The sequence below is a fragment of the Ovis canadensis genome, chromosome 3 (genome assembly GCF_042477335.2).
Source record: "Ovis canadensis isolate MfBH-ARS-UI-01 breed Bighorn chromosome 3, ARS-UI_OviCan_v2, whole genome shotgun sequence".
Lineage (NCBI taxonomy): Eukaryota > Metazoa > Chordata > Mammalia > Artiodactyla > Bovidae > Ovis > Ovis canadensis.
Genome location: NC_091247.1, coordinates 231,573,702 through 231,827,487, shown reverse-complemented (window position 1 = coordinate 231,827,487; position 253,786 = coordinate 231,573,702). Strand labels below are relative to the sequence as shown.

Sequence of the window (253,786 nt, the reverse complement as noted above, 5' to 3'; positions counted from 1 at the left end):
CAAGTCGGGAGGGAAGTCTTCATCCCTGTCTCACGGAGACCATCCTGTAGCTTTAGGCTACTCCCTGCACACAAGGTGGAGGAGAAGGCCCAGTTCTAAGGTCTTGCTTATATTAGTAAGTCACTGAAGTCACTGATTTCCTTAGACCAAAGGTGCTTTCAATGACATTTCCATATACTTCTCCAAGGAAGAATGGGCAGAGATGGGATAATAGGGGGGAAGTCTGGTATAGGAATGTGAAAAGGAACTGTGGAGCGCTGATTGCTGTAGGTAACAGAAAGTGCTGGCTGCCTGTGAGCCTGGGAAACATGAAACAGGTCTTCAGCCTCAGTGTTAACTTGGCCCTCTCTTAGGTGGCTTCATCTGCTCGCGGTTCCCTTTTATGTGGAGATGAACCTGGAGGAAATTTTCACTTTTTGCTGGGTATGCAGATTTCTACCCCTGGCTGCCTGCCAGCAAGGGGCTCCTGAGACGTCTCAAACTGGGGTTGGCAGTGGGTGAGCTGGACACCAGGGACCCAAGACCCTGCAGCAGGTCAGTGCACTGTGGACAAGGGCCAGCCTCACTGAACGGTTAGGTCCTGTGCATCCAGGACACCCTCTCTGGACTCCAGGTGGAGGTGCTGCTGCCCCCAGCGCCCACCTGGGTCTCAGGAGGTGGAAGAGAGACCGGGCTGTCCCTCCCACCTCCTGCCCAGAGAATGACAAAAGCCAGTTCCCAAAGTTGGAGCAGAGTGGGCAGAGTGAGTCTTGGGTCTCACAGGGTCCCTGTGAAGAGGGGTTCACTCCTGACTGGATCCTTCTTGGATGGTTCTCTGTGTTGTCTTCACATCAAATCTCACAAGGACAAGGCAGTCAGCTGTTCACAGCATCACTGGCCTCCTTATGGTGTGTTTATTTGGGGCAGAGACTCAGGGAGACAGGGTGGCTGGTGTGACGCTCCCCTGGACAAGAGAAGAGACCCCCGAGGTTGTGTCTCTTCCACCTCCTGAGACCCAGGTGAGCACTGAGGGCAGCCCCTTCACCTGGGGTCCAGAGAGGGTGCTGAGTGGACAGGGCCTAACTGTTCAGTGTGGCTCCAGGGGGCACTGGAAAGAGGAGCACTAACTCCTTTTCCAAGTATTTCAGACAACCACTGAGTTTTGGGGTTTTGATTTCAGATCTCTTTAACATGGCCCATTTTTGGAGTCTTTATTGATTTTGTTACATTATTGCTTCGATTTTATGCTTTCGTTTTTTTACCACAGGCACGTGGGATTGTTACCAAGTTCGCTCTGCTTGCTGCACAACAGTCCAGTAAATCGGAGGGGAGGTGCTGAGGCATGGAATACGACTTTACTTGGAAAGCTGCAGACCGAGAAGATGGCAGACTCGTATCTTGAAGAAACCGTCTTGTTGGGGTCTGGATGCCAGTGTCCTTTATAGAGGTGAGGAAATAAAGTGAAAAGGCCATTCTTCTGGCAAATATCTCCTGGAATGGCCAGCCTTGGGAGGAGATGTGTTACTTCCTGTAGCCATCCACAGGTGGACAGGTCCTGAACGAAGGCAGAGGGGCAGGGTTTCCTGAGGCCATTATGTATGGACAGTATCCTCATAGCAAATAAACCAACAAGAAGCAAAGGTTAAAGTAAAAGATTTAACTTTTAATAAATTTTTTTAAAACACGGAGTCAGATTTTGTTCTTCCCTGTAACAATTCCCCACTCTCAGTGTCCATTCCACAATCTATTGGAAAACGGGGTGCTGGGATTGTTCTAACTACTCCATCAGTTGCGTCTTTGGGGGAGTGTCCACCGTTGGTGCCAGTGTTCCAAACGTTGAGATTTGTCTTCTTTTGTTGTTCTTTGGAAAGTGTCTACTTCATATGTGTAGACATTAAAATATTTATAACCTAGGTGTTGAGAGTTAAGTTTTATTCAGCGAGAATCTAAAAGGACTTCAAAACCGGAGGTACCATCTAAAAGTAAGGAATTTAGCACTTTTCTATGTATGGGAAGATACGAGAGTCATCTCATTGAAATTATTCCTTCTGATACATACCTCACCATTCGGGGCCAGTATCCTGTCTTCTCTTTCCTGAGTTTCCTCGGGGCTCACAGTGGGGAGTGGCTGCACTCCGATGGCTGCTAGAGGGCAGGTATTCTCCTTCCCGAGTTTCCTCAGGGCTCACTGTGGGGTGTGGTTGTAGTCTGATGGCTCCTAGAGAGCAGGAGGGGGAACCTGGGTCCCCCCTGTGGTCATCTCAGCAAAGACAGTGAGCATGTCCTGCGATTCCAGACAAACTTCCAGTGTTCAGGGTTCAGCGTTCAGCCTACAGGATCCAGAGCCACCAGCTCAGCCGCCATGCTCTGCACTTAGTTGCTATGTAGCTCTGAAACCTACACTGCTCTGAATGCGGCATCCTGTCCAGCAAACTGTCACACCCTCCAAGCCCGACCCAGGCCCAGCCTCGCTGAGAGGGCCTGACTGGGGACCTAGGCTCCCCCTCCTGCTCTCCCACATTCCCTTCAGTTCTGTGTGGTATTGACTGTTTTTACAGCTGCATAGTAATGTTGAACACACTACCTTGGTGCTGGCAGTCTCGGTCTTTTGTTATCCCACAGAGGTTCTGCGAAAACACACCAGATGCTGGGCTGGAGGAGGAGGGGCAGGTCTGGTCTCTGCTGAGTACGGACGGTCTGCAAGAAGGAGATCACAGCGGCAACCTCACCTGCTGCTCATCGGCTTTTCGCCTGACCCATGCACCCTGCAATCAACTGTCCAGGTAAACCTGCTCCCTCCTCGCTACGCTCCTGCTGGTGAATTGGAATAGTTACCAGGCAGCTCACCTGAGGAGTCTGCAGGAGCCTAAAGGATGGGGAACTGATCAGGAGTAAAGAGGGAATAAGCCCAGGCCTGTATAAAATGATACTGTAAAGCAATGACTTCTAAACGCAAGTCCGGGGAAGCCCACACGTACTCTCCCCTTTTTCTTTGCTTTGAGTGTATGGTCTCCCTCTGTACACAATTCTGGCCCAGGCAGATGGGGTGAGACTCACACAGGCCCCAGACCCCCACCTGGGGTGACACATTCCCTTGGTCAGGACACCATGGCTGGGGTCAGCAGGCCCCCAATGTGTAAACAAGCCAAGTCCATATGGTCAGAGCTGTGGTTTGTCCAGTAGGCATGTATGGATGTGAGAGCTGGGCCGTAAAGAAGGCTGAGCACCGAAGAACTGATGCTTTTGAACTGTGGTGCTGGAGAAGACTCTCGAGAGTCCCTTGCACAGCTAGGAGATCAAACCAGTCCATCCTAAAGGAGATCAACTGTCAGGGTTCATTGGCTGGACTGACGCTAAAGCTGAAGCTCCAATACTTTGGCCACCTGATGGGAAAAGCTGACTCATTGGAAAAAGCCCTGATGCTGGGAAAGATTGAAGGCAGGAGGAGAAGTGGACAACAGAGGATGAGATGGCTGAATGGCATCACCGACTCAATGGCCGTGACTTTGGCAAACACCAGGAGATAATGGAGGACAGGGGAGCTTGGCGCGCTGCAGTCCATGTGGTCACAGATAGCTGGACACGACTTGGAGCCTGACTGACAGCACACAGGTAACGCCCCTGAGGCGTCTTGGTGAGCCCCAGGGGAGGTGAACGCGCCACAGGGAGAGACCAAGAGCCCTGCCTCAGCACTGACCCCTGGGAGGGCCATGAACCCACCTCAGCTTCAGACCCCAGATATCTGAGCATGGGCTTCAGACACGGGCACGGAGTTTTACAGGACCGAGGTGAGGCCAGGCCTCTGCCCAGGTCTCCGTGTCCTGCTGCACAGAGAAGCTGGCCAGGCGTGAACGTGCTCACTGCAGAAGCACAGGGGCTCACCTAAACATAGTCAGTGTAGACAGGATGGAGAGGTCTGAGTCCACCACACAGACAGAACCTGGCCAGGTTCAAAGCAGCTGAGGGCTGCGCTCCCGGGAGGCACAGGTCACTCCCCCAGGATCTCTCATCTTGGACGGGGGCTCAGCCACGCGTGAGAACGAGGACCTACCTTCCTTGAAGAAGAAATCATCACGGGCTGCACACTTCACTCACATCAAGAAACGGAACACAAGCTTTGTCACTAAACATTTCCCCAGGCAAAACAAAACTGTGACCAGGTTCTGCAGCCACGTGGTGGTCAGGGCCCGGGGAAAGCCAGGAACCTGGTGGAGCGCCGCCCAGGGTCCTGGGGACTGACCGGAAGTGGCCCAGCGGACTGACCGGGAGTGGCCCGGCGGACTGACCGGAAGTGGCCCGGCGGCAGTGTTCCGGGCTCCCAGCGGGAGGCGCTGCCCACGTCACCCAGGCAGGACAGTCCTGCAGGGTCCACGGGGAGAGCGGGTCCGTCCATCCTGATGGTCAGTTAGGGGTGGAGTGCGCTCAGGTCCTGCTTCCCCGCAGGGTGGGAGATGGGCCTGACACCTCCTAGGCTTCCGGTCAGGTGACTTCGTGCCGGGGCTGACGCCCACAGGGCACCGTGCTGCATCCAAGCGGAGAATGCGGGCAGATGCGGAGCACAGACGCCATCAGAGCAGAGCGCCTGCGGGAGCTCCCACCTGCGCCCGCCTGCCCACCTCGGGCCCCAAGCCCCCCACCCCATGACCCATTACCACAGACACACACTCCCACGCCGCACACATATGCGCTGTGCTCCTACACCGTGCAACACAAACAGCGCGTGTCCACCAACAGGCGCACACACACGCACAGCGCGCACACACGCACAGCGCCCGCACACGCACATGCACAGCGCGCACACGGGGAATAAAATGAACACCCTAAGTGCTCGCTCCTGAACACAAGTGACGCTCACGTGCGTTCTCCCCTTCTTCTGAGCTCTGACGGTTTCCAAACTAAAAACGTTTATAAAGTAGCTAATGGTGAATGACTCTCAGATCATGGGGCTTTCTGACGTTATTCCACAAATAGTACAAGACCTGAGAGATGAATGTAGATATTCCCTGTGTCCCTTGAAAGAAGAATGGACAAGCAGAACATGGTCCATCCACACAACGAATGTTGTCCAGCCTGAAAGGAAGGCAGTTCTGCCACAGGCTACAGCATGGATGGACCCTGAAGACATTATGCTCAGTGGCATAAGGCAGACACAGAAGAACAAATGATGTCTGAGTCCACTCATACAAGGCCCCTAAGAGCAATCGGCTCCATAGACGCAGAAAGCAGGATGGTGGGTGCCAGGGGCTGAGGGAGGGGAATGGGGACTGAGTGTCTCGCGGGGACTGTCTGGGTTTTGCAAGGTAGAAGTAGCGACTGAACACCACCACACACAAGCATGACCTGCAGCAGCATCTACAGCAGCTGAGACATGGAAGTAACCGGAATGAGCACGGACAGACAGATGAAGAAATCATATGTGCACAGAAGGGATTATGGTTCAGCCATGAGAAAATGCCATGTGCAGGGGTGATCCAGAACTGGGACAATTACGGTAAGTGGAGCGCTTCAGAAGGAGAAACTGGGACTAGTGAGCTATTTTGTAAAAGTGAAATACGCGCACAGTCAGGAAACAAGCATGGTTACACAAGGAGAGTGCTGGGTGGGAGGGATAAATTAGGAGGTTGGGATTCATCCATCCTCACAAATACATATAGCATATAGAATCCACACGGACCTACTGTGCTGGGAGCCAGCATGAGGAGTCCCGCCCGTGGCAAAGGTCATGAGGTTAAGGGGTCCAACAGGCAAAGGCAAGTCGGGCCTTAAGGGAGCCTCACTGAATTTTCTCGAACATCTACCCCCCAAAAAAAGAGAGTCTGCCTGCCTTATTGTACTGTGCTTTCCACTCTTCTAACATAACAGGGGGCCATCCCCGATCACCTTCCTCTAAAAGGAATTAACTTAGAGCTCCAGTTAACAGTCTCCTGCATATAAAAGGAGTGTCTCAGCTCAGACCCCTCTGATGGCTCTCTAACTTGCCTGACAGTTAGAGACTTCTACAAGTTGTGATTGTTTACAGCCCCCCAACTGTGAGAGGCACAGGAAGCCTAAAACAAAGAGCCTTTCAAAGAGTTAAAAGTTATTAGAGTAGTGCTGGAAGGATCTCATTATTGGGCCAATGCTTGTTGCTAAGTTCCCATATCTCTTATCCACTGTGCACCTGGGAGCACATTTGTTAACATAGTTAGAATGTAAGAAAAGCAAGTGTAGCCTTGAAACTAACCACATCAGGCTTTTGAGCTGATTGGTTCTTTCTTTGTTGTAACTCGCTGCACCTTTGCTTCATGAAAATGTAACTTTGTTTGACACTTTCTGAGGCTGACATAGATTAGAAACATAAGGAAAAAACACTTCAAGGGAAAATAAGTTTTCTGGTTGAGCAGCCTTTATCAAAAGAGGGTTTTAAAATGTTTCACAGGCCTCCAAGTCCAGAATATAATGTACACAACATCATTTGTGGGAAAGGTATAAAAGTCCTTTTAAAAACAAAGTTACTGGGGCCTCGCTCACTGAAGCAGCTTGGTCTCCCCGTGTCTTCTTTACTCTATTTTCTGGTTGAATTTCCATCTGGGCTATGGAGGCTCACCATGTCTACTTACTTGCCCCGGCTTCTAAGACCCACGAGAGAGGGAGCCCAAGGCGGGGCACCCTCCACTATTCAAACGGGCGCTGGTGGCCTAACGTAGATGGTGCAAACCTCTTGTCTCGAGGTTTTATTAGTTCTCCACGTAAACCAAGTTATTCAGCCTCTTTTCTCACTAATTTTCCTACTACACTATTCTCTCCTAATCTAATCTTGTATTTCTAATTAAATAAATCTCTCCTCGCCGACTCTGTCCACCCTTCATATTCCCTGGATCCACCAGGGCTGGACCCCAGCACTACTGTAGAAAGGGTGGTGTACTACGCACTCTATAATAAGGTGTATGTGAAAAAAACAAAGATGAATCAGAATGTGTATGGGGATAACTGATGAGGAATCTCTCCAAACAAACACAACCCTGTAAGTCAGCTATCCTCCAAAGGAAGTAAACACTAATCTTAAAAAAGAAAAACAAGGGTTAATGAGCCACAGGCTTCTGGCAAGTGCCAGAAGAATCCCGGGCTAGGCGTCACCCTGAGGCTGTGGTTACTGTAGCAACGGGAGTGGGGCATGGAGAAATCCTGCCCCCTTGTGGCCATCTCCTGCAACAGCAACTTCAAAGCTAGTGCCTGGGCTGCAGTGAAATAAGGAAAAAGCTTCTCTTTGGCCTTTTGGTTCGTTCTCTACTTTAGCTGTTCCTTATCTACCGTCTGCACTGATAACTGTTTCCTTCTTTTCAGAAGATTAACCTACTGACTGTTTTGAAACAATGCAAAACGGAACAAGAACATAGGAACCTTATACCCTTGCGGAAATAAATCTTTTGGGGGGAAATAGACAGATGGCTTTAACCCCCAAGCTGGCAGAGGAGAGAACACAGTAGGCTTGTGCCTCAAGAACTGTGTCTCCCCTGATGGGGAATCAAGGGGACCACACAGTTGGGGCTCGTGGTCAGAGGTTAGAGATAAAGAGAAAACATGAAAAGATCCTACATGCTTTCTTTTTGCTTTATTTCAAAACAGTCAATAGGCTGGCATCAGGGAGCCCAGTAACTTGGGTCCGGCAGGCAGTCACAGGAGCTGGGGCCATTGTCTCTCGCAGATTGCACTGTGGCTTTCTTCCTGTAATGCAAAAAGAGAGAAACAAACCATAAGGGGAGATTTGCAGAGAGCACCATAAAGTTAAGCATCAGGACGTGACTAGCATAAAATTAAAAGACAATAGATGCGAACTATGGCTCATGCAGAGCTAGAGGGCGACAGGCACAGGAAATGCCTGGAGAAGGACATGGCAGCCCACTCCAGTATTCTGGCCTGGAGAATCTCATAGACAGAGGAGCCTGATGAGCTACAGTCCGTGCAATCACAGAGTCAGACACGACTGAGGGACTCACACACGCACACACGCACACAGGTGTAGGATATAGCTCACAGAACAGGCTAGTCTCCCGAAAAGAAGGAAACAATCATCAACGCAGGCTGTAGATCAGGATCAGTTAAAGTAGAGAAGGACTCAAAGGCAAAAGAGGAAAAACTTCCTCATTTCACTGTAACACTCATAAACACTTGACATTCACAAGGACTGCTGGGCTCTAAATGATACGGGCACTTTAAAAATTTCGGTAACTGAAAATAAATAAAAACTGGGCAGACTGTGAAGAAGAAAATTCGCAGTCATTTTCATACACACTAGTTAAAATCAAAGCCATGAAGATGTGCTGCAAACCAGGACCTGTTAGAGACGTGCAGACCAAGACCGCAGCGAGAGAACACTGCCGCTGCTTGAAAGGCCATCCTCAGTCTACAAAGGAAAACGGTGGAGAAGACACAGAGGAAAAGACAACACTCTTGGTGCTGATGAGATGTAGACGCTGAGGATCACTGTGGAGAGGAGTATGGAACTGCCTTTGTTAATTTTTAGTAAGACAAACATATTGATCCCAGCCCAGGTCACAAGAGGACTTAAAATATGCCCTGCTCAGCACTCCCTCATCATCAGCACCAGCAAGGGAAGAAGGTGCTGAACAGCAGCTCCACCCGAAGAGGCAGACAGCCTCAGTGAGGGACACACAGTCAGGTCTCTGCCTCATCGGGCGGTTAATGAGGCTCCCCCCTCACAGCAAAGGGCTCTTAACTCCAAATTCACCTTGCCAGAGAAGAGAAAAGAATCAGACATAAACTGTAAACTAAATCGAGTATCTTTATTTTTAAATATAAATACAAAAAGTGAAGGATAAAAGCAGTAAAAACTATACTTTAAGTGAATAAATTACAAACCAAATCAACTGTATATTCTGACCGAGGAGGAGGATGGAAGCCACACAAACTAGTGAGTGAGCGGCCCTTGACTGTGTGGGTACCACCCGAGCGCTCCAGTCGACTCCACCCCCAGACTCTGCGGCAGCTGCCCTGTCCATCACACCGGGAGGAGCCTTCTTTGTCGCTGGGAGTGGAGAGAACCCAAGTCTGTGCCTTCAGGCGCCTCTTCTGCCAGGCTCCACGCAGAAGACTCAGCCTGAGCTGTGTTCCTCACATTCTTCTCCTGCAGGTTAATGGTGATAAAATGAGGCGAAGGAAGTGCCTAGAAGCTGGGCACCTCCTCTTTTTGCAGTTGTTTTTTTTTCTTCTCCTTCTTTAAGTGACTTTTTCGAATCAAAAGAGAAAGGGCATATTTCCACAGTTCTCACCAGGATTTGGGTTTAAAAGTTCCTCCATCGTGGGGCCATTGTTGGGTTCTTATCACTGCTGCCTGCTTCTCGTCCTCGTCCTCATGGGTTGGTTTGGGTTCTCTTCTTCCAAACCAAGGCAGGAGTCCTGGGGACAGTGAGTGGAATTTCTTTTTATTGGGAACACGCACAGCATCTAACAAGATGCGAGAAGGGCAAGGCTTTGCGTAAATTTAAGCTGCTCATCCTACAATACGCTCTTTGCTTGATTCTTTTCTCCATTTCAAAATCAAAGCCAGTAGGCACGGTGCATGTCTTCTCTGGCAGTTTCTTAAGGAAAATGTGGCCACTGTAAAGAATTCCAGAATCCAGTTCCTGTGCTTTAAATTTGTAGAGCCCTGCTTCTACAGGATTACATTTCTTGGATTTTCCGCTTGTTTCCAACACCTCCACCACCTCCTGCTGCATTTTAATTCCCTTCTCTAACTCTTGCTTCTCACTACTTCTTAGGATCTTCTGTATATGGGAAGAAAAACCTGGAAAAGAATAGATATGCATTTATGCATGGCTGAATTAAGTTCCTGTACACCTTAGACAAACACAGCATTGGAGATCACCTCTATCCCAGTATAAGATCAAAATGAAATTGCACAGAAAGGAAAGAAAAAATGGGCATGAAAAATGCTGCCACCTTGTGGCCATTTTCCATAACAACAACATCAACGTCGAAAGCTGCGCTGATGGACACTTAGTATGCAGAAGGCCCATGGGGTTGTGACTAAACAACAGCCGCCTTCAAGGAATGTTCTAGGAGTGTTTATCAAAACACAGGGCCGACGTTCAAGAGTCAATTGCAAGGGGTTTCACTCATGCCCTTTAAAAAAGTCACAGGAAATGATGTCAGTCTTACTAAATAGTCAGCCAGTCAGTTCAGTCACTCAGTCGTGTCCAACTCTTTGCGACCCCATGAACCACAGCACTCCAGGCCTCCCTGTCCATCACCAACTCCTGGAGTTCACTCAGACTCATGTCCTTCGAGTGGGTGATGCCATCCAGCCATCTCATCCTGGGTCGTCCCCCTTCTCTTCCCACCCCCAATCCCTCCCAGCATCAGGGTCTTTTCCAATGAGTCAACTCTTTGCATGAGGTGGCCAAGTATTGGAGTTTCAGCTTCAGCATCAGTCCTTCCAAAGGACACCCAGGACTGATCTCCTTTAGGATGGACTGGTTGGATCTCCTCGCAGTCCAAGAGACTCTCAAGAGTCTTCTCCAACACCACAGTTCAAAAGCATCAATTCTTCGGTGCTCAGCTTTCTTCACAGTCCAACTCTCACATCCATACATGACTACTGGAAAAACCATAGCCTTGACTAGACGGACCTTTGTTGGCAAAGTAATGTCTCTGCTCTTCAATATGCTGTCTAGGTTGGTCATAACTTTCCTTCCAAGGACTAAATACTAGAGAAATCCAAATCAAAACTTCAATGAGGTTTCACCTCACACCGGTCAGAATGGCCACTGTCAAACACTCGACAAAGAACCAAGGCTGGAGCGGGTGGGGAGAAATGAGAGCCGTCCTCCATCGAAGCTGCAATGTCGACTGGGAACAGCCTCTATGGAGACAGCATGCATGCTAAGTCACTTCAGTCATATCTGACTCTTTTCGACCCCATGGACTGTAACCTGCCAGGCTCCTCTGTCCATGGGAGTCTCCTGGCAAGAACACTGGGGTGGGTTGCCATGCCCTCCTCCAGGGGGTCTTCCTGACCCAGGGATCAGGAACCCGCCTGTCTTACATCACCTGTGTTGGCAGGTAGGGTACCATTAGTGTCACGTGGGACACCCATGGAGACAGTGTGGAAGTTCCTTAAACAGTGAAAACGAGAACAAGAGTGCGATATTCCTGTCGCCTCAAAAAAGATGCACAACCTGCAAGTTGAGAGTTACCTTTTATTCAGTGGGAGTTTTTAGGGCTTCAAGCCCAGGAGACACCATCTCAAGTAACCCTGAGAGAACTGCTCCCAGGAGGTGAAGGGAGAAGACAGGTTACAAAGAACTCTGCAACAAAGGGCAGGTAGTCTGAACATTAAAAGACTTGTTAAAGAAAACCAGACATCCTGAGTCAAGGGATTTGGTGCGTTTGCGTATCTGGGAAGATGCAGGAGTCTGGGCTCACTCCTTCCATAGGCACCTCACCTGTCTGGGGCCACCATCCTGTTTTCACATCCTGAGCTTCCTTTCCTCAGGGGTCACCTGAGGCAGTGTCTGCAGTCTAGAGAGCAGACCCAAGATGGGCCGGCATGCTGGAGAGGTCTGACAGAACGTGGTCCACTGGAGAAAGGAATGGCAAGCCACTTCAGTATTCTTGCCTTGAGAACCCCATGAACAGTATGAAAAGGCAAAATGATAGGATACTGAAAGAGGAACTCCCCAGGTCAGCAGCTGCCCAATATGCTACTGGAGATCAGTGGAGAAGTAACTCCAGAAAGAATGAAGGGATGGAGACAAAGCAAAAACAACAACCACATGTGGATGTGACTGGTGATAGAAGCAAAGTCTAATGCTGTAAAGAGCAACATTGCATAGGAACCTGGAATGTCAGGTCCATGAATCAAGGAAATTGGAAGTGGTCAAACAGGAGATGGCAAGAGTGAACGTCGACATTCTAGGAATCAGTGAACTAAAATGGACTGGAATGGGTGAATTTAACTCAGATGACCATTATATCTACTACTGCGGGCAGGAATCCTTCAGAAGAAATGGAGTAGCCATCATGGTCAACAAAAGAGTCTGAAATGCAGTACTTGGATGCAATCTCAAAAATGACAGAATGATCTCCATTCGTTTCCAAGGCGAACCATTCAATATCAGTTATCCAAGTCTATGCCCCAACCAGTAACGCTGAAGAAACTGAAGTTGAACGGTTTTATGAAGACCTACAAGACCTTTTAGAACTAACACCCAAAAAAGGTCCTTTTCATTATAGGGGACTGGAATGCAAAAGTAGGAAGTCAAGAAACACCTGGAGTAACAGGCAAATTTGGCCTTGGAATGCGGAATAAAGCAGGGCAAAGTCTAACAGAGTTTTGCTAAGAGAACACACTGGTCTTGGCAAACACCCTCTTCCAAAAACACAAGAGAAGACTCTACACATGGACATCACCAGATGGTCAACACCGAAATCAGACTGATTATATTCTTTGCAGCCAAAGATGGAGAAGCTCTATACAGTCAGCAAAAACAAGACTGGGGGCTGACTGTGGCTCAAATCATAAACTCTTTATTGCCAAATTCAGACTCAAATTGAAGAAAGTAGGGAAAACCACTAGACCATTCAGGTATGACCTAAATCAAAACCCTTATGATTATACAGTGGAAGTGAGAAATAGATTTAAGGGACTAGATCTGATAGACAGAGTGGCTGATGAACTATGGAATGAGGTTTGTAACATTGTATAGGAGACAGACCATCCCCAAGAAAAAGAAATGCAAAAAGGAAAAATGGCTGTCTGAGGAGGCCTTACAAATAGCTGCGAAAAGAAGAGAAGCCAAGAGCAAACGAGAAAAGGAAAGATATAAGCATCTGAATGCAGAGTTCCAAAGAATAGCAAGAAGAGATAAGAAAGCCTTCCTCAGTGATCAGTGAAAAGAAATAGAGAAAAACAATAGAATGGGAAAGACTAGAGATCTCTTCAAGAAAATTAGAGATACCAAAGGAACATTTCATGCAAAGATGGGCTCAATAAAGGACAGAAATGGTCTGGACCTAACAGAAGCAGAAGATATTAAGAAGAGGTGGCAAGAATACACAGAAGAACTGTACAAAAAAGATCTTCACGACCCGGATAATCATGATGGTGTGATCACTCACCTAGAGCCAGACATCCTGGAATGCGAAGTCTAGTGGGCCTTAGAAAGCATCACTACGAACAAAGCTAGTGGAGGTGATGGAATTCCAGTTGAGCAATTTCAAATCCTGAAAGATGATGCTGTGAAAGTGCTGCACTCACTATGTCAGCAAATTTGGAAAACTCAGCAGTGGCCACAGGACTGGAAAAGGTCCGTTTTCATTCCAATTCCAAAGAAAGGCAATGCCAAAGAATGCTCAAACTACCGTACAATTGCACTCATCTCACAGGCTAGCAAAGTGATGCTCAAAATTATCCAAATCAGGCTTCAGCAATACGTGAACCATGAACTTCCAGATGTTCAAGCTAGATTTAGAAAAGGCAGAGAAACCAGAGATCAAATTGCCAACATCCGCTGGATCATTGAAAATGCAAGAGAGGTCCAGAGAAACATCTATTTCTGCTTTATTGACTATGCCAAACTCTTTGACTGTGTGGACCACAATGAACTGTGGGAAATTCTGAAAGAGATGGGAATACCAGACCACCTGACCTGCCTGTTGAGAAACGTGTATGCAGGTCAGGAAGCAACAGTTAGAACTGGACATGGAACAACAGACTGGTTCCAAATAGGAAAAGGAGTACGTCAAGGGTGTATATTGTCACCCTGCTTATTTAACTTCTATGCAGAGTACATCATGAGAAATGCTGGACTGGAAGAAGCACAAGCTGAAATCAAGTTTACTGGGAGAAATATCAATAACCTCAGATATGCAGATGACACCACCTTATGGTAGGAAGTGAAGAGGAACTAAAGAGCCTCCTGATGAAAGTGAAAGAGAAGAGTGAAAAAGTTGGCTTAAAGCTCAACATTCAGAAAACGAAGATCATGGCATCCGGTCCCATCACTTCATGGGAAATAGATGCGGAAACAGTAGAAACAGTGTCAGACTTTATTTTTGGTGGCTCCATAATTACTGCAGCCATGAAATTAAAAGACGCTTACTCCTTGGAAGAAAAGTTATGACCAACCTAGACAGCATATTAAAAATCAGAGACATTACTTGGCCAACAAAGGTCCATCTAGTCAAGGCTATGGTTTTTCCTGTGGTCATGTATGGATGTGAGAGGTGGACCATAAAGAAAGCTGAGCGCCAAAGAACTGATGCATTTGAACTGTGGTGTTGGAGAAGACTTGAGAGTCCCTTGGACTGCAAGGAGATCCAACCAGTCCATCCTAAAGGAAATTAGTCCTGAATATTCATTGGAAGGGCTGATGCTGAAGCTGAAACTCCAATACTTTGGCCACCTGATGCAAAGAACTGAGTCATTGGAAAAGGCCCTGATGCTGGGAAAGATTGAGGGCAGAAGGGGACGACAGAGGGTGAGATGGTTGGGTGGCATCACTGACTCAATGGACATGGGTTTGGGTAAGCTCTGGGAGTTGGCGAGGGGCAGGGAGGCCTGGCGTGCTGCAGGCCGTGGGTCACAAGGAGGCAGACACGACCGAGCAACTGAACAGGCCGCGCAGGCAATGGTCTTTTGCTGCAGCCGCCTCAACAGCCTCTGACGGCAAAAGAACTGGAAACTGCTCACGTAAGCACCAGGGAGCACGCACGCACGTGTATGAGCACGTTCACAGCAGCATCATGCCCGACAGCTGAAAGATGGACACCACAAATGTCCGTCAACGGACAAACGGACAAACAGCCCTTGTCATATAACACAACGGAACGTTATTCCGCCATAAAAAGGAGTGGACGAGTAAGACAGATACAGAAGGTCACAAGCTTTATTCCCTTTATATAAAATATCCAGAATAGATAAAATCCATAGAGACAGAATGTGGATCCGTATCTGCGAGGGGCTGAGAGGGGGGAATATTGGAAAGAAACCACTTAGTGAGGAAGGTGTTTTGCTTCCATGATGGGAATGTTCTAGGACTAGAGAGAAGCGATGGCTGCCCATCAATGTAAGTGTCCTAAAGGGCACAGCCTTGTGCACCTTAACGTGGATAACTCTGTTATGTAAGCGCCACGCCAGTAACATATTAAAGAAGATTCAAGGATGGTGTTCGTGCGCGTCATGATGAAACGACCTTCCAGAAGCAGGTGGGTCTGAGCAATGTCGGGCTACGTGGCCGTGGATGTTGCTGGCACCCCACCTGGACACTTCTCCCCTACCTGCTTCGAGTGTTGAACTCATAGCTGCCTTTTCCCCAGAGACCTCCTGCTGAAACAGGAGCCATCTTGGGCTAGACGCGACATGCCTCCCCTTCCACCTCTGCCTCTTCACACACTTTGCTAACTGGCACAAAAATCCCCCTGGTCTCAAAGTGGGATCACCCCTGCGGGACAGTCTGCCCTCCAGAGCTCCCTTAGGGAGAGGCAGGCTGAAGCTGGTCCCCGGCAGAGACAGAGAGCTGCCCCAAGAATTCACCCAACCAAGGTTTGTCGTCTTCTCAGGCTTCGCTTCTGTGAGGACTGATGCAAAATGGTTATGTGAGCCCAATACTCATGGTGAATTTTATGGTATTCGAATCATATCTCAACGAAGCAGTTCTTTTCTAAACACATTATTCATTTATAATAAAGGTTTTTTGTTGTTGTTCTTGTTTTTAAAAGCCCATCTCAGCAGGGTAACGCTGAATTCAGTTTACATTTCTTAAGTTGAAACGGTAAGCATCAATAATTTAAAGGGTAAAATTGTTTGTTCTTGATTCCCAAACACCCGTTCTTTTAAACTCTAAATTCCACTGAAATGATCTGTGACGGTAAGAGCCCCTGCTCGACAGTTGCAGCTGTCTCTCCGTTAACGCGGCTGTTGGTCCACCCATTCTTCTGTGACTTTTTGCCTAAAAGAAATCCACCCCCACAAAGCAGGCGATCGACTCAGTGTTTACGTAATTCACTCTTTATTGTAAAAAAAATTTTTTAACGGAAATGATGTACAAGATGATCATAAAAGCATTCTAGTGAGCGACAAGCCCTGAGATAAATGGAAAAGGAGGCAGGACGGTTCTCAGCAGCCCTCGCCACCCAGGGAGGCTCCACATCAGTCCTCAGAAAAATGGCGACAAGCCTCTGTTGAAACATGGGTTTAAAAGCAGCTCCCTGACGCCCCTCGCCTGCCCCGCACGCCCTGCGTGTGGCTGCACTGGCCCCTGGTGCTCGCAGCAGCGATGCCTGCGGGCCAGTCTGCGGCCAAGCCAGCCACCTGCTGTCACCTGATGCTGACAGCAAGCCTGGGCCTGTGCCCTCAGCCTCGCGCTCATCACAGTGCTGGCCGCCCCCAGGAGAGCTCTAGAAAACCTACAGAACAGCTCTCTGCTCAAAATCATTCTTAAGATGACTGGCTTAGTTGGGAGCCTAAAGAGGAGAAAAGTCAGGAATTAGAAATCATCCTCTTGGTGGAAATGCAATGAATAGGCCCTGACATCAGCTCTTGGGGAGGGGGTGGGGGAAGACCCCTAAATATCCTTGATGAGACACACAGAATATTCCGATTCTCTTTACTGTCCCATGCCCTGGAGGGTCCGTCCCTCCTTGGGCTTCAGGGTTTGCTATGGGCCTTACGCCTGTTAGTGGCAAGTACTGCAGGGTCAGCTTTCCCGGGCCACGGAAGTCAGGGTGGGGGCTGCAAATGGGACAGCTGGGTTTGTAGGCGGGGCGGCAGGGGCAGCCTGGGAGAGTGCCTCCCCTGAGAGCTGAGGCGCTGCCGGGGGAGGTGGGCCGTGGAGAGGGTCCCTGTGGTCACGAGGGAGTCGGGCTCTGGTGGCGGCCCAGCTGCGCTTTGTCCGGCATCTCCTCCTCCTCCTCCTCCTCCTCCTCCTCCTCCCGCTTCAAGTCGATGTTCTGTGAACAAGCAGCAGGTGAGGCCTGGCCTTGCGTGTGCCCAGGTGAGGCTCTGACACCTCCGGGGCCATGCCCACGAGAATGTGCTGCTTGCCAAGCCGGGTCTGCGGGGCTGGCTCTGCACCCCTACAGGGAGAAGCTGTTCTCTCGATGCCACCTGACATTTGTGCCGGACCTACCTCCAGCTCCTGCAAAACCTCGTCCATGAAGTCCCGGGAGTTCTGTTTGTAAGACACGGCTAGTCGAATCGCATCACTGAAGAGCTGGGGTGGTGGGAGGGGAAATGGGGCCGTGGGCGCCACTGGCCGGGGCTCTGCCCGCCCTGCGCCCACTGGCCCAGCATCATCAGGCGTCCACGCAATACTCCACCCTGAAGTCAGCACCTTTTCCCCGCCCCCTGACCCCATGCTGGCCAATACGCCTTTTCTTCACCAACCTCCCCTTCTGTCGACACTCACGACAACCCCTTCCTGGCGCTTCCAGGGCCCCCAGCAATGCCATCCTCGCCTAGAGCCCTGAAGCCAGCCCTTCTCCCCAGCACATCCCCGGAAACGCCAGGCCTCCCACCTCCGCAGACTGTCCCTGCAGCCTCCCACTACCTTCACAACGTTGGTACCGTCAGCAGCCGAGACAAAGTACAGGGGCAAGGAGAACTTCTTGGCAAAATTGAAACTTTTTTGGGTCATCTTCCTGTCTGCTGTAGAGAGAAGGTAGGACACTGGCCTGTCTACCAAGGGAAAAGGAGTTTTGAAGGTAGGTCACTGGAGGTCCCCATTCCAGGAAGTGGGACAAGCAGGGACAGTCAGCAGACACGTCATATAAAGAGCTCACTCAACTGGGATCTGTGTCTCAAGGAGGCAGGTTGGCTCACATGGATATTACTGGAAGGGGAGTGATGGCAGGCCGCCAAGGGATCCATTTTGGGAGGAACAGATCACTGGTGGTTTGAGGGCCCAGGAAAGGAGGACGAAACGTGTGATGGTGGACTCCCCCATGAATTGCTGGCACCCACACGTAGGGGTGGCCTCACCATCGATTTTATTGGCCACCACAATGCACGGAATCTCCGGCCTGAACTCCCGCAGCTCTGTATACCAGGTGCTGAGATTCCTGTACGTGATTTTCCTCTGCACATCAAACACCTGAATCAGCAGAGGAAGGAAGTCAGCCCAGGTGCATCGATGTCTCTGCACATCCCCCCAGCTGACACACACACAAGCCGGCAAACACGGGCTTGGGAACTCAGACCACAGACCATTCTGAACGTGGCCGCTCTAGCCACAGGAGTTACCCACACTTCTCAGAGAATCCCTCCAGAACCTTCAGCTTGTCACCTAATTTACCTATTTCAACCAAAGAGTGTCATTTTACTTATCGTACCATTGATAAGTCTGTGAACATTGAAGTTTGTTGTTTTTCTCTTGATCTAATTACTGCCTGGCCATTCTTTAAAAGCTCTTTTATGATAATCTTAAATGTCTGCAGAATGCCCTTTCAGTTGTTTCACCTTTAATTATAAACTTTTTATATTTTAAACTTTTATAAAGTAACTTTTATTATTTTACAGCTAATCATTTTATGAACTGTTTATAATTTATACTGTTTACCTATTTTAAAATATCAGCAAGAAGCATGAACACTGACTAGCTCTAAGGGCAAGGAGGCCAGAAATCCTAAGATGCTTCAAGTGGCCACTACAAGGATCCTGCCGGGTCCTCAGAGGAACTCCCCAAAGGTCAGCTGCCTGCCGCCAAGCCATCTCCCAGAACAGACTAGCAGGTCCAAACTGCCTCAGCACAAATCATGGGTTGAGAGGGACAGCCCTGTACCCTGCTGGAGCGGCAAGTCTTACTTCCAGCTGACACAGCCCTTCGCGGAAGCAGCCATGCCTGGGGCCGGGCGCCCCCCTGCACGGCGGCCGGCTCCAGACAGCAGCTGGCCGCCTGAGGCAGTAGCAGGCCTGAGAGGCTCCTGTGTGGTACCCCCAGGCCCAGCTTCAACAAAGATCATGTTTTATTGAATTCCCAAAAAAGACGCCTTCTACAATACGCCTGTAGTGAAACCCTGGGATCCGCCTCACTCCGGCCATGAGCACCGTCAGACCTTTTGCCCAGGTCTAGTTTCCTGAACTTCCTTTCCTCGTTTTGAGCTGAGGAGGCGCTGGTTAGGCCGAGCAGCACAGCCTTCGCTGTTTCAAAATGACGGGCAGAACCCCACCTCCCTCTGGGGCGATCAGGTCCCCACGTGGCCAAGGCCCCTCCAGCAGGCTGGGGCTGTGAGAGGCACGGGCAGACACAGGCACGCAGGCAGGCTGGCAGGCCAGAAGCGGGCCACAGGGGCTGAGAGACGCGTGTCTCGGGCAAGAGCCCACGCCTGCCGGCCCGGCCTGCCCCCGTGTGCCTCACCCTCGCCTGCTCCTTCCGTTCTGTCCCTGCACAGGTCGTTGCTGTTTAGTCAGGAAATCATGTCTGACTCCTCTGCCACCCCACCGACTGTAGCCCGGCAGGAACCTGATGACGCCCTGAACCTGCTCCTCCTGGTGGAAGGGTTGCTCCACACACCCCCTTCGCCCTCACCGCAGACGAGACGCTGGCCCAGGCAGGCTCTCACCCAGAACCTCTGCGGTCCGAAGCCCGCCCTGACCCTCCTCCCGGCACCCAGCCCTGGGGAGGGGGGCTCCGGCCCTCCCCCCTCCCCCCGCCCCCCGCCCCCCCCCCCCCCGGCCCGGCCGGCCGAGCCCCGCCCGCAGCAGGCCTCGTACCAGGATGCAGGCGTGGGCCTTGTGGTAGTAGGAGGCGTGCATGCGCTGGAACCGCTCCTGGCCCGCCGTGTCCCAGAAGTCTGCAACAGGAACACAGCTCTGACTGCCCGGGGCGGGGGCGCGCAGAGCCGGGCGCGGAGCACCTCCGCAGCGGCGGGGAGGGCAGGCGAGCGCTCCGCTCACGGCGGGGCATCGGGCGGCCGAGGGAGACGGGGGCCAGGAGGAAGGAGGACGCAGACGGGAGACCCCACGAGGGGCGGGCTCGGCGCCCGCCCTCCCCCGCCCAGGAAGACGCAGGGCCCTCCACGGGCAAAACTAGGCCCAGTTCCCAGGAGCGCCCACCAGAGGCAGACGCGCGGCCTGGCCAAGGGGGAGGCTGTAGCCCCGCCGGAAGGCAGACCTCCGTGGAAGGCGACACTCGGCAACACCTGTCACCTTCCTGACTGAAGAGCACCGGCACAGAGCCCCGTGGGCTGCTTTCCGCCTCCCCTCGCGCCGAGCGCCCCTCCTCTGAGCCTGGGGCCTCGGTCCAGCCGCCTGACTCTCCGCCTCCGGCCCTCCCTCCTGGGAGCCGCAGCGGCTCAGCGTCGCGCTGCTCACCCACAAGGACGGTCTTGCCGTCCACCGTGGCCGTGTGCTTGTACAGGGTCAGGGCGTATGTGGACAGCTGCTGGGGCTGACTGCGTTTAGGTTAAGGAAGACAATAAAAAGAGACATGAGAAAGGTGCTGGGGTGGTTGCTGGCATGACAGAATGGAGGCTCCCTCTCCTTTTTTAGAAAGTTACTCAGATTTTAAACTGAGTGTTGCAGACAGAGGGCCAACCTGAACCTCACACACCACGGGCACAATCCCCATGAAAAGTGAGGGGCAGGGGAGGCTGGGGTTGTGTCCTGGCCACCTGGGAACAAGGGAGTGCACGGAATGGGCTCTTACAGAGCAGCTGTCCCAAGCGGCACCTGTAGTTGCAAATGCCACTGTGGATGCCCCAGCTCTTTTGGATGGGGCTCTTGCAGGCAGAGAGCAAACCCAGCCATAAGAAGCAACGTAACAGTTCCAGGGAAAACCAGCCTCCTCCTCAGGCCAGACAGCCAACTGACAAGCCGCTTATGAGCTGCTGTTTGTGTATGAAGCCCTATCGAAAGCACGGGGAATGCGAGCTTCTCAAGGTGCAAGACGCTGCGTGGCTTAACCGTCAGCGTTGGGGCAACACGGGTGGGTGAGTGCATAGAACTGAGGAGAAGGCGAAGTGAGACAGACTCAGACTCTGCCCTGGGAGGCTGAGGCCCAGGGCTCTTCTTACCCATAGTTCTCAGTGGACTCACTTGGGACGACTTTTACAAATCATCTCAGTTGTCTCATTCCAAACTTGCATAAGAACGGCAGTTCAGGAAAGGAGGGTGGGCTGGCAGATCCTTCTACAGAAAGTTGATTCACACCAGAGAATTTTTAAATTGTAGAGAGCTCAAGCTCTGAGGTCAGAGATGTTAAGTGACTTAGCCACTGCCAGAGCTACTGAGGAGGGGGTGGGGTGTCAGTCCAGGCATCGGACGAGGTACGGTTAGCCATTCCACTGCCTTCCTAATATAAAGCAAACCCAGATGTGAGTAAACTTCAGAATAGACTGCAGCACGCCATGCAGGTCAGCTGGTGAGAGACCAGCATGAATGAACCGTCTGCACGTGCTCACCTGCCCCTCCCCGGACCCCTAGAACAGAGCAGGGGCAGGGGCGCAGGCGGGCTGAGTCGGCGCGGGAGCGGAAAGGGCCACAAGGAGCATTTCAAACTTGAAGGATACAATCCATCCATGAGGAACCTCTCCATGAGTCTGTAGGGAGAACGTGCAAGGTGGTCAGCCGCGTCCCTCCGTGCTCCTGCCTCCTCCTCACGCTGCTGCACCACCCAGGGGCGGGACGCTTGGAAGCCAGCTGTGGCTCCCCCCAGTTCCTTCCTCGGCTACAAGCTCCCTGTCAAGGACAATGCCCAGGGACCACCCATCCACCCTCTTCCTGACTCGGGCTCAGTTCTTGACACCCTTTGGCTGTAACACTGACCAGCACCCACAGGTGCTTTTCCTGTGAGCAGGGACCCCGGTTTACTCCTTTTAGGGAATAAACAAACTGTGGTACATCTACAACAGGGACTACCACTTAGCAATAAAAGGGAACAAATTACTGATCCACCCAACAATTTAAACGAATCATAAGGGTGTCACGCCGAGTGAAAAAGGCCACATGTCATATGACTCCTTTTATACAATGTTGCCAAGATGACGTCACTACAGAGATGGCGTATGTTAGCGGAGGCAGGGCGGGGCTGGGAGAGGGTGAAGTGGGGTGGGCGCGGTGCGAACGCGCAGCAGGACCGCGGCCTCCACTGTGCTAGGATAGCTGGGTATCTCGACTCCAGTGATGCTACACAGATCTACACGTGATGAAATGACACAGAATTATACACAGGCATCGGGTGAGAGCTGATTTCCTGCACTTGGCCTTATACTCTGGTTATGTAAGAGCTAACCAATGGGGACGGCAGGTGAGGGACACACAGGCCCTCTCTGGGTTCTCTTTGTAATGTCCTGTGAATCTGTTATTTCAGAATGAAAAGGTAAAGAAAAAACAAAGAAACAAATCCCCTCACAGACTTGGAGAGACACATGCAGTGCCAATCACTGATAGAGAATCAGTACACAGGAATCATGAACAGCTCTGATGCATAAGAGGACACACTTACACCTGGCCCTAAGACTATGAACAGGCAATTCAGATGAGCAGCTGACAGACACATGAAAAGGTGCCCGATCTTCTAATGATTTTATGCAAATTAAAGACAGTGAAGTAGCACACTCATCCGTTAAGAGTAACAAAACTGAAAAAGTCACATGACAGCCACAAAGTTGGGGATTTCGTGAAGCAGCAGAAATTCCTATACTGTGCTGCAGGAGTGAGAATCTACCACACTACTTTGGAGAGAAAATGGGATAACTCAAAATTTGAGCTAATGCTAAAACTGGGCAGTTTCACCCCAGCTGTAATAGAATTTGTGCCCAAGATGATAGGCGTAAAATATTCACTGCAGTACTGTATCTAATATCATAAAAATGATAATTTTTCATAACTCCTCTTCAACAGAACAGACAGATACAGTTTAGTACAAAAAAGTAAAAAAAAAAATTCCTGAGTGCCTGCCATACACTGGATGCTAGGCTAGGCACCAGGATACAACGCTGAACAAAACAGATGAAAATTCCTGTCTCTGTGAAACTTACATTCTAGTAGGGAAGACAGACAGACAATAAACACACTCTTAAAATATGTATGGCCATGTCTGTGGTCAATGGATTTAGAACAAAAGCATTACTACAATTTGGTGGGGCAAAGGATTGTTTTTGGAGAGGGAAATGGCAACGCACTCCAGCATTCCCGTCTGGGTAACTCCACGGACAGAGGAGCCTGGTGAGCTACAGTCCCTGGAGCTGCAGAGTCGGGCGTGACTGGGTGCCTAAGCACACGCACGCACAAAGGGCACCTCAGCAGTAGATGCTGCGGGGACCGCTGAACACCTGTGCACCGAAACGTGAGCCTTGAGGACACTACACAAAGTGGGGCGGCAGGAAGTTCAAGGGGTCACTCCCTCAACTGGAAATGAAACAATGGCCGGAACCAACCATCTCAGAGCTCTGGAACCCGACTGGACTCAATAGCCAGGAGCGCGCTAGATGCAAGGCGAGGGCTGGCCTCGTGCAGAACGGCACGCACGGGCCAGCAGCAGCTGCGCACACCACAGGCCCGCCCATGCGCAGTGCCCAGTGTGCCACGCGCCTGGCTGGCAGTGGGGACTCTGTCCTCAGAAAGCCTGCCGCGCGTGCTGTCATCAGCTGGCAGATGCCCAAGGAGCCAGACCTGAGCTCTCTCAGGCTTCAGAGGCTTCCCCTGCAAGTACTGGAAATTTAACAGGATAGGACTATCCCGTTTTTTCTTTCCCATTTTGGAGCCAAATATTTAAGGAAGTTTTTATCAGGTCACTGTCTGAGCACAGATAATGGAACAGAAATATCAATGACCACACACAAGAAGGAATAAACACTTTGTAAAAAGTATGGAAAAGTTACAAGTAGACACTTGAGCCCTAAACAAGCAGAAACCAGCCATACCCAAGGAATGGGAATATCTGAGTTCCAAAGTCACCACTGGAGAAGGGAATGGCAACCCACTCCAGTATTCTTGCCTGGAGAACCCCACAGACAGAAGAGCCTGGAGGGCTACAGTCCATGGGGCTGCAAAGAGTCGGACACGACTGAGCGACTAACACACACACAGTCACCACGGTGAAACACTCAGAACGCCTAATTCTAAACCGGAAGACCACAGAGCGCACAGACAGGCAGGCATGGCCTATGCGCATGGTAAAGAAGATTTGACAGAAACAACACCTGAAGAGTCCAGATACTCGACTAGTCAAAGATGCTAGATCAATCATCTTAAATATGCTCGAAAAGCCAAGGGAAGCCATGGACAAAGAGCTGAAGGAAACTGGAAAGCAACACACGAACAGAATGAGAGTATCAGTAAAGAGACAGGAAGTACGAAAAGAAACCAATATCCTGGAACTGAAGGGTACAATAATTTAGGTGAAAAACTCACTAGAGGGTTCCAGTACCACTTGAGAAGGCAAAAAACAGTTCATCTTCAGCAAACTTGAAGGAAAGGCAACGAAAATCATCACGTGTGAGAAGCAGAAAGAAAGCAAGTGAATATGACCAGTGCCTAAGGATCGCGAGGCATCATGAGTCACCCTGACAGGTGTCACAGTCAGAGGACAGGAGGGGGCCTGACAGGCGTCACAGACAGAGGACAGGACGGGTCCTGACAGGCGTCACAGTCAGAGGACAGGACGGGTCCTGACAGGCGTCACAGACAGAGGACAGGACAGGTCCTGACAGGCGTCACAGTCAGAGGACAGGACGGGTCCTGACAGGCGTCACAGTCAGAGGACAGGACGGGTCCTGACAGGCGTCACAGTCAGAGGACAGGAGGGGCCCTGACAGGCACCACAGACAGAAGACAGGAGGGGCCCTGACAGGCGTCACAGACAGAAGACAGGAGGAGGTCCTGACAGGCATCACAGATAAAAGGACAGGAGGGGTCCTGACAGGCGTCACAGACAGAGGACAGGACGGGTCCTGACAGGCGTCACAGACAGAGGACAGGACGGGTCCTGACAGGCATCACAGACAGAGGACAGGACGGGTCCTGACAGGCGTCACAGTCAGAGGACAGGACGGGTCCTGACAGGCGTCACAGTCAGAGGACAGGAGGGGGCCTGACAGGCGTCACAGATAGAGGACAGGACGGGTCCTGACAGGCATCACAGACAGAGGACAGGAGGGGGCCTGACAGGCATCACAGATAAAAGGACAGGAGGGGGCCTGACAGGCATCACAGACAGAGGACAGGACGGGTCCTGACAGGCATCACAGACAGAGGACAGGAGGGGGCCTGACAGGCGTCACAGACAGAGGACAGGAGGGGCCCTGACAGGCGTCACAGTCAGAGGACAGGAGGGGGCCTGACAGGCATCACAGACAGAGGACAGGAGGGGGCCTGACAGGCGTCACAGTCAGAGGACAGGAGGGGGTCTGACAGGCGTCACAGTCAGAGGACAGGAGGGGGCCTGACAGGCGTCACAGACAGAGGACAGGAGGGGGCCTGACAGGCGTCACAGACAGAGGACAGGACGGGTCCTGACAGGCGTCACAGTCAGAGGACAGGAGGGGGCCTGACAGGCGTCACAGTCAGAGGACAGGAGGGGGCCTGACAGGCATCACAGACAGAGGACAGGAGGGGGCCTGACAGGCGTCACAGACAGAGGACAGGACGGGTCCTGACAGGCGTCACAGTCAGAGGACAGGAGGGGGCCTGACAGGCATCACAGACAGAGGACAGGAGGGGGCCTGACAGGCGTCACAGTCAGAGGACAGGAGGGGGCCTGACAGGCATCACAGACAGAGGACAGGAGGGGGCCTGACAGGCGTCACAGACAGAGGACAGGACGGGTCCTGACAGGCGTCACAGTCAGAGGACAGGAGGGGGCCTGACAGGCATCACAGACAGAGGACAGGAGGGGGCCTGACAGGCGTCACAGTCAGAGGACAGGAGGGGGCCTGACAGGCGTCACAGACAGAGGACAGGAGGGGGCCTGACAGGCGTCACAGACAGAGGACAGGACGGGTCCTGACAGGCGTCACAGTCAGAGGACAGGAGGGGGCCTGACAGGCATCACAGACAGAGGACAGGAGGGGGCCTGACAGGCGTCACAGACAGAGGACAGGACGGGTCCTGACAGGCATCACAGTCAGAGGACAGGAGGGGGCCTGACAGGCGTCACAGACAGAAGACAGGAGGGGCCCTGACAGGCGTCACAGACAGAAGACAGGAGGAGGTCCTGACAGGCGTCACAGACAGAGGACAGGAGGGGGCCTGACAGGCATCACAGATAAAAGGACAGGACGGGTCCTGACAGGCGTCACAGACAGAGGACAGGAGGGGGCCTGACAGGCGTCACAGTCAGAGGACAGGACGGGTCCTGACAGGCATCACAGACAGAGGACAGGACGGGTCCTGACAGGCATCACAGACAGAGGACAGGACGGGTCCTGACAGGCGTCACAGTCAGAGGACAGGACGGGTCCTGACAGGCGTCACAGTCAGAGGACAGGACGGGTCCTGACAGGCGTCACAGACAGAGGACAGGAGGGGGCCTGACAGGCGTCACAGACAGAGGACAGGACGGGTCCTGACAGGCGTCACAGACAGAGGACAGGAGGGGGCCTGACAGGCGTCACAGACAGAGAACAGGAGGGGGCCTGACAGGCGTCACAGACAGAGGACAGGAGGGGGCCTGACAGGCACCACAGAGGACAGGACGGGTCCTGGCAGGCGTCACAGTCAGAGGACAGGACGGGTCCTGACAGGCACCACAGATAAAAGGACAGGAAGGGGTCCTGACAGGCGTCACAGACAGAGGACAGGAGGGGGTCCTGACAGGCATCACAGACAGAGGACAGGAGGGGGCCTGACAGGCACCACAGACAGAAGACAGGAGGGGCCCTGACAGGCACCACAGACAGAAGACAGGAGGGGCCCTGACAGGCACCACAGACAGAAGACAGGAGGAGGTCCTGACAGGCATCACAGATAAAAGGACAGGAAGGGGTCCTGACAGGCGTCACAGACAGAGGACAGGAGGGGGTCCTGACAGGCGTCACAGACAGAGGACAGGAGGGGGCCTGACAGGCGTCACAGATAGAGGACAGGAGGGGGCCTGACAGGCATCACAGACAGAGGACAGGAGGGGGTCCTGACAGGCACCGCAGACAGAGGACAGGAGGGGGTCCTGACAGGCATCACAGACAGAGGACAGGAGGGGGTCCTGACAGGCATCACAGATAGAGGACAGGAGGGGGCCTGACAGGCATCACAGACAGAGGACAGGAGGGGGTCCTGACAGGCACCACAGACAGAGGACAGGAGGGGGCCTGACAGGTGTCACAGATAGAGGACAGGAGGGGGTCCTGACAGGCACCACAGACAGAGGACAGGAAGGGGTCCTGACAGGCACCACAGACAGAGGACAGGAGGGGGTCCTGACAGGCATCACAGATAGAGGACAGGAGGGGGCCTGACAGGTGTCACAGATAGAGGACAGGAGGGGCCCTGACAGGCATCACAGATAGAGGACAGGAGGGGGCCTGACAGGCGTCACAGACAGAGGACAGGAGGGGGCCTGACAGGCATCACAGATAGAGGACAGGAGGGGGCCTGACAGGCACCACAGAGGACAGGAGGGGGTCCTGACAGGCACCACAGACAGAGGACAGGAGGGGGTCCTGACAGGCATCACAGATAGAGGACAGGAGGGGGTCCTGACAGGCACCACAGACAGAGGACAGGAAGGGGTCCTGACAGGCACCACAGACAGAGGACAGGAGGGGGTCCTGACAGGCATCACACACAGAGGACAGGAGGGGTTCCTGACAGGCATCACAGACAGAGGACAGGAGGGGTCCTGACAGGCATCACAGACAGAAGACAGGAGGGGGTCCTGATAGGCATCACAGATAGAGGACAGGAGGGGGCCTGACAGGCATCACAGACAGAGGACAGGAGGGGTCCTGACAGGCATCACAGACAGAAGACAGGAGGGGGTCCTGACAGGAGTCACACACAGAGGACAGGAGGGGTCCTGACAGGCTCACAGACAGAGGACAGGAGGGGGTCCTGACAGGCATCACAGACAGATGACAGGAGGGGTCCTGACAGGCATCACAGATAGAGGACAGGAGGGGTCCTGACAGGCGTCACAGACAGAGGACAGGAGGGGGTCCTGACAGGCGTCACAGACAGAGGACAGGAGGGGGCAGAGAAGGTATCTGAAGTAATAACGGCTAAACCTTCCTGAACCTGATACAAGACATGGATATGCACACCTAGGGAGCGGAACACACTCCAGGCAGGATAAACTCACGCTGCTCCACATTTCACGCAAACTGTAGGAACTGAAAGACAAGATCGTCAATAAAATAAATTTCTCATCAGATGCCACTGAGACCAGAAGTCAGTGGAAACATAACTGAAGTCCTGAGGGGGGAAAAAAACTGTCAACAAAGAATTCTATGCACAGCAAACTATCCTTCCAGAATGAAAGCAAAATCGGGACAACTCCCAGATAAATATAAGCTGACGTGGCTCATAAGCAGTAAATATGTCTTAGAAGAAACAGTACAATGAGTCCTCCAGGTTGAAATGAAAGGACTAAACAGTAATTTGAAGCCCTATAAAGAAATAAAGATCTTCAGTAAAGGTAGCTACATAGCAAATATAAAAACAGGACTCTCATACTTTCGGTTTATAACTCTTTTTTTCTCCTATATGATTTAGAAGACAAATACATAAAATTATAGTTATAAATCTATGTTAATGAACAATTAATGTATAAAGATGTCATATGTGACAAAACAATATAAAGGGAAGGGACAAAGTGTTTGTAAACTATTATAATTAAATTGATACTCAAATATACTGTTATAAATTTTAGATATTAATTATAATCTTCAAGGTAACTGTTAACAAAAAATTTTAAAAATTATACATGAAAGAAAGAGACTTAAAACAGTATCCTACCAAAAATCAACTTAAAAAAAAGTGTCATGGAGTAACTGAGAGATAAAACAGAAGACATGTAAAACAAATAGTTAAATGGCAGAAGTAAATTCTTCTTCATCAGTAATAACTTTAATTACTGTTGTTGTAAATGGGAATAGATAAAACTCTCCAATTAAAAGTGAGAGACTGGCAGAGTATATTTTGAAAATATGTACCAAGTATGTGCTCACTGGAAGACACTTGCTTTAGATAAAAGGTCAAAAAGAGGCTGAAAAAAAAGGATGATAAAAGATATTCCCTGCAAACAGTACTCAAGAGAGAACTAGGGCGGCTGTACTCCAGCCAGACAAAGCGCACTTTTAAGTGACAGATGTTACAAGGATGAAGGATGTTATATAGCGATGAAAAAGTCAACCTGCCAAGAAAACAGGAAAGTTCTAGACATATAGGTAAAGAGCAACAGAACCGTTCCAAAGCAGATGGAGTCAACACTGACACAACCAAGGGAAGACATAAACGGCTGCTCAATAAAACATTAAGGTCCCAACGCCCCACTGCCAGTGGTGAACGGGACAGTGAAGCAGAGGCCTTGAACTGCACTGTAAACCAAGCAGACCTGCACACACAGCATGCTCGATCTAACAGCAGTGGAACACAGATTCTTCTCAAGTGAACTCAGCTTAGGCTACAAAAATGTCAATGAAAAGACTGAGATTACACAAACTATCTTTACAAATAAAATGGAACACAACTAGGAAAACAGAAGGAAAACCAGACAATTCACAAAAGAGCGCAAATTAAATCAGCAGCATAACTGTACATTTCAAGGTCGTAGATATGAAAGACCAAACTAAGCTCAGAGCTAGCAGGAAAGAAGTAACACAGATCAGAGCGGAGAGTCGCAGAGTACTGACCAGACAGACAACAGAGAGCGTCAGGGTAACTGGAAATTAGCTCTTTGAAGAGATCAACATCAACAAACCTTTAGGCAGACTAAGAAAAGAGAGAGAACACAAATGATCAAAATCAGAACTGAAAGCTGGGAGAGTAACATCAGTCTCACAGAAACAAAAAGATTACAAGTGAACACCACGAACTACTGCATACCGATAAGCTGGATAACCTAGAGGAAGTGCACAAATTCCGAGAACCACATGAACTTCCAGGTTTAAAATGAAATAGAAAATCTGAGTAGACCTACACCAAGTAAGGAGAGTACATCAGCACTCAAACACTCCCCGTAACTAAAGGTCCAGGACTGAATTACTTCCCTAGTGAATTCTACCCACCGTTTCATGAACAAACACCAGTTCTTCTCAAACTTTCCCCCAAAACTGAGGAGGGAACACTTTATAATTCTTTCTATGAGGCCAGTGGTACCCTGATTCCAAGACTAGATGACACTATTAGAAAAAACTACAGGCCAATATTCCTCATGACTTTAGTTGTAAAAATCCCCTCAAAATCCACCAGCAGACTTCCCTGGTGGTCCAAAGGTTCAGAACCCACCTGCCACGCAGAGAACGCAGGCTTGATCCCTGGTCCGGGAAGATTCCACGTGCTGTGGGACAACTAAGCCATGCGCCACGGTGAGCCTGCACTCTAGACCCCACGCTGAGCGACAAGAGGAGCCACCACGAGCAGAAGCCTGCACAGCTCAGCCAGAGAGCAGCCCCTGCTCGCTGCACCAGAGAAAGCCCACGCACAGCAACCAAGGCCCAGAACAGCGCAAAAAAAGCCACTAGCAGACCAAATCATATTAAAGGGATTATACGTCATCAACAAATCATATTAAAGGGATTCTACGTCATCACCAAGGGAGATCTATTCTCAGAATATAAAGGTGGTACAACGTAAGAAAATTAAGCAAGCATATATAAACAGGATGAAGGGAAAACTCCACATATTCATCTCAATAAATGCAAACAAAGCAACTGACAAAAACCAAACACCATCTCATGACGAAAACTCTATAAACTAGGAAGAGAAGGCAATCACCTCTAGGATAAAAGGCCACACAAGAAAACCCCAATGCTGCAAAGAACAATATCGCATAGAAACATGGAACGTCAGGTCCATGAATCAAGGTAAACTGGAAGTGGCCAAACAGGAGATGGCAAGAGTGAACATCGACATTTTAGGAATCAGTGGATTAAAATGGACTGGAATGGGCGAATTTAATTCAGATGACCATTATAGCTACTACTGTGGGCAAAATCCCTTAGAAGAGATGGCGTAGCCATCACAGTCAACAAGAGTCCAAGATGCAGTACTCGGGTGCAATCGCAAAACCAACAAAAAGATCTCTGCTCGCTTCCAAGGCAAACCACTATCACGGTAATCCACGTCTATGCCGCAGCCAGTAACGCCAAAAAAGCTGAGGCTGAATGGCTCTGTGAAGGCCTACAAGTCCTTCTAGAACTAACACCAAAAAAAGAAGTCCTTTTCATCACAGGGGACTGGAATGCCAAAGTAGGAAGTCAAGAGATACCTGGAGTAACAGGCAAGTTTGGCCTTGGAGTACAAAATGAAGCAGGGCAAAGGCTAACAGAGTTTTGCCAAGAGAACACACTGGTCATAGCAAACGCCCTCTTCCAAAAACACAAAAGACGACTCTACACATGGACATCACCAGATGGTCAATATCGAAATCAGATTGATTACATTCTTTGCAGCCAAAAATGGAGAAGCTCTATACAGTAGCTGACTGTGGCTCAGATCATGAACTCCTTACTGTCAAATTCAGACTTAAATTGAAGAAAGTAGGGAAAACCACTAGACCATTAAGGTCTGACCTAAATCAAATCCCTTACAATTATACAGTGGAAGTGACAAATAGATTCAAGGGATTAGAGCTGATAGACAGAGGCCTGAAGAACTATGGCCGGAGGTCCATGACATCGTACAGAAGGCACTGATCAAGACCATCCCCAAGAAAAAGAAATGCAAAAAGGCAAACGGTTGTCTGACGAAGCCTTTCAAATAGCTGAGAGGGAAGAGAAACTACAGTCAAAGGAGAAAAGGATATGCCCATTTGAATAGAGAGTTCTAAAGAACAGCAAGGAGAGACAAGAAAGCCTTCCTCAGTGATTGATACAAAGAAATAGAGGAAACCAAGGGAAAGACTAGAGATCTCTTCAAGAAAATCGGAGATTCCACAGGAACATTTCATGCAAAGATGGGCACAATAAAGTACAGAACTGGTACGGACCTAACAGAAGATATTAAGAAGAGGAGGCAAGAATACACAGAAGAACTACACAAAAAAGATCTCCATGACCCAGATAACCACAATGGCATGACCACTCACCTAGAGCGAGACGTCCTGGAATGTGAAGTCAAGTGGGCCTTAGGAAGCATCACTACGAACAAAGCTAGTGGAGGTGATGGAATTCCTGTTGAGATATTTCAAATACTAAAAGATGATGCTGTGAAAGTGCTGCACTCAATATGCCAGCAAATTTGGAAAACTCAGCAGCGGCCACAGGACTGGAAAAGGTCCGTTTTCATTCCAATCCCAAAGAGAGGCAATGCCAAAATGTTCACACTATCACACAATTGCACTCATCTCACACACTAGCAAAGTAATGCTCAAAATTTCCCAAGCCAGGCTTCAGCAGTACATGAACCGTGAACTTACAGATGTTCAAGCTGGATTTAGAAAAGGCAGAGGAACCAGAGATCAAATTGCCAATGTCCATTGGATCACTGAGAAAGCAAGAGAGTTCCAGAAAAACATCTATTTCTGCTTTATTGACTATGCCAAAGCCTCTGACTGTGTGGATCACAACAAACTGTGGAAAATTCTGAAAGAGATGGGAATACCAGACCACCTGACCTGTCTCCTGAGAAACCTGTATGCAGGTCAAGTAGCAACAGTTAGAACCAGACATGGAACAGACTGGTTCCAAATTGGGAAAGGAGTACGTCAAGGTTGTATATTGTCACCCTGATTATCTAACTTCTACGCAGAGTACGTCATGCGAAATGCTGAGCTGGATGAAGCACAAGCTGGAATCAAGACTGCTTGAAGAAATATCAATAATCCCAGATCTGCAGATAACACACCCTTATGGCAGAAAGTGAAGAGGAACTAAAGAGCCTCTTGATGAAAATGAAAGAGGAAAGTGAAAATGTTGGCTTAAAGCTCAACATTCAGAAAACTAAGATCATGGCATCTGGTCCCATCACTTCATGGCAAATAGATGGGGAAACAATGGAAACAGTGAGACTTTATTTTCTTGGGCTCCAAAATCACTGCAGATGGTGACTGCAGCCATGAAATTAAAAGATGCTTGCTCCTTGGAAGAAAAGCTATGACCAATCTAGACAGCATGTTAAAAACAAGAGAAACATTACTTTGCTGACAAAGGTCCATCTGGTCAAAGCTAGTTGGAACATAAAGAAGGCTGAACGCCAAAGAATTGGTGCTTTTGAACTGTGTGTTGGAGAAGACTCTTGAGCGTCCCTTCGACTGCAAGGAGATCAAACCAGTCCATCCTAAAGGAAATCAGTCCTGAATATTCATTGGAAGGACGGATGCTGAAGCTGAAACTCCAATACTTTGGCCATATGATGTAAAGAAGTGACTCAATGGAAAAGACCCTGATGCTGAGAAAGATTGAAGGCAGGAGGAGAAGGGAACGACAGAGGATGAGATGGTTGGATGGCACCACCGACTCGATGGCCATGAGTTTGAGCAAGCTCCGGGAGTTGGTGATGGACAAGGAAGCCTGGCGTGCTGCAGTCCGTGGGGTCGCAAAAAGTCGGACATGACTGAGTGATTGAACTGAACTGAACTGATGAAAACCCCAGAATTAGCACCACACTCAGTTGTGAAACACTAAAAGCTTCCCCTCAAAGTGAGAAATAAGAGGATGCCTGCTTTTGCCACGTCTACTCAACAGAGCACTGAGAGTTCCAGCCAGAGCCCTGTGATAAGAAAATCGTCAGTGCGAGTTCCATCCTAGGCATGTTACAGTGTCAGCCCTGCTCCCACCCGAAGTCTGGGCGTTGCGATGAGGGCTTAAGTTGAGGACTCCTGCTACAAGTTCCTGTTTTGCTTTTCCCGAGGCATCTTTTCAAATAAACAGAGTTGAGGTTGAGAAAAGTTGCATTACCAGCATGCCCATCAGCAAAGCCCCTAGGGAATTATTCACAGCTCCCTGATTCCAAGAATATGTTAATAACAGATGAAAGTGGAAGACAAGGTGGAGCTGGGGCTCCTGGGATGTAAGACTAAACAAGGTATCTGGTCAGGGGCAGAAATGGGTGTGTGCCCCACAGCCCCAGACACCGACCAACAGGCTCACCCCCTGGGGAGACAGGCTGCTGCACTGCAGAGCCGCGCTCAGAGTCTCGGGCGAGCCCCACTGTGCACAGACGCACTGGAGCTACGAGCGAGCCCATCTCTATGCTGATTACAGTCAGTCACCATTTCCATCCACTCTTCTCCGTGAGTTCTTTCAAGAAACTTTCCTCACCACCTTTCTTCAGCCTGCTGCTGGTTATGCCAGTCACGCTTCTCACACCTTGCTCTCCCCGTTCCCACTGTCTGCACCTTGAAATCTCTCAGCCCCCACACCACATACAGGAAAAGCCCAGCTCTCACCTGAACTGCTCCAGCAGTCTCTGCCAGGACTCAGGGTAAAGCTCAACTCTCTCAGTTCTGACTCAGCCCTCTCCAGCCTCCTCCCCAGACACACACAGCTGCTGATGGGAGGCTCCCTTGTTCCCCCATGCCTGGGCTCCCTCACCACACTCACAGAAGCCAAGCTCCTCTGTGCCTCTGGAGGCACCGAGGCACAGGTTCTGCCTCTAAGAACCCAGATCTGTTCTGGGCCTGGCTTTGCTCCCCGAATGCTCCAACATACTTGGACTTGCCCACAGCGCTGTCTCCGAGGCAGATGATTTTCACATTGTCATCAGCATCATATTTCTCCTGGTCCAGCTCACAGGGTTTGGCTTTGTCCCTAGCCATCGGCTCCTGGCTGTAGAAAGGGCATCAGCTCAGGGGAGGGGGATCTTGTCACTGGAAAGATCAAGAAGAGGCTGTTGGTAAAGAGATGAGAAGTCCCCTCAACCAAATCCCTTTCCTCTTCCTGGACAGGGGAGACAATGACCTGATGAGAGAGGAGCCCCAGGAAGCACTATTCTATTCTATTCACTACCAACCTGGCTAGCACTTGCTGAACCATGGCGCTGTGATCTTGTCCCCAACAAGATCCCCTGCTTCATCTCTTACTACAGCTGTGCTCAGGATCGCAGCTCCCACTCCCACCTGGAGAGACTGTTCTAGAACCACGTTGAAGTTTTATAAGTTTTATGTACAAGCATTTGCTCACTTGTAAAGCAGGAGCAAAAATCAATGCCTACATCACATAATCAATCTGAGACATTGTGTGGGCCTGACTGATCATCGCAAATGACAGACCACACAGCCAGAGGCGTCTCTTCCGGATCCTCTACCTCATGCTTCTCACCTCCACCTCATTCTCCATCCTCCTGAAATCGGTAGCTGTTTTTCCCTTTCCCAAACCTGGCATTCCCAGGCCCTCTTCTCTAGGGTTGTTTCAACCTCTATCAGTTCCAAGGATCTCCTAAATGCTGATGATGCCAAATCTGCATCTCCACAGAGACCGCGTGCCCCTCAGTGCCAGACTCAAGGATGCAGTTGCCTACCAGGTTTTGACTAGCAAACTACTGCACACAGGCAAAAATGACCTGTGAAACCTAAGCCCCGCCCACCCCAAACTCACTCTTCACATTCCTGTCTGTACATCACCAGACAACCAATGCCAGCACCGATGTGTGACGTAATCTCTAGCTCTATTCCACTATCCCCAGGTCATCACGCCCAAATATATTCATAACTTTACAAACATTACTGAGAATGTGCCACAGTCCACACTCTGAGCTCAACGATGCAACAATGCAGCAGCAGCGCCCACACTCAGCCTTACATATGGGCAGATCTTGCACAAGACACGAAGTCAAACTCTACCGTGGCGAGAGCTATGACCGAGGTGCACACAAGGGCGGAAAATACCAACAGGACCCTCAGGTCGGGAGTCAGCCTTGTTCACCGAGGCACCCTCAACCTCAAGAGCAGGGACTGGCAAGTGGCAGACGCTTAATAAGCATAGTAAGGGGCTGCCCCTTCCACCTCCACCCTGCAGCTGGAGCCAAACACAGCCAAATCTTTTGTCGAAGACCTTCAATGCTTGTCGATATTCTCGCGACCCACTGGATAAGCTCTCTTTCACTCAAGCAGTTTTCGAGCACCTCAACCTCTTGGCCAGAATGGGCTCCCTTCGCCTCCCTCCTCCCACCGTTGCCAGAACCACTGCCCCGTTCTTTCCCCCCACCGGGCCCTCCGTCCAGCTGAGGGCCCGAGGACGGCCTTGAAGGGGCGCTTCCCACAGGCGAGGCCGCCACTCGCGCGGTTTCATCTCGGCTGTTCCCGAGCGAGGACGAGACTAGCGGCGCCGCAGGTCTGTCCGCCCGTGGCCAGCCGCCCTCAGGGCCCCCAGCCGCCCTCGGAACCCGCCCGTCCCGGATTCCCTCCTGTGTCGGACCCTGACAGTCAGCCCAAGGCCCACCGGCCCTCACTCGGCGTCCAGCTCTGCCCGCGTCCCCGCAGCTGCTACGCAACCGCTCCAGGACTGCAGGAGGGCTGCCCGGCCGAAGGCCTGAAGGACCCCGGGAGGCTGGCTCGTGCGATGCCGGGCCGGAGTACCGCCGGTGAACGAGCATCCGGATCAGGCCGGTCTGGGGTTTCCAACTGCCAGAGTCTGGGTGGGCTTCACCTGGAGACTGAGCCAGGATCCGGGCGGCTTTAGGTCTCGGGGAGTGACTGGAAAGCGGGAGTCCGGAGTCTACGGAAGTGGGCCTGAGGCGCGGGGCGGGGCCTGAGGCGCGGGGCGGGGCCTGAGGCGCGGGGCGGGGCCTGAGGCGCGGGGCGGGGCCTGAGGCGCGGGGCGGGGCCTGGGGCGCGGGGCGGGGCCTGGGGCGCGGGGCGGGGCCTGGGGCGCGGCGCGGGGCCTGGGGCGCGGGGCGGGGCCTGGGGCGCGGGGCGGGGCCTGGGGCGCGGGGCGGGGCCTGGGGCGCGGGGCGGGGCCTGGGGCGCGGGGCGGGGCCTGAGGCGCGGCGCGGGGCCTGAGGCGCGGCGCGGGGGCTGGGCGTTGGCCCCTGGTAGGCGGCTGAGGTTAAGAACAGGGTCTTCGGCGTTGCAGGAGGACTTTTTACCAACTGAGTTATCAGGGAAGCCCTGAACAACCCTAGAATCTCTATATCCATATGTATACACAGAGGACTGATTGTACAATGGATAATGCAAGCGACAATCTTATAAAATGGGCAAAATAAATGATACAGATCACTAGTTGTCATCTGGTCGAAATAAACCATCAAGTCCACAGGAGAGCCAACTGGAGAATCCAAATTCTGGATCAGGTAGTGAGAAAAACATGTATCATCTTTGTTTTCGAAAATATACTGTAGAGATTTGTTGATACCTACTTAAGCATGTATCAGCCTATACATACTCATGTGCACTGGTCTAGCCTATTTCAAGTCCAATCATTCCAAGCGTAACCCCCCAATGTGCTGCAATTCTATCTAGTCATTTGTCTCAATTTTATAGCAAAAGGACAGAAACCTAAGTGCATTCATACCGACCAAAGATGCTAGGACGGCTCAGTCTAACGGGCTGAAAGTACATATTTTGCCCAAATTTCACAAAATGTCATGCCAATGTCCATAATTTGTTTTCATATCTTATTCAAGATTCCATATCGTATTTAGTTGCATTGAGTAGCATCAGCTGCATGCAACAAGTTCTGATAAATTCTTTTTTCATTTTTATTCTGTTACAAATATTTCCTAATTTTCCTTGTTGTGGCATCTTAGATACACCCATCATTTACCAGTGCACATTTAATTCCCAAATACATGTGTTTAAAGTATCTTTGACATTGATTTCTCATTTTGCTGTATGTTTCTCATTTAACTGCTTTCTTCTCTGTGGTCACTCTCTGTGTTTTTTCACTCTTTTAGCTTCATTGAGACTTTCAATGGCTGAGTCAAAGATCTCTCTTGGTAAATGTCACCTTGCACTTGAAAATATGTGGGTTGTTTTCAAATATCTTTTGACATTAATTTCTAACATAATTGCACAATGATAATAGAACAGACTTTGTATGATTTCAATACCTTTAAACCATGAAATTTTTGCATCCAACTTTATGTCCCTGTACATTCCAGTGTCTCCTGGTTTATGGTCTTTGGGAACTTGAATAGAGTTTGTAACCTGCTGTTGTATGCATGCATGCTAAGTCGCTTCAGTCGTGTCCAACTCTTTGCACCTCTGTGGACTGTAGTCCGGCAGGCTCCTCTGTCCATGGGATTCTCCAGGCAAGAATCTTGGAGTGGGTTGCCATGCCCTCCTCCAAAGGATCTTCCTGACCCAGGGATCAAACGCCTGCATTGGTAGACGGATTCTTTACCACTGGCACCACGTGGGAAGCCTGAAAATTTCTCTGTCTGGTTGCATCAGGTCTTAGATACAACACGCGGAATCTTTAGTTGCAGCAAAGACTTTTAATTGCAGCATGTGGGATCTAGTTCCCTGACCGAGGATTGAACCCAGGCACCCTGCATTGAAAGCAAGGAGTCTTACCACTGGACCTATAAATCCTAATTATGTTGAATCGGTTCATAGCGCTTTTCAGGTCTATTGTATCCTTCTATTTTCTGTCCATGCATTCTGTTAAATTTTGAGAGTTTGGTATTGAAACTCCAACTAATTATCTACTTTTAAAAAATAATTTTAATATACAGTGGAATTGTGTGTAACTTTGTTCTGTATTTTCCAAGTCTCCTGTAAATGAGTTACCATACGTTCATAATTTAAAACGTTTAAAACATACATTTACCAAAAAAGAGCAATTGAAAAGTCGGCAGAAGAACTCAATAGACATTTCTCCAAGGACAAAACGCACGTTAAAAAAAAACGCCATCAGGCATGTAAAAAGATGTTCAGCATCACTAATCATGAGGGAAATGCGAATCAAAACCAGAGTGAGAAATCCCCGCGCACAAATCAGAACGACCGTCATCAAAAAGAACACGAATGACAAACGTTGGTGAGAATGCGGAGAAAAGGGAGCTCTTGTGCCCGTAGGTGGGGATGCAGTTGGTGCAGTCACCGTGGGAGACAGAATAGATACAGAAACCAAACAGGGACCGCACGGCCTGGTGCTTCCTCTTCTGCGAGCCTTCTCTGTTCAGCAGCACAGTCTATGCAAGTACATACATTCTTGGTTTTACCGTGAGAATTGTGGGGCTCATCTCAAATTACGGACTTGCCTTTACAGCTATGCTTGTATTTATTTTATTTCCATATAAGGCACTCTAAAAATGGCCTTTCTAGTGGTATATTTTAGAAAATGTTGAAAGTGATTTTAACATAACACACTCAAATATTTTTTTATTTTTAAAGATAAAGTCTTTTTAATAATATCTCACGATGAATTTAGCTTGACAGTTGGAGCGTGATGGGGTGACTATGTTACACTGTTTAATTCACAGATTTAGGAAAATGTTTGATTCTAAAAATATAACTGAGCTGAAAATGAAATTAAATATAACCAGGTGAGATTGCATAGTTATGAGCAGTAAAATACTAGGAAACGGTAACTGAAAATATAAAATTATCCCTCACCAGTGGTCATTCATTATTTTGCTTTCAGAAGCCTAGAAGAAATTGTCTTCGTGGTTTCACATCTAGCCTGGTAAATCTGGTAAATCTGGCATTGCTTAGCTTGCTCGGTATAACCTTGAATTGCTGAAATAAGCGAATCTAAAGAGCCAAAGGTTTTTTCCTGTCTGAGACAGCCAAAGATGAACATACTGAGGATTTCCCCACAGAAGTCTACCTTGATAGACTGTCAGGGAAAGGGAAAGGGAAGTGAAATCGCTCAGTCGTGTCCGACTCTTTGCGACCCCATGGACCGTAGCCTACTGGGCTCCTCCGTCGATGGGATTTTCTGGGCAAAGGTACTGGAGTGGGTTGCCATTTCCTTCTCCAGAGGATCTTCCTGACCCAGGGATCGAACCCAGGTCTACCTGCATTGAACGCAGACGCTTTACCCTCTGAGCCACCAGGGAAGCTCGATAGACTATCAGGTACGCCTGAAGTCAGTTTCCACGGGCATTTTATATGCTTGTAGTGTGAGTTCCAACCTATGCTCACCACTGTCTAATGGACATCTCCACTTCCCACACTGGCCCAATGCTAACCAATGTCAGTGGGTACATAAACAGAAAGAATGCTGCTTGCTCAGGCAAGTTACCTGTGGAGACGCCTAACTACTTGGGGCTGCAACCAAAGACCCGCACTACGTAGCCATGGCAGAAATACGGCAGGTGCCTCAGAACACCTCCGGCTCAGCGCTGTGGCCCTGCCCCACGCTCCAGCCAACCCCGGGGACACACCATGCGGAGCTTGTCCACAAAACCAAGCCAGCAGCGCGGGCAACAAGCCGATCTGGTACTTTTCTGCCCCTGCTTTTCTCCATCCTGCATTCTTTTGGATTTAGTTGATTTTTTGGTACCTAACTTTTTTCACTTTTTAAATGTTAAAATGTATAAAACAAAATTAACCATTTTAACTCATTTCTAAGTGTACACTTCAGTGACAGTAAGAACATTCATATGTAACCTTCAGTTCAGTTCAGTCGCTCAGTCGTGTCGGACTCTTCTCGACCCCATGAATCGCAGCACGCCAGGCCTCCCGGTCCATCACCATCTCCCGGAGTTCACTCAGACTCACGTCCATCGAGTCGGTGATGCCATCCAGCCATCTCATCCTCTGTCGTCCCCTTCTCCTCCTGCCCCCAATCCCTCCCAGCATCAGAGTCTTTTCCAATGAGTCAACTCTTCGCATGAAGTGGCCAAAGTACTGGAGCTTCAGCTTTAGCATCATTCCTTCCAAAGAAATCCCAGGGCTGATCTCCTTCAGAATGGACTGGTTGGATCTCCTTGCAGTCCAAGGACTCTCAAGAGTCTTTGCCAACACCACAGTTCAAAAGCATCAATTCTTCGGTGCTCAGCCTTCTTCACAGTCCAACTCTCACATCCATACATGACCACTGGAAAAACCATAGCCTTGACTAGACAGACCTTAGTCAGCAAAGTAATGTCCCTGCTTTTGAATATGCTGTCTAGGTTGATGATAGCTTTCCTTCCAAGGAGTAAGTGTTTTTTAATTTCATGGCTGCAGTCACCATCTGCAGTGATTTTGGAGCCCCCCAAAATAAAGTCTGACCCTGTTTCCACTGTTTCCCCATCTATTTCCCATGACCACTGTCAATTCCAGAATTTTTTGAGATCCCAAATAGAAACTCTAACCATTAAACAATTGTTCCCCATTCTGTCCTCCCCTAAGCACTGCTAATGCTAGAAAAGTAATGCTCAAAATCCTTCAAGCTAGGCTTCAGCAGTATGTGACCAGGGAACTCTCAGATGTACAGGCTGGATTTAGAAAAGGCAGATGAATCAATGATCAAATTGCCAATTTGATCAACTGGACCATAGAAAAAGCTAGAGAATACAAGAAAAATATCTACTTCTGCCTCACTGACTACACTAAAGCCTTTGATTGTGTAGATCACAACAAACTGAGGAAAATTCTTAGAGACATGGGAATACCAGACCATCTCACCTGCCTCCTAAAAAAGCTGTATGCAGTCAGGAAGCAACAGTTACAGCTGGACACAGAACAACAGCCTGGTTCAAATCAGGAAAGCAGTATGGCAAGTCTGTATATCATCACCCTGCTTATTTAAATTATAGGCAGAGCACATCATGCGAAATGGTGGGCTGGGTGAAGCACAAACCGGAATCGAGATTGCAGGGAGAAATATCAATAACCTCAGATACGCAGATGACACCACCCTTATGGCAGAAAGTGAAGAGGAACTAAAAAGTCTCTTGATGGAAGTGAAAGAGGAGAGGGAAAAAGCTGGATTAAAACTCAGTATTCAGAAAAGGAAGATCATAGCATCTGGTCCCATCACTTCATGGCAAATAGATGGGGAAAAGTGGAAACAGTGACAGACTTTATTGTCTTGGGCTCCAAAAGCACTGCAGATGGTGACTGCAGCCATGAAATTAAAAAAAACTCTTGCTGCTTGGAAGAAAAGCTATGACAAACGTAGACAGTGTATTAAAAAGCAGAGACATTGCTTTGCCTACAAAGGTCCATGCAGTCAAAGCTATGGTTTCTCCAATCAGTTCAGTTCAGTTGCTCAGTCATGTCCAACTCTGTGTGACACCATGGACTGCAGCATGTCAGGCCTCTCTGTCCATCACCCGCTCCCAGAGTTCACTCAAACTCATGTCCCTTGAGACAGTGATGCCATCCCACCATCTCATCCTCTGTCATCCCCTTCTCCTCCTGCCCTCAATCTTTCTCAGCATCAGGGTCTTTTCCACTAAGTCAGTTCTTTGCATCAGGTAGCCAAAGTACTGGAGTTTCAGCTTCAACATCAGTCCTTCAATGAATATTCAGGACTAATTTCCTTCAGAATGGACTGGTTGGATCTCCTTGCAGTTCAAGGGACTCTCAAGAGTCTTCTCCAACACCACAGTTCAAAAGCATCAATTCTTCGGTGCTCAGCTTTCTTTATGGTCCACCTCTCACATCCATACATGACCACTGGAAAAACTAGATGGACCTTTGTTGGCAAAGTAATGGCTCTGATTTTTAATATGCTGTCTAGGTTGGTCATAACTTTTCTTCTAAGGAGTAAGCATCTTTTAAATTCATGGCTGTAGTCACCATCTGTAGTGATTTTGGAGCCCCCCAAAAAATAAAGTCTGTCACTGTTTCCACTGTTTCCCCATCTATTTGCCATGAAGTGATGGAACCAGATGCCATGATCTTAGTTTTCTGAATGTTGAGCTTTAAGCCAACTTTTTCCCTCTCCTCTTTCACTTTCATCAAGAGGCTCTTTAGTTCTTTGCTTTCTGCCATAAGGGTGGTATCATCTGCGTATCTGAGGTTATTGATATTTCTCCTGGCAATCTTGATTTCAGCTTGTGTTTCTTCCAGTCCAGCATTTCTCATGATGTACTCTGCATATAAGTTATATAAGCAGGGCGACAATATACAGACTTGACGTGCTCCTTTTCCTATTTGAAATCAGTCTGTTGTTCCATGTCCAGCTCTAACTTGCTTCGTGACCTGCATACACGTTTCTCAAGAGGTAGGTCAGGTGGTCTGGTATTCCATCTCTTGAATTTTCCACAGTTTGTTGTGATGCACATAGTCAGAGGCTTTGGCATAGTCAATAAAACAGAAATAGATGTTTTTCTGGAACTCTCTTGCTTTTTCAGTGATGCAACGGATATTGGCAATTTTCTCTCTCATTCTTCTGCCTTTCTAAATCCAGCTCAATCATCTGGAATTTCACAGTTCACATACTGTTGAAGCCTGGCTTGGAGAATTTTGAGCATTACTTTGCTAGTGTGTGAGATGAGTGCAATTGTGTAGTAGTTTGAACATTCTTTGGCACTGACTTTCTTTGGGATTAGAATGAAAAGTGACCTTTTCCAGTCCTGTGGCCACTGCTGAGTTTTCCAGATTTGCTGGCATATTGAGTGCAGCACTTTCACAGCATCATCTTTCAGGACCTGAAATATCTCAACGGGAATTCCATCACCTCCACTAGCTTTGTTCGTAGTGATACTTCCTAAGGCCCACTTGACTTTGCATTCCAGAATGCCTGGCTCTAGGTGAGTGATCACACCATCGTGATTATCTGGGTCATGAGGATCTTTTTTGTAGAGTTCTTCTGTGTATTCTTGCCACCTCTTCTTAGTATCTTCTGCTTCTGTTGGGTCCATACCATTTGTGTCCTTTATTGAGCCCAGCTTTCCATGAAATGTTCCCTTGTATCTCTTAATTTTATTGAAGAGATCTGAAGAAAATGAGCTTACAGTAAAACAATCAACACAGAAGACGCACAAATACCTTGAGAGATGCTGAGGAACTTTGTCTTGGGTTTGACTGTTGGAGTCAAGTAACTAGCGGTTGCAGCAGTCAGAGACTTCCTGACCCCGCCGCTGCAGCCTCTCTTGCTAAAGATGTCCCCGTGTACCTTTTTTCAAAATAACTTCCTGCACCTCTTAAGTACCGGATGCAGGCCAGGACCTCAAAGCAGCTGGAGGTGTGATGATTATTGCCTTTCGCAACGGCAAGGAAGACAGTAGACAAAGGGTGCTGGGAAACTGGTGTTTAGATCACATCTCATGGTAACGCGTGTGTGCCCAGTCGTGTCCGGCTCTCTGGACCCCGTGGACTGTAGCCCGCCAGTCTCCTCCATCCATGGATGTTTCCAGGCAAGAATACTGGAGTGGGTGGCCATTCCCTTTTCCACCTCATGATAAAGAAAATCCAAAATGTAGAGGGGGTTGTGTGGAGCCCTGGAATGGTTCCTGGAATGATAATTTAGTGGATGCCAGCTTACTGGAGAGAGACCCTCTACAAGACATTTGTAAGAGACAAATGGGAGATCTGAAAACACAATGATTTTCACAGGGAATCAAACTCAAAGACCACCTTGAAATTTGGTCATATATCATTTCATCGGCCAGACATGACTATGTGCAAGTTGACTTTGCAAGTGTTTGGTTCAAAGTCTCCAGTTCCATGACCAGAACAAAACATCCTGATTCTAAATTTTCCACCACTTACTGCCCAAATAGGAAGAAGGAGAATCTGTGCTGGGAATTTCTCTGAGACTGGCAGAGAAAGAAAATGCTCAGATAAGCTATCCACAGCTTCTGATGCAGACGGGCCGGCACAGGCAGAACTTCAGGAGGACAGTCAATGGAAAGTTTCCACAGGAAATGAGTTAGCAACTTTCTTTGAAGGGAGGGGTGAATATTTGGTTGCTGGAGGAAAAATCAATCAAGAAATTCTGATGTGAATAATTATATATTAGCCACCACAGTCGCCTCCAAAATTTTGAATCAATTGCACTTTTTAAAAAATTTATTTTGAAAAAACATTACCAGATTTTAAATGGATTAGAAGTAGGACAAATGACCTAGAAAATGGGAAAGAAATCATTTTCGAACTTTAAGAGTCTTTTGGTTTTCTGTGTGGAACTTCAGTTCTCAATAAAAATGGGGTGAGTGCAGCTGTTGTTGTTGCTGAGATGTTATATTAACTGGAAACCATAACCATAACATTGAGCCAGTAACCCATTAAGGTTTGTGAAAGACAGTCATATTTCCAAAACTTCATATTTCTTGTGTTATGCCTTGACTACCAACAAAAGTATATTTGAAAGTCTTCACAATATTGATTCTCCAAAAGAATATCTACTCTATTGCGTACATGGGACATTATTTCTTAATATGACAGCAGACAGCCTAATAAGAAATCTGTGCTGCCTGGGAATAAAAGTAACCAAATGATTACATTTGTTACCAAACTCAGGTTCAGCCGTTCAGTGTTCAAAAGACAGTAATCAAGAAGCAAGTGTCAGCAGACAAGAAAGGTGTTTTAATTGGAAAAGCCAGCAATTGCGGAGGAGATCTGCGGAGTAGACTCATGTCGCAAGACCAAATCCGAAGATTCTACTTGGCTATGACAGCTTCTACAGGGAAAGGATAATCTTTCCGGAAGGGGAGACACTCTCAGTGATTCACTGAGGCAGGAGGCTGGGCTCCGCAGTACTGTGTGCCGACTGCCTGACTCCCCTCAGCTCTTGTCTTGCCTACCTGACCTACCTGCAGGATTGCTATCGGAGCTTTTGGAGGCAGAGAGTTAGTCATTCTTTAACTGCTTAATTCTTTACTCTTGCTTCTCTTTATCTAGGAAAAGAATAAACAGGGCGACTGAGTTCTTTACAGGTTAGAGGGGAGCAGAAACGGGCAAAAGAGCCGCTTTCGCATTTGCTTTTCAGACGTCTTCAGACAAAGCAGGACAAAACCAACGGTCTCTGCAGAGACGCGCACGTCACGCAACCAGAGTGACGCTGCCTTACTGAGAGAAGGGTTGGAGAAACTCACTGAGGCTCTCCAGTTAATTAATCAAGTAATCAATAGTTGATCTAAGAAAGAAAGGGACAATTTTACTTGAGCCAGTTTCAGGATTATAACCCAGGAGAGAGCCTTTCAGAAAGCTTTGAAAACTGTTCTGCCCACTAGAGGCCAAAGAAGAGTTACGTACATTTTTGAGACCAAGGGTCATATATCGGGTGACATTCATAGCTTACACAGTCCGGATCTGCCTGTAGCAGGCAGTGGTGGGTCACCGTTGCTGTTTACAAGATGAAGGAAGACGCTTCTCACCTAAGGAGGTCCACTTGATGCAGACACAGAGCACACACTGAAGGGGAGGAAGATGCCCAGGTTGGGAGAAATTTTCATCTTTTTCTTGTCTTACAACAAAACGTGAACTTTATTTCATCACTCTGGTTAAAGCTTTATTGAGCCCAGGAAGAAGAAACCGGCCTGGCACCCCTTTCGGGTGTGAGCCAGTTAGTCGCTGCTGCCACTGGCACAGCGGGCAGAGCCGCGGAGGCGCCTGGGCCTCGCTCAGCGTCTGTCTCTACCTCATCTCCCCGACGGTCTCTTCTCACGTTATTTTATTCGGTTTTGGTCAACTAACTAAACAAACTGTGTAAATTTGACATGAAACGATCTGAAGGGAAATTACTTAAACTCTTCATGATCTTGACCAGAAGTCACTGCATTTGAAGTATCATAACAGCGTGTGTTCTTCCTTTAATGAAAACATAACAATACAAAAGGGAGTTTACTAATTAAAGTATGATTAAGTTTAGTTTCAGTCTTGTAACTGTGTATAGCACACTTTAAAAGAGGTATGTGTTATGTGTAACTGCAGAGTGAGTTAAGGAAATTAGTCCAATTAGCAACTGATGCTTTTGAACTGTGGTGTTGGAGAAGACTCTTGAGAGTCCCTTGGACTGCAAGGAGATCAAAGCAGTCCATCCTAAAGGAAATCAGTCAGGAATATTCATTGGAAGGACTTGATGCTAAAGCTGAAGCACCAAAACTTTGGCCACCTGATGTGAAGAACTGACTCATTGGAAAAAATCCTGATACTGGGAAAGACTGAAGGCAAGAGGAGAAGGGGACGACAGAGGATGAGATGGTAGGATGGCATCACCAACTCGTTGGGCATGACTTAGAGCAAGCTCCAGGAGCTGGTGGTGGACAGGAAAGCCTGGCATGCTGCAGTCCATGGGGTCACAGAGAATCGGACAGGACTGAGCGACTGAACTGACCAGCAAGAAAATAGCATGTTCCCAGGTCACTGTGGAAAGGCGTTAATGTTACATCACAGGTAGCTATTTACAAATGAGAGTATCCACAGTAGAGCATTTAGCATTTCTCCATGTGGTTTCAGCACCACGCAGCACCAATACAAGGCTCTAGACTGCCCCCCTGCTTATCTAACTTATATGCAGAGCACATCATGAGAAACGCCGGGCTGGAGGAAGCACAAGCTGGAATCCAGATTGCCGGGAGAAATATCAATCACCTCAGATATGCAGATGACACCACCCTTATGGCAGAAAGTGAAGAGGAACTGAGGAGCCTCCTGATGAAAGCGAAAGAGGAGAGTGGAAAAAGTTGGCTTAAAGCTCAACATTCAGAAAACGAAGATCATGGCATCCTGCTCCATCACTTCATGGCAAATAGATGGGGAAACAATGGAAACAGTGACAAACTCTATTTTGGGGGGTTCCAAAATGACTACAGATGGTGAGAGCAGCCATGAAATTAAGATGCTTGCTCCCTGGAAGAAAAGCTATGACAAACCTAGACAGCACATTAAAAAGCAGAGACATTACTTTGCTGACAAAGGTCCATCTAGTCAAGGCTATGGTTTTTCCTGTGGTCATGTATGGATGTGAGAGTTGGACTATAAAGAAAGCTGAGGGCTGAAGAATCGATGCCTTTGAACTGTGGTGTTGGAGAAGACTCTCAAGAGTCCCTTCGACTGCAAGGAGATCCAACCAGTCCATTCTGAAGGAGATCAGTCCTGAATAGTCATCAGAAGGACTGATGCTAAACCTGAAGCTCCAATCCTTTGGCCACCTGATGCGAAGAGCTGACTCATTGGAAAAGACCCTGATGCTGGGAAAGATTGAAGGCAGGAAGAGAAAGGGTCGACAGGATGAGTTGGTTGGATGGCATCACTGACTCGATGAACATGAGTTTGAGCAAACGCTGGGAGTTGGTGATGGACAGGGAGGCCTGGCGTGCAGCAGTCCATGGGGTCACAGAGAGTTGAACACGACTGAGCGACTGGACTGAACTGAGCTGACATAGTGCTCAACACTTGGCTCACAGGACAAGCTCAGTGCCCAGGCCAGCCAGGAGAGACGCGCTGTAGCTAGCAAGTCCCGGCCTTGTTTTGCTTCTGTTTTCCTCTAGGAATAGCACCATGGGAATGACTATGTTCTCCCTGACTGTGCATGTCAGAGCTCAACCTTCTGGAATTTGGGGAAAAGGAATGATGACTGGGGCAAGATCAAAGCATATATTAGAAGATAACAGTGAAAACCGACAAGACAAAGGTTAGCAAGGCCACACAGGACGTGCTTCTTGAGAAGGCTGAACCTACCACCCACCCAAGCGCAGGGGACAGGCGGACTGCGGGCAAGCTGTTGACTCGTGCTTTGTTGTTGTAAGAGCAGGTAGTGCGTTGATTGTTGTCCTTCACTAGCAATCGTCAGAGAGAGACCTAGCTTTAAGAGGTGGGTTTTTTGTAGTTCAGTCGTGTGGTCGTGTCCGACTCTTGGCAACCCCGTGGACCACAGCACACCAGGCTTCCCTGTCCTTCACCATCTCCCAGAGTTCCCACTGAGTCGGTGATGCCGTCCAGCCATCTCTTTCTCTGTCGTCCCCTTCTCCTCCTGCCCCTAATCTTTCCCAGGGTCTTTCCTAGTGTGTCAGCTCTTTGGATCATGCGGTCAAATTAATGGACCTTCAGCATCAGCAACGGTCCTTCCAATGACTATTCAGGGTGGGTCTCCTCTGGGAGGTCGTAAATTATGAATCCAGTCCCTGCTGGCATGTTGACCGTGGCTTAGGGTCCTATAGGAACTCGGAAGGAGATTTAGGAGAAATCAAAAGGAATGAAATATAGATTGTAAAATAAGATCTCTGAGAAAAAAGATCAAGAAGTTAAGACCATTTTGTTCCGGAGAGGAAAAAGCTGTAGATTCGGTTTCATGCCTTGTTATTGAGACTTCTAGTAAAGGACTCAAAGTAAGAAATAATAAGATAAGCTGTGCGCTATCGCCAGTGAGGACAGAAAATTAGGGAACCCGGATCTATTTTACGGAGGGGAGAAAAAAAGCGTGAAAATTTGAGATTTAACTTAAGCGGGAATTGTCACGAAGTCTTCTATTTGAAGTCTTTTTTATTTTAAAGACAATAAACAAATTAAGAACCTTCCTGGTTGTCCAGTGGTTAGGAATCTGCCTTCCAATGCAGAGGACACAGGTTCAATCCCTGGCTGGGAAACTGAGATCCCACAGGCCACAGGGCAACTAAGCCTGCCTGCTATAACTACTGAGCCCACACAGCACAACCAAGAACGGGTGGAGCCAAAAACAAATGAAAAACGTTTTTAAAAAGCAAATAAAACATTTAAAACTTAAGAAACATACTGAATGACTTTCGAAGTTTCCTTTCAACTCTTGCTGTTTTAAAAACCCATGTGGGAACAAAGATGCTGTTTTAAAGAGCGCTGCATGTGTTAATAAACTTTTAGCTCCACATCTAGAAGAATTAACCCACAAAGTGGGTTTTGTGTATTTTGCGTAGTAGGTGCATGAGTGCAATGAAGTAAGGCCTGCTTGGATGTTGTTTTTAATCTAAGCTGGCAAAGTGAGACGTGAACACCGTTTTGTTCACCTTGAAAAATGTGGAGCATTAAAAGGACACCTGAGGATGTAGTTTTAAATATAAAGTGTTATTTGGATGTAGTAACATCAGCAGACAGAGGTTCCAAGAAGCTGGATATTTTGGAATATCTTTCTTTATAAGAAACGGATCTCTCATTTCTTAAGCAGGTTGCTTCTGAAATTAGTGTTGTACTATGAACTGTTCCTATCATTATTTCTCTCAGTCTTCCACTGATGTTTGTGATGCTTGAAAAATCCAAATTCTGCTTGGATATGTTTACTTTATGCCTTTCTCTACCCACCTCTTTCCCGAGGAGTCCTTCCATATTTTGCTCTAGCATCAAGAGTTATTGCCCTATCACAAATCTTAGCTGTGTTCATTTAGAATGCTTTAAACTTATTGATAGACTACATTTGTTTATGGGGAAAACTCCCCAGATGAGATATTACTACACATCTCTCAGAACACCTACAATTAGAAGAACTGATCTTACTGAGAGAGTTAACTTAGGCAGGTTAATAAGGAGTCCAAGCCTAAGGCCCCTTTAAGGAGGAGGCAAACATTCTTTCTTTTTCACATTCTTTGCCTTAGACAGGTAGGCCTTGTAGGCAACAGTATCTCTTGCCCAAAGGCATGCCTTTTTTTGAACTTTATATATGTTATGGGGAAAGCTCTGGGTAAAAACTTCCACAGCCTTGAGCTCGGGCTTTACCTGTTCCTTCTGACTAATCTCATGCTGATGTCTTCCCAGGATGTATGTTACAGGAAAGGGGTGGAACAACATGCTCACAACCTTGAAATATTTTTCATCTATTCTCAGCAACTAGTTGAGAAGTATAAACCACTTGAACTAGTGAGGCGGGGACTCTCCTGCCCCCTTCTGATGTCTATGTCAAAAGCTTTTTCTGTCACTTTCACTTTAAATAAAATCTACAAAAAAAAACTCTGAGTGACTGAGAATGTCTTTGGTCCCAGAGTTAAATCTTCTCTTTCAGAGACCACAAATCCGGTGACACCGTTCACCATTCACCACTAAGCTGTCAAGACCAGGTGTTGGTGAGGAGCTCAAGAACTGAAACGCTCTCCCACTGCTGGTGGAAAGTGAAACGTTTAAACCATTAAAAAAAAAAAAAAAGACACTTTGGCAGTTTTAAAAACTGCTAACCATACACCTACCATAAGATGCAGCCGTTCCACACACACTCAGCAGAGATATGAAAGCGCGTGTCCACACCCAAACGCACGTTGCTGCTTCATTTAACAGGACCAAAGACCCAGCGACAGTGAGCGGAAAGCTGCGCTACAGCTGCATGAGGAACAGGCCAGCGCTAAGAAGGGGCGAGCTGCTGCACACACTGCCATACAGAGGGGGCTCAGCATGACTCTGCGGAGTGGAGCTAGACAGAAAGAACTACTTGGTGTGTGATTCCATTTGTATAGAATCTTTAGAAATCCAGCTTAACACACAATGAGAAAAAGCAAATTGGAGACTGTCTGGAGCCAGGGAGGAAAGGGCTGGCGGGATTACAAGGTCCCACAAGGAAACTTTGGGGGAGTGGTGGATATGCTCACTACGTTGATTGCACTGACGCCTTTGGGGTGTAGTCATAGAGCAAAGCTTACACCTATCGTACCGCCCAGCCATTCCACTCTGAAAGCACGTCTCTGAAAGCGCAAAGACTCATCTGTAACCAGTGAGGGGGGTCAGTGATGATTCTTTACCAAGAATGCAATTTCTTCAGAAAACATCAATAAGCTAGCTTCTGTTTCTTGATCATATTAAGGATGAACTACCTCCATGTTTTACACTTCCATTTAAAATGTACTGCAATTATATTCACTGGTTCATTCAGCTTTTTCTTACTAGGTTTCATGTACCAATCAAATTCACAGTGAGAACTTCTGCCCCTTTACATGTTATTCCCAATATGCCCGGTTTTCCAGTGTCTGAGTTTTACCATGTGTGGGTTTAGCCATCGTGGAATCATTTTCTGCTATTCTTCCTAGCAATACGTTTCATTACGAATTCTAACTTTTGAGAATATTGGCCATGCCTAACAATCCCTAAGGAAGTAAGCATGTTCCTCAAATGCCCGAACCCTTTTGGTGGTTCTGCACACACACAGCTGGCCCATTCCCTCCCTGCTCCTCCTGCCCCTGTGCAGAGGTTTCTGCTCCAGGATCTGCGAGCCATTCTTAGGGCCAGGGTGTCCAAGGGAACATGAAGGCAGATGAGAGTCTCACTCCACGCACAAACAGCTTCATTCATAATTTTTAAAATGAAAATGTAAGCGTACAAACAGCTTCATTCATAATTTTTAAAATGAAAATGTAGGCATCAATTGGGTCGGCAAGGATCAATGAATTTGCTGTGAACCAGTGTTGGCTTAGAGGTGGGGAAGTGTGTTGAAAGACTGGCAGGCCCCTTCCGGGACACCACGGCCTCGTAAATGCCCCTATTGTGGAGCGCAGGGAGAGACAGGGCTGCGCGCGTGCTGATACTGAAATGTCTGCATTTGATAAGTGGAAAAGGAAGCCAAGGAGTAGCAGGAGCAAGGGAAATCGAAGAAGGGGATCAGGTTCTATTCACGTGCGTGAGAAGCTTGCAGAAGGCACACCAGAGCCCACTGCCTGCTCTCTGCCGGCTCCCATCAGTGTTGCTTGAGCTCAGCCCTGTCTCTCCAGGAAGGAGACCCAAGTCTCACCTGCAGATCACAGGCCCAGGGGAAAATTCTCCACCTCAAGGAGGAGAGAAGAAACAACTAAAAACAGATTCCTCTCGTGGGTCTGTCTCTCTGCACCAGGAGAGCGTGGCCTCCAGCAGACTTGGACGCACACCCTTCATTTTCAGTCAGCTCACCTCGAGGGAGCTGCCCGGCCCCTTGATTTAATATGCAGAGACACCAGCACTTAATAATTACCTGGAATATGACCCCAGGTCATCTTGTTCTCGTTAAAAAACACAACTGACTTGGTCAGCTACAAACTGGCAGTTGCCATCCACCTCTACAAGAATGAAATCAGGTGCCGCTCCAGCTGCTGACTTTCCACACCCTCTGAGAAGAGTTCAGGGTGAAAAGCGGACAGACAGGAGGCTCTTGGCGCTCCAGGAAAACCGACAGGACAGGTCTTCAGACAGTTAGGTATTTTCAGGAGCTAGCTTTACGACCCCAAGTCTTCAATCTCCTCATATCTAGAAAAGCACTAAAATCCTTCGGGATGCTGTCTGCTCCTCATGACCAGCAGGGATCTTCAGGAGACCAGCAGAAACCTCTAAAAACAAAAGTGTGCTTGATTGCGTGTATTCCCCCTTCACCAGAAATCTCACATGTACTGACCTTCCCCCACTGCCTCTTTGGAGCGGTTTCTCAGAGCTGTCTGAAGTGCCGTTTCTCATGCTCGAGTCCTTCATTTTACCCCAAATAAAACTTAACTCACAACTCACGTTGTGCATTTTTTTTTTTAAGTCAACATCATTAATACAATACAAGGGTGAATGGAGGCAGGGTAGATCTGATGAGGGATTAAGTTGGGGAGGGCATATAGGAAGAAGTCCAGAAAGCGTCTCTTAGTGCATATATATTTATATTTGTATTTATATCCATTTATTGCGTCTTTTTTCCCTCAGGAGTGAGGGCTTCGCTGGGTCCGCCGAGAATGGGCTCAGATCAGGAGGCGTGTCGTCCTGGAAGGTCTGTGGTTTCCATTTCATAACTGCTCTTTTCGTTCAGAAAGGCCTTTCCCTTCAAGACCTCTATGAGCTGCTGCAGTCGCTTGGCAAAGGAGAGCGCCTGGGGAGGCCTAGTGGACGGCTGCGGTGGGGGTGGTCGTCGGGAGGGGGTGGCAGATGGGATGGAGGGTCGGAGGTTTGAGGGATTTAGGGGTTGGGCCACGGCAATAGCTTGCTGAGAGGGAGGTGGTCGAGGAACGTGTTGGAAGAACCAAGGTGGGCGAATGGAAGGCTGGACGGAGCCAGGGCTCGCTTGGGCCCCTGGAGTAGAAGCGGGGGAGGCAGTGGGCAACTGAATCATGTGCACGGCGGTAGAGCCTATCTTGGAGGCGATCCAGTTCAGATAGGACCAGGTAGACGTGTAGACTCCGGGGCGCTTAGCTCGGGCACAGCCTACCCCCCAGCTTGTGATTCCCACGACCACATAGCTGTTTTCCGCGCTGTCTTTGCACATGAGAGGCCCGCCGCTGTCCCCCTGCCCAGAAGGATACAGAAGTCACGCTCTGCCCGAGCCACGTTCCCTGCCCAGAAGGGCCGAGGCCTCTGGGCAGTTTCTGCAGTCACGCGGCCTCCTGCTGCCGTGAACACGGGCAGTTATGGCAGAGTTTGAGGTGGTGCCAACAACTTCTTTGGGGCTGTGAGAAGGGTAGGGATTTCCATGGGTTTTCTTGCACTGATGGGAGGAAACACAAGCCCATGTGTCTCTGTGTATGGTTCTACGTGGGCGCAGGAGCGTGTGTGTACAAGTGGGTTGGCCCTTCTGCATTCTGGTGAAGAGGTAAGCGTTCTCTCCCGGGCAGTGTTCGGGGGACATGCTCTCTGTGTGAGGGTGGGAGAAAGCTCTAACTGTGGTGGTTGAGTCGTTGTTGGGCAGCATATGCGTGTCACCACCCAAGCGCGTAGTGACTACAGACAGTGGGAGACCAGGGAGGTTTGCTCAGGGATCCAGAAAGGAAGCGTCCACGAGCGCGCCGGCGGAGAGTTACCTGGCAGGTGTCAATCTTGCCTTCAGGGTACCCTGCGCACACGTTGGTTGAACGAATGCGCCCGTTGTACCATCTGGTCGAGTTACACAAGTCGAGGTCGATGAGGTCCACGCGCGCCTCCTGCAGCATAGGGGATGTCCTGCGGGCTACAGCCAGGCAACTCAGTGGTCAGTAAGCACACAAGACGTCTGGAAAAGCCCTGCCTTCCTCCCACCACTGAGCCCCCAACGGCCTCAAATGCTCCGCTTGAACCTAAGAGCCGCGGAGGCCTATGGCTTCTCCTCATCCTCCTTCCAGCCTCTCCTTACCCACCCCTGCAGGGAAGGAAGCACCGCTGGAGGAGCACACGAGACCTGAGAGGTGGGACTGCGGGACAGAGGAAGGAGGGGACTGCGGACCGACGACAGACGGAGGGCGGCGGAGGCAGCTGAAGGGCCGCACACGTTAAGGGTGCATGCTGGCCTATGGAAGTTTGCCATGATATTGACAATTATAACAAGGACATGCTGAGCACTTACTTTGAGTCCCACAGGCTTCATCTCATTCACTCCTCACAGGCACTTCATGAGTTAGAAACAGTTATTCCCCTTTTCTCCAATCAGGAGATTGGAAGACCACTTCCCTAGGTCACAGTAGGGAACCTTGGACTCACACCAAGGGTTTTCCTCTCTAGACTCGAGTCCAGGACACACTTTTCATTCTGGCTATAGGTCATCCTCTGCATTCTAGCCTCCATCCAGCTGTGGACGGGACCCGCAGGACTTGGGCTGATGAGTCCCTCCCATGGGCCTCATATCTTTATTCAGATATGGAGGCAACAGACCTGCGGTGATGCCTCCACACACAGCAGGCCTGTCAGGGCACAGGTGGTTGAAATGACCACTGAGGCCAGGTCAGAACTCCCTTTATAGCCTCAGATGCTTGGCCATGACCAGGGGTTAAGAAAGCCCCAGCCTGCACTGTGGCTGGAGCAACTGACATTGCATCTGGCCTGGAGCCCAAGCCCAAGGCCAGGTGCTGAGAGATGATGCTGTGAAAGTGCTGCACTCAATATGCCAGCAAAGTCGGAAAACTCAGCAGTGGCCACAGGACTGGAAATGGTCAGTTCTCATCCCAATCCCAAAGAAAGACAATGCCAAAGAATGTTCAAACTATTGCACAATTGCCGTCGTCTCACATGCTAGCAAAGTAATGCTCAAAATTCTCCAAGCCAGGCTTCAACAGTACATGAACCGTGAACTTTCAGATGTTCAAGTCGGATTTAGAAAAGGCAGAGGAACCAGAGATCAAATTGCCAACATCTGTTGGATCATACAAAAAAGCAAGAGAGTTCCGGAAAAACATCTACTTCTGTTTTATTGACCATGCCAAAGCTGTTGACTTTGTGGATCACAACAAACTATGGAAAATTCTTCAAGAGATGGGAATACCAGACCACCTGACTTGCCTCCTGAGAAATTAAGGTCAAGATATTCAGGTCAAGAAGCAACAGTTAAAACTGGACATGGAACAACAGACTGGCTCCAAATTGGGAAAGGAGTGTGTTAAGGCTGTATATTGTCACCCTGCTTATTTAACTTCTATGCAGAGTACATCATGAGAAATGCCAGGCTGGATGAAGCACAAGCTGGAATTAAGATTGCCAGGAGAAATATCAGTAACCTCAGATATGCAGATGACACCACCCTTATAGCAGAAAGTGAAGAGGAACTAAAGAGCCTCTTGATGGGAGTGATAAAGTTGGCTTGAAAGTCAAGATTCAAAAAAAGAAGATCATGGCATCTGGTCCCATCACTTCATGGCAAATAGATGGGCAAACAGTGGAAACAGTGACAGACTATTTTCTGGGCTCCAAAATCACTGCAGATGGTGACTGCAGCCATGAAATTAAAAGACGCTTACTCCTTGGAAGAAAAGCTATGACCAACCTAGACAGCATATTAAAAAGCAGAGACGTTGCTTGGCCAACAAAGCTCCATCTAGTCAAAGCCATGGTTTTTCCAGTAGTCACGTATGGACGTGAGAGGTGGACCATAAGGAAAGCTGAGTGCCAAGGAATTGATGCTTTTGAACTGTGGTGTTGGGGAAGACTCTTGAGAGTCCCTTGGACTGCAAGGAGATCCAACCAGTCCATCCTAAAGAAAATCAGTCCTGACTATTCATTGGAAGGACTGATGCTGAAGCTGAAACTCCAATACTTTGGCCACCTGATGCGAAGAGCTGACTCACTGGAAAAGACCCTGATGCTGAGAAAGATTGAAGGCAGGAGGAGAAGGGGACGACAGAGGATAAGGTGGTTGGATGGCATCACTGACTCGATCGACATGAGTTTGAGCAATCTCCGGAAGTTGGTGATGGACGGGGAGGCCTGGCGTGCTGCAGTCCATGGGGTCGCAAAGAGTTGGACACAGCTGAGCAACTGAACTGAACTGAAATGGAGCCCAAGAGCCAAGGCGACTGTACCCTCTGAATGATGTGGTCCCACAGACGGGAGAATGCCAACAGCCCTGCCACAGCAGCACCCACAGCCCAGCCACCGCCCAGAGGGTTTGAACACCGTGTGCAGTACGGGCGGGAAGGGGCAGACTCGGGGCGCACGGCCAGCAGGGAAGCCACAGAGCACTGTGGCTGGGGAGGGCTCCCGTAAGCATCCGGTGGATGGCTGCTGAATGCATGTCTGCGAGGCTTCGGTCATGTCCCCAGCCTCCTTAGCCCCCACTTTTCCTTCCCACCTAAGCAGGGAGGGGCTCATGCATTCCCTGCCCTTTAGGTACAGGTGACATGGAGCTAACAAGCACAAGCCTGGCTTGCTGGCCATTAAAGTGACCCTTTAAATCTATGGCAGAGCCCACAGCCTCGGAAGCCATGCAATTCACTAAGAGACAGGTGTCCTGAGACACAATAAGAGCTTTCTCAATCTCAGCACCTTGGCTTTAAATATCAAATGCCCAAAAGCCTGCAGACACTAAAAGTCTGATGGAAAAAGAGACTGATCCCCAAAAGTACTCTTCCAGCCCCAAAGCATCTGAGTTCAAGGAAGCGGTAGGTCCAGATAAAGAAAGGTCAGAAGGAGTATCACAGGAGCCTGGGGGTTTCTTCAAGACTTGGCCCGGGAGGCCCAGGTTCAGTTGCTGCGTTGGGAAGATCCCCTGGAGAAGGGAGTGACTACTCGCTCCAGTATTCTTGCCTGGAGAATTCCAGGGACAGAGGAGCCTGGCGGGCTACAGTCCAGGGGGCCCCAAAGAGTGAGACACGATTGAGCAGCTAAACACTTTCACTGTTTAGGGGATGGGTTTGCAAAAACAAACAGAAAGGGATAGAAACTGAATTAAATTCAAGGTGATTCTAGAACAGAGAGGCCTTGTGTGACATCCAGGATATAGATGGGAGCCTACAATTCTCCTGAGCAAAAGGATAGCAGAGGGTTGAGGGGTGGAAACCCTGAGATCAGCCTCCCAGGGACTGCAAGAACCCCCCGAAAGCTGAGGACAAGTTTGGAGAGGTGGACAGAGCAGGGCTGGGGGTGGAGCAAGAAGAAAGTGTGCGCTTGCTCTGGGAGCCGCGGCAGAGCCACAGACGCCAGCAGCCAGACAGAGGCTGACACCCCAGGCCAGGGCAGGGGCTGTGAGACACCCTTCCCCCAGGGCGGCACAGGCAGCAGTCCTGCCGAAAACCAAAACCAGCTTTGAGAGAGGAGAAGAGTAGAAGACGCAAAAAACACTGAGGTTTAAACCCCAGGAGGCCCAGATTTTCCATCAGTGAACAGAAAGGAGACTGAGCGCCAAGTCCATTTCAATCATGCGTTCACACCCCTGACACGGCTGGTGAAAATTCACGTGCCCGCCTACGGGAAGCTGAAAGTGCAGCTCACATACAGAGGCCTGTTCTACTCGGTCTTGCCCCACTGCCAGAAACACGCTGCCCAGGTTGCTGACCCGCACAAAGTCCCGCCCAGCAGCAGCCCCTTTCGTGGTCTACAGAGGACACACAGTAACAGCTGGGTGGGACCGACGGCCAAGGGTCGGGGGCAGAGATGGCCAGGAGGGGCCACGGGCAGGAGTCGCAGAGCTTGGAGACCATGTGACCTGGCCCTTCCATTTACAGATGGGGAAGCCGAGGCTCGGAGAGGGAAATCCCATCCATGGCCCTTCACCACATGCTGCCTGCCTCAAGGCATGACCCCCACCTCCAGAGGCAGCCCTGGAGCTCCAGGCCCAGCCTTGACCCCATTCCAAAGATGCCGAGGGGCTCTTCCATGCGTGCCGCCCAGCCATCCCTGGTGGCCACACCAGCCTCTGGCGAGGGGCCCTGGACACGGAGCTTCACTCTCAGTTTCTCTGGCTGTGAAAGGGGACAGCGACAGGATCCACTCACAGCGCAGGGCTAGGGACTGGGTAGGGCTCAGGCACGCAACACCGTATTCCCCCTTCACCTAAGACCACGTCGACGGGGTTTGCCCAGCCGTACTCACCATTCTCTTGTAAGAATCCCCAGCCAGCCACCCAGCATGTCTGGGGAACTCTGGGTGGGCCTGCCCTAAACTGAGGCAGGCATCCTGGTCCAATGAAGTGCCCGCAGGTAACAGGAGGGGTGATCTTCATGAGAGCAATGTCGTTGGCCTCTGAGCTCGCGGAGTATTTCTCATGAATGATGATTTTCTCAACATATCTCTCCTGCAGAGGCGGCTTCACTGGCTTATTGGTCCCCCACTCCACTTCCTTAGCTCCGAAGATCAGCCTCCAGTCGGTCACTTTTCTGTGGGCACAGAGGTAGGCCAGGTCACGCTGGCTGCAGACTAGCTGATGGCCGTGACCCTCGGACAGCCCCATCCCCAGCAGGTCCGGGCCAGCCCCATGGTCTGGTTGCCACTAGGCCCGAAGCCTCAGGGACCCTTGGCACTGAGACCCTTGGAGAAGGCCCGGTTCTGAGAAGAGTCTCTCCGCAGACCCCTTCAGCGAGTTCCCGCACATACTTTTTGATCCTGAAGCAGTGAGCGGCCGTGAGCAGCCACTGGGAGTTCAGCAGGGAGCCCCCGCACACGTGGTACCGCCGGCTGTTGTGGTACGTGAAGATCTGGAGGCTGGCCATCCAGGGCCAGGCCCCGTGGGCGGCGTCTTGCCCACCGATGACCCGAACGCCCCCCTGCCGGTTGTGCCTGAACCGGGTCCCGCACGGGCCACTGAGGAGAGACCACGGGCGCGCGTCAGGTCGAGGCCAGCCCGGCGCCTCTGCAGCGAGGGGAGAGGGGCCTGAGGCCGGCCACAGGGGGAGCCTCCGAGGGGTCCCGGGCCAGCAGGGGCAGCCCCAGGGTGGGAGTCCAGGGGGGCACGGCTGAGCAGCGGTGCTGGGGGCTGTGCCGGGACAGGCGGCCAGGGGCTCCGGGAAACGCTCAGCCGGGGGGCTTTCTCGGGTCTTAGAGGGGCCGCAGGCAGCCAGGACAGACCAAGGGCCCTAGCAGAACGGGAGATGGCCGGGCAGGAGAGGGAGCCAGCGTGGGCGTGAAGCGGGTGACCCTGCTGGAGGCTCAGGAAGGAGCCCGAGGGGCTCGGGGCTGCAGGGCTGGGCTGGGCGGCAGCAGAAGGAGAGCGGCGCAGGCGGAGGTGACCCGGGGGGAGGCGTGCGGGCCGGGGCGGAGGCGGACGCCCAGGGCTCTGTGTCGCTGGCGAGAAGGAGGGAGTTTCTGGGACTGCAGGGTACCTGGGGGGCTTGGGAGTCTACACATGGAGTGGGGGTCCCCGAGGTGCTGCATGAGGAGGCCCTGGGATCTCTGGGGAAAGCGCAGGGCCGGGGGGAGGTGTTTCCCAGGCTCCAGGACTCGATGCTCAAGAGGCAGTGAAGCCGGTCACTGGTGGGGACGGGGGGCAGTGGAGACCGGCCTGTGCTTTGCAGAAGCCCCCGAGTTCCTCTCGGGAGGAAACTCTAGATGCCAGGGGCTCTGGGGGCTCCGGGCTGAGGATGGCGGGAGGAGGGAAGGTCCGCATTGGCGATGTGGGGCACAAGCACCGTGAGACCCAGGGGAATGCTAAGGCCCCAGCTTGGCTTTCTGCAGAGCCCCAGACAGAGGGAGTCTGCACGGGGTCTGTTACTCAAGACACCCTCCCCCTCCCCAAGTTGTCTGACACTTACTCACACGTGGTGTTATCTCTGGCGACCACAGATACTGCCAAGACCAGCAGAACGGCAGTTGGCAGCATCTCTGCCAAACGCCTGCCCCGGCCAGGCCTGGAAGCCCAGTGACCTCACAAAGCTTCACGGCCTTCCGACCAATCAGCAGGGTGACGTCCCACCCCCACCCTCCAGAAACCAGGCCAGGCGGTTCATGCTGCAGCGACTTCCCGACGTCTTGCACAGCCTCCCCCAGCCCTCGCGCAAACTGTACCCACGGTCAGCCCCTCTGTGAGAAGACGGTCCAGCGCGTCAGCAGCTCAAGGGAGTCAGGCTCCACAGACTGACAGACCATAACCCTGCAGAAGGCGAACCCTTTCCCTCTTCCAAGGGCGTGCTCTCAGCACCCTTTCTAAAGACCATTCTGACTTTCCCTAGCTTAGAACTCGGAGAAAGTGATGGCACCCACTCCAGTGCTCTTGCCTGGAAAATCCGATGGACGGAGGAGCCTGGTGGGCTGCAGTGCATGGGGTTGCGAAGAGTCGGACACGACTGAGCGACTTCACTTTCACTTTTCCCTTTCATGCATTGGAGAAGGAAATGGCAACCCACTCCAGTGTTCTTGCCTGGAGAATCCCAGGGGCGGGGGAGTCTGGTGGGCTGCCGTCTCTGGGGTCGCACAGAGTCGGACACGACTGAAGCGACTTAGCAGCAGCAGCAGCTTAGAACTATGAAGCCCACTTTTCGGTCCACAAAGTCTCGCATCTTCTGCCCGGATGTCTCCAGGTCTCCTTTCCGGGAGAAACGCAACGCAGAAAGTTGTCTTCTGTACCTGAGTGGCAGGAATTCTCAGCACAGATACCTGAATGTCATGAAATAATGCTGCTTCTGCTTGTCAGGAGACAGCATCTCGTGTCCCGGAACAGAAAAACGCTCCACTCACCTACCTGGATGGTAAAAAGTTCTACCTCCCCTGCCAGCGCGTGCTGAGGTCACGTCTCTACCTGCTGCAGGAGCAGCCTCAGCACCTGTACCTGGGCACAAGGTCTCAGCTGGCCTGTCCGAATGGCCAGGAGTCACTCCTCACTTACGTGACGGTCACGAGGCACCACCTACCTCTCCGGCCCAAGTGTCAGGACACCTCCTGTCCTCTTTCCAGGTGCGAAGCGCTTCAGATATTCAGACGACCCCACTTCTCCTCCCTGAGCATCTTCTCTAACTGAATGTTCTACTTGCGAGGTGGGGGGATGGCATCACCAACTTGATGGACATGAGTTTGAACAAGCTCCGGGAGTTGGTGATGGACAGGGAGACCAGGTGTGCTGGGGAGTCCACGGGGTCGCGAAGAGTCAGACACGACTGAGCGACTGAACTAACTGAATTTCTCATCTCATGTGACCTTCATGTCACATCCCCCTCAACTGAACGCCCAGTAGGTCGCTCATATCTTACCTGCTGATGGAAGCTATCATCTCCTCCCCCTGACTGTGGGGATCTCTCTTTTCTTCCAGCTCAGGACCAAAGACCTCAGACGGGAGAGTGACTTTGTCCCATCTTCTCTACCTAAGAACCGAAAGGTCTCGTGGCCGCGGAGTGTCAGGAGGCTGCGTCTCACCTCTGTGAGTGCTCTGCACCTTCAACTGACACACTGAGGTGCTGGGGCTCCCGTGTCCCCACCTGACTGCCAGGCCGTCCCCAGGCTCCTGCTGGAGGAGGTCCTGGTCCCCCTGTCGGAATCCTAAGCTTCCATATTCCCCACCTGAGCACCTCGAGGTCTCCTCTCTTCTACGTAAGCATCCGAATCTCCCAACTCCACCCCGTCTGAAGTCTTTCCTGCCCTTCCTGAGTGTCTTGAGGTCTCATCTCCACTATCTGAGGGCCATGAAATCTCGTATCTCCCATTTGAGCACAAGCAGGTCTTACAGGCCCTGAGTGTCGGGGGGTCTTGTCTCCACCTGACACGCCTCATCTCTTCTGCTCTGTATCTGGAGGCCCTGCCTCTTCTCTCTGAGTGACCAAGGGGTCTCCTCTCTCCTGCTGTACCACAAGCACACCTCATCTTCCCTCTGTGAGCCCTCCTCATCCCTGGGCATCAGGCATCTCCGTCTCTCCTATCTAATCGTCAGGACATCTCATTTCCTCTCCAGAGTCCAGAGACATCCTCTCATGCATTTCGTTGTCAGGAAGTTACCACTTTCTCTACATGACTGTCCCTAAATCTACTCTCCCTGCAGGCCAGAAGGTCTTGTCTCTCTTGTTACAAAGCCAGAACACGCCTTTCATCTTTATTTACTAGGAAGTGACAAGGACTTATCCCCCTGGTGAGAAGCAGGGTGATTTAATTTCCTTACTTGAGTTCAGTCTTCATTATTTCCCTTCCTGTCAGGCAAGAGGTTTTATTTCCCTGAGAAGAATGCAGTCGGGTCTCAGGAGCACCAGCTATCTGAGTGGCACAAGGGCTTTATCCCTGCCGCTGCGTGTCGAGGTCTCCTCCTCCGCACCCTGAGTGTGGGGGGATTTGCCCCCTCCACCGGCCTCGCTCTTGGGCACCGTGTCTGCTGGGGGTCTCTAACTTCCCATGCCTGAGTGTCACGAGACTTGTTTCTAGTTGAGTTTCAGGAGGACTCCTCTCCCATACATAAGTTTCCAAGGTGTCTTTCTGTCTCTCTCTCATGGCAGGTGGCCTCACCTCCTCTATCTGAAGGCCTGCAAGGTCCTATTTCACCTACCTGAGAACTTGCTTATTTTAACTCGGTAACAGATTGTGCCTAATAAAGTAATCAGAAAAGACTTTGAAAATATCGTTCAAGAAATGGCAGCAGGAAGTCAATAAGTGATGTTACAGTTTCGACTGTTAAAGATTATCCAGGTGTTTTTACAAGATTCTGATGGGCATAAAATTGAAATGGAATTTAGATTCCTGTGAATCATGTAACAGAATGATGTAACCATTGATTTTAAATGTTAACATGTACAATTTTCTGGAAGTCATGTTTGCAAGCTTGTTTACAAGCTTTTTAAAATATGAGATGAAAATGTAAAATAAAAGCTTTAAAACAGAAAGGGGTACCCGGATTTTCAAAACATTTAGGGCTTATGGAATAACAAAGTTTGAAGATCCGGTGTCTAGATTTTAGAAGAAAGCTGCTGTGTGACTCTGCAGAGCAGCAGCCACTCCTGACGCTCAAACAGGTTCCAGCCCCTGCTCGCAGACACAGTTATACGCTGAGGGTCACACACCCGACCAGCAGGTTTAGCTGTGTCATTAAACCTAATGGGAGAGTGACTTCGTCTGCCTGCTCCACACTGTCCTGAAGAGCAAAGGAGAGCCAGGAAGGCACAGGACAGTGAGGCTTCTGGGAACACAGGACGGGGTCTCCATGGCTCCTGGTGGTTCGCTCAGGCCAAGGTGGAGCTCCCAGCAAGGGGGGCAGGACAAGGGGTCCCCCCTCCTGAGGCTCCTCCTCCCCGCTCGCGAGCCCCTCTCGCTTCCCCAGCCTCCTTCCCCCGCTGGCTCCCTCTGCATGCCCCCACCTGGGGCGTCCTGTGCCCACCCCCGGCCCAGCCCCAGCAGGCTCCCGCCTCACTTTTCCCAGCCTGCTAACTCCCACCCACCCGGTCATTCTCCAGCACACGGTGCTCCCTGCAGAGCAGGACCTTCCTCGTGTGCTCAGCCTCAGTGCCCAGAGCTGCCCACAGGACCTGCAGGGCGGTCAGCGGCGACGGCCACCCGCCAAGCGCTCCCTGCTCCATGCTGCAGACAGCGTGCTGGTGAGATGCTTAGGGCCCCTGAGGGGATAAAGCTGGGACGTTCTGAGGCCGTGAGGGGGCAGGAGGAGGCAGGGAGTGCACCATCCTGAGTGAGAAAGTGTCTGCCCAGAGGCGCCGGGAGGCGGCGGCTCACTCAGCGCCACGACCCTCTGCCATCCCACCACCTGCTCCTCTGACCAAGGCTTCTCTCGCCAAGTCCCGCTCTTGAAGGTTCTGACTCACTCACTTTCTGAGGCACTGAGGTGTCTTCTGACCCGTGGGATATCCGTCTTCTCCCCAGGACCCAGGGTCAGTACGGCAATGCCATTTCCACGCCATGATCCCACTGCCGTGCCTGCTGGACTGGCCCCCAGGTCCGGGCCCGGTTCCAGCTGGACGCAGGGTCCCACACGCGGCTAAGAGGAGGCCAACCCACAGCTGCCGCAGCGCTTGAGCTCAGGGGACTCAGAGACCCCCCTGTGCCTCCACATTCAGACCCTCCCAGGTCCCCACTTCCTTCTAGGCCACTCCTGTGGGACGACCACAGTTTCCAACTTGAAACTGAAGCCAAAAATGTGAAAATATGAAACTTAGAAATTGTGGGGCTTTCTAGACAGAGGGCAAGCCTCTCTCAAGATCCCACTGCCAGTGGTCACCATCTCAGCCTCAAAAGGGCCTTTGCCTTCCCGAGCAGGCCTTCCAGACATCCACCTGCTTCTCAGAGCTGCTCTGCCCTCCTGCCCACCCCGGGTAAAGACACCTGAGTTCACTCCCTTTCTGCACACGAGGCTTCACTCCATCCACCATTCTTATCCTTCCCGGCATTTGTCTCACTTCCCTGGAGGCATCACTAGGCCCCATCCTGAGTGGAGGTCTACATTTGCCATGTGTGATGTCCACGCCCCACCTTGACCTCAGCATGGCGTGGCTCTGCACACACTGCCCTCCTAGAACCCCGCCAGGTGCCCAGCTGGTCTGATGGCCCGCGTCCGCGGCTTCCGGCCGTCAGGCCTCAGCGACGCAGCCTCCACCTCCCACGGCTCCCTCTGGGTCTCTTTTGTCCACCCGCCTGACTACACCGCCCCCTTCACTCTTTGAGGTGCCCCTGCCCGTCCTGGGAGCTACCACCCTCCCCACCAGGTCCCATACAGGCTTGGCCCCATTAGTGGCTGGTGGCAGCCGGCTCAAGGGGAGATCCGAACTTAGGCAGGAGCTGTTGGGGCAGGAGGACACAGGCGGACAGGAGAGGGCTCAAAGACAGGAGCAGCAGAATCTAGGGGCAGCTGGACACTACCGGGAAGAGTGGACAGAGGCCACGGAGGATACCCAGACTTCTAGCTCAGGAGGGGTCATTCACTAGGCTGGTGAGCAGAAAGAGAAGCTTCCAGCTCAGGAAGCACGGGCTCAGGGCCAGCACAACTCAGAGAGGGCGAGCCACAAAGAAGCCAGGCACGCGGGCACGGAGGTCAGCAAAGAGACCGGGTCAGAGACAGGATCCATAGGTCATCAGTGTAGGCGGCCAAATGCCTGCTGAGGGCCAGGGAGGTTTGTGTGACCTCTCCATAGGAGGGCAGAGTCTGCGCTTCCAGTATCTCAAGTAGGCAACTGAGAAATGGTTTCATTTCTTATAAATTTATTACATAATAATATTATAATTATTATCAATAATAATAATATAAGAAACATAGATCTCTGTGGGGTGTATCACAACATCAGGGTCAGGAGGCCTCGGGGCTGGAGCAGGGGCAGAAACCCCCCAGGTGGAGCTCCGTACAAAAGGAGGGGCGAAGCGGAGCTGACCCTGTAAAGTTAAAAACCCAAACTGAACGGAACCAAAACCCACAGGTGAGTGAGACGAGTGTGTATGCGGCAGCCTGTTACGGTGACTGCTGCGTGGGTGTGACCTGGTCTGTTGGTGAAAGGGTTACTGGGTGTGAATCTGCCCAGGGCATGGGGCCGGTGGGCCGGGGCGGGGCGGGTGGGCACAGACCGGCGTGCCAAGCCCCTGGGCTGTGAAAACTTCTGTTTTCTGGGTTTTTTAATTTTTATTAAAAAAAGCTAGAAATATAAACAGAAACTCGTGAGTGACGTGGATGGAGCTTAGTCCAGACTCCAAACCCTAGGTTTAAAAACGTCCCGGGCCCCCCACCCCACAGGTCATTGCTGAGTGTGAGGAGTCACAGTAAGGGGGGCTGGGGCGCCCACTGGGGTCTTTGCCTCTCCCCAAGGCTCGCAGGGGCCTGACTCTAGGGGTGCCCCTATGACCCCCCCTAGAAGCCCAGCGGGGGCGGAGCACTGCCTCCAAGGGCCCTTGGGGGCCTCTCCCAAGCAGCAAGGCTTCACCAAGAAGGCCCACTCAGGCTCCGCGAGGCTCTGGAGGGACAGGCTCCGCCAACAGCAGGTCCCAGGGTGCAAGACGACCTCTGACTCTCTTTGGAAGTGGAGACGGGGCGCTTCCACAGCACACACCCATGCACGCACCCTGTGCAAGCTTCCGAAGCCCCCACACTAGTCCAGAGTGGTCCCCTGGGGCCACCCTCCAGTCAGGCACACAAGGGGCTCCAACGCACTCAGTCGCACCCCGAGTTTCACACACTCGCACATGTGCGCACACACACACAGGGCGGAACTGGCAACTTCAGGTCTGAGGCAGGGAGGCTTCTCTGCTGTAGTCGCCCAGCAGCGCGGAGAGGAGGCTAGACCCCTGCTGGGGGGGGGACCCTGTGAGGGAGTCGGCCGGGGGCAGGGGCCAGGGCCCTGCGCCCACACCCGCCCCGGGCGGCGCTCCCAGGCCGCGTGACCGAGCGAGGGCCCACAGGAGTCCCAGCCTGCCGCCCCTCCTCCACGCAGCACCTGAAGGGTCGGTGGGGAACACCATAGCTCAGCGAGGGGAGGGGGCCCAGCGGGGCCCCGGGGCGGGTACGAGGACCCTGGCCAACCCCAGACCAGCTGGAGCGTCCCCTGCCCCATGTGGGGCGGCAGTGGCAGTTGAGGGGCCAGAGATGGAAGACTGGGCAGCCGCAGCGGAACCGGGGGCTGGAGGGGAGGGGAAGGGAAGCTATTAAGGACAGAGATATTTGTTCCTTTTCTTGTTCCAAATATAGAGTGGATTAAAATATGCAAAACAGGGGGCTCCTTGGCCCCCAACCGAGAACCCCAATGTCTTCCCCCCTCCCCCCAGTCACCAAGGTGTGTCTTGACCTCGCATGCTGGACTAGGTTACCCCCTCTGGGAAAGTAGCCACCAGGAGCTCAGCGGGAGATGGTCAGGCTGGAGCACCCCGCCCCCGACCCCCTCCCGCTCCAGCCCCCCCCACGGCCCGCGCCCTTCCTGACCGTGTGCTGGGTGGGGCTCGACGGCCTGGGAGGGCGCTAAGCAATGTACAGGGCAAGTCTCCGAGCGACAGCGAACAGGACGATTCATGCAACATTCCTGGCCCGGGCGCCGGTAGGGTGGGGGCTGGGGAGTGGGCCGAGCCTGCAGCCCGGGGCGGAGGGGGGCCCTGCCCGCAGGGCGCGGCCGGGGCGTGGGGAGGGGGCGGGGGGCGTCAGCTGCCGTCCAGCTGCCTGAGCGCGCGCTCGATGTTCATGCGGTGGCCCACGCGCGTGACGCCCAGCTCCACGAAGTCGTCCTTGGTGAGCGCCGGCAGGTGCGCGCCCTCGATCTCGTGGTCCTCGAAGCGGTCGCGGTGCTCACCCAAGTGGATGCTCTCCAGCCAGTCGCCCACGTCGAACTTGCTCCAGAGTTGCAGGGGCTTTTGCTGGAAGGGCCGGCGGGGGCTGGGGGCCCCGGAGCCCGGGCCGGGCGCGGGCGAGGGCAGCGGCGAAGGCGAGGGCGAGCGGCTGCGCGCGCTCACGCTGCGCACCACAAACCGCACCTCCTTCGGCTCATGCGGGATGGAGAGGCTGGACGACTTGAGGATGGTGGGGGGCGCGAGGCCGAAGGGCCGCCCCACGCCGCCCGCCCCCGCCCCCAGCCCCTCCACCCGCTCCAGCGACGCGGGCTTCACCGGGCTCGGGGCGCGCCGCGCCACAGGGTAGCGGCCGCCGGGCCGCACCGGGTAGGAGGCCCCGCCGCCCGGGCCCCCAGGGCTGCGCTGCTGCGCTGAGATGGTGCTCAGCTCACCGAGGCTGCTGAAGAGCCTGCGGAGGGAGAGGGGGTCAAGGCCAGGTGAGGGGTACCAGGCAAGGTGGGGCCGGGCGGAGGGGCGCGGGGCCAGCGGCCAGGAGGACGCTGGGGGCGGGGACGGGGCGGGGGCGGGTAGCCTTAGGGCCAGAGGGAGAAAGGAGGGTAGGACCCTGGGGCTCCTCTGGCCTGTCCCCCAGAGTCAGTCAGTGCCCTGCTGGGGGATGGGGAGCCCTCGGCCGCATGGAGTGCGAGCCGCCCGGGCCCCCCTCCTCCCCCGCGGCTCCGAGAGCAGGCTGCCTGAGCAGGGACAGCCTCTGGGGCAAAGGGCTGACCCCGGTTCCTGACAGCCTGCGACACCGGCTCTGGACGCCGGCCCATCCACCCATACCACAGAGAGTAGGGCTGGCAATACCCCTCAGCACTTCCCGCTGTTATCATGAGGCCCAGAGAGACCTGGGCCGGCTGCAGGCCTGGCTGGGCCCTGATAAAGGCTGGTGGCGGCGCAAGACTGGACTGTCCGTGAGGCCTGAGACAGACAGCAGGCGGCGTTCACACCCACACGGAGCAGCAGCATGTGCAGGCAAGCACGCAGCGGCGGCAGCCGCGTGTCACATACATGCAGTGGCGGCGGCCACGTGTGTCACATACACGCAGCGGCGGCAGCCACATGTTACATACACAAAGCAGCAAGGGCAGCGGCAGCCACATATGTTACACGCAGTGGCGGCGGCCACATGTTACGTACACGCAGCGGCCACATATGTTACATACACGCAGCAGCGGCAGCCACATATGTTACGTACACGCAGCGGCAACAGCAGCGGCAGCCACGGACGTTCCCTACACTCAGCGGCGGCAGCAGGAGCGGCAGTGGCCTGCCCACGACAGTGACAAGCAGCACGTGTGCAGAAGCAGCACACACTCACACACACGCGCACGCAGATGGTCTTCACTCCCCAGCGTCAGCTGACAGGACCGGCCTTCAGCCCCTGTACCCCCCAGCATGGCCTCGGTGGGAGGCCCGACAGGGAGGCTCCTCCAGAGGAGAGCCACGCCTGTATCCCACATCGCCCCCGCCCAGTCTCTCCCTATGCCCCTGCTGTGGCCAAGCGGAGCCCTGGGGGCCGTGGCACCGGAGCCCCACGAGGCCAAGCACAGCAGAGATCCAGGCGGGCAGCGCGCGGACGGTGAGAGGCATGGGATGGGCATGCTCACTTACACAGCCGGCGCTCGGGACCACCGCGCAGCTAGACAGAGCAGCCACATGCAGATGGGCAGGAGAGAGCAATGAGAGAGAGAGTTAGCGCCAGCCCTGAGCGAGCAAGGCCGCGGCAGGACCACAGTGCACAGCCAGGTGGGGGGCCTGCTGGCCAGACACCCAGGAGGAGGCTCGGAGGCAGTGGGCCGCTGCCATGGGAGGGAGCACGCCGGAGCTGCAGGGCGAGGGGAAGTGCAGGCCAGACGAGGCGGCTCTGGGTGGGCTGCTGGCCCGCCTGTGCCCTGTTCTCCGCTTTGTGGCCCTCATCCACAGGCTTCACTCGGAGCCCTGTGTGCCAGATGCTCCGCAGACACCCGGCCCTGGGGGTGCTTGTGGCCTTGTGCTGCCGCTGGCCCAAGGGCTTCCCTCCAGCTGCTGGCCCGCCTCCCTGTCTCTGCCCTTGCCTGAACTGGGCTAAGGACCCCGCCCCTGGGCTCCCCCACTTTGGTGCCATCCTGCCTGGCTGCCTGGCGCCTGCCCCACATCTCGGAGGGCGTCCTGAGCATCACTCGCCCCTGAAAGCAGGCCTGTCTGCTCCTCCCTCACCAGTGCAGGGCCAGCATCTCCCAGGAGACCCAGCTCTGTCCTACTCGACCTGGTTTCCACTGCCTGGCTCCCTCTCCTCAGCCTCTGTCCCCGCTGCCTCGCCCAGTTGCTCAGATCCAGAGCAGAGCCTCTTGAAGAGGCCAGACCGTGCTCTCCCCACCCCGGCAGAGAGGGCCTCCAAGAGCACCTGGGTGATGGCTCAGGGAACAGGCACCAATCATTAGAAGAAACCCTCTTCTCCCCTACATCTGGCCTTCGTGGTACCACCTGGATTTCGGGGCAAAGTAGGGCGGCAGTGGCGAGTGGGGTAGACCCCCAGGGGCTGGAGGGAGCCCAAGCAGTAGAGATTACTAGGTAGGGCAGGGGACGGAGCTGGGGACAGCGCTCCCGTCCCCGTGCCCAGGCCCCCACACATCCCACCTGGGCCCAGGGACCTGCGTCTCAGGATGGAGTCCTGTGTGCCCACCCCAGGCGTCTCCTGGAGCGGGGTCAGGAGCCCTGGCAGGTGAACTGAGGCCAAGGATGAGGGCGCACTGGCTCAGCAGCGCCAGGGAGACCCTGCCAAGGAGAGATCCTGGGTGTGGAGGCTGGGGCTGGTGCCAGGAGCCGTGTGAGGGAGGGGCTGAAGGGCCATGATCCCCTGGGGCCTCGCGGGGAGAGGGCTCGTCACGATCCAGCTGTCCCCTGAGGCCCCAGGGCCCGGCAGGAAGTGTCCAGGGATGCCGCTGCCGGGGCTCTGCTCCTCCTCCCCTCCCCCTCAGGAACAGGGAACTGCCCACATTGTCCTGGGCCAGGACCCCGGGCGTCCGTGGTCGGGCCCACGTTTCCACACCACCTCTGCACAGCCGCCACTGTCCACCACCACTCTCCGCGCTCCGATGGCCTCTCCGCCAGGCCCTGACCAGGGCACGGCCCGGTCACAGCCCCGCCAGCCTCCCAGAGGGCTTCCGGGAACAGTCTCTAACACGGGTACCTCACTAGGCACCTGCACCCCTGGACGCCTCCTGGTCTTTCTCCAAACAGCTTAGCCAGGCTCCACAGTCCTCGGCACCCTTCCCAGTGGCGTCTGAGTCTTGTACTATCTGGCTCACTCCTGACGCCTGGACCAGTGAGGTCTGCTATCGCGCCTCCCCTCCCCTTGCCCAGCCCTGCAGTTGCCAAGGATGTCAGCAGAATCCCCTCGCTGACCTGTCCACCAGCTTCCCTCTTAGGTGCCCTTCCACTTCCTTTCTAGATGGGTCCCCCGATTAGTCCACACTTTCTCCCAGGCCGTGTCATCCACTTCCACCCTTTGCTATAACCAGTGTGTCCACAAATGCCGTACGTCAGGCCAAGCCAGGCTCTCCTGAGCCCCAGACCTCTGCTGGGATCCCCACACATGCTCTCCTCCCCAGTCCCTCTTACACCAGAGGCCTTGGAGCCCCCGTCAGCTGCCCCGTCTCCTCACCCACACGGCTCAGGAACGCAGGCCTTTCTCCTCATCCCCCAGCTACCTCTGATCCCACACCGTTCATGGCCTCACTCAGGACCTCTTGCCTGGCTTCCTAATTGTTAGCCTTGACGCCTGGTACCTAGCTTAAAGCCAGAAACACAATATTCATGGGGGGGGCTGGGGGGGATGCTGTAAGGCAAGAGCAACGAGACGTGTCACTCTCAGGCTGGACTGCCTGTCAACCCAGCGGCGCCAACAGGCGAGAAGCAGCCGGGCCTGGCCCCGGCCTCTGCCTGGAACTTTCTGCCACCACACTCGTGCAGGGCAGGTCTGAGCCTGCGGCCGCCTGCAACTTGAAAGGCTCACGAGGGAGGCAGCCCTCAAGAGGAGCTCAAACGATTCAGGCTGGGAGCACCACGAGGCCCCCTCTCAGGCATCAGCATCTCACCCCGGCCCTGCCTTCTCACTGCCCGCACCAGCTCACAGCTCCAACCTCCAACACTCCAGACACCCCTGGGCCCCCGCCGTGACCCCTCCCCACGCCTCCAGCGGAGGTCACAGCTCTTGAGGCCCTGATCACGGCTCCTGCAAAGACACCTCACAGGTCCCCCACCTGTGAGGACCTCCTCAAGGAAGGAGCACATCCCGGCCCCTGTGTCCTGCCCTGGCCGGCACACGAAAGGTCCAGTTTCCAAAGAGCAACTCCTGTGGGCCTTGAGGCACTGCAGTCATGTCAGGCTCCGGCCAGACTCCCGGATGCGAGCAGGACAGGGCCCACAGTGGGTCCCCCGGGCTGGGCTCTCCATCACCGCGGAAATGTGCGTCTTCTGTGGGATGATAACTAGTGACCCCCTAAGGAGACGGTCAGACCACAGCACGCCACACATCAGAAGTTCTGAGACGCACCACTGAGAAGAAACCTTGCCAACTTTGTGTCCAAGAATCTTTTTAGGTAAAATCAGATGTGCAGGCTCAGACAGGAATAAAGCTGAGAGCCAGAGCAGAACCGAGTGTCGCTGTGGGGCTCAGAGACGGGCAGCCCTCAGGCCACACGTGGGACTCAGATCCAACACGGGGTCTGGAAGACGGAGGGAGTTTAGAGCGGACGTGCGGCTCTGAGAAGACGCTCTGCTTGTCAGGCTAGACTGAAAGCTAGAAGCACAGAGAGCGAGCTGGTCTGGGACCAGAGTTTCCAGCAGCCAAGTCCATGGGCCTTCCGGATGCATTTCCACAAGTTACCAAGCTTCAAGTCCTTGACATAAGGGGTAACCTCTCCTTCCCCTTCTGAGATCTTTTCAGATCTCCAGGCCACACAGTGTCTTGCAGCTAAAGGGACATAGAGCCTGGACTGAGCTATCAGTGGAGAAGGTGGGCGGAGTGAGTAACTGCTTCCCTTGTGGGGTCTCTGTGGTGAGGAGAAGGCAGGCCTGGGGCCAGGCGACAAGGCTCGGGGTGTGACCCACCGAATGGCCGTGGCAACTGCCCTTGAGCTTCAGCTGGGATCAGTCCCGGAAGGAGACAGCCCCACCTGGACACCAGAACTTCCTACATTTGGGACCTGTCTCCAACAGACAGTGTCAGCAGCAGCTCTGTCATGACGTGAGAAGTGAGGGCCACACTCTAGCCACTGCTGGCTGCAAAGAGCTGCCCAGCAGCCCCGACCGGCAACACACGCAGCCACATGGGGGGCTGACTGCACGGGGGGCTGACTGCCTGTGGTCTCCCCCAGGGCTGAGGGCAAGGAGGAGGAAGGACGAAGTGTGAGCAGGAGCAGAAGGGAACGCAGAGGGGAGTGGCTGAGGAAGGGAAGGGCACACGAGGCTTAAGGCCGCTGGGCCTGCCGGGGGCACTGACTGGGCTCAACTGTAGTGACTTCAGAATCCACGTGCTGTTTGTTATACACCGGCTGATAAACGTAGGTGCTGGTCTACAGAATGAACACAGAGGCATTTTTGCGTGAGGGGAATCATTGTTCAGCTGTGACCCCGTGGACTGCAGCACGCCAGGCTTCCCTGTCCTCCACCATCCTGGAGTTGGCTCAGACTCATGTCCATTGAGTTTGTGATGCAATCCAACCATCTCATTCTCTCTCACCCCCTTATTCTCCTGTCCTCAATCTTTCCCAGCATCAGAGTCTTTCCAGTGAGTTGGTTCTTCACATCTGGTGGCCAAAGTATTGGAGCTTCAGCATCAGCCCTTGCAATGAATATTCAGGGTTGATTTCCTTTAGGAGTAACTGGTTTGATCTCCTTGCTGTCCAAGGGACTCTCAAGAATCTCCAGCGACACAGTTTGAAAGCATCAATTCTTTGGTGCTCGGCCTTCCTTGTGACCCAACTCTCGCATCCATAGATGACCACTGGAAAAACCACGGCTTTGATTATATGGACCTTTGTCGGCCAAGTGATGTTTCTGCTTTTTAACACCCTATCTAGGCTGGTCACAGTGCTCCTTCCAAGGAGCAAGTGTCTGTTAATTTCATGGCTGCAGTCATGGTCCGCAGTGATTCTGAAGCCTAAGAAAAGAAATCTATCACTGTTTCCATTTTTCTGCATCTATTTGCCATGAAGTGATGGGACTGGATGCCATGACCTCCATTTTTTGAATGTTGCGTTTTAAGCCAGCTTTTTCACTCTCCTTTCACTTTCATCAACAGGCTCTTTATCGCCTCTTCGCTTTCTGTCATTAGGGTGGTGTCATCTGCATATCTGAGGTTGTTGATAGTTCTCCCAGCAATCTTGATTCCAGCTTGACTCCAGCGGGCATTTCACATGATGTACTCTGCATATAAGTTAAATAAGCAGGATGACAATATACAGCCTTGACTTACTCCTTTCCCAACCTGGAACCAGTCTGTTGTTCCATGTCTGGTTCTAACTGTTGCTTCTTGACCTGCATACAGGTTTCTCAGGAGACAAGTAAGGTAATCTGGTATTCCCATCTCTTTTAAGAATTTACCATGGTTTGTTTTGATCCATACGGTCAAAGGCTCTAGCGTAGACAATGAAGCAGAAGGAGATGGCTTTCTGGAGTTCTTTTGCTTTCTCTACGATCCAGCGGATGCTTGCAATTTGATCTCTGGTTCCTCTGCTTTTTCTAAATCCAGTTTGAAGTTCTTGGTTCACGTACTGTTGAAGCCTAGCTCGGATGATTTTGAGCATTAGCTTGCTAGCATGTGAAATGCGTGCAACTGTACCGTAGTTTGAAGATTCCTTGGCATTGCCTTTCTTTGGGATTGGAATGAAAACTGACCTCTTCCAGTCTGGTAGCCACTGCTGAGTTTTCCAAATTTGCTGGCATATTGAGTGCAGCACTTTCACAGTATTTCAGGATTTGAAACAGCTCAGCTGGAAGTCCATCACTGTTTATACTAATGCTTCCTAAGGCCTACTTGACTTCACACTCCAGGATATCTGGTTCTAGATGACAAAGCAAGAATACAAAGAACTGTACAAAAAAGGTCTTGGTGACCCAGATAACCACGATTATGTGGTCCCTCACCTAGAGTCAGACATCCGGGAATGTGAGGGGAATTACTGCACGTCAACCCTGTGGGTGTCACCAGAAGGGGTTTCCTGACAGAGACTCCAGATCGCAGAGGACAAAGAGCAGGGCTTGAGGTCAGATGCCACCATTCACTGGCTGGAATGGCCCTCCTCAGAACCTCAGCTGTACTGTCTGAAAAGTGGAGCTTACATTAGTATCCATCCAACAGAAAGGCGGTGCAGACGAAGGGACGTGACTCGGCCTCATCCGTGCGGAGCGCGCTCATTTCCCATAAGGACGCTGAGTCCCCCTGCTGCCCTGGCAGAGCACCTGGCCACCCTCACTATTTCACAAGCGAGAGACTGAAGTTCACTGACGCGAAGTGGTTTGTCCAAGACTACAAACTCAGATGCAGCCTGCTGAGGGTCGGTATCCAGGGCCATCCGACCCGGCCAGCGTCAGGGAACAAGGTGAGTTGCTGCCGCTGACGAACACCACGGCACGAAGCAGTCTCCTGTTTCAGGCTCGCCGGCACCGGTGCCTCTGGGCATATCCCCCGAGTCCCCTTTGGATACCACCCCCACCCCCACTTTAGAACCTGTCCAGTAGCTGGGCTGACCACAAGCCCCGACCCCTAAGACAGCATATTACACAGGCCTGGCCAACAGCAGCCCTGCACCTCCCTGACTCAAGTGACCATTTCAGGGGACACAGGGGACCCAGATGAAGCCGATCAGAGCCTGGGATTTTGCAGGAACTCCTGAGGGAAAGAGACGCACTCTGCCATGGCCTGCAGAGCAGATGGAATATAACAGCTGGAACTGCTGGCTTCGCCCTGAGCCCCACATCCAGGAAAGGAAGCACACGCAGGTCCTGATGCAACCCGGGGCCACTGGACGAGAGAGCCTTGCCATGGCAAAGGCGAGATGCTGGAGACGCGAACAGGAGGCGTGGCAGGAGGCTCCTGAGAGCACCCGCTTCGGCCCCACGGCAGGCCACGGAGCGAAGGCGGGGCCTGGGCTGCCTGAGCGCGGCTCTGGGTCCCAGCAGCCAGCAAACCTCAAGCCAGCGTCCGCCTTCTGCGGCATCTGTCCTCAGCTACCTGCCTAGGCCTCAGGTCACAAAGGGCAGCACTGGCATCCGGCAGATGCTCTATCAGGCCTGCTCTGTGCCAGGCGTGGTGCTACCCACTGTCAACAGCCTTGATTTTCATCAGGAGGGGCACAAGGGAGTGCAGGGGCTGGTGGAGGCAGGAGAAGCAGAGCGCAAAGCAGGGGGCTGGTCCAGGCTGCGTCAGGGAACCCCCGCCTTCAAGGGTCTGTTCCTGAGAGGTCTGGGCTGCTCACTCCAACTGGACACCCCCGGCCACACCCCTAACACCCTCTCTAAGGGCACTTTAAACATTGTCCTGGTAGGAATAAGGCTTTCACATGCAACTGGGAGTTGGAAGAGGTGAAAAGTGGGGAGGGCCCGAGAGCCAGCCCGGGATGACAGGAGCTGGGGGGTAGCTCCCCAAACCACTTAGGAGAAGCATCACTAGTTTCCCAAGCCCCCACCTATCTTCTGAGTCCTTAGCTGGGAAAAGAGCAGACTGGACAAGCCCTTGTGAGTGAGACCTGGACCCCCTCGCTGCTTTGTGAACTCTGCCTTCTAAGGCTGGCAGGAGAGACTCACTCGGTTGGTCACACGGTGAAGAGGAGGAGTCAGGAGGTGGTGCCCCATGTGACACCACAAAGCTACACGTGGGGGCGAGCCGCCAGGGTGCAGAAGGCAAAAGCGGACAAGGACTGACCGGGGGCGACCAGCGCTGACTCGGGCCAGCTCTCCCACCAGCACCCATGGAGCCCACAGGCCCAAGCAGGTCCTCTCCGGGGCAGGCTCCTGGGAATGAGGTCCTCAAGGGAGGAGCTGGATGAGCCCGGAGGCTGTGGCAGCTGACTCTGAGCCACAGCAGCCCCCCAGCCCCTCGCCCACGTCCAGAGCACCACATGGCCTAGGTCCCCACCTTGTGTAGGGGGTGGGCAGGGAGGCCAGAGGAACGGGTAAGGTAGGGGGAAGAAGCAGATGGAGGTGCAGAGAGAGAGGATGCTTTCCACCTAATGGCTTCTTAATGCACTGTGAAAATCACGAACAGGAATCAGTATTTGAGGGACTCTGAGGCAGTGCTGAGAGACAGAAATGTTTCTGGGGCAAAAAACAGGAAATTGGTGGTGGGTATTAGGAGGAAAAGGATCCAGTGTACTCTAAGTTTCCAAAGGAAGTGAGGAAAGATGGTACCAACCGCATGGGACAGCCACACCCACAAAGAGGATGGGGCGGTGGGTAGCGGTTTGCACAGGGCACCGAGAAGTCCAACAGTTGGGGGTGGGGGGCAGCAGCAACTTTAGAGTGGACCACAGAAGGACCCTTAATGGTAGAGGCACCTATGGTCGAGAGAGAGAGAGAGAAAGAGTCCTCGGGGATCCCCAGGGGCACAGAGCCTCAGTGTGGAGGTGCTCACGCCCAGCCTTCACCGCCAGCACCAACAGGGATGCAGAGAAGAACGCCTCTGACATCTCAGGCCCCTGAAAGAGCCTTGGGTCTCAGACAGACGAGGCCAGGTAAAGGAGAGAGGCTTGGACAGGAGAGCGCAGGGTGGGGTGGCATGGACAGGTGACAGAGGGGACGGGGTGGGCGGCGAGGGGCGGAGCCACGGAAGGACAGGAGGAGCCCGGGGCGGGGCGGACAGGACCCGACCCTCCCCACTGCCCTGCTCACCGAGCTGCCGCGATGGGAGACTTCTTGGCAGGGTCCAGCAGGCCGCCCAGGCCGCCGGCCGGCTCCTCCCCCAGGGAGCGGGTGTCTTTGTTCAGCTGCTGCAGGCGGGAGCTGAGCTCGGTGATCACAGTCGGCTTGTCGTCTTCAGGCCCAGGGAGCCCCCGGCTCTCGACGGGGTCCCCCCACAGCTTGGACCTTCTCTGGAAGAGGTAGCGAGGGCGAGCAGGCCCGGCAGCAGAGGCCAGCCCGGCGGTGGCGGCGTGGTGCTGCTGGGCCATGAGCTCACTGTCGGAGGACTGCTTCAGCAGCGGGTCCCTGAAGGTCACCGGCCCCTTCCCCAGCGGGGACTTGAGCTTGGGCTTGGGAGGCACTGGTGGCTTCTCGAGTAGAAAAGTATGTCCGTCAGCGAAGGAGGTGTGGGTGTCCGTGAGTTCCCCGCTCTCTGAGCTCAGGGTGGACATGCTGGACACGGTGGAGATGGTGCTTGTGGTCTCCAGGTGGGGGTCGCTGGAGCTGCGCGTGTCGGCCTCCTCCACCCCTGAATCTGCTGCGGACTCCGGCGCGGGCGGCGGCTCGCTGCTCGGCTTCCCTGAGGCCGGGCCTGGCACCGTGGTGGGTGAGGGGCCGGGGCCGGCGAGTGGCGTGGCCAGCAGGACCCCGTTGGCAAACTCTTCGGGAGGCGGCACAAGCCCGATGCGCGCCAGCTCCTCTCTGGTCTCCTCATCGCTGGAGGACAGCTGGGCTGGCGGCAGGTTCACAGCGAATACCAGCTCCGGCTCCTCCTCGGAGCTGCCCTGGCCAGGCCCGGAGTCGGCGGGGGCACTGCCGGGGGGCTGGGCCCGGGGGCTCGGCAGGGGCTCTGCGACCACAGCTGACTGAGTGGGGGCCGGGGCCAGCTCCGGGGTGCCAGGGCGCTGCTCTTCGGCCCCCAGCCCACTGGGCTCGTGCCCATTGCTGGTGGCGTGCACGACGATGAGGCCAGCGGGCCGCTGCAGGGACGTGTCCAGGACGCTGAGGATCATGGACTTCTTATCCTCCGGAGACTTGCGCTCCTCCCGGGGCGCCTTCTCGGGCTCCCTCCGCGCAGGCACGGGAACCCAGGCTGGGCTCCTGGGGGAGAAGGCTGGCGAGGCCAGAGGCCCTCGCTCCGAGTCCCGGGCCTGCACATCCACAAACAAGGGCCCGGGCCGGTCGGTGTCGGGACTGTGCACAGGTGTAGGGGACCGGGAGGGCACCTGGGAAGCCAGAGCCCGCTCGCGAGCCGCCAGGGCCAGGGCCAAGGGCGAGCTGGGGTCCAGGGGTTTCCCGGTGAGCGGGTGGATGAAAGTGGAGCCGGAAGGCCCAAGGCTCGGGCCGCTGACCAATGGCTTCAGAGCAGAGACTGGGGAGGGCAGCAGCAGGTCGCGGCCGGTGGTGGTGGCGCCAGTTCCCAGAAGGCGCTCGTCGATGGAGCGCGAGGGCTGCAGGGACGGCATGTCCGCGCTCGGAGGGCTGCCCTCGATGGCGCCCACGGACAGGAAAACGCTGGAGCGCCGCCGCTCCTCCAGCCGCCGGTCCTTGCTCGGGGCCGGGCCCCCAAACGCCAGCCCGGGGCCGTCTCCGGGGCCGTAGTCGAGGCCGCCGGGCCGAGGCCCGCGGTGCGTCGGGGAGGGCTCCCTGGCGAAGCTGCCGACGACCGGGCCGGGGCTGCCCACGGCCAAGGCCGCGCGCTCCTGCGCGTCCTCCACCTGCAGCTGCTTCACCAGCGGGCTCTTGCGGCGCTGAGGTTTGGACGGCGCGAAGAGGCTGGCGCTGAAGGCGCCCAGGTTGGCGTAGGGGCTGTCGGGGCCCGGCGGCCGGGGCCGCCGCTTGGGTCGCTCCGGTGGGGTGGCCGCTGGCGGGGGCCGAGCGGCGTCGGCCGCCTCGGGCGCCGAGTCCTGGAGGATGATCATGGAGCGCGCGCGCTTCTGCCGCTCCGGGTAAGGCAGCGGGCCCAGGCCCGCGCCGGAGTCATACAGGCCCGGGGCGCCCGCGCCCAGGCGCGCCTCCAGGCCGGGTTTGAAGCTGGAGCGCACGGTGTCGTAGGCGCGGCCCGGAGGCGGCGGCGGTGGAGAGAAGGTGGGGGGCGGCCCAGAGTCGAAGTAGTAGGGGGCGGGAGGGGGCGGCGGCGCGGTCTGCGGAGGGGGCGGGATGCCACGGCCCTCGCGCACAGTGTCCTGCATCGACGTGCTCCTCGGGAAGCGCCCCTCCAGCAGGGACGCCAGCTTCTCGTCCTCCCCTGCAGACAGAGGCTCTGGTGAGCCCAGCCCTGGCACTGAGGGCCAGGGCCTGCGAGGAGGCCCCTCTGGACCCGGGCGCCTGCCCTCCCCCAACCCCCGGGGGCAGCCCAGGTCCCAGGCGCAAAGGCATCTTCCAAATCTGCTAGAGCTGCTGGCCTGCCCGCCAGAGGCTGGAGTCAGGGTGGGTGAGGGCACTAGGGTTACAGAGCAGAGGGAGACACGGGGAGACGTGGAGAGCCCAGGGCACGGGAGTCTGAGCAAGGTCCTCAGGCTGGACTGGTCCCGGAATGCCAGGCTCTGCACCTCAAGCCAGGCGTCAGGTTGGTAGGGCTCCTGAGGAATGGCGAGAGGGATGGGTTCAAATACAGGGGAGAGGAGGGCCCAGCAGCAGAGGCTCTGAGAGAAGACTGCAACCCTGACCCATGGAGAGGCCCAAAGACAGCAGCCCCCCCCCCCCCACCCCAGCAGTGGGGACGGAACTGTGGAGAAGGGCGGAGGGTGGTTGGAGCAGCCTTAGCGCCCAAGATTGAGCAAGGCCTCCTCGTGAGCCACCAGCAGCGGAATAAGCAGGTGTCACTGGGAGGCCCTGGTGGCAACCGGGGTTGAAGGAAGGGAGACGGTCAGATATAAGGGGGAACTCTCCCAAGCAGGAGTGATTCACTGTAGGCAAGGGGGCAGCAGGACTGTGGCCAGGAAGAGAGAGCTGAGGCCCGGGTGAGTGGTGCTCTGGGAAGAGACAGGTCCAGAGAGGCTCCATCCTAGCAACTGATGGGCACTGGGCTGGGGGAGGCTGCCAGGAGGTCATGCCATAGCCCTTGTTGTTGCCCAGTCACTACGTCGTGTCTAGCTCTCTGTGACCCCATGAACTGCCGTAGCCCTAGTGGCAGAAATTCAGGAAGGCTGGGCAGAGGAGGGATGGCAGGCTGAGCACGTGACCCGCGTTTCAGCCTGGCTCCTGACTGGCTGTGTAAGCCTACGCCAGGCCCTGAGCCCCTCGATGCCCCAGTTCTCTCGTGGACAGCACAGAGTTAAAATGAACCCTACCTCCTGCCTCACTCTGGTGTCATTAGGGTCTGTGCAAGAGCAGGGCTGGAGCACGCAGGGCTGCCCCTGTCCTGCCGCCTCGCTAGAACCTGGCGGGGCCTCCCGGGTGCAGTGTGGACAGCTGGGCCACAGGCGCGCTCCGTTAGGCCGCAGGCGACAAACAGCCCAGGCCAAGGAGAGCAGACGAGGGCTCCTTAGAGCCGACGCACAGGGCTCTGGGAAGACTGCCTGCGGATCTACACCTGGCCTGGCTCAGGGCTCGGCCGCGTTCCCATGCGGACCGCCTGTCCCCACCCACCGCCCCCTCTGCCGCCATGGCGCTACCAGTCTACCCACACAGCGCTGCCCGCCTGTGTCTGCGGAGCAGCACAGCCCGGGGCCCGTGGTGGGGCTGGGGGCCTCTGGTGCGATAAGACTTGAATCCCACTCCTGCCAGTTACTGTCGGATGTCTCTTCACCTCCTGACACCTCAGTGTCCTCACCTCCGGAGCCCTGTCCCCTCCCACGGAAGTGTGACGTGGAGCCGTTTCAAGCTTTTAGCACAGGGCTGAGCACCCAGAAGCACCCGAGGAAGGCAGCTATGGTCGTCATCGGCATCATCATTTTTAGGTCTGCCTTCCACCCCCACTGCTGGACACAGATTCTGGGCCAGGTTTGGCCTGGGTCTCCTCCCCGCCACATTTCCTGCGCGGCATATAAACGCAGCTCAACACCCACCAGCTTGTGCGCGAGCTGGAACCACGCGGGACAAGCTCGTGCTCCTGGAGGATGCAGGAGGCTTGGCACACCGCGCTCCAAGGCAGGGTGAAGACAAGCCACTTGCCTTGGGGTGAAAATGGGACTCTGTTCTGATGCAGAGCAGGTGGGGCCCTCTGCCCAAAAAATAACCGAGGGCATTTCTCCAGCACTTTCTATGCACCAGCCTCAAGATGCGGGACCTACAGCTACTATCAGCATGTGACTGCAGCCCGCTGGGTGAACCTCAGGGTGGCCTTAGGAGGTAGGTACTAGATGGTCCTCATGTTTACGGGTCAGGTCCCAGCATTTCAAGGACTGAGATGTGTGGCAAGGGTCACACAGACAGGACAAGGGGTGAGGAGCCCCAGAGTCTTGACACCTCGATCAGCATTCAAGTGACTGACAGGTGGCAGGCTAGGGCATGGAGGACGAAAGGCACGCTCCCTGTGGACAGAGCCCAGGAGTGTCCGGGAAGGGAAACACTGGCAACCTCCCCTGAGCGGCTCACAGCCTGAGGACAGGCGCTTAGGCCTGGACCCGCGGGGGTCAGTGCTGGGACTGGGCGGGGCTGAGGGACAGGCCATCCAGAGAGAGTGGCGGCGGGTGGCTAGCAGTGCGTGTGGAGCCAAGTCAGAAGGGGACAGAGACAAACATCCCCAGATGAAGCAGCAGAGGATGGCCCAGGGCCCCGCGGCCCCGCAGAGCCCACAGAGGAGCAACTCCAGGGATGCAGGGTGACCTCTGAGCTGCAGAAAGGCCCCTCTGGTGAGAGAGGCGGACTAGAGGGTAAACAGAGGGTGAAGCTGGGGCAGGCGGTCGCAGGGAGACCCAAGCTGGGGCTTCAGAGACTGAGGCACAGGACAGTGAGGCCTGGCCAGGTAGGGCTGCAAGGTGTGTGAGGAAGCACACCACTCCTAATTTGGTGGGGCAGCCAGCGCATAAGGAGGAAATAAGAATGCCCAGGGCTTAGGCCAGGGAGGTGAGGGGGACGTGCTTCTTGGCTCCAAAATAGCTGCAGTCACCTGTGCCCCCTTCCCCAGCCTTCCACCTAGAGAAATGACCGTAGCAGTCTCTGAAGGACCACTGCTGTCAGCAACTCACCCCATCATCTCCCGGAAACCCCCAGGTGTCCTGCATGTCTGAGCCCCCACACACACTCCCCAGCCTTCCTGTCACCCAAGCATGGCTGGTCCCCCCAGCAGATATGCCCGCATACCCACCATGCAACTGCTGAGCTGAGCTGTCTGCAGACAGGTCCCCTCCCCCAGCCGAGTCCCCAGGCCCTGCCCAGAATCAGCACAGAGCGTGTACTAATCAGCAGGGCCTTGGGGTGAATAAGGGATTGGGTTTGCAATCAGTCTGCAGCTGATTGGCCAGATGAGTGAACAGAAGGCAGGCAAGGCAGCTGTGTGACCTGGGCCAGGTCATTCTTCCCCTTTGCCTCAGTTTCCTCATCTGCAATCCAGAGGTGCTGATGGTGTTATCTCAGGAAAGCTACTGTAAGTGTTAAATGGACCGCGCATGTAAGCACATGCTGGAGCAAGCACTGATGAGGCATTTCCTCTGCTGGGCATCGGGCACACAGGAATAAAGGCATGGACAGGCAGAAAGGTCAGCGGGTGAACAGATGGACAGAAAACTGGACGTGTCTGTGGGTGGACGGACGGACCGGTGGGGAGGTTAGGGGGCCCAGATGCCGAGAGGGAGGGATGGTAGGGAGGGCTTCTTAGATGATCCAGCCCGGGGTCAGGAGAGGAGGTGGCCAAGGGTGATGGGAAATGAGGACCCACGGGTTTAGGTGCCGAAGGCAAAGAGGCTGACACAGCCTCGAGAAAGATCCACGTCCCGCAGGGGAGAGATGGAGACTGAGAACCGAGGGGGAAATGGCAACTGTCCTCGAAGTCCTAGAGGGGAAAGCTTCAAGGAGGAGGGAGCAGGAAAGTCAAGTGTGTCCCCTGGGAGGAATCCCCTGGTGGGAACAAGTTCAGTTTTAAATATGGACAAAGCTGGCCTGCCCCAGGCCAAGAGGCAGGTGGGGAGACAGCAAGTAGGGGGACTTCTGCAGAAAACTGCCTGTGAAGGAGAGGAGGGGCGCAGAGACGCAGCTGGAGTGCTGGAGAGGGGAGGGGGCAGGTTCAAGGGCAGAGCAGCGTTAGCATCAGAAGTGTAGAAGTGTGGCGTGCTGGGCTGCAGGGCACAGCCAGGCAGGGCACGGGAGAGCCAGGGGCGGGGACGCCGGCATCTGTGAGAGGGCAGGACCGGGGTGCCCGCCGGCGGGGAGGGACAGGGAGAAGCCTCAGGGGGATCTTTCAGCTAAGTATCTCTTGGGTGAAAGACTGACATCCCCTCGCCCCCATATGCATCCACAAACAAATGAGATTCCTGGGCTGCCGCCAGGGAGGGGCAGGACTCGGAGAGAAACCACCGACCTCAGTTGAAGGGTGGGGAGAGACAGGGGCCTCCAGCCCGGCACCCACTCCACCCCCAACCCAGTCCTCCAGCCCCATGCAGCCCCCAGCCCAGCCGTACCTACAGACTTGGTCCGTGGAATCCCCTTCCGCAGGGAGCCTGGCAGCTTCTCCGGGCCTGGGAGGCCCTGGCGCTCAAACAGTGACTGTGAGAGTTGGAGGGGCAGGGGTGTGTGGAGGCTCCAGAGCACCAGGGCCCCTACTTCCCCATCCAGCCCCACCCATCCTCCTCCTAAGCCTGAGATCAGACCCTCCATGTGCTAATTCCAGCAGCCCTGGTACCCACAGTGGCTGACAGAAGCCAGACCCAGGCCCTGCCTCCAAGGAGCAGGGGCAGAGCTGTGGGACCCAGGCAGCCCTGGGCAGGGTTCTTCCAGACGGGGACAGAGCAGGCAGGCAGGGGGCCTCGGTGAGGCTGGCGGGGCGGGGGGCAACAGCCCAGAAGTGGGCGGTGGGGAACAGAGGCACACCATGCTGTGACCTCAGCTGGGCTCGGGTCTTTGCTCCAGGGGGCACAGAGCCTGCCAAAGGCAGGAGGCATCGAGTGAGCACTCAGCACGCGTTGAACTGTGGCTGTTCTGGGGGCTCAGATGGCCCCCAGTGTCTTCGGAAGAGGCTTTGGGGTCCTTCACCCCCACCCCTGAAGAGTGGAGTCCAAATGAGGGACCCTCACGCTCCACATGCACAAGCGGTGGGGAGGGGATGCAGGCCCCGTGCCCGCCCACGCCCCTGCCCCCTGCTGCCAGGCAGGCTCACGCTGATCTCAGCGGGGGTGATCCTCCGGCTGGTGGGCCGCTGCTTGACGGTGGCCGCCCTTGAGTCCGCGTCCGCGATGTCGGGCCTCAGTGCCGGCTCCGCGGCAGCCGCCAGGATCTCGTCCGGCCTCTCTGCACAGCCAGAGAGGTGCCGCCTCAGCCACAGGGCCCCTGAGCCTGCGACAGCCCCGTGCAGCCCCAGACCCAGCCTCCCGCAAAGCTGGTCCTCCCGGGGCTGCTGACAGAGGCCGTCCAGCCCGGCCCAGCCCTCACTCCCCAAGGCATGCGTTCCTGATCCGAGACAGGAGGCTTGAGACTCAGGTCCCACCCAAGCCCCGCACATGCCAGAACCAGCCCCCACTCCAGCCTGGCCTCTCCCCTCAGGGAGGCTCCAGGTGGCCCCATGAACACGGCTCCAGGAAAGCCTGGCTGGCCATGAGGAGGAGACCCACGGCAGGGGCAAGACTGTTCAGGGGCAGAGACTTCCTGAGCTTCCCAGTTTCCCGCTGCCCTTTCGTTGTTCCCGTCTGTACCCTCACTGCACCGAGGCAGGCAGCAGCTCCAGAACAGACCCTGGTGCATAGCCAGCGTCCATAAAGAATATGCATAAACCAAAGCCAGGGTGGGGGTAGGGAGTGGTTCACTGCCCCAGGCTAGAGACCTGAAGCAGAGCTGTAGCAGATAAGGAGGCCCCAGAACCTACGGCTGGAAAAGGGTGGGAGGTGCTAAGAAGAGGCTACTGGGAGAGGCAATGCTGAGGGGCTCCCAGCAGCCCCTCAGAAAGCTGCCCCAGAAGCTAGGAGGGAGAAGGGCTAGCCTGGGGCTGAGGCCTAAACCAGATGCCCTCGGGAGGATTCTTTTCAAATCTGTTCTGAAAGAAAACCTTTGCTTGCTCGTGTCTCTTATAGCTATTTAATATTTTGGAAAGCAGTAGTTTTGATGAACAACATGACTTGGAGATTCTGTTAAACAAGTGTGTCTGGATGACAGGAGAGGGTCCACTTAGGGCCAGCACGCGGGACACAGCAGACGGGAAGGCAGCCCCACTGTCTGCCCGGCTGCCCCCTGGCCTGGCTGTCCGTAGCCCCACTGCAACCCACCTGTCACTCAGCCACCAAACCCCCCGAGCCCCACGCCCCATACAGGAGCACACATCTGGTTACGCCTAGTCCCCTGATGCCCGCAGTGCCCCAGCAGGAGCGTGGTGGTCAGCCACGACACCTCCTCCCAGCACCGCTCAGCAACTGCCACAGGGGCGGAAATAAACTCCGCGGAGATGTCCAGCTCCATCCTGTATACTGACTGTCCTGACCTAGTCTCTTTGTGACTTGATTTCCTGATCTGATAAAACAGACATAAAAAGGTGCCCGCTTCAGCGTCTGCTGTGAGAATCAGCACACTCGGCCAAAGGGCTGCAGCTGTGTCTGGCTCAAGGCAAGCACTAAGGACACACTTCCTACAACCCTTCTTGTCTCTGCACCTCACCTCCCCAGACAGCCCATGGGGAGAAGAGAGCAAACAGCCATCCGTGCCTGCATGTCCTGAGCATCCAACCTAGGCCCCAAATACACGGCAGTTCAACAAATGCTGGAGTCACCAGCAAAACACACTTTTATCTACAGACCAGGCCACTTGGCCTGTGCACAGCTCTCAGCAACCCCAGGGGCAGTGGGGATCAGAGGGGCCTTCCTTTTGCTTCTAGAATGAGATGAGTGATTTCCCTTTGGAAGCTGAATCCCCATCACCACCATTTGCTAAGTCACTTGTGGCTCAGCTGGTAAAGAATCCAGCTGCAATGTGGGAGACCTGGGTTCGATCCCTGGGTTGGGAAGATCCTCTGGACAAGCGAACGGCTACCCACTCCAGTATTCTGGCCTGGAGAATCCCATGGACTGTATAGTCCATGGGTCGCAAAGAGTTGGACATGACTGAACAACTTTTACTTTCACTTTTCACTTGGTGACTTCCAGCATGAGAAGAGAGTACATGATTCCTCTCATCCTGCAGCAGCCACAGGCAGAGGATACAGCTACTGTCTCCACTTCACCAGCAAGAATCTGAAGCTCTGGGGAGAGGAGCTGCCCCAAATCACAGAGCCAATAAGAGACCAGACTTCACAACCAGATTATCCAGAAACCGCAGGCAGAACGACATGACCAGAGAGAAGATGCTTCCATGTGCCACACAGGGCGCAGGCTCACCTGAGCTGGGATCTACGGGCTGCATCTCTAGGTCCAGAAGAACTCAGTTCCAGAGACACAAAGCAAGTTAGCAAAGCAGAATCACCGCTGGCCACCAGCAAGGGGGCCTGAGGCCAGACAAGACTTATTTTCAAAAGGAAAAGAACCAAGAATTCTGCAAACTACAAGCTGGTGAGGTTGACCACAATCCCCAACAAAACGAGAAAAAAATATATTCTTCAGTAAATTACTTTAGAGTCTTAAAGAAAGAAGAAACGAAGGCCATCAGGAAGCAGGCCTGGGGCCCTGGAACTGCTCAGTCCCACTGCCCGCAGCCACACCGGGTGTGGGGACCAGACACGGCAGGGACGCAGCTGGGGACGCATCTCTCTGGACCAGAAAACGAGAGGGGATGAGGGGCCTTCAGGGGCGACGAATTGCCACCACGTCCCCTACAACCGGAAGCAGCACACGGGCCGCCGCAGAGCACCCTGGGAGCCCCGCTAATGAGCTGAGGGCAGAACCAAAGCATTCCCAGCAGAGCATCTGCCTCAAAGGTGCGAAGAAAAGTGTCCCCAGAGGAGACCAAGTCATCTGCTTTCTACCTGAAAAGACCCTGAGGAAAGCATTTCACCTGGGACTGGGCAAGGACTGGGAAAGTTCAGAGGCAAGCTCGCTGGTCACACGGGGAACCTGGGCTGAGGCAGGAGTGTGCCCCAAGCACAGGGAACGCCCAGCAGACCCAGGAATGGGGGGGACCAGGCACAAACGAGTCGGGACACACACAGCCAAGCCCTCGCAGGCTCCCATCCGGCGTGCACGGCCGCGCAGCAGACAGGCCCACGGCCGCCTGACAGGTGGGGCCGGCAGACGCGGGAACTCAGCACCCAGGCCCAGCCTCTCTCCGCCCATGGATGCTGTGCCCGGGGCAGCCAGGCCAGACGCATGGGTGTGCAGGAAGGAAGCTCAAAGGATGGGGGGGGCAGCCTGACGGGAAGAACGGGGTGCTGCAGGCCACCCAGCCGCGGGGCCCAGATCCCTGCCCTGAAAGGATGTCAGCACTCGCCTGAACCCCACAACAGGCCAGGGCAGAAACAGAACCCACGCACCAGCCACAGGAGTCCCAGAAAAGAACCCAGGCCCCCGCCCCCACCGGCCCAGCCACTCTGTGCCCCAGAGAGCTCCTCAGCTGGCCCCCCTGGAGCCCCTCCTCCGCTCCAGGCCTGGCACAGCCTGTGGCTTCCCCTGGGGGGCTCTTCTAGCCCTATCTCAGACTCCCACGCCCTCACACCGCCGCCCAGCCCGCCCGAGCCCCCAGGGCCTGTGGCTACACTCACCAGCCCAGCCCAGCCCATCTGACCCTTCCCAGGTCTTTCTACTGTGCCCCTAAACAGGAGGGTACAGCACAGGCCTCCAGACCCCCTGACTCGACACACCTTCCCTCACCAGGGGTCAGGCAAAGCTGGGTCTGGGGCACAGCAGATGACTCACCCCCTTTTCTTCTCCGAATGGAGGCTTGGAATCAAGAAACAGAGTAAATGGGGTGAGAGGCAGACTTTGTCCCTCGGCACCCGGGCTCCACCCCCGACTGCCACCCTCCTCCCCCGCCCGAGGCTGTACCCCCGTCAGGTGTGAGTGGCACTTCCCCCCCAATGCCGCGCTGGCACAGGAAACTCAAGGTGGGAACACAAGCAGGGACAGTGCCGTGCGCATGCACACACGCTCACACACGCTCGTGCACATCCACACACACGCAGGCGTGCGCACGTGGACGCACGGCTCAGTCGCGCTGGGCTGGAGCAGACGTTTGCGCAGAGAAGAGGCCGAGCCTCACAGAAGCCCACTTCAGAGACCATCAGTGGTGCAAGGGTCGCCCATGAGCATTGCTGAAGTATGTTTCCAAAACAGGCAGGTCAGTGTGCCTGCCGGACCATGGCCAGTCAGGAAGCACCCCCGGCACGGCAGCTGCCCTGACAGTCTCATCCCGAAAGAGAAAGGAGCCCAGCAGTTCCAGGCTTCTTATGAGAAAGAGGATGAACCGGAGGTGCCCTGGCCCCTCGGGGCCCCTCTGGCCTCTACTGCCCCAGGATGCCCGTGGCCGGAGCTACGCGCTGAGCACGCGGTGACTGAGAGGTCCTGCCCGGCCCCCACCTCCCCCTGCTCGCTTCTTCTCACAGGAGAGTCCCTACCCACCCCCTTCCTCTTAGCCCAACTGCCGCCAGCCTCCTCAGCCCCCTCTGCTGGGACACCACCCCTAGGACACACCCCCCTTCCTCTTCCTCCCGAGGACCCTCTGAGCAGCAAGGCGCCACCTGGCCTGAGCCCCACCCTGGCCCCCTGCTGCTTCTGTGGCCTCATCTTTTCATTTTTTCCCACATGTTCAGGTCCTCGTCTCGATAGACTGCAGGTCACCTAAGGGCCCTATCCGCCCTTGATGTTATGACACAAACGTGATGTGTTTATGCTGGCAAGGAACCCATGGGTCTTATTTCTACCTTTTAAAGGCACAGTGAATCATGGGATGATTGCTTAGGCACCTGAGAAGACCCTGATGCCAGCCTGGCTTTCTCAAACCATATGTGTCAGGAGAAGGTCAGCAAGTGGGCTGGCTCCCCAGAACAACTGTCTCTGGGGGCAGGAGTGGTCTTCCTGTGCTCCTGGCCACCCAGGCCCTTCTCACAACAGGGCCACAGGAAGAGCTTGGGTCCAGTTCAGCTAAGACTGCGACCCCTCACTCAGCAGTGTGCACGGAGGCTCTGCGCGAAGCTGTCCCTTCCCCTTCCCCACACTCTGTTCAGGAAAAGCTGGTGGAAGGATCTGACCTCAGACCGCAAGAGTGGGTCCCTTCCCTCTGGAAGACGGGTCTGCGGAGCAGCCCTGTCAGAAGGCAGCAGAGGAAACATCCAGACCAGAGAGGAAGGAGGCTCTTCTCCCACGCACTGGTCTCTGCAGATGGAGGCAACCCAGAAAGCAAAAGGCAGTTCTGTTTCTGCAGGCCAGAGTGCCTGAGTCCCTGGATGGCAGGCTGTCCAAGCACCTCTTTGTGCAAAGCGGGAAGGATCCCTTCTGAACGTGCAGCTGAACAGGGCCTCTGGCAGGAGACTTCTGGGAACCACCCAGCAGAGCCTAGTGTGGGGTCTAGCGACATCCACTGCTGACTGGCATCGGTCTATCGATCCGTTTGGAGCCTCAATCAGTGTGATGCTCCCTGTGACTAGTCTCAGACCCCTGTGACCCTGGGGCCCAGACTCCACCTACCTCTCTCCCTTACTCTTGACTGAGGAGTTTACTGGACACAGAATTCCAGGTGGAAAAGCATTCTGACTCTAGACTTTGAAGTTACTGTCCATCGTCTTCCAGAACCTGCTGCTGCTGACGATGCCTCTGCTGTCAGCCTGACCCCTGTTCCTCTCCAAGCCATCGTGCTCTGGCAGTTAAGATTCTCCCTCTCATCTGTGGTGCTGTGAACTCTTACTACCAGAGGCAGCTCTGTTTCCACTTCACTGCTTCAGACTTAGGCTCCTGCAAACTGGGTTCTCATGTCCTTGTTCGATCTCAGAAAGCTCTCAGTCATCTACTCTCCGAATAGTGCCTCTTCCTCAATTTTGCTGCCCTTCCCTCCGGGACCTTATTCAGGCTGCCGGGTTGTCCCCCATGTCCCTTCCCTGCTCTTTGATGATTCCCATCTCCTTACCTTTCTGTGCTGAATTTTGGGCAATCTCAGATTTATCATTCAATTCATAGTTCCTTCCTTCGGGTAGGTCAGTATACTGTTCCCCAGGCATGGATTTTTTAAATCTCAGTGGCTAAACTTTGTTTCAGTAACAGTTCTTTAGGAATCCCCTCAAAATCTGCTTATTTTTCTCACTGTCCTGTTCTTGCCTTATGAGTTCTGTCAAACTTGGTGTTTAAACACCGTGACTTGTCTCTCTCACATTTTTCTATGATCCCTAGCTCTTCTGAGGCTAAGTCCAGTTTGGGGCTTGGCTTTAGCTTCTCCACATCTCTCGGGCTTTGTAGCGGCATCAGAGCCCTGATCCCTTGCCCTCAGGATCTGTATCTGTCCCAGGACCTCATGGATTATGGAAGCATCAGCTTCCTCTCACACTCTTGGCTCTGATTTCTCTCTTCATTTTTGAGAACTGGGAAATTCCTCTCCCTTCATTTTGAGTTGGCTGTGTATTTTTTAAAGTTTTCTCTATTCAGAATATTTATGGGGAAGACGGTCCTGGCCACGTCAGCTCAATCTGTCTTGGTGGCTGTCCTCTCCACTGAACCAAACTGCAGTCAAGAGCACCTGCTCGGAAGGGGGTGGCTCAGCAAAGGACTGGGTCAGGGGTCAGTCCATGAGGAAAGTGGGAAATAATTTTAGGGGACAGGTAAGGGCTCTTTCTACGGCTGGGGCAGAACCAAGCCTGAGACCAGGGCTGGGGCTCAGTCTAGAACCATGATCAAGGCCCTTCCTGCGCCCAGCACTGGGTCACAGCTCATCTTAGGACCAGAGTCAGGGTCCTCCTATGGCTGGAACCAGACTAGGACTGAGTCCAGATTATAGAGGGATGGAGCATGTTAGCAGTTATGTATGTTACAACATGCCATGGTGAAGACATTCACGGTCATACAAGTTAGGGCATGACCACCATTAACTGTCCATAGGTCAGGACGTGGTCATGTAGATCTGAACACGCCAATGATGAGGCTACTGCTGGCCATCCTGGGACTGTGGCCCCCACACGCCCATCAAAGCCCCAACACACTCTTCTTTGCCTCCAGCCACTCGAGGGCCTGGTCCATCACTGTACCAGCAATGTTCCCACGGCCCTGTGAGGTCAGCAGCTCACTGTAACTACCCTGCTTAGCGTATGCATAAGCAGGTGCTAAGAGGGTTAGGGAGGCCCAGACCACACAGTTAGCGCCTGGAGCAAAGCTCAGGGCCCCTCTCCTCACTTGGATGAAATGAAGGAGCAAAGTCACACGGGAGGCGTGGGGGGCCGGGGGCAGCACGCGCACATGCAGGCAAGCACACAGGCGGCAGGCCCTGCTCCCCTACCCCAGACCTGGGCACCCCAGGTCCGTCTCCAGCCCTGTCACCCTGCCGCTCAGCCCCCAGTCCAGCCACACACCGCCTCCCTCTTCAGCCCAGTTCCCCCCGCTCCAGCACCCACACATTTACCTCTGACCTATCCATACATCCGTCTGTCCATCCGTCCTCCCTTCTGTCTCTGCCTGAGTCTGGCCAGCTCCCCCACCCGGCCCCCCACCCCGGGCTGTCTGCCCCCCACCTGCCCCGCCGCTCACCAAGCTCCTCAAGCTCTGCTGTCATGGACTTGGAGCGCAGGGTCAGCGTCGTGCTGGGGGCTCTCTTAGGGGGCGGCGGGGCTGCAAAGAAGAGGGAGGCCTTGGACCTCCTGTCTAGCAGCAGGCAGCGCGGCGTGGCCAGGTGTAGGTGCCACCTGCGCTCCACCGCCTGGATCTCCTCGTACTCCCGGGAGGACGAGTCACACTGAGCCAGGATCTTGTTGAGGCTGCGGCTGGATGCAAACTTCTTCATGGTGCTGGGAGCTCGGCGGGGCTGAAGGTCAGGCTGGGCCAGGGCCGCTGGGGCCTCAGGAGGCGGTCAGGGCCCCAGGGAGCTCACAGGCCAGCCGGCCCCGGCCCGGGACCCAGGCTGCAGTTTCAAGGGCTGAGCGGGGGACCCCAGAGCCATGGGGTGGGGGCTGGGAGGGGTTTCCCGCGAGCCGGGCTCCTGCCGCTCCAGGGCTCCCCCAGGCCCCGGAGGCCACTGCCCCTCTGGGGGCCGGGGTGTGGGCAGCCAGGCCGGGGCCTGGGCAGGGGCGGCGGGCGGCACAGCCCGGGCGGCGCCGGCGCGGGGAGAAGACGCTTTTCCTGTTCCCGCAGGTGCCGCCTCCCCCTTCCCTCCGACAATAAGCGGCGGCGGCGGCGGCAGCGTCAACCTCACAGTTGCCATGGCAACCCCGGCCTCCAGGCAGCTGCTGGCAGCGTTGGGAAGGAGGGCTCTTCCATGCCAGGGGCTGGGGGGCACCGGGAAGGACGGGGCAGGAATCTTAGGAGGGCAACCTGGGGTCAGGGGTCAGAAGCTGGGGCAGGGCTGGCTGGCTGACGTCAGGGATGGGTACCCAGGCCACGCACGTGGGTGTTCGCCTAGGTTCAGGCCCCTGAGGTCAGCAGTCTGGGCTGCGGCGAGGAGAGGCGCGTGGGCCCGGGGTCAAAGGTCTAAGGTCAGGGGACAGAAGGGGAACCCGACACTCACCTCTGCGTCGAGCCCCCTCGTCTTCCGGCTTCCTGGTCACGGACACCACCTTCATGACGAGGCGGTTCCCGCCCTGGCGGATCAGAGCCACGACCTGCTTGTGGCCGACTTTCACCACGTCCACGCCGTTCACCTGCGACGGCCGGGGCCGGGGTGGGGGTCCAGTGAGGCCTCCCGGGCTTGGAGGCCGGCACCCACGGGCGCACGGGGAGGGCCCAGCCTCACCTCGATGAGGAAGTCTCCCGTGCGCAGCCCTGCCCTCCAGGCCACGCCCTCCACATCCACCGACTCGAGGTATTGGAGCGCAGGGAAGGCCGGCGTGGGCGTGAACTCCTCGATGGGAGTCTCTGCTGCGGGGCGGGGCGGGGGCGGTCAACGCGGGCGCCGCCAGGGCAGTCCTCCAGTGCCCGGCCTGGGCTGGACGGCCGCACACAGGGCTGCCCAGGGCAAGAAGAGCCGGCCCAGCAATCCGGAACGCACCCCTCTGAGAGGCCCACCCCACACCCCACCAGAAAGGCCCCTACTCCATTAGACACCCTCAGCAGAGGCCCCGAAAATCAGGGAGGGAACAGAACTGGGTCCTCCTACCAACATCCCAAACCCAGAACAGAGAGTCACGGCGGGGAGAGAGGAAGGGAGCGGGCCGTGGGGGAGGAAGAGGGCAGAGGCCAGGCAGGAGGCGAGCATCGCCAGCGGGACACCCCCAGGTCATTACCTTTGGCCCCCCGGAGCACAAAACCAAAGCCTTCGTGGTCCCGTTTCTGCAGGACAGCCACCTTGTCGTCAATGACATAGTCACTGATGAAGGAAAATGGAGAGGTGAGAAGAATACCCCCCAGGTGCCCCAGACGGGGTCCATGGGCAGCGCCCGCCCTGGGAGTCGTCCCTGGACTGACCGGGGAGGCAGCAGACGCGCAGGCTGGGCACCACCCCGCCCCACTGACTGCTTCCCCCGGGCCTCCCCCCGTCTGGCCCCGTCGCGCGCCGGCCCGCCTGCCCCTTCCGTACCTGTGTGCGGAGAGGCTGTCGTAAGAGCCCACTGTGTAGTGGCGGAAAAGCCGCTTGGTCCGGTCCTCCCGGGTTTCTGAGGGGAGGTTGAGGAGCTGACGGGGGTCTGACACTCCAGCTGGCCTGAACCCCCTCACCTGTGCGGGCCACCAGCCTCTGCCCACACACATGCCCCTGGCCTGGCTGTGCCCACATGGGGACAGGGGTCCACAGCCTGGGGTACTGGGCCCAGCAGTCCTAAGGTAAGAAGGCTGAGGGGACCATGCAGGAAAGGGTCCAGGGTCCAGAATGGGCAGGGGCTGTGGCTCACCCTTCTCCTGAGTGGCTGCACAGAGCAGACCAAACACGGCCAGGGCAACCACAGGGAGAGCGGACAAGCCCCGAAACTCAGTGCAGGGAAGGTGAGCACGCACACAGGAGTGGCCTGGAGCCATGTCCAAGCGCTGTGTTCAAACAGGTGCATGTCTGTGTGACCTGCAGTCACGTGCAGCTGTTGTGCTCACACACGTGGCGGTGCGTGTGCAGGTCTGTGTGTGCAAGCGCGGGTGTCACGCGACATACTCTTATGCTGTGGCCTGGAGGCAGCCTTGTGTCGTCAGTGTGTCCCTCACCACAGGGATGCTCACCCTCCTGGGGCTTCTGCTCGGGACCGTTTCTCTGAGTGGGCAGGGAGGGGTCCGGGTTTGGGGGGCGGGTCCCCCTGCCTGCTCTCACTGCCTCCCACAGACCTTTACCCCATTGTGCTCTCCCTGCAGAGCTGGCCAGCTACCTGCTACCCCAGCTCCACCTTGCTGATGTCCTGCAAGCCAGCAGGTCCCAGGCCACACCTCTAGCCACAACCGCTCTGCTCCAGACTGACTTCTCCCGCGGCCTGCGCGCTGGACTCCCCAGTACCCTTGCACCCACTCCTGCTTCCGGCTTCCCAGGACCTCTGCTCCAGCTCTGCAGCCCCGCCACCTCAGATTTCATCCCTCAGCTCCTCCCTGCTTCTCTACCAGCGTAGCATTTCTCAAGATTAACTTATTCATTAAAGAAGTATGTCCTGAGCCCCTACTATGCACCAGACTCTGCAAATACAGCAAAGAACAGAAAGAAGCCTCTGCGCTGTGCAGTGTACAGTCTAAACTGTACAGCTGAAGAGACAGAGGAGTCAAGGACCAGGCACACACAGAACATGTTGAGTGCTGGCAAGCAGAGAGAAAAAGTAAGTAGATGGGGACACGGCAGCTCCAGGTGGTCACGTGAAGGCCTCACCATGAAGGGAGAGTTGAACAAAGCAAAGAGGGCATAAGGGAGCATCTCTTTATGTGGGTAAAGGGCCATCCAGGGGTGGGGGTGTTCAGGGCACAGTCACATGCCGGGTGCCAGCTTGGGGTTTTCAAGGAACAGTAAGCAGCCTGGACAGCTGGGGCAGAGCAGTAACAGACAGCAGTGGGGAAGGAGAGCCGAGAGGGAACCACGGTTCTGACGGCCAGTCTCATCCACTGACTGTGAGCTCCCTGCAGGCAGGAGCTGTGCCGCGTTTATTTCTGTGGTCCATATCATGCGTTCCGAGTGCTAACTGGGCGGGCAAAGCGGTAGACAGCTGACTGGCTGGCTGGTGGACGGCTGGATGGCACAAGGGACAGACAGGCCCGGTCAAACGGTAAACGCATATATGAGTGGATGGAGGGAGAGCGCAGGGTAGGGGCTTGCTGGGGGGCTCCTGGATGAGCAGCTGGACGGCAGGATGGGTGGCTGAGTCAAACGACAGAAGGAGGAGCGGCGGGACAGGAAGACGTGCTCGTGTTACCGTCAGAAGACAGACGTCGGGAAAAGCACTGGTCTGGGTTTCAGCACCCACAGACGTCGGGAAAAGCACTGGTCTGGGTTTCAGCGCCCTACTGCTAACTTGTGTGACTCTGCACGTCAATAGTCCCTCTCGGCCCTCCTCGCAGAGCGGGGCGATTCACCGTGAAGGCCCGCTCGGCTCTGGCGGCCTGTAGCTTCATCTCACGGGCTCCCTCCCAAGTGCTCGAGCCTCTCCCCTCTGCAGCACACTTGCTTCCACCACCCTGCTGACCCCGAAGCCAGGCCTCGCCCAGCTCCGGGGGGCCCAGACCACTCTGCCCTCCACCGCACGCATCTCCACACTGACCCAACTCTGGAAACGGTCACAGTGCCTGCCTGCAGAAGGACCGCCCCCACCCCCCCAAAAAAAGAACCTCTGCAGATCACTGGCCTCCTATTTTTATATTTATCGACCAAACACAGTATATTTATTACATAACACAAATTCATTTTCCAGTTTTATTAATCAGACACGTAAAAGCCAGCTAAAATGAAAACACACAGCATGGTCGCCCAAGGACTGGAAGGAAAAGAGGAGGCGGGGGGGCCAGCAGAGCCACAGCCCGGGGCCCCACACCAGCCGCCAGAAGACCCAGGGCCGCCCCGCCCTGCCCCAGCAGCTCACCCTCCCTGCCTGCACCTGCTCCCTCCACCCAGACGGGCACCGTGGGAGCCGCGCTCTGCAGACCACGGGTGTCGCCTGGCCCACACGTGTTGGCAGTGTCCCCTCCTTGGCCTCGAAGTCCCTGCTCCAGTCTCAGAAACAGATCCTTCTTTGGATCTGGGCCTGTTGGAAGCAGGTTTGTGTTCCTGGGCTGCCCTCTCACCTCTGGCAGAACTCAGCCCTTGGGTCCCAGACCAGAGACTCTGTCCAGAGCAGCTGGGCCAGGCCTGCAGGTGAGGACAGAGGTGATTCCCACCCGCCAACGGGCAGCCTGGCAGGCCTGTCTCCCCGCCAACCTATGAAACGCTCCCACCTACCCAGTACCTTCTGGCACCTTCTGATTGCACAGGCCAGAGCCCCAGCCCTCATCCAGGGGCCGCACCATTGCCCAGAGGCCTACAGCCCCCTCAGCAGGCTATTCTGTGACCTCTCCCTTCTCCAGAACCCAGGCCCAGCCCTGCCCCACCCCCCCACCCCGCTCCATCTCCTAAATGAATCCTAAATGAAAGGCGCAATCAGGACAGCAACCCCCTCCCCCAGACTCCGCCTCCTATGACACCTATGACCTCCCAGGACCCCTGCCTCCAGCTCCGCCCCTGCCCCATTCAGGCTCACTCACACCAGAGCCCGTGCAGTGTGGCGGGTACAGCAGACCCTGCAGCCCACTGCCTGCACTGCAAACAAGACTCTGCTCCTGGAACTGTGGAACCCACCCTCCCAGAGATGGACTAACGACTGTCTCCACCTCCCAGGCCTGCTGGCATGGACTGGAGAACTCTTAGATGTAAAAGAGCGAAAAACCGCGCCAGGCATCCTGACGCTGCTCGGAGCATGCTGGGGGCCAGCGCGTGCAGATGCAGCGGGCCACGCCACACTCTGGCCAACAGGCTCTGCCTCACCCCGTCAGCTGACCCCCTGGCGGGCCCCAGCCACCCTCCAAGGCTCAGTCCCAACAACCCCTCTGCTTAAAAGCCCTCTCTGACTCCTTCAACCAACTCAGGGAGCCTCCCTGGGCTCACGCCATCACAGTCACACCACAACATGCCTGCTGGAGCAAGGCACACACCTGCTCCTCGCTCGGCACAGAGCCAGCCCCTGTGATCCCAGCTCCCAGCACAGCATCGAGCACATGCCAAGCACCTAAGAAATGTTAGCTGTTCTCAAATTCTGAGTTCAGTCCAGACCTCTCTCCCTTCCTCCCCAGCTTCAGACTCAGCTCCAGCTGCCCCTGGACCCACACAGCTCTCCAACCAGAACCTTCATTCTCCACCCTACGGGGGAGCAGAGGGCTCCTCCCTAGGCAGGTCTGGAGGCTTCCTCCCGCCTCTCCTATCCACAGTTGGCACCAGCGCCCAAACTGCTGAAATCATTTTCCACCTCAACACACCACCCCACCTGCCCACCCTGGGCTGACTAGAGGGGGTCATGTCCCTTCCAGGCTCCTAGCCACAAGGAGAGCCATCAGAGCAAGGTGGTGAACAGCCAAGGATAAGAGTAAAGAATCCCGCCCAGCAGTGGATCAGCAGCCACGTTCCACCCAGGGCAGAGGCCCAGGCCACACGGGGTGGGCTGCCCTGGGGAAATTCTCAACCCAGGATAAGGAAGCATGGCAACGCTGGGTCTGAGCCCCTCGTGTGCAGAAAGACAGATGTGTGCACCCTGGGTCCAGACACACCATTAGTGACCACCACGAGCCACCACTCAGGAGGGGGCTCCCCTGTCCCACTAGCTCTTGGGGCCAGAAATACCTGTGGGTAGAGAGGCCTCCAGGGCTTGCAGTCAGCTCTGGCTGGGGTTTGAAAGGACCAGTTCTCTCCTTTCTACTGGCAAGATCACCTCAGATCCCAGCACCCAGAGGGCTCCTTCCTGGAGGTGCAGGTGACCAGCTGGGTCACACGGAGGCTGCTAACCAGCCCCAGGAGCCACAACCTTTGCCCCCACGTCCTCCCTGCCGGCTAAGGATGTAGTTGTCCCCCACCTGCTGCCTTTAGACCATCCAGGCCCCGGGGCACCCACGACAGCCCCTCTGGGCCCAGCTGGCCTCGTTTCCTCTTGGCTGGCCCAGGCCTCCCTGCACTGCCCACTTGGACAATCTGTCCACTTTGGAATGACGCCTCTTTTCTCACACTGACCTCTTTACTTGCTTGCCAGCCACACAGCAGTCACACACTCCAAGTACCCAGCGTTGACGGGAGAACCTTGTCTGGGGAGGACTGTGGTCACGAGGGCCGCATGGGGGATCCCAGGCTGGTGCACAATCACACGAGTGCATGCTGCGGGCATGCCACAAGTGTCTCCACAGCTGCCCGGGGTCCCGATGTGCACGAGTGTGTTGGCGAGTGTGGGCTATGTGGCACGTCTGTCATGTACACGAGTTTGCATCTACTTCTGTGTGTGTGAATTTGTTCTAGTCTTTTCTCTGTGAATATAATCTGGATTTGCCTCCAAGCAAGAGCAACGGGGAGCTGGAAGAGGAGGGACCCTCAGGAGCCATCCAGGGAAGCAGGGGTCACTCACCGTGCCGGGCGTCATACTGCCTCATCTGCACCTCCTCCACGCAGTCAGCCGGGAACCAGCCCGTGCGGCCTTTCACGGTCCCCTCCCAAAAACCGCCCTCCCCAATGCTGAGCACTGGGGGGACAGAAGCCAGACAGGCTGTCAGGGCAGAGGGCCGCAGCCGGAGCCCACCCGGCCGCCCTCCGCCCCCGACCACCATCTCCACCATCACCACCCAACCTTCCCGTCTCTCTCCTTCTCTTCCCTTCCCTCCCTTCATCCTCCTGGCTTTTTCCCTGGGAAGATTTTGGGATCCACACGGAAGAGAGAAAAGAACAGATGGGCACAGCACAGGATGGGCATGTGGGGGACAAAGATGCACAGATGGACACACTCGAGGGGGGACAGGAGGCAGAGGCAGGGGCCACAGTCCTGCTCCTGCCCGCTCTCCTCCCTGATCTTGACCAACTCTCATCCTTGCTCTGGTGCCCATCCCAGGGGTCACTGCCAAGAGCTAAGGGTCACTGTGCTGTGGCCAGGAGATTGGGCCCCATGATGGGCCATGGAGAGCTGACCAACACGACTGCTTCTTCCTCAGGCTCCCTGGACAGAGGGCACTCATGAGGGGTGGACCCCAGTGATAACAGAGACCCCATAATGGGAGGAGCTTGTCACGGCACAGGATCCCCTCATTACAGACACCCACAGAACGGGCAGAGGATTCCACATATCACAAGCGTTTCCAATGAAGAAAGTCCCAGAAGTGACACAGGAACCCCATAATTCAAGGAAGCTCTGTAACAGGATAGGGTCCTACGGACATGAGCGCCCCGACACCGCCAGCCCCCAGAACGACCCAGAAACACCCCCGTGAGGAGAGGAGCCCTGTGGTGACATTTTGGGGAGCCCAAGACGGCGGAGGACGGAGAGGAGCCCCCATGACAGGAGCTCCGAGAAGACAAACAGCCCTCCCTGCACAGCGACACAAGGGATCCCCAGCGGCACAGCAGCCCAGAATGACCGCGGCGGCTCAGAGTTCCCGGGGACACCCCTGAGCACAGGCCCTCGCGGCCGCGAGAACGCCCCGCGCCCCGGGAGGCCCGGCGCCGCGCCCCCCGCGACCCCGCCCCCCGCGCCCCCTCACCCTTCACGGCCTCGCCGCGGTGCAGCGGAATCTCGCCCTCGCCCTGCGGGCTGTGCGCCTTCACGGCGATGAACTTGCGGCCGGGGACTGCGCTGTAAAGTTTCCGCTTCGGGCCCCGGGGCGGCGGCGCGGGGGGCGCGGGGGGCGCCGGGCCGGGGCCGGGCGCGGGGCCGGGGCCGCCGGGGCCGCCGGGCCCGCTCGGGCTGTAGACGAACACGTAGGTGACGGACGCGATGCCGGGGGGCAGCGGGCACGCGAAGCCGGCGCCCGGGGCCTCCATGGCGCGCGGCCCGGCCCCGCCGCCGGCCTCACCGCAGCCGCCGCCGCAGCGCCCGCCGCCCGCCGCCCGCCGCCGCCGCCGCCCGCCCGCCCGCCGGGGGCCCGGCCCGGGGCCGCTCCATGGGCCGCGCCGCCGCGCCCGGCCCGCTCCCGCCAGCGCACGAGCCGCGCCCGCTCAGGGCTCCGGGGCCGCGGGGCTGCGCTCCCGGGCGCGCCGGGCTCGCTCCATGCCGCGGCCGCTCCGCGCGCCCCGCCTCCTCCGCGGCCCGGCTCCTCCCTCTGCGGGCGGCGGGCCGGGCTCCCTCCTCTCCCCCTGCGGCCCGGTGGCCGCGGCCCGGACGCGGGAGAGGCCGCCGGGCCGAGGAGGACGGCGGTGCGCGGAGGGGAAGGCTGGGGAGGGGTCGGTCCGACGGAGGAAGCTCGGGGACACCGGGAGGCGAGGCCGGCCCGGAGAGGAAGTCCGAAGGGGTTTCGGACTGGAGAAGAGCGTCTCAGAACCGGTTCAGGGCTCGCCTCGCCTCCAGGAGGGGCTCCCCCGGCGGGCCCGCGGCCCCCCTCCAGCTAGGGCCTCGGCCACTCACACCGGGGCCGCCGCGAGTGCCGGGCGCCCGAATCCCCCTCTGGACCTGGGTCCTCTCCTCCCGGACATCCGCCTCGGATGCTCATGCCCTCTCCACGCTGACCGCCTGGGCACCAAGCCCGAGGCCTCAGCCCTCAGCCTTCGCCTGCTCAGAGGCCTGCACCGGCTCCCTAGCACCCGGGCGGACCACGTCCACAGTCTTCGCCAGTAGCCAGACTCCCGGAGGCGAGAGTTAGCTGCACTTCAGTTATAGGACTGGTGCCTTCCTTTCTCTGTCCTGGCGGTTCCCAGCACCTCAACTATCCCACTCCTGCTCGTCTAGCCAACTGTGAAGTTACCGCTCAGCTTCGAACACAGCCTTCTCTGCCCTGCTCTGTGATGCTGGTGGGGACTCTGACATTGCAGGCCAGGCTCTGCCAAGAGGGGGCGCCACCTCCCCCACCTCTGTGCCACCCCCACCGACAGCAGCTCAGACTCAAGACACTTCTCTCCTGCAACCAAAGGTGATCTCCCACTGAGGCCCTCTCCCTCCGGAGTGCGCCCAGCTTCCTCAGCCCCGTCTCGGCCGCTCACTGGGAGGCCCCCTTACCTGGATCACTCCCCACTTAATTGCTTCTGCGCCCCAGCTGTCAGTGTCCTGAGACTTTTAGAACTCCCTGCTATTAGCCCCCACCACAGTTGGCACCCTAGGCACCTACTAAATGTCTGTTGAAAAAAGAGTAATAAAAATCCTATTCTCCCCACAGAGCAGTCAGCTGCAGCCCCACCCAGAGCAAGTCTTAGTTTGTGTTTGCTAAAAGGATGAGTGAATATACAAAAACCAAATGAAAGCAGGGCTTCCACACAGCTCCAACTCAGGAGCAGCCTCTGCAGAACTGAACCATCCCAAAGCTTGTTCTTTTAGCCACGGGGCTATGCAGAACTGAAGTGCCTTGGGGCAGGACAGATAGCCTTGCAGTCTGGGTAGGCACACAGCAAGACAGAAGACATCACAGGTCAAGGCTGTATGAGCGGGGACAGCAGCAGAGGAAGAAATGGCTTTTATAAGCTCCTGTTGCACCGCAAGGCCTCCGCTGAACGCTCACACTCAGCAAGTCTGGGAATCAGGTCTACCTGGGGGCAAGTTAAGCTGCTCCCCAGCTCTGCGGTCTTACCCGACCTGAGTGTGAGGACCCTCATCTGTGAAATAGAGCACAGCCTCATACAAGGTCAAGGTTAAGTGAGAGGATACACACTATGCTGCTCAGCCCAGCTGTCACTGAGGAAACAAAGTGCTATTTATGTAACCCTCTCATCCGACAGGTCTCCGGAGCACCTTCTCTGTGGCCGGCTCCGGGGCAACTGCAGCTCCTTCCCGGGAGGTGTGGAGCGGGGAGAGGCCTTCAGCAGCAGCGCCGGCTTGTGCTGTGGGCCAGGGGTCCAAGTAGGGAGCCTTCACTACCAGGCTCCAGAAGGCTTCCCAAAGGCAACGTTTGGGGTAGGATCAGTCACACCTAACTGATGAGAAACCCAGGCACAGAGTGGCTCGCTCATGTGCCCAAGGCCACACGGGCAGCGGGTGCAAGGAGTGCGCTGGACTCCGACCGTCTGTCTGTGGAGCCAGTAACCACCTTTCACTCCCACTGCTCGGCTCAGTGGGCTTCCAGCCCCAGAGTCTAGTGGGGCTCGAGCCCAGGCTTTTTGCTGTGAGTTCTGGGAACGACAAGTCCTTGGTTCTCAGGATCCCAGCACTCATGGTGAGGGTAAAGAGGAGAACCATGGAGGCCAGAAGGGTTGGGGAAACACCAAAACTCTCCCCTGGGAACAGGGTTGGGGTCCACCTATGGATTTGGAGCCCGCATGGAGAGGACGCACCAGTCCCTAACCTCTTAGCACAGCTCAACCAGCCCTGGCTCATCCTAGCCCTCGTCCTCCTCCCTGGCATGAAGTTTTCTAAACCACAGGTCTGACCAGACCCTCTCTTCCCAGCACCCTCCTGCAGCTGCCCACTGCCCTCAGCACAAGTCTGACTGCAAATAAAGCTCAGTGTGGGGGAGCCTGCCCCAGGCCCGGGGAACTCACCATCGTCCCTTCCCCACCCTGGGTGGCCCCCACCCAAACCTCAGTTCATCCGGGCAGAGCCCGGCCTCTGCAGAGAGCAGGCCTCTCCCTGCCACTCGCCCACCCCGGGCCAGCCCCTCCTGGCTCAGGCCCGCCTCCTCCTACCTGATCTTGCTCTGGCTGCCCCTGCCTGTGGCAGGGCCGCCGCTGTCCTGCTGGTCCCCATCCCTGTCCCGGTCTCTCTCCTGCAGTCGCTGGAGCAGCAGCTGGTGGGGGAGGCTTCGCAGCGAAGGCCCAGGAGAAGCTGCCGGCTGCACCTCGCCCTTCAGGTTGATGTCACTGGCTGAGCGCTGCAGGGGCCGAGGCGAGGCCAGGGCGCTGGGGCCAGCCAGCCGCCGCCGCTTCGCGTAGCTGGGGGTTTCCCTGAATGGCACTGGGGTGGGGGGAGGGGGAACAGGTGAGACTCCGGGCCGGCCAGATTAGGGAACCAGCTTCTCCTGGTTTGCCTGGTATCTCCAGATTTCAAAAGTAAAATCCTCTGTCCCAGGGACTGCCTCAGTCCCAGGCAGAACAGGTCAGTTGATCACCCTATGACTGAAGCTGGGATGGGTGGGAGAGGGCAGGGTCACATACCAAGCTGCCTCTAACTCTAGCTTCAGAGGTAAAAGCCTGCCCTTCCTGTCAGCCAGATGAGGTCTCGGGACTGCTTAGATCTGCTCTTGGAACTGCCCATCTCACAGGCTTCCAGAGAGACAACAGACCGGCCACATGTGACAAGCCTCAGCAGACTACCGCTATATGGAACTATTTGCAGCTGACTATCACCAGAGAAACTGTGAAAGAGATATTCTAGACCAGGGGTTGGCAAACATCTGTAAAGAATCCGACAGTAAACATTTGAGGCTTTGCAAGCCATTCAGTCTCTGTTGCAAGGACTCAGCCCAGCCACTGCAGTGTGAAAACAGCCTCAAATAATATGTATGAGCAAATGGGTGTGGCTGAGTTCCAATAAAACTTTATTTAAATAGCAGATGGTGATTAAAACATGATCCAACTATATGCTTTTACAAAAGAGTCACTTTAGATCCAAAGACACAAGTAGGCTTAAAATAAAAGGATAAAAGAAAATATTGCATGTAAATAGTAACCAAAAGAGATCTAAGTAGCTACATTAATATCAGACAAAATAGACTTTAAAAGTATTAAGAGAGAAAGAGGACATTATATTTGATAAAAGTGTCAACTGTCAACTAGATTAACAATTATTAACATATATGTAACATAACAAGGCATCAGAATATATAGAAACAAACATTGATATATTTGGAGAAATAGACAGTTCTACAGTAATATTTAGGACCTCAACACCCTGCTTTCAATACTGGATAGAGCATCTAGAGAGAAGACCAGTTAGGACACAGAAGACTTGAACCACTTAGACCTATCAGGTATATCCAGGACACTCCACAAAACAAAAGCAGAATACACATCACTCTCAAGCACACGTGAAACATTCTCCAGGACAGATCATTTGTGAGGTCACCAAAAAAGTCTCAATAAATTTAAAAAGACTGAGATTATACAAAGTGTCCTCTGCAGAGACAATGGAATGAAGCTCAAAATAAAGAGCAGGGGGAAAAAACCTGGAAAATGCCCAAATGTGTGAAAACTTAAACAACACGCTTAACCAACCAATATGTCAAAACAGAAATCGTAAGAAAAATTGAAAACACTTTGAGAAAATAAAAAGAAAAATACGACATACCAAAACTTATGAGATGCAGCAAAAGTGGTACTAAAAGGGAAATTTATAGCTGCAACGCCTACATTAAAAAGGGAAGTCTCAAAAATAAAAGAGGGGGGGTCTCAAATCAATAACCTATTTAAGGAACTAGAAAAAGAGAAGCGAACCAAACCCAAAGGAAGGAAACAGCAGAGATGGCATGAGATGAACAAAACAGAGACTAGAAGCACAGAGGGGTCGATGGCACCAAAATCTGTTTCTTCAAAAACACCAATGAAGCTGACAGACGTGTACCTAGACTAAGGGGAAAACTAGAGAAGGGAGACACAGACAACAGAAAGCAGAAGTGAAGCTGGGAATGTCGCTACCTGACGTTATACAAGTAAAAAGGAATACAAGCGGATACTACGAATAATTGCATGCCAATAAATTAGATGAACTGGATAAGATGGACAAATTTTTAGGAAAACGCAAATCACCAAAACTGTCTCAAGAAGAAACAGAAAATCTAAACAGACCTATAAAAAGCAAGGAGATGGGATCAGTAATCACAAATCTCCCAACAAAGCAAAGTCCAGCATCAGATGGCATCACTGATGAATTCTAAACCAAACATTTAAAGAGGAATTAGCAAAATCCTTCTGAAATTCTTCCCAAAAAAACAGAAGAGGAAGGAACACTTTCTAATGTAGTCTATGGGCAATTTTTAAAATGATCAAAGAACTTGACATTTCTCCAAAGAAGATATACAAACATCCAATAAGCATATGAAAAGATGCACCAATAGCTGTTAAGAAAATGCAAGTCAAAACCTCAATGAGATACCTCTTCACTTGGACTAGAATGGCTATATATATATATATATATTTTTTTTTTTTTTAAGGTAATAACAAGTATCGGTGAGGATCTGAAGGATTTAGAAGCATCATGCATTTCTGGTGGAATGTAAAACGGTGAAAAACAATTTAGCAGTTCCTCAAAAAATTAAATATAGAATCATCACATGACACAGCAATTCTACTCTAAGTATGTACCCCACATAACTGAAAGTAGTATTCAAACAAATACATTTCACACACGTCCATATACAATATTCACAATAGCCAAAGGGTGGAAACCACTCAAATGTTTACCAAAGGGTGAATGGATACACAAGATGTCACAAGCAGTGGAATATTATTCAGCCATAAAAACTACTGAAGTAGCGATCCCTCCTACAATATGGACTAAGTTGGAAAGCATGCTTCAGTTTGTTGAAGGAAGCCAAACACCAAGCGTCATTCCACTTACATGGAATATCCAGAGTAGGTAAATCTATATAGGCAGAAAGCATGTTAATGTTGACAGGGGCTGAGGGAGAGGGTAGCATGGGATAATTGCTTAATATACACAGAGTCTCCATCTGCGATGATGAAAATGTTATGGAATTCAATAGAGTTGGTTGTGATTGTCTTCACTACCACTAAATTATTCAATTTAAAATAGTTAATTTTATGTTACATGAATTTAACTGAAATTTAAATGTTGATTTTAAAGCCTCGATTAAAATAACAGACAGAAGGCTGGATTTGGCCTGGGCACATTGTTTGCCAAGCCCTATTCTAGACTCTGGTTATGCAGACCAGCAGCCTCACCTCCAGCTCCTTAGGAAATCTCGGGCTCCACCCAGACCCTCTGAGTCAGAATCTACATTTAACTAGATCCCTGAGTGACTCAAATGTACACCACAAAGTGAGACGCACTTTCCTAGGGCACTCTTCAAAAGCAGTCTGGGACAAGTCAGTGAGCAGTGTGCTTCAGAGTGTGTACACCAGAGCTGGGGGGAGGGCCTGAGGACCCAGAGGCAGCCCAAGGCAGCAGGGAGCGACAGAGCCCCTGCTTCTTTCGGGTCAGTCTGAGGGGGGCAGGGGGGGCTGCCAAGAGGCTTCCAGGTGACCTGTCCCCTGAAGAGTGACGACAGGGCTCAGCCTACACGATCCCTCCAGGCGGCTTCGTGCTGGAGGGAAAGGAGGGCTGGCTGGGCAGAGCCTCCCTGCTGCTCCTCCTGTGTGTGCAGGTCCCACCTGGGTCCCCAAGCTGAGGTGAGACACAACCTCTGACTCCCAGAGGGAGCGTGTGCCGAGGGGAGGGGCAGGGAATGAGGGTGGCTCTCTGGGTCGCTCCGGTCTGAAGACAGGCTCTGCCTCTGTGCCTGCGGCTTCCTCCTCTGTAAAAGTGGACTAACAGCACTCACTCACTGGGGGCTTGTTGAGAGGGTTCTCATAAATGCTCAGAATGTACTCCCCTGTAACTCAGGCGCAGCTGGCTGTCATCTGAGTGTATGTGTGACATCTGAGCAGGTAAGGGCGCGTGGCGAGCAGAGCCGATGCCAACAGTGGGCCTAACTGATGTGGCCTCTCAGCTCAGCCACAAATGCCTGACCCCAGCCAGGTGAGCGCACCCTGGATCAGAAAGACAGAAGCCAATAATGGCGACCACAGGGGCCCCAGCATCTCTGTCCAAAGATGAGGGGCAGCGGAGGCCTTCCTGACTCCCAGCCTGGACCACAGACAAGCCCCCACCCTCCCTCCAAGCAGCTGCACCAAGGCTACCTGCCAGAGTCCAGACCCATGGAATTGAACACTGCATAAGGTCAGGAGGGAAGGAGTAAAGAACCGTAAAAGACTTATTTTACCTAAGGAAACTGAGGCACAGAAGTCCCAAGCCGCTTTCCCAAGGTGGCATCACAAGCAGCAGATAGAGCCCCACACATCCAGAAACCGAGCTGGTCCCAGGCTGGCGACCTCCTCCGAAACAAGCAGCAGCCCCAGCCAGACCATCACTGGAGCCCCTGCTCTGCCTCTCAGCCCAGTTCAGACCCCAGGCTTCACCACGGTTCTCTCCCAAGCAGAACCCGGACTGCAAGTCGGCACCATTTCATCGGTTCAGTCACATGCTCAACATGTGTCGGCTGCCACTGCTGGAGGGCACAGGGTCTGCCCACTGTCACAGACCACTGACCCTGCTTGGAAACGAGGGGCTCACAACCAAGCCTCACTGCCAGCAGGCCTGTTCAGGGGAGCCTATATCCAAAGACTCCTTAAACATGAACTTGACCTTGTCCTAACCATAACCTCCCATAACCTTACATGAGAACCAACAAGGACTCAGACCCTGGGACCAGCCTTAGCCCTTTGCTGTCCACTCTCACTGTAAACTTTGTAAAAATGGAGGCATCAGATTCTGCAGCCCCAACAGAGAGGGAAGCCTGAGAGTCTATGCTCCCAGGAGAGCCGTGGGCAGAAAGCCTTGTCCACCCAGGACAGAGGGAGCAGAGACAGGGATCGCTCTGCAGCCACATGGCTGGAAGGGGCAGCCTCTGGCCAGAAAATACTCTTTTCGGGAGGAGAGGCCCACCCCCAGTCACTCCACATAGGGAGGGGAGCCTCAGGATTTGCAGGACAGCTTCCCGGCCAGCCCCACAGGCAACGCTGCCCTGGGAGAGGGTGGCCCCTGAGGCCTGAGGTTCAGACTAGACAGCAGCTCCTGGATTCCCGTTGGGGGCACGTGCTGGGCCCCCCCAAGCACTGGCTGCTGAGCGCTCAGAGCCCCTTGTCCCGAGACAGCTGCCACCTTCCCCACACGCATCCCGACCACTGCGCTCTGACTCCTTCACACAGGCATACAGGTGGTCCTGTGGTGTAGGAAGGCTGCTGCGGGCCACTCAAAGTGCCTTATGTTTCCGGCTGACGTGAAGCACCGAGCGTCTGCGGTGGCGCTCCTCTACCACGTGTCCCCCGCTGGCCCTCCACACGACCTCACAGGAAAACACCTTACCTAACTCCAACCCCGCTTCCAATCTAAGCTGACCCCTACCTCCAGAGGGGTAATGATTACGATTGAGGGCAGGAGGGGAGGGGGACGGCAGAGGATGAGATGGCTGGATGGCACCACCAACTCAATGGACGCGAGTTTGGGTAAACTCCGGGAGTTGGTGATGGACAGGGAGGCCTGGCGTGCTGCGGTCCGCGGGGTCACAAGGGGTCAGACACGATTGAGCAACTGAGCTGAACTGAACAATTACAACCATACCCTCAACGCTGGCCTGACTAACCGCAATCCACAGCCTTCACCTAACCGTGACCCTCAGCTGCTCCTCTGTCCCCTGCAGAGGCCCTGCCCTCAGCACACCCCCTACCCCTGCAGGGCCCACTCGCGGGGCCACTGGGAGAGCTGGAAGAGACGCTCGGGGTCAGGGCTCCTTTGCAACAACCCCACTCCCTCTTGCCCTGTTGGGCCCCGACAACCCCCACAGATCCACACTGGCAGGGCCCTTGGTGGGCAGAACTCACCGACGTCCGAATCTTTGTGGGTCTTGATGACCTCCGCGAGCTCAAAGTTCCCGGCTATGATGGCCACCTGGGGGGAGGAGGGAGGCTCAGCAGCACAGACTCGCCTCCCCTCAGCCTTGGGGCTCCCTGAACCCCAAGCAGGCTCGTCCTCGGCGGGGGGCCCCAGGCTCAGACCTTGGCCCCCGTCTGCCCCACCACCCCAGTCTGTGTGGGACTGAGGGGTCTCCTGGGACACAAGAATTTCAGAGCTAAAGCTGGCCACCCTGCCCATTCTCGGAATTGCCCCTCCACATGCCTGCTCTCCCCACATCACCTGCGAAGGCCCCTGAACGGACAGTCACGGGCCAGGCCTGTTCCCCCACGTGACCTGTGAAGGCCCCTGAACGGACAGTCACGGGCCAGGCCTGTTCCCCCACGTGACCTGTGAAGGCCCCTGAATGGACAGTCACGGGCCAGGCCTGTTCCCCCACGTGACCTGTGAAGGCCCCTGACGGGACAGTCACAGCCCACAGCTGTTCTCCCCTGGCCCCAGAGCCTTCTGACCCTCCTCTCCTCTCCCTGGAAGTGGGACCGAGGGAACTGTCCTCAGTGAGCACCCCTCACAGGAGCTGGGCACTGACCTGGCTCGCTCCCTTCCTCCACCTTACCCTGGGACGGCCCTGGGCCCAGAGCCCCCTCACTGCTTTACAGGGAGCAGAGCAAGGCCCAGGAAGCCCGAGCCACACAGAGACGGAGAGGCGCGCCCCAGGGAGCCCGAGCTCCTGCAGACAGTCACACACCTGGAAGGCCGTCTGGCTGTTGTAATTGCGGATATCCTTGTTGGCTCCACGGAAAAGCAGGACACGGGCGCAGCTCTCCTGCAGGAAGATTGGAGGAGGGGTCACGGCTGGGGCAACACATGCACACACGGGGCCCACGGCGACGCGTGCACCACACACACGTGTAGCATGCACACGAGCAGGTCAGGCGTAAGTGTGCAGGTCCTGGCTCAGCAGGCCCAGGGGCACATAGTGCACACGTGTGACACACGTGTTCAGGGGAACGACGGCACACGCAGACCACAAGGCCACCTGGCTCACCGCAGGAGGCGGAGCACGCAACTGTGGCGGGACCCACAGGGCCAGACATGCGCACACACGTAGTCACTCGCAACTTCACCTGTGTGCACACGCGTGTGCAGACATGCAGACCGACCTGGTTGTAGAGAGCACAGATGTGCAAAGCTGTGTTCCCAGAGGCGTTCTGAGCCCCCATGTCAGCTCCGTAGAACAGGAGGTGCTCCAGGTGCTGCACGTGCCCGAAGCGGCAGGCCTGGGGGAGGGGCGTTGCTGCTGGAGCCCGGACCCACAGGCCGACCCCGGGGCCCTGCCCCTGCGCCCCCGCCTACCTGGTGGACTTCCTGCCAGCCGTTCTCGTCGGTGGTCCCCAGCTGAGCATGGTCATGCAGGAGCAGCTCGCAGCAGAGGGCGTCCCCCCCACCCAGGGCGCTGTGGTACAAGGGCGTCAGACCACGGCTATCCTTGTAGTCCGGTGAGGCGCCCAGGTCCAGCAGGGTCTGAGGGCAAGAACCTCAGTATTCATGCCAGGCCAGCCTCTCTCCGCTCCCGGGTCACACGACGCTCCGGCGAGGGCCGGGCCTGCACTGACCGTCAAGGCAGCCGCGTTCCGCTGGCGAGTGGCGCAGTGCACAGCCGTGAGCCCGTCTCGCGTGCGGAAGTCCAGGTGAGCGCCGCCGTTCTTCAGCACCTTCAGCAGGTCGGTGGCATCGTCCAGCTGGGCGGCCAGGCTCAGCGGACACTCTGGGTTCAAGGGACAGGCGGAGGTCACAGTCCTGGCCATTCCCAGACCGTGCCCCTCCCTCTTCTGCTTCTCACCTCCTGAGTCAGGATCGTGGAAATTGGGGTCCAGCCCCTTGTCCAGCAGGCGGGCCACCTTGTCCGTGCTGTGCAGCTGGACGTATTCCATAAACTTCTTCAGGTTCGCCTGGAACAGCCAGCCATCCTGATCAGCCCACACTTGACGACGATCCTCTGGCCATCACCCACGTCACCCAGGGAACTGCCGCGCCCCTCAGTCGGACCCGCCAGCCTACACCACAACCTTCTCCCTTTCCCGCGGTACCCTGACCATGCACTTCCACTGCGGCCCCAGTCCCAGCTCCACTGGGCCCTTCCCCGCCCTCCCAGCCCAGCTAAGTGAGGCCCTCCCTCAGCCTCAGCCTCTGCCCTGGCCTCTCTCCCTGGCCCTGATGCCCCAAGCTGTCCAGCCTGGAAAAGCCTGAAGCCACGTGGGCAGGAGCCGGCCAGGGGCAGCGCGCACCCCGCTCCCAGGGTAGCGTGCTCCTTCTCCGGTGCGTCTTCCTCGCGAGCTCACCCCGCAACAGGGCCCAGCTCCAGGGCCCTCCTCTATTGCCAGCTGCCCCTCCTGCAGGGTGATTCTGACTGCTGTTCCTTCACTCACCCAGTCGCGCCCCAGTGCACTCGGCAAAGCCTCACTAAGCTCCCGCTGCTGCTACAGTGCTGCCTGCAGCAGGCAAGGTGCCCCAGCCTGAGGCCCCTCCAGAGACAAAACGCTCAGAAAGAGGACAGGTGCCGTGGGGACAGCTCCACGCGAGGGCACACCCTCTGGCGGGTTAGGACGACGGGATGGGAGGAAGGATGCTCAGAGCAGAAAGACCTCGGCCCCACCGGCATGAGGGGCGGGAGGCTTAGTGTGGAGCTGGGGGCCAGCCGGAGACCAGGCAGGAAACACGGGGCTGCGGCACGGAGTTGAAACTCATCCTAAACTCAAGTGAGACTCATTGAAGGTCAAGAGTCATTGGTGTCCTGCGGGTCACTGAGGTCAGCTTTAGAGGAGAGGTAACTCTGGGAGGGGTCCAGGGTAAAGGGTTATGCCAAGACCAGTGAGGGAGTCTCTGCCCAGCCACGGAACCAAGGCAGCAGAGGGGTCTGGCCGGAGATTCCGGGGTCACAAGGGGGTCACTGGGGCACAGGGGTGAATGTGCAGATCCCTCTCGTAGGCCCCAGAGACTGTCAATGAAGTGTCCAGCAAGCAAATGCCCACGGGAGCCGGGGGTGGGAACTCAGGGAGTCTGCCTATGGAAAGGGCCAGGGTACCTACCCTGCCCCTCCTACATTCAGAGGAGGCAGGGAGGTGACCCCCAAAGAGCATGTGGGGTCAGACCCTCCTAGCAACAGTACCCAGGAGTAAATACCCCACAGGTAGGCCTAGGAATAGGGCCCCAGAGTCGGAAGATCTGGGTTCAACCCCAACATCTCTGGATGCAGAGGTGTAAGCAAGTCACTTAAATTCTCTGGGACTCAGTATCTTCATCTATGAAATGGGATAATAATAGTTCCTCCCAGGAAAAAAAAATAATGAGACGCCTAATTTCAAGTGCCTCGCACTGGATGACCACGAAGTCCCAGATGTCCTGTTCTCCCCACCCCAACCCAGCTCCCCTCAACAACCACATCTGCTCACGTCGCCCCCGCAAAGACACTGCACCCTACTGCACTCCACCCGGTAGCCAGGGGCCCACCAGAGGGGTCAGCGAGAGTCTGACCTGAGTGGAGCCCATCACCAGACCGACCACCCCAAAGTCATGGTGCCTGGAGTCTGCATCCGGGCCTCTAGTCGCCCCCAACACCCACTCCGGGTCCCTGATGACAGGAGAAAGCAGACTGAGCCAAAGCTGGCCATCCCAACCAGGCTGGGGTGGCCGTTCTGGGGACAGGGGGAAGGCCTCAAGAAGGGAATTTTCCAAGGACATTTCTGACATCACAAAATCCGGCTAAGGCTGAGCTAGCGGAGCATGGGCCATGGCAGGGAGGGGACTGGAGGGAGTGCAGAAGATCACCTTCGAGCACCCTCGCTGTGGCTGCCTCCTTACCTTTGTGTGAAGCTTTGCAAACTGCTTATCATCAATGAGGTTCTGGGCATAAACTCGCCTCTTGTATCGAAACTGCTCAGGTAAAGACAAGGCAGAAAAAGGCACCCACCTGGACTGAGTAAGTGCAAGCAGGCACGGAATGGAGTCCTGCCCACTGCTGTGTGGCCAGGGCCCCACTGCTCATCGCCCCCATACTGCCCACTGCTGTGTGGCCAGGGCCCCACTGCTCATCGCCGCATAACAAAGCTCCTGCCGCTGGCCTCACCAGCCCATGCACACACCATGGACACGACCTGCACCGAGGGCAGGTGTGCTGCACGCCCGGCAGTCCCCCTGCCTGCTGTGCCCTTCCTGTCTCACCCCCACTCCCAGGATTCCCTGGAAACCTCAGTCCTCTTCCAAGACCAGGTTCCAGGCCTACTTTCCTAGACGCCCCTCTCTGGACAGAACTGTGCCTACCTGCCTGTGCCACCAGGGAGGCCCAGTCAGCTGAGCTCAGCGACATGATGCTTGTTCCAAAGCCCATTGCACTTGCCACCCCCACCTCCAAACTGGATGTGGTCCCCTTGCTCACAGGGTGCTCAACAGCCTTTACATCATGAACAGGTAAGCAAACGAGGAAGGCTTAGTCTGTCCTTAGGACAGCTGCATGGGCGGCGGCAGGAAGGCGAGACACACATGTGCACACAGCCCGCGGCGGGCGTACTCCACGCGGCGCTCTGGGCAGTCACGCCCGCTCACACCCCGCCGCACGTGCTGCTGACCGCGCGCCTGCACGCGGCTCACTCCTCACTCGCCCCGTACGCACTAACTCCCCGCGTTCGTGCCCCTCGCTGCCGCGCCCTCTGGAGCTCAGGGGCTCTGCCCGTCCCCGGCCGCTGCTCACCTCCAGGTAGGGCAGGGGCGTGTCCAGGTTGGGCGGGTATTCCTGCAGAAGCCGCTCCTCGTCCAGGAACTTGCCGGCGCGGCCCCGGGAGGGCGGCTGGAAGAGCCCGTAGTTGAGCGCGTCCTGGAGGCTGTGGTTGAGGGCGCAGAGCACGCGCTGCTTGGCGGCCCAAACGGGCGCGGCCGGGTCCAGGCGCAGGCACTTCTGCAGCGGAGCGCGGTCGTGAGCCGATCCGGCCGCCCTGCCAGCGCGGGGCACGCAGGCCCGGGGCGCCGCCCGCGTCCCGGCGCGGGAGCGGAGGCCGCGGACCCCCGCCTCCGCGCCCCGCTCGCGAGGCCTCGCCCCGGGGGCGGTGCTTCCCCGGGCCCCGCCCCCGCCCGGCCGCGGGGAGGGTCCGGGTGGAGGCGGCGGGGGAGGGGCGAGTGGCCGGGGCCGGGGTCTCCGGCGCACGGCTCGCGGAGCGCGGGTGGGGGGCCGCGAGAGCGGGGCGAGGGTGCCGCCGGGACCCGGGCGGCGAGGCTCACCGTTTGCTGCAGGTCTGGGATGCCGACGCGCACGATCACGGCGCTGGCCCCGGGGCCGTCCATCCCCGCGCCCGGGCCGGGGCCGCTAGCGGCCGGGAGCTGGGCGCCCCGGGGCTCCTCGCCGCGCCCCGGCCCCCCCCGGCCCCCCACCGGAGCCCCGTCGGCCGCGCTGCGCGGGAGGGGGCCGGGGGGAGCCGGGGCCGGGGCCGGCGCCGGGGACAGCGGCTCCGAGGGCTCCGCAGGGGCGGCAGCGGCGGCGGCGGCGGCGGCGGCGGCGCGGCTCAGCTGCATCGGCCCCGGCTCCGCTCGGCGCCTGCCTTCCCCGGGGGCGGGGGCGGCGGGGGGAGGGGGCCTGAGCCGGGAGGGAAGCGGGGGTGGCAGGGGGCTGAGCCGGAGGCGGGGGCCGGGACGCTCAGGGCCGGCGAGGGCGAAGGGGACTGTCTGGGGTCCCGGGGTGGGGAGGGGGGGGGGTCCGTGCGAAGGGCGAGGGCCGCGCAGCAGGGTGGGGACCCTGGGGGCTGTGCTGGGGGTGTGGGGACTCCTAGGCCTCGGTGTGGGGGGAGTGGCTGAGCAGCGAGGACCGCGCCGCCCTTCGGCTGCGGAAGAGCATCCGTGGACCACCGGGGAAGATGCGGCGAGGAGGGGGTCTTGGAGCTGGGATGGGGGCCGCTTTGGGCACTGGGACCAGAGAGAGGGCAGGAAGGGGAGAGAAAAACTGGAGAATTAATATCCGGGGGTGGCGGCTTCTCCCCACTCTACCGACCCCCTCTCCCCACCCTGCTCAAGACCCGGGGATGACAGGGACCAGCCCGGTCCCAGTCCTGGGGGTGGGACGGCAGGGACCTCAGAGCCCTGGGGTCTCTCCCACCGCCAGAACCATTTAACCCTCCAACTTAACCCTTAGGACCTCGCCGAACTGTGTTCAGCGCGGCTGGCGGCTCCCGCATCCCTAGCCGAGTTTGGGGAGTTCGCTCCGGACTCAGGCCCGCCGCTCCTCCAGCCCCCTCCCCAGGTCCCCTGGTTCGCCTAGCTCCGACGCGGGTCACCCCATCCCGGTCACCTTAGCGACAACAGGATGGGGCCGCGACCTAAGAGGAAGGGCTTAGGGGAGGGGGCGCTACTAGTCTCCACCTGCACCCGGGAAGTGAATTTTAGTTTTACGCGTTGTCGTGGCAACGCGGGAGGGGGTGATGAGTAGGCGGAGGAGAGGGGAGCGCAATAAAGAACCTAGCTCAGGCACCACCGCCCCATTGGAGCGCGCCAGCTCCCCCCCCCCAATACTCGTCAGCCTCACAGAACTACCCCAGAGCTGGGAAACCCGAGCCCTCACGGTTCTTAAAAGCAAAGAGCAGCCGCCCCTTCACGTTGAAATAGCCCTGATTTCCCGAGAAACAGCTTCTGACTCCCACAAAGCTCCCCCACCGTGCTGGACTCCTCCCCAGAGAACAGGCTCTGACCCGCATGGCCGCTCCCCTTCTCACAAGGCACACTTGCTAACCTTCACAGAACAACCCAGCCTGGGGACAACTTCTGGTCCTGGTAGAAAATACCCCAGTCTCACTCACCTTCTCCAAGAGCAGCCCTGGATCCCCTGAGCCTCCCAGGAATAAACTTGAATGAACCGCCCCCCCCCCCCCCGCCCCTACACACACACACACACACACACACACACACACACACACACACAGAGAGAAAACCTCCCTACCCTTCCGCGACGTCCTGGAAGCACCCTACCCCCACACAGACCAGTTCTTGAGACCCTGTTGGGGGAGAAGTCCCCACCCCAAAGAGCCCCGCAGTGCCCACCGCTATGCCCCTGGAACAGCCTCGGGTCACCCCAGAGCAAGGCCCACTTCCCCAGGACCAGCCCTGACCCCTGAGGGAAACCTGGCTCTCTCCCTCCCCAGCCACCACCCGTCCAGGAAAAATCTCTGCCTCCTAGGACTCCACTGACCCCACCGAGCGTGTGTCCAGCGCTGTCTGCAGCCTGCTGCGGCTTTCTTCCCAGGCCTGGGCGGACCCTCCTTGCCTGGGAGTATGACCCCAGGATGTTCAGGCTCTTCCAAGGCCACTGGCCTAGCCTGAGCGGGGGAGCTGAGGGTCCCCAGAGGCTGGGGCGGATGGGAGGGGTAGGGGAAGGGGGGGAGCAGGAAGGGGCTGCCAGAAGCCCACTTATCTGCAGGAAGCACCTTGGGAGGCATGTGGCCCAGCCCTGGGAGAGGAAACGAGTGCTTCCCAGCCCCCCTGTCTCCACCGTCTTCCTGCCCCTGGCCTCCCCTCCCTGAGTCACCCAGAGCTGCCCCTTCCCGTGCCCCTCCCCCTCCCGCTGTGGCAGCTGTTTGGCCACGGCCACGTCCACCAGAGTCATGATGGGACTGAGGAAGGAGGCTGCATGTCCCCACAACCAGCCTCAGAGCAGCCCCAGGCCTCCGGGCTCTCCCTGCAACCCTGCCCTTGACCTGGGTGGCCAGACACCCACCTGTCCACCGAGACGCCCTCATGGGGACCACTGTGCTTGATACACCCAGCACCGTGAATGCGGCACTTTCAGGAGAAAGCCTCACATCTCAGAAGCAACCAACACATCCCTGGTCTCCAGGCTCGACTGGGCCTGCCCTGCCAGGGCCAGGTCCACAGAGCACCTGGCCCAAAGAATGGGCACATGATGAACAAATTCCAAGCTGGAACCACTCCCCAGCCCACTGCCACCCTGGCAAACGGCAAAAATCCCAACCCCCAGAAGCACCTTTCCCACAGAATGTCCTACTGGCCCTGCAGCCTGGTGGGTTGACGGAGCAGGAAGCCCAGGGACAAGCTATTTGGTTGAGAATAAGAGACCCCAGGCTCCTCAGTACCTCCCAGCCCAGCCCTGCCTCTCCGCCCTCCTGTCTTAGTCCTTGAAGGCAAGGAGCCCCCAGACCCCATGGCCCTTCCATCAGGGCTGATTCCAGAGAGACCCATGGTTCTCCCATCCCCGCTTCCTCCCAACACAGGTTCGGAAGCCCAGGGCCTGTGGAAGCGCATGTGGGCAAAGCGTCCGGAACGTGCCTGGCACAGGGTCAGACCCCTCCTGTGGAACACTGCCCACCACTCCGTGGCCCCCCAGGCCCCCAGCCACTGCAGAGGCCGTCTGTGCCCGCACCCTCAAGGGCCTAAGCACCCCTCGTCCCGCTGCGTGGGCAGAGCACCCCCGCCTGCGGCGTCCTGTCGGCCCTTCCAGGTGAGGCTGCGTCCCCTCCCTCCCCATGCCCTCCTTCCACACTCCTGGGCCACTTCCTCACCCAAATCCCAGCCTTTCCCTCCCTCGCAGTCGCCTACAGAGGCCTGGCCCACAGCCTCCTCTTGCTGCAAACCCCACAGGCCTGCTGTGTCTCCTGCTGCCTCACACCGTTCTGTGCGGGGCGGGGGTGGGGGCGTCCTGCTGTCTGGCCCTCCCCCGGGGCCCTCTCCCCGCCCGTGCTCCTCCTCTGCCTCTCCCACAACTCACAGCACCCTAGTGTCTGCCTGCCCTGAAATCACTCGTTGCTTATGGTCTAGGACCTGTCTTTCCCCCAGATGCAGGCTCCCGTGGGGTGGGAGCTTTCCGGATCTGGTTCACTGCTGTGTCCGAGGCCCCGGGCTTAGTCCCTGCTCAGTGGACACTGCTGAACTTTTATCTTCAAACTGTTCACACCCAACTTTGTCTGTTCAGGGCAGACCCTCTCCAGACTCAGAGCAGCTTGTAGGGCAGAACACCTGAGTATTCCGACTGTCTGGACCTGGCGCACTGTTTCTGGACAGGTGTTTGTTTTGTTTGCTTCAAGTTATTTAACATCTATCAGTATATTTAGGTTCGAGTTCATCCTAAGTCTGATAAGTTTTATTCTTCTAGAAAGACAGATCTTCTTCAGAAGAACCAACTTTCCATTCTGCTGATCTGTTTCTATTTGGTCTTCTGTTTCTTTCTACTGCTTTGATTGTTGTTAGGATCCTTCTTCTAATTTCTTCAGCTGGGTACCAAATTCAATTTTTAGTCTTTCTTTTCTCTGACAATCAGTGTTTAAGGTTATAAATTTCCAAGTTCCACTTTAGTTATGTCCATTAGGTCGGGTCTTAGTTCTGGCATGTGGGATCTAGTTCCCTGAAGGGGTTGAACCCAGGCCCCTGCACTGGGAACTCAGAGTCTTGGCCAATGGACCACCAGGGAAGTCCTCCATTAACTCTTAATAAGTAGTATTTTTAATTTCACCTTGTTGATTTTCTAATATCCATTGTATTGTTTGCCTTTCAGTTCAGTTCAGTTCAGTTCAGTCGCTCAGTCGTGTGCGACTCTTTGCCACCCCATGAACCGCAGCACGCCAGGCCTCCCTGTCCATCACCAACTCCCGGAGTTCACTCAGACTCACGTCCATCGAGTCCGTGATGCCATCCAGCCATCTCATCCTCCGTCGTCCCCTTCTCCTCCTGCCCCCAATCCCTCCCAGCATCAGGGTCTTTTCCAGTGAGTCCACTCTTCTCATGAGGTGGCCAAAGTACTGGAGCTTCAGCTTTGGCATCATTCCTTCCAAAGAAATCCCAGGGCTGATTTGTTTGCCATAGGGATTACTGGAAAGTATGCTACTTCAAGCTTCCAAATGTATACTAGGTTTCTTTCTTTTTATTTATTCATTTCTTTTTGAGGAGGGACTCGCCCTTAGCTACTGATTTCCTTTTTTATTGTACTACTGTCAGAGAGGATGACCTGCAGAATGCTGATCTTTGAGTATACTCGAGTACAGATACAAATATGATTTATTTGTAAAAAAATAAAAAATAATATAAAAAATACAAATATAAATATGTTTGAGTATATTTGAATAATACTAATTTTACAAAGACTCTTTTGTTGCCATGTATGTGGTTCAATAGGAATTGTTGGATGCAAGATGTGTGTGTGTGTGTGTGTGTGTGTATCTCCAACAATATACACACACATAAAATCATACCTCCACTGTATCGTTTGTTAATTGTATTATTCAAATATGCTGTGTCTTTTCTAATGTTCCCTTTGCTTGATTTATAAATTACTAAAAGAAGTGGGATAAAATCCCACTTTAGCAGCCTCTCCATGAAATTTTGCCAATTTGGGATTTATATGTCTTTTCAGGCTTTCTTTTAATGCTAACAGATTCAGAATTAGTATAGCTTTCTGATAAGTTATTCCTTTTATCATTACATGGTGCCTTATTTATTCTTAATGATGCTTTTTGCCTTAGTTTTTTTTCAATATCTAGTCTAGGCATAGCACTATTTTGTGAGTATTGGCCTCATATATCTTTTCCCCTCATTCTCCTTCTGTTCTTTCTACATTTCATATCCTTAGACGTGCTTCTGGTAAATAGTGTGTGTAGCCCTTTTCTAAACTAACGGTTAATGGGGTTTCACGACGCCTGTGGGCATGTCTCACCCGACTCTTGCCTTTATTTCGTGTTGTCAGCCAATATTTTTTGCTCTCTTGTCTGTGCTGCTCTCTCCTCCCTTTGGGCTCTTCCTTTGATTGATCACCTTTATTCCTCTTTCCCTCAACTCCCTTTGTTTTTGGAGTTATACATTCTTTCTATCATTTGCATAAAGACACTGAGATTTGTAACACGGGGGATTAACAAAGCCCAAAGTAAGGGCTGTCCCCCTCCCCCTTCCCTGCACTAGAGGGGGCTCAGCCTCAGCCTCGGGCCTTTGTCCACATTGTTCTGCCTCCAGCGAAGCTGTTGTGGTTGCTCCTGGAGTCACCTGTCAACCCACTCTTCACTCACTTTCCTCTGACTTGAATTCTCTTCTTCCTGAAAGCAGTGACAAAGTAGTGACTTTGAAGTGTCTTATTTCACCCTTATTTTGAGTGATAATTTAGCCAGTGTAGGATGCTAAATTGACAAAATATCTTTTTCTCAATACTTGGAAGATTTTTCTCTCTGTGTGCTGCATTCTGGGTAATTTTTCTACTTCTGGTTTCCACCTCACTGATTTTGTTTGAGTTTAATCTGTTATTGATCTTATCCATAGGTTTAATTTCCCCTCCATAGAATTTTAAATTTCAGTGGCCATAAATTTTATTTCTGCAAGCTGTATTTGGTACATTATCAAATCTGCTTCTTCTTTCTTTATATTGACTTTTTCTTTTTATTTAATGCAATTTTTAGATTTCTTTTGTCTTTAATTATTTTTAAAACATATGTGACTTTTTGGTGGTCTAATCCCGTCTGTAGTATCTCCCAACTCACTCACTGCAGGGGGACTGTAGGTTCTTTCTGTGACAGTTTTGTGACTTGGGGTTATGAACTCAACTGGGCCTGGGAAGCCTAGATGTGTTCCTCAGAGGAGTATAACTAGCCCAGGAATTGTGTCATGTTAATTTCTTGGCTTGGTGGTCCCGGGGACGACAAAGGGTAATATAATTTAGACTCCAAACTTGGGGGGCCAACAGCGGCTACAACTTAATATGGAGACTTCTTCACAGAGAGACCCCCACAGAGCTTTATGAAAATTGCTCAAATAAAAGAGAAATATATAGTGATAATTATGAAGATAGATTACGCCCCAGACTTCTGAGCGCTGTATGGCATCCCAGGTGTATGACATGTACAGACTCATTCAGTCATCACTACATCACTGAGCCAGCCCATTACTGTCCTCACGTAACGAATGAGGAGACAGAGCAAATCAGAAGCAACTCACCTTGCCCAAAGCCGCACGTGGCGAGTCAGTGGGGAAGCCAGGGCTTGGAACACCATAGTGGGTGTGTGACACAAACAGGGCCGACGAGAAGCCTGTTCTGGAGGCTACGGGTCATAACTGAGGGGAGAAACCCTTTCTCCACGCTTGGGACACATGGGGGAAATGAGGCTCGACAGACGCTAGTGACCAAGGTCGCAGCCTGGGGGAAAAGCAACCCTGCGAGGAAAATAGACGTGGGGACGAGGAGGGCTCTGAAGAGGCTTTGCGTCTCCAGACTTGGTCCCTGAAATCTGCTTTTCTTTCTTTTGGCTTCAAGAGCCAAGGGTACCTGAAAGTCCACACGAAGGAGGAGGGAAAGGCCTCTCTAAAAGGGAGCGTGGCCGCAGGAGAGGTGGAAGGGCCGGCCTCAGGGCAGGGCCTGAGCTGGCATCCCGGCTCAGCCACCAGATACCCTGGTGGCTGAGAAAACTTCCTGGCTTCCCTCTGCCTGCCTGTGAGCTCTGGTATGTTAGGGACAATGGTAGGACGTGCTGCATCCCCTCCCTCATTCAGGCCACATGCCAGGCTCCTGCTTTGGGGCTGGCGAGGTGGCTCGAGCTCCCCCTGGGCCCTGGTGGAGGTTAGGAGAGCACGTGGGTGTGCCATGCTCACCGTGTACCTGGTGCCTAGCGAACACATTCTAATAGAACCAGAAAGCTAGTTGTGTGAAGACCTCCAAGACCGTCTAGAACCAACACCAAAAATCATCACAGGGTATGGGAATGCAAAAGTAGGGTGTCAAGAGATACCTGGTGGAGGAGGGCACGGCAATGCACTCCCGTATTCTTGCCTGGGAAATGGACAGAGGAGCCCGGTGGGCTTCAGTCCATGGAATCACAAAAGAGCTGGATATGACTGAATGACCACATAACAACAACATACAAGCGTTTATATGTGTCTGTGTGTGTTACAGCTGAATCAATCTGCTATACACCCAAAACATTGCAAATTAATTATACTTGAATAAAAGATAATTTTGAAAATTAAAAAAAGAGATACCTGGAATAACAGGCAAGTGTGGCCTTTGAGCACAAAACGAAACGGGGCAAAGGCTAACAGTTTTGCCAAGAGAATGCAGTGGACATAGCACGCTGCTCTTCCAGCGACACAAGAGAGGACTGGACACGTGGGCGTCCCCAGATGGCCAACACCGAGATCAGATGGTTTATATTCTTTGCAGCCAAAGATGGAGAAGCTCTATACAGTCAGCATAAACAAGACCTGGAGCTGACTGTGGCTCAGGTCACGAACTCCTCGTTGCAATTTCAACATGCTAGCAAGGTAATACTCAAAATCCTGCAAGCTAGGCTTCAACAGTATGTGAATCAAGAACTTCCAGTGTACACGTTGGATTTAGAGAAGGCAGAGGAACCAGAGATCAAATTGACAGCCTCCATTGGATCATACAAAAAGCAAGAGAATTCCAGAAAAACATCTACTTCTGCTTCGTTGACTATGCTAAAGCCTTTGAGTGTGTAGATCGCGACAAACTGGAAAATTCTGAAAGAGCTGGGAATCCCAGACCACCTGACCTACCTTCTGAGAAACCTGTGTGCCGGTCAAGAAGCAACAGAACCAGACATGGAACAACAGTCTGGTTCCAAACTGGGAAAAGAGTATGTCAAGGCTGTATATTGTCACCCTGCTTATTTAACGTCTATGTAGAGTACATCATGCGAAATGCCCGGCTGGATGAGCCACAAGCTGGCATCAAGATTGCCGGGAGAAATATCAACAACCTCAGATATGCAAATGATACCACCCTAATGGCAGAAAGCAGAGACTCTAAAGAGCCTCTTGATGAAGGTGAAAGAGAAGAGTGAAAAAGCTGGCTTGATATTCAACATTCAAAACACTAAGATCATGGCATCCCTTTCCATCACTTCATGACAAATAGATGGGGAAAAAATGGAAACAGTGACAGATTTTATTTTGTTGGGCTCCAAAGTCATGTCAGATGGTGACTGCAGCCATGAAATTAAAGATGCTTGCTCTTTGGGAAAAAAGCTATGCCAAACCCAGACAGAGTATTAAAAAGTGGTGAAAGTGAAAGTATTAGTCACTCAGTCATGTCCAACTCTTTGCAACACCATGAACTGTAGTCTGCCAGGCTTCTCTGTCCATGGAATTCTTCAAGCAAGAATACTCAAGTGACCTGCCATTTCCTTCTCCAGGGGATCTTCCCCACCCATGGATCAAACCAGGGTCTCCTGCGTTGCAGGCAGATTCTTTACTGTCTGAACCACTGGGGGAAGCCTAAAAAAAAAAAAAAAACCAGAGACATCGCTTTGCTGACAAAGGTCCATATAGTCAGAGCTATGGTTTTTCCAGTGTACAGGTGTGAGAGTTGGACCATAATGAAGGCTGAGCACCAAAGAATAGATGTTTTCGAACTGTGGTGCTGGAGAAGAGAGTCCCTTGGACAGCAAGATCAAACCAGTGAATCCGAAAGGAAATCAACCCTGAGTACTCATTGGAAGGACTGATGCTGAAGGTGAAGCTCCAATATTTTGGCCACCTAATGCATAGAGCTGACTCACTGGAGAAGACCCTGATGCTGGGAAAGATTGCGGGCAGGAGGAGAAGGAGGAGTCAGAGGATGAGATGGTTGGATGCATCACCGACTCAATGGACATGAGTTTGAGCAAGCTCTGGGAGACAGTGAACGACAGGGAGGCCTGGCGTGCTGCAGTCCAGGGGGTCGCAGAGAGTGGGGCACACTGAGCGGCTGAACAGCAGCAGCAGCATTTCCGAATGTTTCACAACAGAGGCGTTTCCGACTGTGTCGTTGGAAACCTGCTTTTCGTATTCGGTCACAGCAGTCAGCACACAGAAATGCTTAATGATGGTTGGACAGATATTAATTAACGAATAAATGAACCAAAGGACATCCTGCATTTAAAATGTGTTTTACTCACAAACATACTCAGCAAAGTATGAGGATGAGGCACTAGGCGTAGAGCAGTGGTCAAACAGCCCCCCTTGGCCGACCGTGTCCTCCCCTCACTGGGAACTGTGGCGACAGGCTGTCTGCTCACCCCGAGTTCTGACATCATCCCTGTCTCTCCAAGGGATCCCTCACTCTCTGGCCTCCCAGTTCCTCGACCTCTCATCCCCCTAACTGTGAAAGTCAGGGTTTAGGTATAGAGTATGGACCCGTGTGCGACTGCTTTGAGCTGAAAGGGATTTGGCACATGGAGCTGTTGCCTGCAAAGTCATCGGAAGCACTGAAAGAAGCATCCAGCCTCAGCTCCTGGAGATACACTCTCCCTCAGCAGCGCCACGGAACTAGTCCCCAGGGATTTGCTTTTTGCCACATTCAGCAAACTGAGATGTCTGAAAGCTGACATCCCACCTGCTGACTCCAGCAGACCACCCCTCTGAGTCTGTATTTTCCAGCCCCTTTTGCATCTAGGTAGGGCCAAGTCAAGAGTTCTGGAATCGCGGCCACTCCTAGGCCTAGGAGGTAATCAGTAAATACCTCCTTCTTATCCTGCCTGCTCTCTATTCAGCCTGCTGCATCCAGGATGGTCTTAAATCCATGAGTCAAAAATGGCAGCACTTCCTCAGCTACCAGGGAAGCCTCTACTTCCTCTTCTATGGGTCCCTAAATGCCTACATGGAGCAGAGACTCACCCACCCCTATTTCTGCTTATGTTGCAAACTGGATTTTCTATGAGCAAGAAGTAAATATCTGTTGTGTTAAGTCACTGAGATTTGGGGGTTTATCCGTTAAGGTAGCTAGTGTTCCTTCAACTGTTATAGGAGGGGAACCCCAGGGGCCTCGCTTTGGGCTTCCTACCCTGAGTCCCTGTCTAGATCAGCAGGCAGTGTTGCACTGGCCTGCTGCTCAATACATCTACTAGAATGATATGCTTAAGAACCAGGGAAATTAAGACAAAATAAATTCACAGAATCACTGCATCCATGGTGAGATGGACTGTGGCCCCATACGCTTGTCTTGTGTGACCTCCAAAGCCCTCTCTGATCCGTGGACTATGGGGGCATCAGAATGTCTGGGCAGTGGTATTCACTCAGAATTAGTGGCCAACAGCCCCTGAGAACCTGACTGTCCCATCCCCTAGAGCATGGCCGTCCTGGCTGAAGGCCATGCCTCCCTCAAGGGAGGCCAGGGAGAAGACTTAGTACAGCCTTGGGTGTTTCCGCCAGGTCTTTCCCTCTGGCAGCTCCAGGTCCGTGAGTGACTCATGTCCAGGAATTGGAAGAGGAGCTGCATTGTGAGTCAAGTCTGGGCCACATTCCCGAAACCTAGGGTCTTTCCACCACCACCCCCGCTGCCACTACCCTCTGTTTTTGTCCTGGAGGATGACTCCATGGCCAGGGAGCCAAAAATCTCTGAGGCCAAGCCATTCCGCCTGGCGCTGTGGCCTCTGCTAGTACCCAGCTCCCCGGAGTCTAAAGCGCGCCGCTGCTCCCCTCTCGACTCCGGAGTGCAGCTCGCTGTCTCAGAGAGGGAGTCCTCCAGACCCTCACCCAGGACAGCTGGGGACACCTGACCAGGTCACACACAATACACTTCTTTCTCTGTCTCTGGGCGCCTTTTTCTCTATTAAACCAAAGAGGTTTCCGGCAGCTTGGCTTCATTCACATGTGCTGTCGTGAACCCTGGCTTAAAAACCAGAGCACAGTCAGCATCATCCGAGCCCCTGGATCTGAATCCAGAACCTGCTCCCTGTTAGACCTGACTGATTTAGGGTCTTTTGCCTCCAGTATCCTGGGGTTAGGAATAATGGTTGTTGAGGCCAAAGAGGAGGGACCCAAGGGGGTAAGTGGAGGCCTGCACACAGGGCCCTTGGTGTCCTGGATCCCTGACATCAGCCATTCCCAGGGATCACCACAGAATACCTTCAAATGGGCCAAGCGCTGCAGCAGCCCCCAGCAGGCCCAGGAAATGGAGGCCCCTCCCTTGTTCGAGGTGTAGAAAGACCAGACCGGCACCGCTCAAAAGGCCCCTCTCTTAACTGTGGGTGTTAGTTCCAAATTAACAGTGTCCAGAGCCACTTCCCGCACCCTGGCAGGCTGCCTCCCACTGGGGCTCTGTCCCAAACTGACCCTCCTGCCGGCTCCCACAGCAATGCCAAGGAAGGCCCACAATCGCGGAAAGACTCGGATGCCCACAGAGCTCAGCTTTGAACAGACACAGATGGAGGCACACGCGCCCTCTCCCCACCCAGAGGTCAGGGCTGCCTGCCGTGGGCACATGCCTGAGCAACCTCCAGAGTCTGCAGGGGAAAATGCCGGCCATTTGCATAACATTACAGCCGCAGGCCGGCTCTCCTGGAGAATAAGGGTACTTCCCAGCTTGCAGCAGAAAGGGAAGAAAGGGCCTTTGGCTGATTCCTTTTAAACTCCAATTCACAGCACCAACCAGCTGTGATAGTTCCAATTACAGGTTCAAAGATTTCTGGGCCATGGAAAAACTTTCTGTCCTGGCCACCCACCCCATCCTGCTCCCACGCACAGGCACAGAACCCATCCTGGAGTGTGACACCAAGGGGAAGGTTCACAGGAGCCCCTCCCATTGCCAACGAGGCCAGCAGCAGCCTGGAGGCCAGCCCTGTCTCAGGGAGATCCCTGCCCCTCAAATTTTGCTCCTTCGTACTGCCGCTAGTCTTAGCTTTCATCTTTCACCAGGAAAATGCCAGCTCCACAGCTGGGCTTCAGTGGAAGCTGTGTCTTGGCCCCACCCCAAGGGACCAGCGGCCTTTCAAGGACCCTGTGCATGCTCCCGCTGGCTCCAGGGGCAGGAACTATGAGAAACCCTCCGCAACAGCAGCCCATGCTGCTGGTCCTGAGGGCCGACCCTGTTGGGGAGCCTGAGGCCAGAGAGCTACCCCCGGGGGGCGGGGCGGGGGCGGGGTGGGGAAGGTTGGTTCCAGGGAAGAGATGTCCTAGGGGAGCTGCTGTGGGGAGGCACTCTCCGGGAGGCACTGACCTTGGGGTGTTTAGTTACACTTAGTAAGATACCCGCCTAACCGCCTCGTGGGGCGCTCTCTTACTTGGAAACAGCTAAACAATCTGGGGAGCAAAACCGTGAAGTCATTCGAACAAGGCTGTCCAGTGATGGAGCCAGGGCCGTCATCTCTTTGGATGAGCCGTTCCCATTGGTGTGACCCGGATGCAGAGAAGACACCGCCCTCCAGATGCCCCACCAGCCCCTTCCCGACACACATAAACGCCCCATCACACCCCCACCACACACACACAGCCCACAAATACACCACACACAGACACACACACGGCCCACCACACCCACACACACACGAACGGAGGGGGAAAGGTTGGAAAGAATTTTTGATCTGTTTCAAGAAAACACCAAACATGGCATTGTAGGAAAAGCCAGCAGCCCGCGGACTCCACGGTTTCCGGTTCGATTTGCTCATTCCACACTCTCCAGGCTCAGGGCCTTAAAGGAACACTAGGGCGCCGAGCGCCAACACTAGGATCCGTCCTGCCCGCACCTCATGCGCCGCCCGCCTCCAGCGCCGAAGGCCTCCGGGCGCAAACCCGGGCGCACCCGCCGCCCGCAACCCTGCCGAGACCCCGCCCCTCCCAGCGCCGTGCCCCGCCCTCTTAGCGCCGTGCCCCGCCCCTCAGCACCGTGCCCCGCCCCTCAGCACCGTGCCCTGCCCTTCCAGTGCCGTGCCCCGCCCCTCAGCGCCGTGCTCCGCCCTCTTAGCGCCGTGCCCCGCCCCGGGGCGGGCCGCGCGGGAGTCACGGGTCAGGGGCCGGGGCGGGGCCAGGCCGGGCCGAGGCGGAAGCGCCCGAGGAGGGCCCGGCTTCCCGGTGTCCCGCACTTGCCCCCTCCTCGGCCCTGAACTGCTTTTGTCCCGCGTCGTGGGCCCCCTCGGGTCAGTGTTCTGGGACTTCTGCCCCCTGACCACGAGCCTAGGCGGGACCTTTAGCAGAAGAGGGTCAGATCTCCGCCTGAGAGTCTGAAGGTGCCCTGGCCCTTTAGGGTCTCCAGGGAGTTAGATCCCGGGCCACAGGCTCCTGGGTTTTGTTGGGGTCGAGGGTCTCCGGGTGCCGAGGCAGCTGGAAAGGAGTTGTCTCCGTCGGGGGAGTATTTGGGTCTGGGGTTTCAGCGGAGTGTAGTTCCTGAGCCTGGGTTCTTGGGGGAGGTTAATGTCCCGGTTTGGGGAGTGGGTAGCGCTCAAATTTGGGGTCTCCGGGTTAGAGCTTGCGGGAGCCAGCTTGCCTTCTCTCCCAAGGGTCTCTGTTACAGGCCTGTCTGTGCGGTGAGCCATGGCGGCTCCGTGGACCCTCACCCTGACCTTGGCCGCAGGCCTGGCTGCTGCCAGCCCACCTAACATCCTGCTGATCTTTGCTGATGACCTGGGCTACGGGGACCTGGGCTCCTATGGGCACCCCAGCTCCACCACCCCCAATCTGGACCAGTTGGCCGCAGGGGGTCTTCGGTTCACAGACTTCTATGTGCCTGTGTCTCTGTGCACACCCTCCCGGTGAGGAAGGAAACCGGGAGCCCTCACCCCTGACGGTTTGGTTCCTCCCAGATTCACTCTGGAGTGCAGAGGGCGGAGCAGGGCCTCTGTCTCTATGGAGAAATTCACACCTCTCTGTTTCTCTCCTCTCTCCCCTCCTTGTGTGCATCTTGGCTTTGCTCCGTCGTGGACTCTGACTTGCCCTGTAGGGCTGCCCTCCTGACCGGCCGACTCCCAGTTCGGATGGGCTTGTACCCTGGAGTTCTGGAGCCCAGCTCCCGAGGGGGCCTGCCCCTGGAGGAGGTGACCTTGGCTGAGGTCCTGGCTGCCCAAGGCTACCTCACAGGGATAGCTGGCAAGTGGCACCTTGGGGTGGGGCCTGAGGGGGCCTTTCTGCCCCCCCACCATGGCTTCCATCGATTCCTGGGCATCCCGTACTCCCATGACCAGGTAGGAACCACCAGGGTCCTCCCCCTTGACCCCAGAGCCCCACCCCACAGTCTAGACCACTGAAGGAGCTGCTCCCTCAGGGCCCTTGCCAGAATCTGACCTGCTTTCCGCCGGCCACCCCCTGCGAAGGCATCTGTGACCAGGGGCTGGTCCCTATCCCCCTGCTGGCCAACCTGTCGGTGGAGGCACAGCCCCCTTGGCTGCCTGGACTCGAGGCCCGCTACGTGGCTTTCGCCCGTGACCTCATGACTGATGCCCAACGCCAAGGCCGCCCGTTCTTCCTGTACTATGCCTCCCATGTGAGTGACCGTGGCCCCCCCGCCCGGGCTCCCCGTGATGCCCACTTGGTGCTAACTCCAGTCTCCATCCTCAGCACACCCACTACCCGCAGTTCAGTGGGCAGAGCTTTCCAGGGCACTCGGGCCGAGGGCCGTTTGGGGACTCCCTGATGGAGCTGGATGCGGCTGTGGGGGCCCTGATGACAGCTGTGGGGGATCTGGGGCTGCTCGGAGAGACACTCGTCTTCTTCACTGCGGACAACGGGTACTTGGCAGGGGCAGGGGGCTGCTGGTCAACCCCACACAGGGCCCTGGGTCTTCCGATGTTGACGCTGGCCAAGAACCTAGTGGGCTAAGGGGGTCTCGGGAGTTGTTGGCCATATATGGTGACACCCAGATGCATGTGGGAGGCTGGCAGCTGTGAGCACATGGAGGTGCTGGGCTTGGGAGGACAGGGAGTGAGTGGACAGACATGTGCTGGCCATTCCTGCGCAAAATGTGTGACTTACATCGGTCTGGGGCTGGGGTCCCTGAGGCCACCTGGAAACCCTGGGCTCCTCATAGCTGACGTCCTCCCTGTGTGTCCTAGACCTGAGACGATGCGGATGTCCCACGGTGGCTGCTCTGGCCTCCTGCGATGCGGAAAGGGAACCACTTTCGAAGGGGGCGTCCGAGAGCCCGCCTTGGCCTTCTGGCCCGGTCACATCGCTCCTGGTCAGTTTTCAGGCCTTCTGATCCTGGACTCTTGGTCCCATCTTCCCAGCCCTGATCACAAATGGAGTGACTGTACAGCCCTCTATTCCCAGGTGTGACCCATGAGCTAGCCAGCTCCCTGGACCTGCTGCCCACCCTGGCAGCCCTGGCGGGGGCCCAACTGCCCAATATCACCTTGGATGGCGTTGACCTCAGCCCCCTGCTGTTGGGCACAGGCAAGGTAGGGCCCATGAGCACATAGCCACAGCTCCCCTGACCCCCAGCCTGACCTCCCTTCCCCCGCCCCCACCAGCCACTCACCCTCCCCAGAAGTGAGTGTGGGCAGCCCCTGAAGTCCCTGGGGCCAGGCGGACCCTCTGTCGAGCTGCACCCTGGTGGTGCCGGCCGGGGGCTTCTGGGTGGGCAGGGAGCGACTGCACGCCCAGGGCCCAGCACGGAGCAGACAGTGCTGGGCACGCACAGACGGTGCAGGGCGCGCGCAGACGGTGCAGGGCGTGCGCAGACGGTGCAGGGCGCGCGCAGACGGTGCAGGGCGCGCGCAGACCCCCCGACTCTGCCCCCAGAGCCCCCGGCACACCCTCTTCTTCTACTCGGCTTACCCGGACGAGGTCCGAGGGGTCTTTGCTGTGCGGAGCGGGAAGTACAAGGCGCACTTCTTTACCCAGGGTAACCTCCTCTCCCCCAGCCCTGCCCGCCCCGCCCAGCCCCAGAGCCCAGCATCCCTGCCCTGTGCACAGATGTGCACCCCTCCCCAGGCTCTGTCCACAGCGACACCACTGCGGACCCTGCCTGCCACGCCTCTAGTCCTCTGACTGCCCATGAGCCCCCGCTGCTCTTTGACCTGTCTGAGGACCCTGGTGAGAACTACAACCTTCTGGAGGGTGTGGATGCGGTCGCCCCAGAGGCGCTGCAGGCAATGAAGCAACTTGAGCTGCTCAAGGCCCAGTTCGATGCTGCCATGACCTTCGGGCCCAGCCAGATGGCGCGGGGCGAGGACCCCTCCCTGCAGGTCTGCTGCCAGCCCAGCTGCACCCCCCGGCCGGCCTGCTGCTACTGCCCCGAGTCCCAGCCCTGAGGGCACAGACGGAGGCCGTCGGGGGTTCCTGGCTGTGCTGTGGGGTGTGGAGGTGGTTTGTACCGGAGAACTCTAATAACACCAGCTGACACTTGTGTGAGAATTCATGTGATCCTTGTGAGAGCCCTGAGCTAGGTGTTTTTCTCCCTGTTACACATGAGGAACCTGAGGCATGGAGAGTCCAGTGACTTCCCTGAGGTCGCCCAGCCCGAGAGATAGCCGCCTTCCTCCCCCTGGTGATTGCTTGCGTCAGTGCAGACAAGCGTGGTGGCAAGTGTGGGCACAGCGTTCACCAGAGCAGCACTAGGGGCTTCTGTGTGCCAGGGAGGGTGGGGAGGGGGCGAGAGGATGGCGGAGAGCAGACCCTGAGAACACAGCGCCCGGGAGAGCCAGGTTTTCCCCGGTAGATAAGCACAGGAACCAGACCTGCCTGGCTGTGAGAAGCCTGTCTGAAGTTGGGTGAGGAGCTGCACATCCTACGTGGTGGAGCGGTCAGCCGGCGTGGTGACGTGGGCCGGGGGCCCCGCACTCGGAGGGCACAGCAGCAGCTCCAGAGACCTGCCCTCAGCCCCCAGTGCCTCCTGCAAAGCTCCGAGCTGCCTGCCTGCATGCATCTTTGCGGTCTCCCGGCTTCACCTCTGCCCGCGCAGGAGCCATTCTCCACCAAAGCAATCTCTTAAGCGACGTGCCGGTTTGGCTCTGTCTGCTCAGAACTGCAGGCTTCCTGTTGTGCTCAGAACCCAGACTCCTCGAGTGGCCTGCCATGCCTCCCCCATGCCCTCGTCCCTTAGCCCTGGCAGCTGGCCAAGATGCCCATCCTTGACGCTGTCTGGCACCTTCTCTGAAGAAAGCGCCCCCTGACTGCCCACTGCATGCATCTGCACAACGGCGTGTAGCCCTCAGGGGTCACCTGTGTGTGTACTGATGTCAGGGCCCCTGCTCCCTCATGGTTGAGTGAGAAGAGTGCTGTGCTCAGGACCCTGAAGTGGGTGTGCTGTCTTCGTGGTAGACCAGACAGCCATCCTCTTTCTGCCGATGGAATCCACCCTTTCCTTGGTGGGCTGAGACTCCTTGACCTCTCAGGTGCAGCCTCTCCTAGTCCCAGGAGAGTAGTAGCCAGTCTTAGCCACTCACGATCCAGTGATTGGCCCGAGAAGGGTGTCTAACCAAGGATCCTTGTCAGAGAAAGCTCAGGGCATGTGCTGGAGCCCAGGGTCTTGTTCAGCATCACCCTTGGAGATGGTGAGGACGATGCTGTGTCAACGCTGGCCCTGAGCAGACACTGGATGCTAATCAGCGTCCCCAGCCGTGTCCCTCCGGAGCTCATGGTGTGAGAAGACAGACCAGCCTCCGAAACCACGGCTACTGGCTGGTGTGTTACTTGCAGCTGGAGGCAGGCTCGCTGGTTGGGCGTGTGGACGGGGCGTGTGGAGGGCATGTGTCTAGGTGCAGGGGCCCCTTCTGTGTTCTCCATGTGACCCGTCACTTCTTGTCTGGCTTGGGCGCTGCATTAGCCATGTCCAAATCCCACTGCATCCTGGAACTGTCCCTCTGAGGCTGCCTAGAGAGGAGCCACGTGCACACGTGCTCTGGGTGTGCCCACCCCGTGCCGCCTGCACCCTCTCCTCCAGGGGGCCTGCAGGCACCTCAGGGTGCCTTGGTTTCAGGACGAGGACAGAGAGGAGTGGGAGCAGGTGCGCGATCTCTGTATCACATCCAAACTCCAGCGAGAGTGAACGGATGCCAACACTCGGGCACAACCTGCGGGCACCTTGTTGCCCAGCTGGGTTGTGAGCATCACCTCATTAGTTCCACAGACCTTCACTGGCATAGGGCTGGGGTGCGGATCAAAAGAGGGGACTCAGCCCTGCTCCTGTGGGTGTCTTATTATTAAACATACTTTTATTTGGTTGCACTGGATCGTAGTCGCAGCACACAGGATCTTCACTGTGCGAGGGATCTTTATGTCATTTGAACTCTTAGTTTTACCACGCAGATCTAGTTCCTGCACCAAGGCTCGAACCCAGGACCCTTGCGCTGGGAGAGTGAAGGCTTGGCCGCTGGGTCACCAGGGAAGCCCCGCTCTTGTGGTGTTTAGTGACTAGCAAAGGAGGTGAGCACCCGGCCTGAGCACACAGACAGAGTGGAGTTCAGTGCAAAGACACCTAGACTGCCCAGGTTTCGGGGTGTGGGAACTGCCTCGGTGCAACAGGAGAGAACCATCAGGTGCTGCTGCAGCTCCCCCCTTGACTAAGGGCTGAGGTGTGTGCACGCGTGCATGAAGCGCTGAAGCTGCACGCTTGAGGCTTGTGTGCTCAGGACACACCTTACAGCAGAAAGCGGAGAGGAACTAGAGAGCCTCCTGGTGACAGTGAAAGAGGAGGGCAGAAAAGCAGGCTTAAAACGCTCAAAAAAATGAAGACCGTGGAGTCCAGTCCCATCACTTCATGGCAAAGAGATGGGGAAACGATGGAAACAGGGACAGACTTTACTTTCTTGGGTTCCAAAATCACTGCAGATGGTGACTGCAGCCGTGAAATTAAACGACGCTTTCTCCGTGGAATAACAGCTATGACCAACCTAGAGAAAGTGAAAGTGAAGTCGCTCAGTCGTGTCCAACTCTTTGCGACCCCATGGACTGTAGCCCATGAGGCTCCTCCATCCATGGGATTTTCTAGGCAAGAATACTGGAGTGGGTTGCGATCTCCTTCTCCAGGGCATCTTCCCGACCCAAGGATCAAACCCGAGTCTCCCGCATTTCAGGCAGACGCTTTACCATCTAAGCCACCAGGGAATCCCATGATCCAAGCTAGACAGCATATTAAAGACTATAGACATTACTTTACTGACAAAGGTCCATCTAGTCAAAGCTGTGGTTTTTCCAGTAGTTGTGTATGGATATGAGAGTTGGACTATAAAGAAGGCTGAGGGCCAAAGAACTGATGCTTTTAAACTGTGGTGGTGGAGAAGATTCTTGAGAGTCCCTTGGACTGCAAGGAGATCCAACCAGTCCATCCTAAAGGAAATCAGTCCATCCTAAAGGAAGTCCTGGGTGTTCGCTGGAAGGACCGACGCTGAGGCTAAAGCTCCGATACTTTGGCCACCTGATGCAAAGAACTGACCCATCAGAAAAGACCCTGATGCTGGGAAAGATTGAAGGCAGGAGAAGGGGACAACAGAGGATGAGATGGTTGGATGGCATCACCAACTCAATGGACATGAGTTTGAGCAAGTTCTGGGAGTCAGTGATGGGCAGGGAAGCCTGGTGTGCTGCAGTCCATGGGGCTGCAGAGTCAGACATAACTGAGCAACTGAACAAAACAAAAGATTTTATAGTTCAATGGAAATGAAAACTTAATCATGACTGTGTCAGTTATATCATTAAAAAATTTACCCGTTATAAATGCCACAAAGGAAGAGTCCTTGGTCCCACGGAAGCATAGCTGTGGGCTGAGGTAGTAGCTGAAGCAGTCAGGGCTGCCTCCCTGTCTGCCGAGACCTGAGGCAGGGCACTCACGCGTGTGCGTGAGGTCTCCCCTCCCCTCCCCTCCATGCAGGGCTTGCTGTGATGCTTTGAGAGCAGAAAAGCTTGTTTCTCATCATGGTAGCTGTGTTAGTGTGATGCCCCCTCTTCATACAGGCACCGGTATGCACACCCGACCCAGACGCACACTCGCATGCTATACACCCATTTAATGGCCCCAGATGCTGTCCAAAATGCCCCCGCTCTGCTGCTGTTGATTGGAAAAGCAGCTCTGGGCTTCCTTGGTGGCTCAATGGTAAAGAATTCACCAGGCAATGCAGGAGACGTGGGTTCGATCCCTGGTCCGGAAAGATCCCACTTGCCACGGGGCAGCTGAGCCACGGCTCCTGAGCCCGCGCCCTGCCGCGTGCGCTCTGCAGGAGAAGCTGCAGCAGTGGGAAACCGGGCGCCGCAGCAACGGAGGAGCCGCCTCGCCACGACCAGAGAGAAGCCGGCAGAGCAACGCAGCCTCCGCACGGTCAGGAGCAAGCAAAATGCAGCAGCCCTTCCCTGTGAGCCTAAGACCATCCACGCCCCTAAGCGGCTTCCTCAGGGAGCCCAGGCCCCTCTGCCAGGAGCTGCTTGTGTTGGGATGAACAGAACAGCAGGCAGTGGGTGCCGCGGTTTCCCCTCAGGTGGTGGGAAGGAAAGGAGGGGTCCCGATTCCACCTCCCCCTCCCCCCACCCCGTGACCTTGACCGCGACCACAGGGAGACCACCCTCCCCTCGCCTTCCCATTGTCCCTCTTTGCTCAGGTGCTTGCTTGTCCCCCAAATGGCCAGAAGGGGTGGCAAAAGGGGGCATCTCCATGGAATAGAATGAATTCCGCCTCTTCTCTGACTGTTGTCCCAGAAGTCATGCGTCCTGGTTAGGGTACCCAGGCAGGGCCTGCAGCTCACTCTGAGGGGGGCCTGACGACCAGGTGGGTGTGCCTGCCCCCCACCGGGGTCTGTACTCACCGTGACTCCTGCATCTGACCCTGACCTTCGTCATACCTGCACACCACCCGGGACGTCTGGAGAGTCCCACCAGTCCCCCGACCCCTGGCCTGCCAAAGGGGCAGCAGTAGCAGAGGGGGGAGGCACGCATTTGTGCCCCCAGCCTCCTGGGCTCCTTTGCGTGGAGACCCCCCGCCTCAGGTGGTCACAGCCCCGGGGGCCAAGGCAAGCCTGCCCCGCCACCCCACCCCCACCCCGCCAGGAGGACGAGCAGAGCCCCTCTGCCCAGAGGAGCAGACCCAGGGAGGGGGAGCAGAGGCAGAGGGACCCGGGGCTGGGGAGGGTCTGAGATGGCAGGGCCCCGGGGGGCAGTCTCTACCTGGGCCCAGGTCCCTCGGCAAGGGTGCAAACTCCCCCCGTCTTGCAGACCCTACAACACTGTGGCGTGAGCGGCCTCATCAGCTGGGTGTCCAGAGCCCACCTTCCCAAGGGGGCACCTGGGTCTTTGGGGACCACAGCCCCCTCCAGCCTGGAGGGACCCTCAGTCCAGCCTCCTGTCTTGCCAAGAAGTGGATCTCCAGGTGGTTGGGGCCTAGGGAGCAAGGGAAGGGGTCAGCTCACCACCAGCAGAGCCAGCCCGGGGCAGGCACGGGGAGCACAGGGGCTCCTGCTCCCGGGGTTTGGGTTCTCTGTGGGCGGTGGAGCGTCAGTGTGGTGAGCTGCTTCCGCCAAGGGGGTTGTCTACACAGGGTGGGAGCCAGGCCCCTTCCTGCCAGGCGGATGCTGGGAACTGGCCGCTCTTGTCTGCTCTAAATTTGCACAAAGGAAATAAACAAAATCAAAGTTGTCTTGTCATCAACCCCAGTGATTGCCGAGGTAGCTTTTAGGGCTGAACTGTTCTGTCCTCCTCCCTGCAAAGCTGCACTTCACTCGCGGCGAGAGGGCGTGGGACTCGGTGCCGCTGACTGTGGACTCCGGATGCTGCCACAAGGCAGAGCCAGGGCCGGAGACGGGCCTGTGCGCCAGGTCCTGTGCTAATTCCAGAACACGAGGCCCAGGCCGGAGCGGGGACGCATCGGAGGGGAGACCTACTCTGGGCAGCAGCTCCCGGTTCACACGCACCTCACACCTGCACACCAGGTGAGGCCAGCTCAGGGCATTGTCTCAGGAACGGGGTCCCGGTACCACTGCTGTGCTCAGCACCAAGGCCATGCCCCCGATGGCCTGCCTTTAGGGGCGCCATTTGCCTCTCAGCCACCCTCAGCCTGGGGCAGGCTGGTGCCTGGAGGCCCCTCAGGGGGTTTTGCTCTCAGTGCTTCTTTTGAGAATGTCACGATGGCTACTCAGCTGTGAAGGATCAGAAGCCTGTGCAGGGGTCCTGAGCTTGGCTGTGGCCGGCTGGGTGGTCCCGAGGGGACTTGCTTCTTCACTCCACTCTCAGCCCTTGTGTGAGACGCTCTGAAGGGCAAGGGGTGAGCCCTCCTGGGGTGGCCCTCAACCAGCTAGGGCCGGGAGCCAGCAGGTAAATGTTCTGGCTCCCCACCTTCGGGAGGTGCATCAGGGAAGGGCACCCAGCCTAAGGATGGGCCTTATGCGGCTTTTGGTCCCTCTGCCTCGCTCTTGCCCACTCCTCAGTACAGCACACAGTGGGGCCTTTACCAAACCAGCTGCCTGCCCTCTGCCCTTTCATGTCCTCCTGCCTGGAACCGAGCACAGTGCGCAGAGATCCAGCAGCCTCGGGGAGCCATGAGGACTGAGAGCACACACAGGGACCAGGACCGAGAGGAGCCTGATGCCCTCCACGCCAGCCTCCAGACCCCCTGTGGCGCAAGGAGTGCCGTGGCTTACTAGACTGTCTTCCTGGGGTCTTCTCTTAGAGCTTAATACTTGCATCGCACCTAACCCCCTGTTGAAATATTCCCATTAACATCCAAAAAGAATGTTGCTAGTGACATGAAGAATATAAAGTCCCAGTTGTACATGTATTTTTTTCTTTGCCTTATAGATTGTATTTTTAGATCTGATTATGTTTTTCTCCTTAACACTTTGAATCATGAACTTCTTAGTCAATATTTCATAACTAGACTGAGCTGAGACCACCATTCTTCACTTTATAATGATCTTGGCTACTCTGCCTTAATTTTTTTTTGCCTTAAACTATACCTTGATTCTCTCAATCTCCTTCTAGCCTCAAATAAAACTCACATACGACTGCCGCTCTCAGCCTCCTGGCTGAGCACACCGAATCCTCTGAGATGGGTACTTTCATCGTGGCCAAAATAGCTTTTCATGTTAGAGTTTATCTTTTTTATTTTTAGCTTTTCTGTCAGTGTTTCTGTTTGCCTTTGGGGGTCCCTAATAAACAGCTAGGACGTGTTCACTGCAGGGAAAGAGGAAGGAGCCGTCCTCCTCGGCTCCGGTGGCGACTGCAGTCTTTGTCTCCTTTCAGTCCTTTCCAGTGTAGTTTTGAGCATAGACTCTGCATATTTATTTTTCCTTAACAACATAACAAACATTTTCTGTATGATTGTTATTTGTAAGCACACTTTTTTTCAAATCAGCCCAATATTCCAATTATTTATTTCTAATCTAAATCAGTTAACCCTATTGGTCAATATTTAGATTGTTTTTATGCTTTCAACTCTTTTTACTCACTTATTTCTGGCCTCACGAGGTCTTGGTTGCTGCGTGCCGGCTTTCTGAGCTGTGGGGAGCAGGGCTCCCGCCCGGCTGCGCAGTCATCTCAGGGCGGCCTCTCCTGCTGTGAGCATGGACCCTGGAGCCTGCGGCCCCGGGAGCTGTGGCGCACGGGCTTAACTGCTCCACAGCACATGGGGTCTTCCTGGACCAAGAATCAGACCTGTGTCCCCCACATCGGCAGGCGGATTCTTAACCGCTGGGCCACCAGGGAAGTCCCTGCTTCCAACATCTCAAACAGGAACGTGTGTAAAGCTTTTCGTGCAGGGCATTGCCCTTGGCTGGGCTTCCAGAAGGCAGAGTGCAGGGCATTGCCCTTGGCTGGGCTTCCAGAAGGCAGAGTCCCGGCACAGGGGGCTGACTCATTCCCCACTCCGGCTCCGAAGGGCCCCCAGCAGGTGTGCCAGGCGCTGCACCAGGCTCTGGGAGGACAGGGAGCATTAGCCATGTCCTGCTCTCTGGCTTCCTGGGTGGTGCTAGTGGTAAGGAACCTGCCTACCAACGCAGGAGACATAAGAGACGTGGGTTTGATCCCTGGGTCGGGAAGGTCCCCTGGAGGAGGTCAGGGCAACCCACGCCAGTATTCTTGCCTGGAGAATCCCATGGACAGAGGAGCCTGGCGGGCTACAGTCCATGGGGTCGCACAGAGTCGGACACGACTGAAGCGACCTGGCACACACACATGCTCTTAGACTCTCGATTGGCATCATCTGCCAGGGGAGGGACAGGGCCCAGAGCCGGGGCTCCCGCATCCAGGATGGTAGGAGATCGCCCAGGCACACGCAGAGGACAGCAGATGCCCACAGGAAGCTGTTTCCAAGGGCGGAAGTGGGGTGGAGGGAAGAGGGGCTGGAGGGCAGCAACAGGGCAGGTGGAGGTTCAGCTGGGAGCCGCCAGAATTGCGGCCACAGGATTAGGAGGGCGAGCGGCTTGCTCAGGTTTCTGCCAAGACTGCTCTCCTTGCAGGTGCTGGTGGACTTGCAGAGGCAGGTGGGGGCTGGGAGCCTGCAGGGAGCTGCTTGATGCCCAAAGATCCAGGCGGTGTGATCCGGCAGAGGTGGGGGGTGAGCGGGCAGAGTTAGGGGTGATGGGTGGGGGCGAAGCTGACAGCAGGGAAGTCTAGGCTGGCTCCAGCCCAGCAAACTGGAAAACACAATAGAGCACTGATCCATTGGGATGGCTGAAAAGTTGTTTTCCAAACCAGCTTGTGCAACACCTGAACGAACTTTTCAGCCAACCCAAGAGGACGCGGGCACGTGCGGGGAAAGCTCATGGGTTCCAAGTGTCTGTGGCAGCCACCGGGCGTGTGCTCCTGTGCACCTCTGTGTCAGGGTCCCCTTGACAGAGTCCCTCGAGGCCGCTGCCCAGGGACCGGCAGAGGGCGCTCCTGGAGGACAGCTGGGCCTGTGCCTCCCTGGGTGGCACAGGGCGGGGCCCAGCTCGGGGAGGGCTCCAGTGAGAGGGAGCTGGAGCTGGAGACTGAGCCCAGGCAGGGAGCCCGGGCTGAGAAGCCCCCAGAAGCTGGGGGCGTGAAGGAAGGTGCCTGAGAGGTCAGGAGAGGAGGCCAGGGCGGAGAGCCGGGCAGGTGTGGGAAGGGCCCCACAGGAAGCTGCGCCCTGCGAAGGCCACCAAGCACGTCTGGCCGCTGTCCCAAAGGCAGGCAGGTAGAGAGAGCCTCAGAGACAGAGAGGTGGGGAGGTGAGCTGGAGGAGGGCACCGAGCCCAGTGGCGGGGCGGGGGTGCTGGGTAAATGGAGCCTCCCGGGTGTGGGAGGCTCAAGGGCGGGCAGCTGCTCAGGGCTCCGCTTCTTTCAGCCGCACTCGGTAAGAGGTTTGCTCACAGGTGCTCCGCTGGGTCTCCCTGTTCCGCAGGGTCGGGGCCCTGGCCTGCGCGGCGGTTGCCCAGATGCTGAGGGGTCACTGATGACGCCTGGCGCGTGACTGTGTCCTCTGTGGGTGGGTGAGCAGAGGCACATGGTTTCACAGACAGGTGTCTCTGACCTCCACGTGTGGACTGTCTCCCTGGCCCTCCTCCTTCCATCCCCTGCACCCGTGGTCTTCTTCCTGCTGCTCTTGTCCTGGGTCTGGGGGGCAGGGGGGGGCAGGCCCACCCTCGGGAAAGCGCTGACCGCCACGCTGACCTCAGCGCCTGAGAGCGGGTGCTCGTGGAGCCAGAAGCAACGGAAGCCCTTTCCCCAGCAGGCAGGGCATGTGACAAAGAGTCACCTCTTGCCTTCTGGCTCTCTGTGGAGAATTTTTAAAACACCAGTCTTAGGATATAAGCAGAGTGATGCCTGCTGTGCCTCACACACGCATTCACAAGCATGCGGGCACACTCACAGGCCTGCACACACTCCCAGCCTGGTGCTCCAGTGCAGGCAGACAGCACACGCATCTCATGACCTCTCGGGCCTCAGCTTCCTCACTGACCCAGCGAGTGGCGGTGGAGAGCGGCCGCCACACACCACACCAGGAGCCCGGCAGAGCTTCAGACAGCAGCTCCAGCACCCTGGCCCCTCGGCCCCTGCCACTGTGGGCAGCGCCTGGTCCCCAGCCCCGTATCTGCTTCCCTCACCCCAGAAATAGCCAGGGTCACACCAAGCAGAAAGTTTATTGAGGTGCTGGACTGCGGGGAGTGTTTGCAGCGGCAAAGCAGATGCTGGTGTGGTTGGGGCCCAGGCCAGGGCCCCCTCCTCCTAGCAGCGTCTGGGACTCGGGGTGAGCATCAGGGACGACTCCTAGTCCCCACCAAGGCCCTCCTGGGGAACCCCTCCCTGTGTCCCCCGAGCGCCAAGTGGGGCAGTATGGGGGGCCCTCTCTTTGTCCCCATGATGAGGACAGGACGATCCCTTGATATTCACTATAAAAATTAAAACTCCTTTATAAATCACGGGGGACGAGCAAGAGGGGTCACCTGGGAGCTTCCTCCCCACGCACCTCCCAGTTCCGACCCCACAGTGAAGAGCAGAGGGTGAGAGTTCGCAGCACAGAGGAGCAGAGACAGACGGGGTTTGGGGGGGCTGCGGGCAGCCCCAGGTGGCAGGGGGACGCGTGGGGGGCAGAGGCGCAGGGCCCCCCCGGGCGAGGATGCGCAATCCCGCACAGCCCGCGGCCCCCCAGGTGTCAGGCCCCACGGGCCCCCAGTCCAGTCCTTGCCGAAGCTGAGGCAGCCTCCTGAGGTGGCCCCAGCCCTGGCTGCTCCCGGGGCAGGAGAGCGGGGCAGCTACTCCAGGTAGATGTCCTCTGTGGGGCAGGCATACTCCAGGTGCTGCTGGTAGTACTCCAGGAAGGCGCGGCTTCAGGGGGAGAGCATCCTCAGGCCCGGGGCCCCACGGCCCCACCCAGGCCCGCCACACTGCCCCAGCTTCAGCCCTCAGCCTCCTGACCCGGACCTGGCTCCTCACTGTCTGGGTCCAGTGTGGCCTTCCCTACCCCCACCCCCCCCACCCCATGGAATGCCGCTCCCACACTGAGGACCACCCGCCGAGGACCACGCGCCCAGGCCCCTCGACACCCTCCGCTGCCATCTGACCCCCCACCCCGTCCCCACGCCCGACACCCTCCACTGCCATCTGACCCCTCCACTCTGTCCCCATGCCCCTCGACACCCTCCACTGCCATCTGACCCCCCCACCCCGTCCCCACGCCCGACACCTTCCACTGCCATCTGACCCCTCCACTCTGTCCCCATGCCCCTCGACACCCTCCGCTGCCATCTGACCCCCCCACCCCGTCCCCACGCCCGACACCTTCCACTGCCATCTGACCCCTCCACTCTGTCCCCATGCCCCTCGACACCCTCCACTGCCATCTGACCCCCCCACGCCCCCCAAACCTCATCCCCACCCTCCCCGCAGCTGCGTGTGCCGGGGCACCAGGCCAGCACCCCGTCCCGGTCCTGGCCATCATGTGCACTGGCCCACCCTCCAGACCCACTCACCCCACACTCTGGGCCACGGGCCTCATCGACTCCTGGGAGACAAAGACGTGGCAGGCAAAGCGGCTCAGCAGCGGGTGTTTGGTGATGAAGCCAAAATAGCTGTGGGGGGTGGGGCAGCAAGCGCACAGGGGTGTCAGGGCATGGAGCACCGGCCCCCAGGTCAGAGCGCAGGGTGCAGGGCGGGCAGGGCTGGGGAGTGTGCAGGTCACATGATCTCTGTCCAGGAGCACAGTGCTGGGCACCATGAGGAGTTAGCGATCTTTGTTAATGTGTCTACAAGGGTGTCCAGCTGCATCTTCTTCCTCCCGAGCCAGCGCCCGGAGCCTGCCCCCAGGCCGCACGGCGAGGCGGTCTCTCCCCAGTCTGCTGGGCGTCCCGGGTGACCCCGCCCCGTCCTTCCCCTGAGGCCTGGAGCCTGCCCAGCTCCACCTCTGGTCCTGCACACCCACAGTACTTTTCAGGCTCCGCTGTGGGCTTGACGTGGGCCCTGATGTGCACAAGAGTCCTCCTGGAGGAGAAGCTTGTACCCCAGCTCCGGGGGCCCAGCTCTGTTCCCTGTGTGGCTTTCCTGAACCTGCCCTTCTTCTCAGCAAGACATCAACAAAAACTACTGTCCAGAGGGAGGGCCTGTCAGCGGCCAGCAGCAGGAGGCTCGGGACCCTCACCCAGCTGTGGCCCATCCCGTCCATGCTGGGGGGTCAGGGCTTTGTGGCTCCTCCAGATGGGAGCCCACAGGACAGCGTCATCGCCAGCACAGCATGCGTGTGTGGGCCTTGTCTCGAGCGCCACGCTCAGATGACTGGATTCAGAGCAAGGGCCAGGCACCCGCCTAAGCAAGCTCTTTTCATTAATAACCGGCACAAACCTCACAACAGTGCGGTGAGGCTGGTCTCAAGGGGACGGCACCAAGGCCCAGAAAGGGTCGAACACGCACCGCGGACAGACAGCAAGCCTGCAGCACCCTGGACACGCTCTCTACCGCCTGTGATCACAGCCACCACTCACTCCTCCCTTGTCCAGACCCCAGGCACCCAGCAGAGGCCAACCTCACCCCTGAGCTACCAGGCACCGTCGCCCTGTGCCTCCTCCCTGAGGGGCCTGGGCTGGGCTCTGGAGCAGCGAATATCAGGAAGCTCGGGGCCGGGACAGCAGCTCCTCGGTCCCTTCCTGGCCGGCGAACCTCGGAGCTGCACACGGTCAGGGTCTGGCCTGGGGGCCCGAGCCTGTGGCGCCCCGTCTCCCTCTGCCGTCCTTCTCTCTCAAGGCCACCGTCCACATGGCTGCCGTGCACGCCAGTCCTCACGGCACAGTCCACCCCATGGCCTGGTCTGAGCCCCGGTCCCCTACCCAGATCTCCAGCCCGTCAAATCAGCTTCCTCTCAATGGAGAAGCAGCCAGACGGGGCTCTGCCCTGCTAAGGGTGGAAACCACTGCCCAGTCAGCAGACAGTGCGCCCCCAGTCTCACCACAAGCGTGCAAACGGCACACACCCGACCTCAACCCCGGGAACAGAGTGTGCTTCTCACGGTCTGCCTCCCTTGAGGACCTGCGGCCTCAAATACCAGCAGCACCTCCGGGCCCCGGCAGGGCTCCGTGTGCCTCGAGGCTCAGCCCCCATCACCTCCTCTGGGGCACACAGCACTGTGCCGCACGGCTCGCCTCACCGGCACGGCACAGAGTCCAGCTGGGCAGGACGGCCGGCCTCCACCCGCCGGGTACGCCGCTGCTCTCACTCCCACCTCCTCTCTCTTGGCCTGGCCATCTTGTCTGCCTCATGGCCGAAGTTATCCGTCTGCTCCAAAACATACCTGCCCCGAGGTCTCTCTTCCATCCTCCAGACCCCAGTAACAACGGACACCACAACCCCACCACGTCTGCAACTGAAGACTGCACAGCCGGCCTGCCAGGCCCGTTGCTGTGTGGGCCACCAACCGCTCAACAGCCAGGTCACCTGATTCTCCCTGCAGACTGGTCTCTACATCCAGTCAGCTCAGGCCTGCCTGTCCCACCTCCCAAAACCCGCCCGGACACGCCACTTGGAGGGCCCCGCACCTCCTGGCTCTGGCCAGCAGCACTTGGGTCCTTCCGCTTGCACAGTAGGCAGAGCCAGCTGGTCAGCCTGACGGCATCACCCACCACCCCACTGCCGATGGGGTTAACTACAAGCTCCTCGGCAGGGTCAGAAGGGCACAGGTCCTCCGCGTCCCTCCTGCCTCATCTGGCTCCCCTAAAGACCCCCTAGTGCCTCTCACCCCTGGCCCTGGCTCAGCTGGCTCCATGCCAAGAAGACCCACCCTGTCACCCATCTGTCTTTCGAGGTTTATAGAGTGGTCTCCGACTGCCGCCCCCCCCCAAGTCCCAGGAGAATTCAGCCACCTCTGTGCTCGCTGGAGCCCCAGAGAGATGTCCACCGGATCCCTAGAGATGCTTCAAGCACTTACTTGACTGTGTGTCTGTCTTCCCACCCAGACCACATGGGAGCCTGTCTGATCCATGTCTCCCGGACCCGGAACAGAGCGGGCGCCATGTGGGGCTCACCTCATGGAGCCAAGTGGGTGGGGCTGCTGGACGGCGGGACTGCATGTGGGCGGCCCCCGGGGCCTGAGGGGACTAGGGGAAGGGGAAGCCTCTTACCAGCTGTTGCGGGGGTGGCAGCCGCAGAACGAGATGTTCTTCATCTGGAAGAAGTGGCTGCAGTGTTGGAACTGGAAGAGACGGCAGAAGGGTTAGCAGAGGTGGCCCAGCCCGCCAGACACGCCTGCTCTGATCCGCCTGCTCCGCCCTTTGCAGCCGCCTCAGTGGTTCAGGGCCCACACCCCACCTCAGGGCCTCCGCTGAGACTCAGCTTGACACCCCGGAGAGAGATCTCAAGGTCACAAGAGGCAGGAGGACGCAGGTGGACGGTCAGTTTTCGGGCCGTGGCAATCTGCAGAGTCAAGGAGAAGAAGGTCTCAGGGGCCTACAAGCATCAGCTTCCCCCCTGGGGGAACATTCTCAATTAGGTCTGAAAAGCCGTGGCCCTGATTCGGGAAGATATGAGCATGGTCTTGGCCGCCCCGCGGTCTCGGGGTGGCCTGCCCCGTCTTCTCCCCGGCCCTTTGCAGGACTGCAGCCCCGGGCTCCTCAGCACCCGTCCCGTGAGAGGGTAGGGGCAGGGCTGCCCTGCCCCCCTGCTGCTCCGGCTCTGTCTCAGGACCGGCAGGCAGGCAGGCCCTCCTGAGCGGCCACTGAGCGAATACTGAGCGAGCAAATTGCATTCTCGGTGGCTCAGGTGGTAAAGAATCCGCCTGCGATGCAGAAGACCTGGGTTCGATCCCTGGATCAGGCAGATGCCCTGGAGAAGGAAATGGCAACCACTCCCGTGTTCCTGCCTGGAGAATCCCATGGGCAGAGGAGTCAGACGGGCTACAGTGCCTGGGGCTGCAAAGAGTCGGACACGACTGAGGGACTATCAGTGAGCCCCCGGAGGAGGGTCTGAGAGAGCTGGTCTTGACTTCCAGACACGAATAGGACAGGCTGCAGGGGGAGGTCAGTGGGATGGTGCCGGGGAACAGCCACGGCGCTGCCCTCGGCCTGTCTGCCAGCCCCTCCATCAGCGCTGGGGGTCCCAGGCTCGAGGCCTCCAAGGGCTGAGCCAGCCTGCAGCACTCGCCCCACCCCCAGCCCCAGACTGACCTTCTGCATGGCTGCACACAGGATGCCATTCCCCTGGTGGCAAGGCACCTCCACGGAGCCCAGGAACTGGACGTCAAAGCGCTCCACCCAGCAGGGACCCCGCTTGCTCCCTAAGGGGTCACAAGGGGCCTGGGTTAGGCCAGCAAGAGAGGGTCTGGGTGACACAATGACCCTTAGGGAAGGGGCCTCACCCAGCAGGTCCTTGGCAGGCCCTGGCACCGCATGGGCGTAGAAGGCAGGGAAGACCCCGCGCTCGCCCGTACGCATGTTGAAGCCACGGAACCAGAAGTCGTCCTCCTCAGCCTCCACCAGCACCGGGTCATCCACGTCCAGCTCCAGCTCATCGGGATGGCGGGGAATGAACCTGAGGGCGAGTCAGAGGTGGGAGATCACTAGGGCAGGGGCAGGAGGGCTGGGCTGTGCCCACCAGGGTCCCAGAGGGTCTGAGACTCGGGTGGAGGGTCAGCGCCAGCAAGGGGGGTGCCTGTACCTGAAGACAGCCCTGTGTGTTTGCTCTCTCTCCTCCCCATTGACCAGGCACGAAAAAAGGCCGAAAGACTCGGTGCCTGAGAGAGAGAAACAGAGAGGAAGGCTCAGGGAGGCGCTAGAAGGCCAGCCAGGGCCCCCTTCCCGCGGCCCCCTGGGGTGGGTTGGCCCTGCCTGGGGCTGGAGACAGAGCAGCCTCCCCTCGCCACTCCCCACGCGGGGGTAGCCCGGGAAAGCCCCCACGCAGGCCCTGGGGAAGAGGGCAGTGCCCAGCGCTGGCCACCCGCAGACCCTCAGGCTGTCCTGGCTCTTGGGGGCTGATCTGCGGCCCCCGGCGAGGAGCCAGCCTGCTCCCCTGGAACCACCCCCTCCCCCTTCCCACTCACTGGAAGACCGAGAGGTGCTGTTGACAAAGACGTTGAGGAACTTCTTGGAGAAGGTGAGGTCGGGGCTGTCCGGGGAGGCGTCCCCGGGGCCCTGCTCCCCACCCAGCAGCACGGCTCCTGCCTCCTCCTCGCTGGCCTCGCCACCGCTGTCCTCGCTGTCCTCACCCAGGCCGGCGCAGCGCCGCAGGCTCACCAGCTCCAGCTGCGTGTGCTCGTCCACCACCAGCGTGTACTTGACCGCGTCGTACACCAGCGAGGCGTCCAGCGCCGCGGGGCCCGCTCCTCGGCCCCCGGGGGGCGCCGCCTTAGCCTCAGCTTCATCCTCCTCCTCTTCGTCCTCATCGTCGTCCTCATCCGAGCAGGCTGCGGAGCAGGCACGGCCTGGGCGGGCGGGGCGACCTGGGGCGGCCCACAGCGGGGTGATGGTGTCGCGCGTGGGGTTGCTGAGGAAGAGGCAGGGCCCCGGCTGCGCAGGGCCGGGCCGAGGGGCGGGGGGCGCGGGCGGCGGCGGCCCACACAGCGTCTCCATGTCCACCAGCTCCACGCCGCCAGGCGCCGCCGCGGCCTCGCCAGCGGGTGAGGCAGGCTCCCCCGCAGGGCGCGGCGAGGGGGACAGGCACTGGCCGGGGCAGCGGATGGGCGAGGAGCCCTCGGAGATCATCCGGCTCACGAGGTTGCTGAGCAGCCAGGGCGAGTCGGCGTCCTCGCTGAGGTCCGGCTCCGACTCGGACCCGGACTCGTACTCGCTGTTGGTGTCCTCGGGGCCCACGGGCAGGAAGGCGGGGCGGCGCGGGGGCTCGCAGGGCGGCTCGGGCTCTGGCTCAGGCTCCGAGGCCGGCGACGAGGCCTCCTCGATGGAGTTGGTGAGGTGCGAGGAGCGGCCGCTGCTGCTGCTGCCGTCGTCACTGCTCCGCTCCAGCTCGGTCTCCGAGATAGACGAGATCATGCGCCCTAGGCGCGCGCCCCCGACGTCCTCGTAGTCGGAGCCCGGGGACGACAGGTCCTGGCTGCTGCGCCGGCCCCCGCGGCCTCCGCTGGAGCCGCTGCCCAGGTCGGCCTCGATACCCGGATCCGAGGAAGGGGAGGCCCCACCAGGTGCCAGGGGCCCTGCGGGCTGGTTTCCTTCGGAGTCGCAGCCTGGGCGCACAGGTGGCTGCGCCCCGCAGGGGTCTGTGTCGGTGGGCGCGAGGGGGACGGGCGCCTCTGCGGGGCAGAGGCTCAGGTCAGCCCCCCCCTGCCCTCCCCCGCCTCCTGTGCCGCTCCCCAACACCCACCGCTACCCTGCTGCCCTGCTCACCTCGGAGAGGCTCCTGCGCCGCTGGGCATAGCGCTGTTTCCTGCCTGGAGGCCGGAGGCCCTGGAGCAAACCCTCCATTGTTGTTCAGCGAGTCCTGCGGTGGGGGAGGGGCAGGGGAGAGCGGCGCTGAGCGCCCCTGTCCTCGCGGGCAGGAGGGGGCAGGTGGCCGTGGGCACCAGAGCCCCCCATGCCGGGAACCAGGGGGAGCTCTGGGCCTGGGAGCTCACCTGGGCTCCAAGCGTTGTCAGGTGGAGGGTGGTAGGTCGATGCTTGTGAGGCTCCTCTAGGGAAGGGGAGGGGATCAGGGGCTCCGGGGCAGGGGTCTCTGAGCCAGGGCCTCCTCCCTCCTTGCCCTCCCCCTCTCCTTCCTCCTCGTCCTCCTCCTCCTCGTCCTCCTCCTCCTCTTCTTCCTCCTCCTCTTCATTGTCATCAATCATCTCGAACTCCTGGAAGTCATCCTGGAAGGAGCAGATGGGGTGCGGCTGCTCCGAACGCCCCAGGGCAAGGCTGTCCTGCAGGAAGAAGGACAGGGCAGAGCTGGACTGCAGCAGGACAGCGGCCTGGGGTCCCAGGTGCCAGAAAAGGTGAAAGCAGGAAGCCACAAGTCAAGGGGGGAAACCTCCCTCCAGACCACTCTGCTCTCCATCAACAGAGCAGTTTTTGATTTTTGCTTTTTTTAAAATCAGCTTAAGATACATAAGGATCTTGGTAAATAAGAGCCCAAACTCCTAAGTCTCAGTGACAGATTCTCAAAGAGGCCCCAACCCACCTGCCAACCTCATCCCACCCTCAAATCCCATCACATTTAACACCAGTACTTTTTCCTTCACAGCATTTTAACACAACTCATAATTAACCGTAGAGTTTGCATCTGTCTCCCCAGCAAGCTGCAAGCCCCACCAGGACAGGGCCATGTCCATATTGTACACTGCGGTACCCCGACCCCCACCGAGAACAGGCCCTGGCCCACATAAAAGCTCAGTAAAGATCAAATGAACGCGTGAAGCAAAGAGGCCCAGCACCAGGTTTCACCAGACTTGCACCAACCTCAGGGCCTGCGATCCACTAATCCCCCGCCAGCAATTCCTCTGCTCCATCCCCTCCGGTACACTGCCCTCATCTGCCAGCTCCTGCTAGTCTTCCCTAAGGGCATGGCCCTGCGTTTCCACTAGAAAATCTCCCTAATGGCCTCAGTCTCGGGTGGGCCATGTGTCCCCTCATTGGAACCCAGATGCTGAGGCTCAGGCACCCATTGTCTCTCACCTGTCTTCCTCCCCTACTAGGTTATAAGCTCCCAAGGGCAAGAGCCACACCTGTCCTGCTGTCTTCCCAGGCACCTGCAAGCCTCTAGCACTTGCCACACGGGAGTTGCTCAGAAATGTTCTTGAATGAAAACAAAAACGTGAAGAGCCAGGGAGGAGGAGGAGATGGGGGAAGGGGAACTTCAGGGGAGGAGACAGGAGGCTAAGAGAGGCTAGAGAGGTGGGGACAGGACTGAGAAGGAGATGAGATGGCAGCTGGAAGGGGGTAGATCTGAGGCCAGAGGGCCCAAAGCAGAGGCACTTCTTCCCTCCCCAAGTCCAGCCCATGGAGGAAGCCAGGCAGGGACGCTGGGGAAGGTCCTCAGTGGGCCGCTCTTAGGAAGAGAGGGGTCAGGTATCGAGGGGCCCACAAGTCAAGAGGCCAAGGGAGAGGGGGCACCGAGAGGATCCTCTCAAGGCTGAGCTTAGACCCTCCCCAGAGACCGCTGAGCAAAAGCTAAGTGAGGCTCTCCTGTGAGAGAGTTCTCTGCCCCAGCCCTCTCCCCACCTTCTCGCAGTGGTCCGAGTCATAGCTGAGGCCCAGACCGCAGTCATCAGTGATCTCAGACAGATCTTCATCGTCAAATTCCTCCAGGCTTATGTCCTGAGGAGGCCTGGAGAGGAGAGCAAGGACAGGGCTCCTGAGAGAGCCATCAGTCCTGGACTCCCTGTCTGAGAGCTGGTCCTAAGGAGGGGCCAAGGGAGCCCCCCACCCCAGCTCCTCGACCCCACGATCTCCAGAGCCCCCAACTCCCACACAGGCATCCTGCCATTATCCTGAAGCTTAAGCCCTGCTCTCCAGGGCATTTCCCCCACAACTGGAGCCACCGCCTGCCCTGAGGAAGCACTTGCCCCCAGCCCTCCTCCCAGTCCCCTCATCAGAGCCAGCAGCCTCTCCTCCCACTGCGCTCAGCTCCAGGCCCCTCTGGGTCACAGCCTCAGCCTCAGGGGAGTCAGGCTGAGCCGAGAAGGGGGAGGGGGACTGAAGCTGCAGCAGCTGGGGGAGGGGGAGGGGGAGGGGTCGAGCCTGCTCCGGAGCAGAATTCAGCCCCTCTATCCGCTATTCCTGCCCAAGACCGGCCTACATCCCAAGGTTCAGCCCTTTCCCCACCCTAGTCCCTTCCCCCAGGCTCCAGGCTTGATTGCAATTCTCTTCCCTGAGCCCTGCAGACCAGGCCAGGCCTCCACCAGAGGCCCAGCAAGGCCAAAAAGGACACTGCCAGGCAGAGTGTGTGCTCAGCACCCCGCAGGCAGGCTGCCCCTCAGGCTCGGCCCATGACCTCCGCCTTTGGAGGAGAGGCTCAGGTTGGGTGCAGCACCGGGTCCCGGCAGGAATCTGGGGTGGGGGATGGTCACTGGGGCTGGAGGAGGGTCGTAAGGGGAGGACAAAGTGGAGAGGCCTGGAACCAGGAGTGGGGGATGGGGAGCAAGTGGGCCTCGGGACCAGAGAGGGTCTGGGGCTCCGGCCCCCAAAGGCGTTGGGGGTGGGGTGGCAGGGTCGGGCCGGCGGAGTCTGGGGCGGGGTCAGAGGGGGAGCGGTGGGCAGGGAAGGGCCCGGGCGCCCGAGTGCGTACCTGCAGCCTGGCGGCGACAGCGAGTGGAAGGTGGAAAGAGAAAACATCTCCGCCCGATCCGCCATCTTCTCCGGGGAAAGGCCTGCCGACCGCGGCGGGGGAGGGGTGCCCGGAGCGCCAGCCCCGCGCGCCCTCCGTCGCTCCCGCCCGCCCGTCCTCAGCCCGCCCCCGGTCACCTCGTGACACGCCCTGCGACACCCCGCCGCCAGCACACCTCGACGCCAGGACACCGCGGCAGCGCGAGCCGGGGGCGGGGGGACCGGGAGCAGGGCGGGCCGGGGGAGGGGAGGAGGGCGGGCCGGGGGAGGGCGGAGGGGACGGCGGGGAAGCTGGTTGGAGGAGGCGAGATGGTTTGACTGAGGCTCGGGTTGGAGAGGCGCGTGTGTGGCTTGGTTCTTTGGGGTGGGGGCAGGTGGGAAGCAGATTGGTGGGGATGGGGCATCAGTTCGCGTGGTGAGAGCTTCAGCGAGGAACTGGCGATGGGAAAGTCGATTTGCAGACCCCTGGTTAGCTGGTGTGGGGGTGGGGGGGACGGGGCCTCATGGAGGGGTGGGTGCGGCCCCGGGAGCTGCGCTGACTTCCAGGGAATCAGAGCAGAAGCCTGGGGTTCCCAAGCCCGGATCCGAGTGGTTCAGACTGACAGTGTGGGCTGTGCGCGAACAGGGCCGGAGGAGCTGTCCACGTCTGGGTGCTGACCAGGGCTGGTCGGAGCTGTCCCACAAGGGGTGCTGACTGGCCCACAGAGATGTCTCCCTAAAACGTGCGGACTGGGGCTGCAGGAGCTGTTTCCCCGCCGAGTGCTGATCAGAGCTGGAGGAGCTGTTCCCCCAGAGGGTGCTGAGCGGTGCTGGACAGAGGCATCTGCCCAAGGGGCGCTGATCCCGTCTGGACAGAGTTTACCACACAGAGGATGTTGACTGGGGCCCACACGGAATTTCAGTACACAGTACAGATTGCGCAGGCTGGATACCAGGTATTGATGGACATCAGGTGAAGTTATAACCCTGAGGCTCTCTTCATTCAATTAGGAAAACTTTCTTGAGCACCAACTAGGTAACCAGCATGTTCTGGCTTTTGTGGAGCTGTGTGTGGAGAGAAATGGTTGACACTCAGCTCAAGGGGTGAGGATCAGCTGGTGCTGCAATGGGGGAAGGACAGGTCGGAGTCGTGAGTATGGTTATTAAAGACAGGTTGGAGGACCAGGTTAGGGAGACTTTATGGAGAAGATTGGGCTATAGAAAGAGGCTGGAGTTTCAACAAGGTTGCAATGAAATCGTTCTTTTCTTTGCCTTGATGGAAATTATGTATCCTGACATTCTTTGTCTAAATTTTTTCTGTGGAAAATTATTTCTGAGGAAAGGACTAGCCACTTGAGTGACTGATGCCTGCAAACCGCAGGGCAAAGGAGCTCACGCAAGGTGGGAAAGGTGAGATTGTCCTTTGGGCGGCAATCATTCCAGCCCAGAGAGAAGAGACAGATGGTGCCCTCATTTGTGGCCCAACCCCAATTTATAATTTATCCCAATTACAGTGTTTTTCTAAGAAAGGCATTTATACGTTTTCCCTCCCCAATGGCTGAGAGCCACAGGAGAGCAGAGACACTATTTTACCTCTCTTTGAACCTCTCAGCTTCAAGCACAGTGCCTGGCACACAGTAAGTGCTCAGCAAATATGTGAATGAATGAATGAGGCTCGTGGACTCTACCACATCTGGGGCACTAAATCCTTGTCATCACGCTGTCTTTTCAACTTTAGGAGCACTAAGAACATCCCCCATTTCTGACGTTCAAGGGCTCTGGATGCATTAACTACTCTGCTTTCCCCAGGAAACTCCAGATCTCTTCTCAGAATTCTCAAAGAACTTTGACCTAAAGTTCCCAGATTCCCTTTTGATCTTGAGTCTTGTCATTGAACTGACGAACTTGGACATCCACAAAAATGACCCATCTAACACCCTCGACTTCTGATCAAATCTAATGGTGTAGGGTCTACTAATGGTAAACCTAGTACAAAACACAAAATTGACTGGACTTATGTGGGAAAGTTGAAACAGCAACACAGCCTCAGCAATCCTAATCACAGATGAACCCTAAAAAGCCAGGGGATACTTTCTGACAATTTTCTCATAGATTAGAAACTAAATAAAGTCGAACCTTCTGCCTTTTGCTTCATTCACATAGCATAGGTATCACAAACACAAATTAAAACCCCAGTAGCAAAACTGAAAAATGAAAAGCTTAAGAGCTGTACTTTGTTGGGAGTACTCTCATAACCAGCCATTTCACCTCTTGAATCTTGATTTTGAGCCCCTAATTCTCTGGCCGTTGCCTATCTTTCTCACTTTCTTATGGTATCGCCATGACACAATTCTTTGACCCCGTAACCCTGCTCCAGGGAATCCCCTGGTGGTCCAGGGGCAGGGCTCCATGCTCTTACTATCGGGGCCAGGGCTCCATCCCTGATCAGGGAACGGAGATCTCACAACATGGCCAAAGTGGCGGAGAAACTTACTCCAGGCACTATTGCTGTGTAGCAAGTTACCATCCAATTTAGAGGACTGAAACAACCACTTTATTCTGCTTACAGTCTGGGGTTGTCAACTCAGGAAGGACTCCAGTGGGAAGCTCTTGCCTGGGGTTTCTCAAGCAGTTTGGTTACAGCTGGAGGTAAACGGAGCTGGATTCCAAAGATGGTTCACTCTCAAGATTACAGTTGATACTGTTGACTGGGGGCTCACCTGAGGCTATCAATCAGCACCCACACCTGGCCTCTCTTCATGGAAGTCTCAGGGTAGTTGGGCTTCTGATATAATGGCAAGCTTCTCCCAGAGTGACTGCCCTTGGAGGGCTGGAGACAGCTTGCATGACCTCTTCTGAATTAGCTTTGGAAGTCATATGGCTCCCCACTGGTCAAAGCAGTCACAGTCCCATCCAGATTCAAGAGAGCAGTCATAGACCTGGCTTCTCAATGGTAGGAATGTCAAAGAACTGGAGTCGGGGCGGGGGGGGGGGGGGGGGGGGAGGTTGGCAGCATATTATAACACCATCACAGATCTCCAGTCCCTTGATGCTCCTACTTTTCTTACTGCCAACCCAAGTTCCTTGCTAGAAATTAACCCCCTTTATGGAATAGCCAACTTCTCTTCAGGATCATTTCCATCAGCAAACAGGCATAATCTAGTGTTAAAAATAAGTGATATATTCTCATCTCTGTACATATAAAGGGTCCAGTGCAATGGGGTTTTCAATACTGTTACGCCTGAAAGGAAAGGACAGTAAAAGCATCCTTCTGGTTTAAGAGAGCATTGTCACAAACAGTTATGCCTTTCAGCTAATAGATTTCTACCAATGAGGAAATTACAACAGTGAGTCAGAGTGGAGTCAGACATGACTGAGCGACTGAACTGAAGTCTCTGAAATCTCAATGTCTAGTTTCAGCCAAGAAAGCAAGATGGGTAACCCGCAGCTCCACTGGCCATCTAAGAAAACTCAGCGAGGATTCTCACTCTTGCCATCTCTGCTCAGACTGGCACAGTCTGATCCAGAAATACAGCCTCCAGATGTGCCGCCAGTGTCTGTGCTAGTATGTGAAGGATGCTGAATTTTAAATTTAGTTAAAATTAAAATTCAAGTAAAATTTTGACTAAATTAAAACTTTTGTTTTAGAACTTCTATTTGGAAGTTCTTTTCAAATTGTTTGATTATCCATTATAATTTTTTAGTTTCTGCGCATATGTCCAAACTGGCCTTTTATTACTTTAATTATACTGAACACAGGCATTTTATAAATGTTTGAGAACTTCATTATCTGAAACATGCTGTCTGTGCTTACTGCTGGCTAGCTGACATGATTTCTCATTATCCTTCTGTTCAATTACCTTTTTTTAAACTTAGAGGTATTTGCTAGCCTTGGCATTGTATTTATGGAAAACTCTGAGGCCTAGAAATAGCCTATGTGCAGAAAGAACTTGTGTTTGCTTCTACCAGGCACCTATAGAATTCCCAGCCTGACTTCAGGTTGGCATTCAATGACCACTGAGGTTTCTTAGACGGCCTCGACCATAAGGCTTTGAACGGCAACCCAGGTGAGGGCCAGCTTCTTGTTCTGAATTTTCAGCACCTCTTTTTCCCGTCTGTCTCTGTTTCTCAAACACACAGATTTTACCCCGAATTTGAAGTTGTCGATTGTCTTTAAAAAGAAAAGCTTTTATTTGAATAATAATAAATCTTACCAGCTGAGGCTCACAGTATTCCTGGTCTTCATTGCAGCATGTGGGCTGTTAGCTGTAGCATGGGGGATCTAGTTCCCTGACCAGGGAGCGAACCAGGGGCCCCTGCTTTGAGAGCATGGAATCTTAGCCACTGGACCACCAGGAAAGGCCCTGCAACTGTTAATTTTCTTCTCAATCCTCAAAGGACAGGATTCACCCCTACTCAGGGGGTTTAACCCTTTGATGTCTAAGCTTGGTAGAGGGTTGGCCTTATAGTAGGAGTCTCCTCTTGAGCAGGCGCTGTGCTTTATCTCTGCTCTCTATACCCCACAGGTTACATACTAATTTCCTATTATTGTTGTTTAGTCACTAAGTTATGTCCGACTCTTTGCCAAACTCCATGAACTGTAGCTCCCCAGGCTCCTCTATCCCTGGGATTTCCCAGGCAAGAATACTGGAATGGGTTTCCATTTCCTTCTTCAGGGGATATTCCTGATCCAGGAATCCAACCCACATCTCTACTGGCAGGCAGATTCTTTACTGCTGAGCCATCAGGGCTGCCATAAAAAATACCACAAACTTGGTGGCTTAAAGCAACAGAAACTTATTCTCTCACAATTCTGGTGGTAGAAGCTCAAAACCAGGCAGACTGGTCCCTTAACAGCCACCAAGCCATGCGGAAGGTGCTGGGGAAGGGCTTCCCCTGCCCCTTCCTGGCTTCCGGTGGCTGCTGGGACTCCTCGGCTTGCGGAGGCATCACCGCAGTGTCTGTCTGCACTGTCACGTGACCCTCTCTCCTGTCTCTGAGTGTGGGTCCAAGTTTCCCCCTTCTTTTAAGGACACCAGTAATTGGATTAAGAAGTGAAAATGTTAGTCACTCAGTGGTGTCTGACTCTTTGCAACCCCAAGAGCTGTAGCCCACCAGATTCCTCTGTCCATGGGGTTCAGTTCAGTTCAGTTCAGTCGCTCAGTCACGTCTGACTCTGCGACGCCATGATTCGCAGCACGCCAGGCCTCCCTGTTCATCACCATCTCCCGGAGTTCACTCAGACTCACGTCCATCGAGTCCGTGATACCATCCAGCCATCTCATCCTCCGTCGTCCCCTTCTCCTCCTGCCACCCAATCCCTCCCAGCATCAGAGTCTTTTCCAATGAGTCAACTCTTCGCATGAGGTGGCCAAAGTACTGGAGCTTCAGCTTTAGCATCATACCTTCCAAAGAAATCCCAGGGTTAATCTCCTTCAGAATGGACTGGTTGGATCTCCTTGCAGTCCAAGGGACTCTCAAGAGTCTTCTCCAACAGCACAGATCAAAAGCATCAATTCTTAAGCACTCAGCCTTCTTCACAGTCCAACTCTCACATCCATACATGACCACAGGAAAAACCATAGCCTTGACTAGACGGACCTGAGTTGGCAAAGTAACGTCTCTGCTTTTGAATATACTATCTAGGTTGGTCATAACTTTTCTTCCAAGGAGTAACTGTCTTTTAATTTCATGGCTGCAATCACCATCTGCAGTGATTCTGGAGCCCAAAAAAATAAAGTCTGACACTGTTTCTACTGTTTACCCATCTATTTCCCATGAAGTGATGGGACCGGATGCCATGATCTTCGTTTTCTGAATGTTGAGCTTTAAGCCAACTTTTTCACTCTCCTCTTTCATTTTCATCAAGAGGCTTTTTAGCTCCTCTTCACTTTCTGCCATAAGGTATGGTATGGTATCATCTGCATATCTGAGGTTATTAATATTTCTCCTGGCAATCTTGATTCCAGCTTGTGTTTCTTCTAGTCCAGCATTTCTCATGATGTACTCTGCATAAAAGTTAAATAAGCAGGGTGACACTATACAGCCTTGATGTACTCCTTTTCCTATTTGGAACCAGTCTGTTGTTCCATGTCCAGTACTAACTCTTGCTTCCTGACCTGCATACAGATTTCTCAAGAGGCAGGATAGGTGGTCTGGTATTCCCATCTCTTTAAGAATTTTCCACAGTTTATTGTAATCCACACAGTCAAGGCTTTGGCATAGTCAATAAAGCAGAAATAGATGTTTTTCTGGAACTCTCTTCCTTTTTCCATGATCCAGCGGATGTTGGCAATTTGATCTCTGGTTCCTCTGCCCTTTCTAAAACCAGCTCGAACATCAGGGAGTTCACGGTTCATGTATTGCTGAAGCCTGGCTTGGAGAATTTTGAGAAATACTTTACTAGCATGTGAGATGAGTGCAATTGTGCGGTAGTTTGAGCATTCTTTGGCATTGCCTTTCTTTGGAATTGGAATGAAAACTGACCTTTTCCAGTCCTGTGGCCACTGCTGAGTTTTCCAAATTTGCTGGCATATTGAGTGCAGCACTTTCACAGCATCATCTTTCAGGATTTGAAAGAGCTCAACTGGAATTCCATCACCTCCACTAGCTTTGTTCATAGTGATGCTTTCTAAGGCCCACTTGACTTCACATTCCAGGATGTCTGGCTCTAGATGAGTGATCACACCATCATGATTATCCGGATGGTGAAGATCTTTTTTGTACAGTTCTTCTGTGTATTCTTGCCTCCTCTTCTTAATATCTTCTGCTTCTGTTAGGTCCCTACCATTTCTGTCCTTTATCGAGCCCATCTTTGCATGAAATGTTCCCTTGGTATCTCTAATTTTCTTGCAGAGATCCATAGTCTTTCCCATTCTGTTGTTTTCCTCTGTTTCTTTGCACTGATCACTGAGGAAGGCTTTCTTATCTCTTCTTGCTATTCTTTGGAACTCTGCATTCAGATGCTTATATCTTTCCTTTTCTCCTTTGCTTTTCACCTCTCTTCTTTTCACAGCTATTTGTAAGGCCTCCCCAGACAGCCATTTTGCTTTTTTGCATTTCTTTTCCATGGGGATGGTCTTGATCCCCGTCCCCTGTACAATGCCATGAACCTCATTCCATAGTTCATCAGGCACTCTATCTATCAGATCTAGACCCTTAAATCTATTTCTCACTTCCACTGTATAATCATCAGGGATTTGATTTGGGTCATACCTGAATGGTCTAGCGGTTTTCCCTATTTTCTTCAATTTGAGTCTGAATTTGGTAATAAGGAGTTCATGATCTGAGCCACAGTCAGCTCCTGGTCTTGTTTTTGTTGACTGTATAGAGCTTCTCCATCTTTGGCTGCAAAGAATATAATCAATCTGATTTCGGTGTTGACCATCTGGTGATGTCCATGTGTAGAGTCTTCTCTTGTGTTGTTGGAAGAGGGTGTTTGCTAGGACCAGTGCATTTTTTTGGCAAAACTCTATTAGTCTTTGCCCTGCTTCATTCCACATTCCAAGGCCAAATTTGCCTGTTACTCCAGGTGTTTCTTGACTTCTTACTTTTGCATTCCAGTCCCCTGTAATGAAAAGGACATCTTTTTGGGGTGATAGTCCTAAAAGGTCTTGTAGGTCTTCATAAAACCATTCAACTCCAGTTTCTTCAACATTACTGGTTGGGGCATAGACTTGGATAACTGTGATATTGAATGGTTTGCCTTGGATACGAACAGAGATCATTCTGCCGTTTTTGAGACTGCATCCAATTACTGCATTTCGGACTGTTTCGTTGACCACGATGGCTACTCCATTTCTTCTGAAGGATTCCTGCCCGCAGTAGTAGATATAATGGTCATCTGAGTTAAATTCACCCATTCCAGTCCATTTTAGTTTGTTGATTCCTAGAATGTCGACGTTCACCCTTGCCATCTCTTGTTTGACCACTTCCAGTTTGCCTTGATTTATGGACCTGACATTCCAGGTTCCTATGCAATATTGCTCTTTGTGGCATCGGATCTTGCTTCTATCACCAGTCACATCCATAACTGGGTATTGTTTTTGCTTTGGCTCCATCCCTTCATTCTTTCTGGAGTTATTTCTCCCCTGATCTCTAGTAGCATATTGGGCACCTACCGACCTGGGGAGTTCCTCTTTCGGTATCCTATCATTTTGTCTTTTCATACTGTTCATGGGGTTCTCAAGGCAAGAATACTGGAGTGGTTTGCCATTCCCTTCTCCAGTGGACCACATTCTGTCAGACCTCTCCACCATGACCCACCCATCTTGAGTTGCCCCACAGGCATGGCTTGGTTTCATTGAGTTAGACAAGGCTGTGGTCCTAGTGTGATTAGATTGACTAGTTTTCTGTGAGTATGGTTTCAGTGTGTCTGCCCTCTGATGCCCTCTTGCAACACCTACCATCTTACTTGGGTTTCTCTTACCTTGGGCGTGGAGTATCTCTTCACGGCTGCTCCAGCAAAGCACAGCTGCTGCTCCTTACCTTGGACGAGGGGTATCTCCTTACCGCCACAGTTCCTGACCTTCAACACGGGATAGCTCCTCTAGGCCCTCCTAGGGATTATCTACGCAGAAATACTGGAGTGGATAGCCATTTCCTCCTCCAAGGGATCTTCCCAGCCCAGGGATGGAACCCAAGTCTCTGGCATCTCCCGCATTGTCAGGCAAATTCGTTACCACTGAGCCATCTGGGAAGCCCAATCGAGTATGGCCTTGTTGTTGTTGAGTCACTAAGTCAAGTCTGCAGCACACCAGGCTTTCCTATCCTTCACTATCTCCCTGAGTTTGCTAAAACTCATGTCCATTGAGTCACTGATGCCATCCAACCACCTCATCCCCTGTCGCCCACTTCTCCTCTTGCCCTCAGTCTTTCCCAGCATCAGGGTCTTTTCCAGTGAGTCAGCTCTTCACATCAGGTGGCCAAATACTGGAGCTTCAGCCTCAGCATTAGTCCTTCCAATGAACATTCAGGGTTGATTTCTTTTAGGATTGACTGGTTTGTTCTCCTTGCTGTCCAAGGGACTCTCAGGAGTCTTCCCCAACACCATGGTTCGAAAGCCTCAGTTCTTCAGCACTCAGCCTCCTTTATGGTCCAACTCTCACATCCATATATGACCACTGGGAAAACCATAGCTTTGGCTAGACAGACCTTTGTTGGTAAAGTGATGTCTCTGCTTTTTAATCTGCTGTTTAGGTTTGTCTTAGCTTTTCTTCCAAGGAGCAAGTGTCTTTTAATTTCATGGCTGTAGTCACTGTCAGCAGTGATTCTGGAGCCCAAGAAAATAAGGTTTGACACTGTTTCCACTTTTCCCTCATCTATTTGCCATATAGTGATGGGATCAGATGCTCTGATATTCACTTTTTGAATATTGAGTTTTAAGCCAGATTTTTCACTCCCTCTTTCACCCTCATCAAGAGGCTGTTTATTTTAGTTCCTCTTCACTTTCTGCCATTAAAATGGTATCATCTACATATCTGAGGTTGATATTTCTCCCAGCAATCTTGATTCCAGCTTGTGAGATCCTATCTTAACTAATGTTATCTGCAAAGACCCTATTTCTAAACAAAGTCACATTCTGAGGTTCTCAGTAGTTATGAATTGTGGGGTGGGGGAGGGGATGGACACTATTCAACAAGGCATAGGCTATAAATCCCCAATCCAAATTTTCTTGGTTCTCCAAATGCCTCTGATCAAAAGTAACATGCAGTAATCCACTTGTCCCTCTGGGTTTCTTGTCTTATTTAGTCACTGTTTTCTTACTTCATCAGTGTTCTTAGAAAACAGTTCTTAAGAAAAATAGTTTCTACTGGATTTTTAACCATTTTCAGCAGGAAGTTCCATTTAGGAATCTAGCTCACCACATTACATCTCCACTCATTTGATGAAGCTACAGTGTGGTAAGAATAGCTCAAGAAAATTAACGGATATTATGCCTTTTTCATTAATAAGCATGTGCAAAAGTCCCAACAAAGTATCAGCTAGCAAAATGCAATAGTTTATTTCTGTAAATGCATTTTGATCACATGGGTTTAACCCAGAAATTCAAGGATGGCTCAACATCCTACTTTCATTTTTAATGGTAATCCAACACATTCATGGATAAAGAGAGGGACACTGCATGATCATGCCAACAGATGCGATTTTTATAACATTCAGCAATTAATTGTGATTGTAAAAATGGCTTCTAGTCATTACAGAATAACATCATTGGACTTGCCCACTTGCCAAAGGGGTGAAATCCAGAAAAATGAACAAAATATTAAAAGCAATGATTTTCAGATATTGGATAAAGGACAGTACAGGGCTGTGATCACCGACACAAAGGAAGCAAATTACATAAAGCCTACGATTGCTGTGGAGGCATTTACAGGTTGCAGTGCAGGGAAGAGGCCCAGTTTAGGCGGGGGGTCTTGATGAGTTGGGAGACAGAAGTCAGAGTTTGGGGAGGCTGAGGTATTTGGAATTTTCAGATAAAAATAATAAAGAAAAGGGATCAATTCAGAGAAAGAATTCCAGAAAGCTAAAATAGGATCCCCATAAGTTTTAGTAAATGCTCAATCATGCTTATGTAGAATAAAATTCTATAAGACTGTTTAAAGAAAACCTACTGGGAAACTATAAGGCAGAAACTCCGAAAGCACGTGTAACACTAGCCCCCAAGCAGAGGCCACTGTAGACGACGCTAACAGCTTTAAAACAGACCTGAGAAGAGTCAGGCTGCTCACAAGACACTCAGCTGACTTCCAGAACCAACTTCAATACTGTTTAGAGGAAGATGATGAAATCCAGGCACTTTTGTCCTGCATCTAATTAAAAAAACAAATTCCCAGACCTACAAGGAAGCAGGAAAAATCTGGAGGGAAAAACATCAGTCAAAACAGACTTGGAAAGGACAGAAGTGATGGAATTAACAGCCATGGACATTAGAACAACTGTTATAAACATACTCAAGAATTTATAGGAGACATAAACACAATAAGCAAATAAAGGGAAGAGGTAAAAAAGAATCAAATGGAACTTTGGGAAATGAAAATTCAGTATATAAAATGAAACTATCCAAACTGAAGCAGCAAGAAAAAAAAATTTTTTTTAATTAACCAAGCATCATTGACCTCTGGGAAAATATCAGGCAGTCTCAGAACAGTACAATTAGAAACACACAGTAGGTACACACACAAACGTACTGAAAGAAATAATGGCTGAAATGTTTCCAAAGCTTTTGCAAACTATAAACCCACAGGCCCAAAACACTCAACAAATCTCAAGCAGGATAAACACAAAATAAACTACTTGAAAACATATAATAACCTACTTGCTAAAAATTAATAATATCCAGAAAGTATTAAAAAACAGCCAGAAAAAAGAAAGACGCATGCATATCAGTAAATAAAGAGAAGATTTTTTGCTGGTTTCTCCTAAGAAACCATGTAAACCATAGTAAATGGAATGACCTCTTTCAATTGCTAAAAGGAAAACACCTGTCAACTTAGTAGTCTACATGCAGTGAAAATATCCTCCAAAAAGTAACAGTGAAATTAAAGACAACTAGAGACAAACAGAACCTGAGATAATTCCCCACTAGCATATCCACAATACACAGAATATTAAAGTAAGTTCTGTAGAATGGATACACCACAACAGAGGAGTGCCTGGGTCTGCACAAAGGAGCCAAGAGGACGGAGGGTGAGCCTTCTCTTGTGCTTGAATTCCTTTACAGTATAACTGACTGTACACATTTTTTAAACTGGCAACGCAGGATTCAAAACATACGTGTAAGCAACACATTCAACAGCACAAGGGAAGGGAGGAAGCACTGGGGACCCACGGCTGTAAGATTCCACTCTTGGGAAAAAGGGAGGAGACCGAACCGCCAACAGGAGCCTGAAAGGCAGTGCTTGTGCCCAGTCTCAGAAACAATGGGATGATCTCTGTTTCCAAGGCAAACCGTTCAACAGCAGAGTAATCCAAGTCTAGGCCCCAAAGGCAAAGGAGAAAGGGAAAGATGTACGCAACTGAATGCAGAGTTCCAAAGAACAGCAAGGAGACAAAAGAAAGCCTTTGCAAGTGAACAATGAAAATAGAGGAAAACAACAGAATGGGAAAGACTAGAGATCTCTTCAAGAGAACTGGAGAGGGCTTCCCTGGGAGCTCAGTGGTAAAGAATCCACCCACCAATGCAGCAATTTCCTGGTGGTTCAGCAATACGTGAACCGTGAACTCCCTGATGTTCAAGCTGGTTTTAGAAAAGGCAGAGGAACCAGAGATCAAATTGCCAACCTCCGCTGGATCATGGAAAAAGCAAGAGAGTTCCAGAAAAACATCTATTTCTGCTTGATTGACTAAGCCAAAGCCTTTGACTGTGTGGATCACAATCAACTGTGGAAAATTCTGAAAGAGATGGGAATACCAGACCGCCACCGCCACAGGTCAGGAAGCAACAGTTAAAACTGGACATGGAACAACAGACTGGTACCAAATAGGAAAAGGAGTACATCAAGGCTGTATACTGTCACCCTGCTTATTTAACTTATATGCAGAGTACATCATGAGAAACACTGGGCTGGAAGAAGCACAAGCTGGAATCAAGATTGCCGGGGGAAATATCAATAACCTCAGATATGCAGATGGCACCACCCTTATGGCAGAAAGTGAAGGGGAACTAAAAAGCCTCTTGATGAAAGTGAAAGAGGAGAGTGAAAAAGTCGGCTTAAAGCTCAACATTCAGAAAACGAAGATCATGGCATCTGGTCCCATCACTTCATGGGAAATAGATGGAGAAACAGTAGAAACAGTGTCAGACTTTATTTTTTTGGGCTCCAGAATCACTGCAGATGGTGACTGCAGCCATGAAATTAAAAGACGCTTACTCCTTGGAAGAAAAGTTATGAGCAACCTAGATAGTACTGTATTCAAAAGCAGAGACATTACTTTGCCAACTCAGGTCCGTCTAGTCAAGTCTATGGTTTTTCCTGTGGTCATGTATGGATGTGAGAGTTGGACTGTGAAGAAAGCTGAGCGCCGAAGAATTGATGCTTTTGAACTGTGGTGTTGGAGAAGACTCTTGAGAGTCCCTTGGACTGCAAGGAGATCCAACCAGTCCATTCTGAAGGAGATCAGCCCTGGGTGTTCTTTGGAAGGAATGATGCTAAAGCTGAAGCTCCAGCACTTTGGCCACCTCATGCGAAGAGTTGACTCATTGGAAAAGACCCTGATGCTGGGAGGGATTGGGGGCAGGAGGAGAAGGGGACGACCCAGGATGAGATGGCTGGATGGCATCACGGACTCGATGGACGTGAGTCTGAGTGAACTCCGGGAGTTGGTGATGGACAGGGAGACCTGGCGTGCTGCGATTCATGGCGTCGCAAAGAGTTGGACACGACTGAGCGACTGAACTGAACTGAACTCGGACGGTAAAGTGTCTGCCTGCAGTGTGGGAAACCTGGGTTCGATCCCTGGGTTGGGAAGATCCCCTGGAGAAGGAAACGGCAACCCACTCCAGTATTCTTGCCTGGAAAATCCCATGGATGGAAGGAGCCTGGCGGGCTACAGACCACACGGTAGCAAAGACTCAGACACAGCTACTTCACTTTCACTCTCACCAGTGCGGGAGACATGGGTTTGATCCCTGGTCTGGGAAGATCCCACACGCTGCAGAGCAACTAAGGGCATGCGCCGCAGCTGCTGAGCCTGTGCCCTCGAGCCTGGGAGCTGCTGCAGCAATGAGCCTGCAGCTACAGAAGCAACTGGAGCACTGAAGGCCACACGCCCTGCAGTTCAAGCTCGCAAGAGAAGCCGCCCCAGTGAGAGTCCCGCACACTGCAGCTAGAGAGGAGCGCCTGCTTGCCACACCGAGAAAAGGCTGCGCAGCAACACACACAGTGCGGCCGAAAGAAAACAGATAAAATTGTTTAAGAAGAAACAAAGTCAGAGATACCGAGGGAACACTTGATGCAAAGATGGGCACAATAAAGGAGAGAAACGGCAAGAACCTAACAGAAGCAGAAGAGATTACGAACAGGTGGCAAGAATACACAGAAGAACTGTACAAATAAGGTCTTAATCACCCAGACAACCATGATGGTATGGCCGTTCACCTACAGCCTGGAATGTGAAGCCAAATGGGCCTTAGGAAGCATTACTAGAAACAAAGTTGGTGGAGGTGATGGGACTGCAGCTGAGCTCTTCCAGATCCTGAGAGATGACGCTGTGCAGCTGCTGCACTCAGCACGCTAGAGAGTCTGGAAAACTCAGTAGCGGTCACAAGACTGGGAAAGGTCGATTTCCATTCTAATCCCGAAGAAAGTGAAGTCGCTCAGTCGCGTCTAACTCTGTGCGACCCCGTGGACTATAGGCTACCAGGCTTCTCTGTCCATGGGATTCTCCAGGTAAGAATACCGGAGTGGGTTGCCATTTCCTTCTCCAGGGGATCTTCCCGACCCAGGGATCGAACCCAGGTCTCCCGCATTGGAGGCAGACGCTTTAACCTCTGAGCCAGCAGGGAATCCCAAGGAAAGGCAATGTCAAAGAATGCTCAGACTACCATACGAGTGCACTCATTCCACATGCTAGCACGGTGATGCTCAAAATCTTTAAAGCTAGGTTTCATCAGTATGTGAACTGAGAACTTCCAGATGTACAAACTGGATTTACAAAAGGTAGAGGAGGTTGAGGAGGAGATTCCTTGGTGGCTCAGTGGTAAGGAATTGCCAGCCACTGCAGGGGACACAGGTTCCATGCCTGGTCTGAGAAGATCTCACATGCCACAGAACAGCTGAGCCCGAGCACCACAACCACTGACGCTCACGTGCCCTCGAGCCTGTGCTTTGCAGCAAGAGAGGCCGCCACAGTGAGAAGGCTGAGCACCGCAGCCAGAGAGCTGCCTCACTCAGCCCAACTAGAGAAGCCAGTGTGCACACAGCAACGAAGGCCCGGCACAGACCAGAATACATCAACAAACAAACTGTTAAAAAAGAAAAGGCACAGGAACCAGAGATCACATTGCCAGCATCCACTGGATCATAGAAAAAGCAAAGGAATTCCCAAAAAAATCTACTTCTGCTTCATTAACTATGCTAAGGCCTTTGATTGTGTGGATCACAACAAACTGGAAAATTGTTACAGATAGGAATACTGGACCACCTTACCTGTCTCCTGAGAAACCTGTATTCAGGGCAAGAAGGAATAGTTATACCTTACATGGAACAACTCACTGGTTCAAAATTGGGAAAGGAATATATCAAGGCTGTATGTTTCAACCTGCTTATTCAACTTCTATGCAGAGTACATCATGTGAAATGCCAGGCTGGATGAATCACAAGCCAGAATCAAGATTGCCAGGAGAAATATCAATAATCTCAGATATGCAAATGATTCCAGGAGGAGGGCACAGCAACCCACTCCAGTATTCATGCCTGGAGAATCCCATGGACAGAGGAGACTGGCGGGCCACTGGGTCGCAAAGAGTCGGACACGACTGAAGGGGCTGAGCACACGCGTGCAGATGACACCACCCTCACGGCCGAAAGTGAGGAGGAGCTGAAGAGCCTCTGGATGAAGGCGAAAGAGCAGAGTGAAAAAGCTGGCTTAAAGCTCAACATTCAAGAAACTAAGATCACGGCATCTGGTCCCATTACATGACATCACCCTTACGGCAGAAAGTGAGGAGGAGGTGAAGAGCCTCTGGACGAAGGCGAGAGCTGGCTTAAAGCTCAACATTCAAGAAACTAAGATCACGGCATCTGGTCCCATCACTTCATGGCAAACAGATGGGGAAACAATGGAAACAGTGACAGACTTTATTTTCTCGGGCTCCAAAATTACTTCAGATGGTGACTGCAGCCATGAAATTCAAAGATGCTTGCTCCTTGGAAGAAAAGCTATGGCAAACCTAGACAACGTATTAACAAAGCAGAGACATCACTTTACCAACAAAGGTCTGTATAGCCAAAGCTACGGTTTTTCCAGGAGTCATGCATGGATGTGAGAGTTGGACCATAAATAAGGCTGAGTGCTGAAGAACTGATGCTTTCAAACTGTGGTGCTAGAGAAGAGTCCTGACAGTCCCTTGGACTGCAAGGAGAACAAACCGGTCTATCCCAAAGGAAATCAATCCTGAATATTCACTGGAAGGACTGATGCTGAAACTGAAGCTCCAATATTTTGGCCACCTGATGGGAAGAGTCAACTCATTGTAAAAGATTCTGATGCTAGGAAAGATCGAGGGCAGGAGGAGAAGGCAGAAGCGAGGATGAGATAGTTGGATGGCATCACTGACTCAGTGGACATGAGTCTGAGCAAGCTCTGGGAGATAGTGAAGAAAAAGGGAAGTCTGATGTGCTACATATATAGTTCATGGGGTTGCAAAGAGTTGGACATGACTTAGTGACTGAGATTCTTATATGTGAGATTATTATTACTTGAGAGTAGACAATGATAACCGAAAAAGACGTACTATAAAATCTAGAGAATACACAATAAAAATCACAGAGAGACTTGCCTGCTGGTCCAGTAATTAAGACTCCACGCTTCCAATGCAGGGGGCATGGGTTCAGTCCTTAGTCAGGAAACTAAGATCCTGCATATCGTGCGGCATGGCAAAAAATAATAATAATTAACAGAGATATAGCCAGTTAGCTGAGTGAAGATAAAATGGAATTTTGAAACAGACTTGTTTAATAAGAAAGCAAAAATAAGATAAACAGGGCTTTCTTGGTGAACAGTCAAAAATAAATAAATAAAATTATGGTTTTTTTTAAAAGATTAAGGAGCCTTTAAAAAAATAAATAAAGCAAAGGTTAAAAAAAAAAGATAAATAAAACAAAGATGGGACAAATATAAAAGAAATAGCAAGATGGTAATTTTAAGACCAAGATGTCAATTTCATTAAATAGAAATCTTCTAAACTCTTAAGTTACAATGCAGAGACTGTTAGACTGTATAAAAAATGAGACCCAACTACTGGCTGTCTCAAGAAATGAACTCTAATATAAAAACAAAAATAAGCTAAATGTAAAAGGCTGGAACAGAGGAGGAGAAACAAGTTAGAACAGAAATCTTTTTGGAATTTTGCTTCATTTCTCTTTATGTTAGCTCATTGTTAGCAAATAGAATTTTCTTTTTTTTTTTGTCATGCCACATGGCATGGAATCTTAGTTCCCAGACCAGGGATCAAACTTGGGCCCTTGACAGTGAAAGCATGGAGTCCTAATCACTGGTCAACCAGGGTATTCCCTAAGTGCAACAGATTTTTTTATGTTGATTTTGTGCCCCACAATTTTACCATATTTATTATTTCTTTTTCCCCAGAAAATTTAAAAATATCCCATTTATTATCAGGAAGTTAAAGCTGAAACTCCTTATAGCTTCACAGAAATGTTTTCACTGAAATATATACTTTCCCTATTTTCTTTTTATTGAGGTACACTGATTTACATATATGAACCCCAGGTGTACAACACAGTGATCCACCATCTTAGAGTTTACACTCCGTTCATCGTCGTTATGAAATATCGGCTGTATTCCCTGCGCTGTGCAGTACACCCTCATAGATTACTCACTCTACACATGGACATAAAGAGGCAGACTGCACTTCTTAATCCCCTACCCGTGTCTTGCTCCTTCTTATCCAGTCTCTAATACTTGTGGTGGGGTCTTTGGGGTTTTCTACATGCAAAGTCATGTCATCTGCAAATAGTGGCAGCTTCACTTCTTCCTTTCCAAGCTGGGTGCCTTTTATTTCTTTATCTTGCCTAACTGCTCTTGCCAGGTTTTCCAGGACTGCGTTGAATAAGAGTGGTGAGAGTGTGCATTTTTGTCTTGCTTCTGATTTTAGAGGTAACTTTCCATTTTTCTCCACTGATTATGATGTTAGCTATGGGCTCATCCTGTTGCTGTTTATTTGCTAAGTCGTATCTGACTCTTCCATGACCCCATGGACTGTAAGCCCTCCGGGTTCCACAGTCCATGGAAATTTTTAGGCAAGAAAACTGGAGTGGGTTGTCATTTTCTTCTCCAGGGATCTTCCCAACCCAGGGATCAAACCCATCACCACGTATGGCCCTTATTATGTTGAGGTACATTCCTTCTATGCTCACTTTATCTTTTTTAAACCATAAATGGTGGAGAAGGAAATGGCAACCCACTCCAGTATTCTTGCCTGGAGAATCCGATGAACAGAGGAGCCCGGTGGGCTACAGTCCACAGGGTCACGAAGAGTCTGACACGACTGAGCGACTTCACTTTCACTTTCACAGCTATAACAGACTAACACTGTTAGTTAACAGTTAGCAGTGTTAACTGTGTTAGTTAACAGTGTTAATTAACAGTTAGCAATGTTAGTTGTTAGTTAACAGTATTAGTTAACCGAGATTAACAATTACTGCTGTAATTACTAACACTGATTCTGTATTAAAAAAATAATAATAATAAAAATAAACCATAAATGGGTGTTGAATCAAATCCTTTTTCTTCGTCTATTGAGAAAATCATAAGGTTTTCATCCTTTGTTTTGTTAATGTGGTATATCATATTGATTTGGGGATACTGAACCATCTTTGAATCCCTGGGATAAGTCCCACTTGATCATGGTGTATGGTCCTTTTAATGTATTGTATTTGGTTTGCTAGTGTTTTGTTGAGGATTTTTCAATCTGTGTTCATCAGACATGGTACCATGTGTGTGTGCTGTTATCTGCTTTTGTAATCTGGGTGATGCTGGCCTTAAAAATGAGTTATGAAGCATTCCCACCTCTTCAGTTTTCTAGAATAGTTTGAGATAAATAGGTATTAACTATGCTTTGGTCTCCATGCAGACCAACTCCTGATCGCCCCATTAAGTAGCAGCGACCCTATCTACTCTTAGTAATTGGGGTCTATTTTCCCCTCCTTCTTTGCCTGCTGGTTTGCCAGCATGAGGAGATCAAAATGACCTGGTGGAATTTGCAGATCCTGGTTCAGTGGAGGCGTCCTTCCCTGGAAGCAGAGGAAGTTCCCTTTGGAAGTGTTCCCTACCTGGGAACCAGGGGGTCTAACCCAGCAGAGCTTAATGCTACAGAGACAGAAGTCGCTAAGTCTGCAAGTGGGTCGCTGAGTATGGCGGTGAGCAACAGGGGGCTCAACCCCTTGGGCTCTTGGGCCTGTGTCGCTGCTCCTGGATGCAGTGTACGCGCCCCAAGTCCTCACGGCCCTGCCCTAGAGCTGGGACTTTACCTAAGTCTTTAAGAAGCCGTTCCGTCTTCCCATTAGACTGGCTGCTTACAGCTAATACAGAATGCTACAGAAGTGGTGGGCCCCAGGGCAGCTCACGCTTTTGCACTGTGGTGCTGCAGTCCACGGGGCTGCCAAGAGGGAGACACGACTGAGTGACTGAACAACAAATGGCAACTCACACACTGTTGTCCATGTTTCACCGTAAAATGAGCTCCTTTTTCTTTTTAAGGGAAAACCTTTTTTAAGTGGAACTTTGTTGTTGTTGCTCACTCAGCCGTGTCCGACTCTCTGCGACCCCATGGGCTGCAGCGCGCCAGCCTTCCCTGTCCTTCACCGTCTCCTGCAGTTGGCTCAAACTCAGGTTCATTGAGTCGATGATGCCATCCAACCATCTCATTCTCTGCCACCCCCTTCTCCTCTGGCCCTCAACCTTTCCCACCATCAGGGTCTTTCCCACTGAGTCAGCTCTTTGCATCAGGTGGCCAAAGTACTGGAACTTCAGCTTCAGCATCAGTCCTTCCAAAGAATATTCAGAGTTGATTTGTTTAGTACCAACTGATTTGCTCTCCTTGCAATCCAAGGGACTCTCAGAAGTCTTCTCCAATACCATAGTTCAAAAGCATCAATTCTTCGGTGCTCAAAAGGCACTCAGCCTTCCTTATGGTCCAATGCTCACATCCATACATGTTCTTGTTGTTCAGTTACGTAACCCTGTCCAGCTCTTTGTGATCCCATGGACTGCTGCACGGCAGGCTTCTCTGTCCTTCATCTCCTGGAGCTTGCTCAGACTCATGAAGGGGAGGACAGAGGATGAGATGGTTGGATGCCATCACTGACTTGATGGACATGAGTTTGAGCAAGCTCCGGGGGTTAGTAGCAGACAAGGAAGCCTGGTGTGCTGCAGTCCATGGGGCTGCAAAGAACCAGACACGACTGAGCAACTGTACTAAATCAGATAGGACCTTGGCTTTGCTACCGAACTGGCCTTAACAAAAGCCCTCACTACCTGGTCTGCTGCTGCCGCTGCTGCCAAGTCGCTTCAGTCGTGTCCGACTCTGTGCAACCCCACAGACGGCAGCCCACCAGGCTGCCCCGTCCCTGGGATTCTCCAGGCAAGAACACTGGAGTGGGATGCCATTTCCTCCTTCCAGGCATGAAAGTGAAAAGTGAAAGAAGTCGCTCAGTCCTGTCGGACTCTTCCAGACCCCATGGACTGCAGCCCACCAGGTTCCTCCACCCATAGGATTTTCCAGGCAACAGTACTGGAGTGGGCTGCCATTGCCTTCTCCGGCCTTCTCCGCTGTCTGGTCTAAAATAAGGCTTTCCTCTCTCATTTCTCTGTCACAGTACATGCTGCTCGTTCCCTGCATAGTTCCGTTCACGATGAGTAATTGTCTTGTGTGTTTATCTGCCTCCTCCCACTGCAGCTAGTAGAGACGCTCCGGAGAGCGGGGGTGCATCCAGCCTTTTACACTGCTGCTATCACATAGATTCAATCATATATATCATATACGTATACATGTCAACCACATATACATATCATATATACGTATATATCAGCAATCATGTAGATTGCTACAGGTCATGGGGTCGCAGAGTCGGACACCTCAGAGCGACTGAACTGAACTTCCTTGCCCGACTGCCCCGGGGGCCAAATGTGTCCACCGAGGGGCCGCCGCCGCCCACGCTGCCCTGTGCGCTCCCAGACCCTGGCGAAGGCCCACCTTGCCTCACAGGAGCGTTCCCGGGTAGCCGCCCTGAAGAGTCCGACCGGCTCCTAGGACGCGCCACCAGCCTACGTGATTCGCCCACGTAACAGGCCAGGCGCCGAGGGCCCGACCGCTCATAACGCTTCTGATTGGCCCGCGCCATTTCCTGCTTCCGGGTTGCGGTCCAAACAACGGCCTATCTCTCGGCGGCCGGGCCAGGAGAGAGAGGCCATTGGCCGTCGCCCTGAGCAGGGGCGGGGCATAGCGTCGGAACGCGCGCCGGGACCATTGTCTCCTGGAGAGCCGAGCGGGGCCGCCGAGAGCCGAGTAGAACCGGGCGACCCGAGTGCGACCCGAGCCGCACAGGCTGGCCGGAAGCGGAGCCGAGCGCGGCCGGAAGGAGCCGAGCGCGCCCGCAGGGCCTCAGCGGCGACGGGGCGTGGGCCCGGCCGCGCCGGAGCCATGGCGGCCGAGGGGACCGATGTGGTCGGAGGAGGGCCTCTCGGAGGCTGCCTGACCAAGGACAGCTTGCTGCAGGCTAAGTGCCCCGACGCGGCCCCGAGCCGGCGGCGTGGCTCGGCGCGCTCACGAGACGCCGAGCGCCGCGCCTACCAGTGGTGCCGAGAGTACTTGGGCGGGGCCTGGCGCCAGGCGCGGCCGGAGGAGCTGAGGGTTGACCCAGTGAGGTGGGAGGTCAGGGGTCACCCCCTCCTGTGCGCGCGCCGGGTCGGGCTCGGGCCCTGGGGACCCTCGGCGTTCCTGGGCCGGGGGCGGGCCGGGGGCGCGGGGCGCGGGGGCTGGACGCCGGGCCGGTGGAGCGGACGGCGGGCTGAGCGCGCCCTGCTGTGGGTCTGCAGCGGAGGCCTCAGCAACCTGCTCTTCCGCTGCTCGCTGCCCGACCACCTGCCCAGCGTTGGCGAGGAGCCCCGGGAGGTGCTGCTGCGGCTGTACGGGGCCATCCTGCAGGTGAGGGGCGAGTGAGGGCCGCCGTGGCCTTGGGACCCCTCGCCCAAGTCTGGCAGGTGGTGTGGCCCCCACTGCGCAGTGGAGAACACTAAAGTTCAGGGGTTGAGTATTTTGTCCATTATGATACCAATGCCTGCGCTCTGGATCCCCCCCTCCCCCGCCCCCCGGCGGTGAGTCCCAGCTGTTGTGGGAGGAGCAAGTCGACCCTCGTGTGTGTTAGCGTCCCTTTGCCATTGGCCCTTTGTGACTGTGGTCCCTTCACTGTCCATCTTCCTTCAGGGCGTGGACTCTTTGGTCCTTGAAAGTGTGATGTTCGCCATACTTGCAGAGCGGTCGCTGGGGCCCCAGCTCTACGGAGTCTTTCCAGAGGGCCGGCTGGAACAGTACATCCCAGTACGAGCCCGGCCCTGACCTACCCGAAGCACTTCCTTACCCCCCAACCCCCTTCCCAGTGTCTGCCTTCACATCCCTCACCCCAGGTAGGGAATTTTCCCCAAGCCCTGACTCCACCCCACCTCCCTTCCCCCACCCTTCCCCCACCTGCCCCAGCCCCTTCACCACCCTGATAGGTTCCTGGGTGCAGAGCCGGCCACTGAAGACACATGAGCTTCGAGATCCAGTGTTGTCTGCAGCCATTGCCACGAAGATGGCTAAGTTCCATGGCATGGAGATGCCTTTCACTAAGGAGCCCCACTGGCTATTCGGGACCATGGAGCGGTGAGTCAGGAGCCCGCACATGACTGAAGCCCCAAGCTGCCAGTCACTCCTCTGGGCTGCAACTGAATGTATCTGATGCTCTGTCCTCCCCTCCAGGAGAGTGAAGCCAGTGTCCCACTGTCTAATATGACCTCTTACAGAACAGACTTCCAGAGATTGCCAGACAAGCCATTCAGTGACAGACAGGCAGGACAGCCTGGCCGAGGGGAGAGGGGAGGGATGGTACACTGAGTGGATCCTGTTATTTGGGCTTTAGGTACTTAAAGCAGATCCAGGACCTGCCCCCTACCGGCCTTCCCCAGATGAACCTGCTGGAGATGTACAGCTTGAAGGATGAGATGGGCAACCTCAGGTGGGGGCAGACAGGACAGGGTAGGGGCAGGGGTCTGGGAGGGGGCTGGACAGAGAGCACAGGAAGTGTGGGGTGTGGGCACCTAGTGGGGTCCTCCCCAGGATTTGCTGAGGGCTAGAATCAAGGCCTAGCCCACAAAGATGCTTCTGACCCTCCTTTGTCACTCTGGCTCAGGACCCATGCCCCTGTTCCCCTACAGGAAGCTGCTAGACACTACCCCATCACCAGTGGTCTTTTGCCACAATGATATCCAAGAAGGTAAGAGAAGGCATCTGAGTCTCCCAGCCTCAGGTGAGGGGGGCCAGAGGGCCCTGGAGTGACCAGAATCTCACCACTTTCCTCCAGGGAACATCTTACTGCTCTCAGAGCCTAAAAACACCGACAGCCTCATGCTGGTGGACTTCGAGTACAGCAGTTATAACTACAGGTGAGGGTGAGCAGATGGCCTCCCGTGGGCCTGTTCCTACAGTGCCCTAGAAAGGCTGACCAGGCCTTCATCTCTGCATCTTAGCTGCCCAGGGTATTTGGGGCTGAGTGTCCACCTTATTCCCTCAGGGGCTTTGACATTGGGAACCATTTTTGTGAGTGGGTTTACGATTATACCCACGAGGAGTGGCCTTTCTACAAAGCACAGCCTGCAAACTACCCCACTGAGGGACAGCAGGTATGTGGGCCAGAAGCTGGGGCAGCAGGACCTGGCCTGTGCGAGAGAAGAAGGGTAAAGTCTGGGAGGAATGGTGAGGAAGGGTGTTCACTGGGAAATCCTCACCAGGCGTCCCACTTCCTGACTCTGGTCTCTTGATCTCAGCTCCATTTCATTCGCCACTACCTGGCAGAGGTGAAGAAAGGTGAGGCCATCTCCCAAGAGGAGCAGAGGAACCTGGAAGCAGATTTGCTGGTGGAAGCTAATCGGTGAGGGGAGGCAGGTGGCAGGGTAGAGCAGGATGCAGAGGAAGAGTAGACGCCGGGCTGCAGGTGAGGTGTCAGTGCAGAGTGGCGGCAGGAGGCCAGGGTGAGGTCTGAGGCTGGTGGAGAACAGTTTGAGACGGGGAAGAGTCAGGACAGGGTGGCTTAGGGCGACGGGGAGCAGTCAGAGCCTTGGGGCGCGTCCGTCCTGGTGGCGGGGCTCAGGCGGCGCCGGGTGTCCTCTGAACGCTTCTCCTGCCCTTAGGTATGCCCTGGCATCTCATTTCTTTTGGGGTCTCTGGTCCATTCTTCAGGCATCCATGTCCACTATAGAATTTGGTTATTTGGTAAGTAACCCAGGTACGTGCGATAGATGTGGGGAGGGAGCGCATCAGGGGCCTCGGGCCCTCTCGGACATCTATGCGTAGTCAGGTGGCCATGGGCAGACTGAGGGGCTGGGGGGTGCTGGGCCCAAGCATTCTCACCATCTGGGAATTCTTTGCCTAGGAGTATGCGCAGTCTCGGTTCCAGTTCTACTTCCAGCAGAAGGGCCGGCTGACCAGCTTGCACCCCTCATCCTGATTCCGCCTCCAACTCCTGGCATTTCTCCTGGAGCCTCCAGGGCAGGACCTTGGGGGGAGGGGCACAGGGGAAGCCCTAGGGGGCTGGGCTGAGCCGCACTGAGACTGGAGTTAAGGAGGCTGATCTCCCCCGGACCCCAGGTTCCCCCCGCGGGAAGTGGGCAGAAGCCCTGGCGTATGCACCATAAGACAATAAACTCGCTGCACCCCTCATGCCCTGTCCTAGCCCTCCTTGGGTGTTGTGGAAAGCACCCACCAAGAATTGCACACAGATTGACCAAGGACCACTGCAATGAGCCTCGCGTTCCCCTCCTGAGAAGTACAGCTGTTGGGTGATCTGGGCTTGATGCTGGTCAGGGGCCATTCTGCCAGTGGGAGCCGTCTGCACCCCCCATCCCTGGCTGCAGCTTCAGTTCAGTTCAGTCGCTCAGTCGTGTCCGACTCTTTGTGACCCCATGAATTGCAGCACGCCAGGCCTCCCTGTCCATCACCAACTCCCGGAGTTCACTCAGACTCACGTCCATCAAGTCCGTGATGCCATCCAGCCATCTCATCCTCGGTCGTCCCCTTCTCCTGCCCCGAATCCTTCCCAGCATTAGAGTCTTTTCCAATGAGTCAACTCTTCGCATGAGGCCAAAGTACTGGAGTTTCAGCTTTAGCATCATTCCCTCCAAAGAACACCGAGGGCTGATCTTCAGAATGGACTGGTTGGATCTCCTTGCAGCCCAAGGGACTCTCAAGAGTCCTCCAGCACCACAGTTCAAAAGCATCAGTTCTTCGGCACTCAGCCTTCTTCACAGTCCAACTCACATCCATACATGACCACAGGAAAAACCATAGCCTTGACTAGATGGACCTTAGTTGGCAGAGTCCTGTCTGCTTGCAGCTTAGATCTGATAAATCCCTGGGGGACTTGGGCTGGGTACTGGGGAGTCACGGCTGCAAAGAGGGCCCTGAGGCGGGGCTGCCCCACCCTCAGCGCTGGCCCTCAGGGAACAGGAGGCACAGCTGACACCCGGACGACCTTTTCCCTACATTCAGCTATTTTTAGTTCAAATGCCGCCCTCCTCACGTGAGCCCCGTTGGGCACCCCCAGGCTCCCAGACCTTTGAGAGAGCTTCAGCTTGCAGAAACCCGCTCTGCGTCCCCACTCCTGATTCTCGTCGTGAGGCGGGGGTAGATTCTCGTTGCGCCCCGTATCTGTTCTCAACCCAAATTCGGGAGTGGGTGTCAGGTTCCCGGCGAGGGCGGGTCTTAGGTGGCCTGCCCTGAAGGACGTGCGGACACGGGCCAGAGCGACTGGCCGCACAATCGAACAGGAGCAAACCTTAGCTGTGAGTGGAGTTGCGGGCTAGCTCGGGCCGCCGACCGGGCCAGGGCTCTGAGCTCGCGTAGGGGTGGGGGTGTGGGGGAAAGGGTGGGTGGAGGCTGGTGCCAAGGTCCCACGTGACACGGCTAGGGGTACGCACATCCCGCCTCCAAACCAGACCTACTCCGCTTCCGAGGCCACTCACCCCCACCCCCGAGGCCGCCCTTTGCTGTCCTCGGGGTTTCTGAACTTTTCAAGGCCTTGACCCCCTTGCCGACCACCGCACCATTGTGCGAAAGTTCTGAGGCGGTTGGCGAGGCTGAAGGACCGACCTGCGGCCAGGGGTTGGGGGAAACCAGGACACGACGCGGGGCTGGCCCAGGGAGGGAGGCGGGGGCGGGCCAGGAGCGCGGACAACGGTGGGGGCGGAGCCTCGGCTCGGCGGCTGAGCCTGCCCACGCCCCCTCCTGCCGCCTCCCAGGTGCCAAGCAACCCCCAGGATGGCGGAAGCGCACCAGGCTGTGGCCTTCCAGTTCACTGTGACCCCAGAGGGGGTCGACTTCCAGCTCAGTCGGGAGGTGCTGAAACAGATCTATCTGTCTGGGGTCAGGTCCTGGAAGAAACGCCTGATTCGCATCAAGGTGGGCGCAGGCGGTCCTGGCCTCTATCTCCCAGCAGGTGCAGAATCCAGCCTTCCAGGGAAGCAGAGGCCAGGTGTCAGCTGCTGCCCGTTGTCAAGGTCCTCCTCCCCTCCTTGGGCTGGCAGCTCTGCTGAGTGACAGGCTCCAGCCCTGCAGAGCCCAGAGGGGTGCTCAAGGTGGGCGGGGGGGGGGGGGGGGTGGTCCTGGGGCACAGCAGTCAGGTGCTGCAGGTGTGGGATTTGGAGGAGTGAAAGCGGGCAAAGGCCGCACAGGTCTCCGCTCACTGAGCCCTTCCTGCTCTGTGAGCATGCCTGTTTCTGCCCGCAGAATGGCATCCTAAGGGGCGTGTACCCTGGCAGCCCCACCAGCTGGCTGGTCGTGGTTATGACAACAGTGGGTTCCTCCTGCTACAACGTGGACGTTTCCATGGGACTGGTCTATTATATCCAGAGATGGCTTCCTGAGGGGTAAGAAGCAAGGCCATGAGAGAGGGCCGGGTGGGCTCTGTGGCCGGGACTCCTGGGCCTGCAGGACACTGGCCCCTGGAGGCCACAGGGCAGCCCTCCCTGGAGGTGGCCGCCGGCTCGGTCCCTGCTTCTGGGAGTTCGTGTGTGAGGCCCTCAGGCGCTCAGATGTGAGTGTATCCAGGGAGTTTCTCCGCCTCTGGTGCCTACCCCGGATGGCTTTATGTATATCAGGGCTGTAGAATCAGAATTTCCCTGCAGGGTGGCCTCCAGTGGAGCCGCTGCAGGCCTCTCCTCTTCTCTGACAGACGTCCCTACCGGACCCCATACACCCGGACGCTCCTCAGCATGGCTGTCTTCTCCACGGGCGTCTGGGTGATGGGCATCTTCTTCTTTCGCCAAACCCTGAAACTGCTTCTTTCCTACCACGGTTGGATGTTTGAGATGCACGGCCAGACCAGCCACTTGACCAGAGTCTGGGCTGTGAGTGGGAGCCAGTGGAGGGGTCCAGGAATCTGGTTTGAGACCGCGGGGCCTCACTTTGGGTTCTGAGCTGGAGGGGACAACCAGGCAAGGTGCTGGTGCCCGGCAGGGTGGGTCCCGGTTCCGAGGGTCTGGGGCAGCCCCTCCAGCGTTTGCTACTTTCTGCTCTTTCCTGCAGCCTCCCCCTCAACATTCTCTACTCTGCATCCTCAGGTCTGCGTCCGCCTTCTGTCTGGCCGACGGCCCATGCTCTACAGCTTCCAGACGTCTCTGCCCAAGCTGCCGGTGCCCAGCGTGCCAGCCACAGTTCATCGGGTGAGGGCCTGGGTGCAGGGCAGGCTGGACTCAAAGAACTCACTCAGACATGAGACTGCCACTTACAAAGAGTCAGCCTGAGAGGGAGCCATGAGGCTGGGCTTGGAGGAAGGTCAGGACACAGGCGGCTCCTGCTGCCTGGCCCTCACACTGATGCTGACTTGCCTGGACAGTACCTGGAATCCGTGGAACACTTGTTGGATGATGAGCAATATTATCGAATGGAGACGCTGGCCAAGGAGTTCGAGGAGAAGACTGCCCCCAGGCTGCAGAAGTACCTGGTACTCAAGTCCTGGTGGGCAACCAACTACGTGAGTGCTACCTGCTAGGCTCACCCTCACCCGGCCTGTGTGCTGGCTGCTCACGCCCCACCCCCGGCCCCGCCGCTAACCTCCCACCCACCCCCAGGTGAGCGACTGGTGGGAGGAGTACGTCTACCTGCGGGGCAGGGACCCCCTCATGGTCAACAGTAACTACTACGTCATGGTAAGAGCCCCGTGCTCACCGCGCCCCCACTCTGGCCTCGGGGCAAAGCCTGGGGGACGGCTCAGAGCCGCGGTGGCAGTTTCCACGGGCAAGCGGAGGTTCTGGAGTGAGGCCTGAAGCAGAGGGAAGATGGGGCTGCGTGTCCCACAGCAGTCGCCAGGAGGCTGCTTACAGGTGATGCAAATACTGGGCATCCGGGGAGCCGAGCCGACCCCGCAGCCTGATGCTGTCCCCTGGGCTCCTCTGCTCACTGCCCTGCCCAGCTCGGGCTCTGTCACTTCCTTCCTTGCTCTCCCACTGGCTTTCCAGCCTTGACTTCCCAAGCTGTCCTGACAGCAGGGAACTTCCTTAAGTGCGTCTCAAGTAGACCCAGAGTCACTGCTCTTAGGGCTCAGGTCCCTAACCTGCCGGTCCCTACCCCATGGGAGCGGCCCTCTTCCTGCTCCGAGGCCAAGGCTGCAGAACCCACCGGGGGTGCCGCCCAGCCACAGACCTGCTCGCCTTCTCCTCTCCTTCTTCCAAAGCACATTTCAAGTAGGGTGCTGCCATGCCCCTCCTCCACAAAGCTATCTTTCTAGAAACCTATGTGCAGCTTGTCTAGGCCAGAGGTTTTAAGCTGTTCTGTGGTGGCAGAACCTCTTCCTCCAAGAAAAATAAATAAAATGTCAACAGCTCCAAGGGGTTTGGAAAAGAAGCTCAGGTGGAAGCCAGGGCAGGGGGTGACATGACCAGTCATGTGTTTCACCTCTGGTACTTGGCCTCAGAGAGTGTGCAGGATGGACTGGGGAAAGGGGCCGAGACACCCCAGACAGAGGGCCCCCTGTGCACACGCGCCACGGCCTCCCTGCAGGCTCTGCTGTCTCCCTGCAGGACCTCGTGCTTGTCAAGAACACAGACATGCAGGCTGCCCGCCTGGGAAATGCTGTCCACGCCATGATCACGTATCGCCGTAAACTGGACCGTGAAGAGATCAAGCCTGTGAGTTGTGTTGGGGGTGCGGGCGTGACCGGAAGAGGGGCCGCCATCTGAGCCGTACTGGGCCTTCCTCCCAGGTGATGGCACTGGGCCTTGTGCCCATGTGCTCCTACCAGATGGAGAGGATGTTCAACACCACTCGCATCCCGGGGAAGGACACAGGTATGGGGTCGCACCCGGGCGCCCGTGCTGGGGCCTGGGTGGAGGCCCCTCCCTGCCAGCCATGGGCCCACCACGCCAGTGCCCTGCTGCCTGCTGCTCCCTGAGCATCCTCAGCATGTTAGGGTCGTGACACTGCGAAAGATAGTCAGTTTGTGGCCGATAGTAGACACCTACTGTTTACAGGCACGATGCTACTGCTGGGGCCCTGAGAGGCCAGGACGGAGCCCCTCCCTGCAGGGCTCCTGGCACACAGGAAGAGCCTCCTGCACAAGAGCAGGAGGGAGCCTAACAGGGCTCCTGCCTTGAGGGGCCTGTAGAGCAGGAGGGCGGGCTTGCCCAGGGCCACCAGAGCGGCGCCTGCATTTCTGTCTCCAGCACAGCCTGTGATTTCCTAGAGCTCCAGGTTCCTCTTCTGTGAAATGCCTCATGGGACTGTGGTTGGCATTAAGTGAGAGACGGGGAAGCTCTGGCTCGATGCCCAGAGGTTGGCGGAAGGCAGGCCCGGCGGAGGCCCTCGTGGCCGCCTGGTGTGGGGCCGGGGGCCTTCGGGGAGGCGTGTGGGGCGGGGGCCCTGCTTCTGCCTGAGCCCACCCTGGCCTCCGCCACAGACGTGCTCCAGCACCTCCCGGACAGCAGGCACGTGGCCGTCTACCACAAGGGCCGCTTCTTCAAGCTGTGGCTCTACGAGGGCTCCCGCCTGCTCAAGCCTCGGGACCTGGAGATGCAGTTCCAGAGAATCCTGGACGACCCCTCCCCACCCCAGCCTGGGGAGGAGAGGCTGGCGGCCCTCACTGCAGGGGGAAGGTATTGGGGCCCACGCTGGGGCACCAGGAGGAGAGGAGTTCAGTCCCACGTGCCACCCTGGAGCTCAGGCAGGAGGCCTGACGGAGGGACGTAGGCCCGGTGTGCCCGGTGTTGACCAGGACCTGCCGTCGTCAGGAACACCGGTGGCAGCAACAGGGAGTCGCTGCTGTGACCTCTAACTGCTGCTGGCTGGATGGGGGTGTGCAGAGACTGCAGACACAGGTCCTGGGCAGGGCTCTCATCCTGCAGGGGGCCCCGCTCACTCTGCCCTTGTGCCCTCAGAGTGGAGTGGGCGCAGGCACGCCAGGCCTTCTTCAGCTCTGGCAAGAACAAGGCTGCCCTGGACGCCATCGAGCGCGCTGCGTTCTTCGTGGCTCTGGACGAGGAGTCTCACCACTACGACCCAGAGGACGAGGCCAGCCTCAGCCTCTACGGCAAGGCCCTGTTGCACGGCAACTGCTACAACAGGTACACGCCCCGGCTCCCCCGCTCGCGGGCCCCGGAGCTCCCCCCGCCTCCCCCGCTGCCCTTCTCCTCCCGCTGCAGGTGGTTCGACAAGTCCTTCACACTCATCTCTTTCAAGAACGGCCAGCTGGGACTCAACACAGAGCACGCGTGGGCAGACGCCCCTATCATAGGGCACCTCTGGGAGGTAACAGGCCCCGGGAGGGGCCCTGCAGCGCAGGCTTGGGGTGGGGTGGCAGGGCAAGGACAGCCTCTCAGCCTGACCTTCCCCTGCAGTTTGTCCTGGGCACCGACTCCTTCCATCTGGGCTACACAGAGACGGGGCACTGTCTGGGCAAACCCAACCCTGTGCTGCCCCCGCCTCAGCGACTCCAGTGGGACATTCCTGAGCAGGTGTGCGGGCCGAGAAGGGGCAGGGGTGGCTGTGTGAGAGTGGCAAGGGCCTGAGATGCCCTGCAGGCCTCCCCTTTGTCCCAGCCCCACTCTCAGGGGGAAGGTCCGAGTGTCTCTTATGGTCCAGACTGACTCCAGGGAGAACAGAGACCCCAGGACCGTCTGGGGGTTGGAGAAAAACGTGAGGCGTGAGCTCATGTCTGGGAAGCACCTGTCAGTGCCCGCTCCCCCGCAGAGCCCAGCCCCGCCTCTGCACTAACGCCCCCAGCCTGTCTGTGGCGTCTCCTCCTGAGGCCATCGAGGCCTGCCCAGCCTTGCCTTCCTCCGTTACTAACCCTCAGGCCTTCTGGACATGACCCTGGAGCCCTGCTGGAGAGCTCTGCCCCCAGCTGACCTCTCCGTGTCTTGGCAGTGCCAGGCTGTCATCGAGAGTTCCTACCAGGTGGCCAAGGCTCTGGCGGACGACGTGGAGCTGTACTGCTTCCAGTTCCTGCCCTTTGGCAAAGGCCTCATCAAGAAGTGCCGGACCAGCCCTGACGCCTTCGTGCAGATCGCCCTGCAGCTGGCGCACTTCCGGGTAGGAGCCCTGGGCCGCCGAGCGGGCGGGGTGGCACCCGGGCCCACCCCAAGGTTCACCTTCTGTGTTCCCCAGGACAAGGGCAAGTTCTGCCTGACCTACGAAGCCTCGATGACTAGAATGTTCCGCGAGGGCCGGACAGAGACCGTGCGCTCCTGCACCCGTGAGTCCACAGCATTTGTTCAGGCCATGGTGCAGGGGCGCCACCCGGTAAGCCCCCGCGGCCTCGTGCTGAGGCGACCGCTTGGCCTCTGGGGGTTCGGGGTCAGACCCGCTCTTCACGGCCCTGTTTCTGCCCCCAGAACGAAGACCTCCGGCGTCTGTTCCGGAAGGCTGCGGAGAAGCACCAGAACATGTACCGCCTGGCCATGACAGGGGCGGGCATCGACAGGCACCTCTTCTGCCTTTACGTGGTCTCCAAGTACCTGGGGGTCGAGTCCCCTTTCCTGGCTGAGGTCAGTGTGGACGGGCGCGTCTGTCCGCAGGCCCGCTCTCGGTGGCCCTGCCTGCTCCACGCCCCTCCCAGGCCTGCGGACTGGCCGCGAGCAGCAGCCTTCCCTTGTCGAGTGGGTGTCGGCGTGAGGGGGGATGGACGGACCAGCATGACATGTCGGGGCGGCAGCGCCCATGAGGGAAGTGCAGAGGCTCAGGGGGACGGGGGTGTCCGGGCGGAGGGAGCCTTCAGTGCCCAGACAGCCACTGAGGCCGCGGTGTGGGATATGGAGCAACAGCTCGGGGTGCGGGTAGAGGCAGGGGCAGGACAGGCAGGTCCTGTGGTGGAGGGTTCTGTGCAGATGCTGTGACGGTGAGAACAGACCGGGGACCAGGGCCGCAGTCAGGAAGGCGCTGCGTCCGTCCCCTCTGCGTCCTCAGCCAGGACGCCTCAGGCACTGCCTGTCCGCGGGTGTGCAGCGCGTCTGACGGCAGGGCCTCCCTGTGGCAGGTGCTCTCGGAACCCTGGCGCCTCTCCACTAGCCAGATCGCTCAATTCCAGATCCGTATGTTCGACCCAAACAAGCACCCCAAACACCTGGGTGCTGGCGGTGGCTTTGGCCCTGTAAGTGCCCTTGAAGGTGGGCAGGTGGGCGGGACCAGGGGACGGGCGTGTCTTTGGAGAGTACAGGGACTCAAGGGGGTCAGACCAGAGGCAAGAGCACAGGCCTGGACCTGCCTGGCATGGGAACAGAATGGGTACCTATAGACCTGTTGGGAGGAAAGTGGATGGGAGCTCACCCCTGCTGGAGTGACCCTGCCTGAAGCTGATGCGCCCTCTGAAGGGGGCTTACAGAGAGTCCAGCTCTCCCACTGAGATTCACACAGGCTAGTTGGTCAGGGAACTGGCGACGCTGTGGAGAGAGGTGGTGCTCTTGAGCCTCCTGAGGGGACGCAAGGCCGTGGGTCCCCTGGTGGGGTCTGCAACCCTGTTTTCCCACGGCTTCCTGGGGGTGGGCCCCTTCCTGTGAACCTTGTGGGCAGAGCAAGGATAACATCAGCTTGGCTTTCAGATCTTCAAGGTCAGCTCACCTCTGCTTCTTTACCCTCCACGCTGCCTCAGGTGGCAGATGATGGCTACGGTGTTTCCTACATGATCGCAGGTGAGAACACCATCTTCTTCCACGTCTCCAGCAAGTTCTCCAGCTCAGAGACGGTGAGTCTGCCCTGCTGCTACTCCGCCTGAGGAGGGTCGGCCCAGGGCGCGTCGGGAAGGACCCTTGCTCCTGTGGCCAGGGGGCGGGGGCTTGCCTGGAGTTTGGTCTGAACTCTTGACTTCCACAGAATGCCCAGCGCTTTGGGAACCAGATCCGCCAAGCTCTGCTAGACATCGCCAATCTTTTCCAAGTTTCCAAGGCTGATGGCTAAGGGCTGGAGAGATGCCAGCTGCCCTTCTGTCCCCACAGAGTGGAGGAGGGGGCCTGTGGTCAGCCTTCAGGCACAGGGGTGGCAGCGCACAGGTGCCTAGGCTCCAAGAACATCTCCGGAAACAAGTGCTCCCCCAGCTGACACTGCTCCCTGAGGGCTCAGGTGGCAGAGGCAGGGCTGGAGGGAATCTTGATTTTTTTTCTTGCTAGATGCTAATAAAAATAAGGCTGTATGGTTCTGCTTTAGCCCTTAAGTACTTACGGGTTTTTTGGGGGGTGGGGGACTAGGAGGCCCTTCCCTTGCTCTAGCTCAGGCCAGTGAGGTGGCCAGGGAAGGGCTAGGGCTGGAGACTGTGAGAGGCTTCTGACCTGCCTTAAATACGGGTCTCTGCTGTCCACACCCACATATGCACTTGGAATAAATTCTTGCTTCAGAACCTCCACCCGCTCCCTGGTGCCACTGTTTGTCTGCTGGAACTAGGGCCCACCTGCCTCCTCTGCACCGACACGCCCTCTGCACCTCCCTGGGCAGGAGCACAGCTCTGTGCAAGCCTCGGCATAGGGAGGAGCTGCAGTCCCAGGCCTGAGTCTGGGTGCCAGGTGGTCGTGTCTGTGAGAGGACACAGGATAATCCGGAACAGGCATTCCTCCCTTCAGTCCAGCTTTTTATTAAAATAATATCACCAGTAAACAAAAAAATTAATATGAAAGTATAAGCGGGTACTCAGTTACCACTGCCACAAGGCTGAACAAATCTAGATCCCATTGCTCTGCTAGGTGCTGAGAGCCAAGTGTGCATCAGCCACAGTCCTCGGCCTTCTCTTATTAGCCAGTGTCTACCGAGCAGCCGCCGTCCACTTGGCTCTGTGTGGGAGATTCCATGGTGAACAAGGCACCGCGTGCCCACGAGGATGTCACCACTTGGTGAGGCAGGCACGGATCCGGGGACGGAGTGGCTGGCAGGGACACCAGGAGGCTTTTGAGTAATCCATTTAGCAAGAACTTACTGAGCACTCAGTGTGCTAAGCATGGGACACAGCAGTGAGCGGAACTGGCAAAAACAACCCCTCCCTGTGGGGCTTCAGAGTCTAGTGAGGGAGAAAGGCAATAACCAAGAAGAATGAGCAAATTACATAGTAAGTCAGATGCTAATCAGTGCTAAGGAGAAAAATAAGTGAGGGGAGGAACAAGGAAGGGATGGGTGGCGGTTTCAAACAGAGTGGCAGAGCCAGGCCTTCCCAAGTGGGGCCATTTGACTCAAACCAGCAGCAGAGAAGGGTGCAATCCATGTATATACCTGAGGGCAGAGTATTTCGGGCCAAGAGGGCAGCAAGAGTCAAAGCTTCATGGCGGGAGGAGCCTGCTGAGGTAGAGGAACTGTCCCTGAGGCCTGTGGCTGGCGTTAGGTCAGGGGAGGGGCAGGCCAGGCTGGCTTCTTGTCATGATGTGGGAGGCCACTGGGGTTTGAGCAGAGGATGACATAATCAGTTGTAAATTTTAATGGGATCATTCTGGCTAACCAGAATAATATTAGAACAAAGTAGGGCACAATACTCTGGCCACCTGATGAGAACTGACTCATGGGAAAAGACCCTGATGCTGGTAAAGATTGAAGAGGGGAGGAGAAGGGGACGACAGAGGATGAGATGGTTGGATGGCATCACCGACTCAATGGACACGAGTTTGAGCAAGCTCCGGGAGTTGGTGATGGACAGGGAGGCCTGGCGTGCTGCAGTCCATGGGGTCGCAGAGAGTGGGACACGGCTGAGCGCCTGAGCTGAACTGAGGGCACAGTGAGCATAGAGCAAGGTCTAGCAGCAAGCACTGCTCCAGGTGACGGTGGAGTTGGGAGAAACTATGGGGCTTAAACTAAGGGATGGAAAACCAAGAAACTAGGGAGCTGGCAAGGGTGGTTCACATTTTATTTGGATGACTGGGTGATTAAAATTTTTAAGTGTTTGAATCTGGCATGACTGTAAGAAACGTTTGTGAAAATGCCTAAAAATCTTGAAAATATAAATTGAAAGAAAGGAGAGTTAGGCTCCTGATAATAGCTTTGAAGCTTGTCAGAACCCTGAGAGCATGAGATGATTCCCAGGACGAAGGGTCCTAAGCTCTTTTTTTTTTCTTTTTTTTTCACTTCTAATTTTGTATTGGGCTGAAGTCCATGGGGTCGCTGAGAGTCAGACACGACTGAGCGACTTCACTCTCACTTTTCACTTTCCTGCATTGGAGAAGGCAATGGCAACCCACTCTAGCGTTCTTGCCTGGAGAATCCCAGGGACGGGGGAGCCTGGTGGGCTGCCGTCTATGGGGTCGCACAGAGTCGGACACGACTGATGTGACTGAGCAGCAGCAGCAGCATAACCAGTTAACAAACAATACCATGATAGTTTCAGGTGAACAACAAAGGCCATGCATGTACACATAGCCTCTTCTGAGTCTTGTGAGAAGCTCATTAAAATACAGCTATGTTCACAAAATGGTACACTCCGTTTCAGAGCTTTCTTGGGCTTCCAAAAGTACTTTCACAGACCTTTGCCTCTCAGGTGCCTGCATGATCTACCCTGGGAAACTGTCTGGATTTGGTTGGCCTCTGGGAGACATCAGCTTGCCCAGCCCTGGGAGAACAAGCTGGCTTTTAATTAAGGTTAAATTCAAAGTTCTTTTATCTATCTGTTCTTGGTTGAAATAAGAGAAGAAACCACAATGCTAAACCAGGGTATAAACTTCCCGATAATTACGCACCGGATGCAAATCTGTATTCGTAACCCACAGATGTATGGATCTGCACTATTAGTTGAGGCTAGCAGTCATAGCAGACAAAGCCGGAAATCTCAATGGCTTAGCCCAGTTGAAGTTTAATTTTTATTCAGTTGGCTGATAAGCAGACTCTGCTCCATACCATGATTCAAAAATGGGCTGTTAGAGGTCCTGCTTTCCTCAGGTAGCTTGCTAGTTGCCTTGGAAATCAACATCCCTCAGGTCCATGGAGGAGAGAGAAAGAGGGCTCACTCATAGGAGGCTTTTATGGACTTGGCCTGGTAGTGATACAGAGCATTTCTACCCATATCCCGCTGGCCAGGACTCACACTGCAAGGGAGGCTGGGAAATGTAGTCTAGCTGTGTGCCCAGGCTATAAAGGAAGCATTTGGCGGACAGTTAGCCAGTTTCAGATGCACAAGTGCATGGGCAGATAGATGGCTCTGGACTCCCTGGGAGTCCGTCCTTCTTGGCATGGTCTTTACAGGGTGTTTCAGACAACCACCTCCACTTCCAGGCCCTCACATTTCAGATCAACTGATTTCTAGTCTCTTACACTCCCCCACAAGAACCCTGAACCCCAACTTCACTCTTCTTTTCTAAAGGAGGCAGGCAAATCCACACCTTTGCCTTTACTGAACCTCCTGTCTGGAATCCTGTCCCCTTTCTCAGCCTGGTAAACTCCTTCCCTGAAGCTGTCTTCATTACCCCTCAGTTATTCCTGATCCATGTTTTTCTGGGATGCTATAACAGAAATCAGCTCTAGAAAGTCTCAGGAAATGCTGGAGTGATTGGAAGTGTGCAAGTGGCTCACAGGTAGGAAGGAACAGCCAGAGAACCAGGTTAAGAAGGGGCAGGAACCTGGCAGCCTGGAAGGGGATGTGGCCCAGACAGAGGACTCAAGAGACATGTCCTTACTCTGTGCCCAGAACTGTCTGGCTCAACTCTAGATGTATTTCCTACTCTGCTAAGGATCAGAATCCCTGAGAGTGGGTCGCAGGTTTGTCAGGGATCGCAGAGTTCAACGTATTCAAGACTGAAGTTAACAACCTCCTAAACTGCCTTCTCTGCCGCTCCTCCCCATCTGAGCCAGTGGTGTCCGTCTGCAGCTCCTCATCCACGCCTTCTCTCTCCCACATTACCAAGCCTTGTCAAGTCAATCTTCTAAACGGCTCTGACTCTGTACTTCCCTCCACCATGACCACCCCCTCCCCTGTGCCTACCTCCATCATCATGCACCCCAACAGCAACAGCTGCTCCATTTCTACTCTCCCTCCAGCAGCCAGAGAGACCCCTTCACCTTGCCACTCTTAAGCTTACCACCCTCCTAAGGTAACTCTATGTCCTTGGACTGACTTACAGGGGCCACAGTGATCTCTTTAGCTTCCTCTTGACCAGGGCTTTATGTACAGCCCCTCTGGAGTTGAGTAGCACTCTCACTTGGCCTTGCTTGGTGATCTGTGCTTTACTGCCTGGAGTCCAGGGTACCTGGCAGACGGTAGCTGGAACCGGTGCCCACACCTCCCAGATGGGGCCTGAGCTGGGCCCCTGCCTCATCTCCTTGAGCCTCAGCACCCTCTTCTGTGAGGCAGTTGTAACAATGTTGGCAGTGCATGGTAGCTGTGAGAAAAAATATTTGCGCATTCACTACTCACCCAACAGTGGTTACTAGCACCTGCCTGTGCCAAATGCCTCCGGTATACTGGCGACACAGTGGTCAAGCAGACTGCCCAGCGTCCTCAGATTTATGATCAGCAGCAGGGGGGAAAACATTCCCATCAGAACGGCGGTGTCCCCTTCTCGTCTGAGCTTTGCCATGCCTCAACCTCAGCCACCCCTCAATCCATGCACGCCGCTCATTTGAGATGTACCCACTTGAGCAACCAGCCAGGGCAGCCCCTCCCCTTCCGCCCTCAGCGACCGGCCTATGAGACCCCAAGGCCAGGACTTAAGACAGGCCTCAGGCGCGCGTAGGCATGAGCTCGTAGCCCCGCCCCTTCCACTCCAGGAGACCAGCCAATGAGACCTCAAGGCCGGGACTTGGGACCCGCCTCAGGCACGCATAGGCAAGAGCTCGTAGCCCCGCCCCTTCCGCTCCAGGAGACAGCCAATGAAAGCCAGAGGTCAGCTCCGGGGGCAGGTCTGGTAACGGAAAGGGGCGGGGCGTCACTCTGAGGAGAGGCCTCATGCCTCAGGCGTCAGAGGCGGGTAGCTGAACAGGACCCGAGCACAGGCAAGTGGGAGGTGAGAAAGGCCGGCCCGCCTGGGGTCCTGTACTCTCCCTTGGTGCCCCAACCCCCAAGCCACGGCATCCCACGCGGTGCTCACCGTCTGATGCCAGACTGAAGGTGTGGCAACTACCAATTCCTCAGCCCGGTCTTCTCACCCTGGGTCACCTCATCCTGAGTCTCCTCACCCGTGTCTCCTCACCCTGGGTCTCTTCACCCCGTCTCCTCGACCCTCGCAGCCGGCCCCTCTCCGAGGTCTCCTCACCTAGGCCCGCCCCTCACCCGCACCTCCCGCAGATCCTCGCACTGCACACCCTGAATTCCATACACGTGAGCCGCTCACCCATTACCCCACGCCTGGACTCACACCACACAGCTCGAATTCCCTCACATCTGCACACCAGGCGTGGTCCCAGACTCCCCAGGACCGCCGCCCAGAGCATCACTCACACATTCTATTCCCATGCTGTTCACACCACCACACACACACACACACACACACACACACACACACACACCCCACAGAAAATCTCTGATCCGAGTACCTCTCATCCTCACATTTCTCACTCCAGCAAGGCTCCCAGATTCCATTAAAGCTCTTCTTAGTGGGCAAGACCCTCAGACCACAAACAGGGTCCCAGGTCCCTGCAATTCTTATGCCTCTGAATTCCTCAGTCCCCAGGACCTACATTCCCTATGCCTTCACACCCTAAGGTCTAAGGTGATCCCTCAGTCCCTTCCCAGCCCCACTTTACCTCTGCCCGCCTAACCCCTACGGTTGGCTATTACCCTCATTCCCCTGGGCTTTGGCACTGGCACTCTCCATCCTCAACCTGCTGTCATCCTAGACAACCTCCCAGAAAGGAATGCATGGACCTTAATCCCATGGTCTTCTTCCACTTCAGCTCTTTTCCTGGATCTACTTTCCAGACCTTTCCCTCCTCTGAGATCCAAGCTTACTCTTGCCACGGGCTCCATCCTTCTAGCTGCCTCATGCTCTAGCCCCCAGTCTACCTGCCCCTCAACTCCATGTCCCTTGAAGCCTCTGCTTTGTATCCACCTCCATCTTACACACTGCTTACTTGTGCCTCCACCACCCACACGTTTCAGCTCCCAGGCCAGTTACCCTTTATCCTGAGGATACTATGCAGCCATGTGATCTCAGTCATACTACCACTGCTTCTCTGCTGCACGTCTGTGTGCCTCTAGTGAGGCACAGAGTTCTGCCAAAACTTCATCCTTCTCCTCAAACCAAGATAGTCTATTCTTGGGTGGGGGGACTTTTTTATTGCCATCCATAGGCAAGGTAGAAACTTCAACTTTGAACATGGACTACCTGGACACTTGCCTACTACACTGCACCCTTATCTCTTTACGTTCCCTTACCTTCATAGGTTAAGGTGACCCTTTTCCTACCTGGGGTCAGTCCCTGCACCATCCATGACCCTTTCTCCTTAGTCTTCAGCCCAGTGGAGGCTACTCTCTAGTTTCGGTGTGTGGGCTTCTCGTTGCACTGGCTTCACGTGTTGTACAGCATAGGCTCTGGGGCTCTCAGGCTTCAGTAGCTGTGGCACTTGGGGTCTAGAGCATGTGGGCTTCAGCAGTTGTGGTATGAAGGCTCAGTGGTTGAGGCTCTCAGACTCTATAGAGTGCAGGCTCAGTAGCTGTGGCACATAGGCTTACTTGCCCCCTGGCACATAGAATCTTCCATGACTATGAATCGAACCCATGTCCCCTACATTGGCAGGCAAGCTCTTAACCACTGGACTACTAGGGAAGTCAGGTGGTCTGTCTCTCTTGACTAGAATGAAAACTCCACAAGGGCAAGTTATTATCTGTTTTGTTTGGTGAAATATTCCTAAGCACCTAAAACAATGGCTGATATTCAATAAATATGAATATTTTTTGACTACATGAATTAATTTTCCTCCTTTCCTCCTCTCTTCTGTTGGCTTCAAGTACACACTCCCCAGTTCCCTACATTTCTGACTGCTTATCAGCACCTTTTATGGTCTTGTTTCCTTCTTAAGTGCTGATTTTTTGTTTATTTGGCTGCACTGGATCATAGTTGCGGCATGTGGGATCTAGTTTCCTGACCAGGCATTGAACCCGGGCCCTCTGTGTTGGGAGTGTGGCATCTTAGCCACTGGACCACCAGGAAAGTCCCAGTGCTGATGTTTTTAAGGGCTTCTGGGCTTCTTCCTAGTCCATTTTCTCTTTTCCCTTTATATATTCACTGTGAATGATTTCATCTCTTCCCATGATTTAACCACTATCAATTCTTTTATTTTCAGCTTAACCTCTTCCTAGGATTCTAATCCTATTTTTCAGGTGTTTGTTGAATAGCTCTGCTCGGATCCCTGATAAGCACCACACACTCAAGCTGCCCCAAATTGAACTCAGTAGCTTCTCCATCCCATCCCTTCACCTCCATTGCACCAGTTATCCTGATAGTCATTCTCAAAACTACCCACTGAATTGTCTGAGGCAACTGGGAGAAAATGTAGTGCTATGGAGCTCTATCTCCCAGACAAGACTAAGTTTCAATCTAACATTTCAAATAGGAGAATGATGAAAGCATGAAGGCAAGAGAGAGCATGATGAGTTCAGCTTTCTCAATGACATGGCTATGATGGCCTTTTTATAGGAGAAGGCTTTGGTGAGAAACTGAGCAAGGACATTTGGCTGAGTGACTATTGCAATTTGTAGAATCTTGCTCTACAAGTTTCTTTTTACCAAACTGACTCCCTTGATGACAAGATGGTATACTTATCTTTTTAATCCTTACTTTTTGTGGTACTGCTTGACATATGGTGAAAGTGAAAGTGAATTCGCCCAGTCGTGTCCGACTCTTTGCGACCCCATGGACTGTAGCCTACCAGGCTCTTCCCTCCATGGGATTCTCCAGGCAAGAGTACTGGAGCGGGTTGCCATTTTCCTTCTCCAGGGGATCTTCCTGACCCAGGGATCGAACTCTGGTCTCCTGCATTCCAGGCAGACGCTTTAACCTCTGAGCCACCAGCTTGACATATGGTAGGTACCCACATTTGCAAAATTATGTATTTAATATGACTGAAGCCTAGGATATATATGAGGATGTGGCTCAATACTGATAAGTGTGAGTTTTTGTGACTTCAAAGGCATTATTTAAACAGAAAATTCGACTGTTGTTGTTTGAATATCTGAAATGTTTGAATGTTTGTTGTTGCCATTCAGTTGCTAAGTCATGTCCGGCTCTGCACCCTCATGGACTGTAGCACACCACGTTCTTCTGTCCTCCACTGTCTCGTGGAATTTGCTCAAATTCATGTCCATTGAGTCAGTGATGCTAACCGTCTCATCACATGTCGCCCCCTTCTCTTCTGGCTTCAATCTTTCCCATCACCAGGGTCTTTGTAATGAGTCGGCTCTTTGTATCAGGTGGCCAAATTATTGAAGTTTCACCTTCAATAGTCCTTCCAATGAATAGTCAGGGTTGATTTCCTTTAGAATTGACTAGTTTGATTGCCTTACAGTCCAGGGGACTCTCAAGAGTCTTCTCCAGTACCACAGTTCAAAAGCATCCATTTTTCAGCACTCAGCCTTCTCTATGATCCAACTCTTGCATCTGTACATGACTACTGGAAAAACCATACTTTTGACTATATGGACTTTTGTCAGTAAAGTGAATGTTTACTTTGATTTTTAAAATTAATATTTATTTTTTAAAGTTACTAATCTAAAATTCTAATCTTCCTTGAGTCTTTAAGCTTAGTTTATAAATTTTATTCTAAATGAGATTATTTATTAGATTGTTTATTCTAAATAAGACTATTTTACTCTAAATTTTTAATCTTATTCTAGCTCTATCATATTTTTAATAATAATTTAATGTTTTTATTCCATTTGCAAACTTAAATTATAAACTTAATGGATCCTATTTCTTTAAATACCTCAATAGTCTTAATAATAAATTTTCCTACCTTCTTATATATTCTTATAAAAATCATAAATAAAACATAAATAGGGTAAATCTCAAGTTCTCTTAAATATCGTAGTACTCTTATAAACTTACTAAGATTTTTACTGAAAATTAAAGCCATATTTAAACTCACATTTAAACTCATATTTAAAATTCACATTTTAAACTCCAATGACAAAGCTAACCAAATTCTCATAAACATTCAAATGCATATAATATCAGAGTCATGGTACAGGTATCCCTTGCTTTGCAAAGTTCACTTTATACCATTTCACTTTTATGAAAAACCTACAGCAGTACCTGTTTTACTAACAAAGAGAAATCTGAAGCGGATTTTCTCTTGTATGGGAAGAAAAAAAAGGTGAAAAATAGAAGTGGCATCCAGGATTTTGTTTTGCAACAAGTCATATAGAGGCAGTGTGCACCCCAAACAGTGAGAGTGGCAACGCCAAGCTCATTCCCCAGGAACTACACTCTGCTCAGCACCAAGGTGTCACAGCTTGGAGCTTTGTGAGCATCTATGCTTTATCTTGATTTATTTTGTGTATTTGTTAGCAAGATATGTCTTCAGGTAATTACTTCTTTGCCTTATGCCATTATGGTTTATGAAAGGTTTTGTACAGACACTCTACTTTTGGACAAGGAGGCAAAACTGTAGTTTTATGCTTTTAATATTTCTTACTTTAATTTCTTTTCTTCTCAGAATTATAATTATTCACCCATATGATTTTTAGGGTTTCATTATCTTATACTTTTATTTATTTTTAAATTGAAGTATAATTGATTTTCAATGTCATGTTGGTTTCAGGTGTACAGCATAGTGATTCAATTTTACATACATATATTTATATCCATTTTTAGATTGCTTTCCTTATAGGTTATTACAAAAAATTGAGTATAGTTCCCATTGTCTTGTACTTTTTAGAGGTGTCTTTCCAGCTTGTTGAGATGTCATTATGATCAGAGGACACTGGCTGGGGTTCAGTAACTCTCTAATAGTCTGCCCGTGGCTTCCAGATCATTACTCTCCTGTTTCTCCTACCTCTGTGGCCCCTCTTCATCAGCATTTTAGGCTGGTTCCTTTGCATCTCCCCAGTCTTGATGTTGAGCCACTTCTCCATCTGTGTTTTCTCCCTTGATCTCACCCATTCTTATGTCTTTAAATATCATCTATATGCTTATGACTCCCACATTTCTATCTCTCCCTTGAATTCATTTATTCAGCTGCCTACTCAGTATTCCCACTTGGATGCCTCATGAGCATATGTTCAAAACTGGATTATTTCTTTCCCATGCAAACTAGCTTCTTCCAGTCTTCCCCTGTCTCAGTTAATGGTACCACCATTTCTGGTTGCCCAATCAAATGCCTTAGGATTGTACCTAACTCCACAATGACTCATCAGCAAATCTTGTCTGCCCTCCCTCGATCCTACTTCCTTCAGTCCTATGCTGATCTGAGCTGTTATTATCTCATTTCAGTTCAGTTGAGTCTCTAAGTCGTGTCCAACTCTTTGTGACCCCATGGACTGCAGCATGCCAGGCTTCCCTGTCCATCACCAACTCCCGAAGCTTGCTCAAACTCATGTCCATCGAGTCAGAGATGCCATCCAACCATCTCATCCTCTGTCATCCCCTTCTCCTCCTGCCTTCAAGTCTTTCCCAGAATCAGGGTCTTTTCCAATGAGTCAGTTCTTCACATCAGGTGAGCAAAGTATTGGAGTTTCAGTTTCAGCATCAGTCCTTCTAATGAATAGTCAGGACTGATTTCCTTTAGGATTGACTGGCTTGATCTCCTTGCAATTCAAGGGACTTTCAAAAGTTTTCTCCAGCACCAGTACCATAGTTTGAAAGCATCAGTTCTTTGGCATTTAGCCTTCTTTATGGTTCAACTCTCACATCTGTACATGACTACTGGAAAAACCATAGCTTTGACTAGACGGACTTTGTTGGCAAAGTGATGTCTCTGCTTTTTAATATGCTGTCTAGGTTGGTCATAGCTTTTCTTCCAAGGAGGAAGCATCTTTTAATTTCATGGCTGCAGTCACCATCTGCAGTGATTTTGGAGCCCAAGAAAATAAAGTCTCTTACTGTTTCCATTGTTTCCCCATGAAGTGATGGGACTGGATGCCATGATCTTAGTTTTCTGAATGTTGAGTTTTAAGCCAACTATTTCACTCTCCTCTTTCACTTTCATCAGAAGGCTCTTTAGTTCTTCTTTGCTTTATGCCATAAGGGTGGGGTCATCTGCGTATCTGAGCTTCTTGGTATTTCTCCCGGCAATCTTGATTCTAGCTTGTGCTTCATCCAGCCTGGCATTTCACATGATGTACTCTGCATAGAAGTTAAATAAGCAGGGTGACAACATCGTACTCCTTTTCCAATTTGGAACCAGTCTTTTGTTCCATATCCAGTTCTAACTTGCTTCTTGACCTGCATACAGATTTCTCAGGAGGCAGGTAAAGTGGTCTGGTATTCCCATCTCTTTAAGAATTTTCCACAGTTTGTTGTGATCTACACAGTCAAAGGCTTTGGCATAATTAATAAAGCAGAAGTAGATGTTTTCCTGGAATTCTCTTGCTTTTTCTATGATGCAGCAGATGTTGGCAATTTGATCTCTGGTTCCTCTGCCTTTTCTAAAACCAGCTTGAACATCTGGAAGTTCACAATTCATGTACTGTTGAAGCCTGGCTTGGAGAATTTTGAGCATTACTCTGCTAGCGTGTGAGATGAGTGTAATTGTGTGGTAGTTTGAACATTCTTTGGCATTGTCCTTCTTTGGGATTGGAATGAAAACTGACTTTTTCCAGTCCCGTGGCCACTGCTGAGTTTTCCAAATTTGCTGGCATATTGAGTGCAGCACTTTCGCAGCATCATCTTTCAGGATTTGAAAGAGCTCAACTGGAATTCCATCACCTCCACTAACTTGGTTCGTAATGATGCTTCCTAAGGCCCACTTGACTTCTCATTCCAGGATGTCTGGCTCTAGGTGAGTGATCACACCATTGTGGTTATCTGGGTCATGAAGATCTTTTTTGTATAGTTCTTCTGTGTATTCTTGCCACCTCTTCTTAATATCTTCTGCTTCTGTTAGGTCCATACTATTTCTGTCCTTTATTGAGCACATATTTGTATGAAATGTTCCCTTAGTATCTCTAATTTTCTTGAAGAGATCTCTAGTCTTTCCCATCCTATTGTTTTCCTCTATTTCTTTGCATTGATCACTGAGGAAGGCTTTCTTATCTCTCCTTGCTATTCTTTGGAACTCTGCATTCAAATGAGCATATCTTTCCATTTCTCCTTTACCTTTAACTTTTCTTTTCTCAGTTTCTCAGCTATTTGTAAGGCCTCCTCCGACAACCATCTCTCACTTCCATTATTCCAATGACCTCCTCCTAACTGGTCTCCCTGCCTCGACCCATGCGCATATAAACTGTTCTCAGCCTAGTGATTTATTAACATGTAAATCAGATTATCAACTTCCAGGCTCCCATCTCACTCAAAGGAAAAGTCGAAGTCTTGGCCTATAAGGCCCACCTCAATTTTGCCCCACCATGTTTTGACCTTTTCTACTGAACTATTCATTTCACTCTGTCTGTTCCAACTGTACCACCCTAGTGGCTCTTCCTCCCACTCATCCAGTAGGCTCCTAGCTCAGGGCCTCTGCTTTTAACTATTTGTTCTGCATGGGATGCACTTTCCCAGCATATCTGTATGACTCATCATTCTCTCACTTCCTCCAGGTCTCTAGTCAAAATCACTTCAGGAAAGCCTTTCCCTGCACACTTATCTAAAGAACAGTCACTGCTCTGTACATATTCTCTCCCACCTTCCATTTCTGGTTGACTTTTTTTCTTTAGTACTTTTCCCTACTTTTATTTACTTCACTTATTAATCTTGTTTATTTGTTTCTTCTCCTCACTAGAATATAAATTCCATGAGACCAAGGATTTTAAAGTTTTACTCAGTGCTTTATCTTCAGAATCTAAAATAATGTTCAATAAATAACTGTTGAATGTATAGATAAAATAATGTTAGTGAAACTTTATAACTTAATGAATTAAGCAAGCAGTCCACACAGCTTAGATATGAATTATGTCATTACCTATTTCTTCACTTCCATGTAGGTTTTTGTAACCACCCACATGATAGAATTATTTCATTCCATTTTGTACTTACTTAGCTGTTTTGTAAGAAAACTGTAGAGATTTTTTAACTTTCCAGAGTTTTGTGTTAGTTTCATGGATGGTTTTTCATTACATCTCTTGTAAATACACAACTCTTGTAAATTTTAAATAACATCTCATTAAATGTTGGGTCTCTTAAGGCTTTCAGTTATTTGAAACACACATCTTGGAACCAGATGAGAATAGTGGCAGTGAGGAGTTAGATTATGAAGGCTCTTATATCTATAGTAAAGAGGTTATATTTTATCCTGAAAGATATAGGAGCTATTGAAGAGTTTCAAGCAATATGACATGGTTCGTTTTGCATGTTAAGAAAGGTCACTCAGGGCGTGAACTGGAAAATAGATTGGACATGAGGAAGCTGCAAGCAGGGAGACCAGTTACAATTCTAGGACAATAGTCCAAGTGAAAGATGAAGAGAGCCTGTACCATTAGGTCCAAGCTTCATATTTTCAGCTCCAGCCTATCTCCTGAACTCCAGGCTGTTGTATTCAGCTGCCTATTTGGCTCTCCAATTGGAGGCCTGGCTTCCCTCATAGCTCAGTCGGTAAAGAATCCGCCTGCAATGCAAGAGACCCGGGTTCGATTCCTGGGTTGGGAAGATCCCCTGAAGAAGGAAACGGCAATCCACTCCAGTATTCTTGCTGGGCAAATCCCATGGATAGAGAAGCCTGGTGGGCTACAGTCCATGGGCTCGCAAGTGGTACACGACTTAGCAACTAAACCACCACCAATAGGCATCCCATAGTAGCAACACGTTCAGAATAGAGCAGCTGGAAACTCCCCGATGGGCCAACAGTTACAACTCCATGCTCCCCTACAAGGGGCCTGGGTTCCTCTCCTGACTGAGGCACTAAGATCCCGCATGCAGCACTGAGCAGCAGCTCCGCCTCAAAAAAGTGGAGCACCTGGTTTTCCTTCTAATCTGCTCCTCTCCTGGTCCTCCCCATTTCCATTAACACCACCACCACCTGCCAAGTTGTTCTCATCAAAATTAGGGATCATTTCAATTTCTCTCTTCCCACCACTTGCCCCTGCAAACCTTGACATAAGTCCTCTACCCAGTGCTGTTGGCTCATCCTCCACAGATTAACCAGAACACTTCACTTCTCAATATTGATAGTATCACTGAAGCTCGAGTGCTGTCATCTCTAGACCACTTTAGTGCTCTCTTTCCTCCTCTCGACCTCCTGCAGCAGTCCGTTTTCCAGACAGCAGCTGAAGTGTGCTGTTACCTTAAAACATAATCACATGATCCCCTGCTCCCTCAACCTCCAGTGGCTTTTCATCACGCTCAAAATAAAAGCAAAGTTCTTGACTATTTAGTTGATTTCATGTCCTGTCACTCTCAACAGCTCCATTCTCTATCCCTTAAAACACACTAGGGCGGCTCTCACCTTTTCTTGAGCCATTCCCTCTGTCTAGAACTTTCCCCCTCAATCTTCAGAAGACAACTCCTTTTTATCTTTCAAGTGGCAGCTCAAATGTCACTACATTAGAAAGGACTTCTCTGACTTTACAGGCCAGAGCATCACTCTTCTGAAAAGTCTTCTTTACTACACCATCCTTTTAATTTCTTTGTAGCAGTGATCACAAACTCAAGGTATCTTTATGAATCTGTTAACTTGGCTATTTTCAGTCTCTCCCCCTAGAATGGAAACTCTATGACGGCATCCAGTCTGTTTGAATCCTCAGATACACTACAGTGTCCCCATAACCATAGCAGATGTCTGGCAATTAGTAGACACCCAGTAAAGCTGTAATCAATAGTGGATAATGAAGTGGACCTCTATTAAAGCAGCAGCCTTGGAGAACAGAAAGGAAGAAGGAAGAGACTTCAAAGAGCTGGATCAGGCTGTGATCTCCACAAGAGCAGGGTTCAGTTCAGTGGTGGCTTTCAGGCACAGTCTTCCTGACCCATAGATGATTTAATGTTTATTCCATGAAAAAATGAAATTGGCGAGTTTTAGTGACCCCTTAGTTCAGGAAGGGGCTTTGCTTGCGGCTCAGAGAGTAAAGAATCCATCTGCAAAGGAGGAGACTAGGGTTCAGTTCCTGGGTCAGGAAGATCCCCTGGAGAAGGGAATGGCTACCCACTCCAGCATTCTTGCCTGGAGAATTCTATGGACAGAGGAGCCTGGTGGGCTACAGTCCATGAGGTTGCAAAGAGTCAGATACTACTGACTCTTTAGGTCAGGAAGATAAGAGGAGTTAAAGACAACGTAAGTTCTCTGGCTTGGGTGCCCAGCTGTGAGGAGTGGAGCTAGAATTGAGACACGAACCTGTCTCACTGCATCTTCTCTCTGTGCACTCCCTAGATGGCTGATCCCGACCCTGGGGAAAGAAGCTATGACAACATGCTGAAAATGCTCTCAGACCTGAATAAAGACCTGGAAAAGCTGTTGGAAGAGATGGAAAAAATCTCAGGTAGGATGTTTTCCCAGGCAAGATACCTTCCTCCTTTCCAAGAGCTCAAATCCTCCTTATACTTCCAAGCTCAAACCAAGTACCTCCTCAATCAGGTCTTCCCTGACTACTTTTCACCTTCTTCACCATGTAGCTACTATACCACAAGATTTTATACTAACCACTGATATTGCCTTGAATTGTTTTCTGATTATTTTTGTGTGTTTGCATCTTATTCCAGCAAATGGACTATTATCTTCTTGAGGGCAGAAATAGTAACTACTTCTTTTGTAACTGGGCACACAGTACCATGAAGAACTAGTAAATTGTTAGTCGCTCAGTCGTGTCCAACTCTTTGTGACACCATGGACTGTAGCCCGCCAGGCTCCTCTGTCCATGGGATTTCCTGGGCAAGAATACTGGAGTGGATTACCATTTCCTTCTCCAAAAGCAGCAATAGAATTGAACTAATTTCTCCACTTTTGGAAAAGAATGTTAGTCTGTTATTTTATTTAACATGTTTCCAGTAAGCAGTAACTAGCAGTGGTAGTGATACAATTATAATTTCTTTAATTTGTTCTTTACTAGTTCGGAATATATGTAATTCTTAAAATTGTGTTATCCCGTTTTATTAGAGAAAATTACAATGTGAAACAAATTTTAGAGTGCCCAAATACTCTACTTAAATGAAAACAAACTATTTTTAATGCATTATTAGTTTTTAAGTAATCTCCACTTACTACAAGTCTTCAGAAAATTTCTACTTAAAAATGTTCTCAATTTTGTGCCCACATACTTGGAAGTTTTATATATACCTTTTTTAAAAGTTCTACAATTCATTTTCCACTATAAGTTGTTTGATTCCTTCAATCTAATTAAATATTCTCTTATTTAACACCATTTACTAAGCACATATATGTGCTTTTTTAACAATACAAAGTTGAATAAAGATGCTCCTTCTTGAGAAGTGAGTAGGGACCAGTAACAGACATCAAGATGACTAATTATATTTAAACATATAAATTTAAAGCACATTTTAACTTATGGTAAAGCTATAATCCAGCAAATGCTAATAATGATGTACACCAAGTACTGGGGAAGGAGCAGAGGAGAGGCAGACTTCTTGGGAAGGCAAGTGAGGCTTTGAACAAAGCAGAGCATTAGAGAAGGAGTAGGGATTGGACAGATGAGGTCGGTCCTGTGAGCAGAGAAGAGGGGCTGTCCAGGAAAAGAAATAGTCAAGGCTGTGTGCCTATGAGGGAAAGATTGGCATAGTCAAGAAGTCTGAATAGCGCATGAGATTCACAAGGTGGCAGGCCATAAAATAAGAGGCTGAAAGGTGAGAAGAAACATCTTTAATGCAGTGCCAAGTTAAAGAGGTCTACCTTTCTTATGTAAGTGATAGGGAATCATTTGGAATTTCGAGGAAGTCAGCTGCCTTTTAGAAAGATAGCTCTGGTAACAGTGTGAGAGATAGTTCAGAAAGAAAAGCCTGGAGCAGGAAGACCAATTAGGCAGGTTTTCCAGAACTAAAGGCTGAAAAGGAGCTAGCCTTAACACAAGCTTGGCACTGAGAACGAGAAGAGTATAGCTGATTTCTGTGAGAGAATGTCTTACTGATTTGTAAGAGCTCTTTCTGTATTAAGACTCTTAGGTACTAGTTCAAAACTGTAGGAAATATTTTTCCCAGTTTGTCATTTTCCTTTAATTTTGTGTATGAAGCTTCAGTGAGGAGAAGTCTTATGTAGTAAAAATGTATTTATATTTTCCTTTCTGATTTATTCCCATTGCTTCAATGCTTAGAAAATCTTTCCCTAATTCAAGATCAGTGAAACAGTCACTTACATTTTCCTCTACTTTGTGGTTTTAGTGTGTTGTTTTTTTTTCAACATTTAATTCAAAACTATCTGGTGTGCCAAAGGAACCAGGCTTGTACTGCATTTTTATTTAGATTCACTGGAATCTCTTTTTGGTAAATATTCCAACAATAATTAAGGTGGTAGGTAAGTAAGTTATTCAGTTCAGTTCAGTTCAGTTCAGTCGCTCAGTCATGTCCGACTCTTTGTCACCCCATGGACTGCAGCACGCCAGGCTTCCCTGTCCATCACCAACTCCCGAAGCTTGCTCAAACTCATGTCCATCGAGTTGGTGATGCCATCCAACCATCTCATCCTGTGTCGTCCACTTCTCCTCCTGCCTTCACTCTTTCTCAGCATCAGGGTCTTTTCAAATGAGTCAGCTCTTCACATCAGGTGGCCAAAGTATTGGAGTTTCAGCTTCAGCATCAGTCCTCCCAATGAATAGTCAGGACTGATTTCCTTTAGGATTGACTGGTTGGATCTCCTTGCAGTTCAAGGGACTCTCAAGAGTCTTCTCCAACACCACAATTCAAAAGCATCAATTTTTCAACACTCAGCTTTCTTTGTAGTCCAACTCTTACATCCATATGTGACTACTGGAGAAACCATAGCTTTGACTAGACGGGCCTTTGTTGGCAAAATAATGTCTCTGCTTTTTACTATGCTGTCTAGGTTGGTCATAGCTTTTCTTCCAAGGAGTAAGCGTCTTCTAATTTCATGGCTGCAGTCACCATCTGCAGCGATTTTGGAGCCCACTGTTTCCGTTGTTTCCCCATCTATTTGCCATGAAGTGATGGGACCAGATGCCTTGATCTTCATTCTTTGAGTGCTGAGTTTTAAGCCAGCTTTTTCACTCTCCTCTTTCACCTTCATCAAGAGGCTCTTTAGTTCCTCTTTCTGCCATAAGGGTGGTACCATCTGCATATCTGAAGTTACTGATATTTCTCCCTGCAGTCTTGACTCCAGTCTTGACTCAGCCCGGCATTTCACATGATGTACTCTGCATAGAAGTTACAGAAGCAGAGTGACCATACCCAGCCTTGACGTACTCCTTTCCCAATTTGGAACCACTCTGTTGTTCCATGTTCAGTTCTAACTTTGCTTCTTGACCTGGATACAGATTTCTCAGGCAGGTAAGGTGGTCTGGTATTCCCAGCTCTTTAAGAATTTTACACAGTTTGTTCTTATCCACACAGTCAAAGGCTTTGGCTTAAGTTATTAAGTAATAATAATTAAGTTGATATTAATAAGGTAATAGTGTTGTATTTTAAAAAATGCTCTCTCACCGTAGAGGTGAGGTTGACAGGTATTTATATTGAAACAAGTCAGAAAAAACTTAGCTTTGATGATTTTTAAAATTTGTCTTTGAAATTTTCTAAGTAAAAACTAAAATTATTTGATACATTCAGCTATTGAATTCAAGCAGCTGCACATCTTGGAAGGCTTTTGTACTTTCTTCCTCACAGAAATGAAACAAATGTAGCCTGCATCTGCTTGGCATGAATGAGGGTTCTGTTGCACATGATTCTACATCCCCTCCCTTTGGTGCTTTTCCACATCACATTCCTTGAACTGGTATAAGGTCCATTATTTTCCCTTTACGTTATTCTTTCCTTCATTTTAGTTGCACATATTTTCCTCTTTTATAACCCTATTTTTATATAAATATTCTGCACAGTTGTCTAATTTGGGGGGCAATCAAATCTTATAAAAACTTGCTTTAGCGATTTATCAGCTGATAAAGTTATGTTTTTATCAACATATAAGCAACCACAGATTAAATAGTGTTAAAATGTTTTGTAAAGTTTACTTTTTATAGTTTCTCAAAGTAAATAATTTGTCCTTGGGCCCATGGATTCAAATCTAATAGTTAAGAACACTAAGATATTTTTCTACCTGAAGCGTAAGCAACAGAACTGTTTTGTCATAGTGTCGCTAGGACAGGTTAAGACAAATATTATTGAAAGAAGTAACAGGATTTTAGACCAGGATGAATCTCACAACCTTACCCTTTAGGTTAAATTTAAAATGAAGCCCAACACATAAGTCTTTAGCTTCTGTTGCCCCTGGGAAGGCTCTTGCCCCATTTTTCCAGTGACCACACAGGCCAAACAAAATCACCAAAGAAGCAGTCATCAACTATCAAAAGCACCAACCAGCAAATAAATATAAATGTGCATATTTATACAAATATATATGCATATTTTAAACAGTATTAAAAAGCCAAATCCTCTTGACTTCAAGGCTTAAAGTTTCTCTTTCTGTTCTCTTTAAGTCAAATCATGACCTAGGATAAATTTCCCAGTACAAATTTGGCTGCACGACTTATGAGAGTGAGCCCTGAGAATATGAGACTTCTCAGGTAGGAGGAGAGATTCTAACTGGGTTTCCCACCCCTGCCCCAAATCTATCCCATCCTATCCTATTAGTTGAGAAGCAATTTCTTTATTACTCATGAAATTTTTTACATATAGCAGGGCAGAGATAGCTAACTTGTTTTATAATAAGTTAGGTTTTTGGTTTATCACACTAGTTTCATTATTATTAATCAGTAAGTTCCCCCTTCATTATTCTGTCTTTCTTTTTCTTTTCACCTTTTCTCACTTGTTTATTCTCCAGATGAATACTCGATTCATTTAATATTTTATTTGGAATTGTGTTAAATGTATACACTAACATGGAATGAATGATATCTTTTTAAAAAATACTTATTTGGCCGGATCGGGTCGTAGCTGTGGCATGCAGGATCTCTCATTGTGACGCACAGGCTCTTCCCTGTGGCCTGACGGCTCTCTAGCTGGGTGGCCCATGGGCTGCAGAGCACACAGGCTCCAGGAGTTGCGGCTCAAGGCTTTAGTTGCCGTGCAGCATGTGGAATCTTAATTCCCTGACTAGAGACTGAACCTGTGTCTCCTGCATTGGAAGAAGGCCTCTTAACCACTGAATGACCAGGGAAGTCCTGAATAAGACGTTTTTAACATTAAATATTCTCAGGCAGGCTTCCCTTGTGGCTAAGCTGGTAAGGAATCTGCCTGCAATGCAAGAGACCTGGGTTCAATCCCTGGGTTGGGAAGATCCTCTGGAGAAGGGAAAGTCTACCCACTCCAGTGTTCTGGCCTGGAGAAGTCCATGGACTGTATAGTCCATGGGGTCGCAAAGAGTCGGACACGACTGAGCGACTTTCACTTCACTTCACTTCATTCTCAGGCAGAAATGTGGTATTTCTCTCTAATTATTCAAATATTATTTAACATGTCTCAAAGGATTTTGCAATATTTTTCTCCAGATTTCTTTCCTTCAAGTTTTATTTTTCTAATTTTATTAAGATATAATTGATGTGTAATATTGTGTACATTTAGGTTGTATAATATGCAAGGTACCAGGGGATATGTTTATTTGTTCAAACAACAAAAACACATCTGTAGCAGCACCTGCAATTGGTGTCACCTCCTGACTGAGTTTACACAAATCCACTGTCATTCTCTCTAAGATTTGTCTTCTGTCCATGCCCGATAGGCAAGTGGAATGAAACTGTGGTGGGAACTACCTCCTGTGTCTTTCAAGTTGTTAATTGTAGTAATAATCTCTGCAGTCCCTTCAGGAGTGCAGTGTGGCTTTTAGTTTACTTCTTTCACAGGTAGAGGCAGTTCTAGTCACCTCTACTTGGTCTTTCCTGCCAAATAACCCTCACTCTGTGGATTAGGGAGTAAATATGGGGATTCTCCCAGTTGTTGAGTATGTATATTTCAATTATCCATCCTGGAACTGGGGAAATTACCACGAAACCCACTGAGCCCACCGTGAGCTAGAGCTCCATGGGTAACCGGGCCTCTGTCTGCTGACTGGTGAACCACTATGCTGGTGGCAATGCTTTGGGTCCCCAGGAATTTGTGTCAGTTCAGATCCAGTATCTAGGAATCCCCAGAAGATCTGATTACTTCCCTTTCCCCAAAGTTCAGTCTTCAGCCATACTATTGTGGGGTCCCTGTTCCAGAAGCAGATGATCACATAAAGAAGAAAAATAACTGAGCAAGTAGTTACAACAGATTTTGATAAGTGTTAAAATGAAAGGCAAAGGAGAAAAGGAAAGCTATACCCATCTGAATGCAGAGTTCCAAAGAGTACCAAGGAGAAATAAGAAAGTTTTCCTAAATGATCAAAGCAAAGAAATAGAGGAAAACAATAGAATGGGAAACACTAGAGATCTCTTCAAGAAAATTAGAGATACCAAGGGAATGTTTCATGCAAAGTTGGGCTCAATAAAGGACAGAAATAGTATGGACCAAACAGAAGCAGAAGATATTAAGAAGAGGTGGCAAGAATACACAGAAGAACTATACAAAAAAGATCTTCATGACCCAGATAACTACAATGGTGTGATCACTCACCTAGAGCCAGACATCCTGGAATGAGAAGTCAAGTGGGCCTTAGGAAGCATCACTACTAACCAAGCTAGTGGAGGTGATGGAATTTCAGCTGAGCTCTTTCAAATCCTGAAAGATGATGCTGTGAAAGTGCTGCACTCAATATGCCAGCAAATTTGGAAAACTCAGCAGTGGCCACAGGACTGGAAAAGGTCAGTTTTCATTCCAATCCCAAAGAAGGACAATGCCAAAGAATGTTCAAACTATCACACAATAACACTCATCTCACACACTAGCAAAGTAATTCTCAAAATTCTCCAAGCCAGGCTTCAACAGTGCATGAACTGTGAACTTCCAGAGGTTCAAGCAGGATTTAGAAAAGGCAAAGAAACCAGAGATCAAATTTCTAACATCTGTTGGTTCATAGAGAATTCCAGAAAAACATCTACTTCTGCTTTATTAATTACACCAAAGCCTTTGACTGTGTAGATCACAACAAACTGTGGAACATTCTTCAAGAGATGAGAATAGCAGACCACCTCACCTGCCTCCTGAGAAATCTGGATGCAGGTCAAGAAGCAACAGTTAGAACCAGACATGGAACTAAAGACTTGTTCCAAATTGGGAAAGGAGTATGTCAAGGCTGTATCTTGTCACCCTGCTTATTTAACTTCTATGCAGAATACAGCATGCGAAATGCCAGGCTGGATGAAGTACAAGCTGGAGTCAGGACTGCAGGGAGAAATATCAATAACCTCAGATATGCAGATGATACAACCTTTATGGCAGAAAGCAAAGAACTAAAGAGCCTCTTGATGAAAGTGAAAGAAGAGAGTGAAAAAGCTGGCTTCAGACTCAACATCCAAAAAAAGAAGATCATGGTATCTGGTCCCGTTACTTCATGGCAAATAGATGGGGAAACAATGGAAACAGTGAGAGACTTTATTTTTATTTTTGTTTTCTTTCCCAAACATTTTATTTTTTTATTTTAATTAATTTATTTTTTTTAATTGGAGGCTAATTACTTTACAGTATTGTAGTGGTTTTTGCCAAACATGGACATGAATCAGCCACAGGTGCACATGTGTTCCCCATCCAGGATCCCCCTCCCACCTCCCTCCCCATCCCATCCCCTAGGGTCATCCCAGTGTACCAGCCCTGAGCACCCTGTCTCATGCATTAAACCTGGACTGCAATCTGCTTCACATATGATAATATACACATTTCAATGCTACCCTATCAAATCATCCCACCCTCACCTTCTCCCACAGAGTTTAAAGAACTGTTCTTTACATCTGTGTCTCTTTTGCTGTCTCACATATAGGATCATCATTACCATCTTTCTAAATTCCATATATATACTGTATTGGTGTTTTTCTTTCTGACTTACTTCACTCTGTATAATAGGCTCCAGTTTCATCCACCTCATTAGAACTGATTCAAATGCATTTTTAATGGCTGAATAATATTCCATTATGTATATGTGCCACAACTTATCTATTCATCTGCCGATGGACATCTAGGTTGCTTCCGTGTCCTGGCTATTGTAAACAGTGCTGCCATGAACATTAGGGTACACGTGAACAGACTTTATTTTGGGGGGCTCCAAAATCACTGCAGATGGTGACTGCAGCCATGAAATTAAAAGACGTTTGCTCCTTGGAAGAAAAGCTATGACCAACCTAGACAGCATATTAAAAAGCAGAGACATTATTTTGCCAACAAAGGCCTGTCTAGTCAAAGCTATGGTTTTTCCAGTAGTAATATATGGATATGAGAGTTGGACCACAAAGAAAGCTGAGCATCAAATAATTGATGCTTTTGAACTGTGGTGTTGGAGAAGACTTTTGAGGGTCTCTTGGACTGCAAGGATATCAAACCAGTCAATCCTTAAAGAAATGAGTTCTAACTATTCATTGAAAGGACTGATGCTGAGGCTGAAACTCCCAATACTTTGGCCGCCTGATGCGAAGAGCTGACTCACTTGAAAAGACCCTGATGCTGGGAAGGATTAAAGGCAGGAGGAGAAGGGGACGACCGAGGAGGAGGTGGTTGGATGGCATCACCGACTCAATGGACATGAGTTTGAGCAAGCTTCGGGAGTTGGTGATGGACAAGAAAGCCTGGCGTTGTTGCAGTTCATGGGGTGACAAAGAGTCAAACACCACTGAGCAAACGAACTGAAATGAAGGGTGAGTAATCTACATGGAGCTATAAGTAGCCAAAAGTGGAACCTAATTTGATATAAAGAGCCAAGAAAGGCCTCCTAGAATAAATTGCTTCTCAACTAGGACTAAAATATGAGCATGAGTTACTTGAATGGAAGAGCAAAGGAGAAAACTGAAGAGTTTCTGAATACAGAAATCAGAGCAGGTTTAGCAGGAGATGGGGAAGAGTGAGTTCAGTTATGGATAATGCTGAGTTGGGAGTGCCAGATTTATACAGAGGTGGAGATATTCTGCTGCTAAGTCACTTCAGTCGTGTCTGACTCTGTGCAACCCCACAGACGGCAGCCCACCAGGCTCCCCCGTCCCTGGGATTCTCCAGGCAAGAACACTGGAGTGGGTTGCCATTTCCTTCTCCTATGCAGGAAAGTGAAAAGTGGAAGTGAAGTCGCTCAGTCGTGTCCGACCCTCAGCGACCCCGTGGACTGCAGCCTTCCAGGCCCCTCCGTCCATGGGGTTTTCCAGGCAAGAGTACTGGAGTGGGGTGCCATTGCCTTCTCCGGAGATATTCTATGCATTGTCAAAATAGAATCACAGAGCCAGTGTAAACGGTATAATGTGAGATGGTTGGATGGTATCACTGACATGAGTTAAGCAAGAGTTTGAGAACATGAACAAGAACATGAGTCTGAGCAAATTCTGGGAGATAGTGAAGAACAGGGAAGCCTGGCGTGCTGCAGTTCACGGGTCGCAAAGGGTCAGACTTGACTTAGCGACTGAACAACAGCACCAATGTAAATTGGTATGGCCATTATGAAAACCAGCTTGGATGTTTCTCAAAATATTAAAAATACAACTACCGTATGATCAACAATTCCTCTTCTGGGTATATATCCAGGAAGTGAAGGGAATGAAATCAGTGTCTCAAAGAGATATCTTCATTTCCATGTTCATTGCAGCTTTATTCACAAATAGCCAAAGTGTGGAAGCAGCCTAGGTGTCTGTTGACAGATGGATGCATAAAGGAAATGTGACACATTTGCATACACCCCAGTGGAATAGTCTTCAACCTTAAACAGAAGGAAAGCCCGTTGTCTGTGACAACATGGATGATGAATCTGGAGGACGTCTTACTAAGTGGAATAAGTAACAGTGTACAGGAAGACCCCCTGGAGGAGGAAATGGAAACCCACCCAAGTATTCTTGCCTGGAGAATCCCATGGTTAGAGGAGCCTAGTGGGCTGCAGTCCACAGGGTTGAAAAGAGTCAGACATGACTACATGCACACACACATTCAATGGCATATAATACATTCATAATTTTGTGCCACCACAAGCTCCATCTAGTTCTGAAACAGAACAGGACCCTACAGCCCCCTGCATGTCCTCAGCCTGCTTTTTGTCTATGGAAAAACGTTAGCCAAAGAATAAGTATAATCAGAGAGGTGAGAACATGCAGAAACAAAGGAAAACAGTCACAGGGCCTCACCGAGCACAGTCAAAGGCTTTCAGTTCCTCCTCACAGACTTCCTTGGTGGCCCAGGCAGTAAAGAATCCGCCTGCGATGCAGGAGACTTGGGTTCGATCCCTTCCCCTTCCAGGGGAAGATCCCCTGGAGAAGGGAACAGTTGCCCACTATTCTGGCCTGGAGAATTCCATGGACAAAGGAAGCTGCCAGGCTACAGCCCATGGGGTCGGAAAGAGTTGGACATGACTGAGCGACTTTCACTTTCGTGAGCTGCAGATAATATTCTGAGCCGTATCCTGTGAGCTGCCTCACAGCTACTGAAACCCCCACAAGGTGGAAGAACTTAACTACAGGACGGCCAGACTGCAGCCATGACATAAACTGCCTCAATCCCAATAATCTGCCTCAAAAAGTGGAGGCAAATGGACCCTGAAACTGAAGACTAACTACACCTAAAGCAGCCAAGATGATGCTGGTCACATCACCGATGCCCAATTTCAAGATGACTGTCGGTGCTGACTGTACTTTTTTGTGTGCAGGTAGCTCTCTGTGTCAATAAAAGCTCTTGCCCACTGACTGTCAGTCAGGCGTCATTGGCCTTTGGACAGATGTGTGCCCTCCCTCCTCCCTGGATGCTGGCATCCAGAATAAAGCAAACTTTCCTTCCCACCAGCTTGGCCTCTTTACTGGCTTTTGGGCAGCAGCAGGCAGTTTCGGTAACAGTTCCACAACATTCTCATCACCCAAAAAAGGTACTTTTTACCTGTGAAGCAATCACTCCCATACCTCTCTGTTCACAACCCCTGGCAACTACCAATCTGTTTCCAGTCTCTATGGGTTTCCCTATTCTGGATATTTCATTTAAAGAATCATATAATATGTAGCATTTTGTTTCTAGCTTTTTTTACCTAACCTAGTTATTTTCAAGGTGTACCCATACTGTTGCATATATGAGTACTGTATTCCTTTATATGGCTAAATAATGTTTCATGTATTCATCCACTGATATATATTGAGGTTGTGTCCTACTGTTTACCTGTTGGGCTCTCCAGGTGGCGCTAGTGCCAGTGCCGGAGAAGGCAATGGCGCCCACTCCAGTGCTCTTGCCTGGAAAATGCCATGGCCGGAGGAGCCTGGAAGGCTGCAGTCCATAGGGTCGCTGAGGGTCGGACATGACTGAGCGACTTCACTTCACTTTTCACTTTCATGCATTGGAGAAGGCAATGGCAGCCCACTCCAGCGTTCTTGCCTGGAGAATCCCAGGGGCGGCGGAGCCTGGTGGGCTGCTGTCCATGGGGTCGCACAGAGTCGGGCACGACTGAGGCGACTTAGCAGTGCCAGTGCAGGAGAGATGAGAGACTTGGGTTCAGGCCCCGGGTCAGGGAGGTCCCCTGGGGGAGGGCGTGGGAGCCCACTCCAGGATCTTGCCTGCGTGGGGCCTGGCGGGCTGCAGTCCATGGGGTCACAGAGAGTGGGGCACAAGCGACTGAGTACACGCCCGCTTAACTGTTGTGCCTGGTGCCCCGTGAACACTCCTGCACGGAGTTTGTGTGAGAGCCCACTCTCTATTGTTGGGATACTTTCTAGGAGGGGAGTTGCTGGGCATGTGATTCTATGTTTAGCTTTCTGAAGGATCTCAAACTGCTTTACACAATGGTGCCTCATTTTACACTCCCACCAGTGATGTACAAGTTTCTAATTTACCCACATCCTGAGCAACACTTGTTATTTTCCAGGTTTTTTTGTTGTTGTTACTGGATTCTTTTATTGATTTGAAGTAGTTTCTTGTAGTCTAGACACTAACTCATTATTAATTCTAGGATTGTACAATTCTGTCATTTGTATGAAAAACTTGTCCGTGTTGTCCTTAGTTGAAAAAAATATTTCGATAAAAACAAATTCACCAGGACTTCCCAGGTGATCTAGTGGTTAGGAATCCGCCTTCCAGTGCAGGGATGCAGGTTTGATCCCTGGTCAGGGAATTAAGATCACATATGCCACAGAGCATCTAAGCCAATGAGTTACAAACAGAGCACCCAGGTGCCGCGACTGCTGAGGCCCGCAGGCTCTGGAGCCCGCGTGCAACGGTGAACGTGCCTGTGACCCCACAAAGACCCCGAGTGCCACAGTGCCGATGCGGCGCAGCCACATAAAGAGAGGCATTTAAACTGTTAGAAACTAATTCACCAATATTCTACCTGATGATCTCTGATGCTTACGCAGTCCCTAGGTCGCAGATAATCTGCTAAATTTTTATCCATAAATGTTATTTTATCCTTCATATTTGTCTTTAATTCATAGGGCATATACTTATCTTTTTCACTGATTTTTGGTATTACTTTCATCATATACTAAATTCCATATACACTGAGGTCTATCTCTGAATTTATTTTCTTCCATTGGTCTGTTGTCTGTACCACACTATTTTTTAAAAAATGCTTTAGGGAATTCCCTGGAGGTCCATTGGTTAAGACTCTGCACGTTCACTGCCAACCGTGTAGGTTCAATCCCTTATCAAGGAACTAAGATCCCACAAGCTGCACAGCACAGCTAAATTAATTAATTGATTAAGTTGAATAGGGCTTTATAGGATATCTTGATATCTAATAGGGCATATTTCCCCTTTTAACTGTTGTCTTTTTAAAAGTGATTTGACAGTTGGACCTTATTCTTTCATACACACTTTTATAATTTACAAATACTGATAGTTTTATCTCTTATCTTACACCTCTTATTTCTTTTAAATTCTTAAACTCCATTTACCAGCATCTTCAATACCAGCAATATTATTAGAGGCAGCTTTGTTTGATTACCAAAGGAATTTATCCACAGTTTCCCCATTAAGTATAACGTTTGCTGTAAGTTTTTGATATATTACCTTTACTAGGTCAAAATGTCTCCTTCTGTTCCTAATCTGTTAGAGTTTTTATTTTCTAAAATCACAGATAGGTAATAGGTATTAAATTTTGCTAACTGCTTTTTTGTATTAACTGAGATATTACTATGATTTCCTCCTTTTATTCAGTTCAGTTCAGTCGCTCAGTAGTGTACGACTCTTTGCAACCGCATGGACTGCAGCACACCAGGCCTCCCTGTCCATCACCAACTCCCAGAGTTTACCCAAATTCATGTCCATTGAGTTGGTAATGCCATCCAACCACCTCATCCTCTGTCGTCCCCTTCTCCTCCTGCCCTCAATCTTTCCCAGCATCAGAGTCTTTTCAAATGAGTCAGCTCTTTGCATCAGGTGGTCAAAGTCTTGGAGCTTCAGCCTCAGCATCAGTCCTTCCAATGAATATTCAGGACTGATTTTTTTTTTTTTTAGGATTGACTGGTTTGATCTCCTTGCAGTCCAAGGGACTCTCAAGAGTCTTTTCCAACACCTCAGTTCAAAAGCATCAATTCTTCAATGGTCAGCTTTCTTTATAGTCCAACTCTCACATCAATACATGACTACTGGAAAAAACCATAGCCTTGACTAGATGGACCTTTGTTGACAAAGTAATGTCTCTGCTTTTTAATACGCTGTCTAGGTTGGTTATAACTTTCCTTCCAAGGCGTAAGCATGTTTTAATTTCATGGCTGCAATCTTTTATTACTTTTTATTACTGTGTTTAATTAAGCTGATTGATTTTCTGATACTCAACTATCCTTGAATTTCTTTTAAAAATTCTACTTGATCATAACATATTATTTTAACATATTGTTAAATTTGGTTAAAATATGTTTAGGATTTCGTGTTTAGTTCCATGTGAGACAGACGTATAATTTTGCTTAATATAATCTTTTCTTTTAAAATAAGCCAGCTTAGGGAAAATCATGTTTTCATTTTTGTTGTCTCTATTCTCAAGTTGTCCACAGTGTAACTGAGATGCATCCATCAAATGCTTTCCTTAAAAAGTCATACAGTCAGTCTACCAGTCTTACCTCTTTTCCTAATTTCTGAAATTACTCATGGCAGATAAGAATTAACTATTCTTCAAAGTTCAGTAGAATTCATCTGAAAAGCCATCTGGGACCTGAGGTTTGAGGAGGTAGACCTTCACCATTTACATTTTAAAATGTCGATTCCTTTATTTTGCCTGTGATGTGAATTAGCCTGTGGGCTTGTCTTCATCCCTTTACTGCCTAGCTTGACTGGCCTCATCATTCCTGTTCTCTGCTCCTACCTCTGGGACTGCCAAAATAAATCTGCTTACTGCCTCCCTCATTAGTCCTCCCCTCTCCTACACAGATTTTAGAATACTTTACCTTCATCCTTTACTGAACTGAACCCTGTTTCTAGGTGCGCATCTTGACCATTTAAAAAAATTTTCTGTGTGAGGACGTGAGCCTACGTACTGGGTGGTCAGAGTGCGTAGCAGAGCCCTGACTAGCCTCTCAGAGATGGCTAGACTGCAGATCTCTTCAAGAAAATTAGGGATGCCAAGGGAACACCTCATGCAAATATGGGCACAATAAAGGACAGAAATGGTATAGACCTAACAGAAGCAGAAGCTATTAAGAAGAGGTGGCAAGAATACACAGAAGAACTATACCAAAAAGATCTTCATGACCCAGGTAACCACAATGGTGTGATCACTCACCTAGAGCCAGACATCCTGGAATGAGAAGTCAAGTGGGTCTTAGGAAGCATCACTACAAACAAAGCTAGTGGAAGTGATGAAATTCCAGTTGAGCTATTTCAAATGTTAAAAGATGATGCTATTAAAGGGCTGCACTCAATATGCCAGCAAATTTGGAAAACTCAGCAGTGGCCACAGAACTGGAAAAGGTCAGTTTTCATTCCAATCCCACAGAAAGGGAATGCCAAAGAATGCTCAGACTACCGCACAACTGCACTCATGTCACACGCTAGCAAAGTAATGTTCAAAATTCTCCAAGCCAGGCTTCAGCAGTACATGAACTGAGAACCTCCAGCTGTTCAAGCTGGATTTAGAAAAGGCAGAGGAACCAGAGATCAAATTGCCAACAATGTTGGATCATACAAAAAGCAAGATAATTTTTTAAAAAACCGTTTACTTCTGCTTTATTGACTGTGCCAAAGCCTTTGACTGTGTGGATCACAACAAACTGTGGAACATTCTTCAAGAGATGGGAATACCAGACCACCTGACCTGCCTCCTGAGAAATCTGTATGCAGGTCAAGAAGCAACACTTAGAGCTGGACATGGAACAACAGACTGGTTCTACATTGGGAAAGGAGTAGGACAAGGCTGCATATTGTCACCCTGCTTAATTAACTTCTATGCAGAGTACATCGTGCAAAATGCCAGGCTGGATGAAGCACAACCTGGAATCAAGCCTGCTGGGAGAAATATCAATAACCTCAGATATGCAGATACCACCACGCTTATGGCAGAAAATGAAGAGGAACTGAAGAGCCTCTTGATGAAAGTGAAAGAAGCGAGTGAAAAAGCTGGCTTAAAACTCAACATTCAAAACACTAAAATCATAGCATCCAGTCCCATCACTTCATGGCAAATAGATGGGGAAACAATGGAAACAGACTTTATTTTCTTGGGCTCCAAAATCACTGCAGATGGTGACTGCAGCCATGAAATTAAAAGATGCTTGCTACCTCGAAGAAAATCTATGACCAACCTAGAGAGCATGTTAAAAAGCAGAGACATTACTTTGCCAACAAAGGTCCATCTGATGTGAGGGTTGGACTGTGAAGAAAGCTGACTATGGAAGAATTGATGCTTTTGAACTGTGGTGTTGGAGAAGACTCTTGAGGGTCCCTTGGACTGCAAGGAGATCAAACCAGTCAATCCTAAAAAAAAAAAAAAAAACTCCTGAATATTCACTGGAAGGATTGATGCTGAGACTGAAGCTTCAATACTTTGCTCACCTGATGTGACTTATTGAAAAACTGACTTATTGAAAAAGACCCTGATTCTGGGAAAGATTGAAGGCAGGAGGAGAAGGGGATGACAGAGGATGAGATGGTTGGATGGCATTACTGACTCGATGGACATGAGTTTGACCAGGCTCTGGGAGTTGGTGATGGATGGGAATGCCTGCTCTGCTACAGTCCATGCTGTTGCAGAGTTGTACACAACTGAGCGACTGAACTGAACTGAACCAGAGATAGGACCTTGGCTTTACTACTCTGCTGGCCTTGCCAAAAGCCCTCTGAGAGGGTCTGCCCTCACTACCTGGTCTAAAATAAGGCTTTCCTTCCTCATTTCTCTGTCACAGTACATGCTGCTCGTTCCCTGCATAGTTCCGTTCACGATGAGTAATTGTCTTGTGTGTTTATCTGCCTCCTCCCACTGCAGCTAGTAGAGACGCTCCGGAGGGCGGGGGTGCATCCAGCCTTATAGACTGCTGCATCATCAGGGCTGCCTTAGTGAAATGCCAGCACAGGGCCCGCGCTCAATAAATACTGACGGAATGGAAACTCAGGAGACACATGTTTCTGAAGGATGATTGGGAGGCTCTCCTATCTGTACTATTTCTCCCTGGGATCCAATTACAGGGAGCTGTGCCCTTGATACGATGTTCTAGTGTCTCACTGAACTGCCTTTTCTGATGTGTGCTTTGGTACTGTGCCCCCAGCTTTCTTTTATCAGTGATTACAATTGTAGACACAGGAGAATGTGTTGTTTTTATTTGTCTGTTTGGCTAGGCTGGCTCTTAGTTTCAGCATGCAGGATCTTTAGTTTCAGCATGGCTTGTGGGATCTAGTTCCTTGATCGGGGATCGAACCTGGGCTGCCCACGCTGGGAGCGTGGAGTCTTAGCCTCTGGACCACTGGGAAAGTCCCTCTTTGCATTTAAAGTAAGGATGTTGTCAAGGACATTTTCAACTATATTACATACCTCTCATGAAATATACCTATAGGAAAATTCTTTCTTAGGATAAAAGTGTCATAAACAATGGGTTTGTTTTTATTTTACGCTCACTGAATCTTTTTAAAAAATAATTTTCAGCATTCTATTTTTAAAAACGTTTTTATTTGTTTATTTTTGGCTGTCCTGGATCTCCATTGCTTTGCTTTGGCGCTCTTGTTGTGGCGAGCAGGGGCTGCTCTCGTGGCAGCGCGCAGGCTTCTCACTGTGGCGGCCTCTCTTGTTGCAGCGTGCAGGCCGGGTGCACAGGCTCCAGAGCTGCAGCACGCAGGCTCAGTAGCTGCAGCGTGCAGGCTCTAGAGCGCAGCATCAGTGGTTATGGGGCGCAAACTTAGTTGTCCCAAGACATGTGGAATCTCCCCAGAGCAGGCTCAAGCCCTGCACCGGCAGGCGGACCCTCATCCACTGCACCACCAAGGGAGCCCGGTCACTAAGTCTTGTAACTGAGCACGTTTTCCTCTCTGCTTCGGCCTCAGGAGACTCAGGGCTATAATTTCAGCTGCTCTGTAGGTCTGTAGGAGCTTGTTTTCTGTGAGCTATTTTTTTGGTTTCGTTTTGTTTTACCCACCCTAGTTCTCTGTCCTGAATACCTCAGTTATTTATTTTACAGCAGGAGTTTCTCCTTTCTTGAGCACTTAATATATGCAAGGCAGTTTATGTACATCATCCGTTTAATCTTCACAGCAAGCTGTGAGATCCGGACATTGTCTGGCCTTGACATGTGAGGAGATGAGGTTAGTGGTTTAAATCTCTGACTCCAGGTCACACGGCCAGTGAGTAGAGAGCCTTGGCCTCAGGCCCATGCTCCACCTGCTGTCCAGGTGGCTGACATGATGGTCTTCGAGCTTCCTGCATAGTTACCCACGATGCTTGTTAAGATGCAGGTTCCTGGGCACCATTCCCAACCCACTGCGTAAGCGCCTCTTTGAGCTTTGAGAGGGCCCGGCTGTCTACCGTTGACAGGTGTCCCGAGAGACTCTTGCTGCCGAAGCTGGAGGGCCCCTGTCGGGCAGATGGTCACATGCCCTGTCTGCTGAGGCGCACGGCATGCGTCTTCTCTAACTGCTCCCTGAGCACACAGCTGCGGCTTTCTGTCGTGCCTCAGGTCTGTCGTGCCTCAGGTCTGTCGTGCTGCTCCTCTGTGCTGCGTGCAGACATGCGTGTGCGTTCGGCATTAATCATCTGCCTGTTTTTTTCCTTTTGGCAGCACCACACAGCTTGCAGGGTCGTAGTTCCCTGACCAGGGGCTGAACTTGCACCCTCGGCAGTGAAAGTACAGAAGCCCACCCACTGAACTGACGGGATTCCCTGCCTGTCTCTCCTGTGGTTAATTTCCTGAAGGATATAGTTTCCCAAAGTATCCAGCTTTTGCTAGCCCAGCCCGGAGAAGTTCTAAGGGGATGTGTTTGCTGCACACAGAGATGACCCTCTTATTCTTAGGTCTAAAGGGGAGAACCACACGAGTGGACGGCTGTGCTCAGAGGGAAGGGGTGAGGTGGGGTCTCTGCACACAGCACTGGGTTCGTACTGGAAGCGCAGGGTCACCTGCAGGCCAGGGGCACTGCCCTCCAGTTGCTCTCAGAGGGAAAGAAAGTCAGTCAGTCCAGTGGTGAGCACCAAGGGACACCTGACATGAACATGCAAACCTTCGTGAAAGGAGGAGCCCCTGGGCTGGCCTCAGTGAAAGCAGAGGGGTGCCCTGCTGAAGGCGGGCAGGCATCCCAGGCCCATGAGCATGAGAAAACCCGGGGCTCAGGCCTCACAGGAATGGCAGTGGGCAGCCCTCCCTGAGCATGGGAGCTTGGGTGGAGGAGCACTTCCTGGGAGTCACCCTGCGGCCACTAGCTGTGAACTGCAGATGGGTAAGGACCTGTATTTCACCTTTCCTGACATTTCATGTCATACTGTCATCCAGCCTTTTAGTGTTGTGGGCTGGTGTATTCCGAAGTTAAGACTTGGTGAGATGAGGGCAGGTTCGTTCCTGCTCCGTGTAGAGAGGAGATTTAATAGGGGTTGTTATGAGCCCTCTGACACATGGCCGACCCGCTTTTTCTCCTTAGAGTAATTGGGTGGCTCAGCGCATCCTGTCCCAGGATGCTGGGCGTGACCAGAGGCACCCAGCCCTCGCCAGGGGGCCCAGCGCTGCAGCCACCCCTGTGGCCTGACCAGGGCCTGTCTGGCTGTTGCAGTGCAGGCCACGTGGATGGCCTACGACATGGTGGTGATGCGCACCAACCCCGCGCTGGCGGAGTCCATGCGGCGGCTGGAGGACGCCTTCCTCAACTGCAAGGAGGAGATGGAGAAGAAGTGGCAGGAGCTGCTCAGTGAGGCCAGGCGCGCGCAGTAGGCCCCCGGGGAGAGCCGCAGCAACCCCAACCCGTGGCCTGGGCACAGAGCTTGTTTCTCAATAAACTTATTTCAAGCACCTCGGGACCCTTTCTGTCTCACCCAGCTGCATTCAGGCCCTGTGAGCACACAAGCCGGGCGAGACGCGGATGCTCTGGTGAGGCAGAAGAGCTCAGTGCCAGTGGCGCTGAACCGAGAATAAGAGGCCAGAGGAGCAGCCAGACAGGTGGGGCACGGGCAGCATTCAGCCGGGTTTATTTGCCTTCCCACAGTGAGTTCCAAAGCGGACGGGGAAAACGGCGTTACTCGGCTGCATGTCTGGGGCGCTGTGCTGGGCACTCGGGTGTGCCCTTAGGTTCCCACGACCCCATTTCAGACAAGAAAAGCCGTGGTGGATGTCTATCCAATCCACACGGCGAGTGAGGGGCTGGGGGGGAGGGGGCAGGCTCCTCCAGGGGCCGAACCAGAGGGAGAGGCGGCACCAAGCTGCAGACGGGCACGAGCTGAGTGGTCCTGGCCGGCCTGGGCAAGGGTCTAGGCAGGGGTTACAGCCAGCAGGACACTCACAGACAAGGATTCTCAGCCCTGAGGTCAATCAGACAAAAGAGGGCTTCAGAGCTGTTCCAAGATAGAACCAGCCAGACTCCGGAGGCCTCAGGCCAGGTAGAAAGTCCCAGAGACAAGGGTGCTTTCCTGGGGACTCCTCTGGTCTCCCTTCTCACCCCCTTGAGTGCTCCTTGCCTGGCCTGGAGCCCCCGGGTCAGGTCAGGCAGTGGGGTGTTACTGTGAGAGGGGCTCTGCCTGGGGGACGGATGGGTGAGCGGGCTGAGGCCCCAGGCAGTCAGGGAGGATTAAACAGGAAGCAGCTTGGGTCCGGTGGGAGGTAAGATGCCAGCAACCAGCTCTGAGGCGCTGGGGGCCGGGGCTCTGAGGGGGAGCAGGCACAGAGGAAGGGGGAGTCAGGAGGCTCATTAGAACAGAAAAGGAAAGTTGTCCCAGGAACAGCAGCAGAGCGTTCTGCACCGCAGCCTCCTCCCAGGGCGCCTCCCGCCCAGCAGACCCGCCCCAGGGTCTCCCGGGAGAGCAGCCAGTCAGAGGGCAGTCTGCAGCGGGGCCCTGGCAGGCAGAGTCAGGGTGAATGGGCAGAGGACTCCTTTGGTCCCCAGGGGGAAAGGCTGCAGCTCCTTGGCCTGGAACTGGGCGGTCCCCTCGGAGACGGTGAAGGTGGCTGTGACTTGGTGGTTGAGGCAGTAGATGGTGTTGCCCAGCGCCGCGCAGCGCAGCGGGGCGGGGGCGGGCAGGGGCAAGGCGGCGGCCCGGCTCCAGGAGCTCGTCACAGGGTTGTAGCGCATCACCGCGGCGCCCACGCCCCGCAGAAGGTCGAAGCGGTACAGGAAGCCCCCCAGAGCCACCATGTCGCCGGACCGCCGGTGGCTGGCACTGTAGGGGCATTCATCCCACGCATCCTTCGTGGGACGGTACCTGAGCAGCCGGTGAAAGAGATGGCCCCCGGTGACGTAGATGTCCCCCTGGCAAGCCACAGCCTCGTGAGCCACGGGGAAGGCGCCCGCAGGGAGGGGCGCGCGGGGGGTCCAGGCGTCCGCGCGCGGGTCGTAGCACTCCATGCTGTACAGACACTCGCCCCCGATGGCGTAGAGCAGCCCGTCCAGCGCCACTAGCTTGAGCTGGGCGCGCGCCTGCTGCATGGGCCGCACCTGGCTCCAGACGTCGGTCAGAGGGTTGTAGCAGAACACCTCGTTGGAGCAGACGGCCTCGGGGCCAGAGCCGCGGATGCCCCCCGCCAGGAACAGGTAGTTGTGCAGGGTGCAGAGGCCGCAGCCGCGCAGCGGGGCCTCCCGAGGCACCCTGGTCAGCGGCCGCCAGCTGTTCTCTCCGGGGTGGAACACGTGCAGATATGCGGGCGGAGGCAGGGCCGCGGGCCCCACGGCAAGAGCCTCCGCCGCAGGGGAGTCCCGTGTGAGCCCAGAGCGGCTCACCCCGTAGAGGCCCGGCAGCACCAGGGCCCCCAGCACCGCCGGGCCGCGGCCGGTGCGCAGGCTCACGATGCGCTCCCGGTCAGCCCCACTCAGCTGCCGGTAGAGGTTCGGCTCTCTCAGCACGTGAAGCAGATTGTCGCTCATCCAGGCATAGGTTTCCTGGGCCAAGCCAGGGTCCCCGTGCTGCTGGGCAGAGGCCAGTGCCTCCAGGCAACTGCCCAAGTCCAACCATCGGGGCAGAGCCACGGCGGAGGCCCTGGACTTCCGGGGCCCCTCCGCCACCCCCCAGCCTCCTGGCCTCTGCAGAAACCCCATGAGCTTCCGGGCCTCCTCCTGCTTCTCCCCAAGGCCCTCCCCGAGGCCCTGCCCGGGGCCTGAAGGGGGAGGCCCTGCCTCGGACACCCGTCCCTGGTGCTGCCCTGGGGCCGTCCGGCTGGCCTCCTGCTTGGGGCTCTGGGACATTTCACACAAGCTGCGTTTCCGGGGCCTCGGGACTGGTTGGGGGTCCCGCCTTGTAGCCAGAGAGGGTGAAGAGCCAGGCTGGATCTGCTCTGGGGGCGGCAAGGGGGCCATGGGCTCTGCGGCTCCCCTCAGCAGCGAGTCTGGATATTTCTCCTCGGTTCTGTCCCCTCTCGGGCCTGAGGGGGTGCCTGCAGCAGCCGCCCCCTCAGTCTCAGCGTGACTCTGCTGTGGCTGGGCTCCAGCCTCCTCCAGGCCCCCTGGACCCGCCCTTGTGGCCAGCCCCTCTGTGCTATGCCTGTCCTCCTCTGGGGGAGCAGCCGACTCTCTGATCTCAGAGGGTGATGCTGCGCCCGGATGGCTGGGACTCTCCAGAGCGGTCCTCAGGGCTCTCCCTTGGGTCCTCTCTGGCCTGGGAAAGGGGTGACTCCTGAGAACCATCGAAATAAGGTTTCCCCAGCTGGTTGAGAGCTGCCCCTGCTGATGGTCCTTGCAGAGAACAACACTCGGCTCCCGAGATGCAAGCCTTGATCCACTAGCAGCCGAGGGGGCTGCAGCTGGTGAGGGGGCAGCGGATGGTGCTGGAGGAGGGGCACCTGTGGGGGGGGCAGGGGTCGGCGCTGGGGAGGAGGACCCCGCAGCAGGACTCTGGCTCACTCCAAGGGTCAAAGAGTCTGAAGGAAAGGAGATCGGAGGAATCGGGGCTCCAGGTACGAGACTGGGGCGGGCGTGTGCTGCGGGTGGGGACCCTGGGGGTGGAAGGGGTTTAGGGGTGCATGGCGGGGTCGTGGCCGAGGAGCTAGGGGAGGAGATGTAGCTGCAAATGTCTGCAGAACCACAGGCCACCCGGCCTCGCAGGGACCCTCTCCCTTCTCTAATGCCGTGGGCCCCTTGCTCCTTTGTCCCTCCAGGCCCTGAACTGAAGGAAATGTGATCTCCAGAGCCATTAGCCCCAGCCCATCCCACAGTGCAGGCCTCTGTGGTCCTCTGCACCAGTGACAAGAGAGGGCGTCCCCCCTGGGGCCCCTCTGGTGATAGGCTCACAGGGCCCGGGGCCTGGCTGAAGCTCCCAGTGACCAGGACCTCCCTCCTCACCCAGGGCCAGCCTCCAGTGGCGGCTGGGGACCCCTGAGACTCCCTGGGGGCCAGGGTCGCAGCCTCCTCGTTCTCGCCGGCTGGGGCTGCCGAGTCCAGAGCTAGGCCTTGGGCAGCTTGGGGGCCGCTCTCCCCAAGCCCCCTCTCTGAGACACCCATCAAGGGCCCAGTCTGCAGGCTGCACAATGGGGGCGGCTCCTGGGGGAACAGGAGCCCCCGGGAGCCTGCGGGCAGGCTGCTGGCTGCACCCACAGCATCCCACACGCTCACCACAGAGCCCAGAGACAGGGCGTCCAGCTTTGGCCGGCGACAGCCGCTCCGTCCTGAGTCCACCTGCCCCCACCGGCTGCCGGGGCTCTGCCCCCTCGAGGCAGGTGGCCCCCGCCCTTGTTGCCAGGGGCGACTGTCCCGTCCTGCCCTGTGGACAGGGGCCTTGCCTCGGGCACCCCCTGCCTCCCCCCGCACCTCCACTTCTCTGCCAGGATCCCGAGGGGTGAAGTGTATCAGGAGGGGTGCAGATGACCCTTCAGCTTTGCTCCCACCCGGGAGAGCAGAGCCTGACCTGCGAGCCTCCTTCCCTCTACATTGGAGGGTTTCAGGGGGTCCCAAGGCCCCTCCACTGGCCCCCTCCCCTGCTGGCATCTTAAGGGGAGGGGAGGCTGCAGCAGCCAGACTTCCGCTGCCCTGGGGCTCCTGATCCTGGGCGCCCACTGCAGCTGGACTACCCTGGCCACGTCCTGCAGGGCCTGGCTTTCCCTGCCCTGAGCCGTGACCCTCAACAACGCCACTGACCTTGTGCTTCGGGGGTAGGGCTGGCCCAGCTGCTCCCACCTGCGAAGGCCAGAGGGCTGGTCCCGGCACTTCCTGGTCCTGCGCGGAGCCAAACCAGTGCAGAGCCAGCGCCGTGGCGGCCACGACGGCCAGGGCCAGCAGGGTCAGCGCGGCGCCCTCCCAGTCTTCGTCCACGTCCCCGTCCCAACCCCAGGCGAGGCCGCCAGCCTCTGAGGCGCTCTGGGCCATGGTCTGGGCCGCCGACCCGGCGAGAGGCGCCGGGCAGCAGGCTGGGAAGCTGCGTGCTGCGCGACACTAGGGCTTTAGGCCCTCCCGGGTGCCGCAGATGGGCCTGCGACGTGCCCCGCCCAGAGGGCTGCCTGGCTAAGGAGGCTGTGCCTGCGGGCCGTGCCGCGGACCCGGGAAGGTGGGCCTCCGTCGAGCGGGGGGGTCAGAACAACTCCCCGCAGCTCCAGGAGCTCGGGCCTCCCCGGCCCCGCCCGCCCCCGCCCCCCCTCTTTCTGCGGGTCCAGGGGCGGATGGCGGTGCCCGGCAGCACTGCCCCGGCAGCCCAGCCACTCTTCTGCCCAACAGACCCTCAGCTCGGGTCCCTCCGCTGAGCTCGGGCCAGTCTCCGGGGCTCTGCCAGGGAAGAGTTACCCACAGGGAGATGTTATCTGTAGCTGCAGCAACACGAGGAGGCCCTGATGAAGTTACCGGGAACCCGAGAAGACCGTTCCGCTCTGCAGGGGTGGGGGCGTCTCCCTTAGAAGAGGGATGGGGTGGGGGTCCTGACCCCCAAGCTTGGTCCACACGCAGATGGGCAGCGGGGAGGGACGCAGGCCTGAAGCCGTGGCCCCACTCCTGGGGACGGGGTACTCGGGAGAGTGGCTCCCAGTCCCCTCCATCCAGCTGCCTCTGGACCCTCTTGACGCTGAGTTCAGAGATGGGACCGTTGTCAAAAGGCAGTTTTAAGCCATCGAGAGTAATGAGTGGACAAAGGAAGGAAGATCCAAAAGTTGTGTTTTCCTCTTTATTGGCCTGGCTCATCACAACCTTCCAGAGCCTCCTGGCCTCTCTGGGCCATCTCGACTGCCAGAGGCCCCTCTGGCCAGCCCTGGAACCTCCAGGACCCCCCTCCAGCCCCAGCGCCCCATCAGCCTGGTCTCGCCAGCCTCCTCTCACCCCGCCCCTCCCTCCTCTCCAGGACTCAGGCCCCCGCAGCACGTGGCTGCTCAGGGCACAAGCTTTGTCTCCTCCATCTGCTCCTCTCTTCAACCGAGGAGTAAATCTCAGGACAGGTGCCAGCTGGGGCCAGACTCGGAAAGAGCCTGGAGCTCCTGGGACAAGGGCAGGCACCTCGTCACAAGTGCTTGTTCGTCGCTGGGGGCAGAGGACTCTCCCTGACTAGGGCAGCGAGAGGGCCAAGGCCTGTCCCTGGCACCCCGCCCGGGCCCTGGTGAGCCTCAGGCGTCTCACCCACCCGTGCTCTCCCACCACCCCCCCGCGCCAGGCGTATTAAGTGACAGTCAGAGGGAGCAAGGGGCCCTGCCTTAAGGTGGACCTCTCTGTGTCTGGGTAAGTCTGGGGTCCAGCGACCTTGCAAGGATGGAGATGATCCCAGCATCTGCACCTCAGTACAGGCCATGCAGTACCCACCACACCTCCACCCAGCACCAGAAGACCATGCCATCGTCTGAGCGCCAGGCTGTGGTCAGAGAGCAGACGGGTCCCCTAGCCAGGTCCACCAGGGGCGCCTTAGGACACCAGCTTCACGAGGTGCTGAGGCCTGGGATGGGTCCCAGAGGCACAGCTGGCCAAGCAAGGGTCCAGGCCCCTCCCCTGGGGAAAGGAAACACCTGACTTTTCAAAACCCAGATAGAGGCAAGCCCTGCCCTGCAAGGAGAAACTCCCTGTGGGAAAGTGCCTGGAGACGTGTCACCTTCCAAACAGTGGAAGCATTTCCCTCTTATCTTTCCAGAGAGAGTGAAAACGCAGCACTGCGGGAAAGGTGACAGACGTCAGAAGCGCCCGGGGTCGCCCACAGGGACTGTGACACGCGAGGAGCTGTTCTGGCTGTGCCGTCGTGGCTTAGCTAGCACAGACTCCCATCGAGGCAAAAATAAAGATCAAGGAAACGGGCCCCGGGCAGGTCTGGCCTGCAGTGGCCTCCTTAGAGCCCTGTGCCCATCGCCTCCGCAGCAGGGCCCTGACCTGTTCCCTCCAAAGAGCAGAGGGGCTTGGGGCTGTGGACCCAGAGACCCTGCATCCTCAGAAGTGGCGCGAATCAGGGGTGGGGGCGCCACCTGCCTGCCAGCCCACGTGGCCAGTGGGCACTGAGGGCCTGAGAAGTGGGGAGATCCATCCACGTGTGAGCTGATCCGTGCCAGCGCCCAGCAAGACCCCCACCACTGGGTCACTGAGCCCGGACTGCGCTGGATGGCACCCGGCGCCTTTCTGAAACATGTGCTGGAGGAACGCCTAGTGAGATGGAGACATTACCCCACTGGAGAGCCAGCTGCTATGGGCGGCTAGTATGCATGAGGCAGCAGAGAGCAGCAGAGCCCACTAAATGCCGGGCGTTCTTATTAGTCAAGAAAGATCGTGTGATCAGAAATGATGTGAACCAGAGAATACTACATGATATGCATGCCTGCGTGCTAAGTCGTTTCTGACGCTTTGTGACCCAATAGGCCGTTGCCTGCCAGGCTCCTCTATCCATGGGATTCTCTGGGCAAGAACACTGAAGTGAGCTGCCATTCCCTTCTCCAGGGGATCTTCCTGACCCAGGGATCGAACCTGTGTCTCTTATGTCCCCGAGTTGGCAGGAGGTTCTTTAACACCAGTGCCACCTGGCAAGCCCATAACATCATATATGTTTATGTTGAGTCAGAGAAGGCGATGGCACCCACTCCAGTGCTCTTGCCTGGAAAACCCCATGGACGGAGGAGCCTGGTGGGCTGAAGTCCGTGGGGTCGCTGAGGGTCAGACACGACTGAGCGACTTCACTTTCTCTTTTCACTTTCATGCATTGGAGAAGGAAATGGCAACCCACCCCAGTATTCTTGCCTGGAAAACCCCATGGACGGGGGAGCCTAGAAGGCTGAAGTCCGTGGGGTCACTGAGGGTCAGACACGACTGAGCAACTTCACTTTCACTTTTCACTTTCATCCACTGAAGAAGGAAATGACACCCCACTCCAGTACTCTTGCCTGGAAAAGCACATGGACGGAGGAGCCTGGAAGGTTGAAGTCCATGGGGTCGCTGAGGGTCAGACACGACTGAGCGACTTCACTTTCACTTTCACTTTATGTTAAGAGTATATACATATAAATAAATCTAGAATAACATTTAAGGCTTAGAAAGTATAAATCTCAGATTTAACATTCATACCCAACAGGGTATCCCTCTTAAGGAATCCATGTGAGTAAGGGAAAGGTTTATGCAAAAAAATTAATAAATAAAAGATAACACAATGTTACTTGTAATGGAAAAACTTAAATACATAAGCATTCAACAATATGAGAATGATGAAGAGAACATGTGTTTCCACACACATTTTTTTTTTCCAGGTCCAGAAAAATAAAAAAATGCCCTTCGTATTTGATAGGATTGCACTGGATCTGTAGATTGCCTCGGGCTCTGCGGTCATTTTAGCAATATTAATTCTTCTAATCAAGGGCACGTATCTTTCCATCTGTTTCTGTCAACTTTAATCTCTTTCATCAACATCTAGCTTTCACAACGCAGGTCTTTTGTCTCCTTGAAAATGAAAGTGAAGTCGCTCAGTCGTGTCCGACCCTCTGTGACCCCATGGACTGTACCTGCAAGGCTCTTCCATCCGTGGGATTCTCCAGGCAAGATTACCTCAGAAATGACACAAAACAGGGATGGAGGCAGTCACCTGCCTGCCAGCACGCATGGTGCTGGATCTCTGGAGTGGGTTGCCGTTTCCTTCTCCAGGGGATCTTCCCAACCCACGGATCAAACCCGGGTCTCCTGCATTGCAGGCAGACTCTTTACCATCTGAGCCACCCAGGTACTTTATTCTCTTTGATGCAGTGGTAAGTGGGATTGTTTCCCTAATTTCTGTTTCTGCGAGTTTGTTGTCAGTGTATAGAAGTGCAACAAACACTGGTCAGATGGCCACCATCAAAAAGTTAGGCTTCCCTGAGAAGTAAGCCTTCCAGTGGTTAAGGATCTGCCTGCCGATGCAAGGTACATGGGTTCAATCCTTGGTCCAGGAAGATCCCACATGACACAGAGCAACTAAGCCTGTGCGCCACAACTACTGAGCCGTGCTCAGGCAAGAGAAGCCTGAGCTCCTTGACAAAGAGCAGCCTCACACTAGAGAAAGCCCTTGCAGACCCAGAGCAGCCAGATATAAACAAATCTTTTTTTAAAGAACTCCACAAGCGATCAGTGCTGGAGAGGGTGAGGAGAGAGAACCCTCCTACGCTGTTGATGGGAATGTGAACTCATGCAGCCACTACAGAGAAAAGTATGGAGGTGCCTTCAAAACTAGAAACAGAGCTACCATATGATCCTGCAGTCCCACCACCGGGCATATATCTGAGGAAAACTCTAAATCAGAAATACACGTGCACCCTGACGTTCACAGGGCTTCCCGGCGGCTCAGCTGGGAAAGAATCCGCCGGCAATGCGGGAGGCCTGGGCTCGAGCCCTGGGTCAGGAAGGTCCCCTGGAGAAAGGAATGGCGACCCACTGCAGTATTCTTGCCTGGAGAATCCCATAGAGGGAGGAGCCTGGTGGGCTACAGTCCATGGGGTCACAAAGAGGGGTCACGTGACTAAGCAACTATCACTTCATTCCACTTCACTTCTGATGTTCATGGCAGGCTTCCCAGCTGGCTCGGTGATAAAGAGTCCACCTGCCGATGTAAGAGATGCAGGTTCATTCCCTGGGTCGGGAAGATCTCCTGGAGAAGGAAGTGGCAACCCACTCCAGTGTTCCTGCCTGGGAAGTCCCTTGGACAGAGGAGCCTGACGGGCGACAGTTTTTGGGGGTCACAAAAGCGTTGGACACGACTTAGTGACTAGCCAGCAACAATGCTCGTGGCAACACTGTTTACAGTCCCCAAGACATGGAAGCAGCCTCGATGTCAGAGGATGGACAGAAGCCGTGGCACACATATGCAACGCGCTGCTCCTGAGCCATGAACTCAGTGAATGGTGTGCCCTGCAGAAACATGGGTGAGCCTAAGGTGCTCCCGGGGGACCAGTGCCCAGGGAGTGGCGCTGCCATGCTGTGGCCCTCGTCGAGGAACTGGAATCCCCAGAGCTGTGCAACGTAGCTGAAAAAAAGGATGGCAACGCCAAGTGAAGTGAACCACACAGAGAAAGACCAATATCATACGACACTGCTCATATATGGGATCTCTATTTTAAAGTGATGCAAACGAACTTACATATGAAAGAGATTCATCGATGGAGAAACTTCCAGTTACCAAAGGGGAAGGTGGGGGGTTAGGAGTTAGGGGTAATATATACACACCACTATACATAGAGTATATAAACAAAGTGCTGGACACATCAACTAAGTCACCTGCACTCCTTTTTGTGACTGAGTGCCATCCCATGGCGTGGAAGGGAGGCTCAAAGGAAGGGATGTGTGTGTGCGTATGGCGGCTCCACAGTGGCACGCACAAAAGACCAGCGCCACAGAGACGCGGTTATGCTCCAATTCAGGACTGACGGGGTAAGGAGGACCCATTGAACAGCGCTGCACGGAGACCCAGCCAGTCCCTCCTGAAGGAGATCAGCCCCGAATGTTCACTGGAAGACTGATGCTGAAGCTGAGGCCCCAGTACTTTGGCCACCTGATGCAAAGACCTGACTCATTGGAAAAGACCCTGATGCTGGGAAAGATTGAAAGCGGGAGGAGGGGACGACAGAGGATGAGATGGTTGGATGGCATCACCGACTCGATGGACACGAGTCTGAGCAGGCTCCAGGAGCTGGTGATGGAGAAGGAGGCCTGGCGTGCTGCAGTCCACGGGGCTACAAAGAGTCAACAACGCCGAGCGACTCAACAGCAACCATATAGCATGCAAAACTACCCTCAGTGTTCTGTAACAGCCAAGAGGGGAAAGAATCTGGGAAACGCACATGTATACGTCAGTATAACCAAGTAACCCTGCTGCTCACCGGAAAATAACACAGTGCTGTATGTCAATACACTTCAGTTCTTTCTCTTGGGGATGGTTTGGAACACGCCTCCTGTGCAATGTCAAGAACCTCCGTCCATAGTTCTTCAGGCACTCTGTCTATCAGATCTAATCCCTTGAATCCACCTGTAACTTCCACTGTATAATTGTAAGGGATTTGATCCAGGTCATACCTGAATGGTCTAGTGGTTTTCCCTACTTTCTTCAACTTAAGTCTGAATTTGGCAATAAGGAGCTCATGATCTGAGCCACAGTCAGCTCCCGGTCTTGTCTTTGCTGACTGTATAGAGCTTCTCCATCTTCGGCTGCAAAGAATATAATCAATCTGATTTTGGTGTTGACCATCTGGTGATGTCCATGTGTAGAGTCTTCTCTTGTGTTGTTGGAAGAGGGTGTTTGCTATGACCAGTGCGTTCTCTTGGCAAAACTCTGTTAGCCTTTGCCCTCCTCCATTTTGTACTCCAAGGTCAAAATTGTCTGTTACTCAGGATGTCTCTTGACTTCCTATTTTTGCATTCCAGTCCCCTATGATGAAAAGAACATCTTTTTTGGTGTTTGTTAGTTCTAGGTCTTGTAGGTCTTCTTAGAACCGTTCTAGTAGGATAAACCACTAGACCATTCAGGTATGATCTAAATCAAATCCCTTACAGTTATACAGTGGAAGTGACAAATAGGTTCAAGGAACTAAATCTACAGACAGAGTGCCTGAAGAACTATGGACAGGGGTTTGCAACATTGTACAGGAAGCAGTGATCAAGACCCCAAGAAGAAGAAATGCAAAAAGGCAAAATGGCTGTCTGAGGAGGCCTTACAAATATCTATGAAAAGAAGAGAAGCTAAAGGCAAAGGAGAAAAGGAAAGATATATCCATTTGAATGCAGAGTTCCAATGAATAGCAAGGAGAGATAAGAAAGCCTTCCTCAGAGATCAATGCACAGAAATAGAGGAAAATAATAGAATGGGAAAGACTAGAGATCTCTTCAAGAAAATTAGAGATACCAAGGGAACATTTCATGCAAAGATGGGCTCAATAAAGGACAGAAATGGTAGGGACCTAACAGGAGCAGAAGATATTAAGAAGAGGTGGCAGGAATACACAGAACTGTACAAAAAAAAAGATCTTCACAACACAGATAATCTCAATGGTGTGATCACTCACCTAGAGCCAGACATCTTGAGTGTGAAGTCAAGTGGGCCTTAGAAAGCATCACTACGAACAAAGCTAGTGGAGGTGATTCCAACTGATCTATTTCAAACTCTGAAAGATGATGCTGTGAAAGTGCTGCACTCAATACGCCAGCAAGTTTGGAAAACTCAGCAGTGAAAAAAAAAACAAACAAAACTCATCAGTGGCCACAGGACTGGAAAACTTCAGTTGTCATTCCAATCCCAAAGGAAAAGGCAATGCCAAAGAATGTTCAAACTACCACACAATTACACTCATCTCACATGCCAGCAAAGTAATGCTCAAAATTCTCCAAGCTAGTCTTCAATAGTACGTGAACCGAGAACTTCCAGATGTTTGAGCTGGATTTGGAAAAGGCAGAGGAACCAGAGATCAAATTGCCAACATCCGCTGGATCATAGAAAAAGCAAGAGAGTTCCAGAAAAACATCTATTTCTGCTTTATTGACTATGCCAAAGCCTTTGACTGTGTGGATCACAACAAACTGTGGAACATTCTTTAAGAGATGAGAATACCAGACCACCTGACCTGCCTCCTGAGAAATCTGTATGGAGGTCAAGAAGCAACAGTTAGAACTGGATATGGAATAATGGACTGGTTCCAAATTGGGAAAGGAGTACAAGGCTGTATGTTGTCACCCTACTTATTTAACTTCTATGCTAAGTACCTCATGCGAAACGCTGGGCTAAATGAAGCATAAGCTGAAATCAAGATTGCCAGGAGAAACATCAATATCCTCAGATATGCAGATGACACCACCCTTATGGCAGAAAGTGAAGAGGAACTGAAGAGCCTCTTGATGAAAGTGAAAGAGGAGAGTGACAAAGTTGGCTTAAAGCTCAACATTCAGAAAACGAAGATCATGGCATCCAGTCCCATCACTTCATGGCAAATAGATGGGGAAACAGTGGAAACAGTGACTGACTTTATTTTCTTGGGCTCCAAAATCACTGCAGATGGTGACTGCAGCCATGAAATTAAAAGACACTTGCTCCTTGGAAGAATACCTATGACAAACCTAGACAGCACATTACTTTGCTGCAAAGGGCCATCTAGTCAAGGCTATGGCTTTTCCAGTGATCATGTATGGATGTGAGAGTTGGACCATAAAGAAAGCTGAGCATTGAAGAATCGATGCTTTTGAACTGTGGTGTTGGAGAAGATTCTTGAGAGTCCCTTGGACTGCAAGGCGATCCAAACAGTCCATCCTAAAGGAAATCAGTCCTCAATATTCATTCGAAGGACTGATGCTGAAGTTGAAGCTCCAATACTTTGGCCACCTGATGTGGAGACTGACTCATTAGAAACGACCCTGATTCTGGAAAAGATTGAAGGCAGGAGAAGAAAGGGACGACAGAGGATGAGGTGGTTGGATGGCATCACTGACTTGAAGGACATGAGTTTGAGCAGGCTCTGGGGGTTGGTGATGGACAGGGAGGCCTGGCATGCTGCAGTCCATGGGGTCAAAATGAATCCAACATGACTGAGCGACTGAACTGAACTGACTTCAATTAAAACACACACACACACACACACACACACACTCAATGAACTGTCACTTCCCATTCACTGCTACCAAATTGCTTCAGTCCTGTCCAAGTCTTTGCGACCCTATGGACTGTAACCCACCAAGCTCCCCTGTCCATGGGATTCTCCAGGCAAGATTATTGGAGTGGGCTGCCACACCCTCCTCCAGGGGGTCTTCCCAACCCAGGGATCGAATCTGAGTCTTTTACATCCCCTGCACTGGCAAGCAGGTCCTTTACCACTATCGGCACCTGGGAAGCCTTCACATTTACTAGGACAGCTATAAATTTAAAAGATAGAAGGACTTCCCTGGTGGCCCAGACATTAAGACGTCCATGCTTCCACTGCGGGGAGCACGGTTTACTCCCTAATCAGGGATCCCGTATGCCACATGGTGTGACAAAAAAAAAAAAAAAAAAAGTGATTATTTCCTCAAGGTAACCAGAAGGCAGAAGCCTATAGCTGATGTACAGAAGATAATGAAAAAGGAATCCAAAGAGAACGCTAAGGAAACTTGTCGAACCGTAACAGAACGGGCCGAGAGAAGGAGAAAGGGCCCTCTCTGGCGGTTCAGTGGGTAAGAGTCCGCCGGCCAACACAGGCAGCACAGGCTCCATCCCGGGCCCTCGAAGACTCCACATCCGTGGGACCACTGAGCCCCTGCTCCAGCTCTGCTGCCGCCTGCGCTCCCCGGGGCCGCGAGCCCCAGTCCCGAGCCCTCGCTGCCGCCGCTGGAGCCCACACCTGGAGCCCGCGCTCCGCAAGAGAAGCCGCCAGTGAGAAGCCTGCCCCCCGCAGCTAGAGGAAGCCTGGGTGCAGTCACAGAGACCCAGCACAACCAAAGAAATAAGCAAAAAAGAAGTAAAATAAGTGAAAAAGGAAAGAACGAGCCGAGAACTATAAAAGCAGCAAGTAAACAACGAACAAGATCTCGAAAGCTTATGAAGCACTATAAAGTACTATGTTAATGCAAAGCTAGAATTTAGGCTCCTCCCTGTTAAAGGATATACTGGTTTTGGAACGTAGATCGTGGTCGTTTATCTGGAACACAGTACACATTATTGAAATGTATTGTGCCTCTAATGAAAAAAGAAAATACCTGAGTTGATGAAGATGTGCAAAAACTAGAATTCTCATATATTTCTGGTAGGAATGTAAAACTGTTCAACCACTGTGGAAAGCAATTTGTCAGGTCTTCAAAAAGCTAAACACCAAACTACCATATAATCCAGCAACTTTAGGTATATAGGTAAAAGAATTAAAGACAGGTACTTAGAGAAGTATCTGTACATAGAGCTTCACAGCAGCATTATTCGAAACAGCTAAAAGGAAACAACAGTCCATATGTCCATCAACAGATGGATTTAAAATGCTGTGACCTTGTACAGACACTAGCTCAGTCATCAAAGGAAGGGGATCCTGACACAGGCTACAGCGTGAATAAACCTTGCAAACGTTATGGACAGTGAAATAAGCCAGACACAAAAGACAAATACAGCATGATTTCACTTAAAGGAGGTCCCCAGAGTAGTCAGACTCAGAGACACAGAAAGGAGATGAGAGGTTACTGAGGGCTAGGAGAGGGGAGGGGAGTTAGTGTCCAACAGGAACAGAGTTTATCTCGGCGATGATGAAAGCCTGTGTGCAGACTGCGGTGATGGGCACACGGCACCACGAATGCACGTGATGCCCCTGAATCACCCCCCGCCGCTGCTGTGCGGTGGCTCAGTCGTGTCTGGCTGTTGCTGACCCCGTGGGCTGCAGCACCGGTCTTCCCTGTCCTTCTCTGCCTCCCAGAGTTTGCTCAAACTCATGGCCATTGAGTCGGTGATGCCATCCATCTCATCTTCTGCTGCCCCTCTTACAGATGGTTAAAGTGATAAATATTAACACACCATCCCTAAACTGTCATTATTCTGCAGCACAGGCCGGCTGTCAATGTTCTGAAGACACGGTGTAAGGTCCCACCAGCGAGGGTGACCGGGAGCACTCATCACATTATGTATTTGTAGGTTCCTCAAGAGGGACTAGGCATGTCTAGTTTCTCCAAGAAGCAAGAAATGAATCAAAGACTGCCCAGGCCCAGGAACAGCCCTCAGGAGTGTGCCTGCCCATGATGCTCCTGGCAGTAGAACCTCAGCCAAGGCCTGATGTCCCTGGACAGAAGGGCACAGCCCAGACAGGTCTGTTCTCTGCTAAGCCTCCTGAAGAGGAAAGCAACATCTAGGTTCACGATCAACTGAGGAGTCCCTTTAAGAATCAATACGCTAACTGTTAACAACTAATACTTCATAAATAAACAAGTAACTAAGAAGAAATAGTTGAGAAAAAATAAAATTATTTTTTATTTAGAAGCATTGAGTTCAAAGCGGCAGAAGAGGAGGGTGCTTCCCACGACACTGATTAAAATGCTGAAGGTGGAAGTCATTGTTGTTCACTTGCTCAGCCGTGTCCGACTCTCTGCGGCCCCATGGACTGCAGCACGCCAGGCCTCCCTGTCCATCACCAACTCCCGGAGCTCACTCAAGCTCATGTCCATTGAGCTGGTGATGCCATCCCACCGTCTCATCCTCTGTCGTCCCCTTCTCCTCCAGACTTAAGTCTTTCTCAGCATCAGGGTCTTTTCAAATGAGTGAGCTCTTCACATCAGGTGGCCAGAGTCCTGGAGCTTCAGGGATGGAACCTGGCTCTCCCCCGCTGCAGGCAGGCTCAGCCATCCGAGCCTCCCGGGCAGCCCCTGTGGAAGTCATACCACAAGCATTTGTTTTAAAATCTGCGACAAGTAAGAACGAAGACAACTGAAAAGAAGCTAAATTTCCTCCTTGCCAAGTATTAGGAAAGATTTCACTGATGGTAAGTCCTGAACGGTTAGACAAACGGCAATGGCGCTTGGCAGGGTTGGGAGAGCAGAGCAGGTCCGGAGCGCCCTCCGGAGGTGGGTGTCTTGCATGGCATCGTCCAAAACCACAGGTTTAGAGAGGCGCCTCAGAGATGGCGTTCAAATGTGACCTCAATGGAGAAAATATTTTTTGACTTTTAAAAAAATTTGGTTTACTTTTGATTGGAGGACAATTACTTTACAATATAGCGGTTTCTGCCGTCAATCAACATGAATCAGCCACAGGTCTACGTACACGCCCTCCCTCTTAAAGCCCCGTCCCGCCTCCTTGCGTCCACCCCTGAGGCGCGCGGGTTCCCACTGGCTGTGTGTTCACACAGGGCAGCGCACGCTTCACTACCCACTCCCTTCCCCACTGGGACCGGAAGTCCGTTCCTCGGCTCTGCGTTGCCTTTGCCGCCCCGCAGACAGGACCGTCAGTGCCACCTTTCTAGACTCCATATATATGCATTACTATATATTTGCTCGTCTCTTTCTCACTTACTTCACTCTGTACGTAGTCCTGCAGTGGACATTGGCGTACATGTGTCTTTTTCAACTATGGTTTCCTGAGGGTATGTGCCCAGTAGTGGGACTGCTGGGTCATATGATAGTTTTATTGCTAGTTTTTTTTTAATCAATTAATTTTAATTGGAAGCTAGTTACTTTACAATATTGTGGCGGTTTTACCCTACATCGATAGACATGAATCAGCCACGGTTGTGCCTGTGTCCCCCATCCTGAAGCCCCTCCCACCTCCCTCCCCACTCCAGCCCGCGGGGCCCTGCTTCATGCATCGAATTTGCACTGCTCATCTATGTCACATACTGTAATATACATGTTTCAATGCTATTCTCTCATGCTGCCCCACCCTCGCCTTCTCCCACAGAGTCTGAAAGTCTGTTCTTTACATCTGTGTCTCTTCTGCTGTCTTGCATACAGGGTCATCGTTACCATCTTTAAATTCCGTATATATGCGTTAGTATACCATATTGGTGTTTCTTTCTGGCTTACTTCACTCTGTATAATGGGCTCCAGTTTCATCCACCTCATTAGAACTGACTCAAATGTGTTCTTTTTTATAGCTGAGTAATATCCCATTGTGTATAATGTACCACAGCTTTCTTATCCATTCATCTGCTGATGGACATCTAGGTTGTTTCCATGTCCTGGCTATTATAAACAGTGCTGCGATGAACACTGGGGCGCACGTGTCTCTTTCAATTCTGGTTTCCTCGGTATTTAAGCCCAGCAGTGGGATTGCCGGGTCGTAAGGCAGTCCTATTTGCAGTTCTTTAAGGAATCTCCACACTGCTCTCCATAGTGGCTGTACTAGTTTGCATCCCCACCAATAGTGTAAGAGGGTTCCCTTTTCTCCACACCCTCTCCAGCATTTACTTTTGTAGACTTTTGGATCGCAGCCATTCTGACTGGCGTGAGATGGTACCTCATTGTGGTTTTGATTTGCATTTCTCTGATAATGAGTGATGTTGACCATCTTTTCATGTGTTTGTTAGCCGTCTGTGTGTCTTCTTTGGAGACATGTCTGTTTAGCTCTTTGGCCCATTGTTTGACTGGGTCGTTTATTTCTCCGGTATTGAGCTGCAGGAATTGCTTGTATATTTTGGAGATTAGTCCTTTGTCAGTTGCTTCGTTGACTATTATTTTCTCCCGTTCTGAAGGCTGTCTTTTCACCTTGCTTACAGTTCCCTTCGTTGTGAAAAACTTTTAATTAGATCCCATTTGTTTATTTTTGTTTTTATTTCCATTACTTTGGGAGGTGGATCATAGGATCTTGCTGTGATTTATGTCAGAGAGTGTTCTGCCTATGTTTTCCTATAAGAGTTTTATACCAACTCTGTAAATTTTTAAGTAGCTATTTAAGATTAGATTATATCCATTAATAACTCAAGGCTAGGTTATATCTGTTAATACCTGTTAATAATTACATCTGTAATTCATTTGTGACAGTCAACTGTGCCTAATGGCACTGGCTGGTATTGTCTGATAGTTAGTGAAAATGGATTAATTAATCAAGAATTCGGGTGAAGCTCAGCAGCCTAACAGCAACTTTGAGAGCATGGGGCTTCCCTGGCAGTCCAGCAGTTAGGGCTCCCTGCTTCCACTGCGGGCAGTGTGGGCTCAACCCCTGGTCACAGAACTGAGACCCCACCTGCTGCCTGCGGGGCCAAAGCCCAAGTCCCACGTGGGATGTAAAACGGTGACAGTCAGGACCCTGGAAGAGCCTGGCAGTTTCTTTAAAAACAAACCATCAATAAACAAAAAGAACAAAACACACTCTAACACCATAAACAAAAGTAAACTCAAAATGGATTAAAACCTTAAACATTAGGCCAGATATTACAAAATTTTTAGACGAAAACATAGGGAGAACACTTTCTGACATAAATTGCATCAAGATCTTTTTTGATCCGCCTCCTAGAATAATGAAAATAAAAACAAGTGGGACCTAATTAAACATAAAAGCTTTTGCCCACAAAGGAAACCATAAACAAAAAGAAAAGAAAACCCTCAGAATGGGAGAAAATATTTGCAAACAAAGCAACCAACAAGGGATTAATCTGTAAAATATACAAATAACTCATGGAGCTCAATATTAGAAAAGACAACAACAGTTCACAATCAAAAGCTGGGCAGAGGATCCAAATAGACATTTCTCCAAAGAAGACATACAGATGGTTATAAAGCACTTGAAAAGATGCTCAGTACCACTAATCATTAGAAAAATGCAAATCAAAACTACAATGAGGCACCGCCCCTCACTGGTGGAATGGCCATCATCAAAAAAATCTACAAACGATAAATGTGGGATCTTACACTGTTGGTGGGAATGCACACGAATATAGCCACTGTGGAGAGCAGTACAGAGGTTCATTTAAAAACTGAAAATAGAACTGCCATATGGACCAGCAGTCCCACTCCTAGGCACAAATCCAGAGAAACGCAGAATCCAAAACGGCACACGCACCCCCAGGTTCATTGTAGGACCATTCACAGCGGCCAGGACGGGAAGCAGCACAAGCACCTGTCGACGGAGGGGTGCATAAAGAAGACGTGGCACGCAGACAGCCACACAGGGAGTGCCACTTAGCCATCAAAGAAGAAGGAAATAATGCCACTTGCAGCAACATGGAGAGACCTGGAGATGGTCACGCCGAGTGCAGTGAGTCAGGCAGAGAAAGACGAACATCGTATGATACTGCTTATGAGTGGAATCTTTAAAAAGGTTCCCTATGAACTTATCTACAAAACCAAAAGCTACTGCACACACGTAGAAAATAAGCTTTCAGTTACTGGGCAGGAGGTGAGGCGGGAGGAATAAGCTGGAAGACCGGGATTGCCATGTGTGTGCTGAGTCACTCAGTCATGTTCGACTCTGTGACCCCATGGACTGTAGCCCCCAGGCGCCTCTGTCCATGGGACTCTCCAGGCCAGAATACTGGAGTGGGTTGCCATGCCCTCCTCCAAGGATCTTCCTGACCCAGGGATGGTGCCTGAGTCTCTTACGTCTCCAGCACTGGCAGGTGGGTTCTTTTCTGCTAGAGCCGCCTGGGAAGTGGTAAACGATACTGTGTACACAATAACCCACTATACAGCACAGGGCGCTCTGCTCAGTACTCTGCAATGGCCGATGTGTGCCGGGAGCCACCACGGGAGACCCCACCCACAACAAAGGTCGTGTGGAGGAGACCTGACGGGCAAACACATATCAGGATTCAAGGGACTCCCTGGACCTGCTCGAGCATCTACTCCAAAACCGGAATCTGTCTGCCGTACTAGTTTACGCCTTTCACCAACTCTTCTGACATTAACAGCAGGCTGTCCCCGACCACCTTTCTCTGGAGAAAATCAACTTAGGGCTCTAGCTAATAAGTCTCTTGGGCATGAAAGGAGTATTTCAAGTCAAACCCCCCTGTTAGCATTCTAGCTTGCCTGACAGGTTTATCCATACTCTTGCAGCTACACATGTGATTACTCACAGCCTCCCAACTGTGAGAGGCACGGAAGCCTAAAACATTCTAAAATATTAGAGTCTTTTGAAGAGTTAAAAGCTATTAGAGTAGTGCTGGTGTAGGATTTCATTGCTGAGCCAATGCTTGCTGCTAAGTTCCCATATCTCTTATCCACCGTGCACCTGGGAGTGCAATAGTTAATGTAGTTGGAATTTAAGAAAAACAAGCAGTAGCCTTGGAATTAACCACATCAGACCTTTGAGCTAATTGGTTCTTTCTTTGTTGTAACTCACTGCACCTTTGCTCCGTGTGAATGCAACTTTGTTTAATACTTTCTGAGGCTGACATTAGAAATATAAAGAAAGAGCATTTCAAGGGAAAATAAGTTTTCTGGTTGAGCAGCCTTCATCAAAAGAGGGTCATAAAATGTCCACAGGCCTCCAAGGCCAGAAGATAATGTACACAATATTGTTTATGGGAAAGTTATGCAGAAAAGAATCCTGGTTTCGATAAAGACAAAACAGATGTAATGTTTGGGGTGACTCTGCATGACTTTGCATCTTTCATTTCCCTCTGTGTACAAGTCCAGGTATAAAAGCTTCCCTGAAAACCAAACTGACGGGACCAGTTTCCATGAAAGCCTGGTTCCCCTGTGTCTTTCTTTCTTTCTCTCTCTCTCTCCTACTCTCTTTTTCAGACTGATCCCTTGGAGCACAGAGGCTCTCTGCGTTCACTTTCCTGCCTGGGCTTCTAAGACCTGAACGGGAAGGTGCTCTGCATCTTCACTCCCTCGGGAGACCAGGAGGGCGCCCACGGCCTATGTGAACAGAGCAAGTCCCTTGTCTTGGGACTTCATTGGCTTTCTGTGTAAACAAAGGAATATCAGCCTCTTTCTCTCCTCTATTTTCTTATCTGCAACATTCTTTCCTTATCTCTCTCTAAATCTCTTCGCCGACGCCATCTCTCCTGAGGGTACCGCTGGATCCTGCGGGGGCTGGACCCCGGCAGATATGGGAAAAGGATCTTTCCCATACAGAATGGATAAAGAATGGATATGTGTATTTGTGTAATGCATTCACTTTGCTGTACACCGGAAACTAACACAACATTGTAAATTATACCCCAATAAAACGTTTTTTTTTTTTAATTAAAAAGACAACATACTGAATGGGAGAAAATATTTGCCAATAACATAACCAAGTGGGTAAAAGTCACGCAATCGTGTCCAACTCTTTGTGATCCCCTTGGCCTATACAGTCCATGGAATTCTGCAGGCCAGAATACTGGAGGGGTAGCCTTTCCCTTCTCCAGGCTTCTTTCCAACCCAAGGATTGAACCCAGGTCCCCTGCATTACAGGCAGGTTCTTTACCACCTGAGCCATAAGCAAGTCCATATAAATAAGGAATTCATATCCAAAATATATAAACAGCTTGTGCAATATCAAAACAAATTTTAAATGGGCAGGAAAATATTGAATCACTATGCTGTACACCTGAAGCTAATATAATATTGTAAATCCACTAGACTTAAATTTTCTAAAAAAGAAAAGAAAAAATAAGGAAAAATATGCAAAAGACCTGGAGAAACATTTTTCAAAAAAGATATTCAGATGGCCAACAGGAACCTGAACAGACACTCAACATCATACATCTTCAGTTCAGTTCAGTTCAGTCGCTCAGTCGTGTCCGACTCTTTGCGACCCCATGAATCGCAACACGCCAGGCCTCCCTGTCCATCACCATCTCCTGGAGTTCACTCAGACTCACGTCCATCGAGTCAGTGATGCCATCCAGCCATCTCATCCTCTGTTGTCCCCTTCTCCTCCTGCCCCCAATCCCTCCCAGCATCAGAGTCTTTCCCAGTGAGTCCACTCTTCGCATGAGGTGGCCAAAGTACTGGAGCTTCAGCTTTAGCATTCTTTCCAAAGAAATCCCAGGGCTGATGTCCTTCAGAATGGACTGGTTGGATCTCCTTGCAGTCCAAGGGACTCTCAAGAGTCTTCTCCAACACCACGGTTCAAACACATCAATTCTTCGGCACTCAGCCTTCTTCACAGTCCAAATCTCACATCCATACATGACTACTGGAAAAACCATACCCTTGACTAGACGGACTTTAGTCAGCAAAGTAATGTCTCTGCTTTTTAATATGCTATCTAGGTTGGTCATAACTTTTCTTCCAAGGAGTAAGTGTCTTTTAATTTCATAGCTGCAATCACCATCTACAGTGATTTTGGAGCCCCCCAAAATAAAGTCTGACACTGTTTCCACTGTTTCCCCATCTATTTGCCATGAAGTGATGGAACTGGATGCCATGATCTTCGTTTTCTGAATGTTGAGCTTTAAGCCAACTTTGTCACTCTCCTCTTTCACTTTTATCGAGAGGCTTTTTAGCTCCTCTTCACTTTCTGCCATAAGGGTGGTGTCATCTGCATATCTGAGGTTATTGATATTTCTTCCGGCAATCTTGATTTCAGCTTGTGCTTCTTCTAGCCCAGCGTTTCTCATGATGTACTCTACATATAAGTTAAATAAGCAGGGTGACAATATACAGCCTTGACATACTCCTTTTCCTATTTGGAACCAGTCTGTTGTTTCATGTCCAGTTCTAACTGTTGCTTCCTGACTTGCATATAGGTTTCTCAAGAGGCAGGTCAGGTGGTCTGGTATTCCCATCTCTTTCAGAATTTTCCAGTTTATTGTGATCCACACAGTCAAAGGCTTTGGCATAGTCAATAGCAGAAGTAGATGTTTTTCTGGAACTCTCTTGCTTTTTCTATGATCCAGCGGATGTTGGCAATTTGATCTCTGGTTCCTCTGCCTTTTCTAGAACCAGCTTGAACATCTGGAAGTTCACGGTTCACGTATTGCTGAAGCCTGGCTTGGAGAATTTTGAGAATTACTTTGCTAGCGTATGAGATGAGTGCAATTGTGCAGTAGTTTGAGCATTCTTTGGCATTGCCTTTCTTTGGGATTGGAATGAAAACTGACCTTTTCCAGTCCTGTGGCCACTGCTGAGTTTTCCAAATTTGCTGGCATATTGAGTGCAGCACTTTCACAGAATCATCTTTCAGGATTTGAAAGAGCTCAACTGGGATTCCATCACCTCCACTAGCTTTGTTCATAGTGATAATTTCCAAGGCCCACTTGACTTCATATTCCAGGATGTCTGGCTCTAGATGAGTGACCATACCATCGTGATTATCTGGGTCAAGAAGATCTTTTTTGTACAGTTCTTCTGCGTAGTCTTGCCACCTCTTCTTAATATCTTCTGCTTCTGTTAGGTCCCTACCATTTCTGTCCTTTATCAAGCCCATCTTTGCATGAAATGTTCCCTTGGTATCTCTAATTTTCTTGAAGAGATCTCTAGTCTTTCCCATTCTGTTATTTTCCTCTATTTCTTTGCATTGATCTCTGAGGAAGGCTTTCTTATCTCTTCTTGCTATTCTTTGGAACTCTGCATTCAGATGCTTATATCTTTCCTTTTTTCCTTTGCTTTTCGCTTCTCTTCTTTTCACAGTTATTTGTAAGGCCTCCTCAGACAGCCATTTTGCTTTTTTGCATTTCTTTTCCTTGAGGATGATCTTGCTCCCTGTCTCCTGTACAATGTCATGAACCTCTGTCCATAGCATCACGCACTCTGTCTGTAAGATCTAGTCCCTTAAATCTATTTCTCACTTCCACTGTATAATCATAAGGGATTTGATTTAGGTCATACCTGAATGGTCTAGTGGGTTTCCCTACTTTCTTCAATTTCAGTCTGAATTTGGCAATAAGAAGTTCATGGTCTGAGCCACAGTCAGCTCCTGGTCTTGTTTTTGCTGACTGTATAGAGCTTCAGCCATGAAATTAAAAGATGCTTACTCCTTGGAAGAAAAGTTATGACCAACCTAGAGAGTATATTCAAAAGCAGAGACATTACTTTGCCGACTAAAGTCCGTCTAGTCAAGGGTATGGTTTTTCCTGTGGTCATGTATGGATGTGAGAGTTGGACTGTGAAGAAGGCTGAGCGCCGAAGAATTGATGCTTTTGAACTGTGGTGTTGGAGAAGACTCTTGAGAGTCCCTTGGACTGCAAGGAGATCCAACCAGTCCATTCTGAAGGAGATCAGCCCTGGGGTTTCTTTGGAGGGAATGATGCTAAAGATGAAACTCCAGTACTTTGGCCACCTCATGTGAAGAGTTGACTCATTGGGAAAGACTCTGATGCTGGGAGGGATTGGGGGCAGGAGGAGAAGGGAACGACCGAGGATGAGATGGCAGGTTGGCATCACTGACTCGATGAATGTGAGTCTGAGTGAACTCCGGGAGATGGTGATGGACAGGGAGGCCTGGCGTGCTGCGATTCATGGGGTCGCAGAGAGTCGGACACGACTGAGCGACTGCACGGAGCTGAACTGAACTGATAGCGCTTCTCCATCTTTGGCTGCAGAGAACGTAATCAGCCTGATTTCCGTGTTGACCACCTGGCGATGTCATCATGCATCACCAGGGAAAGGCAAATCAGACCCAGTGTCGCCTCACAGATGTCAGAACGGCTTATCAAAAGACAAGGAAAGAAAAAAAGACAAGAAACACTGAGAGTGGCGAGAATGTGGAGAAAAAGGAGCCCTCGTGCACTGTTGGTGGAATGTGAATCGGTGCAGCCAGTGTGGGAAACGGTACAGTTTCCTCAAGAAATTAACAATGGAACATGCGATGCAGGAGCTACAGTTCGGAGAACCTTTGCGAAGGAAACAGAATAACCTGTTTTTAAAAATTTAAATTGAAACATTATTGAAAACTTCAGTGTGCCTCTGTGCAGGCTACCCTTGTGTCCTCTCATCTTTTTTATTTGAGAGTTTAACTGTTTTAGTCAGCAGTCCCATTTCATCAGCCTCAAGAAACTAGCCTTCCTCAGCTTCTAAAGAATATTAAGCAGAAAATCTGCAGCTTTTTAAAACAAAAACCTCACAGCTCCTCTTGGTTTTCTGTCTTACTGATTGCTGGATTTTTGTTTAGGTTGACAGTTTATTAAATACACTATATTTGTTCCTTATTTGGTAATTTTTTAAATCATTAATCATTCACACATGGACTTAGTAAAAATGTACTTTATAGAAAACCATCTGCAAAACTGGCGCCCCACTCCAGTGCCCTCGCCTGGAAAATCCCATGGACAGGAGGAGCCTGGTGGGCTGCAGTCCATGGGGTCGCTAAGAGTCAGACATGACTGAGCGACTTCCCTTTCACTTTTCACTTTCATGCATTGGAGAAGGAAATGGCAACCCACTCCAGTGTTCTTGCCTGGAGAATCCCAGGGACGGGGGAGCCTGGTGGGCTGCTGTCTATGGATGGGGTCGCACAGAGTCAGACGCGACTGAAGCGACTTGGCACTTAGCATCTGCAAAACTAAAATAAAAATTAAAAAGCACATTTTGCCCATGTTACATAAGCTGCTCAAAATATTAGAAATTACTTTACTTAAGGTGATTGTGAAACAAAAGATGGCTTGATTTCATTAAATCTGACAGCAGGCCATGACTTCAGGAGTTTAATGTTGAAACGTGGATGCAAAAATGTCTATTAACTAAATTGTTTCATAGTGTTTGAGAAACAGGACAAAACAAAGCACTATTTTTCCTTTACAGACAGACGCTTCTGTAAATCCATTTTCTATACACTTTCTCTCCCACTCATAGAATTATTTGTGCAAACTGATGAGGCAAAAAAATTCCTTAAAAAAAATTTTTTTTAAACCTAGATCCTATTTACAAAACATGCCAAGGGAGAATTTCAAGTGGGTGTTATGCCGTCTATGGGGTCGCACAGAGTCGGACGCGACTGAAGTGACGCAGCAGCAGCAGCAGCAGCAGCAGCATGGCAGAACTGGTTGAAGGGAATCCAGCCGAGTGACGGAATGCACCTTCACTTCTGCAAATAGAGGTCGTTCTCCCCTCCTCTCTGAGAGAAACACATCTGCAAGGTGCAGGCTCTGAGACAGCACACCGCGCAAAGGCGAAACCAGAGACTTCCACAACCTCCCTATAGTCCCAGCTCTGGAGGCAATATTGTTTGAGAATTGAGCAGCAAAACCAGAGCCAGCTGTTCAGCAGCCAGAGCACTACAGTAATTGGGTGCATGGCCATTTCTCTCTTAGCAGGCCTTTGTTCTTCTCTTCCAGAAGTTGTAGATCTATTCAGTTTATCTGTCATCTTAATGAAGCTGCACCTGCAAGAGTTACGTCATCCAAAGTTCCTCCAGCCGCTGTATCTATATTTGAAATGCACACCGGACCGTGTCAAGATGAGGGTCAGAAGTGGCAGCAGCAGACCCACCAGGCAACACAGGTATGGAGTCAGTTCTGACCAGCTGTCAATTTCAGCCAACAGCATTTTCTTTCTTTGGCTTCCCGGGTGGTGCTAGTGGTAAAGAACCTGGCTGCCAATGCTGGAGATGTTTAAGAGATGTGGGTTCGATTCCTGGGTCAGAAAGATCTCTTGGGGAAGGGCATGGCAACCCACTCCATCTTGCCTGGAGAATCCCATGGACAGAGGAGCCTGGTGGGCTACAGTCCATAGGTTCACAAAGAGTCAGACACGACTGAAGTCACTTATCACGCACACATCACATTTTCTCTCATAAAGCGATCTCTTTTTAGCTTACCAACTGCACAGATTTCTGAGGCTTTGGAGGAGGTCTTTCTAAATTCAGAAAATATAGCTGTCTTTCACTTAGCATAACCACAGGAGGTGGTGATTTTAGTGCCAGAGGCTTAAAGGGAGATGACTGTATAAGGTGATGAGCTGCTGGTCTTGACTGGAATGTCTTCCTGCCACAGCGTTTCTCTCTGGAACCTCATAATCACAACAGCATTTGAAACTCCCTGGAATCCTTGTTCCAGGTCAGCACTTGGTGGTGCTCTCTTCCATTTTTCCGGGACCCTCTCTCATTGACCAACACCTGCAGCTAATTTCCGCCATCTCGGCCGCGGGAGAAGGGCACATTGCCCCACTCACTGAGTGTGCATCGGCCAGCGCTTGCATCTTGGCACTGTCTGCTTCTGCGCGTCGTATTGAACCCTTTAATGTGCTTCAACATGCCTGTGCTGGACTTCAAGTCACTTTCATCCCCCTGGGCCCGCTGGAAGGTCCCCGGCAAGGGCCACGGCCCTCCAGCTTCCTCAGCACTCCTGTCTGCTAGCTTTCAAAAGTAATTTGTTAATTTCTAAGTATTTAACCATTTTAAAAAACATTTTATACTGTTTGCTTAGAATTGTTTTGAATTGTGATCAAATCATGTGTCCTATTATATCTATTTATTCAACTTGTATGGGCTCTTTTTTTAAACTGAAGTATAGTTAGTTTACAATGCTGTGCCAATCTCTCCTTCATAGCAAAGTGACTCAACTATGCACAGATATTCCTTTTTTTTGTTACATTCTTTTCCATTATGGTTTAACACAGGATATTGAATATGGCTCCGTGGGCCATCTAGAAGGACCTTGTGTTTATCCACCCTATATATAATAGTTTATATCTACTAATTGTGTGTGCTTTTTTGTGGCCCAGTACATGATTGCTTTTGCATTCCACGCGTTTAAATAGAGGCAAAGTTCTCTCTACACATAGCAATTAAATTGAGCTTGATTTCTTTCTTCTCACACATGGTTTTGTCTGCAGACTTATTTCCGGAATGGGAGCAGTGAAGCCTGGGGAGCGGTTGTGGACCGAGTTCTGGTCCCGGCCCAGCCTGCAGGACGCCTGCCGCTGCCACGGACTCCAGGAGGAGAGGCTGGGGGCGGGGCCGGGTGGGACGGTCAATCCGGTTGCCAGGAGGCGCGACCCGGACACAATGGGGTCTGGGAGTTGGGCCCTGCAGCAGTGGGATCCAGACACCCCACCTTGCCTTCCTAGCCAGGAGACACAGGAACAGGTCAGTGCATCCACTTCGGGCCTCCCTCGGGTAACAGGTACCCCCTTATCTCCCCCTCGCCCCGTTATCCTCCCCCAGTGTTCCTAAAACATCTCAGTTCTCCGGAACCCCCGGGAATTCCACTCCCGCAGTGCTGCGTCCAAAGTTGGCGCGCGCACACACACCCCTACTAAACTCATTTTGGGGCTGGGGGACGGGAGACGGCCTCGAAGCTGTCCTTGCCCCGCGCCACTCTGGAGCCCGGAAAGCTGCCATTTGTTTCTCTGGTATCTGGGATACGCGCGGGCCCCGCCCCGGAGTCGGGCCCATCTGGCGGGAACCGGGAGCGCGTCCCCGGAGTCGGGGCGGAGGGGCCGGAGCCGCCACCTTTTGTCCGCAGGTGTTGCCGGCCGCAAGCGCTCCCACCGCGCCATGGGCTCGGACGTCTGGGTCGGCCCGTGGCGGCCGCACCGGCCCCGCGGCCCCATCGGAGCCCTCTACAGCGGCCCGGGGCCCAAGTACAAGCTACCACCCAGCACCGGTACCAGCGGCGGGCCGAGGGCGGGGGGCCGGCGGGGGCTGTCCGGCAAGGGAGCGGCCGGCGCCTGGTGATGCTGGGGCTCCCGGCAGGCTACATCATGCACGACCCGTCGCGGCCCCGCGCCCCGGCCTTCACCTTCGGCGCGCGCCTCCCGGCACAGCAGACATCGTGCAGCCCCGGGCCAGGCCACCTGGTGCCCGCTCGCATGACCGTGCGCGGCCTAGACAGCGGCCCCGCGTACTCCATCTTCGGCCGCCCGAGGCACGCGGCGCCCTTCCTCACTCCCGGACCGGGTCAGGAACCTGGGGCCCTGGCTTCCCGAACGCCTAGTCGCCTCCCCTCGGGAACCGCCCCCGCCACCGCCCCGAGTCCCCCTTGGGCAGCCTAACATTCCAAATTCAGTCCCCCTCCCCGCCCACTTCTGGACCTCAAAACAGCTCCAAGCCTCACCGGGCTTTGGCATACCGTGGCTCGGATTCCCCCTAATCCCTGGACTCTGGCGCGGGTCCCCACTAGGTCCCCAACCCAGTTCTGGCCCACGCCCCGGTCTGCCCCGCAGGCAGGTACTTCCCGGAGCGAGCCGGGAACGCGGCGTACCCCAGCGCGCCTCGGCACACCATCGCTCCCCGAAACTGGGGCCTCCGCCTGGAGTCACAAACCCCAGGTGAGCCCAAGAAGGCCCACCCTGCACGGGCAGCGGCGGGGACACCTGCTAGTCCGCAAAGACCCACCCTCACTGGCCCCCGCAGGCCCCGGGACCTACACTATGCCCTCGCTCCTGGGCCCGCGCGTAGTCGGCAAAGTCTCGGCGCCGAATTACTCCATCTACGGCCGCAGTGCGGTGGGCAGCTTCTGCGAGGACCTCAGCAAGGTCGGGGAGGTGGGGGGGTTGGCGCGGGGCGCGGCGAGGGGATGGCGATCTGAGGGCCCAGAAGCTGGACACAGCGCCTCTCCTGCCCCCACCCTACGCAGACACCCGGGCCCTGCGCCTACCACGCGGTGAACCCTGGGGTCTACAAGCCCCGGGCCCCCCAGTTCTCGATGCTGCCGCGGACTTCGTTCCCTCAAGGCAACACCTTGAATCCCGGCCCTGCAGCCTACAACGTGGACCAGGTGGTCTGCAGTTTCAGGGTCAAGGGTCGGAGGCGGGTAAAGGGGCCCTGGTCGGGATCGAGGGTCAGAGGGGCGAGTTTGGGGGCCGGGAGCCCAAGGCCTGCAGACAGCACTAGGCCAGCGACGTCTCCTGGGTCCGCAGCACCGGAAGCCTCGCGGCTGGACCTTCGGGATCCGGCACTCGGACTACTTGGCCCCGATGCTGACCGAGGCGGACGATGACCCGCTGGGCGGGCGCTGCCCCGCAGATGTTTCTTAAAACCTCTGGAGCCAGCAGCGTGTCGGCCTCTTTGTGCTAGCGACGGCGGGCGGGCGGAGTCCAGGCTCCCGCAGGCCCTCGCGATTGGTCAGGACAGAAGTGCGTCAGTCGTCCCGCCTCCCCGAGGCGGCGATTGGCCTAGAGCCCCGCACGTCGGGGGCCCCGCCCCTCCGCGGCTCAGGCTTAGGGATCAGTCCCGAGGCTCTCACCCGCCGCAAGACCAGGCAGACCCGACTGGGATCCGAAAAGAACCGACGAGGGCCACCGAACAGGACAGGGGTCCTGCCCGGGGTCAGGTTGTGAGGCCGAGACCAGGGATCCAGGTGAAGAGGGAACGGAAAATAAACTGTGAGATGGAGAGGCGTGCCCAACTCGGACACTGAGAGGGGGACACAGAAGAGAAAGGGGCCCGGGGTCGGGACATGTGCACTTGGCGTCAGCGACACGGACGCAGGGCGGCGACAGGTACCAGGTGTGTGTGGCAGCCCAGAGTAGTAGCAGCCCCAGTGACCCCAGGCCCCCTGGCCCCATCTGCCCCTCCCGCGCCTGCTGACCAGTCCCGAGGAGGGAGCCAGAGTCCAAGCAGCTGCCGGGGCTGACCCACCTGAAGCAAGGAGACATAAAGGGCTTCTCGTGTACTGACCTGGACTGGGTACGCAGGGCGCGCAAATCCTTATGTGGGGAGGGGTGGCCACCTCACGACACAGAGGTCAGGCCCGGAAATTTCCTGCCCCCAGGATCGCTGCAGAGCCCCACCACTGTCCTTGGTACTGAGGATAACCCATTGCTGTCGGAACACCCACTCTGTGCTGCCGCCACCTTACTACCCATGCCTGTGGGCCATCTGGTGATTGTGGTGCTGACCCCAGCTCTGGCCAAGTCTGGGCAGCAGCTGGCATGGCCAGAAGCCTGGTGCCAATAGCCTGGGGACAAATGCCCTGAGGGCAGAGTCCTGGCACTTGCCCTGGCTGGCTGTGGCTGCAAGGTTAGAAGAAACTTCCTCTCCAGGGCAGAACCTCTGACCTCAAAGAGGCAAGCAACCACCAGCAGGTCCTGACCTAAGCCTGGCCCAGACAGAGCCCCCAAAGGCAGGACCCAGGCTTCTCACTCCCCAGGACAGAACCTGAATCTCCCTTCACGTCAGCCCCCAATAACAGGAGCAAGTTATCCAGCTTCTCCTCCTTCAGTTCCCCAGACAAGACTCCCAAGAGAAGAGTTGGGTACTCCTCTCCCTCCAGCCCCCAGGCTTGTGACCCCAGCAACAGGCACCAGGACAGTTTATTTTCCATTCCCTCAGCTGGACACCCACTATACTGCTCAGTTCAGCTTCAGTTCAATCGCTCAGTCGTGTCCAACTCTGTGACCCCATGGACTGCAGCACGGCAGGCTTCCCTGTCCATCACCAAGTCCCGAAGCTTACTCAAAACTCATGTCCATCGAGTCGATGATGCCATCCAACCACCTCATCCTCTGTCATCCCCTTCTCCTCTTGCCTTCAACCTTTCCCAGCATCAGGGCCTTTTCCAATGAGTCAGTTCTTCGCATCAGGTGGCCAAAGTATTGGAGCTTCAGCTTCATCAGTCCTTCCAATGAATATTCAGGACTGTTTTCCTTTAGGATGGACTGGTTTGATCCCGTAGCTGTCTAAGGGACTCCCAAGAGTCATCTCCAACGCCACAGCTCAGAAGCATCCATTCTTCAGTGCTCAGCTTTCTTTATAGTCCCAACTCTCACATCCATACACAATTACTGGAACAACCAGTAAATGCTTAACTCCAGCTGAGGCTTAACCAGGGATGGTGAGGAGAAATATGGGGGTGGGGAAGTGACTCTGCAGGTGTACTCAGCATCCTTGCCCAGCCTGTGTAGGTTAGCAATAGATGTGATGATGATGGGGTACATGGGGGTACCTTGGATAAGCTGGAGTCTATTCATGAATTCATTGTTACCCAGAAACCAAGGCAGGTACAGGCAGGCTACTAACTGGTCATCGATCTTGGTTATTGATGGAAAACACAGGCCAGAATCTCTGAAGGATCACTAGGGAGGATATTGATCAGTTACTCATGGGTCACTGGACCTTGGTCAAGACCATCAATGGAAATTTAATAGAAGTCACTAATAGGGACTTGGTTTAAATAACCAATGGGCCTCTGATCAATCATTACTGGGCCATAGGATGTTGATCCATATATTTGATGGGCTACTAGTGAGAACTTATCAGAACCAGTCCTGTCATTGGTCATGATTTTGGACATCTGTCAAGGTTGCTGATGAATCCTTGGTCAGGGTCAATGATGGGGTCACTGATTAGAGGCCACTGAGAGTCACTGGGAGCCCTATTGCAGGGGAGGTTGGCCAGATACAAGGGTTGCAGGGGTGAGTGGGCTGCTGGTGCTGTATTGTGGTCAGGAAGCTGGTTCCTGCAGACGGATTCCTGCAGGAAACAAGAGATGCGACAGCCACCATCGACAGCCTGCCATTCATCACAGATGACCTGACCAGGGTTTGCCTCCTGGATGTTAGAGACCCCTGACCTATGAACACACAGCCACAGGCGATCTGACCCAAAGCCAGCGTCAGTGTCCCACATCAGAGGATGCCTGACCACCCACTCAAGAGGGTGACCTGACTGACGCACCTGTCATCCCATCACATAGGGCACCTGACTGTCCATGTTCAGGATCCCTCATGACTGATCCGAGTGTCAGCCTCCCCCACACCTCCCAGGAAGCTCCAGGATCTCCATCACCTGCAGACCCCTTAGCCGCCCACACATAGCCCCCACAGCAGTGGACAGCCGGTCTGCAAAGATGGCAGGCAGGAAGTAGAGAGAGGCCGCAGTCCCTAGCCGGGCACTGGCCCTGGAGCCTGTGTAGCCTCCCCATAGAGGTCCCCGAGTGGCTGTGGCCTCTGCTGGCACGGATCTCTTTATCTCCGCTCGTAAATCGGGTAGCCTGACCCTGTCTTACCCTGCCGCAGCCAGGGTCCAGCCTCCCCGCTCCACTCCCACCCGGTGACCCTTATCCGAGCAAGACCCGACCTGGTCCGGGTCTGGGGAAACTCCCAGGGCCCTCCCGCCGAACAAGCTCTTCCGGACCCCCACCGCTGAAGTCAGTCACGGCCGCTCCAGATGTCTCCCGCCCCCTCCCGAGCCTTCTGTAACTCCCTCTCCAGGGGACCCGGCAACCGAGGGTACATCAGGGGCTGCAGTCTGACGACACGCGAGACGCGGAGTGGATCCACGCCGAACCGAGTCTCGGCAGGCTGGCGCGGGGCCGCCGCTCTGACCGCCACGGGCAGCCGGCCGTAGGCCGCGGCCTGGAGCGAGGGAGCGCGGCTGCTCCTGGACGGCCTGGGGTCACCGCGCTCCGAGAGGGGACAAGAAGAGATGCCCCCGCCCCGGCTCAGCCCTACGCCCGGAGACTCCCTCTCTCCCGGGCCCAGCTGCTCACGGCCCGCTGGACACAGCAACGAAGCTCGAGAGGCCTGCAGCCAGGCGCGCGCCGGCATGCCGGGCTAGGGAGCGGGACGGAGACCACACCCGACGACGGATGACCACATCCGGCGACTGGGGACGGCGCCGAGCGAGCGCGGCCGCGGCGGAAGGGCACGGCCACGGAGGAAGCCCCGCCTCCCACACGTGACTTCCGGCGGGCCTCCGCCTTTGGCGCACGCGCACCGCCCGGCGCCGGCCCGCGCACACGGCCGTCTGCGCGAGCGCGTTGTCGTTGACGCATGCGCGCTGACGTCGAGCTGGGCGGGTAGTCCGCGGTGCCGCCCCGGCAGCATCTCGAGACTCGCCTCCCCGACCCTGGCGCGCGGTGAGCGGGGAGCACCTGGAAGACTCGCAGGCGCGTTCCGGGAGGTTGCTGTGAAAGGTGCTCCCGGAGGAGAGGGGCTGGAAACGTCTGGGTCTGCAGGCCCACCTTATGCACAACTTGGAGCACGTTTTGTAAGGGAGGAAGGTGGTGTGAACAAGCTAAGGGACGTGTCCAAGGTCGTGCAGCCGAGGAACCGTCGGACGGGCAGAGGCCGGACGTGTAGGAGTCTTCGAGAGGATCCTCCCAGGAGCCCCTGAACAGGTGAGGGGGGATTCTAAGACCTCCTCCTGGCAAATCTCCAGAGGCCCCTGAGAGAGGCACGGAGGTCACCGAAGCAGCGGCAGGACCGCTGAGTCCAGAGCTGCCGTCGGGTACCTGGCTGTGAAGAGTTGGCGCGAAGCAAGCAGAAACCTTCCCTAACGGGCCGGCTGCCGGCTGGAAGTG

General features: G+C 53.4%; 11 protein-coding genes, 2 long non-coding RNA genes and 1 pseudogene across 47 annotated transcripts in view; 8 read left to right on the top strand and 6 right to left on the bottom strand.

Annotated features, from left to right (window-relative positions):
• Nucleotides 1-15,972: 15,972 nt before the first annotated feature.
• On the bottom strand, nucleotides 15,973-36,782 carry RABL2B (RAB, member of RAS oncogene family like 2B). 25 transcript variants are annotated; one of them, XM_069586249.1, is made up of 10 exons: nucleotides 36,661-36,769; nucleotides 34,726-34,883; nucleotides 32,163-32,247; nucleotides 21,487-21,516; nucleotides 20,291-20,370; nucleotides 19,691-19,770; nucleotides 17,960-18,071; nucleotides 17,529-17,623; nucleotides 17,109-17,192; nucleotides 15,973-16,929 (listed from the first exon to the last, which is right to left on the bottom strand). In XM_069586249.1, exons 3-10 carry the CDS (start codon nucleotides 32,210-32,212, stop codon nucleotides 16,828-16,830), a joined length of 633 nt encoding a protein of 210 aa, XP_069442350.1. In that variant the 5' UTR covers nucleotides 32,213-32,247; nucleotides 34,726-34,883; nucleotides 36,661-36,769; the 3' UTR covers nucleotides 15,973-16,827. The 25 variants fall into 25 exon arrangements, with proteins under 25 accessions (XP_069442350.1, XP_069442345.1, XP_069442343.1 ...); XM_069586244.1 differs by having other exon boundaries at nucleotides 17,529-17,626; nucleotides 36,661-36,752; XM_069586242.1 differs by having other exon boundaries at nucleotides 17,529-17,626; nucleotides 36,430-36,731.
• On the top strand, nucleotides 35,869-45,393 carry LOC138436450 (glucose 1,6-bisphosphate synthase-like; annotated as a pseudogene).
• A 7,861-nt stretch (nucleotides 45,394-53,254) lies between these two features.
• Nucleotides 53,255-60,778, bottom strand: ACR (acrosin). Its single transcript, XM_069581900.1, has 5 exons — nucleotides 60,656-60,778; nucleotides 59,502-59,708; nucleotides 59,001-59,284; nucleotides 54,530-54,675; nucleotides 53,255-54,018 (listed from the first exon to the last, which is right to left on the bottom strand). Exons 1-5 carry the CDS (start codon nucleotides 60,721-60,723, stop codon nucleotides 53,482-53,484), a joined length of 1,242 nt encoding a protein of 413 aa, XP_069438001.1. The 5' UTR covers nucleotides 60,724-60,778; the 3' UTR covers nucleotides 53,255-53,481.
• Nucleotides 60,779-67,460: 6,682 nt separating this feature from the next.
• On the bottom strand, nucleotides 67,461-117,209 carry SHANK3 (SH3 and multiple ankyrin repeat domains 3). 4 transcript variants are annotated; one of them, XM_069581896.1, is made up of 22 exons: nucleotides 117,077-117,209; nucleotides 115,123-115,800; nucleotides 114,599-114,802; nucleotides 113,713-113,784; nucleotides 111,695-111,803; nucleotides 111,468-111,619; nucleotides 111,208-111,375; nucleotides 111,015-111,131; nucleotides 110,600-110,677; nucleotides 109,821-109,887; nucleotides 103,911-104,178; nucleotides 100,847-101,049; nucleotides 99,724-99,837; nucleotides 94,713-94,788; nucleotides 94,420-94,502; nucleotides 93,930-94,054; nucleotides 93,705-93,837; nucleotides 92,732-92,812; nucleotides 85,255-85,385; nucleotides 84,560-84,644; nucleotides 77,991-80,247; nucleotides 67,461-68,526 (listed from the first exon to the last, which is right to left on the bottom strand). In XM_069581896.1, the coding sequence occupies exons 2-22, from the start codon at nucleotides 115,411-115,413 to the stop codon at nucleotides 67,932-67,934; spliced, it is 5,409 nt and encodes a 1,802-aa protein (XP_069437997.1). In that variant the 5' UTR covers nucleotides 115,414-115,800; nucleotides 117,077-117,209; the 3' UTR covers nucleotides 67,461-67,931. The 4 variants fall into 4 exon arrangements, with proteins under 4 accessions (XP_069437997.1, XP_069438000.1, XP_069437996.1 ...); XM_069581899.1 differs by lacking the exon at nucleotides 117,077-117,209 and adding an exon at nucleotides 116,828-117,053 and having other exon boundaries at nucleotides 67,461-69,759; XM_069581895.1 differs by lacking the exon at nucleotides 117,077-117,209 and adding an exon at nucleotides 116,828-117,051.
• Nucleotides 115,010-119,938, top strand: LOC138436212 (uncharacterized). The gene is made up of 3 exons (XR_011255404.1): nucleotides 115,010-115,134; nucleotides 118,116-118,342; nucleotides 119,393-119,938. It is a non-coding gene; the product is annotated as an uncharacterized lncRNA (long non-coding RNA).
• An 8,606-nt stretch (nucleotides 119,939-128,544) lies between these two features.
• On the top strand, nucleotides 128,545-131,934 carry ARSA (arylsulfatase A). 3 transcript variants are annotated; one of them, XM_069581892.1, is made up of 9 exons: nucleotides 128,545-128,723; nucleotides 129,098-129,335; nucleotides 129,524-129,764; nucleotides 129,845-130,063; nucleotides 130,138-130,307; nucleotides 130,632-130,756; nucleotides 130,849-130,976; nucleotides 131,320-131,422; nucleotides 131,512-131,934. In XM_069581892.1, the coding sequence occupies exons 2-9, from the start codon at nucleotides 129,118-129,120 to the stop codon at nucleotides 131,829-131,831; spliced, it is 1,524 nt and encodes a 507-aa protein (XP_069437993.1). In that variant the 5' UTR covers nucleotides 128,545-128,723; nucleotides 129,098-129,117; the 3' UTR covers nucleotides 131,832-131,934. The 3 variants fall into 3 exon arrangements, with proteins under 3 accessions (XP_069437993.1, XP_069437994.1, XP_069437995.1); XM_069581893.1 differs by having other exon boundaries at nucleotides 128,568-128,723; nucleotides 129,084-129,335; XM_069581894.1 differs by having other exon boundaries at nucleotides 128,614-128,813; nucleotides 129,084-129,335.
• Nucleotides 131,935-141,580: 9,646 nt separating this feature from the next.
• Nucleotides 141,581-172,697, bottom strand: MAPK8IP2 (mitogen-activated protein kinase 8 interacting protein 2). 2 transcript variants are annotated; one of them, XM_069581890.1, is made up of 13 exons: nucleotides 172,600-172,697; nucleotides 151,648-152,729; nucleotides 150,582-150,687; nucleotides 149,000-149,284; nucleotides 148,773-148,866; nucleotides 147,476-148,678; nucleotides 147,094-147,169; nucleotides 146,795-146,967; nucleotides 146,604-146,713; nucleotides 145,750-145,854; nucleotides 145,563-145,633; nucleotides 142,929-143,027; nucleotides 141,581-142,284 (listed from the first exon to the last, which is right to left on the bottom strand). In XM_069581890.1, the coding sequence occupies exons 2-13, from the start codon at nucleotides 151,710-151,712 to the stop codon at nucleotides 142,212-142,214; spliced, it is 2,460 nt and encodes an 819-aa protein (XP_069437991.1). In that variant the 5' UTR covers nucleotides 151,713-152,729; nucleotides 172,600-172,697; the 3' UTR covers nucleotides 141,581-142,211. The 2 variants fall into 2 exon arrangements, with proteins under 2 accessions (XP_069437991.1, XP_069437992.1); XM_069581891.1 differs by lacking the exon at nucleotides 172,600-172,697 and adding an exon at nucleotides 155,879-155,983.
• A 68-nt stretch (nucleotides 172,698-172,765) lies between these two features.
• Nucleotides 172,766-176,319, top strand: CHKB (choline kinase beta). Its single transcript, XM_069586225.1, has 11 exons — nucleotides 172,766-173,270; nucleotides 173,442-173,550; nucleotides 173,830-173,943; nucleotides 174,134-174,267; nucleotides 174,524-174,619; nucleotides 174,819-174,877; nucleotides 174,965-175,046; nucleotides 175,175-175,283; nucleotides 175,428-175,531; nucleotides 175,791-175,872; nucleotides 176,033-176,319. Exons 1-11 carry the CDS (start codon nucleotides 173,047-173,049, stop codon nucleotides 176,105-176,107), a joined length of 1,188 nt encoding a protein of 395 aa, XP_069442326.1. The 5' UTR covers nucleotides 172,766-173,046; the 3' UTR covers nucleotides 176,108-176,319.
• An 848-nt stretch (nucleotides 176,320-177,167) lies between these two features.
• Nucleotides 177,168-185,480, top strand: CPT1B (carnitine palmitoyltransferase 1B). Of its 3 annotated transcripts, none has more exons than XM_069586222.1 (19): nucleotides 177,168-177,440; nucleotides 177,897-178,056; nucleotides 178,384-178,523; nucleotides 178,829-179,003; nucleotides 179,217-179,318; nucleotides 179,492-179,629; nucleotides 179,727-179,804; nucleotides 180,675-180,782; nucleotides 180,857-180,941; nucleotides 181,550-181,745; nucleotides 182,028-182,213; nucleotides 182,292-182,397; nucleotides 182,487-182,603; nucleotides 183,016-183,180; nucleotides 183,256-183,390; nucleotides 183,483-183,635; nucleotides 184,124-184,237; nucleotides 184,736-184,828; nucleotides 184,957-185,480. In XM_069586222.1, the coding sequence occupies exons 2-19, from the start codon at nucleotides 177,916-177,918 to the stop codon at nucleotides 185,038-185,040; spliced, it is 2,316 nt and encodes a 771-aa protein (XP_069442323.1). In that variant the 5' UTR covers nucleotides 177,168-177,440; nucleotides 177,897-177,915; the 3' UTR covers nucleotides 185,041-185,480. The 3 variants fall into 3 exon arrangements, 2 of the variants coding, with proteins under 2 accessions (XP_069442323.1, XP_069442325.1); XR_011256239.1 differs by having other exon boundaries at nucleotides 177,185-177,440; nucleotides 183,256-183,343; XM_069586224.1 differs by having other exon boundaries at nucleotides 177,217-177,440; nucleotides 177,897-178,232.
• A 15,013-nt stretch (nucleotides 185,481-200,493) lies between these two features.
• SYCE3 (synaptonemal complex central element protein 3) lies at nucleotides 200,494-219,640 on the top strand. The gene is made up of 2 exons (XM_069586524.1): nucleotides 200,494-200,602; nucleotides 219,483-219,640. Exons 1-2 carry the CDS (start codon nucleotides 200,494-200,496, stop codon nucleotides 219,638-219,640), a joined length of 267 nt encoding a protein of 88 aa, XP_069442625.1.
• Nucleotides 219,641-220,730: 1,090 nt separating this feature from the next.
• On the bottom strand, nucleotides 220,731-224,210 carry KLHDC7B (kelch domain containing 7B). The gene is made up of 2 exons (XM_069582019.1): nucleotides 223,375-224,210; nucleotides 220,731-223,317 (listed from the first exon to the last, which is right to left on the bottom strand). Exons 1-2 carry the CDS (start codon nucleotides 224,208-224,210, stop codon nucleotides 220,731-220,733), a joined length of 3,423 nt encoding a protein of 1,140 aa, XP_069438120.1.
• Nucleotides 224,211-247,483: 23,273 nt separating this feature from the next.
• Nucleotides 247,484-249,532, top strand: CIMAP1B (ciliary microtubule associated protein 1B). Of its 3 annotated transcripts, none has more exons than XM_069581888.1 (7): nucleotides 247,484-247,626; nucleotides 248,006-248,146; nucleotides 248,236-248,407; nucleotides 248,706-248,810; nucleotides 248,896-249,017; nucleotides 249,119-249,259; nucleotides 249,402-249,532. In XM_069581888.1, the coding sequence occupies exons 2-7, from the start codon at nucleotides 248,038-248,040 to the stop codon at nucleotides 249,479-249,481; spliced, it is 729 nt and encodes a 242-aa protein (XP_069437989.1). In that variant the 5' UTR covers nucleotides 247,484-247,626; nucleotides 248,006-248,037; the 3' UTR covers nucleotides 249,482-249,532. The 3 variants fall into 3 exon arrangements, with proteins under 3 accessions (XP_069437989.1, XP_069437988.1, XP_069437987.1); XM_069581887.1 differs by having other exon boundaries at nucleotides 248,236-248,439; XM_069581886.1 differs by having other exon boundaries at nucleotides 248,236-248,439; nucleotides 248,663-248,810.
• Nucleotides 249,533-250,778: 1,246 nt separating this feature from the next.
• LOC138436207 (uncharacterized) lies at nucleotides 250,779-253,144 on the bottom strand. The gene is made up of 2 exons (XR_011255403.1): nucleotides 252,562-253,144; nucleotides 250,779-251,955 (listed from the first exon to the last, which is right to left on the bottom strand). It is a non-coding gene; the product is annotated as an uncharacterized lncRNA (long non-coding RNA).
• Nucleotides 253,145-253,163: 19 nt separating this feature from the next.
• Nucleotides 253,164-253,786, top strand: part of SCO2 (synthesis of cytochrome C oxidase 2) — a 3,817-nt gene continuing 3,194 nt past the window's right edge. The window contains exon 1 of the mRNA XM_069581889.1: nucleotides 253,164-253,603. The gene's annotated coding sequence lies outside the window, so the exon portion shown is untranslated. The remainder of the gene's footprint in view (nucleotides 253,604-253,786) is intronic.

Bases quoted from the DNA above. Each gene is read 5' to 3' on its own strand.
- RABL2B (XM_069586228.1), bottom strand. From the start codon at position 34,832: ATGGCTAGGGACAAAGCCAAACCCTGTGAGCTGGACCAGGAGAAATAT. The intron at 19,771-20,290 runs GTGAGCAGCGCG...TTCCTGTTGCAG, and splicing joins CGGCAAGACCGTCCTTGTGG to ACTTCTGGGACACGGCGGGC. The intron at 17,627-17,959 runs GTGAGGCCACCC...TTCTCTCTACAG, and splicing joins GGTGGCCAATAAAATCGATG to CAGACAGGAAGATGACCCAA.
- ACR (XM_069581900.1), bottom strand. From the start codon at position 60,723: ATGCTGCCAACTGCCGTTCTGCTGGTCTTGGCAGTATCTGTGGTCGCC. The intron at 59,709-60,655 runs GTAAGTGTCAGA...GTCTCTCCTCAG, and splicing joins AGAGATAACACCACGTGTGA to TGGCCCGTGCGGGACCCGGT. The intron at 59,285-59,501 runs GTATGTGCGGGA...CTGTGCCCACAG, and splicing joins CACTGCTTCAGGATCAAAAA to AAAAGTGACCGACTGGAGGC.
- SHANK3 (XM_069581896.1), bottom strand. From the start codon at position 115,413: ATGCAGCTGAGCCGCGCCGCCGCCGCCGCCGCCGCCGCCGCTGCCGCC. The intron at 99,838-100,846 runs GTGAGGGGGCGC...CTGTCCCCCCAG, and splicing joins CCGCGGCGAGGCCGTGAAGG to TGCTCAGCATTGGGGAGGGC. The intron at 85,386-92,731 runs GTGAGCGGCGGG...CTGGCTGTGCAG, and splicing joins AGCAGAGCTTGAGGAGCTTG to AGAGGCCGGACGAGATCCTG.
- ARSA (XM_069581892.1), top strand. From the start codon at position 129,118: ATGGCGGCTCCGTGGACCCTCACCCTGACCTTGGCCGCAGGCCTGGCT. The intron at 129,336-129,523 runs GTGAGGAAGGAA...CTTGCCCTGTAG, and splicing joins TCTCTGTGCACACCCTCCCG to GGCTGCCCTCCTGACCGGCC. The intron at 130,308-130,631 runs GTACTTGGCAGG...TGTGTGTCCTAG, and splicing joins TTCTTCACTGCGGACAACGG to ACCTGAGACGATGCGGATGT.
- MAPK8IP2 (XM_069581890.1), bottom strand. From the start codon at position 151,712: ATGGCGGATCGGGCGGAGATGTTTTCTCTTTCCACCTTCCACTCGCTG. The intron at 148,867-148,999 runs GTGAGCTCCCAG...CCCCCACCGCAG, and splicing joins TGACAACGCTTGGAGCCCAG to GACTCGCTGAACAACAATGG. The intron at 146,968-147,093 runs GTACAGGCACCC...ACTCGCCCTCAG, and splicing joins ACACACAGGGCTGTCTTCAG to GTTCATTCCCCGCCATCCCG.
- CHKB (XM_069586225.1), top strand. From the start codon at position 173,047: ATGGCGGCCGAGGGGACCGATGTGGTCGGAGGAGGGCCTCTCGGAGGC. The intron at 173,271-173,441 runs GTGGGAGGTCAG...GTGGGTCTGCAG, and splicing joins CTGAGGGTTGACCCAGTGAG to CGGAGGCCTCAGCAACCTGC. The intron at 174,878-174,964 runs GTAAGAGAAGGC...ACTTTCCTCCAG, and splicing joins CCACAATGATATCCAAGAAG to GGAACATCTTACTGCTCTCA.
- CPT1B (XM_069586222.1), top strand. From the start codon at position 177,916: ATGGCGGAAGCGCACCAGGCTGTGGCCTTCCAGTTCACTGTGACCCCA. The intron at 182,214-182,291 runs GTACACGCCCCG...CTCCCGCTGCAG, and splicing joins CACGGCAACTGCTACAACAG to GTGGTTCGACAAGTCCTTCA. The intron at 182,604-183,015 runs GTGTGCGGGCCG...GTGTCTTGGCAG, and splicing joins AGTGGGACATTCCTGAGCAG to TGCCAGGCTGTCATCGAGAG.
- SYCE3 (XM_069586524.1), top strand. From the start codon at position 200,494: ATGGCTGATCCCGACCCTGGGGAAAGAAGCTATGACAACATGCTGAAA. The intron at 200,603-219,482 runs GTAGGATGTTTT...TGGCTGTTGCAG, and splicing joins AGAGATGGAAAAAATCTCAG to TGCAGGCCACGTGGATGGCC.
- KLHDC7B (XM_069582019.1), bottom strand. From the start codon at position 224,210: ATGGCCCAGAGCGCCTCAGAGGCTGGCGGCCTCGCCTGGGGTTGGGAC. The intron at 223,318-223,374 runs GTGCAGCCTGCA...GCTTGGGGAGAG, and splicing joins CCCCAGGAGCCGCCCCCATT to CGGCCCCCAAGCTGCCCAAG.
- CIMAP1B (XM_069581886.1), top strand. From the start codon at position 248,038: ATGGGCTCGGACGTCTGGGTCGGCCCGTGGCGGCCGCACCGGCCCCGC. The intron at 248,440-248,662 runs GTCAGGAACCTG...GGTCCCCACTAG, and splicing joins CTTCCTCACTCCCGGACCGG to GTCCCCAACCCAGTTCTGGC. The intron at 249,018-249,118 runs GTCGGGGAGGTG...CACCCTACGCAG, and splicing joins TCTGCGAGGACCTCAGCAAG to ACACCCGGGCCCTGCGCCTA.